General features: G+C 39.8%; 1 protein-coding gene across 2 annotated transcripts; it reads left to right on the top strand.

Moving 5' to 3' along the window:
- Positions 1–1,457: 1,457 nt before the first annotated feature.
- Positions 1,458–113,361, top strand: Grb14 (growth factor receptor bound protein 14). 2 transcript variants are annotated; one of them, XM_006977171.4, is made up of 14 exons: positions 1,458–1,802; positions 3,051–3,183; positions 72,896–73,052; positions 88,081–88,202; positions 90,062–90,136; positions 92,637–92,774; positions 95,897–96,007; positions 96,199–96,294; positions 103,261–103,341; positions 109,250–109,366; positions 109,470–109,542; positions 109,686–109,773; positions 111,738–111,831; positions 112,986–113,361. In XM_006977171.4, the coding sequence occupies exons 1-14, from the start codon at positions 1,612–1,614 to the stop codon at positions 113,130–113,132; spliced, it is 1,623 nt and encodes a 540-aa protein (XP_006977233.1). In that variant the 5' UTR covers positions 1,458–1,611; the 3' UTR covers positions 113,133–113,361. The 2 variants fall into 2 exon arrangements, with proteins under 2 accessions (XP_006977233.1, XP_006977234.1); XM_006977172.4 differs by lacking the exons at positions 1,458–1,802; positions 3,051–3,183 and adding an exon at positions 52,267–52,496.
- The last annotated feature ends 130,432 nt before the right edge of the window (positions 113,362–243,793 follow it).

Raw genomic sequence — 243,793 nt, 5'->3', positions numbered from 1 at the left:
ACATCCACATGTATAGTCCAGGCCATAATTAAGACAATGAGATGTGAGCAAGGAGCCTGCTTGGCGTACATGATTGAAAAAATTTTGGCTCTGACTATTAGTTTTAGTTTTATCCCCCAGGAAAGCCACTGTTTTGTGCTGGACTGGCCACTGCCTTTGACAAGGCCTCCTGGGAACCACAGCGCCCACATAGCCATGGCCACTCATGTCCTTTTTTGACTCTTAATTTTGACTTTAAGAAAATAAAGAAGTTAGATATTTTCAGGGTTTTTTTTTTTTTTTGACACAGGTGTTCTCAGTTCATGGAGTCCCCAGGCTTTAACCATGAAGCTAGTGACCCCTGGTTGGCACCAGTGTTTGGGGCTGATGTTCTGATGGGGGAGGACATCCGGGCAGGGGAACAAGGGCTGCTCACTTTTTCAGGAGGAATGTTTATTTTGCCTTGGGCAGAGGTCGTGGAGGTTAGCTTAGGGAAACAGGTGCCAAGGCCAGATGATACCTAAGTCGGTCAAAGAACAAAGAGCGTGTAGAGGATCTGGAAATCCTCCCCAGTGCACAGGGGTGTGGGACACTTCGTGGAAAGCAGGAACGGAGGTCTGGATTTCAGTGTGTGGTTGCTGCCTCGGAGGAGGAGCACAATGTGGTTATTATGTCATTGTCCGGGATTTTGTGATAGGAACTTACGGGCTGTAATCTTAACTGCACCAGTTACTAAGAGCTAAGCAAGGCACAGGATAGCTTGGGGCCCCAATGTACTAGAATCCTGGAGCTTTTGGGAGAACATGGCAGAATAGGAAAAATGCCGCCCCCTTTAAAAAACAAACAAACAAACAAACAAACAAACAAACAAAACACCCTTCTAATAATCCTAGACACCTTCAGGTTCATTCAGGCTTTACTGAGAATTCTCACCAGTTCAAAGGAGTTTTTCTAAGACAGCAACCCTGTTCCTTCCTCTCCTTACTCCACAACATCTCTTGCCCTGGAGAGAAAAGGGTATGGTGGGGGAGACTGGGGTAAACCTATGACCCCCTGGCATCCCAGTACTGTGGGGTCTGTCCTGAGGATCCAGCCACAGTTTAGGTGATCTCTGGTGGTGGTGGCCCTACAGGCAAGGAAGGGTCTAAGGATCAGTCTGCCCTGACCCATGCAGGTTGGCTGTCGGTCTTCCTAGCCCAGAGTGGCACTGGGCCCGTGGGACTCCCGGATTCAGCCTGGTGCTCCGTTGCCCACCTGGGAAGGCGGCGGCGGGGCCTCAGGAGCCAGAGGCCGAGGTCCCCGCGCGGCTGGAAAGTGACACCAGCGCCCCCGAGTGCCCAGGCCACGGCACAGGGTCCGCTAGGCTGGCGCGCCATCCTCCCCGCCCCCCCCTCCCCCGCACCGCTCCTCCCGGTCCCCACCCTCCACGTTCCCACCCTCCTCCTCCGCCCCCGCCCCTCCCCCGCTCCCCGCCCCACCACGTCCCAGCCGCCCCGGCCGCGAGCGCAGGCGGCCCTGCCACCGCACCTGCAAGGGCGCTCGCTGCCTGCACCCGCGCGCCACGGCTCGCACCCGGCCCTTCCCCACGGTCGCCGCGCGGTCGATGACTCCCCAGACCCCTGGCCGACGACCATGACCACATCCATGCAAGGTGGGCAGAGCGCCGCGGGCCGGGCGGCCGCCCAGGACTCGCCGCTGGCCGGGCAGGTGTGCCGCGTTGCCCAGGGCAGGGGCGACGCCCATGACCCGGTGCGGGTCCCCGGACTGCACGCGCTGTCGCCCGCCTCCGACGCGACCCGCTACGGTGGTGGTGCCTCAGACAGGTAGGCGGCTTCGGAAGGGGGTTGGGGGTGGGGGGGGCATCCGGGTTCGCAGCCTGCTGGGGGTGAGGAGGCGGCCCAGGCAGGGGTGAGTGTGTGCCCAGAGCCCGACCAAGTTTTGAAAGTGTCTGCAGACAATTCCCGTGGAGGCAGCCCCAGCGGGGTCAGCAGGGTCTCACGATCTCCAGGTGCCCAGTTATAAATAGGCATCACGGGTTGGTGGAGAGCCGTCTGTCTGTCTCACCTCTGCCCTTCAGTGTGAACCGGGAGGCCACACTCCAGACTGACCACACTCGGCTGCTGGGTGGCCCTTTTCATACTACACTATAGGCTTCAAAAACCGAAGCGTGAATGCGTTCACCTCCCACGTAGAGTCTTCCAAGGACCCCGGGGACGCGAAGCAGGGATTGACATTTGAGCAGTCTTTATGTTCCCAGGAAAGAGCAGAGAGGCTTTCAAAGGTTTCCCATCTCCACAGGAATCAGCACCAACTGCCTTCGGAGTTGTCATACTTTAGGAAAGAATAAGGCGACATCAGTATAAAAATCTGTGGCCCTTCGCAGTCACACATGTAAATACCACTCTCGCCTCTTTGTCAGGATTGCAAAGTGCTCTGACTTCAGTCAAGTTAAAATAACTCACCAGTGGGCTAGAGTACATCCATGCTAACACGTTTTATTGACTTACCTTCCCAGAAGGACTGCCTTGATGTTCGGTATCTATAAGCACTTGAAAAATTAACAGACGGTGTGTGGGCAACATTGTGAATGAAATTTGAAATGAGATGAACCACATCTATATTTAATAAATCATAACTTCCAGCAGTGATGAGTAGAAGTTCCTGGGGATGAGTTCATTGGATGTAGCTTACAGATTTTGTCAATTTAATAGGCGCCAGGCAATGGCTGACTCCTTGGGGTAATGTTTGCATAAATCATGATGTAGCCTGTATTGGTGTTCAGGAAAATCCAAGTGCAAGGAAATGGAGTGACCATGCCTAGTGAGTTTTTAGTTTTTTTTTCTTTCTTTCTTTTTTTCGGGTGGTGGTGCTATAGAATTATTTGTGGTAATTGGCATATTTTATTCTGACCCACAGATAGCACATCATAGCCCTTTTGTGTACACTTGTGTGGTGTTAGCCTTGTCACACAGCAAGAGCACATTAGGCTTAACAAACGCTCTTTCCCCTGACAGCAATTATAGTTTATATTCTGTTTTATGTAAATGACGTCCTATGTTCTCTTGGTGTAGGAGAAAAAAGAAAGATCTGGATGTTCTGGAAATGCCATCTATTCCCAACCCCTTTCCTGAGCTCTGCTGTTCTCCACTTACATCTGTGCTGTCAGCAGGCCTGTTTCCCAGAGCAAATTCAAGGAAGAAACAGGTATGCACTTCTCAACTAGAAATGCTAGTGTCTTCGGAGGTTTGTGTCCACACAGACTTCAAAGATTTCTGCCACAAAGCATCAAAAGAGAATTGACTGAACAAGTCTCTTGAGGCGACCTTCCTTTTGGGGCCTCAGTCTCCTCAGCTGTATAGTGGGAATGTCCAAAAGTTCCCTCTTACAATCGTGGGGACAGAAAAAGTGGGAAGTGCATGGTCCTTGTCTGCTTCTGTCATTCACCGGGGAGATGGGAGGGTGGTACGTGATAACAGGTTATCAATTTCAGATTTCAATGTTAATTGGAAGGGATGGGGCAGGAATAGTAGGTGGGTGGGTGTTTGCTTGCTTTGAACAGTGTCTTTCATTATACACTTGTCATCCGGTGCTAATCTCATTTACCAAAGGAGAACACTAAAGAATCTGGCACAGATTACCAAAGAAGCTGGCTCAGTGGCTGAAGGCATTTGCTGGCAAGCCTGAGGACCTGAGTTGGATCGCTGGGGCCCATATGGTAGAAGGAGATAACTGAGTCCCAAAAGTTTTTCTCTTACTTCTTGATGGGTTCTATGGCGAGTACACGTGGCTAAACACCGCCCCCTCCCCACACCATCTTTTAAAAAGGATTCTGCAGAAGGTAATTGGAGTTCAGGGGATCAAGATACTTTCTAGTAAGTTTCACGTTTTGGAAGAAGACTTGGAAGTGATGATTAGAAAATGGATTTTATTTTTGTATTTTCTTTCTTGTTTGAGCCTGACTTATACAAATCAGATTACAATGTTCAAGCAACCAAGAGACACTACCTCATGATTATACATTTTGAGAGAGAAAAAGCAACACATCCTAGAATTACTCTTCTCTTCTCATGGACTTATTCCAGTTTTGAACTAACAAAATAAAGAACAGCTTCACTTGACAAAATCCACCTGTTCTTGTAAGGGGAAGGAACAATAAAATTCAACACTCAGATGACTGTGGTGAGGTAAGGGGAGGAGACAGGAAGCCATGCTCCCATCTAGTCTCTTTCCTTTTTCTGTCCTTCCTTCCTTCCTTCCTTCCTTCCTTCCTTCCTTCCTTCCTTCCTTCCTTCCTTCCTTCCTTCCTTCCTTCCTTCCTTTCCTTCCCTCCCTCCCTCCCTCCTCCTCCTCCTCCTCCTTTACCTCTAATAGGTTCAGTGATGTAGTTTTTCTTAGAGGGAAGGGAGGAAGTACTCTGGGAAGCAGACATATTTTTATTACAGTGAAGCAGTATGGACATAGTAGGGAATGTGTGTGTAGGAGTTTCACAGGTGTGCAAGCACTGTGTGATGTGTAGATGTAGAGGCTAGAAGTCAATGTCAAGTGTCTCCTCAAACACTCCACCTCTTGTTTTTACATTTATTTATTTAGTTGTGTGTGCACACGTCTTCATTTTCACATAGAGGTCAGAGGACAGTTTTCAGGATTGCTATCTGCTTCCCCCATCTGGGATCAAACTCAGGTCATCAGACTTGGCAATAAGTGCTTTTATCCACCGAGCCATAGTGTAACCACTGCCTTCCCCCAGCCCCCAACCTTGTTCTTTAAGACAGTGTCTCTCACTGAACTCAGAACTCACCGATTTTGCTAGACTGACTGGCCAGTGAGCTCCAGGGGACTAACTGTCTCCAACAACTGTACAGATGTACAGTAACACACCCAACTTTTGGAAATGTGTTTTTGGTGGCTGTCCTGTAGGGAACAAGGTTGGAACCCGATGGAGGTTGGGAGAGACTAAGAGGGTCCCTTCTCAAAAACATTTTTTATCAGAGTGAGATTTCGTCTGATTGCAAGGCTGCATATAGCCTTACTGAAATATCCAAGCACATTGAGAGTTTGGGCATGTAGTGAGGGATGACATTTAAATGTGTGCTTTGTTGGATTGTTTCGTCCTGGGTGAGGAAGGATATGAATGATGTTGGCATAATAGTCATTTAAAGGAATTTAGTAGACAATTTCTTCAGTCATGGAGGACCATGCATTTTTCACATTATCCTAGACAGTAGGCACCTAGGCAAGGCAGAGATGCCCCCCAAGGAGTGACTGGCAAAGCAGGGCTGTGGTGTGTGGTTGGGGTAGAGGCTGGAGAGAGGAAGAACAGTTGAGAGAGTGGTCTGTCAAGACTTTCTCTTTAATTTTATGAATAGACACAGGATGCTTCTGTCTAAAAGAAATACTGATAGAACAGACTGAGTTCCGGGAGAAAAGTATTGGTGTGTTCATGCTCCCGGGGTGGTGTGGTTGGTGTTCATTTTCAACTTGACAAAATCTAGACTCACCTGGGAGATGGGCCTCTGGGCATGCCTGCAGGGATTATCTTGACTTGGTCTAATTTTGAAGTGGGAAGATTACTTACCGGGGGTGGGACCAGTCTCTGGGCAGAGACACCCAACTGTATAAGATGGAGGAAATGAGTGAGCAGAGCAAGCATGCATTCATCCATTGGTCTCTCTTTCCTATGGATGCAATGTAACTAACCGTCTCAAGCCTTACCACCGTGACTTCCCTGGCAATGGTGGACTGTGACCTTGAACTGTGAGCGGCAACAACTCTCTTCCTGCTTAGGTATAGTGTGTCATCACAGCAAAGGGAAGGGAACTAAGATTAGAAGAGAAAGGGGGTGGGCCAGGTCTCTCATCCAGGTAGGAAGTGCATTTCAGAGACAGGCAATGGTTTTCCAGTTAGGAAATGGAAAACAGGGGGAGAGGTGACCTGTTGCTCACTCCGGCAGGTTTCCTCTCTGCCCTTGCAGCCTGTGTCCAGCCTGACAGAGAACACTGCACACAAAGGAGGCTGAGCCAGCCCAGGAGCTAGTGTCAGCTGACTTCCTGGGGCCAATCCCTGAGGTGTGTCCCATCTCCCAAAGACACTTTTGTCCAACTCTACCTAGGCCCAGGACCGACAACTTCATGTAGAGGACATCCCACTGCTGAGAAGAAGATCCATTTCCTCTTTCTTCCTTCTTTCCTTTTTCAGCTCACCTAGACATCGCATTGAGAACTGATCTTTTATTTTACTTTGTACCATCTCAGTTCTTTGGCATGTGGTGCTTTGAGTACTCATGGTTCTCTGTATCAGACATTTCCCTAGGCTCAGCGCCTTTGTCTCATACAGACAAGTGGACCCCCCCTTGTTACAAGACAGTATCTGCAGCTGTTGGTTGAGACGATGTCTATGATAGTGTGCCCCTCCCAATATGACTTCGAAACATAGGAACATGGCACCTTTCTTTGTAGTCTCTTTCATTTGTTAAATCGTTCCAGACATCTTAGAAGAAAATTCTTTTCTCTCCCTAGGGAAAGCAAAGAATTGTTACTTGTTATTTACAAACGAATGTCCAGAAAGTTTGAGAGAATCCAGACTAGAAATGTTAAATTTCATTTGACCTTTCAAAACCACAGTCAAAATCACTTTCCAGGCCACAAGTATGCTTCTGAAAAAAAAAAAAATCTTGAGATGCTTACATGAGTGTGATTGGTATTGCATTGGAACCACAAATAGGATGGGCTTTATCTCTTTTGCAAGTAAGATGTGCCAAAGCGTATAGTGCTGTGTGATGTCAGTATTATTTTAACATGAGGAGCTAGGATGGAAATCGCTTCTTTATTCTCCATCCCTCTTTTTTTCTTATTTTAATCACGTGAAATCGTGAGTCTATTTCTTGGTGTTTGACAGTAATAGCTATGTAAAGTAGTCCTTCCTTTAACATATGTGATCTGGGAAAATTACATCGAAAGTGATTTTCATTATGTAAAGAAACGTCTTTTCTAGTTTCTGATAGAAATTTGCTAGGAAATTATCCTTTACTGATGGATGCTAAAGGCCCATTACTTGAAGAAGAGAAAAAAAGAGCTTTTGGTCCTCACGGCAGTTATCGCTTCTTGCGTTGATTTTTGGACCTTCGATGATTTTTGAGCTTGGACATAGTCTGTGTAGGGATTCTGGTCGGTTGCCTCCCAGGACTGTCTAGGATAGCTATTGCAGAATAAGGTGCCTGGACACTTTTGAGATTTAACCCAGTGAGAAACTGTGTCAGTGAAAGCTGGAGTAGGGAGGAATGCTTGACATCATCTACTGCCCTACTTTCACTGATCTGGAAATTGTGTCTAAGTGAAGCTAGGTGCTTAAAAGTGATGTAACTAGGACTTGGCATTTGTATTTCTTGAGAACTTGACAGTATTTTTTTTTAAAGGAAGGTACAGTTTCTAATGACAGCAAGGATCACATAACCAGTGTACATAATAAACTCTTACAAACATTCCTAGCTACAAGCCCCACCTATAATACAAGATAGCAGGCCCAAACTAATACCATTTGTTAATATTCATCTAAAGATGTGAAATTTCTTTCTCCTTTTCTCCATTTTTTTGAAATGCAACTCTGATTTTTCTCCATGGCTTTGGTCTCCTAAAATTGATATGAAAAAATCTATCAAAGAATTAGTTACATCAAATCATATTTGTTAGTATTTGTTAGTAACCAACTTTTATATGCAGTTTATGGTCCTTGGTAAAAATCCCAGGAGAATATTAGAATGTAGTTGATCATACTTTTAGTCTGTTCTGTAGCATTTTTTCTCCCTCCCTCCCTCTCTCCCTCCCTCCCTCCCTCCCTCCCTCCCTCCCTCCCTCCCTCCCTCCCTCTCTCTCTCTCTCTCTCTCTCTCTCTCTCTCTCTCTCTCTCTCTTTCTCTCTCTCTCTCTCTCCCTCTCTCTCTTTCGGAGGATCTCTATGTAGCCCCGGGTGACCTGACATTCATTATGTAGAAGAGGCTGGCATTGAACTCACAGACTTCCACTTGCCCCTCAGTCCTAAGTGCTGGGAGTAAGGATGTGCACCATAACACTCGGCTCCTATAGCCTTTTAAAATATATCTTATGAAAAACAAAAAATGTCTCCCAAATAATTAAGACATTAGTTTTCTATATTCTTTTCCTTGGATTTTATGAGTTCCTCTAATGTGTTGATGATGTTCAAAGATAACTAGAATTTTGTCTCCCAATTAAAAGTTCTCATGCCATTGTGATGCCAATAATTATCCCACTGTGTACGTGTCAAGCCTGTATGTGTGGTCCCCAGGATTTATGTGTACTCTTCTATATACATAGGAACAGAGAAAGAAAGTCTACCCAGATGCTTCTGGTTTCCAGACTCAACGATTATTAAGAATTTGCTTAGTTTACTTCATCTGTTTCTTTAAAAAAATGATTAAGAAATGATTTTTTTGTGGGAATATTTTGGAGTAAATCTCAGGCATTCTATCATTGTAACACTACCTAGTTTTTATATGGGAGCCCTGAAAAATACATTAAGAACTATAACCCAAATAGTATTATTTCCTAAGAAAAATAATTCCTTGATATCATCTGAAAAGCACTCATAATCAAATTTTCTCCGTTGGAATGACACGTGAAATCCTTACACTACATATTGACTATGTTTCAATGTCTGAAAATTAGCCCTTTGTAAGTCTGAATTCATCTTCAGATGAAAACAACATCATAAATTGTATTTAGACCCTTCAAGCTATTCTACAAAATTCCATTTAATGTGAAATGAAATGCATATATATATATGAAGAATAATAGAAACAAGTATTGTTTCTATTAGAGTGTCAAACTAGTCTACCTCTGAAACAGCCATTTGAATGGTGTTACTTGATAAATATCATTATTATTTTTGAGAATGTAAGACTGTACAGATCTTTGTAGCACTGTTAAAGCAGGCTGTAAGAGCCAAGGTTTCTCAATAGGTCCTCACAAAAACACCTTCTGTGGAGAATTTGGACTCCTTGCAGAACTCCTTGAAAAATAATGTCTCCGAGAAGGACAGGGGAAATGGACTCCTTGTGTGTTTTCTTTGCTATGTGCACAGAATCATCTGTTCTCTTCTCTGCCACTTTTAGAGTCTGTCAATATGACTTTGAAAAGCTGTGGAGAAATCTCTCTAGTTGAGAGAAGGCAGGGATATTGCAGATGGACTTTGGTTGGTATCTTAGCCATGTATTGATTCTTTGGAGGAAACAGAGCCTCACATGAACTGGCCTGCAGAGTTATGTTTTAGTACCCAAAGGACAAAAGTTCACTGGTTTCATGAGAGACTGGACTTGCACAGTAGAAAGTCGGCAAAACCCAGAGCAACCAAGTTTTCTCTCTTTCCTGCCACAGACCCACCACCTAGCCCGTGCTTCTTACAACTTCACTTTGTTGTCTTAGGTTCTGTATTCTTGTTCACCAATGGCTGTTCCTTGGTTCTCTTAGCAATGGTTCAGTATGTGATAGCTGATAAGAGTCTGTATCAGTAGAGATATTATCCCAAGGTATACAGCTTCGAAACAGCTGTGGTCAAAGGGACAGAGGAATCTAGACCTCTGCTTGCTCAGCTAGGGTATGGAAGGTTCTTGGAGGAAGGAAAGGTTCAGCAGGCGTGGCATAGAGAGACAGAAAAAAGATCTCAGGTGCAAAAAGAGCTGCCCAGAGTGTGCAATTGAGAGCACACCAAAGCTAAACAGGCATGTGTGACAGGTGGTGACCGCTTATCAGCTGTCTGACTTTGTGTGTGGTCCTTAGTGTCCAGTTGTTCGCTTTAATTCATGTATTTTACATGAAGCCCATTTTCTAAGCAGTGGTTTCAGTTGGTGCCACTCTTCTGAGACAGTTAGCTGTCGGTGACCATTGTCTTGAGCTTCATGAAGCATCTTAGCCTCTGATGATGGGACTATCAACTCAGGGTCATCTCCACCTTGTGTAAGTTCCTTTCATTTACAGCAGAAGACAGATATCTCGTTACATTCTATGGTTTCTGTAGCACATCACCTACTTCAGGGTATTCTAGTTGGAAGGTTACCTCCAACTTTGGTTAATTTTGCGGGCACATTTGCAGTCCTTTTTTATTTTTCATGTTTTAAAAGCTTGGCTTCTGTTTTGTTTTTTTGCCTCAGGGTTTAGATTATGTTCTATCAGGGGAGGGAAAATTGGAGTCATTCACTGTTCAGTGTAAATGTGTATTTTAATAAAATGATTCCTCAGACTTTCATGTATTGCTTTGGAGAAAACGCTGATTTGTATGGAAGAGTAATACATTCTATTTGTGAATATATACCATTATATTTAAGTAGATAGAGATGAACAAACTAAGGAATTATCTTTATGAAACTTGAAGGGCAGATCAAGGGAGAACCTAGTGAGTGGTCAAAGGCCTCGGCACTGGCAGAGGAATAAAAAGGATTCTGAGGTCATTTAAAAGTGAAATGAGAAGGAACACAGGAAGAAAATTCCTTGCCTCTTATGCTTTCTTGAAGTCTCATATTTAATAATTTTCAGGGCCACAGGGAATATAAAAACATACAGAAGACTTGAGTTCCTTACTCTGCGTACAAATGTCTCCATCCCTAGAGGTTACTAGTAAATTTGAGGGTTATCCACATACTTCATTCCATAGATGAAATGCTGTATTTGTTCCTTTTGGAATCCCCGTAACTCGAGAGCATAGTGAACTTACAGTGTTCTGTGCACCCCACGTTTAGCATTGTGTCTGTGGGATGATGTGAGTCAGCATGTTGTGATTGAAGGATGTTCGAGCGGGGACCAACAAGCCTACGTTATAATGCCATCCTACTGCTTCTGACAAATGTGATAGCAGACCACGGCCCACGCTTCCCAGGCCTTGGAGCTCTGCCATTTTGTGTTGGTCCCAGAGCAGGTGAGTCCTGTGGCTTTTATGTCACTTGTGACTCTTGTGTAGTAGACCGAAGATTCACAGGAGATGTCTTCCTTTTTCGCACTAGATGCTCCCTCTGTTGCCTTTCTGAGCTTCTTCCATGGTCACTTTTCATAGAGAACACATCTGAGGTGAGATGGGGCAAGGGCAACAGACCCTCCTCCATGGAGAGAGTGAGAATAGGAAGGTGTAGTTCAAGTAAGCATGGTTCAGCAAGTCAAGTCAACTATCAAAAAGAGAACCTGGGGTGGGGTGGGGTCATCATATCTGGGAGGCAAAGGGGTGTGGCACTGAACTAAGTACTGAAACTGAGACCTAAGGATATGAGATTAGTTATGAACATTTGAGGTTGCCATAGGCCCAATCTACACTTAGCTCTGCTTGGCTTCCTGAGTGTGGATTGGCTATAGCTCAAGTTCTTCAAATGCCTCTGTTCCACCCTCAAACCCTTCATTTGATTGTTAAAGACAAAATCTAAGGAGACTACTTTCTGTTCTTAATTACTACTGGCTACACATTAAACCAAGCAGACTAGAATCTACATAATTCCCTTTGTCTCTGCTGCTAACATCCTATTTTAAGCTACCTGCAGAGACCACAAATGGCCCTGGCTCTACATTAGCCCGTTCTTTATCCATTTTTCTATGAATTTGTTATTAGGAACTTAAACAAACAAACAAAAAAACAGGACAGGCTGCTACAAAAGGGCATGGATCCAGGTAGGCTATTGATGCATGTAAACCAACCCTAGAGCTGAAATAAACTCAGAAAACCTTTATGGAAAAACAAACAAACTGGAGCATATGTCTTTGACTGGATGAAAGAGCTTTGATCACTTAAAATCAAGATAGCATCTCTTCCTTTGGCCTATGGTTTCTGTACACAGTTGATCCTGTCCAGCGGCTCCTCCTCTGCATTTTACACTTCACTCATTAAACTGTACTCAGAGTCCTGTCTGTTGTGAACTGGGCAAGCTTCTTTCTCCAGCCACAAAGCCCTGGTGTGGCTGCTTTCTGTGTTTGGCGGCTCTTCCTTGGGTCTTTATAAGATGACCCTTCTTAAGTAGCTTTTGGCCGACGACTCTGCCATCGTTGTGGTCCCTCTGCAGCGGTGTCCATGACATATATAGCTTTCATTCTTTTATTTTACTTGTTTTCCTACCTTGTCACATGTCCCAGTTTAGGTTTTGACTGCACTTCCATGCTCTGACTTGTCTTTTTATCTGTTTTGTCTCTTTATTGTTTTTCCATCCAAATGGATTACATTGAGTTCATTGTTCCTAGGTTCTTTTGCTGAAAATGAATGGACAAATGGATTATTGAGGGTAATAAATAATGGAAGCCTAATTTTATCCAATTGTGTCTGTTGTAGTCAAACCGTAATCAATGAGCTTCATTAAAATTTAAAAGTAACTGTAGTCCTAGTAGAATATTCTATTTATAAAAACAAACTTAGAGATTAGGATGAATTGGACTTTAGAAATTCAGTATTTTACTTTAGTTCTTAGTACTTTTTGTCATCTGTAAGGAAACAGTGGAGCTATTTCTAATTTTACACATTATTCTCATATAAGCGACAGTGCTCAGTAGACCTACTACACTTCCTTCCAGCTTACTCTGTATTCACAAAATCTGCACAGGAATACTTAAATACAATTAGTATTTGCCTGTAATTCTCTCAGCCTAAGGGAAAGACACTAACAAATGCCTTATTGATTTACTTATTTATCGTTTATTTTTGAGACAGGGTCTTGCAGTGTAGTTGCAGGTAGACTAGAATTTGTCCTGTTAGACCAGGTGGCCCTCACATTCTCAGAGATCTGCTTGCTTCTGCCCCCTGAGTAATTAATTACTAAGTATTACTGTCACTAGTGACTTATTTAGGCCAGGGTTTATCACATGAGAATAGGAACACACAGACCCCTTAGATACATGTCAATACCTTCCCAGGGGTGGGGGACTCAGAGAATCAGAGGGAATCAGTTTTCAGGTCTTCATCTTCTATAGAAACCTTACCTCCCTAAGAACTTACCGTGCTCACAATAGCCTCTCTACTTTGTGCCTTTCCTTAGGACAGGAAATTCCCTAGGGTAGTTGTTCTCAACTTGTGGATTATGACCCCTTTGGGGCAGTTTATTAGATATCCTACATATCAGATATTTACATTATGACTCACAACAGTAACAAAATTACAGTTATTAAGTAGCAACAAAATAATTTTATGGTTCGTGGTCATCACAACATGAGGACCTATGTAAAAGGGTCGCAGCATTAGGAAGGTTGAGAATTACTGCTCTAGGACATGACAAGCCATTTTTATTTTTATTTTCTTTGTGAGATGGGGTGTTCCGGAGTTGTTCCTGACTGCCCTGCCACAATTCTTTTGCCTCAGTTTCCACAGTGCTGGGGTTATCTTGCCCTGTATTTAAACCCATCTGTTGACAGTGCATCATGGTTAGAAAGGATTCAGGCTAGTTTATTGAGATATATGAGCAGTTTAAAGGGACTAATGACACTTTCCATTGTCTACTTGTTCATGTTTCCATGTTCGGCTTCAATTGTTTTGTGTCTAGACTGTTAGCAGAAGATAAAGCTTCAGGGGAAAAAGTAAAGGGCTCATCTGTGAGAAGTACTAAGTACTTAAGATGAACTTTGTCATGAATTTCAATGTACTTTTTATTGCACTAACTATATTCTTTTTTTTTTTTTTTTTTTTTTTTTGAGCTGAGGATCGAACCCAGGGTCTTGCGCTTGCTAGGCAAGCACACTACCACTGAGCTAAATCCCCAGCCCATAACTATATTCTTATAGGATGCATTGGCGGTCGAGAGAAAATGTGCCTAAAAATACCTGGTGTGACGTAGGCTAGTACTGAGGTCAGGGTTCCCAAGCATGCTTACTGGAAGCCTTTTGCTGAGCACATTCAATAACAGCACCTGTAGTGGTCAGTTTTGTTCAACTTGGCACACACTAGAATCACTTGGGAAGAGGGAACCTAGTCTGAAGAGTTGCCTCCATCAGACTGGTTTTAGACATGTCTCTGGGACATTTTCTTGGTTGTTGATTGATGCGGGAGGGCCCAACCCACTGCGAGCAGTGCCTCCCTTAGGTAGGTGGTCCTTGTGGAGGACCGAATTGCAAGGCCTGCAAAATGAAGAAACCATGCAGAACAAGCCAGGAAGCAATGTTCATCTGTGGTTTCTACTTCAGGCTCTTGCTTTGGCTTCCTTGGATAACTGACCATAACTCATAAGCTAAAATAAACGCTTTGTTTGCCAACTTGCTTTTGGTTAGAGTTTTATTTCAGCAATTGAAAACAGACCAGGTCAGTACTAGTGGGAATGGATACTGGAGAGAAGTCAGGCTATCTTTGTGCAGTTGCAACAAAGCCTTCAACCCATTCCTTAGACACTCTGGAGCTAGGTGGGGCCTACAGGATTGTGGAGAATTGAGGCACAGCACCTGGGCTGCTTAGGAAATGCCTGGCTTTGGTCATAGTAGCTCCCTTTAGCGGAGTGCAATGGCGGGGCTGGGAGTCTTAGCCAACTGGCTGCTACTGGGAAAATGAGCACTTTGGTCTGACTAGAGTGGGTTCGGGTGGTTGCCAGCATCCTCTATAGTTAGTGATTGGGTCTTCTAATGAACATTTTTTCCTCCAACTACTAAGTTTTTAGGATGGATAAAAGTCAAAGATAAAATTTATTTATCATTTCTTTAAAACTTTGTGTACATCTCAATATTGTGATTAACTATATGCTAACAAATTATATTATGAACTATTTATTCCAGCTCAGATCAGTTCCCATCCCATTTCATCACAAAATATTTAAATATATTCCATTTCCTAAAATAGTCCCTTGCTAGTGAGTGGGCTGATTTTTTCAGAATACATCATTTACTTTCATCAAAAACATAAGAAAAATTTATTATGACATTCAATTTAGACATTTCTAATTTTATGCTTGATTTTTATTTAATTAAACCCAAAGTTGCAACCTGGATGTGAAATGTGTACACACACAGTTTTCAAAGCAGGTCTGTGTACTTCCTAGGATTTCAACATAATGTGCAGAAGAAGTCTTAGTCCCTCATCATCATTATTATTATTATTATTACTGTTTTTCTCATTTGGGGGAGCTTTGCTTAGAACTCATATGTAGCCAAGGTTGTTTTTGAACAACTCTACTAACTGCACCTTCTAAGTGCTGGAAATACAAGCATGGACCACCATGTCTGGCAGTATTCTGTTATTTTCAATTTTGACTGTTTTTAGCTATTTCTATTATTCATTCTAACACAATTTATTTTGTCCTTGTTCTTTGATGTTTTGCTTCAGAATGATATTGATATCACCATATAAATGAACAGAAAAGTTGAATTTTATCTGATAGACTGTCTTTTCTGAGAGGAGATTAACTTCTGAGTACTTGATTGAGTACTGGTTCCCTCTCCTCTCCTCCTCTTCTGCCTCTTCTCTCTCCTCATCCTCTCTCTCTTAACAGGGTTCTACTACGTGGCCTGGCTGACCTCAGAGTTCTGATCCTCCTACCTTAACCTGATTGCTATGATAATAAGCATGCACCACCAGATGTGGTAGACATTTCCTCCAAATGGAACACACTAAATCTTTTTTTTTTTTTTTGTTTTTTGTTTTTTGTTTTTTTTTTTGTTTTTTCGAGACAGGGTTTCTCTGTGTAGCTTTGCGCCTTTCCTGGAACTCACTTGGTAGCCCAGGCTGGCCTCGAACTCACAAAGATCCGCCTGCCTCTGCCTCCCGAGTGCTGGGATTAAAGGCGTGCGCCACCACCGCCCGGAACACACTAAATCTTACGTCTTAAGCTTTTGAAGGAAATATACTTGACACAAAGGACAAAACGCATTTTATGAAAGTAAAAATCTAGGAAAAAAATCATGCAAGAGCCATATGAATGCATTGGCTTGGCCAAGGTATGATAAAATTATCCATTTACTTCCAGAATTTTCTATGTATATTAGTGTGAAAAAATTGTATTTATGTAAAAGAGAGTAAGTCATTACTGGTAAAGCTGTGTTAATGAAGTATCTAGAAACTAAGAGAATGAAGGAATCCGATTTGATGACATATCGTTTTCAATCTAGTCAGTATGAATTTAGGAGGCCCTGACTAGTTTGCAGTTGACTGATTGATGAATGAAGATGATTTTTACCTCAGATGGACTTAAAGGTCAACATAGTCTTTAGTGACTTCAGCATTCTTGTGCCTCCTTTCTATCACTCAGGTCTTATTACTGTAACAAAATAACTGAGGTGATCAACTGAAGAATGAAAAGGGCTTTGGGTCACAGTTAGGCAGGTTTCCTTTGGCGTCATGGCCTCTAGTCTGTGGGGAGTCAACCCATCATGGTAGCGAGTGCCCGGCCAAGCAGAGCTGTTCACCTCCTGGTGGCTTTGAAGTTGCACAGGAAAGGGAAGGGCGCATGTGCCAGGTTCCATTTTAAAGCACGCCACTTGTGCCCTCCTCCTCACATCTCAAGGATCTGCGGTGTTTCAATGATGCCATGGGTTGGGGACTGAGCTTTGAATCCCCAGGCTTTTGGGAGACCTTCACAATCCAAACTGTTGTGTTTACCTACCTTAATCTTTCTCCCTAGTACTTCCCATCACCCAGGATTCCTTGTTCACGTATGTATGTTTACTCATTGCCTTTACTCACTAGAACAGAAGTTCTGTAATGACAGAAGTGCTATTGTATTAATATTTTACAATTGATTTTACTTTCACTTAAGCAAATATGTCTGTATGGATAACAGGTGCAGGTGCCCACAGAGTAGTGGGGCAGATGTTAGATCCCCTAGAATTGCAATTACAGGTGCTTGTGAACTACCCTTTGTTGGCACTATAAACTCAGTCCTTTTACAAGAGCATACCCCTTGTGTTAAGTTTTCTTTTTTTAAAAGAATTTATTTATTTTTATTATATGCATTGTTATTTTGCCTGCATGTATGTCTGTGTGAGGGTGTCAGCTTTGGGATGTACAGACAGTTGTGAGCTGCCATGTGGGTGCTGGGAATTGAACCCAGGTCCTCTGGCAGAACAGCCAGTGCTCTTAACTGCTGAGCTATTGTAGAATATTATTTCACAGTGTGTTACTTTTGTTTATGCTCTAGAACGTTTGTTTAATGATGCAAAGGATTTAATCAAACACACCTGCAGTCAGGAGGCTGAGTCAGCAACTAGCTGACAGGAAGTGGTAGGGAGGAGCCAGGTGGAGAATGGTTTATAAGGAGAGGTGAGGAGAAGCGCGAGGGCTTTTTGGAGGCGGAGAGCAAGGAGAAGAGGTGGGCTACTTGCTATTCAGCCTCTCTGACGAGCAGAGTTCCACCTTAACCTTTGATTTTTGAGTTCTTCAGAGAGAGTGAGGTTTAGTTAGTCCCCTTCATAGCTTTGCAAGAGTGGGTGCCTGAGGGAGCAGATTTCCCTCTGGCTGTGGCCCTTGCGACCTAACCAGGGCTGGTAGCAGTGGAGTTGCAGTTGCTGATGCAACCATTTTAAAAAAGAACAACGCTGACCCATCCCTCCAGCCCTGTGTTAAGTTTTCTATATTCAGTTTCTAAGAGGTTAAAAAAAATGCCTGGCACTTAGTAGGCTCTCAAGAAATTTTTGCTTAATTAAAAAAAAAAAAAAAAGAACAAATGGGGAAGAAACAGGGAAGTGTCCATTCCTTGGGGTGGGTGAGAGTCTATCTGTGATCGTACTAATAATTTAATATAAATGATATCTAATTTATAAAAGAAACTTAGAAATGTTAAGTCTACTTCTTTGTCAGAGAGGGTTCTGCTAAATTGTAAGAGACTGGAAGGGACCTTGGGCAGGATAAACATTTGAGTATTGTTTGAGCACCATGAGCACATCCTAAATTTGGATCCCCCTTGCTAAGAGTAAGTCCTGTTCTTTGTCTCTTGGTCTCCCTGTCAGCAGGTTCACCCTTCCCAGCACACGTGTGCCAATGAAACAGCACGTCTACTTTACGGGGCTGAGTCTGGTATGTTTTCAGCCAACCCACATTCACAGTGGGGGACTGCTTTCATTCTTAGGGAGGGCGACATGGTCATGAGAGTCTCCGTATTCGGTTGAAAGGGCCACTTTGGTGTTATTTAACTGTGTTTTGGCAGGACTCTGGGCAGTGTCTGGTTTCTCTTTAGAGCCATTTTGCATTATATTACAGTAGTCTGCCTGTGCTATGCCAACGAAATTAAGTTCAGCTGGAACACTCTGGTGGTCATTGGCTTGGACTCTTAGGGCACTGGGAACTTGATGACCTCATTTAGGCAGAACCTGCCTTTGTCCCAAAACTGGAAGGGCTCCTTTACAAAACCACGTCTGGTGTTGGAAGATATTTGGGTCAACGTCAAGTATGGAGTACATAGTAGATGATGACAATTTAATTGAGAAAGATGAAGAAGAGGTAGAAAGTCCCTTCAACAGGAACTTAGTCACGTCCAGTTATTTTGGAGACTTATTTGGAGATTGGTTTGTTTGACTGTAAGTGTGTACGCATTTGTGTGTGAAGGTCAGAGGTCATTTCTGGGTGTCTTCCTCAATCCCTCCTATCTTACTGTGTTTGAGATAGGATCTCTTACTAAATCTAGAGCTCTCAGTCTCCAGTGTTTGTCTTTGAGATGTGTGATGCTGCTGGCCATAGCTTTTTGATGTGGGCTCTAGGGAGTCGAGCTCAGGTCCTGAATCTTTCTTGTCAGGCCCTTGACTAACTGAACTGTCTCCTAAGCGCTAAAAGATGTAGTTTAATGAAAATTAAAAGAAATGTTTACAGTGCTGGCAGCTGTCTATAGGTCTTATGTTCTGTCAATCTGAGATTTCCAGGGTAAGGCACACTTTTGAGTGAATGTCCTCCATACAGTGGGACCCCTGAGGGCTATGTGTTGTGTGCACATGGTATGTGAGAGGCTTATGGGAGGATCATCATATGAGAAAAAGTCGCATGGTGAACATGGAGAACCTTTATGATGATGATGAATTTTGGAGACAAGGACTCACTATATATCCCTGGCTGGCCTGAACTCACAGAGATCTGCCTGCCTCTTCCTCCTAAGTGCTGGAATTAAAGGCACACACTTGCCATTCCCAGCCTGAATTATTAAATTAATTTTAATTGAAAATATGAAGATGATTTTTTTATTTGGGGAAGTGTTGGAGAAAATGGACAGTTAACATGGATTTTCAAGCATAAATTAAGTAGCTCAGTACTATTATTTTTCCTGAGATGTCAAGGGCTGTGCAACTCATCTCTCTTCCATGTTGGGTGGTTATGATGGACACAATTGCAGATTTCTAGTGTTTCCCATTCTGTGTGTCTTTACAACCTCCTTCTCTTCTCATTTCTCCGCTGGCCAAAGTTTGTCCTCTAGATCTTTTATTTTATTAGCATCTGTGGTACTAGCATTGCTGCTACTGGGTTTTGTAGCATTTGAAGAGTAGTTTTTTTTTCCTGTTGACAGGAATGGTTCTTAGAAATGTGTCTGAAGACCAAATAATCCCCAGAGACTGGCTTTTTCTGTGGGGGGACCAGCCCCCACACTTATTTACCCCATGAACTCTTGAGGATTGAGGGATAAGAGACTTAGAGAGTTAAGAAGCAGAGAGAAACCGAAAGAAAACACATGATAGACTCGAGTGGGCCGGATCCTTATCCACCTGCCCAGAGCTTTATTGCAAAGGTCTATTTATAACAAGGCCAAAGGGTGGAGCAAAAGACCTCCCCCTTGCTAGTTAGACCCTTACAAATACCTGGTACCCAAGCCTGTGGTCTAATCAAGTTCCCATGCAGTCCTGGTGGGTACAGCCACTAGGAAACCTAGTGGGCTCTAACACTTTGCTGCCCTTATTTTGATGGCTCTAAGGTTTGCTACACCATTCCTTCTTGAGACACCATCTTGGTTTCTGCCTCTTGCAGGGTTTATGGTAGGGTTTTAATGTCCGTGCTCTTTAGGGTTTTAGCTTTCAATTTATATTCCTCTTACTGCCGGTGTGATCTCATCAGCTTCCATGATTGCACTTGCAGTACCGTGAGTTGGAGCTAGAACTTTACCCCGGGGCCATTTGCTCCATGTGTTGACTGGTGCAGCCTGGAAACAGCTCAAGTTCAGCGTGTTTCAAACGGAATCAGTTGTTTTCTCTTGGGGCTTGATCCTTCTCTACTGCCCTTCATTGGAAAGTGAAGGGCACATCAGCTCACATCAGCCAATCACAGATCTCAGTTTATCTTCAACTTCTCTGTTCCTAGCTCTCCTTACCCATCTGATTGGTTACTAAGTCCCCTTGAGAAGACAAGTCTTGGGTCATCCACTTGTTTATTACCTGTCCTTCACTAAGGTAGCTCAGGACAAACCATCTTTCTCATAAGCATCTGGAGACTCTTCTCACTAGTTATTCTGTTTTGATTTTCTACTCTTAGAAATACATGCTTTAATTTAACAAAATTAATGCTTTAATTTTATTGTTGCTGTTGTTACTGAAGTCAAGTTCATGCAACACAATAGCTGTTTTACCGTGATTGATTTACTGGCATTTAATGCATTCACAATAATTTCAAAACCTTTTCATCATTGAAAAGAAACTCTCTCCCCATTAAATTATCAGCCCATCTCTTCCTCCCTCTCAGTCACTGATAGGCATTAGTCTGTGATTCATATCTATGACTTTACAAATTCTGGACACTTCATAAAAATGGAATCCTACCATCTGCGGCCCTTTGAGACTATTTCTTACAGTCAGCCTGTTTTCATTTATTCATTTTTTAGTGTGAAATAACTCTCACTCTGTAGAGACGTAATTAGTTTCTCTTTTTAAGAACGAAGAGATTGGTACTGTGCTCATTCCTGCTCATTTCTTTGTTCTCCATCCTATTATATTCTACTTTGAGGGAAACACTGTTGAAGGCCTGCGAGCATTGTTCTTCCCTCCCAATATTTTATACCTTATCAACAAAGAGCACTGCCACTGCTGTTTCGATTTGTATAAGAGTACTGTGGGGCTGGCAAGATGGCTTGGCGGGTAAAGGTACTTGCTACCAAGTCTGATGACCTGGGTTCATCTCTAGGATCCATATGATGGAAGGAGAGAACTGACTTCCACTAGTTGTTTATATGCATATATATATATATATATATATATATATATATATATATATATATATTCAACTATCTGTTTCCATTAGACATTTTATCCATATTAATGATTGTATCACTGGTGTTTTTTTGTTTGTTTGTTTTTCGAGACAGGGTTTCTCTGTATAGTTTTGGAGCCTATCCTGGAACTTGCTCTATAGACCAGGCTGGCCTCGAACTCACAGAGATCTGCCTGCCTCTGCCTCATGAGTGCTGGGATGAAAGGCGAGCACCCCCACCGCCTGGCGTATCACTGGTTTATTTTCATTGCACACATCAGAATTTATGGTCTTTGCACCTGAGAATATTTCCATCACAAAATGTGTAGGGGTTCCTCTCCTTTCTGTTCTCAGAAATGGAACTGAATGGGGAGACCGGTGCATTGTTTAGCCTTGCTAGATTCTGCCGAATTGCTCTCCCGAGTAGCTACCTGTGCCTCTGTTTCCATACGTGCTGTCCAACAGCCACTATTTCACAGTTGTGAGATTTTGCCAGTCTGGTTGATACATCCAGTGAAAGGTAGCCACTGTGTTAATTTGCATCCCCCCTGATTCTTTGTGAAGTTTTCAATAGCTTCTGATTATTCATTTCTCCTCTTTGTGAGTTATCGATGGTTGTCTATTATGTCGTTTTTCTCCTCAGGATGATTTGTGAGTGTCATGGCACTTTAGTAGTGCACTCTTGACAGTTGTAAGCATTGCTATTACATTTTCTCAGTAATTGTGACTTGCCTAAAATTTGCTTACAGTGTCTCTTATGATACAGAATATTTATTTTATTTTAGTCAGTTCTATTTTTAGTCATATTTGAGAAAATTCCCTTTCTATATCATAAATGTATTTTTATCTAGCCATTTTAACATTTGAGTTAGCATGTGACAGCCTTTAAGGCATCACTATTTAATTCTTTTTTTTTCTTCAGAAGAATACCCTCTCATACTTGCACCATATGTTAATTACCTCCCTTCTCTTCCCAGAGCTTTGGAAACTTCCGTACATCATGACCACTTTTCCTTATGGAAATAATAGTTTTGAAGGCAACTCCTATCATAGCATTCATTTCTTAAAATCGTTTCATGGATCATTCATCTCTATTCAAGTACTGCTTTCAGTGAGGTCCTTGACATGCTATGGCTGGGCTAACTGTCTAATTCTGTTTCTAACCCGTTCTTATTTATATTGCATGCTATGACCACACTGAACGTCTTCAGTTTCCTACTGCACAGCTTCTTTGATAAAAATAATAAAATTCAGTCACACCTTGACATGTGGGATGAGGGTCACATGAAGCTGATGATTAATCTTCCTATGTCCCTTTATCCTTAATCTCGGAATAGCTAGTTTGAAGAGCATCTCTTTGAAGTGTCAGCTCAAAGAGTTTTCTCATTCCCTGATAGATGGTTATGAGCTGCCCTGTTTGGAGATCATCTGTCTGGTAAGCTACATGGCACTATCAATATATTTACTTACCAATGTTCCATGACCTGGGCAGCTTTCCCAGGAGTCATGCCTGTCTTTGACATCAATATATTTCTGGACTCTAATATTGTACCTGGACAAACTCTGTAAATACTTGTTGAATGAATGGGTGGTTCATAAAACTCAACTGTTAGAAGGATTTGTTCCAGGATATCTGATAGAAGAATAGATACATTCTATTCATGTGTGTGTGTGTGTGTGTGTGTGTGTGTGTGTGTGTGTGTGTGTGTGTATGTGCGTGCATGTGCATGTATGTATGAACTGGCCAGAAGACAGCTTCGAATGTTGTTCTTCTGATCAGCCATGGATGCCAATCTTGTTTCTTTTCTTTTTTCTTTTTTTCGAGACAGGGTTTCTCTGTGTAGCTTTGCGCCTTTCTTGGAACTCACTTTGTAGACCAGGTTGGCCTCAAACTCACAGAGATCCACGTGCCTCTGCCTCCTGAGTGCTGGGATTAAAGGTGTGTGCCACCACCACCTGGCACCAACCTTGTTTCTTAAGACAGGGCCTCTCACTGGGATCTGGGGCTCTCTGATTCAGGTAGGTATGCTGGTATGTGAACCTGAGGGCTCTATCTCCACCCCATGGCCCCACTGCTAGGATTACAAGCAAGTTTTTCACACTTTGCTTTTTTTTTTTTTTTTTTCCTGTGGGCTCCAGGGATCAGAATGCCAGTTTTTGTGCATGCTGGCAAGCACTCGATGTACTGGATTGGCTCCCTACCTTCTCTTCCTGTTGTTTTCCCCATGGAGTAGGTATATTGTTTGAAAGAAATATGAAAAATCCTTTTTGTTGCTCTTTCAAGAATGTCAGGAACCTTTATCGTTATTTTGCATTGTGTAGAATTTGGAATGATTTTTCAGAGCCCAGAAGAGAAACTGGATCATCTTAAGTTCGGGATGTATACTTACTGAATGTGTAGCTGTGCTCTGGAGTATTAAATTAATTTTCATTGACAGATCATAGTCCTAGATTTAACTAAGATTGATGTCAGGAAGAAAAATCCTACTCAGTGCCCTAGAGAACAACCGGGCAAAACAGGTGAGGTGGAGAGGCCAGAGGTCCTTGGACAGAGCCCAGGGCTCCTACAAAGAGAGTGACAATCTGACAATGGAGCGGTCTTGTTAATCTATGGTAGTCACTAACCAGCCCCCCACATCATCATCAGAATAAATGCAGGTCTATAAGCATGACTGAGGGTAATGCTGTTTTTAAAATTAGGAAGTCATTCAGGAATGGAATTCTATTTAGAGAAGAATGTGACACTCCTTTACTTATCAATACAGCCAGTCTTCCACAGGTTGTTTATCTGTGAGGCTTCATGGTGGCAGCAACAATCACTGGCCTACATTATTTGATAAGAAGTACAGGTTTCTCACACACCACCCTGCAGAGTCTGTGTCTCTAGGCTGAGGTACTAGGAGTTTGAACAAGTACCTGCCAGAAGAATCATCTGTTTCTAATGCAGCTTGTCTGTAGGGCACTTTTGAGGAGATCTTGCTGCAGTTATCCTGAAGGTTTGAAAGAACAGCACTTCCCCTTCCAGGAAGCACTGGGCAGTCTGCCATCCTCACGGGAGGAAGTGTTTCTTATTCGTCATATGCTTGTGACATAAGTCTATAAGTTTTCTACAGATAACTCCTGTCTAGATCTCTTTATTTCATCTCGAACTGATTAGCTTTTGCTTGCATTTTAAATGAGGTCACCTTTACAATGAAAGTGTATTTACTCTTGGATAAGGAACTTGTATGGCAGATAGGAGTTGTCTTTGCTACATGCCTGTTGAGTGGCTGCTGAGCTCACAGGGGGCGCTGTGGGAATATGCTTTGGCCTAGGTAGGTTCAGACACACACACACATACACACACACACACACACACACACACAGAGAGAGAGAGAGAGAGAGAGAGAGAGAGAGAGAGAGAGAGAGAGAGAGAGCGAGCGCAAAGGAGGTATGCTTTAAATGACACAGGGAGCCAGCCTACTGCCTGATTTTATTTTATTTTTCAGTATGAACTTTCCTAGATCACATTATCAATTTATTTTGTTTGGATTATTAGAGCAATATAATTTGTTAAAATAAATGGTCTGTTGAGTAAAGGATTATGTGAAGTTCTTATTCGGTAATGATTTGAAGAAAAGTACATAAAATGTACATTTAAGTAATTCTGATTCTTGTCATGGTTTCACATTGCATTATGAGCATTGGCCCCACATAGCATCTGTTTTAGGTTGTGTGTGTGTGTGTGTGTGTATTTTAATTGTGAGAGTTAAAATTATGATATACTAAAGGTCTAGTTGTCTATGAAACTGTAATTGGAGGATTTTTCCTGCAGATTATTATTTTAATAAAAATGTTATAGTGTTTTGCCAGATAATTGACATATATCATCAGGTTGTATCATGTCAACATTATCCTTTCTTCTAGACTTACTGCATATGCAGATATTTTATTTATAACTTCGTGGTCTCTTTTATATAACATCATTCCATAAATGATTTTAAAAAATCAATTCTCTGTTAATTATAATGAAATAAGCCTATTCTCTGTTAATTATAATGAAATAAGCCTTGAGCTAAGCTGATTGTAAAATGAATACCTTTTTGCATCATTCTCTTTTCAAACTGTGAACCTTTTGGTTCACAAGGTCATGGATGAAGAAGGGTCTGTTCCATATTCATTTATAGTCTCTGCAGTTCCTTTAAAACATTGGACAGAGTAACAAATGTTAGTGTTGGTGTCAATGCCTAGATGCAGACTGTGTGGGCTAAGGATGATTAGGGACCCTGTCTTAAGCCTCCAGTGAGAGGAAGAGCCATGGTCTCCTCTGGAATCTCAGAGGACTCTAATTATCTAACAGTGTAACCCAGAGGAAGCACCAGTGTGAGTTTCTGGTGTGAAGCTTTGAGCAGCTGAGAGCTTGCTTTCCTCTTGTTGGAACACTCTCAGGAACTTTGAGCTGCCTTTCTGGAGCCCTGGCTGCATCACACGCTCCATCATTAACTTTGCCTGTGGTAGTTGAGAGTCTCAGACAGGTGATCAAGCAGAATTTATCATAGGCCTAACTCACCCACTTGTTTTGTGTTTCTTATAAGCTGTTGTGCAAAGATACCTTCCAGTGTTTGTTTTATTCGACACTCAGCTATAGAAAGCTGAACGAGCAATGCACACAAATAATGTATGCTCATAGTGTATGTGCTCATATAGAGGCAGTTGAAGATGTTTGTAAAATTTATATTCAAGCCATCCCTTTGGAAACTTTGCATGCACTTACCCATACCCATGGAAAGCATTGATTCAGAATTGAGTTTAGCATGTATTATGCTTAAAATACGACACTAGAAATGATCACTGTATTTATCAGTTCTCGAGTGGGGGATGCCTTCTGAATTGCATTTCGGTGTCTGAACACGTTGTCAAGCAACAGGAAGGAAAGTTCGTGATGCCCTGTGTGGAGAAGTGGGCTCTACTTCATGATGAGGGGAAAGCACAACACCACCGTTCAGATCTTATTTGTGGTTGGCTTCATTGCTTCAAGCAAGCCCCTGGCACGTCACTTCTCTGCTTTGTTTTCAGACCCTTTGGAAGGATTGTTTTTCTTGGGTACTTTTTTTTCCGTTCTTTCTCTCATCTTCTCCTAAGAGGGATAGGAGGAAGCTAATCTTGCCTGTGTGTTGCTTTTTTTATTTTTAAAAGAGGGAAATCTGTTTTTGTTTTCTTTCTTTTCTTCTCTTCTCCTCTTTTCTTTTTTTTTTGTGTGTGATTTTCTTTTCTTTTTTTAATTTTATTTTACAATCTAATTTAATTCTACATATCAGCCACAGATTCCCTTGTTCTCCCCCCTCCCGCTCCCCCCCCCCGTCCCCCTCCCCCGTCCCCCAGCCTTCCCCCCAGCCCACCCCCCATTCCCATCTCCTCCAGGGCAAAGACTCCCCCAAGGATTGAGATCAACCTGGTAGACTCAGTCCAGGCAGGTCCAGTCCCCTCCTCCCAGGCTGAGCCAAGCATCTCTACATAAGTCCCAGGTTTCAAATAGCCAGCTCATGCACTGAGGACAGCACCCAGTCCCACTGCCTAGATGCCTCCCAGACAGATCAAGCCAATCAACTGTCTTACCTATTCAGAGGGCCTGCTCCAGTTGGGGGCCCCTCAGCCTTTGGTTCATAGTTCATGTGTTTCCATTCATTTGGCTATTTGTCCCTGTGCTTTATCCAACCTTGATCTCAACAATTCTCGCTTATATAAACCCTCCTCTTTCTCGCCAGTTGGACTCCTGGAGCTCCACCCGGGGCCTAGCCATGGATCTCTGCATCTGGTTCCTTCAGTCATTGGATGGGGTTTCTAGCACGACAATTAGGGTGTTTGGCCATCCCATCACCAGAGTAGGTCAGTTCGGGCTGTCTCTCGGCCACTGCCACCAGTCTACTGTGGGGGCATCTTTGTGGATTTCTGTGGGCCTCCCTAGCACTTTGCTTCTTCCTATTCTCATGTGGTCTTCATTTACCATGGTCTCCTATTCCTTGTTCTCCCTCTTTGTTCTTGATCCAGCTAGGATCTCCTCCAATCTCTCTTTCCCTTGACCCTCGCCCTTCATTACCCCCACTCACGTCCAGGCTGTTCATGTAGATCTCATCCATTTCTCCATCATTGGGCGATCCCCATGTCTTTCTTGGGGTCCTGTTTCCAGGTAGCCTCCCTGGTGTTGTGGATAGCAGTCCAGTCATCCTTGTTCCACATCTAGTATCCTCCTATGAGTGAGTACATACCATATTTGTCTTTCTGAGTCTGGGTTACCTCACTCAGGATAATTTTTTCTAGATCCATCCATTTGCCTGCAAACCTCATGATGTCATTGTTTTTCTCTGCTGAGTAGTATTCCATTGTGTATATGTACCACATTTTATTTATCCATTCTTCAGTTGAAGGGCATCTAGGTTGTTTCCAGGTTCTGGCTATTATGAACAATGCTGATATGAACATAGCTGAGCAAGCGCCCTTGTGGTATGATTGAGCATTTCTTGGGTATATGCCCAAGAGTGGTATAGCTGGATCTTGGGGGAGATTGATTCCCAATTTTCTAAGAAAGTGCCATATTGATTTCCAAAGTGGTTGTACAAGCTTGCATTCCCACCAGCAGTGGAGGAGAGTTCCCCTAGTTCCACATCCTCTCCAGCATAAGCTGTCTTCAGTGTTTTTGATCTTAGCCATTCTGACAGGCATAAGGTGGTATCTCAGAGTTATTTTGATTTGCATTTCCCTGATAATTAGGGATGTTGAGCAATTCCTTAAATGTCTTTCAGCCATTTGAGTTTCCTCTGTTGAGAATTCTCTGCTTAGTTCTATAGCCCATTTCTTAATTGGACTGTTGGGCATTTTGATGTCTAATTTCTTGAGTTCTTTATATATTCTGGATATCAGTCCTCTGTCAGATGTGGGGTTGGTGAAGATCTTTTCCCATTCTGTAGGCTGTCCCTTTGCCTTGTTGACTGTATCCTTTGCTCTACAAAAGCTTCTCAGTTTCAAGAGGTCCCATTGATTGATTGTTTCTCTCAGTGTTTGAGGTACTGGTGTTGTATTTAGGAAGTGATCTCCTATGCCAATGCGTTCAAGACTACTTCCTACTTTCTCTTCTAGCAGGTTCAGAGTAGCTTGATTTATGTTAAAGTCTTTGATACACTTGGACTTAAGTTTTGTGCACGGTGACAGATATGGATCTATTTGCAGCCTTCTACATGTTGATATCCAGTTATGCCAGCACCATTTGTTGAAAATGCTTTCTGTTTTCCATTGTACACTTTTGGCTTCTTTGTCAAAAATTATATGTTCATAGGTGTGCAGATTAATGTCAGGGTCTTCAGTTCAATTCCATTGGTCCACATGTTGGTTTTTATGCCAGTACCAAGGTGTTTTTATTACTGTAGCTCTATAGTAGAGCTTGAAGTCAGGGATCGTGATGCCTCCAGAAGTTGTTTTATTGTACAGGATTCTTTTGGCTATCCTGGTTTTTTTGTTAGTCCATATGAAGTTGAGTATTATTCTTTCCAGGTCTGTGAAGAATTGTGTTGGTATTTTGATGGGGATTGCATTGAATCTGTAGATTGCTTTTGGTAAGATTGCCATTTTTCTATGTTAATCCTACCTATCCATGAACATGGGAGATCTGTCCATTTTCTGACATTTTCTTCAATTTCTTTTTTTCAGGGAATTAAAGTTCTTGTCATATAGGTCCTTCACTTGCTTGGTTAGTGTTACCCCAAGGTATTTTATGTCATTTGTGGCTATTGTAAAGGGTGATGTATCTCTGATTTCCTTCTCAGCTTCTTTGTCAATTGTATATAGGAGGGCTACTGATTTTATTGAGTTGATCTTGTGTCCTGCTATGTTGCTGAAGGTGTTTATAAGCTGTATCAGTTCCTTGGTTGAATCTTTGGGGTCACTCAAGTATACTATCATGTCATCTGCAAATAGGGAAAGCTTGACTTCTTCCTTTCCAATTTGTATCCCCTTAATCTCCTTATGTTGTCTTATTGCTCTGGCTAGAACTTCAAGTACTTTATTGAATAAGTATGGGGAGAGTGGACAGCCTTGTCTTGTTCCTGATTTTAGTGGAATTGCTTTGAGTTTCTCTCCATTTAATTTGATGTTGGCTGTTGGCTTGCTATAGACTGCCTTTATTATGTTTAGGTATGTTTCCTGTATTCCTGATTGCTCCAAGACCTTTATCATGAAGGGGTGTTGGATTTTGTCAAATGCCTTTTCTGCATCTAGTGAGATGATCATGTGGTTTTTTTCTTTGAGTTTGTTTATATGGTGTATTACATTGATGGACTTTCATATGTTGAACCACCCTTGCATCCCTGGGATGAAGCCTACTTGATCATGGTGGATAATTGTTTTGATGTGTTCTTGGAGTCTGTTTGCCAGTATTTTATTGAGTATTTTTGCATCAATGTTTATGAGGGAGATTAGTCTGTAGTTCTCTTTCTTTGTTGTATCCTTGTTTGGTTTAGGAATCAGGGTAATTGTAGCCTCATAGAAGGAGTTTGGTAATGTTCCTTCTGTTTCTATTGTGTGGAACAATTTAAAGAGTATTGGTATTAACTCTTCTTTGAAGATCTGGTAGAATTCTGCACCGAAACCGTCTGGTCCTGGGCTTTTTTTGGTTGGGAGACTTTTAATGACTGTTTCTATTTCCTTAGGGGCTATTGGACCATTTAAAAACTTTATCTAGTCTTGATTTAACTTAGGTATATGGTACCTATCCAGAAAATTATCCATTTCTTTTAGATTTTCCAGTGTTGTGGAGTAGAGTTTTTTGAAGTATGACCTGATGATTATCTGGATTTCCTCAATGTCTGTTGTTATGTCCCCCTTTTCATTTCTGAGTTTGTTAATCTGGATGCTCTCTCTCTCTGTCTTTTGGTTAGTTTGGATAAGGGCTTGTCTATCTTGTTGATTTTCTCAAAGAACCAATTCTTTGTTTCATTAATTTTTTTGATTTTTCTCTTTGTTTCTATTTTATTGATTTCAGTTCTCACTTTGATAATTTCCTGGCATCTATTCTTCCTGGGAGACTTTGCTTCTTCTTGTTCTAGAGCTTTCAGGTATACTGTTAAGTCACTAGTATGAGATTTCTCCAACATCTTTATGTGGGCATTTAGTGCTATGAATTTCCCTCAGCACTGCTTTCATAGTGTCCCATAAGTTTGGGTATGTGGTGTCTTCATTTTTGTTGATCTCTAGGAAGTCTTTAAATTCTTTATTTCTTCCTTAACCCATTGGTGATTCAGTTGAGCATTATTCAGTTTCCAAGAGATTGTAGGTTTTCTGTAGTTTTTGTTGTTGTTGAAATCTAACTTTAAACCATGGTGGTCTGATAGAATGCAGGAGGTTATTCCAATTGTTTTGTATCTGTTGAGATTTGCTTTGTGGCCAAGTATGTGGTCAATTTTAGAGAAGGTTCCATGGGGTGCTGAGAAGAAGGTATATTCTTTTTTGTTAGGATGGAATGTTCTGTAGATATTGATTAAGTCCATTTGAGTCATAACATCAGTTAAGTCCTTTATTTCTCTGTTAAGTTTTGATTTGGGAGATCTGTCCAGTGGTGAAAGTGGGGTGTTGAAGTCTCCCACTATTAATGTGTGGGCTTTTATATGTCATTTAAGCTTTAGTAATGTTTCTTTTACATATGTGGGTGCTCTTGGTTTGGGGCATAAATGTTCAGAATTGAAGCTTTATCTTGGTGGATCTTTCCTGTGATGAGTATGAAATGCCCTTCTTGATCTCTTTTGATTGATTTTAGTTTGAAGTCTATTTTGCTGGATATCAGGATGGCTACACCCACTTGTTTCTTAAGACCGTTTGATTTTAAGGTTTTTTCCCAGCCTTTTATTCTTAGGTAGTGTCTATTTTTGAATTTGAGGTGTGTTTCTTGTATGCAGCAGAAAGAAGGGTCCTGCTTTCGTATCCATTCTGTAAGCCTGTGTCTTTTTATAGGTGAATTAAGTCCATTGATATTAAGGGATATTAATGACCAGTGATTGTTCATTCCTGTTATTTTTTGGTTGTAGTGTGTGTGTGTACTTCTCTTCTTTGGGGTTTACTGCTGTGGCTTTATCTATTGCCTGTGTTTTCAGGGTGTATCTGTCTTCCTTAGGTTGGAATTTTCCTTCTAGTACTTTCTGTAGGGCTGGGTTTGTGGATAAGTATTGTTTAAATCTGGCTTTGTCTTGGAATGTCTTGTTCACTCCGTCTATGATGATTGAAAGTTTTGCTGGGTATATTAGTCTGGGCTGGCATCCATGGTCTCTTAGTGTCTGCATTACATCTGTTCAGGTCCTTCTGGCTTTCAAAGTCTCCATTGAGAAATCAGGTATTATTCTGATGGGTTTGCCTTTATAAGTCATTTGGCCTTTTTCCTGTGCTGCTCTTAATATTCTTTCTTTATTCTGTACATTTAGTTGTTTAATTATTATGTGGCGAGGGGACTTTTTTGGGAGGTCTAGTCTGTTTGGTGTTCTATAGGCTTCTTGTATCTTCATAGGCATTTCCTTCTTCTTTTTTTTTTTTTTTTGTTTTGTTTTGTTTTGTTTTTCGAGACAGGGTTTCTCTGCGTAGCTTTGTGCCTTTCCTGGAGCTCACTTGGTAGCCCAGGCTGGCCTCAAACTCACAGAGATCCGCCTGGCTCTTCCTCCCGAGTGCTGGGATTAAAGGCGTGTGCCACCACCGCCCGGCGGCATTTCCTTCTTTAAGTTGGGAAAGTTTTCTTCTATGATCTTGTTGAATATATTTTCTGTGCCTTTGAGTTGGTATTCTTCTCCTTCCTCTATCCTTATTATTCGTAGGTTTGGTCTTTTCATGGTGTCCCAAATTTCTTGGACATTTTGGGTCATGACTTTGTTGGCTTTAGTGTTTTCTTTGACTGATGGCTATTTCTTTTATCGTATCTTCAACGCCAGAGATCCTCCCTTCCATTTCTTGCATTCTGTTGGTTATACTTACATCTGAAGTTCCCGTTGTTTACTCAGATTTTCTATTTCCAGCATTCCCTCTGTTTGTGTCTTCTTCATTTTTTCTATTTCCCTTTTCAGGTCTTGGACTGTTTCCTTCATCTGTTTCATTTCTTTTTCATGATTTTCTTTCAGGGCTTTATTGTTTTCTTCTACTTTATTTGTCCTTTCCTCTAGTTTTTTTATAGCATTCTTCCCATTTTTTGTTTGTCTTTTCCTCAATTTCATTTGTGATTCCTTCTATATAAGCCTCTACCTTCTTCATGATGTGATTCTTAAGGCTGTTTTCTTCTGCTTCTTCCAATTTTTGATGTTCAGATCTAGATGTTGGAGGAGGGCTAGTTTCTGGTGATGCTGTATTGCTCTTCATTTTGTTGTATGTACTTCTGCCTTGACGTCTGCCCATCTCCTTGTGGTTCATTCTTGGTCTTATCAGTGCACTTGGTCTAGACAGAGCTGACAGATTCAGGAAGTCTCTCTCTCTCTTGTCCAGATGGGAGCTCTCTTGTCCAGATGGGAAGTCTGGGGCAGGATTGGAGCTGGGGGCCGGTTGGTCTCTAAGTCTCAGGAAGTGGCTGGGGTCTCAGGTGATGATGGGCATGGGGGCAGGGCTTGGAGATTGCAGGGTCTGCTTGGGGTCTTGGAGAAGGGGAGCCTTCCCGGTGGGGGTAGAAGGGATCCTGCCTGATGGCCAGAACCTGGGGCCAGTTGGGCAGGTCTTCCCCGGAATGGCTGGTGCCCAGGGATGGGATCTAGGCACGCACCTCTTGTCCAGATGGGAAGTCCAGGGCAGGATCTCCTCTTTTCTTCTTGTTTCTCTCATTTCCCCTCTCCCCACCTCCCCCTTTCCTCTTCACCTTTTTTCTTTCTTTCTTCCCATCTTCCCTTCCTCTCTTCTGTCCTCTCCTTTTCTCACCCTCTTCTTTACTCTTTTTTTTCTCTCTTAAAAACAACCCAGTTTCTTTTATGCCTTGGGAATTGTTGGCTGATTCAGTCAACTGCATTCCTCAATATACTTTAGATTTAGGGAATGTGAGTGGTATGACTATATATTTTCACTGCTTATGACAAATAAGACAAATAATTTAAGGACTAAAGCAAAAAACAAATTTTGTGTGTGTGTGTGTGTGTGTGTGTGTGTGTGTGTGTGTGTCCTATTGAGGATGCAATATAGGGTCTTCCTTATGCTAAACAAACATTCTTCCACTGACCTATATTTCCAGCCTGTTGCTTAAACAAATTCTAGGTATTTCTACTAGATTACAAATTTATAAGAAGAGGGACTATAATTAGTTTGTCATTATAACCACTAAAACTTAACAATACTGAGTAGTTAAGTGAGCAAAGATTAGGCCTATGACTTCTGTGTGCAACTATATACCTGTGATAGGAAAGGATGAATGCACTGGACTGGACACTGTCTTGACATCTCATAAATATTACAGGCCAGCATGTTTCTAGCCTGGGTGCTGTATGCAGCAAGAGCATTCGAGGTTTTAAAGTTAAAACTGTTGATGTTCCCTTCTACTTCCCTTTTCACTGGCTTTGGTTCGAGGATGCTGCTTGGTTCTCTTGTTAGGAAGTCCTCAGACCCTGGAGCTGTGGATCACGACAGGTCGGTGGTCAGCTCATTAACGTCAAGGGAAAACTGGACACTAGGCACTCATCAGACTAAAGAGGAGTAAAGGTAGATTTTACAAGTGATTCTGAAGATTAAAGACTCCACATAGGGGGCCCTTCCTTCTGACAGTTTCTTTGAAATAACAAACCACAGTTCTTTCCTCAAGCTGAATAATGTACACTGTGACAGTTCCAGGTTTTGCCAAGGATAAGATAATGATTGTTGGAAAAGTTCAAGGTAAGTTTTGAATTTTCTGTTGCCTTGAGCCCGATTAAAGTGTAAAAATAAGATTCTAAAGAATCCCAAGTGGAGAATAAATCATTCTACAAAGTGTTATCTTCCTTTGCACTTATCAGGGGTTTTGCTCTAGCCATTCTAAAGTATTTGCTATTTTTATCTTCTTAGACTAAATATATTTCAAATAATTCCTCAAGTTGCCGAGAAGGAAAATGCAGCTATGAGAGAATCCTACATCCTAATTTTAAGAGACATTTAGAATATGCAAGAAAATGTGTGTCAAGGATTTGAGTTTTGTTTCCCCTGCTCCCATTTTGAAGATGATTTGCATTTCAATGACACATGGGGTATTCATTACTTTCTTCGTATATTATTTGAGTTTGGGGATTGCTCACATTTTCATTACAGCACTAATTATTTAGGAGTTATGTATGTAAAAAACACAAAGCTACACAGAAAAACCCTATCTCAAAAAAACAAAGCAAAACAAAAAAGATGAAATTATTCTGTTGTACCTTTGTGTATGTTTGTTATATATCCAAGCCAAAGCTTATGTTCTTTGTGACATGGCAGAATCTCTTACCTCTGAGAAAAGCTAATTTGCATTTGTACATAGAGTCAAATACAGGACATTGGAAGTCACAAGTTCATATCTAGGTATGGAGAAGGCAACCCATGTCTACCCCCAGTTAGACACATTCCACTTACAATCAAGAGTTTTTCTACAATGTTGCTACAGTCTCTAGTGCTACACTGCTCAAGTACTCTTAGGTCCTGTCTATCTCTATCTATTCTTAAGATAAAGCTCCTGTATTATCTCTGAATACTTAATTCTTAGTGTACCATCATCTGTGGGGATTCTTGGTGTCTTAGGGTTATTTTGCTGTAATAAAGACCATGACCAAAAGCAACTTGTTGGGGTTTATTTTGTTTTATACTTCCAGGTACAACAACTCATCATGGAAAGAACTCAAGGCAGGAACTTGGAGGCAGAACTAAGGCATAAGCCATAGAGGAATGCTGACTACTGACTTGTTCCTCATGATTTGCTCAGTTTGCTTTCATAACCCCAGGCCCACCAGTCCTTTTCCTGTTATTTACGAACTTCTCCCTCCTCTTCCTTCTCTCCCCTTCCTCCTCCTCCTCTTCCTTCTCCTTTTCCTCCATCTCCTCCTCTTCCTCTTTGAGATAAAGTCTCCATACATATCCCAGTGTGGCTTTAAACTGTTTGCTTTCCCCAGCTGCCCAAATTCTGGGATTTTAGATATGCACACCACACCACCTGATTGAGAGGGTTTCAGTCAATATACATATCTAATACAGATCTAATGTTGGGTTGTGTGTTACAAAGTCGCTGCAGTTGTTAGAAGCTGAACCTGGATCCTGGCATCTGTAACCAGCCATACCTGACTCCTGTTCTCAATTAGCTAAGGAAAGAGATACATAATAGTGAAAAGCAGAAAAAGATTTATGTCATGTGGCTACATTAAGAAGAGTAAGTAAAGTGACAGTCCTTCCCCAAGTCTGTCTTCAGAATCCTGACATGGGAGTCCCATCATGGTGGCTGAGGGGTTTTAGTTCCTTGATATCTCACTGCAGGGTGTTCACATCATTTCTCTTTCTGTATATCCATTCATATAAGCGTGCACATACCATTCACTACTGTACATTAGGGTTGTATTACTTTTTTATTATGGAAACTTTCTGTTTTCCCAAGGTTAATAGTTGTGTTGTGGTTTTATCTGTTTCTCTTTCTCTCAGCTGATCACCAAATCCCTCCAAGGAAACTGATTATACTCAACACAACCTTCCAAAGGGCACAGCACAGGCAGTCTGTCAGCTCCTTCTCCACCCCAGAACCTCTGTGGATACCCACTGATCTCCTGCTTCTCTGCCCTCTCCGGCGCTGCTCAGTGTGCGCTGTCTGGGTTGTTGTCTGGTTTGTGTCTCTTCTAAGAATTCTGCTCTTTCATGTGTTCAATTCCTCATTTTGAGTCTCTTGATTTCTTCCTTTTTCTCTTTTTGTGTTGGAGTATCTTGCTGAGAGGAGACTGAAAAGTATTAGTTTTTTTTTTTTTTTTTGGCCTGTTTATCAGTTTTGAAGTCAGCATAATTTTGCCCTAGTTTAGAACTATAACCATTTTCACCCCATTGGAGGCATTTCTTTCTTTTATTCTTTTTTTTATTAACAGATTGTTATGAGCTGTCTCTTTGGGACCTGGATTTTCCTCTGAGGGTCATCTGTTTATCGGTGATATTTGGTGGCTTAGTGTGAGGCTTTTTCAAGCATTCATTGTGTTGGGAACATTATGACCTTTTTAATCTAAGTTTGTCTTTCTGTTTTTCTGCAACATATTTCTACCCTCTGTTTTGTTTTTTTCCTTCTCATTTTTCAAATTGCATAGATCAGATGTTGGGCCTCTTGACTTAATCTAACCATTTTTTCCCTTAATCTTTTTTTTTTCTGTTTTGTAGGTATTAGTTCACATTTTCACTTTGAGATAAAGACTTGTTTTCAGCCATTATGTCTCCAATATCTAAGAAAATAACTTTTTTTTTGTTTCTAAGTATTGTCTTCTATTTATATAATCTTTTGAATTATTTTTGCCAACTCTCTCAGAAGATCAAGTGTGGTTTCTTTGAAGTCACCCTGTCCCATGTATTGGTTTCATTGTTTCTGTCAGTTGCTGTGGTCCTTTACTTCTTGGGTGGAGATATCAGAAACATGACTACCCATTTTTATTTTAAAACAAGGCCATAAAGTAATGGCCAGTTTGCTCAGTTTGGGGGCCAGTATCTTCAAGAGAGGCAATAGGAGTTGGTCAGAGGCATGGGCCAGACTGATCTCTGAAACAAAGAGTTCTTTTGAGAGACCTCCATTCAGTAGAACCAGATCTTTTACTTCGCTGTGTAAGAGAATTTCAAAATGAGCTGGTATGAAAAAGAGTTGGAGTCTATCAGAAGTACACCAAGCATGTCTTCTAGGACTCCCAGAAAGTGGGCACTGCACTAGAGAAGGCAGTGGGTTCAGAAAATTGGTACAGAGGTTCCCGAGGATTGACAGCTTAGCTGCCTGGGGCCATTGCAGACCAGCAATCCTGGGACTTAGTGTAGGCTGGCTTTCTCTGTGTCTATTCTCTTCGAGCCACAAAACAACTGGTGGTGGTGTTGAACCTGGTAGGACCTTTGTTTGATTGTGAGGCAGGCAGTAGCTCCAGCTACCCCTGGCCTTACAGTCTCAGTCTCCCAGGGTGTTCCTATTTATCCCGGGTTGGTCTGGAACTCACAAAAATCACCAGCCTCTGCTTCCCAAGTGCCAAGTGTCAGGATTAAAGGGGTACCGCCACCATGCCTGGCCAAATATGCTATTTCTTTTCTTTTTCTTTTTTCTTTCTCTTTTTTTTGGTTTATTTATATTTTTTGTGTATGGGTGCTTTGCCTATATGTATGTTTAGGTAACATGTGCATGCCTGGTGCTCTTGGAGGCCAAAAGAAAGTGCTAGACCTTTTGGAACTGGAGTTACAAATGGCTGTGAGCAGCCCTTGGAGTGCTGGGAATCAAACTCAGGTGCTGTGGAAGAGCAGCCAGTGCTCTTGACTACTGAGCCATCTCTTTAGCCCATGGCACACGTGTTTCATTGGCAAAGTAAAGACAGCCGTGGCACCCTGGGCCTGAGGCTCTGAATGAGGAGATGCTCTTGCTTGGAGGCTCCCAAGAGGACAATAGCAATTGTTCTCTAGGGCCTCGAAGCTTTGAGAGGCTTTGTCCACTTGGTGGAAAATTCGGTGGTGTGTTAGATCGTGAGTGGGATACCACGCATTCTAATGGCAAGGGAAGTAAAATGCAGGTGGACTTGGCTGTTGTGCTCTTCCTCCATCCCTCGTCTGTCTTAGACATTTGGTGATAGAGGGGAATTTGTAATTGCCAGAGTGTCTCACTGCTGGGATTGGTAGGAACTCTCAACCGAGTGAGCTTTACAGTAGCACTGAGAGCCATTTCTCAGGGTTGATGCACATTCATTAGGCCCAGTAATCTTGCTGTGTTAGCAAACTATGTAATTGATATACAATTGTAGCCATGGACTGAGTGCTACTCCTCGTGTGGTATAGTTTTTTTTGAAATCAATCAAGAGAAGGTTTACAAACATGGATTAGAAGATGGGATTGGTGCAGTTGCAGACTTAGAATACTCAATCAAAATAATGGAGGTACTATTTTCTGTTTAGGAAAAGGATGTGACTGGATCTTGGTTGTAGAACCAAGTGCTAGCAAAGCCACACAAATGAACTCATAGTAGATTAGAGGAAGCAGTTTTTAGAGGGTTCATCCAGTGGTAACAGCTTGCTATGTGCTCTCTGCAGAGGTAACTGAATGCCAATTTTGCAATTTTTTTGATGTAATGAACAATCATCTGGTTGCTTTTCTTCTCTCCAAACTGTTGGAATTGTTTTATTTTAATGGGGCTAAAATTCGGTGGTTTATTAATTTTTTATTTTCTGTCACAAAAGACATATTTGGATAAAGACAGTCTCATTCAAGCTAATCACTGGGAATGGGCTTTGGTTCTAGTGACTTTGTTACTGCCCAGTAACTCTGGAATAGGTAAAGAGTCTCAGAGATTGGTAGCTAACTTTGAACTTCTCATTGGTTATAGATCTTAATGCCCCATTAGTATCTGCTTTAAAGAAAACATATGTAGCTGTTGTGAGCCAATTCTGGGAAAAGAGATGAGGCATCTACTGGAAGAGAAGGTGTTGAGACTTTGAAGTCCTTCTAGAGACCTTGCAGATTGCAATAAGGAGCATTAGCATGCCTCTGCAGAAGAACACCCAGGGTGGAACACTTGCTCTCTCCTAACTTCCTGTGTTGAAATCTGTACTCCCAATGTGATGGAGTTAGGAGGTCATTAGGTCAGAAGATGGGAGGGTAGAATTCTCAGGAATGGAATTAGAGTCCTAGGGAGCTAGCTGAGTGAACACCCAGGAAAAAAGATGAAGGCACTTGTGGAACCTGGCAGTGGTATCACCTTCAGTTTGGAAGCTTTGCCTTTTGCTTCCAGAATCATGAGAAAAGCATTTTTTTGCTGTTTATCAGCATGTGGTTACAATGCAAACTGATTAAGATAAAAACTTTGTTAGAATAAGAATATAGACCCAGCAAAAATCTTTCTGTGGAACTTCAATGTGTGGCACTTTATCTAGAATAGGTTTTATTGGAAGCATTAGTGTAGTTGTGGTTTGAAATAAATATTTTCCAGCAGGATGGTTTCTGGTAGGTAAAGATTTAATAACCATATACTTCTATGAATGGCAATTGAATACTAATCTTACATTTTAACTTTGTGAATGCATGCCTGGATGATGGGATGGCTCTGTGTTCTGTGATGAGTACACTGAACATACAGAAACTGTAGATCTCCTTCATCAGTCTTCATGTGCAATTAATGTACTGGATTGAGAGTCATGACTACCACCAACTGAATGTTATCCAAAAGAAATCTCTGGAAAGGTTTTTCTTCAGAAGGAATTCTAACAAAAGAGTCTTGGATATTTTAAACAGAAGACATCGTTTTCCTAAAATAGCCTTCCTTGCAGCAAGCTGAACATTCAAAAATTATTGCATTGATTTCAGAGCCTTTTTACTAAAAATAGTTTGCAATTCCTCCTCACTTATAGCATAAAATAATAGCCTTTACTTTGTTAATGATCCATCAAATAGAAAAGAATGCCTGAAAAATAAAATAAAAATATTTTTAACAATTTTAATAATTGTATTTTAAACAATTTTGTGTGAAGCTTTGCTTGATGAAACCTGATTAATAGCTGAGACAATCACTTTGGGAGAATTTCACTTATTTGCTGCCATCTAGATCTTCTAGCATATTTCTTAAATCAGTATCATTATCAAAAAGCCATACCTCATCAATATTTGAACTTGAAGTCAAAACGTTGCATAATCTTCCACAATTACCATTGAGAACACTTTTTTTCTCTATACCTTCATACGGCTCTACAATGATGTCCACATTTGCTTTTTCAAAGCTTCCTCTGTGACCCCTGGCAGAAGTAGCCTAGTAGACCAGATGGTTTGCTGATTTGAATAAAGCCATTTCTTGGCCCTTGTTTTAATTTAGGAGTTCTCCTCAGTCTGCCTAGGAGCATCTAACGAGAGAACATAAGGATGCTGCTGAGAAGACAGAGGTACTCTGGCAACATTTCTGCATTTTCTACCCACCCTTGGCTGGGCATTGATCTTAATTTCCTTATCTTAGTAAGACCATTAAATGAATCATTTGAGTAATAAAAAAACATTTTTCCACATGACATAGTATTTTAGAGAAGTGGCTGCAGATACAGAGCCCATCTTTATGGAGAATTTTAGAAACAGACTCATCCTTTAGCTAATGATGATGAAAGTGAATCAATAATCATATTTGGTTTAATTTTCAGGCCCAGTGTCAAGGTTTGAGAAATGTCACTCACAGGATCATTAATTTGAGCATTTGATCAGCAGCTGGTGACACTGTGTGAGGAGGTCGTGGGATCTTTGAGAAAAGTTTAGCTGCCAATCACAGCTCAGAGGCCACTGGGGTTAGGCATTGAGAGTTATAACCAATCCCCAATTCTAGTATTCCCGATTCCTGCCACACTGAGATGTGTTGCAGAGATGTTTATTTCGTTGCATTTGACTGTGTCGCTCCAGCTGCTGTACCTCTCTGCCATGAGGAGGCAAAAGAAACCCTTCTACTTTAAGTTATTTTTAATCAGGTAGTCTTCATAGCCATGGAAGAAAATAACTAATAGAACCACCTTGCCTGTGTCATGGGAGGGTAGGAAAGAATGAGCAGGGAGTCCAGAAGAATGCGAGGTTCCCTTTGTGACTGGGCATTCACTTCAAAAGCTGCTATGGTGGATACCATCCTTGGGAAGTCTCTTGGTGTTCTCCACCTTCTGCTGTCAGAGATTATTTATCCTCCAAACTATGGGTGTATTTTCACTTCTGTGAGAAACATTTTATCTCTGACCCGTAGTTCTCTCCATTTGGTTCTGATACCCAGAATAAACATTTCCTTTGGGAAGTGAACCTAAGCATCACTTTCTGATCTTTCAAATAAAAATTAGTGGAAATTTTTTTTCTGTATTGATTATCTTATTCAAAGTTTTAAACTAATTAACAGATACTAACAGACTCCCATTTCCTCTTTCCCTTTCATTGGTAAAGGTACAATCTATTAGTTTATAGTAAGAGAGTTAGCCTATGGAGCCAATGCAATATTATCATGCCAACTTTTATATTCAAGACCATTACCATGGAGACATAGCAGCTATAAACACATTGGGGAATGTAGTATCCCAATAAACTAATTCATTATTACTATGATTAGCTAAAAGACACATCTCTTATTTGGAGAAAGAAACTGACTTGAGAAGTTATCCTCCAAAATGATGACTGCCTAACACAGTGCCTGAAACAGAATGAGTATTCATTAGTGAGGTGCTTCTTGTAAAAGATGCCATTGTTTGATGATTCCTTTTATTTCATAGTTTGGCTGAGTATAGAATTCCAAGTTTAAAATAATTCTGTTCCCAGAGCTTTGAAGTTATGAATCTGTTGTCATGTGATACTCAATTTTGTAGATTAAAAACAACAACAAAAAAAAGCCATGTAATGTGAGTTCCATTTATTTGTAAGACTTTTTGGTTTTGATTTATTTACTGGTTCTTAAGCTTTTCTGCAGAAGCCTTGTAGTTTTCCCTTGTTGGGATTATGATATTTTCCTTCAATATGCAAAAAAAGTATTTTTTAGAAGAATCCAAACCTGATTCATGGTTTGTCCTTGGTAAACTCATTTAAAATCAAACCCACAGTCTTTTATTCAGCTCAGAGAACATGATGTGTTTTGTTATTTCTTTATTTTCTGTTTTCCCCTTCTGGGCCCACATTTTGCCAAGCATTCTGCTAGCTAGCCTTGCAGTTTTGAGAGCATTGATCTCTAACATCGTTGATTGTCAATTGTATTATTATAAAGTGGAAATTGTAATCCCTGGAAGGACGGGTTAGGACTCAATATGTCCGTCATTCTTTCCCTCTCAGACGCTGTGTAGCTCTGAGCCTATCCTTTTGATCAAGGGACTCCAATCTAAATATAGAACTCCAGCTCCTACAGTGATGTGTAGGCTGTTTTTAGCATGAAGGTTATTGGACATGACTCAGGTCTTCAAGGTAGCACTTACTCACTTGTGAAAGCCCTTTGAATAGGGTGGCCAGCAGGTTATGTGGCAAACACAGAGGTCAATTGCAAGGAAAGGATCAAAATATGTGTGCAAATGGGAGAAGACTATTGACTGACGAGGTTACCCTTAGAGCTTGCTTTAAAGTAGAGACCCATAAAATAAACAGTGGAATCCATAATATTCTCATATAGTTTCATCTGACGTTTTCAGAGGCATAGCTGTGGTCATGTACCAGTCCTTCTTATTGTGTTCTTTAGATCCTTATTGTTAATAATGCTCATGTGCCACCTCAGATTGTCTTCAAGCTGTTCAGAAAGCTGGCTGTAGTGAAATGTTGCGATTTTCTGTCTCTTATTCTCTATAGAGCCCTCCTGTTAAACCCAATGTATTACTTTGTTTCCTGGATCCAAGCCCTAGTGTTACCTTTCTTTGAGATTCTACCTTCCACTTTCTCCAAGGAGATTGTTCTCTTACCATCTGGCTCGGAGGCCTTTTCCTTCACAAAGCTCTTGCCAGTCTCTTTAACTCCATATTCTGCTTCTCTTTGTGGGCCAGAGCCACATGTTACTTGTGTGATTCTTATGGCACATGGTCTACTGCATCAAGGTGTTTCGTATCTGGAGGGAGGAAAACACATCTCCTGTTCTTTATGGTGGAGTCTTTCACTTGCTTGAAGTCTTGAGGCTCAGGGAGGAGTCCTCCTAACATGCGCAGCTGAGAGCCAAGATCCCAGTGATACAGGGACACAGAGATTACCATCACTGGATGATGCTTGACTAGACAAAATTCCTGGGTTCAAAGTTAAATGCGATGATGTCATAAACAGTACTACAAGCTGTTGATGATGCAATGTTTCCCTCCTAAGTAGAATGCATGCTAAAGGAAGGAGTACTGGGGTCGCAGAATGCATGGCATGAAAACACCAGAGACAGCAGTTCAGGAGCAAAGCTGTGCAGTGTGGCTTCTGAAGAAGCGATCGCTAAGCCGGGCATGGCACCATACACCTTTAATTCTAGCGCTTAGGAGGCAGAGGCGGGGGCATTTCTGTGAGTTCCAGCCCAGCCAGGGCTACATAGGGATACCAACTCAAAAGAAAAACAAAAAATGAAAAGAAAAAAGAAAGAAAGGAAAAACAAACCATTGCTGGTTTTTGAGCAGTCAGAACGCATGCCTGTTTTTATAAAGTACTTGCCCCTCAGTTTAAGGAGTCCTATCCATGACACAAACCTATGGACAAAATATAAATACATTTAAATAGCTACACAGGGAAATGTTTTAATGAACCCTATTATGTTGTATATTATATTGCAATGAATAAAGATATAGCCCTGCCGAGATCATACCTTCCTCCAATCTTACTGTCTTTCCTAGAAAATAAAATTGTTAAAAAAAATTGGCATAGTTCTCTTTGGTCTTTTCTACTGGCTTATTTACATTTATGTATCTGTTGCTTTGTTTTATTTTATGCAAATAGGGTCAGACTAAACAACTTTTGATTGGGTAATTATTTCCTTTTGATTTAACACTACACAGTGTCACACCTCTTTGTTGGGCTGATCCTTCATTGCTGCTTAGCATTCTGTGGTCTGAGTAGACTGTATCTGATGGGTCTGTAACCACTCTCAGTCTTGCCCAGCAGAGGTGGTTTATGACTACAAATTATAGTCGTAGAACAGTTTTATGAATATATGACACATGGTACAACATATTGTATTTTAATGACATCATCATTAGAGTCAGGCTTTTCAGATGCCAGGAGTTAATCTTATAGCTAGGTTTTGTTAGTGAGTTTTCCTTTTTTAATTTTGTGTTTTGAGAGAGTGAGGTGGATCCTTTTCATTGTAAGAATTGCCAGGGTTTCATTCTTGATGCCATACAAGAGCATTTTTTTCTTAAATTTTTTTTTTGAAAAGAAGATACACACACACACACACACACACACACACACACACACACAAACACACGCACAAGTGTGTGTGTGTATGTGTATATATATATATATATATATATATATATATATATTTTAAAAAAATTTACCTTAAAGTTTAATATGGAGCAATTCAATCTTCTTTATTATGTTAGCCTGTTAATGTCTGTTTGTATTTATATCTGTCTGTAATTCCCCTATGATTCACACTTTGAAAGGGCCAGATAAGAGTCTATTAATAATATATTAGTGCAATCTGATTCTCTTAGTAGCTGCATTTGCTTTACAAATGTGTGTTACATATCTAGCCTCACTGTCCCTTTATTGTGGGTTACAGCATTCAGCATTGTGGTGTTTTCTTCTTCCTTGTTGAGTGCTTTTTACTCCGAGTTCATGGTCACCTGAGGCTTACTGCCTGTCTCCTTCCCCTTCTTCCTCCTCTCTCCTCTTCCTCGCCCTGTACATTTTCCCGATTCTTTTGTTTTCTGAAGCTGTGGATCACTATTTATTAGGGTTTCTCTTTCCCAAAGAATAAAGTAGAGTTATCTTCATGATTAAACTGCAAATGTGTTTCCTTTCAGTAGACAAGTTTATCTGTGTAATATTTCTGAGACATCATGGAAGTGTCTGGCTATTACTGCCATTTTCTATTGTTTTACAATTTATAGACTAGAAAAATCAAGACATTTTTCTGAACTTTCTGTTTATTTTTTATTAGAAAAGTTTGTATTTTGTTAAATATATGCTCGTCATTATAGGATAATTAGAGAAATTCTTAAATAACCTTTAAAGTTACCATTCTTCTCCAAAGATCAATAATAAAACTAATATTTTTCTTTATACCTCCCTTTTCTGTCAGCTGATTTTAGCATTGTGAGATAAGTTCTTTAAAATTCCCCTGTGAGTTACCATTTTCTATCGCTTTGATCTTAATTACCAAGGAAGTCTGCTGTGTATTGCATGGCATGTGCTCCTTAGACTTTAAAACCTTTTTAGAAAGTTTTATCATTTCCACACTGCTATGGTCTATATTTTTTGCATTTTGTTGTGACAACACAATCACATACTTGACTGAACCTTAGTACTTTAGCTAATTCCAGTTTTTATTCCAGACCTGCCGGCTCTCTCATGTGTATTCCACCCATCTCTTGGTGGCTTTAGTTTATCTTTTAGCAAACTCAAGATGATCCTAAGAGAATAAGTAAACTTCTGAACATAGTTGCATTTATTATTAATGAGTCTTTCTGTTTATAAACCTCCTTACAGTTTCTTTCAAGTGTTTCATGAGAATTACTCTTTCAAGGTTAGCAAGCTGAATCCATGAAAATATGTAAGGGATGGATTTTCCCATCTCCCTTAGTAGCTGTCAGAACTTACTTGCTTGCTATCCAGAGGTTAGATTTGGGAGAAAGTATTATAGTATGGAGTTTTTCTGGGAAACTGTGCTTTTTTCTTAATGCTTTTTTGTTAATATATATTTATTATATCTTAATCAATTTTACCCTCTTACCACGCTTTAGTCCTTTTCCGATTCCCACTGATCTCCCCACTCTTCTCAACTAACCCCCTTCTACTTACAGACGAAAGGCAAACTTTTAGATGAAAGGCAAATACTTCCCTAGTGTTTCTGAAAGTTTGCCTTTTTCTTCTTTCTGCTTTTATTGTTTTGTAACTAAATACGTTTAATTAGAGTTGCTAGTTGCGTAGGTGACGGTTCATTTGTAGGAGCATGCGCACCTTATCAATGGCTGTACCACCAAACTCACAAACCATTAACTGGGTATAAATCCTCAGTGAGGGCTGGGGACCCCCAGAGTCCCTTCAGCTTCCTTGAAAGGATGTTAAAGGTCTCTCTCTGTGATGGCAGCTGCTGTAAGTTCAAGAGTGCATCTACCATGTCATGTACTTCCCATCATACCTATCCCTTCTTATTTTTGCAACGTTATTTTTGCCTCTTCTCTGATATTTTCTGAGCATTTCTGGGAGTGACACAGAGGTCCCATTCAGAGATGAGCATTCATCGGTCATTTATTTTCACCCTTTGACTAGTTATAAGTCTTACAGTAACTGCTAACCACTATGAAAAAAGGCACACTAATGTGCAGACTTAATCAGTGATTTAAAAGGCAGGTTGACAGGGATATCACGGTCATCTATCAAAACAGCAACAGCTTTCCCACTTTGTCCTGTGACTTCTCCAGCCTCGGGGTTCTGATTGGATTACAGTATCATCTATGAATTCCTTCTTGTGAAGGCGGTACCAAATCTAATGGAAAGTGATTGGTTACCCACTCTGCACACTTAACCACTATTGCTGTAGAGGACACATCTTGCCTGACTGGTCCATAATGTTGTACCCTTAGTTGATAGCTGAGTAAGACTGTTCACGACAATTCCTCCCCCCCTCCCCCCAGCAGCTTGCACAGCTCCTTTTGGTACTATGAGGGATAGCCAGCCGACAGAACACTTCTCAGTCACAGCCTGATTTCTCCATATCCTCCTTTATAGGTTTTTTTTTTTTTTTTTTTTTTTCAGCAGTAGGGTTTTTTTCATATAGTTCTGGCGTGTAACCCACAGTTGTGGCAACTACCTGAATTATTTTAGGGGCTCTCAGTGGCCTCCTTGACGAAGTGCTCAAACTTCATGCTAAGATTATAGTATAAAATTTTTTCTTATGTTTAACTTTCATGGTTATCCTTTACCACTGTTCTTATTTTCTTCTGTGGAGATTTGTCTTTTAGATCTTTGGAGGAGGGAAGAGAGGGGGATCTGTGGTGGGTATGTAAAAATTAATAAAAAAAAATTCTTTCAGTTTTGGAGGTGGGGCATGTGCCATGGTGTGCAGTGGGCAGCTTGCAGTTTGTTCTCTCTTTCCACCTGGGGTCAAACTCGGTGCCCGTCTTGGAGGCCAGCAGCTTTCCTCCCTGAGCCGTCTCGTCAGCCCAGGTCTCACATTTGAAAGGTTTTTTTTTATCTCTGTCACCTCTTTGCCTGTAATTGCAATTTTCTTAGCTAATTTAATGTACTGAAATTGGGTCTTCATGTTCTGCTTGTGCAAATCCCATATTTCTTGCTACTGTGTTTCCAGTGTGCTGGCACTCACTTAGAAATCTTTGAAGAGGACCTTCGTTGGAGGCTCTTGGTTGCCTCTGTGGCATTCCTGTTATGTGAAGTCCTTGCTTCAGGCCCTGGGGTTGTTTTTGGAGTGTGGTTCCAGGGCTTTTACCTTGGGGTCAGGAGAGGGTTGAGGACGGCCCCCTTTCAGCTCTCTGCCCTCCTCTTCCTCAAGTGCTTCTCAGTCTCTCGTGAGCTTCTGGACCGTGCCCTGTCACTTCTCCACATGACAGTGATGGCTCCGATTCTGTTTTTAAAATTAATGCAACTCTAGGGATCTTTTCTGGTTTTAGAAATAGTTTGAATTTCTTCTCTCCGTAAAGCATCATTTTTATCCCATCCCAGAATAAAAGGATGAGATGACATCTTTCTCAGCAGCACGTTCTTCCTTCTCCTCCCTTGCCTCTTCTTCATCCTCTTCTCTTCATATCATTTGAAGTTTTGAGGGGATGGGAAGAAAGGCGAGTCCTTGGTTTGCACATTCAGTCTACTTGTCTTAAGAACAGCCTTAAAGGAAATTTCAATTGAAGGCATCTAGTCAAGATATTTATGTCTGGCCTACACTTTGTTGATTACAACTTAGGCCACAAGCTCATGTTCAGAAAAAAATATGACTGATGGTTTCATATCTTCGAGACTGCCTCATTCTACTGTCTCTACATTCCTAGTGTCTCTGGAAGTGTCTCTGGAAGATACTAATCTGGTAATTTTAGATACTTTATGTCCTTAATCTTCCTATACAGCATTCACAGATAAAACATAGATCTTCCAAATTAAGATAAAATCTGTACTATACTGCGTATCTTTATACTGCAGATGAGAGCCAAACTCTTGAAGGGCATAGCGTGACTGTTCTCATCTACCTCGTCCCCCATTTTTCCAGACTTTCTTCGAATAACTGTGTAGTTTTTCACTAGGACTTAGCTTCATTCTTGAATTCTTTGCCATTTGGGGAGTCTTATCTAATCTTTTACTATGACATGTCTCCCCTTTAGGGTTTCTAAAGTTTACTTTACAGTCAGTTGCAGAACTTAATACATCCTTTAAGTGTTTTTTTTTTTTCCTTTCTTTTTATGTGCTCTCTTACTCACCTTGAGACACTACCCCCTTGACAGGCTGGGATAATGAATCTGGGAACAACTTTTGGTAGAACATGCAGGGTGATTTTTAGATATTGGAATGAAGTACACACTGTGATTCTTGTCATCACTAGGGCCTGTGGATAAGTCACTCAGCAATTTCCTTTAAGAAGATATTTCCCGTGAGTGGTGAAACTGGTGAGATATTCTAGGCATTCTCAAAGAAAGGAAACAGCTGTTGGAGTGCAGAGGGAAAAGTATCATGGCTGACACTGGGCTCAGTGGTGTGAAGAGACATCATGTCATAGGCCAGAGAAGTAGCAGGCCTCAGGGGAGTGATGAATGGTGATGAAACCAAAGGGTCTGACTTTTCCTTTAAAAGTAGAGGCTATGCATGCTGGCTGCCGTAATAAATTGTTTCTGAAACTTGTGTTAGCAGAACACTCTGTAGATGTAGCATTCACACCAGTGGCCATGCAAAGAATTTCTTTTTTTTTTTTTTTTTTTTTTTTTGGTTTTTCGAGACAGGGTTTCTCTGTATAGCTTTGCGCCTTTCCTGGAACTCACTTGGTAGCCCAGGCTGGCCTCGAACTCACAGAGATCCGCTTGCCTCTGCCTCCCGAGTGCTGGGATTAAAGGCGTGCGCCACCACCGCCCGGCGCAAAGAATTTCATAACGCAAAGATACGCTGCTGGGTGTGGCAGCACATGCCTTCAATCTCAGCACTTGGGAGGCAGAGGCAGGTGGATCTCTGTGAGTTTGAGGCTAGCCTGGTCTACATAGTGAGTTCCAGGCCAGCCAGAGCTACAAAGTGAGATACTGTCTTAAACAAATAAATAAACAAACAACAACAAAGAAATATCCAAAGTCATGTAAACAGATACTTTTATTTAGAAATAGCCATAAGTTAAAATAATAAGGTAGTCTTGTTTTCTGTGACCAAAGTGACTAGTCTTTCGCCATCGACTGTACATGAAGATTAATGTCCACTGTACACAGAGAGTACTCAGGTATTCTGGGAAGGGCAGAAAAAAATTGGAGCCTGCGTCCCACCAGGAAGCAGTGTAGTGTCCTTAGGCAGGATTGCCTACAAATTGTGAAGGAATTTATGTTATCAAACCAATGCAATATTAAGCCCAGACCAAAACACAAGAAGTGGATATAAAAATGCACAAAGCAATAACTGCTATGACTTTGATGGAAAGATGACTTCCCAGTTGAGTGAACTTTGACCTGTGTCTTTGAGAGAGTTGATGTACCTGGATATGCAATAATTTCCCTCAGGTGGGTAGCACAGTAGCACAGTGTGTAAGGATAGATGAAGGGTCAGGGAAAAGCTGTTTTAGTTAAGGCAAGCACTTGGTTGGCTAAGAGGTCCATGTAGGACTTGGTAAAGAGAAAGCATTTCCCCTCCTTATACCTGTACCCTTCTGTATAGTTAGTAGACTGTAATAGTGACACTTGAGCAATTAGCTGTTTATCAAATGATTTGAAAAACCCATCGAGGGTTAATATGTTGTACGTTGGTAAACTCAAGGCCTGGATTCTCTCTTGACACAATGGAACCATTTTATTGCTTAGCAGGCTCAAGGTTATGGTACAAAACAATGCTAGGCTGAAGTCACCCCGACTTCAGACCTGAGGGTGAGCTCTCGAGACAGTCTCATAGATTCACATCCGTTCTCAGGCTCTGGGCTCTTTTCTCGTAGTGATTTCTGAAGGCAAGTGAGGCTTCCCTCTTGGAGTCTGCTTTATCCTGATGGGCCTTTTCTTCACCCTTGGCACACCCATGGGACTGGATGTTTATTAACTCTTAGTCTTACAGCTAGAGTGTGATGTTTTAATTTAAAAACTGATGTCTGTATTTCACTCTGAGTCAGTGATATATCTTGTTTAATAATATACCTAATATCTAACAATGTGGGGAGAAAGTGAGTTATTTCCTTAAATGATATAGTGAAATAGATGATTTCAGTTTTGGTGAAATACCAGTAAGTTATTTAAGACTTAAAAATAATACTTTATAATACTTACTCTGAAATAGGGGGTACAGAAAAGTAAAATATTATGGATAATATTTTTCAAATTATGTAGGTACTGAAAGCTTTGCCAATATTGGCTCAAGATTATACCAGAATTTTATTTATCTTTTATTTTATACACGGTAGCTCCTATCTCTAGTGATTTTGTTAGTAATTTTTGTTAGGAAGATCTCTCACACACACACACACACACACACACACACACACACACACGACACAGACACAGACACAGACACATGTGGACATCATGAAGGATTGAAGTGGGGTCAGCTAGATGGCTCAGTATATAAGGATGCTTCCTGCCAGGCCTATTGTTATGAGTTCAATTCCTGGACCTGCCCAATCAGTTGCAGAAGACAACTGACTTCTACAAGCGGTCCTCTGACCTCTATACATCTGTGGTGGCATATGTGTGATTATACATATGCACAATAAATAAATGCCATAAAATTAGAAGGGATATTTAAGAGGAAGAAGGGATAGTGTGAAAGAGAGTGGGAGACAGAAGAGAGTAATGAGGTGAAAATGGTCAACGTACAGGGAATAACTGAATGTAAATATTATTGTGAAATGATTGCTTTGCATAATGAATGTATGCTGATAACTTTTATCATCATGATAAACCTAACTGTGCAAGCATCAAACTGATGTCCCCAACCTAGACCTGTCCGAGATTACTCACATTAAGTACACCTACTGGCCCTTCTCCCAGACACTAAGCTGAGGGGACACTGGGCTTTGGCATTCAGAGCAGGGAGTGTGGAGATGCAGTGCCGCTCTCTTTTGACGAATATGAGCTTAGCCTGTGCAGAACTGTCTCCGGTGGAGCAGCGAGGCACTCCCCGGGAAGAACAGTTTGCACAGTGAAAAGGAAAGTGTGTGTCTGGGAGTTTCCACTGCTCCTGCCTGCCCTGTTGATGCAACACTCTGGTCATTCTCTAGAGAAGACAGTGCGCCTTCAGGGCTGAGGGCAGTGCTCCGTCTGTGGGTCACTGCTGAGAAGCACGAAGGTTCAGCAGGCTTTGCCAGGGATTGTGAAATCCGTCCAGTCCAGACTGATTGCACAACTGTGCAAACGCTAATTAGTTTTTACCTGCAACAGTTTGGGACATTTTTTTTGAGCGTTTCTTTCATTCTTTATTGGAAACTTCCTTGTTAAGCATTATTTTTTGTTTTGTTTTCTTTTACTTGTGAACTTCCTCTAACCCCTGAACTATTAGAATAAAAATTAGAGTTATTTTAAGAAAAATGCAAAAAGTTTGGCAAGGTTTAAGATAGCATTGAGCAGCAGCCATTTTTTTATGCTGAAGTATGCTAAATTATGCAAACCTCTGCTTTCTCTAAACATGTGTGACGATCAGTCTAAGTACCGTGAATTCTCATTTCTCTATTTAATATTATTTATATTGATTGCTAGACTTGTGTTTCATAGGTAATATTTAACAGGATCTGACCTTGAGAATGGCTGGAAGTTTCACCGTAGAAATATTCCCTCTGTTTGGGACGTGATCTATATCACTTATATTAAAACTAGCATTAAAACTTATGGCATAAATTAAAATACTTTGCTAGTTTTAAGTCAGGGCTTCTTTCTGCACCTCTTAGCTGATGCTGCGGTTGAAGCATTTATTAATTTTGTGAGTAGCATGCGTAAATTCGGTTCACTTACATCGTTTATACTTCAGTGTTTCTAACTAATGCGATGTATGTAAATACTGTAAAGAGTTTATCTGCCTCGCTTTGAAACGCTTTAGCGAAACAGCTGTTTAGTCAACAAAGATGGCATTGAATTGCACTGTTTTGGAAAAGAAAAAAAAAGAAGGGAACTAGATGCCTGTTAATCTGGTTCTTTAAATATCATAAACAAAAGTATCCGAATGAGTCTCCAAGGACAAAGGCGGGGTTCTGGGAGCTGTGATTGGCCGCTGCCCTGTCCTGTTCGCAGCCATCCTTAATTGGCTTTGGGTAGACTGGGATCAGAGGAGCAGGGTGACATTTATTGCTTCCCTCGAGTTTCTTTGCACTGAGCCTTGAGATTCCTGAGGAGTAACCATCAAGGACTCCTTTCATTTCGTCTATGATCTCTAAGAGGGGATCATTCTAGAAGGACAAACATGAGTTTGAGTGCAAGAAGAGTCACTCTGCCTGCAATAACGCCAATAGTTCTACAAAAGAGGGTAGGTGTCTTATTCTGTGTCTTTCCACCCTTGTAATTTTTCTTTCTGCCTTTATTTTTCTGTTGCTGTGTATTTACTAACAACTTTGAGCCTTACATAACCATGAGACAAGACTAGAATGCATTGAGGCTATGGGTACTTAAAAAGACTTGTCATTGGTATTAAACCCAGGGGGAATTGCTGCCAGAACATCCCTGTGGTAAAAATACCTCTATACAAAAGCTGCTGGTCTCCGTTTCTGTCTGTTGTGATTTAGAGATCACATAGTGCGCTTTCCCCTTTTTATTCCTTTCTTCTGTAACTTCAGGCATCTCTGCCTCTAGTTCAGCAGGAAGTTTGCTAGCTCTTGTGATCTGTATTTGTGAAGGGAGAGCGTCTTTGTTTGCCTGTAATTCAGACTGCATCATCCACCTCTTCATTGTGGGAAGGACTATGTAAGCATTTAACTGATCATCTTCACGTGTCTACCCATTTGTACAGTTTCTGTTTGCTCAAGAAAGAAATTTCCATTATATTCTCCCAGGAAAGGGCTTTCTATTAATTATTAACGCAGCGAAGCCCATGTATGAAAATATTAGTTTTGTTAAAGATTCCTTTCATGTCTTACTTGGGATATTTCATTTTGTAAGACTGTATCTGTCCCATGCAATGTAGCCACAGTCGGCTTCCCCTGCCAGCACACCCAGATTCTCCAAACTTACAGAATCAGAGACGTGGTGTAGAGAGTGAAGGCATGGAGACACATTACTGCAAAAATACCCTTTCCTGAATGCTTCTAGTGGCATAAGAAAGTGTCATTTTTTCTTGCTCTACTCGGCCTTTTAAAAGTTAACTGTTAACTATTAGTGCATTCCATTAAGCCAAAGGTCGTGTTTTAACTTACTTGAAATGGGACAGATTGAACAACTAAAAAAAAAATTTTTTTTAAGAAAACCATTTCTCTTATTGCTTTTAATTTTTAGCTTATTTTTTCAGCTAGTCAACTACTAGTTACTAAGTCCATTCTACTCGGCATTGGCGCAACCACACTGCAATTTATTTTTTCTTGATGCCTTTCTTTCACTTTAAGCAAACTTAATTAAAACATTTTGCTTTGAGCCTGAATCTTTATTTTGGCTTAGACTTAATTGCAGTGTGGGTTCTCTGAGGGATATGCATGTAGGAAAAGTACATTAATGTGTATCCAATCCATGTTCTGTGTTTTTTCTCCCCAAGTTAATTAATATTACTGTATAGGTTCACCAAAACTCCCACGTGCTTTATTCTATGGCCCATGAATTGGATTGTTGCCTATTGTCTGGACTCCCTTACCAGCTGAGCTGAGCTGTGTTGGCACATGACCTCAGTTCATGTCTGATCTGTGTGGGCACAGCTGAGGTATAGAGAAATGGTATCTGCAGCAGGATTTCGGGCTGTTGTTCTGTGACCCTAACAGTAACTTTTGCGTTGCCTCGGTTCTAGTTAAAATGTTAAGTTGCCTAATTTTTTTTTTTTTTTTTGTGTGTGTATGTGATACTGTATAAAAGGATGGAAAAGGGTGCCATCCTTTTCAAGGACCTTGGGCTGCTGGCAAAGGTGGGATTGGTTAGAGCAAACCTTGACTGGGAGACAGCAATAGCACAGTCTGCTGAGGAGAAAAGCAAGGTGGCTCTGCCATGCTGGAATTTCTTCTGCTTTCTCACTAAGGAATTTCTATATCAGATTGTCACTGTGTGCATCAAAACTCCCAAAGGCCGGCTCTATGACTGTATACGGATACAAGTCGGCACACCCTTATTTTCCTGAACATATTTAGGTCATTTCGCCTGCCATTTAACCCCCAAAGGATTTGTCTACTCAAAAACCTCAGGGTTTTTGTTTTTCTTTTTAATTTTAGACAGTTCTCCTTTTTCAGACCAAAAAGACATCCACCTGCTATGATCACACTGTTAATAAATTTTCTTCTTCTTCTTCTTTGAAGGTATGAAGATCTTCCATACTTGTCATTTTTCATATGCCCTTAAATTTAAAATGATTTTGCACTTAGCATGTGTTTCATTAAGACTCATTTTGGTCTTTAATACTACCTCCCCAACAGATCCTACAGATAAACACAAAGCACTTTAGAATATTGCCTGGGAGTGCAATTTCTCCGCTTTCCCAGAAGGCTCTGAGCACACATTTTTCATAGAGCTGCTCACCCTAGATGAATGGTCCTTGCCAGACAATTGAGCAGCTGGAATCCCTATCACTTGAAAGGCCAGGAACATTTCTGAAAATGCTCAAAAGCACTTGAGGAGGGGGTTCTTATCAGCCAGTGTGTCCTTCTGATGTGACCCTGGGATTCTCTTGGAGTGATTAGAGGCTGAATTTGAAACATAATCCTTTATTCAGTACAGACCTTGTTTATCTCTGAGAGTGGGTTGGTAAATTCTGAATGGTAGATTGATGAGAAAATTTTGACTTTCTCTAATTCTATAAGTATTTGAGTTCATTGATTTCAACAAATCAAAATTTTAATGAAGAAAAAGTTTCATCAGACCTTTGACTGACTCTTTCACCTAAGCATTTTTTTTTCTTTTTTAGAAGCAACTACTAGGTGGTTGCTTCCTTCTCCTCCAAGCTTCTCCTCCTTCATTTTCTCCTACCCTTTTCTGCCTCTTTTCCAAAATGTGAATACTGAGTCTTTTGGATGTTGAATACCTTATACAAGGTCACCCAGAAGGTCAATGACAAAGCTAGAACTAGAATCTAGGCTTTGTGACTTCCATGGTGTTTTTCATCCATGTGTATTATGTCCTGTAACCAATCTGTAAATGAAATTGCCTTATGGTGTGTATCAACATCAATTCTGGGTTTAGTGAAGGCAATTCCTCACAATCCTCTGCACCTCCACCAACTCCCATATGTTCTAGTGCAGAACATATTTTATGTAGAAAGCAGTTTTTATGCCCCCTCTCCCTACCCCACCCCTGTGTGTGTGTGTGTATGAGAGAGGAGAGAGAGAAAGAAGGACAGACAGATACACACACACACACACACACACACACACACACACACACACACACACACAGAGATAGATAGATAGATAGATAGATAGATAGATAGATAGAGAGAGAGAGAGAGAGAGAGAGAGAGAGAGAGAGAGACAGAGAGAGAGAGAGAGAGAGAGAGAGAGAGAGAGAGAGAGAGGTAAGGGGATGGTATATCTGAACTGAAACTTTAGATTGGCATATTAATTATACCAAGAAAGATAACATTTTAAGGTCACAGAATTAACAGTTGAACATTTTAATGTATAAAATAAATGAAATATAAAATGTCTGCATGATCAGAAGAGCTGATATTATATTTTAATTCTTCAGGTTGCCGTATTTGATGCCCTTTGTTCGACTAATACTGCTTTTTAGATTATGTTTGCAAATTATTTTGCATTCTTCATGCAGCCTACTTTTGCAGGAGACATTCATAATAAGCACATGGCATCTTAAAGTAGTTTCAGAAATGAAAGATGTGGGAAAAACCCAATTTTTACAATATACTTTTTCTTAAGACCCAAGGCCATTTGTAAGTGGGAATTCTGTTTTGATACAAGATAGTGTCTTAATGTTCTAATCATATCATATTTCTTATACAGCCAGTCATTGCTGTAATTCCAAACCATCATATTACTGTTTCTCCCAGAAAGTTTTGAGCAGGTTCATAGCTGCTCAGTGAAGATGCGCTCCAGGTCTTGCTGGCCATGGAGCTGCCCAGCTTCACGGGAGCCTGCAAGGGAGCCCTTTCCTTCCTCCACTTGAGATGACTTTAACCTCAAGGGCTCCATGCTTCAGCTCCCAAGGTTGGCTCTCCAGCTCGGCTATGCCTCCTGCGTTCTCTCCCAAAGGCTGTTGTTTAAGTCTCAACCCAAGCTGTAGACTTATCTAGTCTTCTAAAGGTCTCTCTTTGCTTTTCTCTTCGGTGTCTTAATTCTGGATGAAAGACCATGCCTTTGTTACTCAGCAACCACATTCTGTGACATTCTTTTACTGTTGCCTTTCATAATACTGAAATCTTAGTAGCCATCATGTGTATTTATCCAAGGCTCCTGAACTTTTTAGATTTGGCTTTTTAGTCTGTGTGTTTTGTTATTTTTGGATTTATTATTTTTTTTCAGTATTTGTTTTTCAGAATTCTTTATTTTTTTTGCTTGATTTAGTTTAATTATTTATTTTGCAATTCCAGTTTAACAGTTTGTTGCTTATACACAGAATTTAATTTCATGTAGCCAGAAAAGACCAAAGACATGGACCGAACAGGGGAGGGATTTGTTTTCTCATGCTTTGCAGTAAAGATCAGGCCACAGCTCATCCAGCAGCCGCAATGTCCTCAGGCAACCAAATTCTCTCTTGCTTAGTATATGCTCCCTGGTGTGAGTCCCCTTCCCTTTTATGGAGTGATAAATGTGAGTCCTCAGGCGTTCTGTTCATAGTCTTGGCACTGAGGATGGATGCACAAGGCAGGCAGGCAGGCTAACTGGCCAGTGCTAGCTCCTGTTAATGTGACACTCAAGAACAAACCGGAGCTCATGCTTCCTGGCTCACCTGGACCCTGTCAGGTAACCGAACACAAAGCACACTGGGAAAGCAGGCCCGGAGCTCAATACGTTGGGCTCCTCACTACCATCAGGATTCCATTAAAATTAAGTTTATTTTAATAATTTTATACAAGTGTACTGTATCGACATCATTTTTGCTCCCTCCCCTCCTCCAACCCTTTATATATCACCCCTCCCCTGTTCCCTCTCAAATTCTTAGTCTCTGTTTCTTTGATTTTTATTGTATTACACACACACACACACACACACACACACACACACACACACACACACACACACAAACTGGGGAGCCATTTAGTGATGCTTATATGTATAGGACTGACCACTCGGTATTCGATAATCATTTAGGGGTGCATCCTTATTCTTTCAGCGGTCATTAATTGTCTGTAGCTCTTCATCTAGGGATGGGGACCCATGAGATTTTCTTCATTTGTGTTGCCTTGTTAACTGATGATGCTATTGTGATCTTGTTTAGGAGACCATATTGTTAAGATTTTGTGGGTGTAGCTTCCTCTTTATATATAGAAATTACTGTCTCATAGCAGATGTCCTGGTCCTCTGGCTCTTACAATCTTTCTGATTTGTCTTCTGTGATGTTTCTGAGCCTTAGCTCTAGGAATTGTGTTGTAGATTTATCAGTTGGGGCTGTGCACCACCAAAAGCAATTTACAGAGTCAATGCAATGCTATCAAGACACTTACAACATTCTTCACAGAAAGGCAAAACCATCCTCAAGTTCCCATATAACCAAAAGGACTCCAAAGCAACCCTGCAGAAAAAGAACAATGCTAGAGGGATGACCATTTCGTATCTCAAGATGTGTTACAGAACTGTGGTCATGAAGCCAGTATTACATTGGCACAGAAAGAGACATGAAAGTGAACACAACAAAATAGAAGACACAAACATGAGTATGTGTAACTGATATCTCACAAATAGTGCTGGGAAAACTGAGTGTCAACATGTAGAAGAATGAAACTAGACCCATATCTGTTGCCCAGCACAAAATTAGCTTCAAAGGGATCAAAAACCTTGATAGGAAACCCCAAACAATGAAACTTCTAGAAGAAAACATAGGCAACACCCTACAAGGCATAGGGTAGAAAAGGAGTTTCTGAATAGGACTCTATTCTCCTAACAATTTAGGCATCAGGATATTTTGGAAAGGAATATGTGAAGGGTGGCCTTGAGGCTCAGCTAGCCATCACTACCATAAGTGCCTCTGCTGTTCTTGGCATTCAGTAAATATTTGTAAATAGTATACTGTTATGATACCATGTACCAAGTTTGGTGGTGTCCTTTGGAGGAAATGTATTCTGTGCTTGTGTGGGGATGGCAGGTGGGCTAATTGGGGAGAGGGCTGCTTCTGTGAGTGGGGCAGGGCCATGGGTGTCTATAGGTGGTACTTTAATTTAGATGGAGTCTTGCTTGGAGGGTATAGTGGTAATTATTCCTACTTGTAAAATCTCATTCCTTTTAAACATTGGTTTTCTTTCTGCTCATGTCATTTTTATTAGGGTAACTTAACTTTGTTCTTAACTCAGAAGGGTGTCACCCAGAGCATGGTTCGGGTTATATTTACACAGAGTATTCCCTTCCTTGAGAAATAAGGTTTCAGTAAACATGCCTTGGTGGACATTGTGTGTTTTGGAGGTAGAAAGCCTGGCACCTAAGCTCAGTACTCTCCTTAACCTGTGGAGTGACCTTAGGTATATCCTTTCTTACGTGAGAGCCGGTTTCTCTGTCTTCCTCACTGCTGTATTTACATGGACCGCTGGTGAGCACAAAACAGACACATACTTAAAAGCATTAGCACATAGCAGAAGCCCAGCAAATGTACATTACTTTCCTGACCCAAGAAAAGGCATGTGCTGTGGTTTTTATTCATTTGTGAGATGGGGTTTTGATCTGCTGTCATTAGTGGAGTGTATATTTGCCGAGAGACAGTTCCCGTATGTAATCCAGAATGGCTTCAACTACTACATTCTTTCCTACAGCCTCCTGAAAGCTGGGAGAACAGATGTGTACCACTGTGCTTGGCTTCAAAATACCATGTTTTATTAGCTTCATGAGTAGTTTAAATTGTATTGTATGACAAAATATTAAATAAAAACTTTGCTATTATCAGGGATTTAAGTTTCCTAAAGTGGTTACCTACAATTTTTTGTTGTAGCAAATGAATTCAATAAAAACTTATTGTCCTTTATATCATTCCATCAGGGCCAGAAGAATGGCATACTTTACAAATTCTATTCCCACTTCTGGCTTTCTGTAACTGTATTTACGACTGTCATGGAACTTAAGAAAAATGAATTACTAATATGTAGAGTTCACATATATCTACCTCTCACCTATCTTTTCTGGGAGTGTAGATTGAAATGCAACAAGATATGCAGTTAGATGATTCTTCCTCTCAGGGGTTGTTAGTCAGGGACTTACAGATTGTGTGCTTGTGCAAGACCGAGCTGTATGAAGGCCAAAAGGTTGGGAATATTTGAAGGTTTGCTGCGTGGCAGTGGGGCTGTGTCGCCTTTGATCATGACATGGACAGCGAAAGCACAATATTAATCTATGCAGGCAGAACACCCTTAATTTGAAAATCCCATATGTGAAATACTCCTAAATTTAAAGCAAAATAATGTGCACCAAAGACACTGAATAGAATTGCTCCAAACTCTGTATAAAGTGTAGATGAAACATAACTGATTCAGATGTTGACAGAGGGGGTCTTACTTTGGAATAGCTCATTGTGTATGCACAAATACTCCAAAATGAAAAAAAAAGGAAAAGAAGAAAGAAAAGAAATCTGATATACTTTTCACTGAAGCACTTCAAACGGGCTACTCAAACTGCAGTTCCTATTATTTGTGTAAACTTGGTTTTTGTGAAAACAAGATACTGACCTACTATTGATATTTCTCAACATTGTTGTTTCTCTTTATTCTTCTTAGAGTATTATTCCTTAGGGTGAAAAGCCACAGTCCTGGGCCTTTTCATTATTTTTATCCAGCTCCAACTTGTTGCTTTTGACTAGTTAGAAGATTCTCTGCCTTCCCCAGAGAGCAGTAGAAACCAAAGCAGTTGTGATCTGCTTAGCACTGAGTCACATCTCTGTAGTTTTCACAAAAGCCTCATAAGGTTGGTGGTCAAACCTGTTCTGGATAAGGAAGATTGGTTTGGAGAAAGGTCATCACCAAAGCTCCCGCTAACAAATGACAGGGGGCGGGGCTATAGGCTAGAACTCTCTCCCCAGACAGAAAGCTGTCAGCAAACAACCTGGGCACTCATGCTGCACACCCACGCACGCTCCCTGTAACAGCTGAGGAATGCATACTGCATGACCCTGCTGTGCAAAAGAGCCTAGGCACATACATTTTACACCCCTGCTCTGCACAGCATTCTAGGCACACAGTGCATGGCCCTGCTCTATACAACATCCTAGGCACACACACTTCATAGCCCTGTTTCACAGGACAGCCTGGGCACACATACACTGCATGGCCCTATTCCATACAACAGCCTGGGCACACACACACAGTGCATGGCCCTATTCCACACAACATCCTAGGCACACACTGCATAGCCCTATTCTATACAACAGCCTGGGGCACACACAGTGCATGGCCCTGGCTTCACAGAACAGCTTCTCCTCTTACCTGTACTCTTCACATGGGACAATTGTCACCTCTCCTGCCAATCTACTTTTGCCCTCTGGTCACTGCTCCTTGCCGTGTCCTCAAGTCCTACTTTCAAGCCAGTGACTAAGCTAACATGTCAGAGCACTTGCAAATACACTTAGAGTTCTAAGGGTTCCTTGGACTCTGTCACGGTAGACTTCCTCTGCTTTAGACCTTACAACACTACTGCTAAGACACACCACACAACACTGAGTGTTGTTGGCTCTTTGTACGCTGTAAGGTTTGAGGCGTCTAAGATGCAGAAGGCCAGTTTGACCCAGGTCAAATGCCAGTATTCCCAGCACTGTAGACACCTGGGCTGCATCTCCCTGGGAACAGGCACCGAGCCTCACACTATTTTGTAAACCACAATGCCTGGTCCATGCCTGGCATGGAAGGCTGATTAAAAATAGCTGGCCTGGTAGACAGTCTCAGACTCCTGCTTGGGGCAGTCTGGAGGGCTGGCTTTCTTGGCTGTGACCCAGCCCCTTGAGCCAGAATTTAAAAATAATAATCTCTCTGTTGGCAAGGAAGTAAGTAGGACTTTTAGTAGTTTCAGATACTACCTCCTCAGAAAATATAAAGGTTTCCACCCCCGTGGGGTATTAAAAATGCTCAGTCTTCAGACAATTCCCAAAGAGAAATTAAAAAAAAAAAATGTGTTGGGAAGAGACACATTGTCAGAAAGTGATTATACACTCATCCCTATATTTTAAATCACAGGAACTCAGAAAATATTCTCCCTCCCTCCCTCCCTCCCTCCCTCCCTCCCTCCCTCCCTCCCTCCCTCCCTCCCTCCCTCCCCTTCCCTTTCTCTGGTAATTTTTCAAGACATGTATTTCCTTCATTATTTAGTTAGTTTTACATGTATTTATTGACATGTGTGTGTGTGTTTGGGGTGGGGAATGTGTATCCTTGAGGCGGTCAGAGAATACCTTGTGGCCATCAGTTCTCTTCTTCTACCCTGTGGGGCCCAAGGATTTTATTTAGGTGGTGCAGACCTGGCAGCAAGCGGAGCCATCCCCCCAGACAGAGGAAAAGTAATTGGCGGCAGGATGAGGTGATGGTGGGGGAGGTGTCTGTATTCCTACCAACTCAGAATAAAGACTCCCTCTGCTGGCTGTTTCTGTATTTGCGTATTTTCTGACAAACTATGAAAAAAGCAAACTACTCTTCGGCATTTCAAAAGCTAGGTGCTTTGGGACACACATTGCATTTATAGTCTAGTGTAGTGTGTAGCTAGCGAACACTTTTACATCACATATCACATAGCAGTAGCCATTTAAAGAGGCATGGACACTGGACTAGCAGCGGGAGAAGAATTCAGGCAGCATCCGGCTGGAGCCTAAACAGGTTCCATCACTCTGCCAGGGAACAGGTGCCTGAGCAAGCGCTGGAGCCTCGACTTGTGCCTTTCCAAAACTAGGGGACTTTGTTAGTTTTCCAGCCCGAAGTCTTCTAACTTTATTATCTTATTAGTCGGACAACACTGATTCTGTTTTTTAAAAAGGAATATGCACACTTTGCCTTTCACACCCATTACATGAGTAATGTGCGAAAGTTTAGCAAAAGCCAGGATTGCAGCATGGATATAAATTTATTGTCCCTAGAATTGTCACAGCACGGGAATGTTAAAATCTGGAAAGTGAGGATCTGAAAAGTGATTTTTTTGGGTGTGTGTGTGCTATTTTAAGTCTATAGAGTAACACATAAATAGCACAAAAAGACTATGCATAGTATATATCATTGACTAGTTGGCACTATATGTTACATAAAAATGTTATTTTATATAGATCCAGTTAAATGCTACAGATCTTTTATGGTAAGCTTCATGTGAATTTCTGAGACATTAAATTATAAAAAAAAATTTAAAAATCAGTGAAAACAAATAATTCCTAACAGTGCAGGGATACCACACATCTCAGTAAATGCAATACAGTTGATATGTCGTGTTTGCAGCCTCCTCCTCTCCCTGGATTCTTTCCTCTCTACCCTTCTCCATTTGGCCTTCTTTCTCACTGTGGGAGCTGATTTGGAACTTTTTCATTTAGGCATCTAGTGGTTATTCGGGGGATCAATGGTTACTTAAAAACTGAAATGAGATAGCAAGATAACATTGTGCCCAACAGAAGCTTGACCAGTGGGTTTCTGCCTTAAGGATGAGTAAGTGTTAGCATTTGAGAAGGTTTGGACCTTGCAGAGAGAAGTTACTTTTATATGACTTTCATCTGTTTTAAAACACCAACTATTCAGAGACATGTCTTAGATGAAGTCATTGGGAACGTAGTGTGGGATTTATGACTTGACTCTTTGTAACACACACTGAATTCAAATGCACAGAAATGTAGTGTGTGTGTGTGTGTGTGCGCGTGCGTGTGTGTGTGTGTGTGTGTGTGTGTGTGTGTGTGTGTGTGCATATGTATGTGGAAGTAGCTTAGGTTGGAAGCCTAGATGTGAGTCAGTTCTCAGGTCCCATATGTGGCAATTTGAAATCTCTTCCCAGGTCAATTTTAGGACATATCCACTATTGAGGATAGATGGGACCTTTTATACCCAGTGCAGGAAGGGGAACTAATCTGGTACATTCTAAACCTTGCCCCAGTGCATTCTGGGTCTGTATGCAGAACTCGATCCCCGGTTATGCAGGTCTTTGAGTCTTGAATCTGTTGTCTTTGACCAGGCAGTCCTTATAACTGTCCAGACGAAGCAGAACGGCAAGCAAATGCCTGCTAAGCCAGCATTCCAACACAGGAAGCTCATGACTATCCACCCTGAGGTGGTCTGAAGAGGAAAAAGGTTAGGGATGAGCTTAAAGACCCCAGGTCAGTAAGAAAGTGAGGGACCTGCCTACTCAAACCCAGATCGTCTGAAGGGGAAAAAAAAAATATCCAGGGTAGATCTTAGTAGCTAAACTCTTCCCTGGATGATGCCCTCACCATGAGGCTATTCATCAGTCTATTCTCTTGCGACTATTAAGCAAAACAATGCAAAACTTGTATTTTAAACCTTATCACTATATCCCCAGCTAATTTTGATTTTGAGACGTGCCTTGTAATTTGAGTGTTGTAGACATGGTCCTACATTGTGGTGGTACCAAGGGAAATAGGTGCCCAGAAGGTCTGGGTGAGGCCACTTTCCCCTCGGTAGTCTGCTGGCAAGGATGAAGCTTCACTAGTCTTGTGAAGGCAGTACCAGCCTTCTCATTTTGGATAGTTTTCTGCAAAATTATTACTATTATTATTATATTTGCTTTTTTCCTTTCTTAATATCTTTTCTCATAATATTTGCTCCACCCAGTTTTTTCCCTATGCGTTTTAACTTTTCACCGAACCCCAAACATGCCACCATGCCACCATAATCTCCCGGTTTGGCCTTTGTTCAGCCGAGAAATGCCATGAAAACTTGTTAATATTTTTCTCTTTGGTCTGCTTGTGTGGTTTCAAACTGGAGGGCTCGATACTGCTGCTGTGGAATCCCTAATGTCTCACATGGGTCTACAGACAATGACTCCATTCACTACAGAATAACTGTTTCAATTGTCCGCCGTGAGCCCTGTGCTCTACTAGCTGATTTAGAGATCATGGGAGGCAGCTATAACTCCGAGGTCATGTGGTATTCTGGGTAGCAAGGACCTTGGATGTTGATGGCATAGGTGCACCAGATGTGGAATAGACACTCTGGCCCTAAACTGGAAAGATCATTGAAACCTCCTTCATAGAAATAACGGTGTGTCTGAGATTTTGGAGAAGAAAAGTAGGTTGTGGGAAGATGGCTCATATAGTACCAGCAGCTCGTGCTTTAGTGCCAAGGTCCTGTGTTTTGGAAATAACTCGGCTCTTGTAAGAAATGGGGGTGGTGGTGGGTGGTGGTGGGTGGTTGGAGTCAGGGAGGAAGGAGCAGGTTGTGTGCAATGAAGCCGAGAAGCAGAGTAAGTGGATGAGGTGGATCTTGTTATGTCAGTCCCTGAAAGTCATTATTAGTGACATTTACCTGTTTGGAATTACTCAAACCAATTAAAAACGCACAGTTTGTGCTCTGGTATGATGCTTTTTCAATATTTCCTTCAAATTTAAGACTTTATTATGTCTCGGATCTCTGAACCATGTCCTCCTCTGCTCTCCGTATTTCACACCTAGGAAAAGAGTTCAGTAGAGACATAGAAAGCAGCAGCTCTTCCTGAGAACTGGGGGCTTTTGGAGCGGAGCTGTCCTAGAGAGTCATCAGTGTTTGAAAAGCAGAGCCACGGAATAAGAACGAATGCATGCATTATTTCCATTCCCTTAAGCAAACACACAGACTTGTCTAATTCAAAATCCCTACACTGTCTCCTCTTATCTCAGGGCACAGCAGTCCTTATTTAGAAGAATGTGAAGATTCAAGGCTGCTCTGACCTTGCTATAAAAATATTCGCATGATTTAAGTACATTTTCTATCTGTTAAAAAACAACAAGAAATCTTGAAGAAGATGTTTTGTAATCTGACTTTAGTTGGTGATAAACTTTTGAACAATTATAGGAACAAAATAAGCTCTACTTTGGAGCCCAGTTCAGGGAACTCCTCTGTGGAGCTTTCCTCTTAACTTTAATTTCCTAGTAATTACATGCTAATGATAGCTATGATTAATACATATGATAAAATAATGGAACTTTGTGCTTAAGGATTTTTTATAATTGTGGTTGTTGTAAGATCCATTTAAAATACATTCACTAAATTATTTTAAATTCAGTATTAGTTAATAGTACTTGAGTTCAAACTTTTCCTCAAATAGAAACTTCAGCACAGGAGACAGCAGGGTACAGTCATGGCCCAGACATTATTCCTCCAAGTTTGCCCTTTATTCTTTCTCTCACTCCATTCTATTGATTTTTATTATTACTGATTAGCATCCCCGCCTCCACACACACACATTGAATGACAAGCCCTGGACCACCCTTTGAAGAAGCAAAAGACACCGAGGGCAGAACTCTGGGGCATTCATCAGTTTCCCACGATGGCAGTCTGGAAAACCCTTGTAAAATACTCAATCCACTCAACAATCCTGACTCATTCCCGCTGCTCTTGAAAGGGACTGGGAATCCCCTTGGCATCCACTGCTGTAGTCAGTCAGCAGTGGGGCCAGGGAAGGGCCTTGCTTAGTGTCTGCTCTGTTTTCCAGGGTTTCTCCATACAATCTATTCTTAGAATCAAATTCCAGGTGATTTCCTGGAATCCACAGAGTGCTCTGAGAGCAAGGCAGTGCATACTGCCCTAACTCACAGCCTCTGTCTTTATTTTTATTTTTATTTTTATTTTTATTTTTAAGACTCAACCTTCAGTTTATATTTTAAGTATTTTGTCCCTTTAAGTCTAGGGCCCTCAATCATTGTTCTGAGGTCAACTATTCTCTCTCTCTCTCTCTCTCTCTCTCTCTCTCTCTCTCTCTCTCTCTCTCTCTCTCTCTCTCTCTCTCTGTGTGTGTGTGGGTGGTGGTGGTGGTGTGTGTGTCCTATTTAAATGGATAGGTGGGTTTTGAAATCTCTTTCCTTTGCTTATTTTGTATGGAAGAAGAGGAGTTGATGGTTCAAGGGTTTAAACTAGGATATCCCCATAAATGGATGCACTCACCCCTACTCCAGGCTGTGTCCCTGCTGTGTGATCTCGTGTGCCTCAGGCCTGTGCTGCTGGAGCGGACTTTGGAGCTCTCACCAGCTCTGAAGGCTGAGGTGGTTCAGCTTGCTCAGTTTGTCAGTCATCTGCTCACACTGAAGGATTTCTCCTCGTCGCCATTGCATACACCTTGGCTTCCCCGGGCAGTCTGTTTATGCTAGAGAGATGCTCTAAACAGACCTATCAGAGCTGTGAGTCACTTGTTACTCAACTGTTAACAGTCGGTTCCGATTCTTTGGATCCAAGCAGAATTTCTTTCTTCTGGTGTATGACTTCAAATGCTATTAGTCTTCTCATCCTATTTTCTTCATACTATAAAGCAAACTGGGAATTTGGGGCACTTAACTAGAAATGTTTAATATTCTTTTATTAAAAAGCATGATTATATAAACTTCAACCCTTTTAAGCTTTCAGCTGTAGAGGAAACAGGATACTAATACTGTGTTCTAAGGGATCTCAAGAACAGTGTGTTATTTGTCTTCCTAAATCCTAAGCAGTCCAAGCTTGAGTTTTACACACACCAGTCCTGTGGCTTCTGTGAGGAGTTGATTTCTTTTTCTTAGATAGGAAGTTTTTAATGTAGCAATGCTTTTTGCAAGACGCCTAACTCCACTTGAGAGCTGAGGCTTAGATTATCTTTTCTGTCTTCACATATTTAAAGGAGATAAGTAGACACAGAACAGAGCTTTCAATTGCCTTTCTGCACTAGTAGCATGAAAAATGTTCTATTACTGAGTGGGTTCCAGAGACCCTAGGGATGTGCTACAGAAGAATGCCAACCTAGGTAAAATCTCACCACACCATTACACACAGACATACAGACACACAGACACACAGACACACACACAGACACACACCCACCCCCCCCCACACACACCCATAGACTCTTCACAAGCATACACACACATACATACACACACCACACATACCTCACACATACACACACTGCAGACATACATGTACCACACAAACATGTACATGCATACCACCCATATACACATGTGCACATACATGCCACACATACATATATGCATATAAATAGAACACAAAGTGTATATTTGAAATACATCAGCATTAAATAAGTTTTCCTTCTGTCTTTTTTTTCTTTTTACACAATCAGGCTTTTATATGGAGTTCAAACCAAAGTATTGCTTCTTTTTAGTACATATTTTTTAAAATCAATAACACTTATTCCATAAATTTCAGTTGCCTTTGGGGCCAAGTTCAAGAAAAGTTTCTGTTGGCTTTGCTTCTGAAATTTAATTTTCTGGTACTTATGCACTGGAGATAGATATAATTGATAGGTATAATAAAGTAATGAGGCTCTTGGGTTACATGTCTCAATTCTTGGTAATCTTCAAAATTTGTAGCCACAGAGGCTGCATGAAGCAGTGGAGTTTCCTGGGCGGGTGGCTAAACTCTTGGTTTCTCAGTCTTCCATCCTGCTCTCTGCTCTTTTTGCCCATGTTTACAATCTAGCGTAGCTTCTGAATGTCTCTGGCTTTATTTTTGTAGCTTCCGTGAAATCAAAGATGGACATGGAAATTAAGAAGCAGGCTTCTCTGACACCAGATGAGAATTTGCTGTGAGAAAACATGCAGGGTAGTCAGGAAGCTGAGGGGATCTTTCCAGCTCACCCATCCTTCTCCAGCCTCTCTTCCTGAGTCCCATGCTCACCCAATGGTTATGCTCACATGGCTGTTGGCAGGAGCACCTTCTAAAGTTTGGTCAAGTACACTGTAAGCACAGTAGGATGGGCACAGTGGCAGCGTCCCTTAGACAGTCAGCCCTGGTCTAGCCTGGTCTCCTACCCCAGACCCAGATGTAGGAGGCATGCCCTCATGAGCAACAGCCTACCGAGATGACGGCACAATGAAACTCTACACAACTCACTATGTAGGGAACTGCTAGGAGACAGGTGACAGGAGGACAAGTTCAACAACCATCATGATTCTCCATGGCCGCCTCAATGGCTTTGTAACTCGAGTCTGCCATATTGAATCAGTTCCTACTTGGGATTTTTTTTTTCCCCACTGAAAAATTGTGTGTACAAACAACTTTCTGGAACAAAGATATTTTTGAGTAATTATATTTACCGTGGTGGAAAATAGTTTCAAATTGGTTGTCAAGAAGATATATTGAATATTTACTGTGTGCAGCATGCTGGTAGGCTTCGCCGTGGATATTAACTGCACCTGCTTGGCAAAGCTTCATCAAGCCAGGGTGACCTAGGGTAGATTACTGTGGTGCAAATGTAAATAGTGAACAGATAGAAACTTTTGTGGGGGTGGGCGCTTGCTAACACAGGTGGGGAAGACACATCATGAAGCTCTGAACATTCAAGATAGCCTTCTGAAGAGGAATTAATTTGAATTTAGGTGAAATATAAGTAGGCATTTTCCAAAATAGACATGGGGGAGGCACATAGAGCAGAGATGTGAGTTTCAGGAGGAGCTTCACATGTGATAGGAAAGCTTGTTAGGCGTATTTTTTTTTAATAGTATCATAGAGTGACCCATTCCATTGAAACCGTGATTGCATCCAGAAGAGCCACAACCCTAGGCTGACTGCTCCCCAAAGGCCAGAGCACAGGCCATCCCATCACTCTGGGATTAGGGTTTCAACATGTGAATTGTGTTAGGCACAAACATTCAGCATATTGCCACATGGCTTCCTCCATATGGGTTGCGTCTGCCCGTGGCCACTGTCTTCGTGACCAGTAGCAGCCTACATCTTCACAGCTACAGCTCTAGAGAACAGAGATCCCGCACAATGATTGTTGAACAGATATGGCTTTTACAACACTGGCCTCTGTGAGTTACTACTTCTGTCATGGTTCATTCCAAGATGCCTGGCTTACCGGGTTCTGGGCTTCCACCAAAGCCAGTCCCAGAACTGCAGTACAGCGTCCCTGAGCTGGATGAGGAGTAACCACAATTGAAAAGGTAGCTGGTGATGGAGACGGGGAAGAGGACTGCTTAAGAAAGAAACGACAGTCAGAAGGAGATGGATAGGAGTCTAGGAACCAAGGTTAGGGAAGCTTGTGTTGTATCCTGTAAGTGTTTGAAACCCCGCTCCCTCAGGCTGGCCTCAGACCCGCTTTGTAGCCAAGCCTAGCCTTGGGTTCTGGATTATCCTGTCTCTATTTCTCAAGTACTGGGATTACAGCCGCGAGTGCCACCATGCCTGGCTCTCAATATTCTTATGTAATTTCTTTGGGTAGTGTTTTCAAGGTCCCCAAAACAGTCTTTTCTATGGCAGTATTATTTTTTCATTTATTGTTGTAAACTTAGGTCATTAGAATTATGAATAATGCTTTGTTGGCCATGTCAATTTCTAAAAATCACTTTCTAAAGTTAGCAAAAACATTTTTTTTTTGAGACGTTTTGCTAACGTGAAATTGCTGGGTCAAAGGAATGGACCTTTTAATACTTTCAATAAATATCCTCCCATTACTATACAGAATTGTGGTGATATTGTGCCCCCCCCAATATATTGGGCACCTTAATAAACTTATCTGGGGTCAGAAAACAGCACAGTCACTAGACAGACATAGAGGCCAGAAAATGGTGGCACACACATCTTTAATCCTAGCATTCTGGAGGCAGAGATCCATCCAGATCTCTGTGAGTTCCAAGCCACACTGGAAACAGCTAGGCATGGTGACACGTGCATTTAATCCCAGGAAGTGATGGCAGGAAGCAGAAAGGTATATAAGGCATGAGGACTAGGAAATAGAGTCTTGTTAAGCTTTTAGACTTTTAGCAGCAGTTCAGCTGAGATACTTTTGGATGAGGACTCAGGGGCTTCCAGTCTGAGGAAACAGGATCAGCTGAGGAACTGGTGCAAGTGAGGTGGCTGTGGCTTGTTCTGCTTCTCTGATCTTCCAGCGTTCACCCCAGTAACTGGCACTGGGTTTGTTTTTATTAATAAGACCTTTTAAGATTCCTGCTACCCAGAATAAGTTTTCATTTTATGTCTCCTGTCCATTGTATGAGAATTTACCTCATTGTGAAATAATAAAGTATGCTTTAAAAAAATGAGAAGACTGAATTGTTCTCTACTGCATTTGGCTGAATTCCTGGCCACATGTAAATGCTGGTGTTCTGATGATAGGCATGTTTTCTGCACTGCATTTTCTGGTTTCTCACTTTGGCATGTGTGCACAGCTACAGGATTGCTCCATTGCCAGGTGAAGGGCTTAGCTTATTATTAACTTCATGCAGATAATAATTGATACTGGAGACTCTAGTACAGAGCACAGCTTGGCAAATGCTGAGTGGCTCCTTTGTAGAAACTTCTGATTCTGTGTCGCTTCAGTTGGACATTGGATGCTCTAGTCGCTCGCTCCTAATTCACAGAGTTGACCGAGTGTAAATTTCCTTCTTATTCACAAGGATACTCCTAGCGGGGAGTTGTCCTTGAAGTCATTTAGGGACAAGAATTCCTTCTGCCTGTGACCTTACTCTTCTCAAGGCCTGTGCAGTTGTTTTCATTCTGGGGGAGGGTGCTGAAAGACAGTCGGGACATGTGGTACAATTTCACAGGACAGATCCGGAGGCTCGCTGTTCCACGGGCTTGCATTCTGCTGACTAAAACTCCATTCCACGGCCACACAGATTGCAAGAAAGAAAAGAAGTGTTAAAGGACACGTGAATACCCAATGAGCCCTTGCTCAAACTGCCTGACGTCCCTGAAGCCACATCTTGCCAGATAGTCTTTTGTATTCTGGGCTTCATGACTATGTCTCAGTGTAGCGCACCCAAATTTCTTTGACTGTTTACAGAAAATAAATATGGAAAGGAAAATGTAGAATATTGATAAGAAGCTCATAGTTTTCAATAGATCTGAATGGTGAAGAAATGACAGACTAGTCATCAAGTAGAACTTAGTTCAGATAATGGAGAAAAGATAGAAGTTGTTGAATGAAGTGGTTTGATACCTAGGTGTAGATGCATGTAAGAAGATGAAATGCACAAGGGATTTTGTAGGGAGTTTATGCTCAGTTGACAAATTTGATGACTCACAAGAATGACATTTGTTTGAATGGAATATTTTAATGAAGGTCTTCGTATAGCATGGAACTGCCGAGATGTTTGAAAGTCATGCACCTGATGAGGCTACTCTCGTACAACTCACCAGCAGAAAACAGAGTGAGGAATGAGCTGCACCATTTCTCTAAAGGCATTCTAATGGTCAGCTGACAGGTGTGTGTGTGAAGTCGCTGAGCACTGAGAAGTATGAATCAGAAACACTATGAGGTGCCGTCTTGCAGAGACCAGGAGATGTTGTTCTGGAGATGATGTGGTGGAAGGGAGAAAGGCTTCTGTTTGGATGCAGGAAGAAGGGCATATTAATCAGCACTATGAAAAATGGCACAGATGTTCCTAAAGAAATTACATAGAACTACCCATGTGACTCAGTGGGCAGACACTCAAAGGAACTAACATCACTACCTCTTACAGAGACTTGTAGTTTCATGCTCATTGTGAAGTTATTAATGATGCCACGATATGGAAACCACCTGTGTCCCACTACCAGACAGATGGATAAAGATGTATTTGTGTGTATGTATGGTCATAATGGATCTTTTAAAAGGAAGAGATCCTGAGCTGAGTATAATAACTTTTGCCTGTAATCTCAGCATTTGAAAGGCTGAGGCAGGAGGACTGCTCTAAATTTCAGGCTAGCCTGGGTTAAATAGTAAGTTTGAGGCCAGCCCAGGCTACATAGCAAGACCTTTTGTCAAAAGAGAAAATAGCCCTGTTTGCCTCATGTCTTAATCCAGACACAGAAGGAAGATATCTCATTTAAGTTTGGAAGTATTGAAGAAAAAAATGTCAAACCTATAGCTATACAAGACAAGGTAGTTGTCACTGGGTGCAAGGGTGGGGAGGCATAGCTCTAATATGCAAATCAGCAGATGCCTGGGAAGAGAAAGTCTTTAGCTTGTAAATTCCAACACGAGGACTGTGGACTGGTGTCATGTGAGGTGTGGCAGAGTAAGTGATCTCAGCTGTCTTGCAGTAAGCAGAGTGTGGATAACTGGAGAATGATTGACACATTAGTTGCTTCCATAGTAACCATTTTATTAGTTATACCTATCTCATGATTTCATGCTGAATATCTCAGATATAAAGAATCACCATGGAAACAAAATTTGCTATGTTTGAAGAATTATTAAGGTTGTGATAATTAGCATGGCAAGATTCATGTAAATTATCATTACACAGGCTAGACCCTGGATTCAGTACATAAGAGGAATTGAGCTGGGCACAAACATTCATCTCTCTCTGCTTCCTGACTGCAGATACAGTGTGGTGACCAGCCACTTCAAGCTCCTGTTGCCATGACGACCCACCATGATGGCACAAATTCCTTGTAACTATGAACCCAAAATAAACCCATCGTTCTTTAAGTTTCTTTTCTCAGGTGTTTTGTCACAGAAAAGGAACCAAGACATCTCTCTGAGCTCTTTCTCTTGTTTTTCACAAACGCAGGTGATTAAAGTCTACAGTGAGGATGAGACCAGCAGGGCGTTAGAAGTGCCCAGTGACATCACCGCCCGGGATGTCTGCCAGCTCTTGATCCTGAAGAATCACTATGTGGATGACAACAGCTGGACCCTATTTGAGTACCTGTCTCGCACAGGTGTAGGTAAGGACACAGGACCACTGTCTAACAGTTTCTGGATCCATACCCTCCAGAGGGCAAAGGCTTTCTTCCTATGCACAAAAACAGATACATTATGTGTTGAGTAGTCCTTTCTTCTTTTTCATTTGGAGCCATTGATGATGGACAAAGAAAGCACAGAATAGAAACAAAGCTAGAAATGTTATAAACATGTCACCATTCCTAGTTAAATACATGATGGAGATGTATCAATTTTGGAACCAAAGCATGGAGTTAAACTTCATAGTCAAATCTCATAATAACAGGAACCCCCCGCCCCCCTCAAGAAGTTAGTAGAAAAAGATTTTGTTTGGTCTGCTTGTGAGTTGGTTGGGAGTATACACTCTAGATTTTTTTTGAAGACTTAAAAAAATAGTAATCAAGACTTAAAAATAGTAGTCTTTTCTCAAATATTTAATGGGATACATCTCTGGGTTGTAAATTGTGGAGGGAGTTTTAAGGTGTTCTTTTAATTAAATATGAACAATTTATTGCCCCTGAGAGTAAGAACAGGGTTTGGTAATAATTTTTCCTCTACTTTCTTATTCTTATAGGTACTTAGGTGGGAAAGCATGCTTTTGTCTTTAAGAGGTGAGGAAGGAAGGGATGGGTTATGGCAAGCTAGTTCATTCATTCGACTTTGTGTTGCTTTCACGTGGGTGCTGTAACAAGTTACCATGAACTTGCTTGCTTATAACAATGCAGTTGACCATGTCACACTTCTGGAGGTATGGCATCAATGCCTTTGGATGAGATGAAAGTTTGGGTGAGTCCTTTGGAGGCTCTGTGATAGAATTTTCTCCTTTTTTTTCTTCTTCTTTTCAGTTTCTCATGGCTGCCAGCATTCCTTGGCTTGCAGACTCATCACTCTGACCAGCCCCCTTGGTCCAGTAGCCCAATTCTCTTCTGCCTCTCTCAAGTCTCCTGTTTCTATCCCAGCAATGTTTAGGGCCTCCCCTGTCATCTACAGCAATGCCATTGTTTCAGATTCCTTACTTAATCAAACCTGCAAAACCTATGTTTATCTTTGGAGGGCAGGTGTTCAATGCACCACACATTGCTTCTCTGTTTATTATATAACTGTTACAAAGCAATTCTCAAAATAATTTCTTATAGCTTACTATTGACAGCCAGATTACTTCCAGTGATTTATTTAGAGAACTGTAGAGGTTTTTTTTACATTCATCTCAACAATCATTCACTTTCTTGACATAGCTACAAAAGTATACATTTTTACCTTGGTTTCATTTGTTCTGCGGTTTATATCTCAAAGCAGCATTCCAAAGTTAGGTCCAGTTCTGAAAAGAGTTTTGCCTTTTTCTCGAATGGGATGAAATTGAAAAATATGATGATGACCACCGAGTTATTCGGTAGACTTTCTTTAAAAAGATTCTGGAGTTGGATGGATGGCTCAGTTAGGAAAGTGCTTGGGGTACAAACATCCAGATCTGACTTTGATTCAAGAACCCATTTTGAAAGCCAGATGTAGTTGCTTGCATTTGTGACCCCAGTGCTGGCTAGGTGAAGGCAGCAGATCTTTGAAGCTTACTGGCCAACAGGTCTAGTTTATCCTGCCAGCTTTAGGTACCAAGAAGAGATCATCTTAGAAAAATCAAGGGGGACATATCCTGACCTCTTGCCTACAAATGTGTGCTGTGTGCTTACACACATACACTGTTGTGTGACTTTTCCTGGAGAGACATGCACAAATGTCTCCTCATCCCAGAGAGGGAGCTGTGCACAGACAAAGTAACAGTTCCACCAAAGTTGCACTGGGAGGTCCAAAGAATTGTGATAACTTACTGAGGTATGGGCCAGGGGTTCATTACAGGTGTGAATAGATCATAGGCTGTTGCATAACCAAAAAGCTGCTAAATATGGCACTTTCTCTGTGACTTGCAAGGAACGTGACAGATCAGAGAGTCTGCACCAGGCAGTTCAGCTGGTCAGTTTTCTCCTGTCATCTCAGCTGTTCAGTCTCCCCTCCAGTTGTTTATTGCTTCCCTGACCTTGGGGAGGGGGAGTCTGTTGAGTCTTGTAAGGTTTCAGGAACTTCCTAGGACTTGTGAGTTGCTTACCTCCTAAGTCTCCAGAGCCCCTCTTCATGAGGGGATGTTTCAGTTTGGAAGAACTTGCTATCCAACACCCAGGCCCAGACAGACAGGCAGGCAGGCAGGCAGACAGATACAAACACACACACACACACACACACACACACACACACACACACACACACTGCTGAAAGTAGTTTTGCTACCATTTGGAAAGTGTTGGTGAAGACAATTGTGGGGTGTGTCCAAACTTAAAAGAAAGGAGGAAAGTATGCCTGGAGACAATCAGCTGCTTTGTCGCATCATGGTCCACTAAGTGTGGAACATGTAGAATCTTCTGAGGATATCTGAATGCTGAATGTGGGCTAAGTGGCCTATGGCATCTCCTGCCTCCCCAGACAGGAAAGCCTAAGCATTGGCTTTGTCCATTGCCCCTTATGATGAGTTTAATTTCAACTCATGATAATTCCCAAGAAGCCTGATGTTAACTTTCAGTAGATTCTTGCCATATTACAGACAATTTCATTACCCATTCAGCTATTAATTAACACAACATACAAGTGCCACATTTTATACTTTTATCTTTTTTTATTACTATCTTAGGGGACTTAGGAAACATTTTGTATTAGTCACCACAATTTATGCCTGACGAACAGCTTCAAAATTCAGAAATAAAAATCTGTTCTGTAAACAAAGGGGACATGCTCACAAAAACCTACCAAGTATTTATACTAGGTAATGAAATGCACTTTTAAATGTAAACGCCTTTGAAATAGTTGTGAGTTCCACGCTGAATTTAAACTTTTAGGCATTGTTATAAAGTGTGCTTCTTTGTGACTTCATGTGTTTTCTAGACATTGCTGAAATGAAGTCAAAACACCAGAACATCATCTTCCAGACTCATCAGTCAGAGGCCAAAGGCTATGGCAAAGGCATTTCCTTCTGGATTTTCCTTGTGTTGATTTTCTTTTGGCCTTGTACCCAGGCTGCATATCCAAACAAAGCAGTTGCAAACACTGACTTCACCTGAGTACTAAATGACTGAGCAGTAGGTGAGGAGGCTGCAGCGCTCCAGGGGCTGTGGTCCGTGGTCTTCCTCGGCATCAGATACAGGCAGGTGTATCTTGGTCACTTTTCCTTTGGAGACCCTTATCAGTATTCCATGCCTCTAACAGCAGTTGGAGCAACATGTTTGTGTTCATTCCCTGAATAGGTTGTAAAAGGAAGGAGGTAATATCTCCATCCTGAAAAATACTTCTATACACAAGAACAATCAGCTCCCTGTACATAATCGAGAAATAAAAAGGTTCTGATTTAAATATAAATATTTTTTACAACACTGAGAAGACTTCTCTTAGCTTTTTAAGACTAGATATTTTCTCCCCCACCTCGTCATTTTCACTATTTAACCCAGACTAGCCTCAAATTTGCCTTTAGGCTAAAGCGGCACTGTAGCAACACACTTCCATAGACCTCGCTCTGCACTTTCCTTGACAGCCACTGGGTGTCACTATAGTTCCCCAGATGGAGCCCTCTGTGGTCACTATCAGTGAGTGGAGCTGGTGTGTGTGTGTGTGTGTGTGTGTGTGTGTGTGTGTGTGTGTGTGTGTGTGTGTGTGTGTGTTGGGTGCGGCTTCAGTTTCAACTCTTCTGGAACTTAATGGGATCCATGTTTGTCTTGCTCCCATTTGGATTCCTAATTGAAGCCGTGGTACAAGGCAGTGGCAATTAACACTGTACCTGGAGCACATACCTACACACGCTTCGGGAGGAGGGATTAATTGTGTTTTCGTATCATTGCCATTGCCGCTGAGAGTTCCATTGTGAATACTACTGTGGAGTGAGTGGCTTTAATAAGCAGAATGAATGACCAGAGGCTTTTACTGAACCCATCTTTACACGTGCAGCCACGTCCGCACCGTCTCTCATAGTCAGGAGGAGTTGGGCAGTGCAGGAGTTTGCTGCTACCTGCTCCAAAGCTGCGGCTGCACTTTTCTGTTCCCTTTGTTTCAGACAAAAGAGGTTCAGCGTGTTTCCTGTTGTCTGGAGCCAATATGCAGTGGCACGTTCTGTGCTGTTTATAACTTAGCAGGTTTCAGAATTGTGACTACCCTTGTTAGCATCGGGAACCTCAGTGCAGCCCTTAGGACATGTTCTGTGCAGAGAATCATGCGCCCTGACCTCCTGTGCTCTCAGATGTGGGTCTTGGCGGTATACGCAGTCTCCAAATCAGGAAATATTTTACCAGCAAAGAGTAGGATGTGTCTGTCAGGAAAACTGCCTCCTGGTTCTTTGACAGGTTCTCAGAGCTGCCTGAGACACCACTTCTTCCACCTTCAGGCATTATGGTAGCCTCACAGCTGGCCCTCTCCCCCTGTGTCCCAACGTTAGCCATCTGGGTGTGGACCTGGGTCTTGTAGTTTTCCTCACAGTCATTTGTGGGACCGGGAGTGCCCGCCCAACCCCCATGTGCACAGGCTGTGTCCCACCCCCCACTCCTCTACGTGTGGAATCGTAGGCACCCGGCACTAGGTGCCCATTGATTTCCTTGTTGCGCTGCTAGGCTTCTCAGGTACCGACTTCTTCTGGCCACCTGCGTGGGCATCAGGGCTGTTATTTTAGTTCCTTCAGCATTTTCTCACAGAATACTCATGGCGACAAGGTAAATGTGGGCATTTTCTCTAGCAGCTGACCAGGCTGATGGCAGTCCCCTAGTGCTACAATCTGGGAGGGAGAACGGGTCAAGGCAGGTAGTGGTCACCGCACAATCAGTCTTGTGTGGTGTAGTCGACCTCTGTGTCCGAGAAAGGGCAGCTTGTCACAATTGCTTTTTCCATATGTCCAGCCTGAGGTACATCCCTCTTCTAGTCCCCGTGGGAACACACTCTCTCTCTTCTTCCCTCCTTCCCTACCTCCCTCTCTGCTTTCCTCCCTTGCTCCCTTCCTGTGTGTGTGTGTCACACACATAATTAAAAAATAAATCTTAAAAGGACTGATTTGGACAAATATAAGATTATAATGATACTCCAATAAAATGTGAACAAATGCAGTATTTCCCAAATTTTATGAGAAATGTTTACATATAGAACCTCATATCGAGCTGGGGAAAAAGCAAGGGAAGAATGCTCCCTGGTTGGTAGAGTTAGAGATGGATCGTGGTGACCAATAGTGTGTAACATTTTTTCCTAAAGACTTAGCATAGACACCTGGAGTATCAGAGACACCTGGAGTAGCACTGACACCTGGAGTAGCACTGACACCTGGAGTAGCACTGACACCTGGAGTATCACAGACATCTGGAGTAGCACTGACACTTGGAGTAGCACTGACACCTGGAGTAGCACAGACACCTGGAGTATCAGAGACACCTGGAGTAGCACTGACACCTGGAGTAGCACTGACACTTGGAGTAGCACAGACATCTGGAGTAGCACTGACACTTGGAGTAGCACAGACACCTGGAGTAGCACAGACACCCAGAGTATCACAGACACCTGGAGTAGCACTGACAGTTGGAGTAGCACAGACACCCAGAGTAGCACAGACAGTTGGAGTAGCACAGACACTTGGAGTAGCACAGATACTTGGAGTTGCACAGACACCTGGAGTAGCACAGACACCTGGAGTAGCACTGACACCTGGAGTAGCACTGACAGTTGGAGTAGCACAGACACCCGGAGTAGCACAGACAGTTGGAGTAGCACAGACACTTGGAGTAGCACAGATACTTGGAGTTGCACAGACACCTGGAGTAGCACAGACACCTGGAGTAGCACAGTCACCTGGAGTAGCACAGACACCTGGAGTAGCACAGACACCTGGAGTAGCACAGACACCCGGAGTAGCACAGACACCTGGAGTAGCACAGACACCCGGAGTAGCACTGACAGTTGGAGTAGCACAGACACCCGGAGTAGCACAGACACCTGGAGTAGCACAGTCACCTGGAGTAGCACAGACACCTGGAGTAGCACAGACACCTGGAGGATCAAGTAGAGCTAAATACCTGTCTTCTTAGCTGCTGTAAGATTTTTAATAACTGTCTTCCTAATGATCTTATTAAAATTAGATAGTACTTCTGTGAGATAAGGGACTCTGGCTGTGCCTACATCTTTGTATCTTAAGGTTAAAGACAAATGAATGTGTTTTGAGTTCACTTGTACTGAATTGTAAGGTATTTATATCCAATAATTCAAAGCATATCTTATAAATTCCAGTGAAGAGAGAGACTTGGAAAACACACCATAGACTTCATATGTCCAGATGGAGGGATATTTAGTCCATCTCTCAAGGATGCACCTGGTCATGTGCAGTTTATAGAGGCTGTTTGTATGCACTCCAGTTCCACATGCTTTTCCAGTAGGCTGAAGCCAGTGTAGATACAAGCCTTTGTAGAAAAGGACATCTTTCTGTGAGTATACGTTGTCATTGTGGATCTGAGTTAATGCATAGATTACTTTGATTTACTGAAAAATGGATTTAAAGGCCTGTAGGCCTTTCAAGGTAATGTGCCATAATTTCTCTGTGATTTTTCTTGGGGAGTTAATCTGATTGGCAGTTGTCTGGGGGCTCTTGGTGGTGTTAAATAGCATTCTCAGGCTAAGGAAACCTTTAGAAATTGAGCTCTGCTTTATTCTTTGCTTCTTGTGTTCAAGGTTTTGTTTTGCTTGGTCAGAGGCTGTTCATTTTGATCTGGAAATAAGATTGACAAAATATAGGTGGTTTCAACCCAGCTCTGGAAAATACAAGGGACATTTATTTGTTGCCTGGAGGTTCCTGTAACAATGGTGTAGGAAGGACTGTTTCCTGGGTGCATTAGAAGTAAAAGCCACTTTGTTTCTCCCTCTATCAAGTGCTGAGAAGCGCAGGGGTTTGTCTTCTATTTCAGCCCAATGCAGCACTTTTAGTGGATTCAGGGAACAAATCCAGGCAGAAGGTCACAGGTGAGCACTCCCATTCTTGGTGGATTGAAGTTTCTTAAAAGACTTTGAACTTAAATCAACAGTTTCAGATGAAACTTTTCTTCATTTTTTCTTAAAGCAAAAGTTCTTGAAAATTAAACAGAAAACAGAATTATTTGGTAACATTTTTTTTTCTAACAGCAAGACCCTAGAAAATACATTAGAAACAAAAATAAAATTTAAAAAAAATGCAGTTCTCATTTGTTATTGTTGTTGTTGTAAGCATCATTTAAAACTCCTGGAAGCGTTTCTTCCCTTTCACCTTCTTACTGGCTGTTTGGAAGTAATTTAAGGGGGCCTTCCTGTTATTCTTATGTATGAGCGATGCTTGATAAATGCATTTCACTTTCTCATGTCTGAAAAGTAACTCCAGCAAGTTTATTTGAAATAGGCTTAACCAGTTATTTGTTAGGCATTTAAGGGTAAGCAATATGGCCTTTCAGAATGAAATGAGTTTTAAAAACTGTGTCCATGTTGATTGCTTTTGTGTGACTCTGACCAGGCGCCCAACTGAACCACATCAAAATACTCAGGAAGTATTTTGCTTCACAGTTCTGGAGGAGTCCGTTCATGGTCACTTTCTCCCATGTTTCTGTGCTGTCATGAGCAGACCATCATGGTTACAGGAGCATGTGGAGAACAAAGGGACCAGAGGCAAGATGACGCCAAGGACTTGTTTCCAGTGACCTATTTCCTCCAGCTGTGTCCCATCCGCTAACACTTCCAAAGTCCTCCAGCATACCACCAGGCTGGAAGATCAAGTGTTCAGCACATGAGCAGTGGGGACCATTTCACAATTCAAACTGAGGATGCAACCGTAAAGTCTTCGTAACGTTTTAACAGATTATTTAGGTCGATTTTATGAAGTTAAAAAAACTTAAATAAACAAGGCCTTTAAAATGCGAGCGATGGATCTATATAAACGGCACCTGCGGCTCTTTCTTAAGTGGCAACACAAAGAGCTATGTTTTGAGAATTATTTTTTTTGGTATTGAAAATATACAGAATACTTAGAAGGATTACTTAGTTGGCTAAAATTGGCTTGTTTTTCAAGTATAGTTAAAGAGGGACTGTCAGGAGAAAAATTCCTCCGGTGCCAAGGGAGCTGCTACTTCTCTTTTCATTGTCAGCCCTTGGTAAGATGGTTTATGGCAATGCCTAGGCTTTCACACTGGTGGTCTGCAACTTTTCGCTCCCTCCACACATTACCTGTCTTCCTCTCAGAAGACTGTGCCTCAGCATCCTGTATCTTCCTGTTGAACGTTATGCCTATGAACCCCTACATTTAGTGAGCCGCCTCACTAAAAAAGAACAAATCACAGTAGGCTGTGGTTAGTTGATTTCCAGTTGTCCCTACCAGGGTTGTTTAGATCTCTCGAGCTGTGGTCCTTTGAGGGATGAAGTCAGCTGGAGAATGATAAGCAACAGTGCATCTAAATCGAGATGCTGATTTATGGATGCATAAAGATTATCTAATGTGATATAATTTTTATTTATTTATTTTTGGTTTTTCAAGACAGGGTTTCTTTGTGTAGCTTTGCGCCTTTCCTGGAACTCACTTGGTAGCCCAGGCTGGCCTCCAACTCACAGAGATCTGCCTGCCTTTGCCTCCTGAGTGCTGGGATTAAAGGCGTGCGCCACCACCGCCCGGCGGCATGATATAATTTTAAAAGCCAAATTTCCTGGTAAGAAAACTTTATCTTCATTGTCAGACTTGTATATGAGGTAGAAACATAGCTGTATCCAGCCTTGTAGGCCTTTATTGGCTGTGTCTATATATTATCTGCATTATCCATAGGTTAGAACTAGAACATTGCTTTAGATGAGTAGAGTTGATCTATTTTTCTTTCTTAAATACAGTCTAGGTTTTGATAGCTTTTGAAAGTATGTGTCTTCTTAATGAGGATATTCTTCTGACTTTATTGTTTGCATTATTCAAGCATTAAGTACTATAGATCTGTGAGATTTCCTGAAGTAGTTCTTGCTTATCTTTTCTTTCCAGATTTATATTCTGCCTTTGAGGTGTGTGTGTGTGTGTGTGTGTGTGTGTGTGTGTGTGTGTGTGATGTCAACAGAACACTAGACTACATTCTACTTGGTGACCACACACACCACACTATTTTTTTTTTCAGTTTCTTATTCATTGTGGCTGTTCAAATACAGCCTGATTTTTTTTCCCAACTCATTTTTGTATTTAATTTTGCATGCATCCCAAACTCAAATGATCTAAATTACTTTTATGGAAGGTTGTGACTGGACAATTTGAAATCCAACTATCAGTTTTATTCTTCTGACATTCAGAACATGATTGTTTATTTTCAATAGATTAGCAAATACTTATCGGACACATTCCAGAATAAAAAGAAACAGATAATTAAACTATAGGAAAAGAGAAAGTGATTTAAACTTTTCTTGGTTATAGAATTAGGAGTGCTGAGGTGGCAGTGTGAGCACCATGTGTGGGAGCTCCCATGTAGGATGAAGCAGTACCCTACAGGAGAAAGGCCGTCGGCTTGACTCAGGCACAAGGGCTCAGTCAACCTGGGCAGGCTGGCTGTCTTTAAAACAGAAACATAACTTGCTCATTAGGTTATTACAGTAATTTCATAAGGATAGTCTAATCGATTCCCACAAACTTGGTGAGCTATAAACTGGAGAACTGTATTTCCAAAATTCTGGAGGGTCATGTTTCTTTCAAGGGCTCTAAAGGGAACCTGACTATACCTTTCTAGGTGCTGAGTGCTGCTGATGTTCCTTGGCTTGTAGTCACATCACTTAATCTCTGCTTTGTATTTCAATTCCCCATGTCGTCTATATCAAACCCCCTTCTGTCTGTGTTCTCAAGGATGCTTACAGATAGATTGAGAGCCTAACTCAATTCCGTATGTTTGTCATTAGACATCTGCAAAGGCTTTCCCATGTAGCATTCACAGGTTCTAGGCATTAGGTCTTGATATCATTAGGGACATTATTTAATTTACTTAGGATATTATAAAGATGAAATGTAACAGTGATATGCTCATAGATTGAGCCATGCAGAGTTGCAATCTCTTTTTGTAACAGGAATGAATTTTAGACTCTGCTTCTCCAGCCCTCAGAACAGCAGAGAATTTAACCTCATAGCATTTGTTTGCAGTCCAAGATTGTCTGTTGGGGTCAATAATTCAAGTTCTGCCAGTGAGTTGCCTTTGGTTTGAAATGTTTATATTCGACAATTGAGACCCCTTTTACCTTTGCAGCATCCTGGTGGGACACATCATTTTTAACCAAGGTATTTGTCATATTTTTGTGTCACTGTTTTCTTCATTTTCTGGAAGCTCCTGCTTGTCTCACCCTTCCTTTCTGAAAAGCATAAGGCCTTTTAAGCTTAGGGCCTTTATTTTTATTTATTTATTTTTTATTTTTTTAGCTCTCCCGTTTTCCTTCTGGGGACTTAGCACTCTTTCTCTATTCTGGGATGCTGTGAGCTTGGCATTGCCCTCAGCTCTTACTTCTGTTTGATACAGGGGTTCTGGAGGATTAAAAAAAACATTGTCTATGGTTTGACCCACTCAGCACGTTTCAACTTATTGGGACCCTGACACCTTGAAAGTATTCCTGTTCCTGAAGGAGGAAATATAGAGTCATTGGTTCCTACTCCATCCAGGGTCTGACTTGACTCTCTCTCCCCTTCATGATCCCCTTACCTGTAACTCCCTCTTCAAGAGAGGATGGATCCCCGTATGAGGCAGCAGAGGACCATGATTCTTCCCAAGCAGTGATATCTGCCAAAGACTGATGAAATGTACCTTGAAGTTTAACCATCAAGAAAATGTGTGTCTGTTGCTCTTCCCTCTCTGTGTTGGTATACATTCAGGGTGGAGCACGAACTCCTTCCTTCTTGGTAGAGATAGGCAATTGTACAAAGAAACTCAGGTTACTGAAACCAGTGAACAGGTATCATTACTGTCCCTCTGAATTTCTTCTCTTGGCAGTCACAAAGAATATCAGTACACACTCCATCCACAGCACGTTTATTTATCCTAGCTTGGAAGCACAAGTTAGATTTGTGGGGGAGATTACAGAAGTCAGTACTATCCAGAGACCACTGAAATGCAGCTCTGCACTGTGGTTCACTGATCTCTGGGCCTCACTAGCTTGGTCTCAGTCTTCCCAGTTCCTCCTTACTAATACCATCCTTCCAAGCTTAGCCAGAGGACCTCAGTGTCTTCCACGACGTGTCCTTCTTTCTCACACATTTGGAATATTCCCTCCGATCCCTCTGCTTAGACCCCCCAGGGTGCACCCAGATCCTGGCCACCTTTTACAAAACCCACAGTTACCATGTTAATCTACTCTCTACCACCTCTGCCCTGGCTAATGCCTATCAACTTCCTAACTGGACTCTGTGTTTTCAGTCCTTGTGGCTGTGGAAAATCAGTTTTACCCTCAACAGCAAGCGCGATGCAGTTAAAACAGTTAAAACCGGATCTTTCATTTTGTTCCTCTGTCCATTGTCCTGTCTCCTGTAAGTCCTTATCATGGAGGGTGGGGCTTCGAACCCCCCTCTCTACTGCCTCTAGACACCCTTCTCCTGGTGCTGTTCTGTTGTCACTCACTCAGCATTACTTAGGCTAACCGCCATGCTGTGCATCCGACATCCCAGCCTCCTCTGCCATGAGTGCTTGGCTCTGCCCTTCTCTCAGCATCTTTGCTGGAAGATCGTCCTCTCCACAGGCACTTCTCTGTAAAGCCCCTGGAAATGAACCCTTTCCCTTGCTCTCAGCACAGTCTCTCTTCCCTGCTCTGTGTTTTCCTGTCGAGTTTATTGCCATCTTTAAAGGGCTCACATTTTATTTATTGTCTGTATTTTTCTATTAGGGACTCCACAAGGGCAGCCATTTATTCCTGGTTTTGTCCATTTCAAAACTCCCAGGTCTAAGGGGAGCACCCGACCCATGCAGGCCTTTGGTGACAATTTGAATGGATAGATGGATGGATAAGGTGTCATTGTCAGGTCTTATGGTTTTGTTTCATGAGAAGTAGAAATTACTATGCATTCTGGGCAGGATTTCCATGGGCACAGATGGTTTAGGGTGACTGTTAGGATATCAGCGTTCAGGCTGGAGGTAGAGTACAAAGAGTAGCTGGAGGTTTAGGGATTAGTAAAGAGTTTCTGTGAGAAAAGATGGGGGTCCATTGGCATGGTGACATCGGGAATAGGCTTGGGGGGTTGTTGTTTCTGAGCGGGGATGTGGAGAGAGCACAACTGGGAATATCAGGAGTAAAGGATACAGAGTGAGAGGTAGAAAAACATGCAGAAGGGACTTTTAAGTTTACGTTTCTCTGACAGAATATGGCCAAAATGATATTAACAGTCACAAAAATAAGATTTCAAGAAGAACAAGTACTTCCAGGTTTGAAAGGAAGATAACTGTAAGGGTAATGAGGCATACTATTAAATTATGGTAGAATAGTATAAATAAAATTTACTATCTTATCCAATGTGACTATGCAGTTCAGTGGGCTTATATATCACATAAGCCCCGTAGAACCAACACTTGTCTATAGAATACCCTCTCTTCCCACATGGAAATTATTTACTAGGTAAGCAATAATGCTTTTTATTTTCTCCTCACTGCCAGCCCTGGAAACTACCATTCAGTTCTCTGTTACTGTGCATTGGATTGCTCTAGGTACCTTTATGGGGTCACATAGCGTTTGCCTTTTGTGTCTGTCTGATTTTACATAGTACAGGGTCTTTAGGGTTTTATCACATCTAGTGTACATCATACCTTCATTTCTTTTAAGGCTGAGTTTCTATCTTGTGTATCTCTCCCTGCCCCCCTCACCCCCAAGGATATGGTGGTGTTTTTGCCTTTAGGCACAAATATCTTTTGGAATCTTAGCTTCATTTCTTTGGGACTCAGAGTCAGATGTGAAGTTGGGAGTCTTAGCTGTCATTTCTTGGGGACTTAGAGCCAGATGTGAAATTGGGAGTGGCATTGAATGATCATTCTGTGTTTACTGTTTTAAAAAAATTAGGGTGTGCTGTAGAGCCTCCATGGGACTGGACTAGGCCCTCTGCATGAGCAAGACAGTTGTGTAGCATGATCTGCTTAAGGGGCTACCTGGCAGTAGGATCAGGATTCATCCCTGGTGCATGAGCAGGCTTTTTGGAGCCTGCTACCTATGGTGGGACACCTGGCACAGCCTTGAGGCAGGGGGAGGGGCTTGGACCTGCCTCTACTCAATGTACCAGGCTCTGCTGACTCCCCGTGGGAGGCCTTACCTCTTGTAGGAGGGGATGGGGGGAAGGTGGGTGGGGGAAGGTTGCAGGGGTGGGAGGAGGGAAGAGGGGCATCTGTGATTGGTATGTAAAATGAATAAAAATTTTCTTAATTAATAAAAAAAAGATCTGGAACCCTGAAAAAAATTAAGGTGTGACCTTGACTTTCAACAAAGTATATTTGAGGAGGTGGAGAAGCTCAGTCCCGTGGAGAGCAATTTTAGGCAGAGATTTCACTTCAGGGAACTCGATGGGTGTGTCAAAAAGAGTGACTTCATTTAGAGAAGAAAGGAAAGAGTGAAGCTAAAAACTGAGTTTTCAGAAAGGGAAGCAGTGAAGGGAAACATAGCCAGTGAGCAGAAACAATGGTACTTGATCCAACCAAGGCCAAAATTCTGCTTGCTTGTGAGCACTTACTGCAACTCACCCATGTTCATCGAGATGAACTCCTTTCAGAGAACAGGCTTCTGTGGAAGGGTCCCTGTAGTATGGCCCAGATCACGCCTGAGTGTTGAACTTCTGAGATGCTGATTCTTTTCAAAAAGTTCCTAGGAACATAAAAAGAGGAGTTCCTATTCCCTTTTTAGCTATTCTAGACTCTCTCTTCCTTATTGGCAATTTCATAATTAAATTATCCTGACTTTTTGTTGAAGAATGAGCTGTACTGAAGAAGGTGAGCCCATACCATGGGGCAGCTTTGTGACTTTTCAGACACTGCATGCTCCTGAGTAACATCTACAGGACTAAACAGAATTGTGACCAGTTGCTTCATGCGCTCCCCACTCACCTTCTATCTCTTATTATTCCTAGCCGCATAGATGAATTTTTCTCACTCTGAACCTTATGTGAGAGGACTCATGCAATATACATCTTTCACTTCTGAGATTTCTGTTTGGGATTATTGTAGAATATCCTTTTTGTGTATGCTTTTGCAAAAGTCATTTTCCTGTCAAGGGGTGGATGGGTAGTCTCCAGTTTGGGGCTGTTATGAATGATACAGTCACAAACACCATCGCAGTCTGCATTACAATAGATATTATGTTGGTTACGTTTGACTTCTCAAAAGTTCCCACTGCTTGGTTCATTTCTGCTGAGCACCTTCCTACATTACTTACTTATCTCCATTGTTAATACAGGGTCTATTTTCCTTGAATTAGTTTTCAAAGTCTAAAGTGCCACGAGGAATTGAGTTTCATAAAAAACTGTATCGACTTGAGAGGAAATTCCCCCTTTTGAGCATGTGTTTTAATTTTTTCAGCTACCTAGATTATGTATCTTAAAATGCATAGTGAACCTGTCAAAATTCTTCATCTCTTAATGAGGTGAATTGTTCAAACCTGGAGCAAATATTTTAATTTTGGCACCATGATGAGTTAAGGAAAGAATAGCTCCCACATCTTAATACAGGTTTGTTATCAAACTTATACAGTAATTTACATAGCAACAAAAGGAGACTGAGAATTAGCAAAAATGGCATTTGTGATATTTTATGTAATTTTCTCTTTAGATGATGGTGCTGGCATAAAAGTCGATATAATAATTCAGAATTGAAAAGAAATCTTGCCAGTGTAGATATTTAAGAATTGAGATGAAACTTCTGTTTAATAATACATTGTGAACACTACATAATTTACTCCATATGTTTCTATGCTGATGTATTTATGCGTATTTTCACGTTTGCCTATTGAACTATTTATGTATCTGTCAACATACTCATTGAAACATTCTCGCAGAAAGAATAATAGAAGACCATGAGCTGGTGATTGAAGTGCTGTCTCACTGGGGGATGGAAGAAGAAAATAAGCTGTACCTTAGAAAAAATTATGCCAAATATGAATGTTTTAAGAACCCAATGGTGAGTGGACTCTCCATTAACAGTTACGGAATTAATGAGTCAGTTAAATTTTATGTGCGGAAGAGCATTATTATAAATGGGGGTAGAGCTAGTTACTTTGGATTTGTGCTCTGATTTCTTATTCTAACAATGGTGAGCTAAACACGATGCATGATAGTTTACATTCACAGATAAAGCACTAACATTTTTGACAAAACCTGAATGGAAGTAAATTTGATTATTTAATTTCAAACTCTTTGGAAAACCAACTTGGAGATCCTTGCTATTGCTTCTCTTTTCTGCCTATTAAGATACAAAGTCAAAGAAATTCTGTATTTACTTTAGAAAATGAATTGTTATAGGTCCCCAAGTGTCTTCTAGAACATTACAGTTTAGTACATTTCATAGAATTAAGGGAAGTAAGGCATTCTCTAAAGTAAATTGGTGATTGTTGAGAGTACTGTAGCTTTGCCAGACATTTAAGACTGGTATGTATCTTTCTTTAAATTACTTTATTTTCAGTGTAGCAGCTTCTGAACTGAGTAGAAATGAGATAAAGAACAGCACATTACCTAGTAAACACTATGTTCATTACAGTTCTCTTTAAAAGAAAGTAAATGCGTGCCATCCTAATGAAGTCTGCGGATTCAGAGAAGTCAGAATCGCCTCTGGGCTCATTATTTTAAATTGTTTTTGTCTCTGCAGCTGTGGTGTATTTTTATACTGAGTTTTGGATAATTGGATTGAAACGATCCTTTATGAAAAATATATGATACACACCATAATAGAATATTTTCAAACCCTGAAAGACCTCTTATGTTCTCTTTTATTGTAACTTATTAATAGAAACATAATGGGTTGATCTTTGACAATGAAAATGAGAGTTCTAATAATGATGAAATAGAATTAGAATCGAAAGAAAAGTATTTTCTTGTTGGGAGTCTTTATTAAGGCATCCATTTAAAGGTTATATTTAAGGGAATATGGCTTAGGATGCAATTTTTATTTTATTTATTTTTATTTAAATAAAGCTTGACATTGATTTTTGTAGATCTGAGTAGTGGTTCTTGACTTGGGGGTGATGTGATAATCTATGGGGCTTTTTTTTAAATCCAGGCAGCACTGGTGAGTAGGAGAACAGCTGTGGGATAGGCTGGAAAGCCAGGTGTTAAACATCTGTAACACACAGGTCAGCCCCAACAATGCACAAGTTTTCGACCACAGTATTAGTAGACAGCTGTTGACAAACCCTGTCTTGGAGGAAGTAGAGTAGAATATATGTTTCCCAACTTTTCTTATCATGAAATGTACCTTGGGGAGCCCCAGGACTTATTAAAAACACAGACTTCAAGACCTGTCCAAACCTACTGAATCAGAAAAGTCAAGAATGAAGCTTGGGAATTTCTATTTTAAACAATTTCTTGGGGTGAACTTTATGATTAAACAAGTTTGGAGAAATAGTAGGTAGAAATGAGTGGCCTTTTAGCTTCTCAGCTGAGTCCTGGCTGTTTTGTGTTCTGGCCTATGACTTTTGACACAGCCGTTGACCCTTACTTCGATGAGTCTTCACTTTGTGAAATGGGTCAGGGCTCTTCTAGTACTTGGTGGGGTGGTTGTAGGACTGAAGGAAGAAATCAGAGCAAGCTCACTATGAACTCAAGGGCTAGGCTTTCTCCCTGAGTATGATTTGGCGTGTCTGCTGATCTCAGGACCCAGTGCCACCTGGCTTCATTAAGAGGCCATTTAGTTTAGGTTTAGGAGTGACATTTTTCAAATCATTTTGCAGGAATTTTAGACATGTTGATTTTTAAGACATTTTGCTTAGGTTCCTCTAATGGTCACCCTGGTTTGGGACTGATTTAACTTGTATCTTTGGTCAGTATTTCTTTCCAGAGCACATGGTGTCCTTTGCACCTGAGACCAACGGTGACAGATCCCCTACACAGATCCTGCAGGTAAAATGTTTTCCTTAAACTATGTAAGAACACCAAAGTGGAAACTTTTGTTTAATTTCCTGAATTTTTGGTGGATTTTGAAATATTGTGGCCTGCATGATTAATTTTTTTCCTGAAGATAAAAAGGAAAAAAAACTTGAATAAATAATTTACTAAATAATCAATAACATTTTCTCTCCTGGTTGTAAAGAATTTTCAGAATTAAAAAATGTTCTCTGTGAAAGAAAACCTGCAGGTGATTTGTGTTAAAAAAAATGTGCATCTTTTGAAAAAAAAATGCACTTCCCAGGAAACTGCAGACATTTCACTAGTAGGTACTTAGTATAGCTTTTGTAATAAATAGTGTCAATGCTACTTGAGAGAAAATACACAGCAGTTAAATGAATAGACAGGGTATGCAGTGCATCCTTCCCATATGCCAGCACTTGCAGTGGTGTGAGGGAAACACATACATGCAGTCCTAAAACATCCTTAGCATCTCCATGAAGTTAGCCTTAAGACTGCTGGGCTCACTCCTGTCCCCCCCGGCTGTGGCCTGGGAGAGTCATTTACCAGGCATTGTCTTTACAGTCAGCCAACTGTTTGGCTAACTTTATTTTCCATAGATTCAGCAATCTGGCATCCACGGTTGTTTTTCACAGGTTCATTAGTGCTATTTAAGCTAAACCTGGTGTTCACAAATTCAATGAATAGTAATGGTCCCTAGTCAGTATTTATAGCATGCTTTTTGATATATGAGGCAAGGGGTGTTTAGCACAGATTTGTTTCCTGTGGATTTTTAAATAGGGTGTGTTTTATTTTAGCCCTTAAGAATATTTGATAAATATTGTTAGTTTCAAGAGAATCTGTTTTCTACAAGCAGCTTCCATGCTGCGGGGTCTCTAGAGGCAGCCCTTGGGGTAGTAGAGTAGAACCCCAAAGCCTTGCTGGTGGCTTCTTCACTGATTTGTGTGATGTGGTGGTGGGAGGGAGCCTTTCTTCCACCTCATTTCCTAATTGTCCTCTCCCATGATTCTCTTGCTTTAATGTTAAATTATAATAAAAAGGAAAATCACAGGCTTTAGAATCAGATAGTCCGGTGTACGCCCTGACCTCTCCTCTCCACTGAGGCAATGTTTCTACTTTTTAAAAGGTTTCTTCTTTTTCTAGCGTGACCCTTATGACTCTTCTTTAAAAATTTAATTGGTTTGGTTTAATAACTTGGAAAGCACTCAAACTAAAAAAAAAAAAAAACCCACTTGCCTGTTTTGCATATCAATTAATTAATGGCTCGTTGCATCAAAATTTTTTAGTGATTTACTTAAAAATGTAAATATTTCCTATCAGCATTTCCCTGACTGTATTACAGGCCTTTAGGATGTATTGCCCCATTTTAGTTAATGATTTCTACTACTTTAGATTTTTCCCATTTTTGCATCTGTGTGCTCCTAGGGACTTGTGTTTTCATTCAGGAATCACTAATGCATTTTCACGATCTTAATAAGGACACAGCATAGCCACTTACGACTGCCCTTTTTCTTTGCCCAAGCATGCCCAACTAATGACTGCTTTGTAACAAACTTCCAAATATGAATGGCTTCAAGTATCTGTTGACATTTTACCAGTGATGTTTGTAGGGCATGAGTTGGGTAAGAGCATGCTGGCTGGCTCAGTTCTGTGGCTGTTTGTCTCAGGGGCTGGAGGCCGAGCATCCCCTTCAAAGCTGATTTTCACTCTGTCTCTCCACATGGTGTCTTATCCTCCCCAGCAGGGCTTTCCCACTGTCATTAGGTTTCTTGCCCATGGTGGTCTCAGGTAATCACCTTTTTTTTTAAAAAAAAAAAAAATCTGACAGCTGGTTTCCATGAACCAATTCCTGGAAGCTATGAAGCTAAGGCTCTACCTAGAACTGGTAGTGTGACTCCAAACAAATTCTAAGGGTAACCGACTTATGAAAATTTAGGGGGTGAGAAACAGATGCCACCTCTTCATGGCTCAATGGGATAGAAGATGCTGTTAAAATTCTCTTTAAAACTTCACCCTGCTATGCCCACCTAAAACTAAAATCACAGGAGACAAAGAGAGATTGCTTGCCTTATCCTCACTAGGCAGGTGAACGTGACTCAACTGTCTATGTAATGAGTGAAGTCCAGATAGGAGCCCTACAGTATTGCATAATATCCTTTATAGGCAAACTACTGTTTGTGAATCTATAGGAAAGATGAAGCACATCAGGGCATAATTCTCTAGATAAGGCCCACTGTTAAGTAGAAATTCAGATAACTTGTGATTTTGGTTTTTATCCATTTGCTGATTACTTTGAGTGTATATTTTCTGCAGAACCTTAGTTTGGAACTTGTGCCAGGTTTTTAATAGAGTTCTATCAAGCATGCATTGTGATCTCCGCACAGCGCAGACACCACTGATACTGTCTGATTTTGCGTGTCCATGTCTGACAGGTAAAAGACTATTGGCATCATTGTTTCCATAATATTATGAAAGCATCTTCTGTGTCTTCCAGATGTTTTTAAGCTCAAGCACCTATCCTGAAATCCATGGTTTCTTACATGCAAAAGAACAGGGAAAGAAGTCTTGGAAAAAAGTTTACTTTTTCCTGAGAAGATCTGGTTTATATTTTTCTACTAAAGGCACATCAAAGGTAAGCCAAGGTATCTGGGGTATGTTATGAGCTATCTGTTAGCTCTAAGATATCAAGTTTTATTTTGTTATGGCGATTTCGTTCTTAGCTGATGTCAAGAGTTGGAAATTTGTCTGAATCCTAGTCATCTGCTATAATACTTTTCAAAAGTCTTTGAACTTACTTTACACTGATTTTATCTACTCTATAGCATTCATGGAACCTGGATGCTGTTATTCCTATATCAAAGGCATCATTTCCTCCCACTACAAACCAATTTTCTGGTTCTTCATCCTCATCAGAGGTTTCAGATTTTGAAGCCTAATAGGATTTACAGTTTTTCTTTTCAAAAATATATTTATTTCATTTTATGTGTGCATTGTGCTGTGTGCCTCAGTGTATGTCTATGTACCACACATGCATGCAAGACCCTGTTGTGATCAGAAGAAATGTCAGGTTTTCTGGAAATGGAGTTATAGACAGTTGTTTGTCCACCTAGGAGCTGGGAACTGAACCCAGGTCTTCTACAAGAGCAGTAAGTACTCTTAACTGCTGAGGCATCGCTCCAGCCCCTACACCTTTTTTTTTTTTTTTTTTTTTTTTTTTTAATCTGGTTTGTTCAACCAGTCTCCAGAGACAGGTAAAAAAATCTGTCATAAGACCTGAAGTAGTAATATTTTAAACATAGGTTGCCAATTGATACCATAATATTCTTCTAATCCGCATATGAGGCAGGAGAAATGGCTCAGTGAGTAAAGGTGTTCTCTGCTAAGTCTAGCAACCTGAGTTCAGGATTGTTAGAACCCACATGTTGGAAGGAGAGAACTGACTCCCACAAGTTTTCCTTTGAAACCTCCACAAGCACACCATGGTATACACACACACATACACACACACACACAAACATAAATATAAAACACACAAAATAATAAGGTAATTTATACATGGAGATAATTCTAAATTCACCCACTTAAAAAATTTGGGGACATAAGAGAACTTCAGTTTTTTAGACTTTAATATGTATGCTATCCAATGTACTACATGGCATGTCTACCTAGTAAGGAGAATATTTCTCGGTTTTGTTTCTTATTTTTCCTATGAAATGGTCTTGGTTGAATACTTTCACTTCCAAGGAAGTGAAGTTGCATGGGAGTTACTAACCACTACCCTAAGGCTTGGAGATATGGCTGTGAATTGCATGTTAGTGAAAGCCTTAAGTACCATCTGTCCTTCTCCTTCCTTACATAGCATATGTACATTTACCAATAGATTTTGATAACTCAATCTAATAGCCTTTTAGTATGCATTTTTATTATCAAATTAGGTACTGTCAGTGAATATATATTCTAATATAATACAATTCTAAGAAAACTTTTTTATTTTAATTTTTTATTTTTTTTAAAAGAAGATTTGTAGCGAGTCTTTTCTGTCCCACCTGCTATTTTCCAAGTAACCATACAGAGACTTATTAATTATGACAGGTCAGCCGATATCTTAGGTTTGTTTCTAACAAGTTCTTATAACTCAAATTTACCTGTATCTTTTAATCTACGTTCTTTTATTTGGCTTGGTTACCTTTACTTTGTAAAGCCCATGCTGCTTTCTCCGCATCCCTGGCATCTCCTACATTCTTGTTTCTAGTGACCTCTGTGCCTGGAAATCCTGCCTAGCTATTGGCCATTCAGCTTATTATTAAACCGATCTGAGTGACACATCTTCACAGTGTACAAAAAGATTATCCCAAAACAAAAGTTATATATATATATACATGTATATATATGTATATATATTTACATGTATATATACATGTATACACACACACACACACACACACACACACACACACACACATATATATATATATATATATTCAGGCTAGGCATGGTGATACACGCCTTTAATCCCAGAACTTTGAGCCAGAATCAGGAGGATCTTGGTGAGCTTAAGGCTGGCCTGGTCTAAATAGTGAGTTTCAGGATAGTTGGGACTATATAGAGAGACCCTGTCTCAAAAACTCAAAATAAATAAATAAATTTAAGAATTTCTGCTTTTATTCTCCAAAGAAGTACATTTTTTAGACTAAGATGCTTAGGAATAGTGACATGCAATGACATCTTTTGAGTTGGAATAGCTTACTGGTAAATGAAAATGAAATGTATTCCAATTTGGACAAGGTGGTTCATACTGCTGAATGTATTGTGTGAGTGTGTGTGTGTGTGTGTGTGTGTGTGTGTGTGTGTGTACTGCTGCTAAACACTGTGCATGCAAGACCACCTGGGATCTTGTTAAAATGCAAATATTGATTCAGTGGGCCCCGAATGGGCCCTGAAATTTTGCATTTCTAACAAGCTCCCAGGTGAGACAGATTCTCTGGTTCAGTGACCACACTGCTAGTAGCAAGGTTTTGGAGAACAAATGCATTTTGGCCAGTTTTGATTATATAGTCAACCTCAGAATTAAGCACTTCTCCAAGTTATTAACCTACCACAGAATGATGTGACCTAGTGATTTCCCATGGCCAGCTCCAAATCTCTCGGATTTTCCCGAAAAGAAATAGCCGCTCACGATTTCCCTTTGCCCTGACAATCAGACACATTCCGTCCCAGGTAATTTCCCTGAACTCGTGTGTGCAGGCTCCTCTCCTTTTGTGGAACAAGATGGCCACACAGACTCCTGTCAGGCAGCAAACAGATGTGAGAGGGATGGTTGTGTCTGAAAGAACCCAAGATTTTCTTTTTCTTTCCCCATTTTCTTCTCAAGAAGCCAAATTTCCTCCTTTGGTAGAACCTACCACGCGAAACTGAGATGAGGGGAACGCTTTTAAAAGCCTTTGAGGCTTTCTCTTTTCGTTTGACATGATGGTTAATGAGAAGAGGAAACTTAAAATAGGAATTTATCTGTTAATGGAAGTAAGATTGTAAACAAATTTCCACTTGCCAATTTAAATGAAACTGTATGTAGCTACCGGTTATCTAAGGAAGTGGCAACCTCTTCCTTTTGTTTTTGTGACATTGCGCTGGTATATTGTTTGAGGTAATTTTTTTGGTCCAAGCTACAAATTGTGTAATATGAGAAATGCAAAAGATACTGTGAAAGCATGCATCCATTTCAACATTCACATGTATGTTTGTTTTTTTTTTAAGGAACCACGGCACTTGCAGTTTTTCAGCGAATTCAGCACTAGTAATGTTTACATGTCACTGCCAGGCAAAAAAAAACATGGAGCACCAACTGCCTATGGATTCTGCTTTAAGGTACAGGCTAAATGTTTTGATAGATGAGTAAGGCAAGCCTCAGTCTTTTAGGTAAGCTTGAGTTTCTGTCAATTTCTTTCGAAAAGAGATAGAGTTCCCTTATGCATAGGAGAATTTTAGTGGTTTTTATTTCAACAGGTGTTACCTTCAAGATATGCATTAACAATAAACAATGTGCTGTGGCCTTCTAGCCTAACAAAGCAGGAGGACCCCGGGACCTGAAAATGCTCTGTGCGGAAGAAGAGCAGAGCAGGATGTGCTGGGTGACCGCCATTAGATTGCTGAAGGTAATCTCCCAGGAGGGTTGGGTGCTTAGTCAATGCTCCAAGGTCTGTAAGTGTCTGAAGACACCTCTATTTCCTCATGTGAAGACCCTGTGCTAGTCTGTGTGGCTGTATGAGAAAGAAGGAAAATCACCCCCACCAAATGTGCTCACTATCTCTAGTTCAAGAGATGATCATACAGAATAGAGCCCCAATCCCCGTGCCTTTTGTGTGTGAAATAAGTGTTCTGTTTCTAGAAATGACTCATCTTTACTGTTGTGAGTAAAGTGTAGCTGGATGACATGGTTTGTGCTTGTACAATGGTCCTAAACCCACAGGGAATTGTATTTAAAAAATTTCCTCCTGGATATTGCTAATTGGAATTATTTTGTGTTCTATTGTGTGTGTGTGTGTGTGTGTGTGTGTGTGTGTGTGTGTGTGTATGTGTGTGTTCTTTGAGAACTTCCTACATCTTTTGATCATTTGACCATATTCACCATCCCTCCTCCAGCTCTTCCTGGATCCACCCTGCTTCCCTCCCAAGTCAACTTTTTGTCCTTTTCCCTGCCTCCATAAAGGCCAGTTTATGCTCTCCAAGCGTTCTGAGATGTGTGCCTTTACACAGGAGTGTGGAGTGTGGTTGGCACTCTTCAGTAACACTGGCTCTCCCTCGCCCAGCAGCTACTGTTTATCATCCGATGTCTAGCTTAATAAGTGCAACTGAAATTATTGTACACATTTTATTTTGAGTATGTTTCTAAAACATCCCTTGTATGACATTGTTGAAATTAAAGTTCTGTAAGTGTAATTTGTTGATGAACCTTTTGAAAAGAGTTAGGACGTTCTAAAGGTAGATAAAAATAGGAAAGCTGCAGAACTGATTTCTTCCAGATGGTGTTGAAAACACATATTTAGGGGCCAGTAAGATGAATTTGTTGAAAACGTAATGACCTGAGTTTGATCCCAGAGACCCACATGGTAGAAGCAGCAAACCCACTCCCCACAGTTTTCCTCTGACCTCCACGTGCGTGCTAGAACATGTGCATGGGCTCATGCATATGCAAACACACAGCAAATGAATACATAGGTAAAAATGTAAAAAATAAAAACATTTACTTTAAAAGTGTATTTGCTAGTAAATTTGTCACAGCTTTAAGTGATCAACCATTTCCTTTTGAAAATTCTGCTGTTAGTTATAATTGGGGAAATCACAAAAAAGTACTTTCTATTGAAAAGAGGTACAACCCAAAGAATGTGCCTGCCCATATTTTTCAGTTTTCCCATTGCTACTGACGTTTACAAATATGTGATTTACTATCATTCTTAAATCTTTCTAATAACATGGAAGTTTCAGTATTTTCTGAAGCATTCTTCATAATTCATGCCTGAGAAATGGTATCATTTTCCAATGTATATCGTGTGTATTGTACTAATTTTATCCTATCATGTACCCTGTATTTTACTAATTATCTTTTATCCTATCACTTCATATGTTGCCAGAAAGGGATTTAGATAACAAAGTATATACTCAAGCCAGCTTTTTGATGTGTTTGGAAATGAAAATTAGAGAAAACTGAGTCTTGTTTGGTATCTTCGAGTGTCCCCATTTTCTTTCTGCTGAGGCTGAGGAGGAGGTACACTTCCCTCTTGGTTGACAGTTAATGTATGTTCTAGGTCCATTGCCTTCCCTCTCGGTTGACAGTTAATGTATGTTCTAGGTCCACTACCTTCCCTCTTGGTTGACAGTTAATGTATGTTCTAGGTCCACTGATTTCCCTCTCGGTAGACAGTTAATGTATGTTCTAGGTCCACTACCTTCCCTCTTGGTTGACAGTTAATGTATGTTCTAGGTCCACTGATTTCCCTCTCGGTTGACAGTTAATGTATGTTCTAGGTCCACTACCTTCCCTCTTGGTTGACAGTTAATGTATGTTCTAGGTCCACTGCCTTCCCTCTCAGTTGATAGTTAATGTATGTTCTAGGTCCACTGCCTTTCCTCTCAGTTGACAGTTAATGTATGTTCTAGGTCCACTGCCTTCCCTCTCGGTTGACAGTTAATGTATGTTCTAGGTCCACTGCCTTCCCTCTCGGTTGACAGTTAATGTATGTTCTAGGTCCACTGCCTTCCCTCTTGGTTGACAGTTAATGTATGTTCTAGGTCCACTGCCTTCCCTCTCAGTTGACAGTTGATGTATGTTCTAGGTCCACTACCTTCCCTCTTGGTTGACAGTTAATGTATGTTCTAGGTCCACTGCCTTACCTCTCGGTTGACAGTTAATGTATGTTCTAGGTCCACTGCCTTCCTGTCTTTGTCATTCAGTTTTTACTGTCATTAGAATGTGTCAACACTTTCCTGGCACAGTGGGTGGGAGTGAGATCATAATAAAGACAGAAGAGGAGAGAAAGCTGGATCAGGTGTCATGTCGGGCGGAGGGGAAAGCTTGATTTTGTAGTTTTCAATGTCTTTATTGAGTTCAAATTTGTCATTATCTTAATATGAACAATTTATGTTTAACACATTCAGCACGTTGTGCAACCATCACTTTCGTTTAGGTTCAAGAGAAGATAATGCTCTCAATAAGCAGTTTCTTCCAGGCCCTGGTAGCCACTGATCCGAGCTGTCTTTATGAGTTCACCTGTTCTGGGAATGAAATGGTGCATGTCGTCTTCCACAGTGGCATTTGTTTACCCACTGATGGACATTTGAGTGGTTTCTATATCTTGATGGGGGGTGTATTTGTCATCCTAACCCTGGAGAGTCAGAGACACAGGAGTCTCTGGGACATGCTGCCTGGCTGCTCTACCCAGTCTATGAGCTTTGGCTTCACAGTGAGAGTACATCTTCAAAAATAAAACGGAATGTGATTGAGGAAGATACAAGACATAAAGCCCTGGCTTCCAAACACATGCATGCTCACATGTATACACTCATCTACATACAAAACCATACACACACACACACACACACACACACACACACACACACACACACACACCCCAAGCAGCATAGGAGACATTCTTTTTCTCTATGGAAAATACTCCAGTTACATAGAGAATTCTAGAAAACCCGAGGCTTGGAAAAGAGGCCCATCACTTCTGTATTGTGCTGTATCCTGGCTAAGTGTCAGCTCTTTCCCTTCCCATCAATTAGAACTCAGCCAGCTTCTCTCTAGCCTAGTTTGGTGCCTATCTGCCCCTCCATGGGACAGGCAAATGTTGAGGTGACCCATGCCCTACCCCTCGGCCAGAGTTAAATGCTTTCTAAAGACCCCCAACAGCACAGAGGCACTGCCAGGATCAGGGACAATACATCTTTGAAGAAAACTGTCTTATTAGTAGGTAGCTGGCTTTTCAATGCTGATAAATAAAAGGTGGCCAAGCAGCATGTTTCTTGTGAAAGTGCTGGTTTGAGGTTACTATCTGTTCTCTAAAAATGAATGTGTCTAGGAATTAAGCTCCTCTACTTTTCTTTGGGAAGTTATTGTTGGCTTGGAGTTAAATTTCATTAGGTCCCATTAATGTCAATCAAACTTTAAATTAAAAAAAATTTTTTAGAAATTGAGAAATAATTGGATAAAAGAGTCAGCATGGAGGATTTTAAATGAGAATGGGTTTATATTCATGTTAAAATCAAAATCTTGAGAACAGTAATTCTCCTCTCTGGCAATTTTTCCTAATTACCAGATATATTCACTTTGTGGGATTTACTTTAAGGAAATATTTTAGTAGAAAAATAGCTGTTCTAGAATTGATCCTATGGGTAGGTTTTGATTCCTTGGTTCTATATTTTCTATTTAGTCTCTTTATTGGACATGACCCTCCACTCTCTCGTTTTTCTACTAGTTCAGGAAACAATTTGATGTATGTGGCCCTCCATGTAGAGGTTTCTAAGTATTGTGCAGGCAGACAAGTGTGTCATAAGCCCACACTTGCCCTGGGAGGCAGCACAGGGAGCTGGCCCAGAGAGGCTGCAGGAGCAGAAGAAGGTGGCCCCGGCTGGCAAACCCACCAAGAGATCTGCAACCAGCTTTTCAGAACAACTCCAAGCCGGGTAGTGAGGCCCAAGCTGTACTCGGGCCCTAGGATGTGAGGTTGAGGCCTGGTTAATCCCAAGCTAAAGAGATTGGTGTTAGGGGTCTGATGGTCGGACTGTTCTCAGAGGTAATTTTGGTGTTGCCCATTCCTCTCTTCAAAGTGGAACAGACGAGAAATGAATGGTCATCTTCAACTGGAGCTGATGGTGTATTTTGCTTCCCAAAGCTGTTGCCCTTGCATTCCATGCCTGACACACCTTCTTTTCTGGATTCCCTCTGTTACATAACACTACTGGCTCAGATGCTGCAAGAGTTGTGTGCGGGTGGTGATGGTTGTGACAAAAGCCGGTGCCAGGAGGAAGGTCGAGGCTTATGTTCGAATCCAGGTGCTAGGACCTGACAGAGTTTCATTAGAGCTCCATGCAATGGGGATGTTTGAAGAGCATGCCAAAATAATTCTATCAGTAAAGCTGTCCATCTCATTGCTTTATTTTCTTTAGCAAAGTGACAAATTCAAGGGGAAAGCATCCAGATTGTTATGCAGACATCCCCAGAGTGGATTTGCTCCTAGCAGCCTGTATGCTCGTTTCTCGAGCATATGATCCTGGCCGACTTTCCCTCAGTAGCCTTCTAGTGAAGTCTCCATGATACTGTCTCTGAAAAGCAAAGCTCCAACCACCGCTTACCTTTGGCAAACTGAAACTCTGTCTGAAATCCAATTCAGTCTCCACTTCTTTGATGCATGAAGTAAAAAATAAATGCCATAAGAATAGCTAAAGAAAAAATGGGCTGGGAAATACTCCAGCCAACAAGTGTTTTTACAAGTGGGAGGACCTGAGTCACAAGAGTCGTGGGATTCCCAGAACCCCTGTGAAAAGAAGGCTGGCTTGAGGGTATACATTTGTAACCTCAGCACTGGGAGGGCAGAGGCAAGCTTGGAGCCTGCTGGTCACCCAGCCTTGCCTACCTGACAAGTTCTCTGACAGAATGCGGCTCTTTTCTAAAAAAGAAGATGGAGGAAAAGGAAGAGGAAGAGGAGGAGGAGGTAACTGAGGTAACTGAGCTCTGAGGAATTACATCTAAGGTTGATCTCAGGACTACACACACACACACACACACACACACACACACACACACAAGTGGTTGGGAGGGGGCAGACATAGGCCCACAAACATATGCAGACAGATATTTATGGAGTATATTATTATTATTATTATTATTATTATTATTATTATCAGTATGTTATCCGCATAGGACCAAATTTATAATTTACTTAATTAACAAAGCAAAACTCCACAATTAGAAATCAGAGTGACTGAATTTCTCATTGATTCTTAGGTCATGGAAGGTTTTACAAATATCACTGTCCCCAAAAGGATACCATATTTTCTAAGTCAGCTTTATCACTGGGCAGTGTACCACTCAAAATGCTTGTACTACAATTTGGCACCAAGGAGAAATGGGGATTTTAGAGCTTTGTTCTATTGAGCTACACTAAAAGCTTTGTGTCTAAGTAAAAACACTTCCTTTTTAAATGTATCTTTTTAAGGCTCTGAAGTTTATATTTCAAAACATTGGTTGCTTGCTTGTTTTAAAAAATGTTGGGCAGGCAGTAGTGGCACATGCCTTTAATCTCAGCACTCGGGAGGAAGAGGCAGGTGGATCTCTGTGAATTCGAGGCCAGCTTGGCTACAGAGTAAGTTCCAGGGAAGGCGCAAAGCTACACAGAGGAGATACCTTGACTAGAAAAACCAAAAAAAAAAGTTATCTATTTATTCACCCTAGAGCCCTTCTTATTACCTAGCCTTTCTGGGCTGTGGGTTGTAGGTTGATTATCCTTTACTTAACAGCTAATATCCACTTATGAGTGAGTACAGACCAAGTGTGTCTTTCTGAGTCTGGGTTACCTCACTCTGGATAATTTTTTTCTAGTTCTATCCATTTGCCTGCAAATTTTATGATGACATTTAAAAAAAAAAACAGCTGAGTAATATTCCATTGTATAAATATACCACATTTTCTGTATCCATCCTTCAGTTGACGGACATTTAGGTTGTTTCCAGTTTCTGGCTGTTATGAATAAAGCCACTTTGAACATAATTGAGCAAGTGTCCTTGTTGGGTAGGATGGGATGTCCTTTGGGTATATGCACAAGAGTGCTATAGTTGGATCTTCAGGTAGATCGATTCCCAATTGTCTGAGGAACCACCATACTGATTTCCATAGTGGCTGAACAAGTTTGTATTTTCACCAGCAATGGAGGAGTGAACCCTGCAGAAGAGGGGGAGGAGGAATTGTGAGAGCCAGAGGGGTGGAGGACACTGGGAGAATACAGCCTGAAGAATTAGGGCTCAAGGGGGCTCACAGAGACTGAAGTGGTAATCACAACCTGCATGGATCTCTGCTAGGTCCTCTACATATATGGTATGGTTGTTGGCTTGGTGTTTTGGGGGGACTCCTGACAGTGGGAGTGGGGGTTGTCTCTGACTCTTTTGCCTGCTCTTGGGACCCTTTTCCTCCTACTAGGTTGCCTCATCCAGCCTTAATATGAGGGTTTGTACCTAATCTTATTGTAATTTGTTAAGCCATGTTCAATTAATAGCTCTAAAGGTCTTCATATCCCCCCCCCTCTCTCTCTCTCTCTCTCTCTCTCTCTCTCTCTTTCCTTTTTCTGTCTCTCTTTGTCTCTGTCTCTCTTGGAAGGGAAATGGAAATGGAAGAGGGGTGGATTTGGGGGGAGAGGGGAGGTGACAGGGAACAGGGAAGAGTGGAGGGACAGGAAACTGCAGTCAGGATGTATTGTATGAAGGAAAAACATAAAAATTATAAAAGAGAAAATGCTGTAATTCCTTTATATATATATATATGTATGTATAACTATGAAAGTGTCAACATTCAGTGAGTTTGTATCTTGAGAACATGTTTTTCTTTTTGTGTGTGTGTGTCTGTTCTGCAGTATGGCATGCAGCTGTACCAGAATTATATGCACCCATCCCAAGGTAGAAGTGGCTGCAGTTCTCAGAGCATATCACCCATGGTAAGGACCAAGGTTTCAAATCTAGACTTTATAATTATATTATCTACTGTTACATTACACTAGACATATAATTGTTGTAGTTTGTTTTTTGGCTCTTCTCCTTCTTTGGCTTCTAAATCTCCCCTCCCAGATTTCTCCTTCTATCTATTCTCTCTGCCTGCCAGTCCCACTTACCCTTTCTCCTGCCTTTCTATTGGCTCTTCAGATCTTTATTAGACCATCAGGTATTGTAGACAGACACAGTAACACAGCTTCACAGAGTTAAACAAATGCAACATAAACAAAAGTAACACACCTTAAAATAATATTCTAATACATATAATGTCTTTACATTTTGACTTTTGTTCTCAAATAAAGTAATTCCTTTGCAATATTTTCATATAGTGTTATAAAGAAGTTTTGGTTTTATATTTTGTATATGTTTGGTCTCTGTAATAAAAAAGAATACAGAAATATATATGAAGCATTGTATGAAAGCCAATAATTTTATGTGTTAAGTAAAAAGAATTGAAAGGATTATGTGAGCCATTCAGGGTCATTATGACATTTGAAAATTAGGTCATAATAAGATAACTTGCTGAGTATTTTTCTTGGCATTGTGGATTATGCCTTAATAACCATTGGTTTGAGTTGTAGATAGATTTCTTTCAGTATTAATTTAGTATTGTTATAGCCAAGTACCATACCATGATTTAAAATTTGAAGGTAGATTATGAATATCTAGGCTCTTCTGCATTCTGATATTTTAATGATAATTTTTTTTTAAGTTCTAGGCCCTTAAAAAGCCAGTTGCTTTCTGAGAAACCATAAAACTGGAATCTAGCCAGAATCTAGGTTATACATGACATTTGCACAGAACTGCTTTCCCATTTGTACCCTCGATGTTCATTCATAGCCATACACAGACACACATCTCAAGCTTTCTCTAGAACTTAATTTTCATTTGCTGTACATTAACACAAAAATTTATTTCTGAACATTAAGCTTATGTTCTCCTCTTTTTGCTGTAATCCTTGATATTGAGTGCATTCAAAATTCAGATGTATGTGCCTGCATTACAAATTAGTTAATGTGCATGTTTGAAATCTCTGTTTCCACTGAGGTTAAAATATATTCTTCATGGCTGTGACCAAGGAAGGTACATGTGTCCCACATATCAGGTAGCAGATGAAATGCCCTGCTCTAGGAATGAGGCATGAAATGATGTTGACTGTGGAGCCTGATAGAACTATAGAGAAAAAGGCCTCCAATTTTGTAGTGATATTCCATTAAGTGATAGAAAAATAACTTTTCATTTTGAAACATAATCTTATAAGCCTTAAAATAAGAAACTAAGGAATATGATGGATTTTATAAAAGCAATCTCTTTAAGGTGGGTGTTTTTTACTTTGTCAGCTTACTTTTATCTTTCAATCCACTCGTATATAAAAAGCACATTGAATTTTCTTATCTTAATCTTCTAAATCTCTCCAAATTTCTTTTAGGGTTTGAAGTTATTAGGATGAATTTGTTAACAGCAACGAAGCATTTGGAGGCAATTATTGTTTAATGTTCTTTTAATCATAGGAAAATGTTGTAATCAGACTCCTTTCCATTCTCATCACTGTCCTTAGCATGCAAGCATGGGGTCACTGTCACATTTGTCCATTGATATGGGGTAATGTGGAAAACGCTGGCAGTCAAGGTGTGTGTGAGAGACTTTAGTTACTTGATCACTATGTATAGGAAGACAAGCTCCATGAGTGACTCTTGTTGGGTATGGGGACTGAAGAGGGCAAGAGGTTCAGGGGCATGTGTGAGAAAGACCTGTCCATGGGGTGGCGCTATGATCAGGAAGGGCAGCGTTTCTGACTTTTATCTATGTGGTTCACAATTTCCATGGTGGAGACTTAGAAGCTGTGGGAGGCATTTTGCTCATTTTGGTGTCAGTGGAGGGCCCCACTTTTCTAGGTTATTATGGAAGAATTAGAAGCTTAATAGATGCCAAGCCCTGTCACCTACCTTTTGCTGCTTTTCATTTGGGGACTTCTTAATAGGAAGTCACATATAAAAGACAGGATACCCAGTTACACATTTAAAGGCATAGTCTATGATTTTTTTTCCACATATACATTTTGAGAAGAGAAATGATGAAAGGGATTCCTACACCATAATGAACATCATAGCTATAAAACTGCATATAGCTATCCCTCATTGGCTTTGAGATGAGGATCAGCAGCAGCCGTTTCACGACGCCAAACGTACCTGATTCTTCACAGGGCAGAGTAAGGATTCATGTGAAAGCAGGGCCTGTTGATAGGGCCCTAGCTGGAATGAGGAGACAGGAGAAATCGACCAGAGTTCCCTCTGTTTTCCACTTTTGACCCTGACCCACACATTCGAAACTAAAGTTCTTCCCTGTGCCTCCTACTTTGCCGTCAATAAAAGAACCCTAGACAAGACACAGCATGCCAGTTACCCCTTTTACCATAAGCTGTCTGCATGACTTTGGCTAGTCACTGGTTTCCTACTGTGCAAGATAAAGGGATTACTGTATAGTATTTGAGGGTTATCATATCTCTACTGTCCTGTGGCTCTGTAGGAATGAGATGAGATGACAATATAGGAGAAATTCTGTGCCCTTTTTGTAATGAGGGACTACAAATTGATCCAGCTTGCTCAAATGGGATGGTGTGCCTTGTAGCTAAACTCTTAAAGAGACAGGTTATGCAAACTGCACTAATAGTGGGTGGATCAGATTTCAAAGTGTGGGTTGGAAAATCCAAGCTAGTCCCAGGCCCCTTCCAGTTTGGAAAGAAGGCAAGGCTATTATAAGCATGGACTGCTTCTTGGGGAATGTCTCATTCATCCCCTAAGAAGAAGGGGTGAGAAAAGGAGGTGAATAATTGAGAAATTCAACCAGTTCTGAATGTTATCAGCACTGCTTTCCTATGTGAAGGAAATCGAGCTGAAAATGACCTTTCCAGGCTGTCAAAATCTGCTTCACTTCTATTTCTTTGTCCACTAAAGGTAAACTATTAATTTTTCATCCACCACCTGCCATTCCGTAGAAAACATTTGCTGCATTACTGTTTTCCCACGGTGTAGTTACCATAGCAAAAACAAATGTTCTCTGCTTGTCTTCCCATCTCCTTGCATTTGCCTGGTAATTATGACCATGGGATCTTGTTTTACATCCTTGCCTGCCATATTGAGGGGAAGGAAAAAAAAAAAAAACACGAAACAACCGATTGTGTTTATGTCTTTTTCCTAACATCATTTTTATGTTATCAGAAACTTGAGAGTGCAGAACCATCTTGGCATGTGGAGGCAGAGATATTATAAGGATCAAGCTATCATTAGGATCGAGGCCAGTTACTCTGTGTTGGGGCAGGTGGATGATTTTCATTAAGGTCAGCAAAGCAGAGGCATATCCGACTGGTCCACAGCCCAGCACAGAAGGTCACGGGGTGAGAAGGGTAAACTAAAGTGGGACAGCAAATAGAGATTACAAAGACAGCATCAGCCAGGAAAGAGCAGCTGTCAGTAATAAAAACTCCGTGCAACAGACAGGGGATTGCAGCCCGGTCTCAGGAAGAGAGGGGAGCCATAATAAGGCTGCAGCTTCTCTCACATGTTTTGAAGAGAAAATAGCAGATGCTAATAAGTAGGGGTCTGTGATGCAGTGATAAAGGGACCCTAAATTCTTTCTTGTGGATAAACTTTTGTGTGAAGCCCACACGTGACCACAGTCGGTTGGCAGAATCCTCAGAGATCTATGAAACTGCACTCCCCAAAGGTCCCCGTGTGCAGCAAGACTTGACTTTACGGCCAGCACCCTACTTTGGAGTTCATTCTTTTAATAATTAATGGAGAATAACTTAAGTATTTCCCTTTTGTGCTGTTTTCTTTGGGGGAAGTTTTATGTTATTCCCGGACTTCAGAAAACAGCAAGACTCTTGGCTAGAGAGTTTGAAAATGATCTCTTTTCTGGACTCTTGACTTGGAGGGGTGATAGACTTTTTAAGAGATTTATTGCAAAATACCCATCCCGCAAATGAAACCAAGGTCCAGGCATTGGTTGTTTTATTTTCAGAGAATATAAAGCAAAGAATTAGCAATAAAACAAAACAAACAAACAAACAAATGGATGACCTTCTTACTTATCTAAGGCGGTCTTCATTTTGTGGCCCTATCTGTGGTTCAGGTTCATGCTTGTCATCCCCATTTTTCCATGTGTCTTCCCAAAGAAGGGAAAGGGTGAGGCATTGAACACAGATATTTTAATAGTATGGAAATGTCTGAATTATTATCCCACTAAATTTTACTTTCTAAATAAAATTAGAGTTGAGACAAGGGATCTTCAAAATAGATGTTCAAGTTGGTTCCATCATAAAACATGAGTACTTTTATTCAGCAACTATGATACATTTTAGAATGATAAAACACTGTAAAAAGCAGATTTCTCAGTACTTTCAAATTCCTGACATGGTATTCTTTGGGCTTGGGGAACAATAAATTACCATTCCCTAGAATTCTCAGAAACTTCAAAATTGTGTTCATTTTAAGGATACTTTTAAACAATCTCCACACTATTATATTTGGATAGCTAAAATTCATGTTTAAAGAATATGTACATTAAAGATTAATAATAAAGATAAAACATGAATACTAATTCTAAGTAGATTCTGGTTGACTTAAAATATACCCTTTGTAGATATGAGTTTTATAAAGAGCTATTCCAGGCTGGAGAGATGGCTCAGGGGTTAAGAGCACTGGCTGCTTGTCCATAGGACCTGGGTTTGTTTCTCAGTACCCACACAGTGGCTCACACATCCTCTATAACTCCCGTTCTGGGGAATTTAGTCTCTTTTAACCTCTCTGAGCACTATATGCTTGTGCTGCACTGATATACATGCAGATAAAACACAAAATAAAAGGCTATTTCGTAAGTAGTTGAACCTGACATTTAATTGATAATTTTTAAAAAGCTTAGAATTATGAACTAATGGATCATTTTAACATAAAGAGTTATTCTTTGCTCAATAGACATTTTGCCATCTTCCTGGAAAATATGAAGAGCTCGCTTTATTTCGGAGTTCTACTAAATCCATCCATTCATTGTTTACTTAGTTATCTTGACAGAAAACTCACTGGACTAATGAATGTTAGACCACCACTTTACCTTTTATATATATTTTAACTTTTAAATTTCTGATTAGCCACATTTGGAATCCTGTAGGAGGCACAGTTTAAAGAAAGCATTGAAGAAACAAGAATTGTTAAACACACAGGCCTTTTTTTCTTCAAAGGGAGAAAATGACTGATGCTTGGTCACCTAAAAGCTGGAGTGGATGTTGTCTAACAACCTATGATGTTTTTGCTATTCCATGGAGCCAGCCTCCTGGAAACCCCCAATATCCTGAGCATTGTTTAGGCTCTCATCTCCCAGTGAATAGAACCCATCCTTATGAAAAAAGGTCCCATGTACCTTGCATCATGTACCAACAGAATCCATTCTTGTTCTTATTAAAATCCTTCCTCCTTAGGCCCTTCCCCTGAGTACTGTATATCAGTCAATAGAACCTATTCTTATAATAAAGGTCACAGGAGTTCCTAGGTAGCTATGCCTAAAGCTTTGTTGTGGTAATTGTCATGTGGAGACTTCCCCCAAAGTTTTTCTGTGCTTAAATATGTAGGAGAAATAAACTGTGAGGTCAGACTCTGGAAGTTTTGACCCAGCACCTGCTAAAGTGGTGCAGATCTTCACCTTGCAAGGGTCATTTCCCTGCTGGCCATGACACTTGCAGGGTCCCTGACAGAATCCCAGTCCAGAGTGGACACATATGGACAGAAAAAAAATGAAGGTTAGTGGTAAAATATATATTGATAGTTCAAATGTTTTTGTTCTATTGTTTGCATTTTTCAGAGAAGCATATCAGAGAATTCCCTCGTAGCAATGGACTTCTCAGGTCAGAAGAGCAGAGTGATAGACAACCCCACTGAAGCTCTTTCAGTTGCTGTGGAGGAAGGACTCGCTTGGAGGGTACCAATAACTTCATCTTTCTCAAATGGTTCTGACTTGAGTCATTTCACCCGAGAAGTTGAGATTTTATTTTTGTTTGTTTCTTTTTTTTTTCTTTGCTCAGAAGAAAGGATGTTTGCGCCTGGGGAATCACGGTAGCCCCACTGCCCCATCCCAGAGCTCTGCTGTGAATATGGGTATGTCTACTTTCAGTGTTTGTCAGTCAGTTGGTGGAAAACCAGATCGATGTTCCTCCAGATAGAGTTGCATGGGATAAGATGGGAAGTGCATGTAACGAAATCATGATCATGTCAGACAAACAAACTTTGTCTTCCTGCAGCTATCCATCGGTCCCAGCCATGGTTTCATCACAAAATTTCTAGAGACGAAGCTCAGCAGCTGATTATCCGGCAGGGGCCTGTGGATGGGTAAGTTTGATATTTGCAGTTTGAGTGATAATGTTTGGATTGTTCCCCCTATGAATGATGATTACGTAGCACATACTAAGAAATTTTAATTTTGACTTATCACAAAGGAGCGGTACTTTTGTTCTATAAGCACAGTTATCACAGTATTATAGCAGTATTTAATATTTGTGCATAAATAACCAAATAACTGGATACTTTATCTTTGACCAATTGGCATTAATATCCATTTTGTTTGTGTGAATGCCATCATCTCAGATACTAATTGATGAGTGGTAGCATTCAAATCTCTTTGATGTATCAACATTTTGGTTTGCATATATAATAGATATAATCCCTAATATATTTTATAGCATGGTGTTGTCTTAAATTGGGTTTCTTGGATAAGTTGCAAAATACATTAATTGTAAATTTTTTTGTGTATATTTTGAATTCTTGCCCCATTTATATTTCTTTTTATGTCTCTAAAATAGTATGTACCTATAAAATTTCTTTTTGGTGATATCTCTTATTATTTTTAATGAGTATAAGAGAGGAAGATAAAATAAATTGTCAAACATTAATAATCAGAAGGATTTTCTGTTTCACTTGGTATATTTCATTCACTTAGTATAATTCTACCCAGATTTCTTTCTCAAATATAGAGCAAATTGGGGAGGTGGGATGGGTTGCGTTGGTATTTGAAAGGAAAGAAAGCAGTATCCATTTAAACAAGCACAAAGATTGACTTAAGATGTTGACAGTTTTGAGGTTTTTTTGACACTGGCATTTAGATAAAGATGCACATTTACACATTTCATTTGACTCTAAGAAGAGATGTGACTATGTTTCTCTACATGAAGCATAGTCCTTGGGGTTATAAATTTGATGAGTTGCAGAGCTACAGAGAAGAGACCAAGAAAAAAAAAATACTTACCTAAGTGTTTTAGAAGATTACAATTCCAGTAATTTTAGAGTCCAGTATTTATAAATTAAATAAAATAATTGAATATGTTTCTTTAAATTTTTTTTTGGAAAGATGTGGTGGCGCCAAGTAGCCCACTAGGTGGTGGTGCTGATCTTCTTGGGAAGGGAAGAGAATTACAGCTTGCTTTACCACTGAAATGCCCTTTTGTCTCGTCCTCAGTGATGTCATTTCTGAGTCTTACACAGTACACACACGAAATGGATGCTTGCCTCAGACACTGGCTGCCTCTTTGCCCAGGCACAGTGAGATTAGTATTGGAGTCAGCAGAGGGACATCTACACAGTGTGCTTCCCAATAATTAATACAAAACTGGTTTTGCACAGCACTGCCAGTAAATACGTCTCCCTGCCTGGTAGTCTTTTTTCCTTAGGCCATTAGGCCACATCTTGCTTGTCTAGCCTGACATTATAAAGGTTTTATGCTGGACTCTTCAAGGTTAAAGTGCAGGTTGTTTGGGTGTTTCTTTTACTTAAAACATCTTTACCTAAACATTTCACAAACAATTTCTAGATTAATTTGTTAGAATATATAGTGGTAGAAACAAGAGGGCCTGCTGGAGAAGAAGGTCAACCACCCCCCCAAAAAAAACCTATTTCATTCCAAATAATTACCTCCTTTCAGCAGCCTGTCATGACCCGTCAGTTAAAATAGTGATGTCCATTCTTTATGATGGATAGCTATGTGGGAGTATCTAGTTTCTCAGTGAGAAAAGGACACAACAGTAATTATTGATGCCACTTTCACATTATATTGGCAGTAGTGATCATGCAACCTGACAAAAGGATTGTGTATTTACCCTACTATATTCCATTAGTATAATGACAGTTTTATTGTGTATGTTTATTACCTGTTCTTCGCCAAGTTGGATAGTCTTACCCATTGATCACCCAGTAAAGGAGGCCCCTATTTATATGTATGCTTTCCTGCATTTGTATACAATATATTTCTATGAAATCTGAGTATGAAGAAAGACACAATGAAATTCCTTCTCTCTCTTTAGAGTTTTCTTGGTACGGGACAGTCAGAGTAACCCCAGAACTTTTGTACTGTCAATGAGTCACAGACAAAAGATAAAACACTTTCAAATCATACCGGTAAGTAATTGTGACTTCAGGTTCATGGATTGGAGATGTTCTTAATGCATACGCTTTGGGAAACTTTGGTTTTCTTTTGTTCCTTTTATTAAATACAATTTGGGAGCTTGTACTTTGACTAGAGTTAAGTTTGGCAGAAATGGTTTTATGAGCCTGAATTAATATAAGAAATACAGGAATTGTAAAAATTAAATTTCTCCTTTTCTACAAAATATGATTTAGCAATACTGCGTAGACCTCATGCCACCTATTGTTAAAGGCCACTAAAAAGTCCTCCTTTTGAATGTCACTAACAGATTTTTACAAAGCAGTTCTTGAAAGCCCTGTTTGTCTCCTTCCTCCTCTCAAAAATATATGCTTTTGTTGTTTCCCATTAACTTCTTTTTAGCCATAATGAAATCAAAGATGTGGCATTGCTAACAGGTATCTAAATTAGTCTTAGAACACTAAGAAAATATTTGTCATAGCCTGCTTTGGTGTTTCTGCTGTATTGCTGATACATGCTGATATGTGTGCATGTGTGTGGTGTGCACACTGGAAACCCACAGAGTGGCAGAGATAGGATCCCTCCTTAGGAAGCTATTTTGTAAGATTGCTAGAAGTCTGGCGATCACTCCTGAGTTGCCTCTTTCTGGATTTTTCCAATAGCTGATTAACGTATCCTCCCTGCTTTGTTGATTATTTTTTAGTATGTGATCAGCAAACCCAGTAAATAAGAAGTGATCCATGCCCAAACACATGACTAAAACAAAAAAAAAAAAAAAGAAGAAGAAGAAAATGAAAACAACTCTAAGTGAAAACATTGAAGTTTTTTACTTAGTAAAGAGTACAGAATCCTCACTGTTGATAGGCAATCAATATGTTATCATTATATAGAACACTGGGAAAATTAGGAGAGAAAGAATCAGACTACTTAATCAAAAAATAGATACTGCTTTCAAATGCAAGAGATGTTCCCAGGAAAAGTGGCCATGGGGCTGTTTTCATGGTCCTTAGTTTTATATGCTTGTTGATTTAGTCTTATGAAAATGTAGTGTGCAGAGGACTATACTTGCTGTTCGGAGTATTTATCACCTCCTTTGTTTTGTTTTAAAACATTTGCTCATTTGGTCATTGTTTTTTCTTTCACTGGCTTGTTGCTTGTCCTCGTGAAGATGGAAGATGATGGTGAGATGTTCCACACCCTGGATGAAGGCCACACAAAGTTCACAGATCTCATACAGCTGGTGGAGTTCTATCAGCTCAACAGGGGTGTCCTTCCTTGCAAGTTGAAACATTACTGTACTAGGATGGCTCTTTAGCCAATCTGTATGTGACTCACTAAGAAAAAAAAATGGAAGAAAAAGGTTGCAAAGAAGAATGTTTAAGGAGAGATATAACAAATAGGCTGAAATTAAACCATGGTGAAAAGAATATTTCACCTTTGAGTACAAAACGGTCATGCATTGAAAATTATTGAAGACTTGGATTGGTATTACACTCATTACTTAGAATTTATTAGTTAAAATTAAATCTTAGTTAAAAAAATGACTTGTTTGTGTTCTTGTGTGATTATACACTCCTATGGTATTTTGCTAAATGTACAACTTTAAGCAGCGAATTGTCTTTATTTACTTTTGTAGCATCAAAGTTTTCATTATGCAATATGAAGGAGAAGTTGGGGGTTGGTACAGGGTTTGGAAGCACATACTTTAGACCCTGCCCTGATGAGGCAATGACATAACAGTCGTGAGTTCAAGGTCTGACTGTGCTGTAAAGTGACACCTTGTCTCAAAGAACAAGGTGTCAGGATGTAGTCAAGTAGTTTTGCCAATGCTTGAGGTCCTGGGTTTGATCCTCAGCACAGCCAAAAGTGAAAACCAAAAACTGGTTCAGAATAATTTTTTACACACTGTATTTCGGCTATGCTACCTTAAAAATATTAATAAGTATAATAAAAGCTTGAGTTATCAATTAAATGAAACTACCTACAACTTGTTGACTATAATTATAAACCATTTTGAACTAGATGTATTTCTGAGTTTAAAATAGCCAAAAAAAAAAAAAAAAAAGCAAACCATATTGTTAATTGGGAGCTAAATTATTTTTAGAAAAATTGATTTTTGTTGTTAATAACAACAAAATAATGTTGTTAAGTTAATGTTGTTAAGTCACTAGTTATACAAACTCTTTTAGTAATGTACCCTTAGTTGCATATTATTGAAATATTTTCACTTATTTATTTAGTTATTTAATTTTTTTGCTTTGGTGGAGTGATTTATCTTTAAGGAAATAATCAAAACATAGAAAAGGTTGGCATAATTAACATGTACTTCAAGACATAATCTATGATTCTGTGACTGGTCACCCCAATATGTCACATTTATCTCATGTTCTGGTTTACACCATACTCTAGATCCTTTACCAAATCATTTTTCCAGTCAGAGCAGGTAAAATGAAAGGTTTCAAATCTAAAAATCCAAACAGCTAAATCCATTTTTTTCCTCTTCTTTGTGTGCTCTTTTTTTAGCTTCTCACTATGGTAGCTCATCAATTTGCAAACCTGAAACCCTGAGACACTGTCCCCCCTCATCATCTCGAGAGCTTTGGGAAAGAATCCTCTGCCACCACCCCTTCCTCCTTTGGCTCCTCCTCTTTTCTCTCTTCCTCTTGTTTCTTTCTATTTTGATGACTCTTGTTCTCTTTGGGGGCATGTTAATAGTTGTTCTTAAAAAAAAATGACTAGAAACAAATCACCAGCAAGCATTAATATATCTTTTTTTTTTAAAAAAAAACTGGCCTTTGTAACAGCACCATGGGAAAGTTGAAGATTTCTTTAAAAATATTTCAGAAGTGCATACTTTAATCTGAGATAACAGTGATGTATTTTTGGTAACAGAGCATGGAAAATATTCCCAGGATGCTATTAAAATCAGTCATTACTGAGATATAATTATTGTCAAACTTATGTTGAAAGCTTAACTCCTGAAGTACTAAAACATAGGCCATTTGTCTGTTATAAAATACTGGTCTGGCTGGGCGGTGGTGGCACACGCCTTTAATCCTACAACTCAGGAGGCAGAGGCAGGCAGATCTCTGTGAGTTCGAGGCTAGCCTGGTCTACAAAGCGAGTTCCAGGAAAGGCGCAAAGCTACACAGAGAAACCCTGTCTCGAAAAACCAAAAAAAAAAAAAAAAAAAAAAAAAATCCTGGTTTGGTCTCTTGGAAGGCATAAAAATACAAGATCATCAAGTGTATCAGTCCCTCTTCACCTTCCAGAACAGGTCTGAGTAGATCTGATTTATTTCCAATTTATAAATAACACTTTATGTTTTGAGTTAGAATACATTTTATTATTTTGTAGACAGTCCAAATAGATAATATGATAAAACTATGCTGTTTGCAATACTAAATCCTAATCAATTGACCAATTTGTGTTTGTCTTTGTTATTTATGTCTCTGGCTGTATTCATAATTTACAGATATTATAAATCAAAGAAAATTATTGAGGAACAGTTGGTGAAGGGAAATCATTAGTTTTTATTCCTTCTGAAAATGTGTTTGTGGGGGTGAATTTAATGTGATGTTAAATCTGATGATGTCAGACACATCCAGTTGCTAGAGAAGTTCAATGTATTCTCTAGAAAATATGAATTGCCTTCAGATTATTTTCCACTTTGATTTAGTTCTGTTCATTCAGTTGGCAGTTTTGGATATGGGTGAGGATGAATCAATCTCATTCTTCTCTGTCTGTTCACATGTTGCAGCAGTATGCTCTACTCCTTCAGAGAGGGGAGGGGAGGGCACCTGTTCTCTGTTCTTTTGTGTCCCCTAAAACTTAAGGATAAGAGCGTTATTATGAAATATTTAAATATCCAAGAAAACAGGATAATAATTATTAGGAGTGTTTTATTTAAAATTGCTTGTTTCTGTTAGAGTATAGGCCTTGGCTAATATGAATAGACTAGTTTGGTATTTTGGTTTAGCTTTCTTCCAGAGTGCTTACCATTAATTAATCAGAGTCCTCTAAGGCTTCTGACTTTTGAACACCAACAATGATAACTGTAGACATTTTAATTGTATGTTTAGTTCTCAGATTATACTGTTTATGAGGAGGAAGAATTGTTATTGCAAAGTTACAGAGCAGTTCCCAGAGCTGGCCTCCCTATTTAAAAAGCTGTTCTCTCTATTGCCAGACATTTGTAAGCTCTAAGGTGCTCTGGATTCATCCAGTGGTTAGGTGAAGCTTATGGACACCTTTCATAGAATGCCTTGAAAAGTGAATGATAAATATAATTCAAACTAATTATGTAGATATATAGTTCTGTATCTTCCTGCATCTAGATGACCTCAGTGCAAACCCTGATATACGGTTTCTTTTTGTGTCTACTTCTGGAATAGTGTTTTCTATTTTCATGTAAATCCTCTAGGTTTCTACCTTGTGTTTTCTAGAAGCTCAGTGGGTGACTCACAGTTCTGCTTATACTACCAGTAGGGTAGAATAATTTTTTTTGAACACAAGGTCCTTATAACATTTGCTGAACATTCATCGACAGCTTCATGCCTACTCTGGGATGTGTCATCTTTGCCAGTCTTGGCTCCCACTTTGCCCATCTGTGATGTTTAGGAATGCACATAATTGGGGTACTACTAGTAATGTCTCCATCTGAATGTTCCTTGGGCTATAAGTTTGGTATTTGCATAAAAGAAAGGCCAAACTCTTGGCTGAGCATGTTTATGAAATAATCACCTTGAAATATATTGCAGAAATTTCTCAAGTGTGTTTCTTTCCAGTATAAATGCACATTTTGTAGCTGTAATGCCATGTGATCAGTTCTTCATCATGCCAGTTTCCCTACTAAGTTTACAAAATTCCCAACTTTCTAATTCAGCCCCACTCAATACACAAGCAGTAGGGATCAGGGTTAAGATGATAGTTCAGGTTTTACAGTATATGGGTTTGAATTCCAAACCATTTCCAGTGGCTGTGTAGCCCTAGCCAAATAAGTTTTTTTTTTAAAGAATTATTTATTATCTATATAGAAGAGGGTGCCAGATCTCATTACAGATGGTTGTGAGCCACCATGTGGGTGCTGGGAATTGAACTCAGGACCTCTGGAAGAGCAGTCGGTGCTCTTAACCTCTGAGCCATCTCTCCAGCCCGCCAAATAAGTTTTTTTTTCAGCTCTGTAGTGTTCCACTACTGCTACCACCACTATCATCCTTATCATCACCGCTACTTCTTAAATTGTCTTGAGAGTTAATTAAAATCACTCATTCCTGACAGTGGCTGCACACCTTTATTCCCAGCACTTGGGAGGCAGAAGCAGGCAGATCTCTGAGTTTGAGACCAACCTAGTCTACAGAGTGAGTTCCAGGACAGTCAAGGCTACACAGAGAAGCCTGTCTTGACAAACAAACAACAAACACACAAAAAACGACTCATGAAAATTGTTTAGCAAATTGTTTAGAATCTCAATTTAGAATTTATATTGCATTATTGACTGTACATTTAGGTCCACTGCTTCCCAGAGACATCCCTCTTTTTGTATAGTAACATGGCTTTGCTACCCCTCTTTGGCACTTCATGCAGGAGCAATACATTGCACTTTGTATGGTGTGCCTCTATGCTTGGTCTAGGCTCCCTCCAAGGCTGTCTCTTGAGCACTGTTGCTGGTCCTGCTCCTAACTTCTGTAGGGCCGGCGAGGATAGCCAGACTGTTTGTACCAGATCCTACAGAAGTCCTTAATTGCTTTCACCCACTACATAGGACAATGAAGATGAATTTGGCATCTCAAGCGTCGAATCCTCCATCCAAGTTATGGTGACTGATATAACAGGAAATACAGAAGGATGAAAACTCATTTTGGACACATTGCATGGACAGTGTGGAGAAAGAGGGAATGCCAGGTTAGGTGGGGAAGGTGAAAGAACTCTTCCTAGTGCTTTTTTTCAACACTGAGGAATTAGGAAATTGCACACAAGTGCCATTCCTCAGCCTGGTTCTATGCTCAGGCCTTGCCTTGCCAACTTTGGAAGCTTTTGCAATTAGGAGCAGAAAATGTTGTTATTGCCTATGTGCTGTTCCATTCCCTCCAGGATGGACTGAGTGCTTGTTATATGACAGCCACTTTTAGACATGCAAAGGTGAGAATCAAGCTATTGCATCGGCCCTAGAAGGCAGACTAAGTGCTGCACTTTAGACAACAGGGGGACATTAACTATGCTTGAAGGAAGATGGGGAGAGTGAAGTTGGGTCCTGGAAGGCCAGTAGGAGGTAGGTATACAAAGCCTCTGGCAAGGAATTGTACAGTGTCATCGGAGGACTGCAGGACAGTGCCAGGCAGCGTAGAAATGCTGTGGATAGAAGTGAAGAGGTTTTCAGCACATGATAGTAGCCTCGTGGTAACTGAAGCACACAGGCTACGACAACAGAAGAGTTGTGGAAAACAGGACTTGAAAGCCTTCTGCATTAGAGCGTTTCGCTGTGAGACAAAGAGGGTTTTGCCTTTGTTAAGTGAGACTACATTTAGGTGGTTCAGTTTTTTTTATTCCATTTTTTATCTATTAGACATTGTAAGTAGGATTTATTCTTTTATTCAACTTTACATCTTTTTATGCATCTCCAAAATAAGGTGAATGGACAAACTTTTTCTACATGTATCTTAAAGTTGGTTTAATGGCCTGGAGTTAGAAAGGGAGTTGTTGATGAGTTGACTAAAGCTGGAGAAGGGAATTGAGAGGGATGATGGGAGAAAGAAGCTTTTGCAATATATTTTATGACATTGTAATAATCAGAAGAGCCTGCTTAAGAGCCATGGCATGAAAATAGGGTTGTATGGAGGGCATAGTAAGAGATTGGAAGAGAGGGATGAGGGAGAAAGAAAGAGCTAAGGATACTAGGAGAATAAATGGTGGTGGTGATGAAAAGAAATGATTTTAACCAATGAACTCAGAATTTTTAGAGAGCAAAAACTGGTTTCATGTAGACCTCCTCACACAGGAAGGTGAAGTCTTAGGGTAGATGCTTATGGGAGTAGTGACATACAGGGAACTTGTTTCTTTCTGGAAGAACAGAGTCAGAATACAAGAGTGAGGGAGGGGAGCAGTTAGAAAAAAGGAGGGAATTCAAGGGTGGGGCCGCTGGGCCCTGAGGAGAAAGGTGGCTGCTGGGAAAGCAGAGCTTTTTGGGTGAAGAAGTAAGCAGTGGACAGGTGGGGTTTTCTAAGCACAGGGGGAAAGGTCCACGGCAAAAAATAACAAAATATATTTGAAAACTACATGAAGGCCAGTATCATTGGCATGGTACATGGGGAGGGAAAAACAAGGAAGGTAAAAGTGAAGCTGTAGGTGACAGCCGACCATTGATTCTTATAGATCATGGGATGTGGTTTGGGCTTCATTCTGAGGGAATTGGGGAGGCTATGGATTTTAAACAACCCAGATAAGATTTATGTCAGGATAGGGCCCCTCTTGATGCTTCCCAGGTCATGGATGGGGAGCAGGCAATAGTAGATGCCTCCCACAGAACCATTTATTTATTTCATGAAAAATTTAAGCCATCCAAGCAGGGGATTGGTCATAATCATAATGGATAATCCCATGTATGCTTATACGGGTGTGAAAAATTTTCTTCAACTTTTAAGGAGAGTTTATCTCTGTGAGTGTGTGCCAGTGTCAGAATGTTCACAAACATGGTAGGTAGCACAGACAGTTGAGTCTGCTGTCCCTGTCACGTAAAAGCCACCGGATATTAAGGTATCTTTATATTTTATTTTATCTTTTTGTGGTTTTTAAATGAGTGATTATACTTTTAATAATATGAAAAAATTCATATTCCATAAAAATATAATATACAGGGAAATATTATTCAAAGAATATTCTTCATTCTTTCCTAAATTTGACTTTATTTGTTTGCCATTAATAGATTTGAACTTGTATTGTTTTCTCTAAAGTCCATATTTAGAAAACTTTTTATCCAACAATTTAGACTCATTAATTCCCATTAATTGTGATGGTTGATGAATGTGCACAGCAGAAGCCTGAATATTCCTTATGGGAAGAAAAGAAATGAAGCATCAAGAGGGGTCCTATCATGACATAAATCTTACCTTGGTTGTTTAAAATCCATAGCCTTCCCATTTCCCTCAGAATGAAGCCCAAACTGCATCCCATGGTCTATAAGAATCTATGGTCGGCTGTCACCTGCAGCTTCATATTTACCTTAGGCTGTAGTCTTTGTAACTGGGAGGAGCTGGAGAATTTTCATTGAGAGGATTGGCTTTTTAACTTCTGAGACGAGGCTAGCTCTCGGCTTTTCATCTTGGAAGACTGGTAAAGAGTAACAAGTGCTTCAACAGGAAGCTCCCCAGGCCTCTGTCAGCTGTAGCATCCTGAACACACAAGAATGAGATCCACAGAGCCTGAAGGTTGAGCAAAGCTTCTGAACAGACAGTAATGTCTTGTTGATGAACATCACAGTATGACAACATGTTAATCAGACTAAAAGAAAATAAGTTATCTGGAATTGTAATCTATGGGGCTAATTTTTGTTCCCTCAGGGAAAAAAAAGTGTTTCTGTAAGTTCTAGATGTGGTCTCTTCTCCCCACCCCACGGCCCTAGTCCTCTAATACCTTTTCTTGGTTTCTCATAGAAAATAGCTTAGCCTTTGGACTTTCTTGCCCTTGTGGGTCTTATCTTCTTGGAACCTTTCAAAATTGTCCTTTACTCCATGCCACAATTATGAACTTAAATTTATTAAATTGGTGCTTTCATGTAAGTTCCAGAATCCTGTGTATTAGTTGAAATCATCTATGATGCTCCTGAAGAACTGGGAGCTTAGTCGCTGGATTTAGAGAGAGAGATGCAGCTGCCACTCATTAGTTAACTGTTATCAAGATTGTTGAAGGTGCCACCAAGTCCTCCCCTCTACCCACCAGTCCTCAGAAGCTGTAAGATGGTGCTTAAAACAATTCACACAGTAGGAAATATCTTCATGAGCAAAAAATTAGGTAACATTAGGACAAATCTAATCATCTGGAGTTTTATAACTTGCAGATGACACAATACTGTACGTACTGGTGTTTACAGTGAGAATGCCCTGTGTATTATGCCTTAACATTTCATGCTAGTTACCTTCATCTAGCTAAGCTAAATTCATTTTGGGCACTTGGCTATGTTTTTTGCAAGTGGTCATAAGTGACTATGATCTTCTATGTGCTTTATGCACTGCCTGAAAGATTTGGGAAATAGTTTTAGAAGATTATGCATGTGTGGGCATATTGTGTGTGTGTGTGTGTGTGTGTGTGTGTGTGTGTGTGTGTGTGTGTGTGTGTGCGCGCACATGCAGGTGTGTTTATGTATGTGGAAGGCAGCAGAAGTCAATGTTAGGTTATTTCCTGCAGTAGTTGTCCACCTCATGTGTAGACAAAGATTGCCGCTGAGCCTGGAGCTCACTGATTTGGCTAGATTAGCTGGTTATTGAACTTCCAGAAACTGCCTGTCTCTACCCCTACCTTTCATCCACCGTTATGGAAACAGGCCATCACACTGGCTTTTTATGTGGGTGCTGGGCATTGGGGCTCAGGTCTCCATGCTTCTGCAACATGTACTTTATCTACTATGGCATCTCCTCAACCCCATTAATTAGTTTTGATTGACATGGTGATGAGGCTTTAGGAAGTGCCAGAGTATAAATAGTTTCTGAAGTCTTTGGTCCCACTGATGAGGTTGAATCTCTGTTGCATGCATGTTTGAAATTCTGATATTGGAACACTGACGGCGAAAGTGTCAACATTAATACAGTGTTCCTCGAGGTGTGCTTTGCAACCTAAATACATGAGAAATTCAGTGTCTAGATCTGCAATGGTGCTACCAAATTTGTAGTGGCAATAAGCCTTCCAGATCATTCCTATTCACTTGAGAATCAAACTCAACTTTAGATTCAGTTCTAAATTTTGAGAATCTTAATTTATCTGATGTTTCCTGGCCCATTGGTCTTTTTCCAAATCACAGTAGCAAGAAAATCTACCAAATTCTCAACACTGTGAGATGACAATATGGATATTCATCGAGAAACACTGAAAATACTTTCTCTGCTCATTTGGTTTTTCTTATCTCAAACTCAGAACAGTAAGATATCTTATCAGATCCACTTTACACAGAACAGTTGCCATCTAAGACTGAATTACAAGGTTTTGAAATCACACATTTGGTGAACTAAATGCAATGGTACCACATAGGTGGTACAACTGCGGTCAACATCAAAGAAGACAAACACAACATGCAAAAACTACTCTACTTCTCTTTTACAGTCTTTGCAGTATCGAGCCAAAGAAACCAGGCCATGTTAGTGGACAGCCAGTGGGTGTCACCAGTGCGCCACGGAATTGTGGAACCAAGTGTTTTCCCTAGTACCTCTCAGGATTAGCTGGCTGGTGGTCTTGTACCTCATAACATCCAATATGTTTTTCCCTTCCCTTATAAATTATTGACTGACTCTGTGCCAATTAGTTCTACCAGTTGGTAGGTTTGTTATCAAGTTAAGCTTCAAGACAAGAACCTGGACTCAAACGATTAAAAATTTAGAAGCAGTTGATTAAATATGCAGCTAGTCTGTGAAGTTACTTCTTGAAACTATTATATTGTCTTTTAATACTAATGATTTGTCTAATTAATAAAAAAGCTTTAAAGTGTGTAAGAAGTGAGGCTTTTGAGAGAATGAGGAGGATAAATGTCAAGAAGTAGGAATATTGTTAGGACACATATACTATGCAAGATAGTTACAGCTATTTTAAGAAATGAAACCCTTTTCAGAAAATTCTGTATTGTAGAACATCACAATGGTTATGGAAATTTCACTTTCAACAGATGAATGATCTGAGAGCTAATTAAGTAGATTTTGTAAATGATATGTTTTTGCTTCAATTAAAAATCTCGGCCGGGCGTTGGTGGCGCACGCCTTTAATCCCAGCACTCGGGAGGCAGAGCCAGGCGGATCTCTGTGAGTTCGAGGCCAGCCTGGGCTACCAAGTGAGCTCCAGGAAAGGCGCAAGCTACACAGAGAAACCCTGTCTCGAAAAACCAAAAAAAAAAAAAAAAAAAAATCTCAATGACTGCTGTGGATTTTGCAACTTGAAAGTCTGTTGTGCTGTCAGCAGCAAGACAGGGATGTCCCCATCACATGAGCCCACTGTTGAGACTCCAGCCCCTGGCTTACAATGCATCTTTATTTTAGTTGACAATAGAGTTAAGATATTTCCCTAAGCAACTCGGATTGTCAGCTTTTAGGTTTTAAAATGTATGTGTCTCCAGGTCATGGCTGCTTTGCCTCTGCGGGCAAGAGTTGAGATTCAGCCCAGATCTTGCCACTGTCAGTAACAGACAAGCCATTGAAACTTCTGGTGCTTGTTTCCTTTGCCTGTGTTATTACACAAATTAAGCAAGGGTAGGGCTAACTAGTAATGGGTTTCTCTGCTACATGTTCAGTCCTATCACTGGTTCTTTGATTAGGTAATTCTCATTGAAAAAAAAAAAATCCTGTAAGGGTAGTTGTGCTGTTCTGACACCACAGAGAGAAAACAAAAACAAAAACAAAACCAAAAACAGAAAGTCTGAAGCTTGCTTTCAAGTCATGGGGTGTCTGATTCAGTAACCTTAGATTTCAAAAGGGTCCTCTTCAGTAGATAATGCTGTTGCCATGCTTTCTAAGGCCCAGGCATTGCAGTGAATACACTCCATGGGTAGTACATTCACTAAAGGCTGGAAGTGCATGCCTCAATGTGAGTGCCACTGATACCTAAGTTGGATATTACTGGACAGAAAGTATCTGTCAATCCTCTTCCAGAGCCCTTTGAAGTGGGCCCTGCCTGTGCTGATCTATGGGATTAAATCTAGTAGCCTACATTTGAGACACTGTGGAGTCAGGGCCATGTGGAGCATTAATGTTTATTGGTTAACCTTTGGAACACAATTATATGACAGGAGAAAATGTTCTCAATCTTAAAGATGGAAAAAAAAAAAAAAAACAACAGCAGGTAGGTGTGTGTGATTAATTCCCTCCAGGCCAGCCTGAACTCTAGGGGGATCAACTTTTCTCACACTAAACCATGGATATAACTTTGTATGCAGTTGTATTAACCCCACTTCTACTGTAGAAAGAAATGTGCAGTTGCAGTGAACATCAAGGAAAGACAACTGTTTTCATAATTAAAGGGCTTGTTAGGTTGTTAGTAACTATGTGTTCTAAATGCACAATATGATTTGATTTGTGGTAAAGCACTAGAGTAAATAACATGGCAACTATTAGAAGATTTTAAGTCTTAGGAACCCAAATTATTTATTTAACAAAAATGTGTTGGTAGCATGGATTTATTTGTATATTTGAAGGATATTTTTTTTAAAGCTATGTATTTTGTAGTTGCTCAAATGTGCTGATTTTCAATGGCCTGGTGGTGGTTATCTTTATTTATCTTTTCTTTTAAAATTTGGTCTATAAAGTCTTTGAATGGGGAACCTTGCCACTAGATACTTTAGTGGGATAGGATTTGTGGGTGACAGTATGTACTGGGGAGAGGGAAAAGAAGACCATACATCTCAGCCCCAGAAAGACTGAGGGGCCAAGCCTGCTTATTAACTCTGTGACTTGAGATGAATAACTTTTCTGCACTTAGGTTTCCTTTCACAAAAAGATTGTCATATAAATCCAGATGATATACACAAAGCGGAAGGCCTAGGTTGTAGAATAAAATCCTTCAATAAATTATATTTTCTATGTCCTTTTCTTTCTCTTTTCTCTTTGTGAATGTAACAGCCATTCCATGAGTTTTAGTTTAAAGGAAACATGACCACTACTGTAATCATGTGACTTTTAAAGCCACATAAGGATCATCATGTCCATTCTTATTATGTTTTTTCACTGTCATGTATTCTAATTGTTTTTTCCCCCTAAGGTTGCTGTAGTAGGAGAGCACTTACCTTGCTTGCATGAGCCTTGGTTTGTGCTCAGTAGCAATACTACACTCAAAAAAAAGTACACAAATATAAATAGCCTGAGCAGTCTGGACTATGCTTTTGCTGGTTGTTATGTTTGTTCTGGGTAGGTTCCTCTGTCCTCTTTTTGTATGTATTCCCCCAGAAGTAGACATTTTTCTTACCCAGGGTCTCCTTTGCTATTTATAGTCTGACTGTACTTCAGTGAGCAACATAAAATGCACTTTTTCATGGAAATGATCCAAGAAAAAAAAAGTTAGATTTATACAGCAAACTGTTCCCTCAGAAGTTTACATCTCTAAGAACACATTCAAATGTACTTAATGTACTTTGTCAAATTAGTCTGTGTTTGGAAGAGACTGGAAGATTGTTTGGGGCAGGGGATGCACTTCATATGCTGCGGTCAGGTCTCTCCATGCTGTCTGTCAAGATAGTCAGGCCAATAAGGTCTGATTTGAATAACAGATACATCTCCCACCAAAACATACCAAAAAATAGAACATAATCATTCCTCAGCATTTACAAATAAGTCTGATGGCTGAAGAGATGGCTTTGTGGTTAAGAGCATTGGTTGCTCTTGCATAGGATCCACGTTCAATTTTCAGCACTTACATGATGAGTAACAACTGTCTGTTATGGTTCCAGAGGATCTGGATCTGGTTCCAGAGGATCTGGCACCCTCTTTAGCCTCTGTACATGGCATGCACGTGGTGCACATACTCAGAAAAACACTCACACACATAAAATAAGAAATAATTCTGGATATTTCTTCTTTCCTTTGCTAGCATTTTTTTGCAATATGTGAAAATAATCTTCAATTTGTGTGTAAGGTAGTTACGGAAGTTGTTTTGGACCATGCTTTTTATTCTGCTCTAACATGTCTACTTACTTAACATTTAGCGATCACTTATGTCCCAGGAACTGTCATATGTGGTTAGGAACTGAACTATAAAAAAGACAGGGTTTTTGTCCTTAGAGAACTCACAAAACAAGGAAGAGGTAAAGCTATGAACAGGTAATTATGAAAATATGCTATATATAGAGAGACCGAGATCAAATATATAATTACTCTAAATGGGTAACTTTATCCTGCATTTACTGTTGCTATTTTCAAAATAACATGTTCTTATCTTGTATCTTGTCCTTGAAGATTTTAATGGAGGTATTCTAAATATTTTATCTTCACTCATACTATTGTTTCCTACCACTCAAGTTCATAAAATCTTCTTTCATATTCTATGATAAAAATTTTAATATATATACAAGCAAACATATATACTTTTGTATTTATGAATTGTATTCATAAGCCTTCTTTCCATGCACAAAATTACCTTATAGACTCCAATATGTGACAATTTAAAATATCTGAGTCTTAGGTATCATGTTTCCCTGAAGAAATGGACCATGTTTCTTACAGACTGTAAGGAACAGAGTATATGGCTCCCTCTTCAACACAAAGACAATTCAAAATGTTTATGTGATCCTTGACATGTCAAAGATTGCAAATGCACTTCAGATATGGTTGACTGATTCTATAAATGAGTTTTTCCACTTTTATAGTTATATCAACAGACATTTCATTAAATTATACTTAAAGATTTGATGAGATAGGTGCTGGGGAAAGCAAGTCAGCTCAAATTTCATTGTCACGTTGTGATTAGTCTAGGTGTGGTAGAGCCTAAAAGGGTAGTCTTAATCAGCACAATCATTTGCAGGAAGTAATGAAACTTAATAATAAATAATTCCTAGAGACCTCGTTAAGCTGGAACATTATTATCAAACCGAATATATGTGTGGACGGCTGTACCAATAAATTTGAGAGCTATGGACACTTAACTACATAAAATAATGAAGGTTGGCTAAGAGGAACCACTTCTGTACTAGGAGAACGTGTACTCCCTGGCTTTGTTTTCTTTCCCTGTCAAAAAGGGAGAAAGAAGAAGAGGTACTTCTGGTTTTCCACCAAGACATGTCTGAAAAATTCAGTGCATCTACAGGAACTGCATGAAACAAAAATTTCTAAAGAAATGTATTGGATCATTCCTGCTATCAAAGTTTAAGATCTAGCTGACCACAGCAGTCTCATGAAGTTTGGGGAGTCTTATTATCTTAATAACAGTGTTTTGGATTATAGTCATGGACAGCAATGTAGGATTACTTAATCTAGAGAGTTTGCCTTTTAATACAGAATTTAGTAAACACTCATTATAGTTGCTGTGTTGAGCTTAATACAGGTAAAGCCAACAGGTGAATATGCTTGAGAGCAGGTTATGTTAGTTTTACAATTACCGATAACTTTAAAATTCTTTTTTGACATAAAAAAAAGAAACATATGTGCTTGGTTGGATTTGCTAGTTACAGAACACGTATGCACATTGGCATGAAATTGCCTTTGGTTTTAAAATAACTGGCATGTAACTTTACATAGGATACTGCCAGCACCAAGGACTACAGTTTAGCTGGGCCAGGAGAAAATCAAATCCACTACAGAAGACAGCGGATTATGAATTTTGTAAAGAGACTCATCCTAATGAGCTTAATTTTATATATAATTGCACAAACCCAGGCGTCAGTGAAGATAAACAATATATAATCCCCTTAGAAGATTTTTCTTAAATCTGTGTAAAGTATCTCCAGAATTTGAACAAATTTTCGTTTCTTATACTGAATCCAAAACAGAAGTGAAAGGGCAAGGAGGAATTACCTTTATTTGATTTTTGTATTTCCTTTTAAGCATAAGAAATTAGGAAAGGCCTGGCACCTGCTTGCTGATTGCAGCCTTGAATGGAGTTGTTTGAGAAGAAAAGTTCTGACAATCCATGAGCTGTTTGGGGTTGGGACACCTTGCACATTCCCACTCAAGTTCTACACTAACAACAGCATTAAAGCTGTCCTTCCCCCTAATTCCCGCCTGATAGTCAAGTGGTGGTTTTATTAGTGCGTGCTTTTAGGAAGAGATTTAATACTCTGCTCTTCTGTGTACTGTCTCGCCTCTCTTTCACCTTTGTATTCACCGTCCTCCCTGGGAACCCTCTCGAGCCACTTGGTAGCATCCAGACCTTGGCCTTGGCAGACATCACCAGTGGTCATCAACACTGAATTTTCTCTCCTGCCAGGTTCACGGAAGATTGATCTCCAGCTCTGGGAATCAAGAAAGGTGCATGCCGCCACACCCTGCTCAGAAGCCATTTCTGAGATTGTTGATGACATAGTTAAATGCCTCCTTTACCATTCCACAGTTTATGTCCCCATTTCTCCTTCTGAATTCTCATTTGTGTCACGATTCAGTTTGTCTTTTGTACTCTATAAGCATTATGGCATTAAATACCAGGGCTTTATATAAGAAAATCTTCTTTTCTGGTGATCTATATGTAGCTTTCTATTTTCCCAGAATTAGCTAGCTTTGAAACTTTGTCCTCTTCTGTGGAATTAAGAATCAGTTTATCAGAATACTGGAGGCTGGAGAGATGGCTCCATGATTAAGAGCACTGACTGGTTTTCCAGAGAACCCAGGTTAGGTTCCCAGAGCACATATAGCTGCTCACAACTGTCTGTAGTGCCAGTCTCAAGGGATCTGATGCCCTCTTCTGCCCTCCACAGGCACTGCTTGCATGAGTGTGCAGACATACTTGCAGGCACACTACCCATATGCATAAAAATAAATAATTTTAAAAGAAGAACCAATTTGCCAATACATGGAAACCCCCATTGTGCTGTTGATTCCAGTTGCACTGAGTTTGCAGATGCCCATGGCATTTTCATTTGTCCACATTTGACAAGAGTCCGTTCCTTTAATGCGAAGCAGCAAATAGCACGTATATATCACTTTCAGATCTAATAGTACACTCAAGAAATGGGAACCTGTGTTTGGAGGTATGTTAGCAAGAAGAGCAGGTGGTGTTTAAAAATGTGAAAGAATTTGGAGAAGATTCAATTTTAAAAACAGAAATAGAGAATGAGCAAAAAAAAAAAAAATCATACCCATGGCAGAGAATGAAATGAAATTTTATCAGGTATGTGGATGGTGGGAGGGGGTGTTAGGGAGACATCACTGGAGAGAGAATGCTAGTTGTATTGTTTGACAAAGGGCAGTTCTTTGAAATTGGAAACTTTTGAGTGTGTTTCAAAGTGGCAACCTTTTCCCGAAAATAACAAATAAATTAGTTTCACAAGCCATTTGCCAAGTTCAAGCTCTAGAATCCGCCTGTTTAAATGGTCTGTGCCAATGCATTCTTGTACATCCCACTTTCCTCTGCCAACTTCACTGCTGATTGGATACTGATGGATGGCATTGTTCTGTTCCACTGTGGCACTTTATAAATAACATAATGTGCTGTCTACAGCACAATGGCAATTCCTATGTTTGCAGAGATTGAACCTTCTGGAAACAAACCATTTCCCTAAGAGCAAGTCTGTGAATGAATATAGGCAATTTGATCTATCTCTAATAAATGTGTCAACATGGAATTAAAACAAGATATATATGAATTTAGATTGAGTGTGAACGTTTTAGGTATAGAGCAAATTTGCTATTTAAATGCCCTTGTGCGGCCATAAGTGAACAAAACTAAATAAAAATAAAAAAATAAATTGATACTAGGGAAAATGTCAAGCACGTTTTGCACGTTTGTTAGGTAAACATCTCTATTTGGAATTAACCAGCATTCGTATTTTATTTTCCAAGTATCCCTTTTTACTATTATTTCTGAAGGATACTTACGTTTTACTCACAGACTTGTGTATACACTAAGCTATAACAAAACTGACAGTATTATGGTGAGAAAAATTTAACAAACAGAAATTTGATCAAAATAAAATAAAGGGAGGGGCCCACAATTTCGAGGTTATCATCTAAGGAATATATGAACTTGATGACTTGAAATGTTAAGTCAGCTATTTACATTAGCTAATTAAGAGTTCTGTAATAAAACTGCCAGTGGCCACCTAGATTAAAAGGACTCAAGGAAATCTTGCAGTGACACTTTGCAGCAGAGTACAGGAATTACAAATCTTGGTAATTATGAGAGCTGTGAAGAGCGACAAGACAATCTTGCCACATCCCGCCATTGTGCCAAGGACGCCACCAAGTACAAATTCTCTTTTAACTTGAAGGTTACTGATGAGATCATTTTGATGTCATGGTACTGCACCCCTCTACCTCATCATGGAACAATACCTCACCCTGTGAAATACATACAATTACTTCTAATCTGACCTCAGAAGCCTCTTCTCTTTGTCCCACTCTTGCCCTTAGGGCCTTGGTAAGTGCTCCTTCAGTTTAGATGCCCTTTTCCCTCCTTCCTGTTCCACACTAATAACGTCCTACATGTTCTTGGTTTAAAAATAAGAACTAGAGCCGGGCAGTGGTAGCACATGCCTTTAATCCCAGCACTTGGGAGGTAGAGGCAGGCAGATCTCTGTGAGTTCCAGGCCAGTCTGGTCTGCAGAATAAGTTTCAGAACAGCCAGAGTTACTCAGAGAAACCCTGTCTCGGGGGGAGAAAAAGAGAGCAACACGAAAAAGAAATGAAGGAAGATAAGGACCAGTGACCTTTGTCACAGTGTATTGCATGCCGTGAACTGGCCTAGGCACCCCACAGGACTTTACTCATGAAGTCCTCATGCTGACCTGGTAAAGTACATTTTATCTTTACTGTTTAGTAAGTGAGAAAAATGGAATAGCGGAATAGTAACTAAATTTTCCCAGATGACAATATTATATTCAAACCCAGATGGATGCCTGTGGAACACTGTGATCTATGTGTTACACTGACAGTGTAGGATTTGTGGCTACATCCTTTCTGAGCATGGACCATGTCACTCTATAGACCCTGTCCTATGGTGAAGATTAATAGATACCATGTTATGTCTTCCCCATCCCTCATAAGATTCTTAAAGGCAACTAGGAATACTATATAGAATTCAGATTTTTGACTTGTAATTAGATAGACCTGAAAACCTTGACAATTTACTTCACCTCTCAGAGCTCAGTTTGCCTCATCTGCAAAATGGGGATAATAATAGTTGCCTTATTGTCATGTCATTTGAGAAGCATTAAGTACATTACTAGAAAGAAATTAGCTGTGCTAAAATTATTATTTGTACTCTCTAAGTTTAGTGCTGACCAAGTAGTGTGTGTGTGTGTGTGTGTGTGTGTGTGTGTGTGTGTGTGTGTGTATTTGTTGCACAAAATGGGATATGAAGGAACAGAGACAAGCCAGATTGTACTATAAATTGTCAAGCTGCTGACACATTTGTTTCATGAGCTTTGAAACTTTAGCCTTCGGTATAGAGTTTTTTTTTTTTTAAACTGTGTTGTCCAGCAGCATAGTGTCCTCCTGTACCCTCCGAAGATGCCTTTGTCGTCTTGGCTGACACATTAAAGCAAGCCGCCAAGGATATTATTTAGGGCACAGAAAGTGGATTTTTTTTTCAATGTAGTGGTGTTTTCTGAACTGAAGGAGGGATGGACATTGAGAGAATTGAGTCCTTTAAATAGCTCTTCAAGCAGATGGAAGGAGCTATTGTAGATGAGCGATCTGAGCCATAGGGTTGCTGTGTGACCTTCAAGGTTTCATTCTAGTTTGCCCTTCAAAAAAGGGAAAACAAAACTACAAAACTCTTGGTTTCCTTCATCACTGTCCCGAGCGTGTATGTACTGTGTCTGTGTGAGCACAAGTTTGGGCTCCTCATCATCTTTGTCAATAAGAACTGGGAGAATCGGCTGAGCACTACAGAGGGAGGGAGGCCACGGTGTGTCTGAAGTTTCAGTCTTTAAACATATGACCTTACAGTTAGAAATCCAAACAAATAAAAAATAAATGTGAAGCAAGAGAGAAAGAAGAAAATCAAATGACTCCTCCAAAGGATGAGAAAGTCCATGGTGTTCATTTTCTATCCAGTGTCAGAGCAGGAGGGATTTACCAGTGTCCCCAGCATGGATGTACCTCTGCTCTTAGAAGTAGCGATGAACATGAAGGATGATGTGACCAAATGCCAAGACAGGTGAGAAACCCCTAGTGGAGTTTACTGAGTTTCTTTATATGGGAAAGATCCCATTCATAAGGAAACTTTTTCTTGGGTACGACACAATGTTAGTGAGTTGTGGAAGGACATCTACATATCTCCATCATCAAGCGTTCTCTACATCTCAGCCAGGAGAACCTCTGAGATGACAGTGTCACTTGCTCTAGCATTTCTTCACCATCCCTGGAGTTATATTGCACTGTGAGTACAATGAGAAAGTACCACTGTGACCTGCAAGGTTCTCCTAGACCCAGGCCCTACTTCCCTTCCCAATCCATCTCATGTCTGAGTATTTTAAGAGGCAGGGTTCTCTCACTGAACCTGGAGCTCATTGATTCAGCTGGGCTTGGTGGCCAATGAGCTCTGTGAATCTTCCTGTCTCTGTGATCCTAAGCTGGGGTCACAGATGCATGCTCTTATGCCTGGCTTTTATGTGGGGCATGAGGATCTGAACTCAGGTCTTCATACTTCATTGGCATGTATTTTATTGACTGAGTCATCTTCCCACACTTTTATATTAATGTGTAGTTGACATATTATAATAATGATGCCATCAATGTGGGGAGGGAAGAAAGATCTTAAGAGAGGGTTTATGCCAACCAGAGAGCTTGCATGGGACTGACCTAGGTTCTCTACACGTATGCTACAGTTTTGTAGCTTGGTCCTTTTGTGGGACTCCTAATAGTAGGGGCAGCGGCTGTCTCTGACTCTGCTGCCTGCTTTTGGGACCCTTCCCTCCTACTGGGTTGCCTAGTTCAGCCTTAATAGGAGAGGAGGTACCTAGCCTTACTGCAACTTGATATGCCATGAATGGCTGATATACATGGGAGGCTTTGCCGTTTTCTGAAGAGAAAGGTGGAGGAGTGGATGGGGGGAGGGGAGATTGGAGGGAAGGACAGGGAGGAGAGGAGGGAGGGGAAACTGTGATCGGGCTAGAAAAAAAGTAATTAATAAAAAGAGAAGGTTTAGAGTAGAGCATAGATGGTGTGAAGAGGGAAAGGGGAATGTTGTAAAGAGGGAGGTTTAAGTAGGGAGAGGGATGGGGGATAGGGATGGATGGGAGAATGGATAACTATCACCAAGGATGGTTGTAAAATCTATATGGAAACCATATATATATATATGCATGAATATATTACATGCATGAATACATACAGGTATATATTTATATAAAAGTATTTAATTAAAGTTATGTAAACAGGGGTTACTGCTTCTCCTAGAAGCCACAGGCTGCCAGATGTGGGGTACCCTCCTTAACCTACTGGTCAGCAGTGTTCTGGAGACTCCCCAGCAATACAGGTTACTGCCATCGCTCTTGGTTGTCCATCTAAACTTTGCAGTAAGACCTTATGGCTGAGGAAACTCTGGACACAGGACATGGAACAATCAAGTTGGTCCTGCTGGTTGTCTTTCCTTCAGCTTAGGCTCTGGGGCATAAGAAGGATCTTAGCTTCTTTTGAAAGCCCTGTGTAGCTGGCACTCATCTCAGTACCTAGGGCATACAGTGTGGGTGAGGGCTCAGCAGCATCTGACAGACGAAAGAATGAGTGGATGGACTGATGCTGCTTTCATGGAGTTCTATTAGGAGAATCAGTCACTTGGATTGGAGCCCCAAGCCTACAGCTTTGTGTGTTTATGAGGGTCATCCATTAATGGCTCAGTTAATGGGGAGTGTGAAGCCAATTTAGAGAAGGGCTGCGAATGACAGTGTGTCTGAATTCTGCTGAAGGTGAGGACTAATGGAATATTTAACGTGCTTTTGTTGTGTGTAAGGAGCTCTGGGGGGATCCAGATTTGAGCATGACGTGACATCTTTCTAGTAAATCTTGCAATTTAGGTGTGGGAGTAGTCCCGTAGTCCCGTAACAGGTAAGGATAAATGAGTGTGGAAGTCCGACCTGTACCATATATGAACTGTTGTTTTGCTATTGTGTGTTGTAAGTGTGGGGTGCAGCCATTGATGCCACCTGAGTTTTTCAAATTACATCGGGAAGTCTGTGATTTCATGGTCTCCTCTTTATTCTGTTCTCTACAAGCAATGGGCTTTATGTGCCCTCAAGTCTAGATGCTCTTACCAAAATCTTACTTGGAACTAGTTAACTTGTCTACTATTTACTCATTTCTGATTTCCTCCAAAGGGTCCAGAACTGAGCCACCTGTGCTAGGCAGAGGAGGGAGTGTGGAGGGGATAGGGGGTGTATGCTCTCACTGTCCTATTATGTCCAAGAGAGGGCAGACGGTGGGAAAGGATAATGTCAGTGTGTGGAGAGTGGGGAGATAGAAACACTGGTCTGGGAGTCACTTAGGTAGGCAGATAAGGAGTAGCTTCTTAGAGGAAGGTGGCATGGGGTCTAAAGCTTGAAGGATGCACATGATCTCTAGGAAGTGTCCACCCTTGGAAGAAAGGTACAAGGGAAAGCGCAAGGTAGGACAGGGCTGTGTGTCCAAGAGCCAGGGAGCCAGTGTGCTGCAAGGAAGGAAGGGAGAGGAGGTTAGAAAGGCAGACCGGCTAGAACTATGAGCCGTGTATAGGAAGAATTAGGAACACGTAAAGAGTTAGAACTGTAATGCTGACAAGTCTTTAAATGAAATTCAAAACAACAGGCTGGTAAGATGGCTCATCACAGAAAGGAACTTGCCATGCAAACCTGACAATCTGAGTTAGATTCCCCAGAACTCAGGTAAAGATGGAAGGAAAAAATTGCCACAGAGTTGATCTCTGACCTCCCCACGTGCTCACCCCCCACCACACACACACACACACACACACACAAACACACAGACACACACACAGACACGCACATGCACATAGACTCTGTTAGTCCCGCCTATACTTCCTGCCTAGCCACGACCAATCAGGTTTTATTTATTGACCAATCAGAGCAACTTGACATACAGACCATCCCCCAGTACAGCCAAGTGCAGACCATCTCAGACACCTGCACTCAGGCCCATGGTCCTAATCATCCTCTATGCAAACCTGCTGGGTAACGCCACAAGGAACCCAAGAAGGGCTCCCACAGGACATACATTAACATCCCACAGCAGGAAAATTAATGAGAAGAGGTCATTCTCTAGTCTGAAAACATCCCCAGAATATGTTAAAATGTAATTCTTTTAATGGTGGTCATAAAGGTAGGGCCTTTTGAGAAGTGATTAACTTAGGAAGACTCTGTCCTCATGGATGGACAAGTGGCGAGAACCGGCAGGAGGAAGCTAACATGGACCTCCTTTTGCTCTTTGGCTGTAGGATATCCATAGTGTGTGAAGAAGACATTGAATTTGGCCCTCATTTCCTAGCTCTCCAAACCGAGAAATAGACCTCTGACTTTCAACAGATCTCATACAGTCTTAACCACCTTTGGGATTGCTACTAGATGCCACTTTCCCTTTGAATGGCAAGTTTCAGCCAAACCTTGCCCAGCTATGGTGTGTGCCAAACAGTGTGCCAAAGTCCCAGTTGGAGCTGCTGGATGTTATCAACAATGCTCCTGGGTTTTCTATAGGGATGGAATGGCCATATTTTTCAAAATTGATTTCTTCATTCATTTTCAATTTCCTTTTCATGATTAGCTAAATCAAAATCAAATGTTTAGGGTCCTTTTAACCTGCTCACCTCAAACCCAATTTCTCTTTTTGAACAGATCTGTAATTTCCCAAAGTAGTGCGTGGCTTTGGCAGATCACACTTATCCGGGAGAAGCAGGTTCGGCTAGGGGTTCATGTGGAGTCCATTTTTCTTATCTTTCTCAAATGGCCGAAGTTAACTGATTTGAAAGGGCCTCATTTTAAATTACATTCATTCAGTGAAAACAGAAATTAACACTTAGAGACATCTATATGCTAATGATTGTAGCTCAGGGAATTCACTTCTAACCTTTTGAAAAGGCACTGGTAAGGAGCCATTTCACTAGAAAGCAACTTACGAAAACTGGTAGATTAATTAAATACCATAAAATTTTTTTTAAAAAAATCTTTATTTCATTTATCATTTATGCCATTACTTTTTTTTTCTTTTTAAATGTGAGCTACTGTGGTTCAGATTGTACTTCTAAACCATGCTATTTAGCAGATTGTTCAGCATGAACAATACAGAACCCAGGGTGGGAAGGGCAGGCAAGGATGTTAGAAAACAATGAAAGAAAAGAAGAAAAGAAAGGAAGTCCTTTCTTCATGGCCATGCCCAGCTTCTGGGTAACAAGGTGCAGCTTTTTAGTGTCCTGCCCTGTTTGGGGGAAGCCTTCCTTCCAGTGGCCCTAGTTTGGGAGTGGTGACTAGAGTTAGGGCACAAACACCCATCTGTCCCCACAGCCCGGAGCCTCTGTGCCAAGAAAACACCACACAGTTACCCAAGCAAGCCAACACCCTGCGGCTGGGTGGCTCGCTTCTCTCCCTCACCCCTCTGTATTTGCTCACCTCCACGTATTTTCAGTCACACTTTCACACATGCTCAAATCACATTATCAGGGAGAAGCAACTTTTCTCAGTCAGCTCCATCCCCGAAGACGGAAATTCTGTTAAGGACCCTGGAGTACATTCTGTTGAGGCAAATAGAGTTGGAGGCCCTCTCGTTGAGCAGCACAACCCCTTCAGGTGGTGGATTCATGAAGTCCAAGCAACTTTGTGCCATCTTTACACACAGGAGGTTGCTCCTGTCTTCGGAATAAGTCAGCCAGAGCTGCACATTTGGGGCCATGGAGTTCTGTGCTATGTCCGACTCTGGAATCTGGTTTCACCTGGCACATACTAATTATGACAGCAGGTATTCTATTTCAGTTTTCACACCCATAGTTTTCCCACCTGTAAAATGGATGAGGGAACACTTGGGAAGAATAAATGAGAAAATACCTGTCAGGTTCTTGGTATAATGATAGGCACCGAGTAAATGCGCAGTAGTAAGTAGTGTCTGAAAAGATGAGAATAAATTGAAGAAGTGAACAGCCTTCCTACATGCTTTATCTTTCCTCAACTTACAGCCTCAAAAGTGCTATGTCATCACCGGAGCACCCTGTCGGTAAAGGGCCAGGGTATGCTCACTTTTATTTCTCTCCCTGTTTTTAATAACTGTCAAATCTGACGTACTTAACACTTATTTGTACCCCCAAACCTTTCACCACAATCAAGTTAGGAACTTGCCCACCACCTTGGAAGGCTTCCCGTGTCTTTTCTTGGTATTCCTGTCTTACCTGCCCGTTTCCATTACCCCATGCCCAGACAACTGGGAATCTGCTTTCTGTCTCTCAGTAAGTTTGCATCGTCTAGACTTTGATACAGAGGAAGTCACACATGTGCATGATTTCATTTATGGTCGGCTTAATCTACTTTGTTTCACGCAGTGCAATCATTTGAAATATGCTTTTAAGGAAAATATTTTGGGCCCAGCAACTAATTTTGTTGTGCATATTAAAAAAATCACTCTTTTTTTTAATTCAAATATCAATTATCCAGTTGATGGACTTTTGGGTTATTTTCTGTTCGTGTGTGTGTGTGTGTGTGTGTGTGTGTGTGTGTGTGTGTGTAACTTTGCTATAAGCATGCAGACATAAGCTTTTGTAATGGCATTTTTGATTTCTTTTGGAGAAATATCTAGATGGAATGTTGGGATTATATGGATGTGGGTGTTTAAATTGTTGAATTGTGTCCCAAAGACCTCTTTCAGATTGCCATTCCCTGTTACAGTGCATGAGATTTCTGCTCGGTCGCCATTCTCAACAACGCCAGCAACTCCCTGCTGTTTGGTTTCAGCTATTTTAAGAATGTTTTGAAACAGCACTATATCTCCCTTTTTAATTTCCCTAAATCTGACCATGGCCCTTTTCTCTACCAACACATCCTGTTTGATAGTTCGACTATACAAATGTTTCGCCCCTCCCTTTTAATTTGGAATATTTGTCTTACTATTATTGATACATTTTACTATTATTGACTTTAAGTATTACTGAAATACTTATACAAAATCCAAATACTTGAAATACAATTACTTGTTTGTATTACCAGAAGAGAATATCTGAAATTTATTCATATGTTTGAGCTAAAAATCTTTGATCAGTAATGCCATTTGTAAATATTCCTCCCCCCCATCTGAATCTGTGTTTTCATTTACTTTATGGTATCTTTTGAGAAGTCATTCTTAACTTGAATAAGGTTCATTTTATCAATTTTATCTTGCATGGATCTTTTCCTAACTCTATCATAAATTTTATCCTATGTTTTTTTTTTTTTTGTGTGTGTGTGTGTGTGGGGGTGTCTTATAGATTCATTTGACATGTAGATTTATGATGTTTTGATTAGGAATATTCAATTGTACTAGTGCTATGCTTGGAAAATCCTATTTATTTTTCTTTTTCTGAATTTTCTTTGCATCTGACCCCCAAGATCTACTTATCATTCATGTGAAGATGTATTTCTGGACTTTTCTCTAATCTGCTTTGTTATTGGATCTGTCTATTTTTAAGGCCAGGTGTAACTTGAAAACAAATTAACTTGGGGACAGTTTGTTGAGCTCCATTCCATCATCTCCCACCCCCTGCCCCATTTCTCTATGTAGCTCAACCAGAGAATTCACTCGAACATTCTCCCGTCATTACTTGTACAAAGTGAAGTTATCCAGTGACTATCACCACCTCCCTGGCTCTTTCTGCCTTTTGCCAGTTGGTTTTCAGCTTCCACTTTTCTCTGGTTTGTACTAGTTTTGAGAGGACAGTGGCTGCATCTCAACAATCCTCCTGTGCACCACTCTCTGCTGCATGCACACCTCTGCAGAGCAGTGTACACCACTGTCATAGAGAGAGGAGTCGGATGGCGAGCTGCCAGGAAAGGAGGCAAACAGCAATCAGTCCTCTCAGAAGGAATCTTGCTAATAAGTGTGTCGATTTTCAAATTATGCCCAGTTTTTCTCTGTCCTTTGCTAGATACACAGAGGGACCTGTTCACTTTTGCCTCAGACATGACATCAGGGGTTCTCAGAAGCAGAAGCAGGTCACAAATCCCAGGGCAAGATCCAGTTGAGCCTGCTTGAGAGCAGGGCTTTCTCAGACAGGATTCTACTTGTAAATCCCAGCTGTCAAACTGACTGACAGAGACAGCCTGGGCCAGGAGAAAGCTAGCCTAAGGGAGGAGTCCAGAGAGAGTGTGTGTTGCACACTAGAAGGCTGGAAAGTGGTTATCAGCCCTTTAATAGGTCTAAGCTGATTGGTGAGCTCCTTGTTGATTCTAATGAGGCTATTTTTATACTGATAACTATATTATTCCCAGCAATTGTCATGGTTACACAGACAAAAGGAGACGGCGAATGGTAAACTTTCTGAATAAAGGAGATGGCACGAATTGGAATCATTTAATCGCTTATTCTAACAACAAAAACAGTCCCTGTCTGTGCTGAGCTAATGAACTCCGATTTACCCCTGAGGCTCTACCCCTCCGCTGACATCCGTCTCCTCATCTTTAAAAATGAGAGGCTGGACAAAGTCAGTGATCTCCCAGGTCCCCTTAATGTTGAAAATTCCATGATTCTGTGATTATTCAATCTATTTCCTAGTCACTAGATGTTTTCCATCTGTTTTATGTAAAAAGGAAACAAAGAGAACTTTACTTGGAAAAATTTAAATTTTAGATTATTGAGTCACAAAATTGATTTCAAGACAGGAAAACAGTGTGGACCTTTGGCTGAAGAAAGTAGTATTAGTTTGGGTTTTTAATTGGTGTTTTGGGTGCTAGTGGCCTTGTCTGGCTTGTAGAAGCACCGGCTGTACCCACGACACTGGGGAATGAAAACAGGTATATCCTAAGAGCTCACTGACTAGCCAGCCTCAGAGAAAAAACAAACCTCTGATTCAGTGAGGGGCTTTATTAAGGCAATAAGCTGGGGAGCCATGGAGGAAGATACCCAATGTACCCGTCTGCCATCCCCATGTATGCCCATAGGCACTCATATTCACGCTCATACCTTCATACTCACATGCATGCACCACATAGGTGTACCACTTATCCCCAAAATGAAATAGCAAAACAACAACAACAACAACAAAAGTTACAAGTCTCAGGGGACTAAAAAGGACATCCAACAAGATTTTGGTTCTGGAGTTTGAATCCTGGTGTAGCTGATATCTAATACCTGCACCACTTCCTTTCCACCAGAGATGGCAGCAGACTTCATCTGTCTGTCCAAGCAAGTCACTGAGTTTCCCAGAGTTCCTCTGGCATCAGAGGAAGTACCTCTCACTGTTTGTGGAATAGCATGGATTTTCAGTGTTCCCACACCTGTCCAAGTATCTGCAGGTTGAGCTATTGGCATGCACTAGAATTATTGGGGAAATGAAAGGGAAGGGCAGGTTAGTTGAGCCTGTATTATTTGGGGGAATAGTTCTCAGAGAAACTTGGGGATGAGCCAGCCTTAGTAGATGCACACAACTTGGACAAGTGGGCAGATTGCAAACCAGTGGTTAAAACTGATCATAAGATCTGGAGGCAACACATGAGCAAAGCTTTAAGCAAAGGTAGTGTTTTTTTTTTTTTTTTTTTTAATGAGGCTCAGGCACATTCCCTTTGCACACTGTGTTGACAATGGGGCAATGGAATACGAGTAGATCATTTAAGCTGGTTCAAAGCCTTTTTGCATTTACACTGCTTGAACAATCTCTGTTGTTTCATTAGTTGCCAATAAGTTATCTCTTTGTTTCTGAGTTCAGTATTATGGATTCTATTGTTGTAGTGAGGAGAGCACAGGGAAACCATGTAATGACAGGGAGAAGCACTCACTGGGGGAAAGAAAAAACACTTTGAAGCTGTGGGGCACCCAGACTGCATCTGGGCACAATGCCAGCTCCTCTGCAGCTGAAGAACTTGCCACAGAAACAGCTGGCAATGGCTACAATTCACCTGCAATAAAGACAACGGATACAGGACCACTCAGCACACTAATCAATGATTTAATAATTGTGTCAATGAAACAGATTATTCAATTGGCTCAGGGGCATGGGAGTTCCCTCTGCTGTTATATACAGGCTTCAGAATGGCCTAGCCTTCCCCACCAGACTTGCACATTTCCCTCTAGTACTTTTATTTTAAGACCCTTCTGGTTACAGCTTTTATACGAAAATATATTGGAACATCATATGGCCCCTAGACCAGTGTTTATTGACATTTATGGAGGTGCTAGAATTTTCCCTTGAGTGAATGGAGCCTTTCCCCACTCTGTCTGTCTAGGTTTGTGGAATCTCTCCCTGGTCACAGCATTACCCCCTTGGGGGCTATAGAATGTCTTCTCTGTAAAGGAGACACTATTTTCTGAAAGCCATCACACTTTCATATGACTGAAGAGGTTTTGCCAGAAAGAGTATATGCTAGGCTCCATTGTGTTTCAGATTTTGATCACCTTTTGTTTTATCCACAATATTGTAAATTGATTTAAATGTGCCAGTATTTTCTCTAATCTTAAGTAGAATTTCTCACTGAGATTTTGGGGTAGCATCCTCTCTTCCAACTTACTAGTGGTCAAATAAGCATGTGTAATAAGGCACAATTATTCCTGGCTCTCTGATGGTTTGTAGCAATGACTGATCTAATCCCTCAGTCCTCTGCAGGGTTCTTGAACGGATCCCCTGGATCACAGGTGTGGAGCCTAGATAAAGCATGCTGGAATAAGCTCTGAGAAGGGGGAAATGGACTTGGGATCCCTCTCCTAACCAAGAAGCTATTTCCAACTGATACCCACTGAAAAAGGAAAAACTAGTTTTCTTCAATAAAATCTCACGGGGTATATTAACCACACTTTAGGTTAGGCCGCATGCCTAAGAATAGTTGGTTGACAAAAAATTAAAACAAAACAAAAAAAGACCATCAATTGTGTGTTTTTGTAGACTTTTGTCTCATATTGCTTAGTTTGGGCATTTGTGTGTGTGTGTGTGTGTGTGTGTGTGTGTGTGTGTGTGTGCCTCATTGGTCTTTTGCTTGTATATTTAGGTCTCTGTTTTTGTAGGGGTTTTGGTGTGTGTTTCTTGTTTCTTTTTATTTTAATTTTTGTTTTGTTCATTGTTTTTTATAGATAGAAAGAGAAAGGGTGTGGAGTTGGGTGGGGAGACAGGGAGGATCTGGGAGGAGTCAGGGGAGGGGAAAAGTGTGCTCAAAATGTATTTAACTAAAAGAATTTTTCAATTAAAAAATAAGTAAATGAAAAAGAGACGGTAAGGCAGTATGAGGCATCAGGGATCACAGCTCTTCTCAGCACTGGGATGCCATGTTCTCCCCACGAAAGCAAGTTCCTCTCCTGGTGCTTCCTTTCCTGTGTTACTATCTTAATCTCAAACTAAATGGTTTGACTTCTCTTGTACTCACATGTGAGTTAAATCTAATCAATTTTAGGCATCTACGTTTTCATTATATTTGTTTGACTAGTGTTTGGTCTTCCCTGTTGATGAGTGTGGTGGTTTGAAAGGAAATGACCCCCAAAGGGAGTGGCACTATTAGGAGGTGTGGCCTTGTTAAAGTAGGTGTGGTCATATTGGAGGAAGTGTGTCACTGTGGAGGCAGGCTTTGAGATCTCATATATGCTCAAGCCACTCCAGTGAGACAGATCGCTTCCTGTTGCCAGTAAGTCTCAGCTCCTCTAGCACCATGTCTGCCTGCATACTGCTTTGCTTCCTGCCATGACAATAATGGACCAAACCTATGAACTTTAAGCAAGACACCACAATTAAATTATTTTCCTTTGTAAGAGTTGCTGTGGCCATGGTGTCTCTTCACAGCAATAGAAACCCTAACTAAGACAATGAGCTTATCAAAACATTAGTCATCCCCCACCCCCATTGCCTAATTATGATGTGGAGCAGTCATCAACAGATGAATGGATAAATAAAAAGTAGTATATACACAATGAAATTTTATTCAGACACAAAAACATTTCACGTTCAAGAGAAAAAAATAAGGCACATATAATTACATAATTGGCACTTAAAACTTATTGGTAGATATACAGGAATTCAAACAGAGACCCGGGTCGATTAAAAAATGTTGGGCCTTCCTTCTATCCCGAAGGGTGGACTAGTTCACCATTTTTATGATGGATCCATCTGCACCCTTTCTAGAATTGCACTCTAGTCATCTGCCAGCATTGCTGTGCTCCCACAGTCCTTGGACCAGGCTGTCCCCCACCCCCACCCCCAGTGTACTAGTGATGCTCTTTGGAATTTGGCACTTTCTATCAGTTATTTTCAAATGTAGACCCTGCCAGTTTGGAAACAAATGGAAAAGTCCTACTCAACATTCTGGTATGTATGACAGACATAGGAAAACAGTTTTATGTACCAAAATATATTGGTTTATATTATATTATCTTTAAAGCATCCCTCTGTTTACTTTCCACAGTCCTGGTTCATTTTGGGGCCCAATTATTAAGGGTCTGATCTTTGAGAAGACTGGTTCTTCTAAGGGTGTATGCATTTTAATAGGCTTAACTAAGACCTAGGAAATGACTCCAAGTCCTGAGTCAATAATGGGATGATTTCAGGCAATGTGACAGGCACTGAGGGATGTGCTTTTGGCCAGAGGCCCTGCCTGACTCCATTCAAATTTCATAGAATAGACAGTTGTCTGCTCCATAAGCGAATGGACAATATCCTTTTCTACTTTTTTCCCTTCATAATTTTGACACAAGCTATGCGGTGGCAAGCAGGTACTGACTGGTAGTATCCATTATGTATGGGGGCCAATTTTATTAAGGATCTGGGAAATCCCTCCCTTGGTGGCATATTTAGAAAGTACTATTGGCATCCCGTCCCTCCGTGTTACCAGTGAGTGACATGTCAATGTCTTGAAGCCTGATCTTAATTATTCACTCTCTGCCATTTCCAGAGCCTTGAGATGGCTTTCGTCTGTGCTGACACATGGAATATACCAAAGAGCATTTGTAGATTACAAATATAAATACAAGAACAAAGAGGAAAAGTTAGATATATAAAATTACATATATGCATATTAACACATATATAGGTAAAGGCGAGCCACCTCACCAGTGTGCTGTATCCAGCAGAGGAGGTATGAGCCTAACTCAGTCACATATGTAAGAAGCCTCAGTGACTTTTTATCTTGATGACCCCCTAGGGAAATGCTGGATTATTTAAATGCTACTATTAATATTTATGTAATGTTTTCTAGTATACAATTTGCAGAGTACTCTTCTGAGGACAGAATAAGGTGACAGACATGAAAATGAAGTTTGTAAATTAGAGGTTAGAGGATGCATTTTATACTAATTTTTATGCTATTGTTGGGATTCAAGTTTTAGATTACATCTACCTGGGAAGTAGGGCTGATGTGAGTTGGATTTTCAGTGTTACTGCCAGAATGGCAGTCATGAACAAATACCTTCACTGAGAGGAAGGGAGAATGACTTGGGAGCCAAGGAGTGAGGATTTTCTTGCCCACCCTTCTGATAGCAAACCATGTGCATTGGGCAAATCTTTCATCTCATTCGGGTCTTTGAGGGCTCCTCTATAAAATGAAGGTAAGTTGGCAAATCCATTCCAGTGTTCAGAAATTTGTGGATTTTTAATGTTCATGAAATCTCTCATTTGGAATTTTTCTACAACTAAGTATTTCTTTCAACGATGACAAAAAAAAATCTTTAGTTTAATCCCCATTAAGCATGGGGGAAATGGAAAGATTTCTGTGTCAGCAGCCTGCTGTCCATTGTACTGTTGATGGGGTGTTATAAAGTACTGTCCAAGCTAGAACAAATCAGGATGTAAGTAAAAATAAAGCCTACGGAGAATGTTTGCTGTTAATATTTTCATTCGTTCTGATTTGCAAAATCACCAAGTAGTAAATAATAGTTTTCCTTTTTTTTTTTTAAATTTCCTCCCTTCCTTCCTCTCTGGCTGCCTCTTTCTCTTCCTCTGTTCCTTCCTCCATGCCTCCCTATCATCCTTCCATCCTTCCTAGCCCGATTCCTTTCAGAGAAACAGAGAAAAATCAACCAACCACAGATGCTAATTTATGATGGCAAACTGTCTCAGCTGCTAGCAACTTCCCAAGAACCTGTCTTACGCACCCTCATTATTTGTGGACGATGAAAGAGATGAAACAGAAATAAACTGTAGTGTATTTTCATTTTTCTCCTAAGCCATAGCATCTCCAAATTATGTGGCCATAGTTTGTACCCAAATGATATCAACCACTGGATTTTCCTCTGACGTGATGTTGTTTTAGCAAACAATTTGAAAGCTTTATTCATTCCCCCATTTAAAAATTGCCTTCACAAATTAAATGAATCGACCAATTGTAGTGAAAACAGACCGGTGTATATAATACGTCTCCTAAGATCTCAGCGATAAGGTGACAGCTGAATGGGTTCCATCTCCAAGTATGTGGGGGACCGGCATCAGGGCTGAGGAATGAGGGGGGTACTTTTTGCATGGTAGACCACTGTTATAAAGAGCATGGAGAGCAGTCCCTCTGATGTCAGGGCAGGATAGGAAGGCAGGGGGCAGTGCTGAAGATGAAGAGGTGCAGGCAGCGTCTGCAGGACTTCCTAGGCAGTTGTATGGAGTTGGGGACACTGGAAGGTTTGCACAGAGGATAGACTTGGAGCAGTGGTGTTGCAGCAAATCGTGTCTAATGATGAGTGTGGAGAGCTGTTTAGAGACGATTAGAACAACACAGGCAGCAGGCGATGCTTTGGACCAAGGTGACAGACATGAGACCTAGTCTGTAGACATAGTTTGAACTGGCTAAGGAGAGAGAAACAGGGAGGAAGGAAGGGAGGGAAGTAAAACTGCAGCTTGAGAAACTGAAGCTATACCTTTGTCATCGACTGTGATGGGAAGCTGAGGAATTTATTTAAGAGAGAGGTTTTCCAATGCTAGATGACAAAGAAAGTATTTTTAAAACTTTTAGCTACTAGTGTACTTGTATTGACTAATTCTTCTCATTCACACTTAAATTTAAGAAAGGAAATTGAGAAGCAGATAAAAGTCCAGGGTGAGGCCATTTTCTCCAGTTCATTTAACATTCAGGTAATATATACTGTAACCTCTTATACATTAAAAGCACTCTGCTAGGTGCTGCAAAAGGTAGGAAAATGATCAAATGGGAATTATGCTATTAGCACACATATAATTTAATAGTGGCACCTGAGGTGTGATTCATTACAGTAGATGGAGTGCCATGATGTTTGGGCATAGGAAAGTGATTATGAAGGGCTAACATGTGCTAGCCTTAGAAGCAGGTTGCCATTGTACATTCTAGGATAAACGGCCACATCATCAAAGCCAAGGAGGCTGTGGAAGGTGGAAGGCACCTTCTTCTTTGTTAATGACTTTGTGAAATTGTTGAAAGTGATCTGAAAGAACAATTGAGAACAGCCTTTGTGAAAAGCTGGGAGAAATACTCCCCCAATACTCTTTAATGTAGTGCATTACTTTATCTCATGTGTATAGAGAAGGAACTTACTATTTTCCTTGCATAGGAGCATTTGGAAAATAATTCCATAGTTAGAAAATTCTGATCAGCTAGTACAGGTCCTCAATTCAAGATTCTATTTATATGGAATCTAAGTTCAAGATTATATTTAATTAGAGGAGCTCAGTTTCTTGTCAAACCTCCATTCTTAACCCTGTAAACAAGTAAAATGGGTGACTGGGATCTGATGTCGGCTGAGCTCAATGTTCAGTGTGAGGCTGTAGTTAAGTGAGCATAGCACAAGAAATCAAAGCAATTGCTCTCAGTCTTGGAGGTTCCATAACGTAATCTGGAAGATAAACACAAGGACAAATGCATGGAGTTCCACAGCTGGACCAAAACACTACCCACTCATACTGTAGTCTCAGAATGTGAACCAAGGGTAGGGAAGGTGCTAAATTGTGTTCGGGAATAATCAAGGCTGGCTGGGTTGAATCAGAAAGGACAGACAGCCTTGCGACATTGGCTCAGAAAAAGCACAGGCAATTCATTGATATCGTCACTCAAAAGCAGCGATTTCCTGAGCTAAATGGCTGAGACTGTATAAGGATGCTGATGGCCCTTGATTTCCAGCATTAATCTTCGCGAACAAATTTTTGCTTCAGTCATGTTTCTACGCCTCAAGTCTGCTGGGTTTTCCATTCCCGACGGCTGACATCTGTCTAAGAGCTGAGTGGTGACAGTGTCTTTTTGGATAGGCTTTTCCACTGACAGTCATAAAATCTCTGTTTGGAAATCACTGAGTGCTGCCAGCACAGAACGGACATTCTAACATGACAAGAACTTGCAAGGAAATGCAGGATCCTGGGCAGACAGATCCCCACTCCCAGAGTGTGGAAAGCTGGTTGTCAGTCTCCGTAACTCTGGATGAGGGCTTCCTTGAGGACTGGGGGGGGGGTCCCCCTTTTTTTCTCAGTAGGGGCCTTAAGCTTTGGCATCTCTGCATGCAAGATGCCCTGTGATACCCTGTGTGCATTTAACAAACAAAACGTGACAATGGAGTTTTCCTGTGTCCTTTTTGTAGAGCTCTGCCTCCAGAACCCACCAATTTGTAACGGTAAACATCTGAGGTAAAATGTCAAAGGTCATACACTATTGCTCATGGAGGAGGATGGCTGGGCTGCCTTCTGAGGGCACACTGAGGGAGGCTGAAGAGACGATGTCAGTGCCCATGTTACCTGAGTGCAGCACATTGAAATATCACATAAGTGATGCGTAGCATTTAATGAGTCGGGACTGAAAACTTTAATTAGCTTGTAGGGCTTTTTATTATTTTATTTTTTTTGTTCATTATATTTTCTGCTCAGTCTCTGTGGATGTTCTGCATTTTCATCATCAAATGACTGGCTGGCTATTTTTGTCAAACAAGAAGCCTGAAACCATCAAGTCTGAGTGTGGAGACAGTCTGCCCGCTCTGTCAACAGGATGAAAGGGAGTCTCGGGCTTTTTTAATTACAAGGATAACATGTTCGCTCATCTAATAATGAAGATGGTTAGCAATTTTAAATTTTAATAATCAATTACTGAAAGTAATTCTCCATTAAACCACAAGAGAGCCATTAAATCTCAAAAGATGGAACATGCTGCATGTAACAGTAGCAAGTTTTCTATTTTTAAATATCATTAGGGAATATCTGATTGTTTCATTTCTCTGCATTTCTTTTACCTTTTTCCTCGTACAGACCATCTCATTTTCCGCAGGAAGACAGCACATGATCTTATAAATAATAAAAGAAAACCCTTGCAAGACTTGATCCAGGGGTGTGAAATATGTGCTAAGAATGTAATTTATTTCAGTCTGGCGTATTTTGACTGAATAATCATGAAGGTGACTAATTAATATTATACTACAACGTGGGCAAAGCAGTGCAGTAGCCAATCTATGTGCCTTTGACCTCTGGAGACCTGTGCCCAAGCCTTCGAGGGCTCACGGCCACCAAACAGGGTTTTGGGGAAGACAGAGGGGCCCTCACATGGATTCCCTGGATGTGAAGACCCCTGACTGCATTCTACAGCCACCCTGCACACAAGTCCCTGCTCTCAAGTGACAAGAGAAAGAAAATAAGTGAGTCCTAGATGGCTATAACAATGTGGCAGACTTGTGCGTTGGAGGAGAAACTTCCAGAATGCTTCAGCTGCTGGAGATCCAGCCTGCTTTAGCAGTTTACTTTCATCTCACCCAAACACTAAGAAATATGCTGAATAAATGGTGTTTTCCTGTTGCATGTGTTTGGTGTGTGAGGTATTTAGGGAAGATGCTGGGTCGGGTTACCAGAAAATAACAAAGGGTGATTTTAAGTCAAATAGGTATAAGGCTCCCTTAGAAGCAGCTGATTCTACTTTGAAAAGTACTGTGATTTTATTCCAAAGGCATTTGATTGGTTGGCAGACAATGGGAAAGCTATCAGGAAGCTAGTGGTACCGTCCTCCATCTCTCACTCACTTGCTCACCTTTGGGATTCAGGGTACTCAGCTGCTTCTAGTGGTACCCTAGATAGGCTCTAATCATCCTTTCCTTGATAGCCTTTCTGATGGGAAGCAGGCCTGAAGTTCTGAACTATTCTGATCTTTTCAATAATCACTCCTTCACTTCCCTTGGGGGAGGATTAAAGCAGGCACTATGACAAGCCTGCCAAGAGGCAGGTGTGATGGTGGGAGGAGAAGTAGGTGAGGGTAAAATCATGGTATGGGAAACTCAGATACTGTTCTTTTCTCCTATTCGTAGGAAATTTGAAGTTTCTGGATGCTGTGGGATTCCCATTTCTCTATCATTCTGCTACTTGGAATTTAATCATTAGACATCACCAAGAAGAAACTGGATTGTTGGAGATGAAAAAACCTGTACTCAACAGTGAGTAATTCTGATCTATGACTAAATTGTGAATAAATTATGTAGGGAGGTACAGAATTAAATCAGCCTATATACTCTAGGAAATGTGCTGGAGGCCTCAGAATTTCATAAAAAACATCATGTCAATAGTAAAGGTTTAAAAAAGGATTTTTCCATAACCTGGCAACAAGCCAAAGAAATAATAAAGAAATGTCCTACTTGTTCCTTCTACAATCAAACGCCATTACCTGCAGGATGTAACCCAAAGGGTGCTCAGAGGGATGAAATCTGGCAGATGGACATGTTTCACTTTGCAGAATTTGGAAAATTGAAATATGTACACCACACCATCGATACTTATTCAGGATTTCAATGGGCAACTGCTTTGAGTTCTGAAAAAGCTGATTCTGTAATCACTCATTTGCTAGAAGTTATGGCCATCATGGGTATACTTGCACAAATCAAAACTGACAATGCTCCATCATATGTCTCTGTTAAAATGAAACAGTTTTTTGCTTATTACAATATAAAGCATATTACAGGTATACCACATAATCCTATAGGTCAAGCAGTTATAGAAAGATCAAACAGAATTCTAAAGGATGTGCTAAATAAACAGAAAGGGGTAACAAAACCCCCCAGAAATAGACTGCATAATGATCTATTAACTTTGAATTTTCTCAATGCCAATGAGAAAGGAACAACAGCTGCAGAGAGACACTGCCAGCCGTCGCCATGACAAACAGCATGTGAAGATACTGGTAAGCCACAAGCCACGTGGCAAGGTATAGATTTATAGAAATGGATTAATTTAAGTTATAAGAACAGTTAGCAAGAAGCCTGCCATGGCCATACAGTTTGTAAGCAATATAAGTCTCTGTGTTTACTTGGTTGGGTCTGATCGGTTGTGGGACTGGCGGGTGACAAAGATTTGTCCTGACTGTGGGCAAGGCAGGAAAATTCTAGCTACAGGGAGGTTAAAAAGAAATTATTTGTTAGTTTTGATACTGAAGTAAGTTTCAAAAGTTTGGTTATGATGACTAGTCCATGTTTTGTGTACCACTGTATATAGCTGGAATTGTGTGTCCATGATATGTTTCACCCAGAATGGATGGATGCAATACCTGTGGTTATGTAGGCAGATGTCAAGAACCAGAAATGTGCTAATGCTATGAACAGAATCCACATTATTGAGTTTGGTTTCACTTAGGCAATAACTTTTTAGCCTTCTTGCATGTTCTTTTCTGTCCCAACTTCTACAGAATTCAACACTCTCAAAGTGGTGCATAAGAGGAAGACGATACTTTTTTATTTCCAAGTCTACACTTACAGACACATTCTAGATACAGATTTTATAGCAGCCAGTTTGGAGATATGTGTGTTAATTTTATAACAGGTATAAAAACAAAGTGACACAGAGCGTGGAGAATCTTGCATCATGCTGACTGCTAGCTTTGTTTAGGCTGTTTAATATTGGTCCCTGGGGTGCATGTAGGTAACTAGGCAACGTGCATTGGGTCCTAAGCTATTCTGTTAGAAAGTTAGGCTGTGGATCTCCTTCACTTGGAATCTTCATTATTGTGGAGTGAGAGAGTCAACTCTTAGAAGCTGCCCTATGGAATGTCTGATACTCCACAGACACTTGCAGAGAAAGAACAGTGCCAACTCCTCATGTTTCTTGGGAGGTACTTGGGGCACTCAGAATTCCATTCTATAGAGAAGGAAGGAAAGCCATCGGGGGTTTCAGGGAATTCCCTGTTGCTTGTGGAGTAGTAAAAACAGAATAAAGACTAACTCTTAGTGAGGTATAATCTAATCCTGAGGAGAGGGGCGAGGAGGCTATCAGGCAGTCTTTCTGGAAAGCTCATGGTTAGACTCATAGACATTTGGGAGATGCTTGCTGATGAGGATCTGAATGACCCATGGAGATAATGAGGGGGAAGTCAGCTTCAACTTAAATGGAGGAATTCTGAATCTAAGTTTGAGGACTGCAGCATTGTGAAGTGATAAATAGGGGAGGCGATGAGTTTACAGAGAGGTGTTAAACAGCAAGTCTGATAAGGTGGGGTTAGGGTTTTGGAATTGTGCAGTGCTATGTTTGAGTCCCGGCTCAGTCACTTGTTCCTAGTGAGAGGTTGTATGGGATGCTTACTCTTTAAACCTCAAGGTTCTCATCTGTAAAGTGAAGATGATAATGGGGCGGGTTTTCACAATTTGTGCACACGCCATGTTGAATCAGATCACTCTTTGGGACTACCAAGTGCACCGAGGATTTTTAGCATTGTCCCTGGCATGTGTTTCTTATGTACCATGCCCCCCCTTCCCCCACACACATACCCCATGTTCTGACAACCTCAGATGTCCTCTGGAGAAAATGGTTCTAGTTGGAGACCACTACAATAGTGTTCTGGAAGGAATAATGAGGCTCCATGTGAAGCACTTTGGGTTGTATCTCCCATATAATATTTCCCCATAATGAATTACATACTTTTACCCACTGGTAAAAATATGAGCAATATTTTTATTAGATATTAAATAAGGTAGATCCTAGATTATGTCAATCACTGTCAATGTGTGGACATCCCTCGTTCAGCTTCTCAGCTAGCCTTACTCCGTTCCTATTTGAAGAAACAATAGGTTTGGAAGAAAGCCTTCTTTGGTGTTTACATGTGTTTTCTGTCTCAGCTCTTAAGGACTATGAGTGTTTATTACTAGCTCACCTTGCAAAGGCTTTGCACAACAGCAGCTGAATGATTAATTGATTAAACACTGCAGCATTCACAGCATACTCTGAGAAGAATCACGACTTCCCTCAACATACCGTTGATGTTGACTAGCTGCCCACAGCACTCTCCTCTTAGGAAAACATTCATGACATGTCCATGTGGGCTTCTACTAAAAATGCATTTATACTGTTTCTGTACTACACAGTGTTTACTTGTTTTGTTGCCATTATCTAAGTTGGAATGATAGTTTTCATTTCTGTGAATCATGCATACATTAATATCTTACCTTGTTTGCTACTATTCAATTGCACGAACAACATAATCACTTGGAAGGCAATTCTGGCATCTCCTTCAATCCAGTAATTAAAAACCAAGCTGTACAACACAGTATACTGAGTTTGTCTTTCTATAAAATTCCTTCCAATTCTTCAGCAAAGGCAAACTTCAAGATACTAATGAGAACGGGCATGGCTAACCAAGGTAATTTCTTCCTGCATTAATCGCAAACTCTTCAAGAGTCATCAAAGCTTTATTTCTTTTCTTTAGATTGAACTGTTGCATTTTGCAGAAAGCAATGAAAGCTGTTGCACAAGGAAGATTAAATTTTAATAGAAGACCCAACTGCCACTATGTGACATTAAAATGAGTGAGGGAACATTTATATTTCATACTTTAAAAATCTAAAGATGCATGAGCATACACATGTGCATATACATACATATGTATTTCTATTTTAAGTCTTTTGGTTAGGAATAGCTACCTTTCAAATTACATTACAAACATTTGACATTATCATCCTAAGTGGCATAAATTCATTTAAACCATATGTGTGTATACATTCATATATATTTATACAATATACTTATATGTATTATATGTAATTTTGGGATAAATGTAAAATGATATGAGTCCATATATATGTATGTATATGTATATGTATATGTATATGTATATGTATATGTATATGTATATATATATATATATATCCATATCAGAGTTTACTTTTCTCTTGCATATGCTTAGAGTGAAATTCACAGTCAATACTTGAGGAAGACCCTTGGACAGGTGTACAATACTAGAATTTTTTCTTTTGACTTATGAAAGCAAATTAAGAACCAAATTAAAACAGGTTTTATTTTATTTCATTGAAATCTGTGTTGTATGATCTTAAAGGTCATCTATAAGATGCCTTCCATCAGCTGTACAGCTTTTGTGTCCTCTTCATTAGCTCTAATATAAATTTTAATGCTTTGCTATCTTTTCTTCTTACACATTGATTTTAATCACCTGTGGGTGTGACACACCCTTGTGAGCACAGCACATGGGTGCTTATGAGGGCACACACATGCCATGTAGTGTGTGTGCTTAGAGGACTACATTGGATGTTAGCCCTTATCTTCTACCTTGTTTGAGGATCTTTTTGCTTTTTTTTTTTTTTTTTTTTTTTTTTTCTGATGTGTACACAAGACTAGCTTGCTCAGGAGCTTCCTGGGATTTTTCTGTCTCTGCCCCATCTTCCTGAAGGAGTGCTGGGATTACAGATGCTTACACTATGCTTCTGGCTTTTTTGAAAATTTGAACTCAGTTAGTTCCTCACTCTTATGTAACAATTTCTTTCACTCTCCTGCACCTTATTGCTTTTTTGATGTGGTACATAGCACTCTTCCAGTCTTTCATAGTCACACACATTGTTTATAGCTTTATTCCATGACCTCTCATTAAGTGACTGATTTTGTACTGGTTTGTACACTGCTTAATATTTTAATGATGTTTTTAAATCTTTCTGAGGAGATGGTTGTTTCATGGTCATCATAGACTGTCATTGACTTTTGTTTTCTTCAAACTTCCTACTAATAAGGGGTTTTGACTGTATAACAGGTACATGTTGGACCACTTAATGTTTATGATATTCAACCATTTAAGAACCAAGTTTTATGAAGGATTTTTTGAGTGTTAAAAATTATATGATGGTCTGTGTAATAATAGCTAACACTACTAAAAATGCTGCTAATGAAGAAAGTGCATATGTTTAGTCCAGAGCCATTTTGTAGACCAAAAACTAAATGCATAAGTGATGGAATTGGAATAACCTCAGTGATTAAGCTAGTGCAGTACTTGATACTCTGCCCTCCACCAGTTAAAGTATTGCCAATAAGAAACACTCATTCAATATAAACACACAGACACTAGGTCACTTAGATCCTCAGAGAGCAGCAATGTAGTCTACATTCATTCCCAAAGGGCCAAGAATTATTGCAGCAGCAATAGAATGCTAGACAAAAGCTCATGTTGAGAGGAGTGTTCCTTGATGTCAAGGTCTAATTTTTCATGTCCTAACTGGGAAAACTCTGATGAAGAATGGATCCTAACCTTTATTTATTCATACAGAAAATGGGTCTAGTCATTTTAGATATGCCAAGGGACTTAACAGGTCTGATATTTTTTGCATTGCATAGAAACAATCTTACCAAATGTTATCTGACATTACTAACCTTGAACCTCACAGTTGAAAGAAAATTATTTATTATTTAACCCATTATAATTTACAAATTGCATATGGATAACAACCTATATATTTGAAATGCATAGATGCTTTTAGAATTGTGTCTCTTTCTACTCCATTCTGTCAAGGTCCACAGGAAAATTTAATTTTGTTTCTGCAAATTTCTTAAAGAAGACAATTCTTCTGAGCTTTCAGCTTAGATGATTTTAATGCTACAGTTATTTTTTGTTTTCATTTCCAAGAGAGATCTTATGGCCTCCGTTTTAAAGATAGCTGTCAGTGTCCCTAAAATTACTTTATCATTTTAGCAATATATCTCCTCAAAGAATTTTTGCTTTAGAAAGTGAAATGATGAAAAAACAATACTGAAGACAATTGCAAGTTTTTATTATTATATAGCACAGTATTTTTTATAGCTACCTTAATCTACAGATTGAATAGAATATAAAATGCAGATCAGGATACATTATATATGTCTTTTATTAATTTTATTTGTTTTAATTTTAACTTACACCCCTTCCTTTGTCTACTGACTGAAGAAATTATATTTCTGGAAAATGACTTCCATACATTTAAAGAACATTTCCCATTATCTGAAATCAACTAGTACAAATGCTTCTCCTTTGATCATGAGCAGATTTGAAGTGTGGCTCTGGCAGGGCAAACTCCAAGTACCTACTCTACATAAATTAATCTCTGAAAGGGAAATGCATTATGCTTATAATTGAAGTTATCATTGCTAATACCACCATTAATGCTGATTGAATCTTAAATTTGTGTTGGGATCATTTATTTGAGAACACTCTATCTCTTAAAAATTCATGTCAAGTACACCCTATATAGGTTAATCTATAGTTTTGAAGCCATTTCTTAGGCTTTGGCAATCTGGAGAAGGACAGATTCTGAATCTAGAAAAAAAATAAAACCCATACTTTATGAGAGGAGGGAGGAGATATACTTTACAGAAAAGAGGAGTTCACAATTTAGCTTAAGTGTTCTGTTTTTAAATATGAAAGAGTTGATAGATCTGTGAACAACACCATCTTTTAAAAAATATTCATTTTCATTTTGTAAAAATCAAACTTCTCATTTTTAACCCTTTCTTCTTTGCTTCCTGTGCTAAGTTCTTGAAAAAAGTGACTTTTTTTTTCTGATCTCCCCATTTATTCATATTCTTTCTTCTGTTTCTTCAGAGTTTTCCCTGCACAGAAGGTCAACATTGCCCTCTACCCAATTCCTCTTTTTGTAAACTTATCAGGAAGGGCCCTCTTGAGGCCTCCCCTTCTCTCCTTTAGCCATATCCAGTCATTCTCCAGGTATTGTTTCCTATATAGCACACTGAAGACATGGGCAGCATCCTCTTTGCATTGCCTTTGTGTAAACAACAGCTGTACAATTCTGAGCAGAGCCATGTATAACTGACAGTTCAGATAAAGATATGCATACTGATTGATCTTTTAGTAAAACCTAAATTACTTCCTTTTTAGAAAATTGGCTACATATTGAAGTTAGATGTATCTTTGAATAGTACAAATATAATTATATTTTGACCTTGTTAACTGTCTTTAGTGGTTTTTCAAACCTAAGGTAAGATCCAAATTCCTGTTTGAGGTGTTCTCTGTTGAGCTTTTCTATTCTCTCTCTTTTTCAATTATTCACCTTGCAGTTTTGTGTAGCTGTAGAATTTCTCTCCAGCTCCCAAGTCCTGCTAGTCCCGGAGCCCACTTAAAAAATAAACACACAGACTCTTACATTATTTAAACTGCTTGGCCATTAGTTCAGGCCTATCATTGTCTAGCTCTCACTCTTATATTTAGCCCATTTCTATTAATCTATACTTTGCCACGTGGCTCGTGGCTTACTGGTACCTTACATCTTGCTTGTCCTGGCAGCGGCTCCAGGCAGTCTCTCCTCTCCTTCCTCCTTCCTCAATTTTCCTCTCTGGTAGTCCCGCCTATACTTCCTGTCTGGCTATCAGCCAATCAGGTTTATTTACATATAGCAATATCGACAGCAGTTTTGCTTGTCTTCTGGTCTTTTGTGAATGTTGGTTTCTGTACAAGAATTGTCTCACTGCCTCTTTGCTTGGCTGCTTCCAGTTTATCTTTTAGCTTTCTCTAACACCCAGGCACCTATAGCTCATGTAATATAGTCCCACTTTTGCTTTTCCAGACCGTGCATTCAGTACATTCCACAGTGATAAGGACTATGTTGTGAGATATTTTGATCCTGTTCTGACACATAAAGCTTGTTTGGAGTTAGAGGGCAGAGCTAGCCACTAGCCAACCAAAATTAACCACAGAGGTTTTGTAGGATTATAGACAGATAGGACAGGAAGTAGTAAGGCGGGGCATAGAGGGATCTCAGCCTTCTTGGAGGAAGGAACAGAGCAGGTAGGAGAGGACTGTTTCTCTGAGCTTCAGGTTCTTACTCTGATAACTGACTCCTGAATTTGTCTTGATAAAGAATATTTAGAATAACACTTCAGGACTATGTGTTTCTGGTTGAGCTTTGGACTTCCAGTGGGAAAGCACAAGGCGTGCTCAATGTGTGTTTTGGGCAAGTTACACACTTTTTCAAGTTAGCCCAAGTTTTCACACATCAAAGATGAGGATAAGAACAGGAAGTGGTGAGCTTGGCAGACACCTATGAAACAGGACTTACTGGCAGACTACTTTTGTTTATACTTTCTCTCACCAGACATCTTCAATCTTTGCATATTTTCTGTCATGTGGGAACATCATTGTTTGGTCATTGCACAGAACTTGCCTTGGATGATACATGGGGACAAGAATGTAAAGAGAATCACGTGGAGCCATCTTTCCAACCATCTAGCCAATTCACATCTCTAAGACTAGATTTAGATAATTATAGAGTAAGAGGCAGAAGTTGGTGGTACACTTCAGCAAGGCACTGTTCCTGGATAAGAAAGGCAACACAATTTTTGAAAGGAAATTGGTCTGCCCTTTTTCTGGGAGTCCATATTTTATTCTCTCAGCAGATTGGGACCTTGAGTTTGCCAGGCTCAATTTATAGGGATTTATTGTTAAGGCCTAAGCTGGCAGTTAGAGAGGCAGCAGTTGTCTCATGGAAATACAAAAGTAGTACACAGAGCATGCCAGCTTTGCCAAGACAGGAACAACCTTTGAAGATGTCGAAGGGACTTTTATGGATGTACATTTTTGTATTCTGTTAATGACCCTCCCAGGTATCAGAGTTTCTTGTTTGTTCTTCCAGGCAACCAGCTTGCTTGTTTTGTACTCTCTATTTCCCCTTTTAATAAGTGTTTACACTTATTTTTACTCATTCCAAAATATCTATTTAGAGTGAAAACTGTTCCATAACAATGTATGGAAGTATTGTCTTGAGGGTTCCTTAAGAGTCCCAGGCTCCCCCTTTGCCTGTTGACTGTCCATAGTCTTCTTTCTCACATCATCTGAAACTGCATTGACATCCTTTGCTTTTGCTCCCACCAGAACTCTCTCCTGCATCCCATCACCATAGGGGACCATCTGGTCACTGTGGCACTGTAATAGTTTCTCTGGGAAGTGAACTTCAGAAGAAAGAGTGAATAGAATAATGGCTACACAATGTACTTTCTTTTAATAGTGAATTCCTATTATCCTAACCAACCTTACTACAAAGTACCTTTATTGATAATTTCAACCCTGATGTTTCAGGCTAATGGGAAGTGCTTTGGTCACTATGAAGATTTAAAAATAGTTCTTAAATTCTGTCAACTACCATTAATTCTGTTAACCACTTAAATTCCAAAACCATTAAGGAATACTTCATTGAAACTTCAACCAAAAGACAAATAATCTAAAGTCATATCTATTTTTATGCTGACTGTTACTTATATCCTTTGCTGTGTTTAAAGTGAAAGTACCCCAAATCTTACATATTTTGAGATTATTTCCAAACTATGCCCATTAAAAACTTAAAGTGATATGCAAGATTTTCTTCTGCTTGACATCATTAAAAAAAAAGTCTTAAGACCTGAGAGAATGATTCAATGGATAAAGCATTCACTGTGCAAATCTTCAGCCTGAAGCTCAGATCCCTCACAACTGAAGTAAAAGTCAGGTGGGCATGGCATCTGTCTGTAATCCCAGCATTTAGGAGGCAGATACAGAAGATCCTCAGGACAAGCTGGCTAGACAGAATGACTGGAATTGTTGAGTGCTGGGTGCAGTGAGAAACTCTGCCTCAATGGTTAATGTGGAGCAAGATTGAGGAAGACACTTGATGTCAACCTCACCACTCTACACTCAAATGCACACACATGTACACACACACACACACACACACACACACACACACACACACACACACTGCCCTGCATATGCAAACATGCACACAGAAACACACACATGCATCCACACCACACAGCCATACACAGACAAAATAAAAAGGAATCTTGAGTAAGACCTTCAAGTCAAATGAGACCTGTCCTAAGTAGATAGCTGTTTGAATAGGGAAGCAATCCAATTACAGCATAGCATTGCCTATCATCAGGCTGTTCCTGCCCTCCTTTTAGCACTGTTTTTCCTTCAGTATCAGGGCATTTATTGCCGGGGACCCCAAGATTCACCACTCCGGGAATTATTGGTTACTGTGGGGCCAGAGGTGCCTTTACAAACAATGGGAGCCTAAACCTTCGTATTTCCCAACTGTCATTCTCCTGTCACCACAGCCCTGTTTAAAAGGGGTTGGGGCTCTCCTTTCTTTACATATGCATAAGTTCCATTAGTGTTAATCACATGCTCCATTTTAGAGCTGTTTTGGCCCCTCCGGTTAAATGGGCGTTTAAGCAGTTTTTAATGCATTATATGTACTTATTTTTTAAACGAGTATTATATGCCCAATTGACTGGAATGAATACAAAGTCCATCAGGTGAATACAGATTTATAATTGTTTTTTAAAGCATGTATTATTTACTCAACCAACCATGACAGCCCTTTTGGAGTCATTCCAGCTGAGGGAAATACATGTATATGTCAATACCAAATAAACCCTCATGAAACCTTCCAGCAGGCTTCTCCCTGCTAAGCTTCAAGCTTATCTGGTTAATGATTTTCTTTCAACCACTCTCTCTTTTGCACAAACAAATTCTCAAAACCTTGTTCACTATTTTTAGCTTGCATTATCACTGTCTGTAAACCAGATGAAAGTTACACAATGCCTCATTTGATCCAAATGTCTTCAACAAGATCATCAGGTACATTGTATATACATAACATTAAGCCTTAATACTGAAGAACAGGGCTGACTTCTTTTAAGCATGATATAACCAACCTACATAGACAGTAGATATAAATAAATAATTGGATACTAGAAATTATCTGAATTGTCTAAAAATTACTAAAACTAGGAAGACTCAAAAGAAGTTAATATATTTTTTCTTTTTAAAGACATGTTCTGTTTTGCTCATCTTTTTCTCTTTTTTTAATTCTTTCTCCAGCCCCTCAGCTTCATCTTTTCATAGATACAATTATGTTAGGTTTCTTTTCTTCCTTATTTGTGCTTATAGGGCTATTGTAAATTTATTGTCTGAGGCTGCTGTATTTGTACTATCTTTATAAATACAGTAACACATCAGCTGTAGATTAGTATATGGGAATTTGTTTGATTTTTCTAAGTTAAGAGAGATGCATCATGTAATATTTGACTATGTATTTGTACTTAAACCAAATGAAAGATGGCTGCTGTGGGCTCTAACTTAAATCATAGGTTCAGTGGTAAAGTTGAGTCCAGATTAGCTTTGTGTCGCTTGTTGTCACAAAGTATATCACATGGAACTTCAGTGTTTAACTGGATGAAATTTAAGAGTGCTCAGATTTCCAAAGGACTTCACAAAGACCCTTGCACGTTTTAGCATTTCAAAGGTTAGCACGAAAAAATGTTATCATTCTCTGAAGTGGTCAAGGAGACATCAATCCAATGGTGTAGACATGTGAAGATCCTTCTGTGTGTTCACTGTCAACAAACACTGGTGCTACGTTCTGCTTTTTCTTCTATAACGTGTGCTTGCAGCCTGAGGTGCTTGCCTGGGAGTTTGCCCATGTGGAAGACCCTGAGCTCAGCTACACTACTGGATGCTGCTGGTATCCAATGCATCCTATTTGTGGTTCTTCATTGCTCTTACATGTCTGCTAGGAAAGGAGGTTCTGATAACATAGTTCAGAAACTAGGCAGTGACAGGTGGAATACTGTTACTTTACGTGACTGCAAACAGACGCTCACCTTCATACAAGGTATCTTTGAGAAATCATAGAGCAAGATGATTTCATTGGACTCCACGGTGAGATTGTTTTGTCATCCTGGTGATTGAACCTAGGAATTGGTACATGCCAGGCAAGGCCTCCATCCATCCAGGTTGAAATTCTTAATACTGGATAAATGGTCATCCTGGCCACTTATTTATACCTATGGTACTCAACTGCAGATTCACATTATTGTCTGTTTGTGATGCCTGAAGCCATTTAACCACCACATATTATAAATGGTTCCTTTTCTTTTTTAACTTCCTTATTTCTTTTGCTTCACGTACCTCACAATTCTCCATCTTCATCTCCCTTCTACAAGTACTGACCGCAAGTTTGCCAGGTCTTTCTGTCTGAATTTGGTTCTGAGTGGAGAGCCCAAGTCTTTAAAACAGCCATAGTTTAGTAAGAACTATATATTCATATATATATATATATATATATATATATATATATATATGAAAATATTCTAATTTAATAATGGTAGTTGGGTTTTGGCAGTGGCTTGAATTGGTAAAACTTTGTTTGATGCAGACATTTCTACATATGTGTTAACCTTTAACTTAGCTGGACTTTTTCTTAAATTGAAGGAAGAAATTTCCTTGCAGAATCAAAAGTATCCCATTAGAATGATTAGAATTCTTCAGTGTCCTTCTCAGTGAGTAGATTGATTAAATATATTCATTTTAAAGAATATAAAATATGCAGTTAATAAATTCCATACAATAAAAATATTATGTGCACACACACACATCCACACTCCCACACCCAGACACACCCAGACACACACACACACACACACACACACACACACGCACACGTCCAGCAGTAATAGCCTCATTTCAAGCTGGACAGTACTGTTCATAGCATTGCAAAATCTGACCAACCAAGAGCATAATTCACAAAAGAATAAAATAATATTTTATGATATTGTAAAAAGACTATAAAAGTGTTAGCATGGCATTTTCCTCCTCATTTTCATTTTAAGAGTTTTTCAGAATTACTCAAAATGCAGATCTGGAGATGAGCAGAACATGCCATCAATCTTAAACCACACACCAGCTGCATACATTGCTTGTTCAACCAGCATTTTTTTTTTCTACTGTTTTATAAACAACTTAATTCCATTTCTATGTTTGTGTCCCATAGTGCAATGCCCTTTGTGAGTGGGCACCATACAAATTTCCACAGAGTAATCACACCGATTAACTGACCTAGCTCATTAATTAACACACTCGAAGAACTCTAAAAAGTTTACCAGGGAGGTGAGTAGTGATGTGACATCGACCGTGACATTTTCTTTTCGGTTGTTGTTTTTCTTGTATTTTAAAAATTCATTTTCTCTCCCCCGGTTATTTACCCCCTTGAACAGCAATATTACTGAAATGTTGTATTAGGCAAAAACTACTTCTACATTCAGTGATCTCTCAAAATACACAAGCATTTCACTAATTGGAATAATCATTAGGATTTACTGATTCTTGCATTGGGAAGGCAGCAGGCAGATGAAGACACTCCTCCTGATGCCTTCCATGCAGCTATTAACATGAAAATAATTAAGTAAAAGGCACTAAACACTTAACAGTGTGGCGATTGCATCTCAGAAAAATAGAGAGAAAACTGTGATTTTTAATGTTGATTGAAGCTAGTAACAATTGGAGCTTCTATTTTCTGAGGCAGACAGCCAGGATTTCATAAGGACTTCATTGCAACAGACAAGGACAACCTAGTAAGACCTCTCTACCCAACCGATGATTTGCAAAACCAAAAACCCAGAAAAACAAAATAAATGATATATGAATATTTTTCCCAACTTACTTTTTAGAGAACATGTATTTGTGATCCATCTATCATTTTATATTGCTTTTCATTAAAGATAAATACAGATCACTTTTTTTTCTTTTGGTTTTTTAAGACAGGGTTTCTCTGTGTAGCTTTGGTTTTTCTCTGTGTTTCTTTGGTGCCTGTCCTGGATCTTGCTCTGCAGACCAGGCTGGTCTCAAACTCACAGAGATCCACCTGGCTCTGCCTCCTGAGTGCTGGGATTAAAGGCGTGTGCCACCACCGCCCAGCCAGATATTTAAAAAAAACTTACTTTTCATATTTCTCAATGCTTATTTTGTTAACATATCTCAAACCCTATCACATTGATTCAAAGTAAAAGGAACCATCCTGGTATTGCAGAGATATCCTCAAAAAAAAAATCACTTTGTTCTGAGAAGTCAGAACACTCACTCATTCTGGCTTTCCAGCTAGAAAAGACAGCAGCTACGTCTATGGAGTAATAGTGTTTTGCCTTGCCCTGGCTCTCAGAACCCCCTGCCATCCACACTGCAGTGGGGCTGAGCTCATGGTGGAAAGCTGTCCTAAATACACATGATGGAAGGGCCACGTGAAGGGATGCAGATCTGTGTGCTCTCCCACATTCCACCACATACACACCCTGGTTCTGCATTGTTAAGAAGGCCCTGCAAGAGGTCTTTGAGCTGGTGCTTACATACAGACTCATGGCTGGCAGGCATGCATGTCTTGAGGCTGGAAACAGTTCACCTGATACTAGTTTAATGTGTGTCAGGGAAATTAGAAGGACTACCTACATCTTTATTGGTTAAATAAGCATTCTGTCAAATATTATAACTGATGAAGGCCAACAATATGATTCTAAAAAGGTGTTAACCCTGGCTTAACTTGCATATCACATTTTGTCAGGTGCTTTCAAAGTTTCTCTGCAAGACACAATGAAGTGCTGAGAAGAATCTACTGTGGTATAGATACAGGGCTCCGCATATGCTTATTGACCGTGACACAGTCTAATCAAAGAATGAACATAATTAAGTGCTGTAGCTCAGAGCATCTTTGAAGTCAGAATTCTGCTGATTTTTTTTATTTTATGTGATTGCTTACAAATTAGTTCTCTATTTGCTCCTAAAGAATATACTTAAACACTCAATCAATGAATAACCTACAGCAGTTTGTTGTAGATTCAATAATGGGAATGGTGCATTGTACCAGGATAGTCAGATATACCCATAGGGAGTGTCAGTGGTCAAAATGCTTCCATTGCCAGAAGGTGGTCTGAAAATGGTCTGGAAATTCGATACAGCATTGACCCTCCATTGTAGTCAGGATCCACAGTCAGTTTTTCAGCTGTATGGGAAGTTTTAAAAAGAATGATTTAAACATACACACATTTTAAGACTATATTTCCAGCCAGCTTTTTCTTTAGAATAATTTTAATTGCATTCATTCAAATGAGCTACACAGCAAAATATAATTATTTTATTATAGGCAAAGTGTATCTAAAATTGTTTTATTTTCAAAATAGTTTTTATAAAATATGTAAAAGTACTAAATAATTTGAAATTAGAGTTGACTAATATTTATATCTGTATAAATATAAGTGAACTGGCATCTGTAGTACATTCCTAAATTCTTGTTATCAAGCAGTAAACAGCCAAATGTCAGCACATAACTAGTGGTATAATTTCTATTATGCTGATTTTTAAAAAAGTTATCAGTGGATTAGGAACAAGGTAAGTGGTAAGATTTCTATGTAAACAGGCTATAGCAGTTTACCAAATGTCATGTAAGTGTGTTTGCTTTGTATTTTGTTCTGAGAACTGCCAGTTTATTTTTGTTAAAACACACATCAATTTCACACTGCAAAGCTCTTAGGCCCTTTCATTTATATCGTTATTCCAAATCATTTGGCGATGACAACTTTGTTAGCCCACCATTGGAATAAGACTAAAAATTAGAATTCCCTGCAACAAAAAGCAACACAAATTGGAATATTCTTAGCTTGGGGAAGTGGACATTTCTTGTGACTTTTATACTCACAGTCTCACAAATCACAAACACACATTAAAATGGCAACATAGCAGATAAACCATGATACTGACTTTGTGCATGTTAGGTTTCTGTCTTATAAAACGATTTCATTTGAAGAATGAATGTTATCATATTTAATATAGTAAATGTTATACATATGTGCATAATGCCTAAGCAGGCATGCATACAAGCAGAAAGATATAATTCAATGTTTTAGTTGGTGAATGTAATATGAGACATAAATTTCCTGTTTTGGGATCCCAATGCTAAGATATCAGTTTGACATTTACAATAATTTAGCCTAACAATGTGGAAAAATCATAGAACCATTCTGCAATGATGCTGAGGATAAAAGTCTCTGATATGCTGTACACATAGTAGCTTGTTGATTTTTATTTACTTATTTTAATTGATTAATTTTTAGACAAGGTCTAGACTCAACTGACATTTCTCAGCCACAGACATCTGATGATTTTTTTAACTGCAATCTTTGTATGTTAGATTTCACTAATGCCTGGAACAGTAATAAAATAAAAGGTAATTTTTTTCACATTGGTTGACAGTTTTTTTGTGTGTGCGTGTGTGTATGTAGAAGCTACTTCTTAGGGAAGGTTGCATTAAGTCCCATGGCTTTTCAATTAATATATAAATTTATTAAGACCTACTCATAAGATCTACATAAGAAAAAATAGTGTTTATCTTTCTGTGGTATGACATAAACTAGTACAACATGAGTTAACCAATAAACACAGAAATGAGGTAACTTCAGTATCCCATTGGGCTTCCCACCCCCCCAGCCTTGGACTTTCTTCTATATGAAGATAGACTATGCTATACTATAAAATAATTTGGCTAATTTTAATGTGTCCAGGAACATTGTGGATATTAATTGTAGACACAATAAAACTTGCATATAGTGAATGCATCTGTGTTGGACATATGCAAAGTGCCTGGAACTGGGCAAGGCACCTCATTAGATGTGTGGAAGCTGCTAAGTCTATTCTGCATTCTATATTCATCACAAGGATTCTAATATTTTGTGCCTTTTTATGTATGAAGACTACATTTTCTAATTTGGCCAAACCAGCTGGGAAATTAGAGTGTACCTTAAAAATAACGCAAGGTACAGAACAAAATTTGCATAAGGACTGAGCTCAAGAGAGTTTAAGGACTAAAAGTGTGAGAAAAAATTTACTTGTTGCCTAGCTCATAATTGTAACCTGGTAGTAATTGTCCTGAAGCTGATTTTTTTTCCAAGAGGAGAGGGCGTGACTTTATCTTATTTAGAGTTGTTTATCCAGCTCCAAGCACACAATGGGTGCCCTGTAAATATGTGCTACATTCATGCATAAAGAGATATACTTTTCTTCATTTCCATCTTAACAAGCATTAATTTAAATGCCTTGTCAATTCTGTTTCTCAGCACTGGGCTTTGCATGTAGTGTCTTGCTCACGCAAGGCATGCACTGTGGTACCCAACCACAGCCTCATACTTTTGAAAAGGCTTTGTTTTGAGACAGAGTCTTGCTAAATTACTTAGATAGGATTTGGGGCAATCCTTCTACCTCAGTTTCTTGAGAGGCTGGGGATTGTAGGCTTGCACCACTAGGTCTCGATATGGTATGTTTTTAAATGATCAGAACATTCCATTTCAAGTATACAAAGTGAATGAATTCTCTGATTACTATTTTTCTTTCTAAGACAGAAAGGAAAGATTTAAGTTCCTTAGACTGAAGAGCCCCTAATCTGTATTCCCTCCAATCCACTTAGCCTTGCAGATTGTTCTAATTCCTAGTACAAAACCTTGGCAGTGGGACTCATACAAACTTAAGGATTTAATTTATAGATACTCATTTTGAAGTAACTCTTTAAATTACTAATTAATAATGAACAATTCTTTGTTTTGAAACAAAGGCCATCACCATTTTTAAATGCAAAAAGGTGTTCAGATGGGACACCAGAAATCACCTTTTCACCCAGAAATTGCTGCTTTGTCTGCTTTCACTGATTGTAAATATTTGCCAAAAAAAAAAAAAAAAATTAAAAGAAGCAAAAGAAAATAACCTTTTTTCCCCTCCCTACACGCCCCGCCCCCACCGCCTTTCTGAAAGCTGAAAGCATTTTGTTTTCTAGAGCTTTATAAAGTTCAACACATAAAAGGTTAGGAGCCTGACTTTTTTCTGTCGTATACATCTTTGAAAAATTGGTTTATGAAGAGTCATACATCATGTAGCCAGACGTATGGGAATAGTTAAAGATTAAGGTAAATAGACAAATTGAACTGCTTTAAATCATTTTCCTGGTTTCAGTGTTATGAAAGAGCTTATGAACCAAAGCTGACGTTAAGAGATCACAATGGGCTCGTCTATACGTTGTGGACACTGGTAAAGACTTTACTGTCAGGGAGTGTAGCATCACCAATACTTACATCAATTTGATTGGTGTCCAGATCTCAAAAATGTTACCTTGTCAAACCATAACCTTTTCTAAGTCTTTCATTTGTCATTGTTTTGTAGATTATATCATTTATTTTACATTACCTGTATCAGAAAGCATGAATCATGGATTATAAGATTTTTTTTATTACATATTGGTTTGTTTTTGTTTTTCAAAATAAAATTAATACTGCGAGGCATTTATGTTCAAAAAGGACTAATCAAATATTTTGGAAGCAAGTTGGATTTCATGTAACTTTACCTAAAGAGACCTTTGGTTGCTTTTTTGTTTAAAAACGATCTTTCAGAACCATCAGGAGAACATTTTTTAATAAATTGAGTAAATATATTGAACTTTTCAGGATATCTGAAGCACTAGTAGCCTGCGGAGAGAGGCTGGCTGCTGGACTTGAAGGTAGGTCCCAGGAACATGCACAGTGGCATGGTGACAAACCCTTACTCTTCTGGAAATGGCTCAGGGATCTTTAATGTCCACACAGAAGGGGAAAGATTTGCCATTTTGTGGTCTCATTTGAAAGACCCCTACATGGTAACTGCATGGAACTCACTTTATCTACTCAGAAAGGAGACTGCTTTGTAGCGCCTGTGCCCATAAATCTAAGAAATTCTGTGAATATATGCCTTCATATTCATGCAGCACAAATCCCTTCCTTAAAAAATAATAAAAATAACAAAGTCTATGATCATCAGGTTGATGTAGACAAGAATCCATTAACTTTTCATCATTATCACAGCTGGTGTATCAAAGTGCAGATGTCCATGGGGTGAGCTCGCTTCCCCTGGTGTCAGTGCCAAGGTAGATGAAGATCTTTTACATACCTCTTTGTTGGCTTGCCTTTTTTAGTGTATGTGCTCGATTTCAGAACCACTGATGGTAAAAATGTCATTTAAGATGACTGTAAGTGTTTGCTCACAGATATGTGTGCTTAACTTATCAGACATCCAGCTAACAGCGTTGTCTGAATCCTGAGAAATGAGTTGTAGGAAAAAAGAGAACCCCCTAAGAAATATTGATCAAGTATTTTTCAACTCCTTATCTAATTTTGTGTGAAACAATGCAGAATTGTTTGCTCTGCCTAGAGACTGACCATTTATAAATACATAATGTTTTCTTACCTTCTGAATTTTTGCTAGAAAGATATGTAAGACATAATCCAGTAAACTCTGGGGAATACATCAAAATACAGATATAGGAACTGTTTTTACTTAGGAAATTTGGGTGTAAAGTAGAAAGATATATTTTGATGAAATTCTAGCATTTGGATGGACAGCATATCTCTCCTGGATCAGGTACCTATAAGCCATTTTGTTTTTATTATTTCCTTTTTATGTCTCTAAGCAAAAGCATCGAGTCTGATGGCTTTGGTTCAATAGCAGGCTGATTTTTTTTTCCTTTTAGGCTAGATGATCTAAATAGCTTTTAAATTATGAATATAGTTTATAGTTGTATGAAGTCTTAGTATAAATTTGTGGTTTCTGATTTCTTCATTGTTCAGTTAGTCCACCAACCCAGAAAGACACATTCCTCGTGTAAAAGGAATACCCTTCTTCCCTGTGCATGCTGCTTTCCACAGTGAGATTACACTTCAAAATTCAACTAAATCCTGTGAAGTATGCACTTCCTTCCTTACTCTTGTTCTTTTTATTTTCCTTGGGAGTCAGACTTATTTTAATCTAATGTAGTAAGTCTGCTAGGGTCTTTATTTGTGAAATTAAGGGAGCCAGTTGAGAAAACAGAAGTGATTAAAGCATCGTTTGAGGAGCTGCTCTGTAGTTACCTCCACAATCGGTTCTTTATTAAAGCATATCAAACTCATTAAACATTTGGATGTGGAGATAAAGGGTTTTTTTTTTCTTCCACAGTTATTGGAAACAATGTAAATTTCACACTCCCTGTACATTACGCCATCAAATGGGCAATGACCTTCTTCCTTAAGATGCTGTCATTGGTTAAGATTTTCCTAGGTATTACAGAAATTCAGACAATTAAAATAAATCCCGAACTATCCATAAAATTTGACAATGTATCATTGTAGAAAGACTATAATAAAATTAATGCTCAATTATAACTTTAAAAAATCGTAGATCACTTAACAATTCTCTGGTATGGTTGATCACAGAATGATGTTAAACCACTTCTAGATTTAAGAGCGTATTTAGGTCATTTGTAATGTTAGATATACTTTTTTAAATTCTTTAATGTTGGCTGTAAAGCAAGTGTCAATGAGCTTGAAGCACAAACGAATCCTCTGCCTTCCCACGATGTTGGAAAACGGTGGACACTAGAGGGCGCTCTTAGCACTGATACTAGCAAGGCGGCAGCTAAACTTGTTCTAAATCAGTACTATCAGGATTCAAAAAGGCTTCCAATGAAACGCTATATTGTTATTACTTTGTGACACTGGTCTCTATGATTGTCATTAGCACAACTTCCAAAACAAGTCACCAAAACCAGTAACTAAGGCACCACAGCTTGACAATTTGTTGGTATAATCAAGTGTCTCCCCCTCCTCTACCTTTTAATACCCTGCTCTCTCTGCATGTGCAGGTTGATGATGCCTTTTTGGAAATGATAAGGAAAATAGGTGCGTTCGACAATTAACATGCTTGTTTGAACTTAAACCCACATTCACAAAAGATTGTATCCTAAATGTGCAGACAGGCTGCAGTGTGCGGGGGTTTGTGAGAGACCAGGGAGCGTTCAAGGATACTCGCAAAGCAGTCTTATGCTGAAACTGTTGTTTTATATCAAAATTGAAGAATCGGGTCCCCTCCTCCAGCCCCCGTAGTTATTTATAAAGGCGTCATTGGTAGTTGCCTTTCGTAGACCTTCCCTGCAGGCATGATCAGACTCAAGCAGGCGGCTATTTCTCCTTAATTTTCCACAGCAAGCCAGTAATGCTTATGATTATTGTGCAGTCAGGAAAAGTTTAGTTTCATCAAGTGACATGTAGTGATACAATTAGTTACTTAAGCGCTTCTCATAAAATCTTCCACCATGGAACCTGGTTTGTCAGCTGCAGCTAAATATTAGCATCTCATATTAAACACCAGAGCAAAGCTACCTCTTGGAAAGCACAGCTGACAGCTCTCCACACGAGCTGAGTGATCACTCTCAATTGTAATCGATTGTGTAAGTACTGAACACAAACCCCCAGGCAATTGAAGAAAATAGGATGATGAAGGACTGCAAACTAATATGTTACACATCTTCATTGATTAGACATTGATTAACCATTATTTTCCTGAATGACAAACAGCCAGTGGTAAAGTAACTGAGGCCAGTGATTTATTTACATCTCAGACACAGATGAGTTCTTTATTCGGCTGATTGTGAGCTGATGCTGAAGCAGGAGGCGGCGGCGGCGGTGTGCCAGAGCAGGCTGCTGGTCGCTTTCTCTCTCTCTCTCCTGTCCTCCCTGGCAGTCTTCCTGCGTTTCTGGCTTATTCCTATTAGAGATGATTTTAACTAGATTTCAAAATGATCAGCCCAAATTTCAAAATACAGAACATGTTCACGTGTGGTATAACCACATCTAACGTGAAGATCATTTTATAGACTTGGTATTTACAAGCATATTGATCAGTGTTTATTGAACTTTTAATTTAATTCTCTCTTCTCTTCAGTGCCTTATTGGCAATTACAAACAATTTTAGAATAAGCTGAATTAGAGTCTGTGTCTATGGCTTATTTTTCTTCTATGAATCCTATTGCTTTAGAACTATGTGGGTGTATTGACATGTGACTTCCAGAGGCAACAGCTTTATAATTTGAATAATTTGGGTTCATTAAAAAAACAGATATTATGGACAATCCTGGATTTATGAAGGAAAATCTTGCAGCAGTATAGTGAAATCATTTAAATTTATTTCAGTAGCTCCCATGGGACGACTTGATCTTGACTTTTAGGAAAATGAAAAAAGTAAACAGGGCATGCATTAGATTGTTATGAAGTAATGCCAAATTATAATGAGACTAGTATTCTGCTTCTTTCTAGCATTTTCTGTGCATTTTGAAGATTTGTGGGAAATATTATTTATAAGCAGATAATTAAGATGTACTGACATTCTGCAACATAATGGTCATGATAAAGGCTTTCAATGCTCAAGAAAGCATAATTTGCTTCTACATTGAATTTGATTGTAAATTAGTATTAATTAATGTTCACTTAAGTGTTACAGATGTGTGATGTAGCTAGTTCATTATAGAAGGAGTCACTATGTAAGAGTTGTTCTGAAAAAGTGTGTGAACTAATATTAATAACCATAATGCCAGTTTAAAAGAATGAGAGGAGTTTCTAACTGTTTCCAGGTTTATGAGTCATTTTTAACATTTATGTGATCTAGAAAAAAGGAAATTAGCAAGCCAGATCATTGAAATTAACATAGCGAGACAGTGAACACTACCCCTATTAATGAGTTATTGGAAATGTAATTGTAAAATTTCATTGTCTTTTGCCTTTTAATGTAATTTTAACACTAGAATAATAAATCTGGTCTGTTCTATATGGACATGGACAACTTTATAATACATACATGACTATGATTTTCTTCAAATAACTTGTGTTTGTTTCACTGAAGTGTGTGAGCCTTTGTGTACATGAATATTCATGCAAGCCTCTCAATTAAATTTAAGGACTTTAACAATTGGATGAATGAGAAATGTGTCCATTCTACTTTTAAAAATTTTGGCACCTGAACTTGGAATTTATTTATTTATTCAAGAAACCTAGATGGATTTTAAAGAAAACTGATGTCTATTTTTAGCAGAGGAAGACTGTCCAGAGAACAGACGTGGCCCCAACTTTTCCAAAGAAACCTACCATCAGCTCGGCTCACTGAGTCACCCTTAGTTGCAAGCAAGTCAGTGGGCAGACACTAATGATAAATCGCCGGCTCCATGGTACTTTTGAGGGCTGGTGTGAGTTCCCCCTCAGCTCTACATAGTGCTCAGAACTGAAGGAAGGGAGTGTTGATTGGCCAGTGGAGCATGAAGGAAGAACAAATGAAAAACCATTCAACAGCTCTATCCCAGAGGGAGACTGGAACCCCAGAAAGAAGCCTAATAGTGTGCTGTTTCCTTGTCCATCTGCAGGCTGGTGAGAACACCTCAGCGGGGGGCTGTGAGCAAATGTAAAAGTCAGAAACCTGTTGTGTTACAGAGGCACGGAGGATGGGAGATTTCTACAGCGATTTCCTTCTTTGGAAATAAAAGGCACCTCTTGGGGGCGGGGGGGGGGGAGTAGCGAGATCTCTCTCTCTCTCTCTCTCTCTGTATGTGCTCATGTGTGTATGAGTATGTGTGGACATGTATGTGCACATGTGCATGCTGATTGTGTACACATACATGCACATGTCCTTCCCTGCTCGGCTTCTTCAAGCATATTTAATATCTTTAAATTTTTTTAAATGAAAATGTAGCTGTCAATTTTAAACTAATTTGGATGGACAGCAATAAAATGCAAACCTCACTTCAAATTAGAATTTTCAGTGAGGATTTCTAATGGAAAGTAATTGCTGACAATAGGAAATGACAAATTACTAATTACTTAGTTCAATTAGACTTTTGTGCCTTTGGTCCTAAGTGGCAAGCATACAGCAAATCTTGCACTTTTATAACAATTAATGACACTAAAACTATTGAAACTGCCAACAGATGTGAGTAAGAAGACATGAATAGAAACTTACTTAATTTACATCCTATCCCTACTCTATATCAAGTAAATGGTATTTGAATTTTATGCTACAGTGAAGTATTACTGGTACAGTGCAATTTTCACAGAACTTCATGGGGCAAAATATAGCTGTGCAGAAGATGTCCATGTTCATGGACCCTTTCTCCATCATGGCAGTATTTCTCTTCAAGAGATCCTTGGAGTATGGACTTGTGTCTTCCCTGTATTTGTGGGTGGATGTCCTTGTTAAATAGCACTGCTTCTGCAGCCTGTTTGGTCTGCTTTATTGTTTCTTCTGTTCATCCTTAGCTGCCCTGTGCTCTAATTTGAATTAACATATTTTCTGTGTCCTTTCTTTCCTATAAGACTAATTCAGGTGTGCTGAGAAGATTTTTGTCTGAAACATTAGGATCCATTGATGGTCTTTGTACTGATGACTCCTGGCTAGAGTAAGCAGACTGCTTAATTTGGCCTTCCCAGAGTTGTTGTTTTGTTTTTGTTTTTGTGGGTTATTTATTTATTTTGGTAATTTTGAGTTTGCAATTGTGAGATTAAAAATATCCCCAGTTATAATCAGGAAGATTTTGGGTTTCCTCTGCAGGTCCGAAGACAAATAGACTATTACAGATGCATTTGGAATTCAGAAGAGGGAGGGGGAACCAATTAAGTTTTCGATGATCAATTTCCCTATTAAGATTTAAATATATTCATACTGTTTTCAAATCATGTAAAAAAGTAATTTTTCTGTGCAATGAAAACAACAATGCTAATCAGTTTTGAGGCAAATTTACCTGGTTTCTTGTGTTTACAGTGTAAAGAATATGCTTTTGGGCAACTAATCCAGCCATAAAAATAAATAGAAAGGATGTAATAGGGAAACATAACACATAATATCAATTAAGACTGGAACAATTAAGATTTTCAGATCATCACAACTTTAAGAAGTGGGTCAAGTGTAGAAATCCAAACTGGCTCTTCCTTTCCAGAATTTTCCTCTGGGAGTATCTTGCTTGTAATATTCCCTGTATGTCACTAAACTAAAACGTTAGGCACTTGAATACTTTTGCTAGTGTCTGGAAAAGACCATTAACATCTCATTCAAATTAAATATTTTTTTTCTCATACTTACAGCTTGCAATGCCTTTAGAGTCGTATTAGTCCTGCGAGTTAAGTGTAATTGGGTGAACAGAGGCGTTTTTGTTCAGTTCTCTGGCAGATTAGGGGAAATCTAAATGCCTTGTTTTATCAAATGGGTGCTAGAAATTGGAGGAGGGCCCCAAGACTTAAGAAGAAGCAGATTGCATGTGCTTTTTCCAGGAATCTTACTTGATGATTAGACGTCTGTCCCCCTGACATCTGAGCTCCTGATCTGCTGTCTAGAAGCAACATGGTAAACTAGAAACAAATAACCAGGACTGGTTTTGGGGCAAACTGTTGTTTCACCACAGCTGTAGTTTTCTTTTCTCGGGAGCCCTGTGAACTTTAAGGGCTAGAAATATAACAGAGAGCATACTAGATAATAGAGGAGAAAGGAAAAGCTTAGGCAGGGGGTAGGAGGCCTGGGCAGGGACAGAGGAAAGAAAGACTTTCACAAATCACAAGAAAAATGGAGCTGGCATTGTGCCTAAAAAAAGATAACGTGGAAGAGAGGCGATAGCAGCGATAGCCTAAGCCGGTCTATTTAGAACAAGAATGGGAGGAAGAAAGACCTGGTCCAATTAGAAGAGAGGGAGAGGAAGAAGAAGGGGAGGGGAAGAGGTGATGGGGGGGAGGGGACAGGTGCAAAAGAAATGTCAGGGAAAACCCAGAAAGGAAAGGGCTGGGGAAAGGGTGAGACACACAGGAGCTAAGGCACAGTCTTCCTTGAGCCACAGTGCATCCTAGCTCACTGTGCTTTGTTTGATTTAAGTGTTCAAGAAATGAATGGCTGCTGTCCTGCATTCCACCGTCATTACCGAGACGACACGTGACATATGCCATTTTGTTAATCTAGATTTCTTCCCCTCATTCACTAAAAAACAATGACGAATACCGTCAACATCCCTTGTTTCAGGAATCGTATGAAACTGACAGGCACTTACTTCTTTAAGCTTTGTGTTTCTTGTTTGGTTTCCCCATGTTCTGTGCTTAGCAAAAATCTTGAGAAACTTTCTAAGTTCAGGCAGTTTTAAATGCCGTTATCTTTTGGGCAGGCAAGCATGTTAAGTTACTTAAAAGATGTAGGGGGAATTGCACTATCTATGTTTTGCTCACTTGATGGTTTTAATATATAAACACACAACCATACCTGTATATTATCATCGTGTATGTAAAACACATAATGTCTGTTTGACTGCATTTCAGTGGAGGATGGCACAGCTTCATTCTGGTGTGGGATGCCACTTTTCTAGAGTTGGGGAAGGTTCTTGCTAGGTCTTTCCTTCCTCCTTCCCCTTTTCTTCTTCTGGAATTGTAGGGCTAAAATGTCTGTCTAGCATGAGTTTATATGGATGATTTGGATGGTTTGAATCTGAGGTGTTCACTCTAGGCTTATGTTTTGGGAACTGAGTCCCCAGGTGACACTGTCACTTTGAGGGGTCTTGGAAACTTTGGGATGTGGAGACTAGTTAGAAGAAGCTACCATAGGGGTAGGTCCTTGGGGGAATAATATCCCAGGCCTGTCCCTGTTGCTCTCTGCTTCCCAGTTCTCCATGAGGTGAACACTTACCCTCTACCGTATGCTCCAACCACCATAATCTTCTGCTCCTGCACATGGGGCCACATGATTATGGATTGAACTGTCTGGAATCATGAGCCAAAATAAATCCTTCTTTCCTTAAATCTTATGCAGACCCAAGACAAAGAAGGAAAAGTTAAGAGACTTGGGGTGTGTGTGTGTGTGTGTGTGTGTGTGTGTGTGTGTGTTTGTGTGACTAAGCACAGCCTTTACTGACAGAGAATATTATTTACAGATCTATGCATTATCTACCATCTGTCTGTAAATAATCTATCCACCTTGTAGTACAATGTGTTTCAAATATACTTCCACATAGCTTTTCACAATTGTTAAGGCCACTTCAAATTCCCTACAGGAATTTACTTAAATAGTTACCAGTTCTGGGAGAGCTGAGCTACTAAAGGTGATGTACATTGATATCATGTTCAAAGTCTTACTTCCTGATGAATTATGCTGAGAGTTATGAAAATATACCATCATCGTAGTGCAAATATCTTAGTAGACAAGTGAATGGACTTATTACAAAGATAACAAATGTGATTTGAAACCACTGTTACGTTTAAATGGTTTTATAGAACATTTAGCCGATTCTTCAGGTGCCTGGCCTTCAGTGTGACACTTTGAGAGAGAACACTGAGTTATCAGCTTAAAGTCATGGTATATTTTTGTTCACCTTTTGTGGAAAAGGACTAATAACTTGATTTATTTCACCTGAAACAAGACATCAAACTGTTTTATAATAAAAGCATAAGAAATTAAATAATAAAACCTAAATGTGGTTCATGTGATTTAGAGGGAAACATAGAGGGGAAAGAAAATGGGAACATGGAGGGATAAAAACCAAGTGACAACATGGCCAATGATGATAATTTAGATCTTTATATAGTTTAATATTATTTGAAAAATAAATGGTTTAATAAAACAGTAATAGTTTAACACAGGTGGAGGTTATTAAATGTAAACATAATTTGATTATGAAATCATCCAGGTTACTTGAACAAAAGGATCCACTGCAGATTTTTACTGACTTTGTATTTAATCATCAAATTTGAATGGTTTAAAATTGTGTCAGCGTCCTTAAAGTCAGGAACAGGAAAAAAAAACCCTGATATACAGAAATTCATATTTAAAAAAAACCTTCCTGGAGATGAGCGGCAGCTGAGGAAGAATGAAGAAAATGTACTTGTGGGTCATGAGAGTCAAGCACAGAACAATGGATAAGTTCTAGAAGTCGAGTCTGGCCCTTGGGTAAAAAGTAAATTAAAAATATTAGATGGACATGTACAGTAGATATTTTCTGTAATCAAAGAAAACAAAATGGGGTCTTTTATCTTAAATAACATAGAGAGAGATCCTGGATAAAATTACTCATCTATCAAGTAAACTTTCAGAGTTATGTGTGGAGGTTTTGATGTGAGAACACTGGGCCCAAATCAGGAAATCATTATATGTCTAACTAAGCCTTCCAGGACACGTTATATGGTTGGGGATGTGATTTTGATTTTCTTTCTTTCTTTCTTTCTTTCTTTCTTTCTTTCTTTCTTTCTTTCTTTCTTTCTTTCTTTCTTTCTTTCTTTCTTTCTTTCTTTTTCTTTCTCCTTCCTTCCTTCCTTCCTTCCTTCCTTCCTTCCTTCCTTCCTTCCTTCCTTCCTTCCTTCCTTCCTTCCTTCCTTCCTTCCTTCCTTCCTTCCCCTCTCTCTCTCTCTTTCTCTCTCTCTCTGCTCCCTCCCTCCCTTCCTCCCTCCCTCCCCCTCCCTCTCTCTCTTTCTTTTGCAACAGATTACACAGTATAGAACAGAGGTAGGACTATAAATATAACTTTATGGGTCAATAGCATATAGTAAATGCTCTTTAAAACAGTGGAACTAGATGAACTGTCTTTCAAGAGAATGCCTATAGTCAGAGTACAGATGTCATGGTCTCTGGAATCCTTCAACATTTACAGATTAGAGTGTGGAAGACTGAGAGCAACTGTACAGAAGGTAGTGAACATGTGGTAGAAGTTATTTCTAGAAAGTTCAGTGAATCATAGGGTCAAAACAAACGCAGAGAGAACACAGCTGGCCCAATATGGCTGATAGGTCAAAGTGAGAAACTGATAATGGACCATGCAGTTTTGGCTACATAAAAGTCACTGTGTCCACGGCCCTGCTACAGCTGGGGTCTGTGTTGATGTCCATGGTCAGTGCTATCACTGAAGGCAAAATCGATACCCGTGGTCTGGATTGCCACCCAAGGCCATGGTGATATCAGGGCTGAGCTGCAGCTGAGGGCTATGTCTGGGTCCATGGTCCTATGGCATCCAGGGTCTATGTTGATGTTCGTGGCCCTGTATTACCATCAGGGGACGTGGAAGAGTGGGCCCTGGTGGCCTGAGTGCCAGAGAGTTTGTCTGGTCCCACACCAACCACCTCAGCAGGAGAACTCCCAATTCCCAGGAGAACAAACCCCAGTGGAGTGGGTGGAGGAGAGCTGGTCCCAACCCACAACCCTGTACAGCCCTGGGAGAACTTCCCACCCACCTTTGCTGACTGTGTCAATGAGAGAGCCTGGTTCTATATGCAGGAGAGCTGGCCCCATCTCTCAGCGTGCTTGTAAGAGAGCTGGCCCTGATGGTGTTAGTGTGGGTGCAGGAGAGCTGGTCCTAATCCTTGCCTGAGGGGGGGGGCAGTCCTGGTTGAGCCTGGACTGACCAACTCAACAACCACCCAGGCCCACATCTAGAGTTTTGAGATGGCCTATCTATGAACTGCTGGAGCATATGAAAGGGCTGTTCCAAAGGAACCATAGATGCAGGATCTTCATGACTGGGCAATGACAGGGTATTCAAGAGGAGTCTTGGTGAGGGTCCAGTATTGATAGTATAGCAGAAGCCAGAGGCACTGAATCACACCAACAACTCACTGCAATGAACATTTTCAAGTAAAGCTGTTTAGACAAAAGGGTATATTGTGTGATACACCATAGCTCCCAAGGCCACTATGACAAATGAATATGTGATAGAAAGATGGAGGGGCTAAGTGTTTTTTTTTTCTTTCTTTAGATTGTTTTCTATTTTACATATTTATATTTTAACTTTCTTTTGCAGGGGGAGGCTGCAAGGGTGGAGGGTAGCCACGAAAAGACTTGGAAATGAGTGGGATTGGGTGCATCATGTGAAATCAAATAATCAATAAAATCTTATGTTAATAGGAAAGCTGTTTGTGATTGCTATGGTTTGAATGTTTATATCTACTCATAATTCATATTTTGAGGTCCTAACCTCCAAGGCAGTTGTGAATGTGCAGGTATATGTATATATATGTAGTACCAGCAGAGGCCATACAAGAGCATCAGATCTCTTGGAGCTAGAGGTACAAGTAAGTGTCTGTGAACTGTCCAATGATATGGGTGCTGGGATCCAAACTCCAGTCCTCATGATAGGGAAACAAGCATTCATAACCACTGAATGATCTTTCCAGTCCAGGGAAATTGAGCCTTTTAAAAGGGCATTTGGTCTTGAGGGGAGGGCTCTCATAGATGATGTTAGTGCTCTTATGAAAGACTACAGAAGACTGGCCCACTCCTCTCACCATCTGAGATACTGCATGCCAACAGTGCTCTGTAAAGTAGGAAAGGGGCAGCTTGTCCTCAGCCCCTGTGGGCAGTGGTCTTTGATAAATGGAGTTTGTTAAAATGATGGAAAAGCAGCCTATGTAAAATGAGTTCTGAAATGAGTGGGAAAAGAAGGCTTGGGAGCCGGTGCATTCACACAGATTGTGTGTTTTTTCTTTCTTTTTTTTTTTAAGAAAAAAATTATAATTAATTTAATTTTACATATCAGCCACAGATTCCCCTGTCCTCCCTCCTCCCACCCCTCAGTCTTCCCCCCTAATCCTACCCCCATTCCCATCTCCTCCAAGGCAAGGTCCCCCTTGGGGATTCAGCTTGGCCTGGTAGATTCAATTTAGGTGGGTCCAGTCCCCTCCTCCCTATACCAAGGCTGATCAAAATGTCTCAGCATAGGCCCTAAGTTCCAGAAAACCAGCTCATGCACTAAGGACAGGTCTCAGTCCCACTGCCTGGGGGCCTCCTAACACCCTAACTGTCATGATAGAATTCTCATCCAGTGACTGATGCAGATGCAGAGATCCACGGCCAAGCCCCAGGTGGAGCACCAGGAGTCCAGTTGGTGAGAGAGAGGAGGGATGATATGAGAAGAGATATTGAGACCATGATTACACAGATTGTTTTTAATCCTCATGAGATTTGCTATGGAAGATCAAGATGAGGATTTATTTAAGATGCCAAAATTTGTGTAAACAAGAACGAGTCAGTTAAGAATTCAAGCACTCGGGTGAGAGAAGGAGAAATTTCTAGTACAGATTCTTGAGTAGGGGGCGCTAAGGTGGATGTGTAGGTAGAGGGGTCAGCCATGTTAGGAGATAATTCTCCATATATTTCTAGAATCTTTGTTTGTCTTGAGAGCTGCCATTCATTGCCCTTTTGCACTGAACTATTTTTTCAGAGATGTTTGTATAGCGGAGAACATCTGATATTAGATAGTATCTGTCTCCCTTTAGAGAGAAGACAGGTTTGCTTACTGTTCAGTATAATAAAGAAAATGTCTCCCTCTGAGGGAAGGTCAAAGAAGTTTGCTTTTACCTCCCATTATAAAATATTCAGGTTCCTGACATTCAAAATTCCTCTCATGAAATGCAACCTACTACATACACAGATTGATGTCACTTGGTCCTCAAAACACTGCCTAGTGGGAATGGGGGCCGAGGGAGCCATGTTCGTCTGAGCAAAAGAACTGATGACATCTCTTTAATCATTACATGAAATTGATTCTTATAATTATGGAGATTGGGAGTTGTGTCCAAGATCTACAACTGAAAGGTTGCAGACCCAAGAGTCTATTAGAGAGCTGTTGACTGAAGCCATATGATCAGAGTTCTAGCTAGAAGGCAGTTAGAAGAGGAAGAGAATTCTTCCTATTTCACCCTTTTATCCAGGTGTTGAACAGATTGCATGAAGCCCACCTGCACAGGGAAGGTCAGTGGTTATCAGTTAGTTCTAAACCCCAACATTTATTTATCTCCTTTAGAAGCACTGTCACAGACATGCCTAGAAAATATTTGAGGGCTCTGTGGCCTCATCAAGTTGACACAATAAATTAACCATTCATGGAGCCATCACAGAAAAATGGCTGTACTCTAGCTGCTACCACTTCTGGGGCAAGTGAACTGTTCTGTACAACTCAGTACTCTTGTGGCATTTATAAGCTACCTTTTCATGCTTTCCTAATTTTTGACAGATCACATTTAGGTGCTTGGAACATTCTCAATGTTGATATACAAATAAATAAAGCTTATGGGCATAGATGCAGGTGGTTGGATGTTATGAATTCAATGACCTTACTTTAATTGGAAGCAAGGTCATTACAATATAGCAAAGATAGAAGAGTAATTATTCCTGTATTAAAATATGATAAGGAAAAAGAATGTGAATCAACCTTTGAAGGGGAACACAGCTTGGGGTGGTATTAAGGACCACTTGCATGTGAGTACAAAGTGACAATAGATAGTGTGGCTATGAGTAGTTCAGCTAAGTTTCTTTTAGATTCAAGCATAGCCTTAAGTGTAGACAGTGAAAGTTGAGTAATGGGAGCCAGGAACAGGGTCGTAAGCCAAGAGCCTAGTGAGAGAATGACAGCAATGATGGCGGCATTTCCAGCAGCTCGAGAAGGAAGTGAAGGTACCAACTGGGACTCAGTGAATGATGGGAGAATTGGCAGATTGTGGAGTTCATTATTAAGGTGGTCAAAGACCTTTAGACTGATGGTATCTGAAGTGTCCCCTGAAGTTTGCGACTTTAATAACATTTTGATCTTTTTCTAAGAATTTTGCTTAAGATTGGATAACATTTTCTGTGTTCTAAAAGTGAGAAATTCATTTAAAAGATACTGAATTCAGCTGTGTCTTATTTTCAGGAAGAACGTTTTCAGATGACCACTGCATTATTTTTATTGCATATACATTTCTTTTCAAATCTCTCTTAACATATTCTTGATATTAGTTTCATAAAATTTAGAAAATTTATAACGTGCAGATCAATGACTTGCAAATACTTTTGATGGTGCATGTCATAAAGTAAAATGCTTTTATTAGTTTACATCCTAATGTATATTACATAATGTGTAAATTATGTACTTGTATTAAAATACAAATGTAACCAACTATGACCATGATAGATATATTATAAAACTTAGCCAGTCATAGGAATCGAATGGAATGAGAATTTGAATACATTTTAGTGCAATACTTTTTTTCACATTGTTTTTTTTTTAATACATATCTTTTAGACAATATTAACACCATTACGGTCCATCATATTTAAGTGAAAGAATGTGACTGTTCTAGCTCTGATGAAATTGTCATTGTCTTCTAACTCACCAGTGTCTGGTGCCCAAGGACAAACAGAGCACCAGCACCAACTCACTTGTGTCCAGAGAAATGCCTCCCATTTGTGGGCTCCTTTGCAAGAATCCTTTAAATTTTCTTTTTCACATGGGGTGAGTGAATTTCATTAAAGCTCTCAATCTCTAAACGGCTGCACTTAAATTACAACAGTTCCAACAGGAGCAAAGGCCACTTGTCTTTTTGAACTCTGTTGCATGGGATGTCATGATGAACTAGACAGCACGTGATGGGCTCACATTTGGGCTCAGTAAGGACATCCATGCCAATTAGCATATTACATATTGGAATAGTTTCAATGCTTTATTACTTATAGCATAAAACACTAAAGTAAGTTCTAACGTTTTATTTCCAACCTTAGTGAATTCTTCTTTGCCCCAAAGCATGGTCTCTGCTGGCCTTTCAGATCTGTAGATGAGAATGTGGTTTCCTTGGTGGTGGTGTACTTGCCACACCTGTCCTAGGAGCTGATATGTATTACATGCTTAGCAACTGTTCAGTTAGTAAGTATATCAACATTCTCCTCGATTTGGAAATTAGGCATCTGTACCCAATACATGTCTGTATTCTATTATTTCATCCTATGATAGTTAAAATTGTATCCTCTTATTTAACATTGTCCTTAAGTAGAATATGGCTGAAACCTATCTCATGAAGAACTTACATGTTAACTTATGGTCAAAGCCCATTTTAAAATGGTCTTCTGGCTACCCTCCTATTGATTTTTGTTATAATTACAATGTATACTCAGCACATATATGACATTACATATGTGATAAAAATAAAATTCCATTACAAAATCCAACTCTGTTTACCTATTATGATTGTAAAGATCAGGATACATTTTCCTTTACTGATTCCTCTGCCCCAGCCCTGACTCTTCACATTTTTAGAGGTACCTGAGAGATAGGCAATCATGAGTTGACAGCACTCTTTCTGGTACAATTTTCCCTCACAGGAAATAATTGTATTTACATAAACCTTGTCTGGTACACACTGTTGCAATCGGTGCTGAAATCCTTCATGCCCATAAATATCATTCCTCAGAATGGACCTCATATTACTTGCAGTTGATAAAGAGGTGCGCCTCTCTCCTGGAGTAACTCTCTGTCTGGCTTTGCCATGGTTCTCACACTTCTGATTGAATTCTTACAGACATTTTATTCTGTCTGTCTCTAGTGAAAAATGTTTATTGTTCTAGGTAATCCTGAAATTTGACATTAGGTTTTAAAGTCTTTAACAGAGGGAGAGGGAATGAGAACTCAGGATGTGCACCAATGATACAGATTTTCTTTGTCCCTTATGCTACCCCCCACCCCCCACCCCTCACTTTCTTGTTCTGGTAGGAAAGTGACTTCTTACCTCCCACGTGTTCCCTCACAATCACTGGACAGACTTTGTACAAGTAGTTTCTGTCTTGCTTGTCCCCTGCCCCCTGCCATTGATGACAACCAGGGGCTTGTCTGTCAGTATATGCATAGGGTGAATGTGGCAGTATCTTTCCTTTACACTTTCGCTGCTTACAGGAAAAATAAATTTCCTCTTACTTTGTCAGAGTTGTGAAAACTACTTAAATCGGGCAGAAATACAACCTGGATTTCAGAAGGAGTTTGTATTTCAACACTTCTTATCATCTGACCATTCTCTTTTGCAGAGAGCGATTAAGCAGTGGGGGAGGACGTGGAGACAGGCTCCTGGAACAGATTCATTTGACATTTCCTGTGGGTCTTGTCCACATAGGATCCTCAAGCCTCTGGAATCTTGGTTAGTTTATAGTGCTCTTAATGTATCCTCTACTCCCAAGCAAGAATACTTCTTTTAACAGACTGTGAGATATATTCATTGAGTAGATACAAATTTGTTTTGAAAAAATGAAGACAACTTTTTGATCTGCTGCTGCCATTGTGCTTTGTTGAGGTAGGAAGATTGTAAAACCCAAACTCAGAATTCGTTATTAACAGCAGCAGAAGCTTAGTGGAGATTACCGCTTCTCGGAGTAAAATTTAGTGTTTGCTTCTGATTTCAAGAACAAGATGCTGGCTTCGATATTTGGGAAATAAAGAAAAGATGCAAATTTCCTCTTCTCACCAGATGCCTCTGTTCTCACCAATAAAGTTTGTCTAACAGGAGTTCAGGTCAGTTGTGGATCCCCTTTCCCAAGTTTTTGGAGAGTAATCATTTATTTGCTATTTCTAGGTTTTGGTTCCATTTTAGTGATTAAAAAAAAAAAAACCTTAGAAATGTGTTATTTAAAATTTCATATTACTTGTTGTAACTATAGTTAATCTTTTACTTTTTTTGAAAATTTCGCCTTAATTGCATATTCATTTGCGTGCAAGCAAAATCCGCAATATCAATTTCTCGTAACATATAGTGCTGTCTGCTTTTAATTTATTTCTTCATTTTATTTATGTTAAATTGCATTTTATTGCTCCCACCATAAGCTGTTGAATAAAATGTTAAGTTGGTGGACTTCTGTTTTTCCATATTAAGTAGTGAAGGTATTTCAGGGCTGTTGATACTCTCTTACCACAGATGGAATTGGACCCTTCATGCCTGTCACATGGTTTCTCTTATGCTGTTATTTGTTCACAGTAATAAGACCTGTATTTTCTTCTGTTGTCTGGATGAGATTTCAAAGTAGTAAGGGGTGGGCATACTCCCCCTTACCACAGCATTGCATGGTGAGGAGCCCTCAACCAGAGAGTCATAGGGGACCTACAGTGCCCTCTTCTCTGGTAGCTGCTCTTTGAAGATGGTGCTCCAGGGCTTCCTCACACCACAGTGAATCCAAGCAACAATGCTGTGTTCACAGATTCCACGGGCCAACTGTTAAGGTTGCTTTTGGCTGAAATGCCTACTTCAGGAGTAGAGGGGTTCCGGGCCTGACGGGTTGGCTCTGGACCTGAACAAGATCAAGGTCCTTGAAGCACTGTGTCCTATCTGTGGCAGAACAGTTGGGAATATCTACTTTGAGAGACTGTCAAGGCCACTTTCTACATACTTCACACAGTGGTTTATTTTCCAATGTCAGGAGTCCAAGCCTTCATATTTATCATTTTACTACTACTTAAAAAAATAAATCAGTTTAATTTGCATATAGTAAAATCCTTCCTAATTGGCTTGTAAGTTTGTGAGATCTCATAACGTGAAAATTATACAAGCTCCCTCACAATCAAGAGGCAGAAAATATGTATAGTTCAAGAAATTCCCCCAAATGGACTTTAGATTATTTCTGTGTTAATCCTGTACCCCAATAAGCTATTGACCAGTTTTCTATACTATTTCTCTGTGCATTATTTGCAGCTTCCAGAGTAGAATCACATATTATCCACCCCTTTGCACCTGGTTCCTAGCTTCACAATGCCTTTGAGAGTTCACAGTGCTGCATGTACTCGTGACTTGCTGCTTTGAAACTGAGGATCATTCCATGATCATCCCATGACTGCTTGGAGGATATTTAAGCTGTTTTAAGTGACTAGGAATAAATCTGTGGCCGTGATTTCTGTACAGCACTTTGAGTGAGTATAGTTTTAATTTCTCTTGGAGAGAGGCACTTAGTGCAATGCTGCTGTATAATAACAATAATTTGTGTACAACTGTGGACATTATGCAAATTCAAACTCCCCTGGCCTAAGCTTCATGTAAAGACCTTTAACTCGCCACTGAACGAATAGAAATGAACAGATCTATAATCGGCTACCCTCCCATCACAGTCCGAACCTTGCTCATTTTTGCATGTATTGTTTGAGGCTGCTTTTATCTGAGTCACCAATGACCCTCATGGTGCTGAATTCATGAATCTTAGTTCCATTTTTACCTTCTGTTAGTCTCTTGTGCATCTGTTTACCATTTTTTGTTTGTTTATTTTGCTATGGCCAGAATATTGAACACAGTCAAATTTGATTATTCTACAACATTCAGGGCATCATCTTTACCTCATCAAACTTTAAATTTTGAAAATCTGAGACTTATAGACAATTTAAGAATAGTGGCAGCAACACTCTTATAAATTTATTATCTATTTTTCAATTTTTAACCTTTTTTGACATTTGATCTCATTTTTCCTCTAAATAAACATGAAGGTATTTACACCTTCCAACATCAATCTATTTATTTTTGTATTATCCTAGAGGTGTGATAATTTTTCATATATTCAGATCTATGATTCACTTTGTTCTATTTTGCTTCTGTTTTTATGATGAAACTACTAACCAAAAGTAACTTGAGAAAGGAAGGAAAGTGCTGTGGGATGTTCTGTATGGCAAATATGTTAATAAATAAAACACTGATTGGCCAGTAGCCAGACAGGAAGTATAGGCAGGACTAACAGAGAGGAGAATTAAGGGAACAGGAAGGGAAGGAGGAGACTGCCTGCAGCCACTGCCAGGACAAGGAAGATGTAAGGTACCAGTAAGCCACGAGCCGCGTGGCAAAGTATAGCTTAATAGAAGTAGGCTGAATATAAGAGTAAGAGCTAGACAATGATAGGCTTGAGCTAATGGTCAAGCAGTTTAAATAATATAAGTGTCTGTATGTTTATTTTATAAGTGGGCTAAGGGACTGCCAGGGCTTGGTGGGACCCAGAGAGAAAACTCCAGCTACAGGAAAGGGTTTATTTCATATTACACTTTATAGTCCATCATCAAAAGAAGCCAGGGCGGGAACCTGGAGGCAGTAACTCAAGCAGAGAATGCTGCCTCCTGATTTGCTTGTCTGCCTTTCTTATGTAGCCTGGTCCACCTGCTTAGGGAAGACTGGCACTGCTCATAGTGAGCTGGGCCTTCCCACCTCAACTAGGAATCAAAAAATGCCCCACAAGCATGTTCAAAGGCCAATTTGATAGAAACAATTCTTCAGTTGAGATTGACTGATGAGGTCCTTTCTTCTCAGGTATGTCATGCTAACAACTGAGATTATCCTTCCAAACTTCAGTGTGAGGTGAGGATCAAGGTTCATTTTATTTGCATGCATATCTACAATTTTCATCTCCATATGTTGAAAACATCTCATATTTGAAATTGCTTATTAGCTTTGCTTATAATCAATTGATCATATTAGTATTAGTGTACTTCTAATTTATTTTTCTGTGTTCATCATAACATACTATTGCCAGTCTTAAATATTATAGCTAATAACTGCATTAACTTATATTCTTATACTATAAATTGTCTAAACTTGTTCTCTTAAGAATAACCTTTTTATTTCAAGCAGTTTTAGATTTCACAATTATTGAGAGCACAGTGCAGATATTCCTAGACTCAGTTTTTCATATCTTAGTCTCAGAAAATAGTAGGTGACCTTTGTCATAGTTAGTAAAAAAAAAAGTTGGCATATTGTCATTAAACACATAATTTTATTATTGAATGCACATTTATTCTGATTCCTCAGCTGTTTCTTTATGTCATTTTATTTTTTTTTCTGTTGCAAGATCCCTTCCTAGAAACCATGTAACACTGAGCTATAAATGACAGTTCCTCAGTCTTTCTTTTTGCCAATGACCTTGACAGTGTTGAGCAGCACTTATCAGGTGGTGTGGAGAATGTATCTTTCCTAGGATTAGTCTAATGTTTTTCTCACAATCAGACTGAAAGAATGTATGTTTATCACAAGAACACAGAGAAAATGTACTTCTTCCACCATTCTGTCTTTTGTCTCTCCCTTCTTCCACCCTTCCCTCACATTTGGGGGTGCTGAATATTGAACCCAGGCACTAGTATGTGCTAGGCAAGCACTCTACTACTGACCCGCAGGCCCTGCCTTCCTTTCCCATCATAAATTTGGCATCATATTTATGAATTTATTGCAAACTGAGGGGCAAGTAGATTTTTTTTCTGTTTTGATTACCTTTTTCTTCTTTAAAAAATTATACATAAGTAAGAAATGGAAATATCTTTAGTGGAAGGTATAAGACCTGTTATTTTATTTAGACACACAAACTTAATTCATCCAGAGGTATTTATTTTGTTTTAATTTTTTTTAAAGATTTATTTTTACATTATGTATGTGTCTGTCTGTGCACTGGGGTGCAGGTACACTTGGAGTTGGAGTCTCAGATGGTTTTGAGCTACCCTACATGAAATATTGGAAACTGAATCCATACCCTCTGTACAAGCAATGCTTGCATAACAAAATAAAAATTGCTCTTAACCACTGAGCAATCGCTCCAGCCCCACTTTCTCATTTTTGAAAAAGTTTACCTGGAGGTTCTATATTCTTTTACCCAGTATGTAGATGTTTTAAATGATTGCACCTAATAAAGCATTTTTTGTGATATTTGCAGATTATATTGTTTTACAATTGCTAAGAACTTAAGTGTTCTGATTTTTTGACATTGTATGTGGGGAAGTTTATATATTTCCTGGTTGGTTCCAAATCCCTTTTTACACATACTTTTGACAGTTTTCTTCATAGAAATCATGTTATAATTTATTATTCTTAAATATTTATATGCATTTCTTATTATAGCAGTTAAAACATTTATAGGTTGCATAGAAATACAAAATGAATATTCTTGCATTCTGCCCAGTCTTAGAAGAAAATGTCTAATGCTGCATGAGCAGAGACAGTACTCACTGTAGGTTTTTGTAGATGTTCTTTACTGAATTGCAGAAAGCTAGCAAGCCACAAATAGGTCTAGTGTCCCTTCACTTAATAGTTTCAGCTAAGGAAATTATAAATGCAAAGTACAATGAACAGGTCCACTCAATGAAAGGAGTCTAAAGACTATGCAGCCATATTTAATACATCATAGTTAATTTGAACCTTAAGTTGTTCTCATTTCATTCACATGGAAAATGCACAAATGCACTCCTGACTAAATTTCACAGACTTTTATCCACTTGTATTGTTGCCATTCTGGTTACAGTGTGTTCTGGTGTGGTTAGACTCCCTCATGTATGTTCTGTTTTTTTACTTTATCTATGAATAGGAACTGAGTTACTTTCCTTTGTCCCTGCCTACAATAAACAATGTTGAAGAAATTATAAAACACATTAATGTGCAAATATTTAAAAAAAAGAAAAAGGAAATGTGTGGCAATTTCTTTTTAAACTTTTAAAAATTATTTTTAATTATTTTTCCACTTAATATGTTTTGATAATGTTTTTTCCCTTCAACTCCTCCCAGAACCTCCCTATGTCCATAACCATCCAACTTCATGTTCTCATTCTCTATCTCTGTCTCTTTCCCAAACAAAGCACTCCAAAATCAAAAATTAAGACAAACAAAAATTAATAAAAGAAAACATGGTAAAACAAAATAAAACAGAATGAAACAAGCTTACTAAAACACCATAGAGTTTATTTTGCATTGGTTAACTACTGCTGGGCATGGCATTCCATTGGTGAAAACTGTTTTTCCCTTTCCTAACAAGCATCAATTACAAGTGGCATCTTGGTTAAGGGTGGCACTTTGTGTCCACTTTCTCTTTTCAGTACCGGGATTTTGTCTGGTTTGCACTTGTGCTGGTCTTGTTCATGTTGCCACTGTCTCTGTGAGCTCATGATGTTATCAGTCCTATTGTGCTGCTCAGCCCTCATCAGAGAATCTTCTTGCAGTAGATGGGAATTAACACAGAGACTAACAACTGGACAAGATGGAGAGAGAGACTTTGGAGCACTTTGTCTTTATCAAATCCATCCCTTTCTGGGCTCAAGGATCTGTATGGAAGAGCTGGTAGAAAGATTGTAAGAACCAGAGGTTGTGGATGACTCTAAACTATTTCTCATCCACAGCAATTCTGAAATCTAGTCAGGGACACTGTTCTAGTTCTTTTCTGTTGTGGTAATAAATATTCTGACCAAAAGGATGGGTTTATTGTAGTTTATGATTCCAGGTCAATGGCCTTCATTGGAGAAAGTCAAGGCAGGAATCCAAGGCAAGAACTTGAAGGCAGGTCTGCTTCCTAGTTCATACGATATGGCCTCCAACCAAGAAACTCACTGAACAGCCAAGTAAGTATAACAGGAACCATAGAGGATACTGCTTACTGGCTCATAGTCATTCTTTTGCTCAGCTAGCTCTTTGTAGTTTGGATTAACTGCCTAGGGAATGGTGCCATGCAGAGTACACTGGGCTGCTCTCTATCAGGAAACAATCAAGATAGTACCCCGTAGACAGACCCACAAGCCAATCTGATCTAGGCAGTTCCTCAATTGAGGCTTTCTTCTCATGTGTCTAGGCTGTGTTAAGTTGACAGTTAAAACTAAAGAAGTCAAACAGGCTACTATTTAAACAATTGAGAGTCCAGCACCATTGTCTGGAAATGATTCTCTATTAGCATTTGATTCTCTTTTGAGCTCTTGGTTTTGATATTGAACACACCTTTCATCTGTGGTAACAACTAGTCCATGTTTGGAGCCAAATAATATTCCCAGACTTATTTTTTGTCTACGGAAAAGACATACACATTTGTCTCATTTCATAGTATTACTCTTTTCAGTCCTAATTGTTTAGTTCTTTTAAAATCTCTGTAGACTTTATGTGTATTAGTTTGTAATCTATTCCTATAGACAGCCATCACTATCTTCAAAATGTCTCTTCTTCACCTAGGGTACTCTGTGAACCCAGAATAATGCACTAAAAATTTCAGAAGCCCAATATTTTTAAAGAGAGTACAGAGTTTGTCTAAGAAGGCTTTTTGTCCTTAGTAGTCATTTTGTCCAGATGAAAGGACCCATGAAACACCGACTTTGGTCTCTCTGAGGTTGTGAAAAGGGTTTCACACTTTCACCCTCCACTTCATCTTTTCCTCCAACTCATGCGTTATGGAGCAGGCCGTGAATTTGATCTTTTCTCTGAGGCTATTTCTTACCGGTAGCAGTTTTTGTTGGTTAGGAAAGACTCTACCCTGAGCTCTTCCTATTTTCTCTACATTATGTTCCAAAACAGAAGGATTTTCCCCTTTATTTGATCTCTTTAGCTTTCATTTTTTGTCACTAGCAGAAAGAAGAATTCACACCTGGAAATCTCCTTCCTAAGATTTCAGAAACCACAAAGTTACTCTTCTGTTCCCTTAGCACTGTAGACAATAGTTTTGGTAGCTGGTCTCTATATAATTTGATAGACCTTTTTATTGGCTTCTAATATTTCCTTAATGACTAAGGGTCTCTTGAATTCATTCATGGATTCACCCTTGGTTCTGTCAGTTCTGCCTATCACACTGTCATAGCAATGTGAGGGTGCTTAGAATCTTTGCTTTCATAAACATTTGCTTTCTGCTGCCAAACTCTACCCTAGTTATTTGTTACAAAGGAAATCATTCCAAAACTCAGAAGCTTAAAACCATAGGTGATTTATTATATCTCAGAATCTTGTATGGGTTTAGCTGGCCTATAATTCCCAATATAATATTGAATGATACAAATTGATAGGATTCAGCTGGTAGATGGGATGTATGGGAGGGTTATAGGATCACTTTACAAATACATCAGGTGCCTAAGCAGAGGTGGCTGGCTGGCTTGATTCTTCTTAGAATCTTGAACATATTGCCTATATGTTAATATTCAGGTCTCAGAGTAGAAGGACTCAATTTAAGAGCTGAAAGTACTCTGAGACAAAGAGTTAAAGACGCAGTCTTCTGAGGCCTTGGACTAGAAACTGATCTGACATTTCCAGTATATCCTAACAGAATATCCCAGATCTAGAATATCCCAGATCCATCCAGATTCAAGCCAGTGACTCTAGAGGCACTTCACTGAGAGGACAGGCTTGAAGAATAAATTGTTGGTCATCTTTCTTATGGAGTATCTCCTACTCTGCTTCTCAGCAAACTGAAACAAACTGTCTCCTAACCATCAACAGAATTGTCCTGCAGTAATTGGAAACATTTCTAAGCCTTGGCATTTCGTAAGCAATGAGGAGTCATTTTGTTAGGGAAAAATAAATCCTCTCCTTTAAAAATTGAAACAAGCCTTAAGAAAAATCTAGCTTTATTCCTTGGGAAAATATGCCATTAACACCAAAGGAACAGAGGCTTCCTATTCATATCAGGTCTATTATCTAGTACTTTTATACTGTCAGCCAAGCATCTTGATTCCATGGTTGTAAAATGGACTATTATACCTATGGTATCCATGTAACCATCCCAAATTGGGATAGTTCAGCAATTGTTAAGAATTTAATTAGCACATCAAGGCTGGACCAGGCAGCCCAGTAGGAGAAAAAGGGTCCCATAGGTAGGCAAAAGAGTCATCAAATGCTCCTGCTGTCACTGTTAGGAATCCCACAAGAACACTAAGTTACTCAGCCACAACACATATATGCAGAGGACCTAGGTCAGACCTGTACAGGTTCTCTGATCTCTTCAAGCCCCTATGAATCCCAAAGAATTGGTTCTGTGGGCCCTGTGCTCATGTGATATAACCTGACCCCTCTGGTTCCTCCGACCTTCCTCGCCCTCCTTTGCATGACTCCCTGAGTTCTGCCCAATGTTCTGCTGTGGGACTCTGCATCTGCTCCCATAAGTTGCTGGATGAAGTTTCTCTAGTTTCTTTGATGAGTATTCTGCCAGGCTCCAGTCCCAGAACCAAGCAGCACCAGCTTTGGGTCAAAGGTTTTGTGGTTGGGTTGGTGTCCCAGTCCCCCCGCTTGAGGCTTTCCCTGGTTACAGAAGATGGTGGATTCAGGCTCCTTCTTTACTTGGAGTCTTTGCTAGGGTTACTCTCATATATTGCAAGAAGTTTCCGTTGCACTAGGTTTCTACCTTGCCCCTTAAATGGCCCCCAATTCCAGTCATTTCTCCCAGTATTTTCTCCCAGTCAACTTGTTCCCTCCTGTTCCCAAGCCATCCCACCCCCATTCCACCTGGGAAATCTATTCTATTTCCCCTTCCCAGGGAGATCTTTGGGTCCCTCCTTAAGCCCTCTTGTTACTTAGTCTCTCTGTGTTTGTGGACTTCAGCATGATTATCTTTTAGTTTACAGCTAATAATCCACTTATAAAGGAGTACATACCATTGTCTTTCTGGGTCTGAGTTACCTCACTCAGGATGATTTTTTTCAAGTTCCTTGTCTTATAGTATCATATTATGCTGTGTTTGCTTGATTACACAGGGGGGCCTGCTCTTTTATGAGGGGAGATGGAGAGAGGGAGGATCTGCGGGTAAGGGGAAGTGGGAGTGAGGGTGGGGGTGTAATGTACGAGAATTTAAAAAAATTAATTCAATTAACATATATCCACCTCCAAGAGTGGAGCTATCTTGGGCAAATTAGGACCCACCTTCCCTTCTGTTTCTCAATGTTTGCATGAAGTCTGGAGGAATAACTCAGTAGGTAAGAACGTTTGCTGCTCAAACATGAGAACATGAGTTCAGTTACCAGCTCCCATGCAAAAAGCTAGGATTGGTCCTGTGTGTGCCCAGAACCCTAGTGCTGTGGAGGGGTGAATGTTGGGGTCCAGATGGTTTTCAGTTCTTTGCACAAGCACAAACCTTGATGTGACCCTATGATCTCAGAAAACTGCAGGCAAGAGACTAGGAGGAACATTCTCTGGGGCAAAACAAGGTCTTTGGGCAGGGAAGAGCAGAAGGAAGGTCTCAGATAAAGGGGGTCACAGATAAGGTGATCAAACTCTGCTTCAGTACTATCTAGCACTTAGTTAAACAGTATATAATCAGCAATGGGAAAAGTATTGTTCGTTCTTGAAGTGAAGCCAGAGTCCAGCTTCTCTGTTTACCATTATCCTCCTTTTCCTGTGATGGCCATGGTTGTGCCAGAAATGTTGGGTCTTCTGGATGCCTGCTCCAAGACGGTATTTAAAAATCACTATATAAATTCTTCCCCTCCAGGGTCTGATGCACTCGTGCCATTGGTAATTTGGTGGTTGTTAGTTTAAAACACCATGTGGAGCTTGCTTGAACATGTGATTTCCCTTACAACCACAGTGTACTTTTATAGCTGTGGATCTCAAATGTTTTCCAGAAGATAAAAACAAACAAACAAAAACAAATAAACAACAATAGAAACTGTCAGTGGTGCTCGTTAAAGGGGCACCATTCTGAATGGGAGAAATGACGGCTCTGAACATAATGTGGACAACGAACTTCTTAAGGATGCTGAGAGTCGTTAGTGTCACCACAGTATCAAGACTGAGAGCCACAAGCACCATCATTGCCCCTGTTTTCAAGTGTAGAATTGAATTGTTCCCCCCCTCCCACAGGAAATAATAATTAAAGAAATATTCCACACTGCGTGGTTTCATGGCTGTATTTGTTACAGAGTCTGTTGTTTTAATAAATTCCTTGCCAGTAATTTTAATTATAAGGATCACTTATTTGAAAGTAGTTAGAGTATGTATGAGCTGGAGTTCACTGTTTCTGTTATGGAGAGGTTGCAACAGCCAGGGTGGAAAAGGCTCAGTCTGGCTATCCAGACCTAACACTGTTTTAATGCCTACCATGGATTTGTAGCTAAAAGATTCAAATTTCAGGTAGTGATGTCTGCCCATAGCAGTGATTTGTATGGGAAATCAGACATGGAGCATATTATGTATGAAAAGAATACATTAGGATAGCAAAAATGAGTGAAATTTTACCACGAAAATAAGAATGAAACAAGACTGTAAGGAAAGTGCATTTGTAGATACAATCTTGAAAAGGAAAGCGCACGTCTACTAAAGGAGAGGTCCCAGAGTAGGCACCGTGCAGCAAGTCTTCAGCAACACTCCTTAGGACACATCAACAGTGCATCAGAGCTTAGCCTCTGCTTTCAAAAATATGAAATGGAAAAAAGTGTAATTTTTGTTTAAAATTGTATTTTAGGTGTTAAGTAGTTAATATGTAGATGCCTTGCCTTATAGTAACTGGATTGTCAGAATATTTAAAAATTACATTTCTACATGGAGAAAAAATACTATATATCCAATATCACATCCTCAGAGAAATTATATCAGTAGAAACCAAATATTAATATATAAGAACTATACTATGTACCATTTTGATTTAAGCTATTTTATTAAATTTAATTCTCTCTCTCTTTCTCTTTCTCTCTTTCTTTCTTCCTTCCTTCCTTCCTTCCTTCCTTCCTTCCTTCCTTCCTTCCTTCCTTCCTTCCTTTCTTCCTTTCTTTCTTTCTTTCGTTTCTTTGTTTCCCTCCCCTCCCCTCCCTTCCTCCTCCTTCCTTCCTTCCTTCCTTCCTTCCTTCCTTCCTTCCTTCCTTCCTTCCTTCCTTCCTTTTCTTTTTTTTTTGTGACAGGTTTTCTCTGTGTTAACAGTCCTGGCTGTCCTGAAACTTGCTTTGTAGACCAGGCTGGTCTTGAACTTACTGAAATCCATGTGCCTCTGCCTCCCAAGTGCTAGGTTCAAAAACCCATTGGTATTATTTCTGAGTTAGATAAACCTTTAGTTACAAATTTTTCCATCGACTGATAGAGAAGTGCTTGTAATCTTGCTGAGTCTTTAAGCTTCTTTCAAAGCAACCTAAAATATTAGATCTTGCAATTCACATTCTAACATTTAGTCTTCTAATAAATAATTTAAAATGACATATATTTCAGTTCTATTTGTATACTATTAGTTGACATGTTGTTTTCTTCTAAGATAATGATAAATTCAAATCCTCCCAAGTGGTCTCAATGACTGTGCAAGAGGAGCATAGGGGGCAAGACCCCTGCTCCTGGATAGCAGTAGGGAGGAGAGAAAGCTACGATTCACACTCAGTTATAAGACACTCAGAGGAAGAAACTAGATCGGGACCTCCCATGAAAGTAGAAAACCATCTAAGATGCAATGAACAAAGAATTGGCGGGGAGACTATTTTGGATATGACTCAAACCATGCCACCTAGGCTTTCTCTAACTTGGGAGGAGTTTTAATTTACTGAGGAAAGGCAATGAGCAAAACAGACAACTGGGGCCATCAAAGACAGTGCTGAGAAAATATAGAAGACCAGAAGCTGAGGCAATCCTGAGATATTCCAGCTAGGACAAATGCTGCAGTAAGGAAACCCAATACTAGTTGGAGGGATATCGATAAAGACAAAACCGAAAGAAACACAAGCAAACAAACCAAAACCAAAATCCACGTAGCTGAGAGAAAACTAATGCGAACAAGAAGATACTCAATTATGAATTTCCTCTACTGCAAATATTATAAAAGTCAATCATACATGTCAGAGAAGGTGTAGATCAGAATACATAAAATAAAATTTGAGAAAACTAAGGTGGGGGCACTTATCAAAGGACCGCCAGACAGTCATGCTAATGTCAAGATGAGGTATAGTTGATGAGAAAGAAGACGCCTGTGACAAAGCCAATACAAAGAGGAAGAGGCTGACGGGATTGGGATTAACAATTAACAAAAGTAATGGGTTGGAGCAGATGTAACATTTAAAGTAGCTATCAAAAATATTTCTGGAGCCGGGCATGGTGGCGCACGCCTTTAATCCCAGCACTCGGGAGGCAGAGGCAGGCGGATCTCTGTGAGTTCGAGGCCAGCCTGGGCTACCAAGTGAGCTCCAGGAAAGGCGCAAAGCTACACAGAGAAACCCTGTCTCGAAAAAAAAAAAAAAACCAAAAATATTTCTGAAATAAAAGAGGATGTGGGTGCTGGGTATTCAGTTTAATTGATCTGGCGCTTGCTTAAAATGCATGAAGCCCTGGGTTCAGTCCCCACGTCAATTAAATGTGGTGGTGCAGTCCTGTAATCCCAGCCTCTGGGAAGTGGAAATGGATTAGACGTGCAGAGTCATTCTCAACTATACAGCCAGATCACGGCCAGCCTGGGATTCAAAAGAGCATGTCTCAAAAAAGCAAATAAAGACAAGTGAAGACTTAATTATAAATAGTGGAAGAAATGCCTATGCACTGGGAACACTGTAAGTGCAGCAAAATTATTGGACGTTAAAGATAAAGAAAATGAACTTCAGGTTTTGAGAGTTAAAAGAATAGTCAGTTATGAGGAAAAGAAAACCAGATCGGCATCAGAATTTTTTAATAGCAACATAAAAACAGGTCAGGATCTGCCTTCACTATGTATCCCTGCTTTGTAGACCAAACTAGTTTCTAAATAGCAGCCATTCTCCTTTTGAACTGCTATCCCAGTGGAGAAACCAAACTGTAGAAGCTTAAATAATAAAAGAAGAACTAAGAATGATATGTCAAAATATTAGTAGGAAAGCATTATCAGATACTATGATACTATCATTTATATTAGTTCCCTAATATACATATGTAAAACAAAAACATAAAAGAACCAACCAACCAATCAAGTATACATTGAAAACAAAACATATTGTAAAACACAAATTATAGACAGGTTTGCATATGAGACAGAGGTGACATCAAATATACCAGACAGTAAGATTAATCACTTATCAGAAGAGATTTATATTATTTTGATTTTAATGGTTTTGGGTGGTCAGCAATTAAGCACAGGCCTGTGCACAGGCCAGGAAAACAATCTACTACTTCTAAACCATATCTCCAGCCCTGGAAAAAGATTTTCAGATTGACTTAGAAAGAAAAACCTAAATGTATGCAAGTGGCATATCTTTAGTGACTCTGGTACATTCAAATGAGATAAAGTTAACAGTAGATTGTGGTGTGTGACCAACATACACTCACTACATTCACTGCCTACCCTGCACTACAGAAATCCACTTGACAGTACATTATGTATTGAAATATTAGTGCCCCACTGCTAACCGTTTCTGTTCTTCTAACTCCAGTTACTGCTCTGGTTATGGGTGCCAAGTCAACTGTGTGCCTGTATGAGCTCAGTGGTCTAAGTCAGTCTGCCCAGCGATCATACACCACTACAAAGTATAGTGAGTCAACCCTTGTTAATTCACTCTTAGTTAATTCACTGCCATAACGAGGGAATGGATGCTTGTGACTAAGAAATTACGAGATGCATTTCAAGAACTGTCCTAGAGGATTCTGAAATGTTGTGGCTCATTATCTATAGCTGTAGCTAATTCACAAAGCCAATATAATTCAACAGTGCTGTGTTTACAGCCCACCTTGTTTCATTATCCCTGTCCTGTGCTTCAGTTTTTTGGGAATATTTATTGTAGGGTAAAAGGTCCAAAATCTACTTCCAGGTTGGAAAACCTACAAAATCCCACCAATCCCTGAGCATGAAAACCCATCAGTCCCAGTACAAAATCTCCCTAATCCCTGGACTTGGCTAGAAATCTCACTACTCCTCATCCTGGAAATCTCCATGCTGGAAAACCTTTCCCCGAAGAAACCCTATATAAGCCTCTCTCCTGCTCAATTCCCTGCTGCTTCTTGCCCTAGCAGAGGCAGCCACCCTCTTGTGTCTTTCCCAATAAATTGCTTGTGTGATGTTTGTTGTGTGGTGTGACTTTGTGGTACTCCCTGGCTCCTGACTGCTAGGGTACATTTCCCTTCAGGGCTGCAACACTGCCATAGGGAAACGTTTCTCCTCAGAGCTGTAGCACTTCCAGTGGGGTGTTTCCCCCACCCCCCACCCCCAGATCATTTTGTCTATGATACCCTAAGAATTCCAAGCAACATCAAGACAAATTATATTCTTCATATGTGGAAGGCTTTTTATCTTCAAGAGTTAAAGCATTAAACAAGAACTGAAAGAGCTTTTTATAAAACTGGAAGCTACAGTTTACATTGTAGCCACCGTGAATACATAAATGTTGTGTAACAACACTTTACCAGTGGAGCAGGAAAAGTCTACTCATTCCAGATAGGGAGCCCACAACAGACCAAAGCATAGATACCAGCAAAGTCCAAGTTGTGAGCCAATGAGTTTTATCGGGGTTACTTACAGGAATATAGGTGAGGGGTCTTTATAGGGGCATGCATGAATCAAAGATAGCTGCATCACCTAGTCCCGTCCCAGAATGCAATATGACAGTGTAGAACCTGGAGCACACTGCACAGCCTGCAGTCAGCTCAACAGGTTGGAGACTGTCCCTTCTGGTGCCTCAGTTGGTCCAAACCTCTTCCAGTAGCTCAGCTGATTTCTGCTTCTTCCAGGCAGCCACTGCGGTCTCAGAGTATTCTTTCCCAGTTTGACTGGATCTAAGAACCTTCTTTGAAGCATGGCTTGTCGGAGATAGACTGTCAGCAGCTTCACTTGTTTACTCTGGGGGGGGGGAGGGGCCTAGAGAATCTGGTCAGTTTCTGGTTTTTCCTGGAGCTATGTTGAGTTGTTTACCAGTTTCTGTTTAAGGAGCTTCGTTATAGAATTAAATCTTTTGATCTCGTAAGACACGGTTTCACAGCACTGGTGTCCAAGAGAACCGTCACTACAAACCATGCATATAAGACACTGAACTGTGAGTGAGTTCTTACATGTGCAATACACAGCCACTTTAATATAAAATGAAAATAAATGTATAGAATTTATAGCAAAAATTATTCTTAATTTTTTGAGTATTTTAAAAGTCAGGAACGATAAAATTAAGAAAATATCCTTTTAGGTGCACATAAAGCCTAGCTATGATATCTGACTATACATCCCAAGTAAATAAATAAAACAGAAACTCCACAAACCTCAGTAAATTTTATAAAACATAACAAATATGAACAAGTCTGTGGTTAAATAAAATAACCATGCATGAAAATAGACAGCTAATGACATGCTTTCGTAACTCGTCTTTGTTGTCTAGAGATCTGCTTTGTTGAAGACATCTTGGATCGAACTGGAAAAAGATCTCCACCAGAAGCTAACAGAAGCCCTGCATGTCAGTCTTTGGGATGCCAGTAAAACAGTGGGAAGAAGGAAACAATTAGGCAAGTAAAGATGAAATTGAAGAAAAGAAATATTTTGCTCAAAAAGGAAGGGATACATCAAGTTAAAACATAAAAAGGAGAGTGGAAAATGTTTTCTATTTAATAAACAACAGAACAACTCAGTGGAACTAAGAAAAAAAATCTTCAAAACCAATCGGCAGCAGGGGCAAGAGTAAAGCGCCATCAAAAGAATTAGTGTGGCAGATATACAAGAATTACCATGAAGTCCCGCTGAAATAAAAGATACAGTGTAAAAGAAAGACATACTTCCTAAAGGCTAATTTCCCATACAGATATAATTTATCAAATTTCATTCCAATAGAATTAGAAAGTTTTAAAATTAAAAATAAAATCTGTAAAATAATCAACAAATGACCCAGGGAAAAGTATCAGGCTCATACATTTACACCTGCCTCAAACAAGATAATCCTAGTAATGCTTAAAAATACGCCAGGAAACACAAAAGGAAAGAGTAAAGCCAGAACACTGCCAAGGTTTTCATTTGAAACAAGTGCCTTGTTGATATGTGAATCTGGCAAAATCAGAAAAAGAAACCAAAGTCTAGTGTCACTGGTAATCATGGATGTAAACATCTCAAGTTAAACAGTAGCAAACAGAATCCACAGTGCATTTAAAATCACACATAATGACTACATTGATCTATAAATATAAAACTTACTTGATGTTAATAAGTCTATCCACATAGTCAAAATACTACGTATTCAAGAAGGAAAATAAAACGTATTTCATGGAAATTTTGAAATATGTCTCTTTGCAAACGCTAATGTTTCTGATCTAGCAAGCACACTGATGTTAGTTTGTTTTCTTATGCACACTGCGCTCTGGTTCAGTACCTCTGACCATGTAATATGGAGAGCTTGTCTTGGACACCCAATTTCTAGACCTCCTTTGGGGAGTGGAGTGGCTAGAGGTAGCCAGAGGCTTTGGGTTGGAGACCCAAATTCTGTTCTCATATGCTTGGCATCTCTACTGCAAGGGCTCTAAGCTGAGCTTACTTGGGATGATTACTAGAACATATGCCACACACATCTTCTACATTGGGTTTGAGCTTCTTAGAGCCTGGTCCTTGTTTAACAAGGTGTGTACAATCGTGGGTGATATGAAGGTTCCAATGGACCCTGCTCCAGAAGTCACACAACATCACTTTAGTCTCATTTTACTCAAGGCAGGCACAGATATAAGGAAGGTGGAAATAATAAGATTCTCTCCTTGAGAAACTAGCTGCTTCATGTTGCATAAATGAAATCATGATAGGAGAGCGTGTTGTGACTGTTATTTTTTTAAAATGTGAGTTATTTCAGCATTTTGTTCGATATGTAGACATGAAAGGCATACCTGCCAGAGTCAAGACAAGACTCTCTTCATTATTCTTTAACTATAGATGATAATCTCTGCAAATATAATCAGAAAGAACAAGTGATAGGTGATAGTATATAAATCAGAAAGGGTTTTCTTATGTATCTATGAGATACTCATTCCTACAGAGACAGAAACACACACACACACACACACACACACTCACACACACATACACACTCACACACACACACAGAGAGAGAGAGAGAGAGAGAGAGAGAGACAGACAGACAGAGACAGAGACAGACAGAGAGAGAGAGATCAGACAGAGTCAGAGACAAAGAAATGAGGGGAAAGGAGAGATGGAGGGAAGGAGAGAGGTAGGGAGGGCTGAGAGGAGGGAGAGAGCTGGGTAAATCTGGCACAAAGTTAATATAGAGAGCATATAGATGTTCATGGACCTGTTTTTATTTTTTAGGATCGCAAGACATGTACAACATTGCAGCAATATTTTTCTAGGTATGCAGAGTATATAATAAAAATAGGCTTAGTCTTTGCCCTACAACAGATACCTATCCTGCAGTAAAATATACAAAATATACAATTGACAAAGCAATATCATAAAATTTAAAACAGCTTCTTTCCAAAAAAGAATCTGAAATGTGATTAAAGATGCCCGGACTATAACAGGCTTCAGAGAGGGAGGTGGATGTTGATGGAGTTTGGAAAAACGTGTGGATTTGCCAGCTGGAGAGGGAGGAGATGTATGTATGAGGCTAAGTTTGGAAGAGGCCTGATGCAGGTATGGAAGTCAGAGCTCGTGCACATGTGGAGAATGTTTTAAGTGGACCAATGTGCTCCAGGTTTGGGATGAGAGATTGAGGTAGAAATTCCATGAAGAGTATTTGTTCCTGGAGCTCAGTGATTACACTGTTCAAAAATCTCCAAGAAATTTTGTTGGAGAGACAACAATAACAGAATCATCTTACATCACATCTGCTGTATAATAAACACCGTGCTTAGTAAGACATGCTGGATTGAGCTGCAAACGTGGCTAAGCTGATCGTGTCTCCCTAGCAGGCACATGCCCCACGGGTTAAATCTCCAGTACTACATAAAACCAGACGTGGTGGTGGTTCATACCCGTTCTTAGCTCTTGGGAGGCTGCAGCAACACAGAAGGCTCAGAAGTTCAAGGTCATCCTGGGTCACACAGGGATGTGACGAAGCCTGTTCCAGAAACACACAAAATGAAAGGGGAGCATAAGACATATTAGGCTCACTGCCTCTAGTGGTGTTTCCTGGATCACAGCTCCTTCTCTCCAGACTCATGGGTGCCTTCCAGGCTTACAAAGCCCAAGTATAAACACACCAGAGACTTTGGTGTCCCTCCTAGTCAGTGAGAAGCACCCTGTGACCCACCTCCTGTCATTGTCCGAAATCAAGGAGGAACAGTGGGTATTACTGTACATGGCCATGTCATTAGCATTCAGGTTTGGTCCATTGCTTTATGATGAGATAGGACCTGCGTTTTCAGGATGCTCCATTAAATTTTTTCCTAACGCCTGAATCTCTCCACGATAGTGGGCAGATAAGATGCCCTTGTCCTCAGCGTCCTTCATTGTTCCCTCTAACCTGGTTCTCGGGTGGCTCCATTCACCCATTCAGAAGCCTTCTTTTGCTAATCTTTGTAGATTATTTCTCCATTTTTTTGAAGACTGGGTAGTTGGCTCTTAAATGTTTCCTGCAGTCCTTTCATTTCACTGAATTTTAAATATTTCAGCCAATTTGAAGAGTTCATAATGATGAATAAGATTAAGCTTGGAGCTTAACCTTTTGAAACTGGGTGACGCGTTAACTCGGCTGGAACGCTGGTTAATTTAACAGCAGGAGTTGAATTAACTTGTCACAGCTCTGCCATTGTTAAATTTCCTGCTCCTGATCCGTGTCCCAGTCTTGCAGAGCTTGGTTGTACTGGGACCAGAGGATGAGTCTGGGTGAAGAATAAGGTGGAAATGGAAACAGAAAGATGGTATACCTGTTAGGAAACAGGAGGTACTCAGACAAAGAGGAGGGCATTTTAGTTCAGAAAGCTGGAAATGTGGGGAGGGGAGACATAAGAACTGAAAGGCTCTGAAAGGGTGTGAAGGGTAAGAATCAGATGAATAATGAAGATAAAGAGGTACCAAAGAGACAAGAAGAGGAAGTCGTGGTATGACTTTAATTCTCAGGATGCATTGTATTTAGCATGTTAGGAGCTCTTAATTCTGGAAGGATGGCATAGAATAACCACAATTTCTGCTTTAAAATATCCTATGCACTGGTAGCAGTGAAAATATTGAGCCATGGGGATAATTTCCAAGGCGATCTCAATGCAAGAGACTTTATTGTAAACTTTTTTCAGCAGAAATATTTACTTGGCACATTGTGTTTGTAGATATTTTAAAAATTATTGCTGTCTAGTGGTTTGGCATGGTGCAATGTGGAAAAGGTAGAGACAGAAAAGAGGTGAAGGACCGGGGAAAGAAAATCAGTCAGGAGACAGCCAGTTCACAGAGGGGCAAGGGCAAGAGCACACAGCCTCCCCTTTTCCCGGAGGACATTGGTGTCAGGAGAGGACAGAAAGCAGAGCAGGGGAACAGGTGTGGCCGAGGAGCAGTCTGTCTTACACACAGTAAGTAACCACCCTTGCCTGCCTGGGCTGTTCTGTGCGTGGGTTTCTTGCTCCATGAATAACTCTCAAATATGCATTATCTCAGGTTTGCTATTCACTCCCGTACAGGAAGCTATGTGCAGTCGAGGAAGCGGTTTGGCCTTTGGGGCAGAGGCCTAATGACACCAGAAATGCAGGCAAAATAAGCAGCCCTTTAAGCACCAGCCACTTTGAGTGCCATCAATAGAGATCGCCCAGAGCCCAGCTCCTTTTCAACCTTAACTTAGCACTGAAAGGACATTTTCTTTTCTATTTGTATGAGTTTTGTTCCAGGGCTCACGTTATCCCACTGATACTCTAACAGGTTTTCAATTTCTAAGGTAGCTGCCAGAGAGGAGGGCTGGCTGTGCAGGAGCCTAACCAGTGTTCAGTGGCTGGATCTCAGGCGGATTACCAAGGATTCCAGGGCCTTTGGCTTCTGTCCCAAATTACTTTAAGGTATAGAGAGGAGAAGGCTGGTTTGTCTCATGGATCAAGTAAGGGAAGCGAGGAGGAGAAAGGTGAAAAGGATAAGGAGGAGATGGAGGACAAGGTAAGATTGTCAGAAGGTCTAAGGAGAGAAAAAGAATGAGGAATTTCTTTTTGTTTAGTTTAAGGCTGGAAACTAAACTCCCAAGGCTTTTGCTTTGCTATTTTTGTTTTGTTTTTACAGTGCTGATGCTTGAACCCAGGGCCTTGTACTGTCTTTGTTAAACCACTGAGCCATACCCCCAGCCCTTCAAAGCATTTAAAATTCACCAACCAGGGCTAAAAGTCACTAAGAGTCTTAAATCCAGTTGGCTAGAAAACTTTTTTGTTTGTCTTTGTTTTAAAAAGGGGGACAGAGACAAGTCCTGACAAATAACACTCCATTGTCCCAAAAGACATATAAATTCAAGAATAAAAATAATAGTATATAGTTTGAGCTGGACTAGCACCATTATAAAGGCAGTTTTTCAGGTTCCGAGAACTTTAAATGAACAGGTCCATAGATTACGAACTCTAAAGACTACTGTGGTGCAAGTCTAGTGATGATCTTGAGGATATGGTTCTCAGTATTACTTGGTATAGTCCAAGTTTGACTTGACTTTACATTTTGGTTCAGCAATGAAATTGAATGGGGACAAGTTAAAGCGAGGGGAAAAATATGGCTCAAGAATTTCCCGAGATCCACAGTGATTTTCAACCTATCATTTATAGACAAGTACACAGAAGTACACTCCAGGCACAATGGATCCCCATGCTTTACTTCCCTATATCTTCCGGGCAAAAGAGAATTTTCCAGATACACTCGCCCCAGAATCATCACCCCCATAACACCCCATCATTTACATTTCAAAACAGAGCTCCAGAGTATCACAGAAGTCTTTTCCCTGATGTGCTCTGAAGGTGGTTGAATCTCACCTTGACTTTCACCAATGTGAAACCAGAAGGCAATTCAACACATCTAATCCCTCCATGTAGTCTGATACTGTAGATGCCACAGGAGAGATTTTCAACTATTTGCACCATGCTGACAGGGACAGGTCCTCAAGTAGTACTGACTTTTAATCACGGTAGACAGTGCCACAGGCATCTTGTGTGTCCCTGTGAAAGAGGTGCCATAGAGCCACTGCAAAGAAGCCAAGCCCCAAGGGTTCTCTCGCTTTGGCTGGGTGTGGTGGTACACATCTGGACTGAGGCAGAGAGAGTGCCAGGCCAGCAGATAGGAGCCCACAACATGATTTTTGTTTAAAACAAAACAGAGAGAGAGGGAGAGGGAGAGGGAGAGGGAGAGGGAGAGAGAGAGAGAGAGAGAGAGAGAGAGAGAGAGAGAGAGAGAGAGAAAGAGAGAGACAGAGAGAGACAGAGAGAGACAGAGAGAGAGACAGAGAGAGAAGGAAAAGAAAGGTTTTCTGGGTTTGTCTTGTAAGCTCTCTGGCTAACAGGAAGAAGTCCTGGATGCTGGGGAGAACATCTGTACTCCAAGTCAAATGACCATCTAGGCACCTTGCTGTTACTTTATGTGCCTGTAATTTCCATTATGACTTTAGACTCTCATCTTTCAGCTTATTTTCATTTATTGTTGTCGCTACAATCAGGGCTGTAATAGGAGAACAGTTCTAGGTAGTGTGCAGATAAAATATGTAGACCCCGGCAACAGTGAGGTCTCCTTAGCCGCACTTCATTTTTCAGTGGGCAGAAACGTGTGTGGGGGTTGACGTAAGTACTCCCTCTTGTGCTGTTCTCTTGTGTGCTGTGTTGTTGCTCATGGCTCACTGGCCCTTTGAGGAGACTGCAGAAAAAAAGGCCGCAGAGAGGGAGTGTTGTGGAAGCCCGCGACGCTGGTGCGGGTGCCTGTGAGTACTAGAGAGGCATTTGTGTTTTCTCACAAATGCTTTCTTGGTATAACTCTTAAAATACTAACTGCATTCTCTTCTCTAGCCAGCCCCTTTCGCAGTCCTCGTCGAGTTTCTGTTGCCCAAACTTCCTTTTGAGGCATTAGTGAACTTGAAGGAACCCAGCGTGGTGGTGGGGATTTGGGGACGACTTGACTTGAGTCCTGCTGGTGCCTTCCTACCCGGAGGTGTCAGTGAATGCCACTCAGACACTCACAGCAGGGCCACAGCTGATCAATAATTTCCAGGACTGTCAGAGGCAAAACCCAAGGAATGTCACCCAACCAGTTAGAAATAGCACCCTGACAAGAAAATTCCAGGGCAGTCAAAAGATAAATTGTAACATTTGGTTATATTACTATGTGCTAAGACTTGTTCTTGACAGGAGACATTTGGTTCCCATTTGAAGGCTGTGGAGGGCTTTAACTAAACATAGGGGTAGGAGTGTGATGAACGAGGGTTTCTAACAGCTACATTAAGAAATTGAAGTTGTCAAATCTACCCATGAGAGGAAAGCAACCATCCAGATATATACTAAAATGTTCCATTAGAAAACTATTTTAAATGCTCCAAGCCTGGTAAAGCCACCCACTCCTCTCTCAGGAAACGGAAGCTGTACTTTGATTTCTGAATGATTTTTGCTTGCTTTCAGCTAGGTAAGTCTCTTATTCAATGGAGTACAATTCTGTTACTTTTAGCTTCTTTAATTAAAAATTTTATATTATGTGTATGGGAGTTTTTTGCCTATATGCATGCCTATGTACCACACATGTGCCTGGTGCCTGCAGGGGCAGAAGTGGGCATTGGATATCCTGAACTGGGGTTACAGATGATTGTGACCTGCCATTTAATGCTGAGAACTGAAGTCAAGTCCTTTCCAAGAGCAACTAGTATTTTTTTCTATCCCCCCCTCCCATCATCCACTCCTCAGAATAGGAAAAAACCTTCCATGGGAGTCAATAAAGCATGGTATATCAATTTGAAGATGGGCCAAGCTCCCCTCTGCTGCATCTAGGCTGAGCGAGGTATCCCACCATAGGGAAAAGGTTCCAAAAAGCCAACTCTGCACCATGGACAGACCTTGGTCCCACTGCTAGGGGTCACAAATAGACCAAGTTACACAGCTATCACCCACATGCAGAGGGCCAGCTGTCTCTTACTACTGAGTCATCACTCCAGCCCTGTTAGCTTATTTCGAAGTATTACTAGTAACTCCAATTAGATAGTAAATTCCAACACTTGGAATTCTGACAGTTCATTCACTAATTAAAAAAAAATCTTGGTAGAGTGATTGTTCAGAAGCACACTAAGTAGAAGCTACTGTGTTATGGTGTTTATGTAAGATTTAAGATAAGTAGGAGTCTGGTGGTGAAGAAACACAAAATGACCTCTTCTCCCTTGTACTGGCCATAGAAACCCTAGACGACAGGCACACGGTTAACAAAGGTACGTATTGATGACTAGAGGTGAGTGGAAAGGACACTTGAAGTTTTAGACTCTATCTTTGACTTATATGTTAGAAAATTGAAATCCAGACTCCATAAGTAGTCCTGTAGGTTGTGAATGGTCAAGGTCCAAAGTCCCCACGCTCTACACCTTGTTCCATACAGCACTGCTTTCTGGACAGTGATGAAAATAGTTGGCACTTACAAAGCTTGAACTTAGAAAGTTCTGAAGCAGTGAAGAGTATCACTGTTGCCTGCCTCACCTATTTCATCTGTAAAGTTTCCAAACTGTTGTGAGGAACGAATGCTAGTAGGTATAAAAAACAAACAAACAAACAAACAAACAAACAAACAAAAATACCTATGAAGAACCAGTGGGATGGCTTGGAGGGGAGAGGCATTTGTCACCAAGTCCAGAGATCTGAGTTCCATCCCTGGGAGCCACATGATAGAAAGAGAGAACTGATTTCTGCAAATTGTCCTCATGACTTCCATAGCCATGTTGTGGTAAATGCATATACAAATAAATAATTTATTGTTAAAAAATTTACTAATGTAGCCTCTGCTGATGGTCTTCATCCTCACAATCATCCTTATCCACAACTAGAACTGTAATGTGACATATGAAATCAGTCTGATTAAGGACCTTTCAAACAGAGATGAGAATAAGACTGACCAGCACTTCAAAACGGTCTGACTCCATAGAAAGCAGAGAGTGTGATGCCTAACCCAGAGCCAAAGTGTTGACTTGAAATTGGTGGAGACATTTAACAGGATGCCCTGGATAAGACTGGGGGGAGAAGTGCCATACACAATGTTGGTCATTTACTCAACAAACATTTAATTAGTGCCACTTTATGCCAAGCCAGGTAGTAGGTGCTGGATTGATAAGATTTATAAACCGTGTTTCCTGCACTCAGGGAGCTCACAGTTAATGAGGCGTTACATAATGTACCAATGCTCTTTGGATGGCGACCTATTGTAAAATAGAGCTGTGTGCAAGGGATGGTGGTGGCAGTGAGCAAGAAGCTCACTTTTCCTGATAAGCGCAGGAAAGCTTTCTCTAAAAGGTGTGGTTTAAAACTCCACTCCTCCTTGGAACTGGTCTGAATTTCAGAGGATTATGGCCCAAGAGTCTCCACACTGAATTGAAGGATCAATGGACTTAGCAAAGAAATTCCTTTACCTATAGGCTGGAGTGAAACATGGAGAGGCAGAAATATCTAAAAAAACAAAACAAAACCCTTTTACATTATCTAAGAGAAAGATAGGCATGACTCTGGATGGATTTGGAAACAATAATGGATAATGGGTACTGTGTCAAAGGTAAAAGAAGAGACATAGCAAATATATTTATAAGCCGGAATGTTGTCAGAGATAATTGTGTCTTTGATGTGTACACAGAGAGATGAAGAGCCATGCAAAATGTCAGCTTGAGTGACTTAATTATTCCCAGCATAGAGAATTCTAAGATGTCAAGAAAAAGAGCAGACTGGTAAACTGAATAGTTTATAAGCATTTTCTGACTTGGGCCTGTTTCATTTTCACAGTGTCCAGAGGAATATTGTCTACAAAGATACAATGGATGATGAAGATGTGATTTTTTTTTAAATTTAAATTTATTTATTTTTAGTTTGTCAAGGAAAGGGAAATCTAAAAAACTGCCCTGTTTTAAAAAAGGCAACATCCAAATACATTTCCCAGCTTGAAATGGGCTTATGTTTATTCCCTGGTCTATCCTCCAAGGTTAGTGTCAATACGTGAATAGAGGGTATGTTTGTGAAGTTCTCCAAACAATCTGATCCATTGTTTCGCTTCAAAAGATGCTTTTTCTTCAGTCACCTCAGTTAAGGTTATTATACAGAAGTAGCCATGGTACATACGTTTCATAAGGATGACTTCATATATTCTAGTCTGATTTTTAATTTATCAATGTTAGTGATAACAGGACCTTTGGAAGAGGGAAAGGTGCCTTACTTACTTTTCAATCATGTGAAATTTTTCTTAGAACAAACACACGGTGATTGTTAATATCTTCTTTTTAATCTTCCGTGTCATTGAAAGGAAGTACACTGTCCCTAAAATAACATGAAATAAAAATCCAGGTTAGTAAACAAAGATCTGAAAATCTGTGTTCATTGTTTGGACTGATGGAACATGGCACATACAAAGGATTTTGACTTTTGTTTAATGGGAATGTCAGTTTTCCTGGCCGTACCTTGAGGAGGCATAAACATTTTAAATCATTGAGATCAAGACAACATTCTTAGAAGCACAAAGGAAATGCAGAAAACGTGGAAACCATCTCATGGTGGGTAGAGCACAGAGAACAAAATCGCCACAGTAGAGACAGAAAATCCCGAGCTAAGCATATTTGTTCCTGGTGCACTGAGCCAGTTCCAGACCCCATGGGGGATATCTGGAACTCAGGGCTAACTGGTAAAGGACACTGGCTGGCCATTAAACAGATTTGGATTCCAATTCTTGTTCCCTAGGGAGTTTTGTGGAAGTTATCTCTGTAGAGTATTGTCAGTTCTCTCATCAAGGACGGTGGTGAAGATGAAACAACATGGGGTATATTTTCAAAATCATGAGCCTGGTACACGGTATGGTGAGTGATCAGTGATACATACTACTAAAGTTGAGATTGTGCACTTCATTTTCCTCAGCCGACTTTGAGAGTTCAATCCAAATGAAACACTGCAGGATTCTGGGTGGGAGATTTAGTTTCTTCTCAGTAGTTTATATGAGACATCAACAACCTTAAATCTTTCCTTTAACATACTCAAACCAGTGTTCTGCCCACTCTTCAAACTTCAGATGGTTGACTGCCTTTTAAAAGATGATCCTGTCTGCTCATGCACCCAGAGCTGCCTGGGGATGGCAGGAAAGCTGAGAGGAATGTGCTTCCAGTTGTAGGAATTACCTGGATGGCGGACTCTAGCCAGAGCCTGTGGATCAATGGCTGTGAGAAGGTGCGAGCCAGCTTTCACTCCTGTCTACATCTCTGTCTTAGTTCCTGGTGAAACGAAGAACAGGTATGAATTCATGCTCCAGTTCCCAGTATGGGATTCTACCTCTGCCTTTCCATGCCTGTAGTGAAGAATTTACATGCAAACGGAAGTTCTAAAGACACTCTATTAATTTCTTATTTCTCGTGTGCTTATTTTCTGGATAAAATAGAACTGTTTAGACTTAAGGTGATTGGTAAAGACGACGCAAGTTTCTTTTCTTACTTCAAAACCTTAACCATGCAGGAGAAGACACAAACTTAGCTGGAGGCTGACTGGTCAGGACCAAACAAAAACATGCAATTCCTGTGGGGCAATGGTATGTGAATGGCTGTCCCTCTTTCTTAGTGCTGTTCAGACCACTGCCTTTTGCCACTACAAACTCCTGTTATTCCAGTGACTTGATTTCTCTCTATCCACAGTGTAGGGAGAGCAGGTGCCCTAGGGGTTGCAGGAGTTGCCTTAACAATCCCATCTAATCTCAATCTTATGCACCTGGAATAATGTAAACATTGGGTACATTTCTGGAGGGCAGTTTTTGTCAGGGTCCTGTTGAAGGGAGCCACGTCTTTAGGAGCTTGGACCCAGTTTTTGGGACTGATTAGTCAGGGAAATTGAAGGTCCATTCAGAATCTCCCAATGATTTATGCAAAGACTCGGAAAAAAAAAGACAGTTTCTTTTGCTTAGAATATATCATCTTGTGACTCATATTATTTAGGGTATTGAAGAGAGCCAAATTTGAAAAAATTGTTAGCACAAGGAAAATGTGAATTAAGGAGTGAATTAATGCTGACCTGAGAATGAATGAGCCTCTTTCGGCTCCCTGAGAATGTGGTTTACTAGAAAAGAAGAAAACAGTTGATGTTTTGTAACAATGTTCAGGATTTTACATTTCCTTTTTCCATCAAGGAATGAAAATGTAATAATGATATGACTGTCATTTGAAATTAATTTCAAAAGCCTACTCACTTTACTACTTAAGATCAAAACCTACATTTTTCTGACATTCTTTTTATACTAATTACCATTACAGCTTAATTGACTTTCATCTGTGTAAGGGGACACACACACACACACACACACACACACACACACACACACACACACACACCACAGAGAGTCAGTGCAGTGCTATGTTTTATACACAAGATGTATATGTGCTTATATACATTTAAACTCAGAGTATTGTGGGCATATACACATATATCTATATTATACATACACAAACATGGAGATACATTGTTATTTAACAAAAATATCTATAGAATAACCAGGTCTTAGAAAGTCTAGAATTTATTAGGAAATGTTATAATTATTTCACAAAGTAATATACTAGAAGCAGCATGAAGGTGAGTTGAAGAATTCTAGAATTTTCCATAAGACACCTTGCTACTGTGTAAGGCCTTTGTGAATCAGAAGCAGAAGCCATTCTTCCAGCTTTCCTTTCTTTCCTTTTTTTCTTCTTTACATTTTATAAAACTGCAGTTTTATTGCTACATAATACAGTAAGAAGATTCATCGTAAGGGTTACCTAACAACGTTGGTGGTGTTGATGAATAGTTGCAATTAATACATTCCCTTAATTAGTCTGATACCCAGAAGATGCACCTGGCAGGTCATTTTAATACTACAATTGATTTATAGCTGCTAGAAATGATTTTACCGGCTATCTTCAGAGAGTACAATTAGAGTAGATTTCATTTTTTTATGCATTTTCACTGAGGAATAAACATAAAAGGTCTATGTAATTCAGAACAAAGCAGCTATAATGTACTAATGGTTTATGGATTTTATTAATATTCAGCTAACATTAGAGGCAATTTTAGGAGCGAGCAACCTATTTTCTTTATGAAGTATTCGGTTTTTTAGTATCTGAGTGCTTTGTTTAAAAAATAAACCTTGATATCATCTCATGAGTTGCTTCTATTTCTTTCAGGAAAAAATATAAAATAAAAATTTTAGGTTCCATTTACCGATAGCATATACAGGCACTCACATATGGTATATTTGCTTTATAAATACATATAACATTACAAATAAGTGATTAGGCATTTATGTGCCTTAAATCATGCTTCCATTAATATAATTGTTGAGCTAATGGGTGAACTCTGTTAGTAATAGAGGGAGCTGCATTTTGTGGTTGAACAGGTAACAGAATATTTTAAGTACCTGATTATATATCTGGCTTTCATTCTGTTTATCTAGGATATTAATTTTACTAATCGAGAATCTTTGTTCTTCTCTCCCCATTCATATCATGGGACCAATTTGCTTGTTTACCTTAAGGTAGTAGGACAATGAGAAATCAGTGCCACAGACAAAGCCTAGAGTTTGCTGAAAAGTATTGATGGCTAAATACACCATTTCTGCAATTAATATGAACTCTACTTGAAACTATTTAGGTAGTAGCCAGTGCCTTTCAAAGGGTCAGTGATGGAAGAAAAAAAAAACACAAATTCATTTAAAATATAGCCTATAGTTATACCTAGATCTAGCTACTTATAATGAATTAAGTTTAAAAGTGTGGTGGATTCATGAGAGACAGACAAATGGTTTCTCTCAATGTGTAATCGCACAGTCAATTGGAGAAAGAAACAAGAGAATTCACCTACTGATTCACAAAGAAAAATCAGAAGCTGTTAAATTATAGGGAGGAAAGTTGAGGGGACTTTAAAAGGATCCATAGTAGCATTAAGTGTTTCAGATTTTGACCTGAAGTTGACTTCTCGTTCCAAGCCACCCAGAACTACTCAGTATCTCTAATGTCCAAGAATCTCTCCTTTGTAAGACCTTTAGAATTCCCATCAGCTCTTCTCCCTTTGCATTATTTCAGAAACTCATGGATTGGTAAAAATCATCCAGTCTCCCTTTCAGACTTCTTCACACCACACATTTCAAAGAGGCTGAGCAATGATCAGAAGCAGAGTTCAGATTCAGGGATGTGACTCTTTAAAAGTCAGTGGCTACATAGAGGAAGTTTATCCAACCTTAGAACATATATTATTATTATTATTTTTTTTTTTTTTTTTTTTTTTTTTTTTTTTTGGTTTTTCGAGACAGGGTTTCTCTGTGTAGCTTTGCGCCTTTCCTGGGACTCACTTGGTAGCCCAGGCTGGCCTCGAACTCACAGAGATCCGCCTGCCTCTGCCTCCCGAGTGCTGGGATTAAAGGCGTGCGCCACCACCGCCCGGCTAGAACATATATTATTAAAATAAAACTTACTGGATGCCATTTTAGAGACCAGAGATTAATTCAAAATTAGAGTTTAATTTGTCTAGAACCATTAAGGCAGAGCAACCCACCAAAATGTTTAAGATCTCTGAGTCTGTACATTTCACATAAAAATACTAAGTATAAAAAGAATTTGTGTCAGCTTACCAACCAATACAATAACCCACAGTGGTTCTAATAGGCTCGAGAGCAGTGATTCTCAACCGGTGGGTCATGACCTCTTTGGTTGTCACGTATTAGATATCCTGCATATCTGATATTTACATTAGTATCTATAACAGTAGCAAGCTTACAGTTATGAAGTAACAACAAAATAATTTTATGGTTGGGGGTCACCACAACAAGAGTTACTATATTAAAGGCTCACAACATTAGGAAGGTTGAGAACCACTGCTCTAGAATGTCTTAGTACTTATAGGAAGCCACCTGACAGAAATCCTGGGACTTGGGCATTTCTTAGCAGTCATTCTGGCCTAAGGGTTCAAGAAGGATGATACCTGTTGGTTCCAAGTGATACTCAAGGCATTACCACATCTGTGGTTGTATTGAAAGATTCAATAGCCAGCTTCTAAATTACCATGATGGGGACTTCCAGGGGGTCATTTTGCCCATTCCTCCTGATTCCAGGGAACACAATATGTAATTGTCTTGGCTTAGAGAGCAGAGCTAGCTCTGAAGCCAATTGATGATGCTTAGACATAATCATCTGCCTCAGGGGAGCATTATCTTAGGTTGCTAGGTAGTTTTTGTTTATTTCTAATTTTGGCCAGTGAACATTTAGAAATGATTTTTTCCTGCTTACTTTTATTTGTTATATGGTGTAAATTATATTCTGCTTTGGTTTTCATGCAGCAGGAGTTTTTAGTGCTGACCAGAATCATTGGCAGCCATCTGTGCCTGGCCCCAGGCATAGACTCTCCCAGGAAATGTCTACACACCTGTTTGAAGCACAGTTTTAAGTTCCTAATATCATTTGACAACCTTGCATTAAATCAAAGAGCAGTAAAAAGTTAGCTTTGAATGCAGCTTGGGAGCCCTTATTCTTACAATTTATCAGGCAGCTCCTCTTCTACAATTATGTAATATTCAGTATGGAAACAACTCTCATCACACTGCATTCTGTTTTCAGTTTCTGGTTTAAGCAATGAAGAGTTAGTTGTCCTTGTCGCTGCTTCTCCTAATTCCCCACTAACATCCTTATGAAAACATCATTGTTACTTCTTTCTCCATTGTGTCTAGATACATGACAGAAGCAATTTAAGGAAGGAAGGAAGGAAGTATTTAAGTGCACAGTTTGCAGGGATTTCAATACGATGTGGAGAGCAGCATTGTTGTAGTAGGTGATATGACTGAAGCTTGTACACATCATGGCTGTGGACCAGGAAATACAGAATGAGATGAAAGAAAAAACAGGCTATATCCCTGAGAGACCCAACTTCAGTGCCCCACTCGCCTCCATCAGTTGGTCCCCATGGCTTCCAAAATTCATGCCAAGAGCCACAGAACAGGTGTTCAAACATAAGTCTGTTGAAGACATTTCATATTCAGACTATAGCATTTGCCCCAGTGACCCCATGTTTCTCAAGTCCAACTTTGAGAGTCCCCATAATCTTAACAGTCCTGACATTGGTGAAAAGTCCAAAGTCTTCTGAGGCCAAAGGCAAACTCTTAGCTGTGACCCTCTGAACAATCTGAAAAACGTTACAAAGTTCGTAGCCTAAACAGCAGAGTGAATTTTCCAGTTCTAAAATGGAGGAAAAGATGCATGTTGAGGAGAAATCAGAGCCAAGAGTGGCTGAAACTGAGCAGGGCTGGTATTAAAATAGGCATTCTTTATCCAGCACCTGGAGCATGTAGAGACATGGTGTGAGCTCCAAAGAGCTTGGGCAACTCAACCCGTATAGCCCTGCCAGTTGCAGCACGCATGACTCTTGGGACAGTTCCACTCCCTTTCTGTAGCTTTCCTCAACAGACATTCCTGTTCCTGGCATTACCAACATCTGGGAGTCTCCACTGCACTTTAAGCTCCACCCCCACGGCATCACGTCCTGGGCTCCTATGCCTCTGTGCAGGGTCGATAGCAGGATCTTTTTTTTTTTTTTTTTGAGACAGGGTTTCTCTGTGTAGCTTTGTACCTTTCCCGAATCTTGCTCTGTAGACCAGGCTGACCTCAAACTCACAGAAATCTGCCTGGCTCTGCCTCCAGAGTGCTAGGATTAAAGGCATGTACCACCACTGCCCGGCTTTTTTTTTTTTTTTTTCACTTTGTATTTAAATGAAAGGATCAGATTTTTACCCTGGAACCTAAGGTGGGTGGGGTCTAGTCATCAAGGCCCATTTTCTGTTGTTTCTATGACAAGTGTATGGTTTTTCTTTTTCTGTCTTTTATTTTTAGAATTTTTTTTTATTCATTTCACACACCAACTACAGATCCCCTCTCATTCCTCCTCCTACTCATCCCCCCAGGCTTTCCCCAACCCACCTCCATTCCTTCCTCCAAAAGGGTAAGGGTTCCCATGGGGAGTCAGCAAAGCCTAGTGTGTTTAGTTGAGCAGGACCAAGCCCCTCCCTCTTGCATCAAGGCTGGTCAAGGCATCCCACCATAGGTAATGGACTCCAGAAAGCCAGCTCATGCACCAGGGATAGATCTTGATCCCACTGCCAGGAATCTACCAGGATGACCCCAGATTAAACTACTAGCAATAGCAGAGAGAGTGCCTGAATTAGCTTACCTCAGTAATCAGATTGGCGAATACCCTGTCATCATAGAGCCCTCATCCAGTAACTGATGAAAGCCAATGCAAAGATCCACAGCCAAGGACCAGGCCGAGCTCCAGGAGTTCAGTTGAAGAGAGGGAGGAGAGATTATATGAGCAAGGGGGATCAAGATCATGATGGGGAAATCTACAGAGACAACTGAACCAAGCTCGTAGGAACTCATGAACTTTAGACTGACAGCTGTGGAACCTGCGTGAGACCAGACTAGACCCTCTGCATAAGGGAGACAGTTGTGTTGCTGGGTCTGTTTGAGGGGCCCCTGGTAGTGTGATCAGGATCTGTCTCTGGTGCATGAGGTGACTTTCTGGAGCCCATTACCTATGTTTTTTTTTTTTTTTTTTTTTTTTTTTTTTTTAAATAGAGCTAGTATTTAATAATCAGAAATTCTTTGCCTGTGCCCTCCTTGTCCGCCCTTGTCTTAGTCAGGGTCACTATTGCTATGATGAAACGCCACATTGGGGAGGAAAGGGTTTATTCAACTTATACTTCCACATCACAGTTCATCAAAGGATGTCAAGATAGGAACTCAGTCAGGGTGGGAACCTGATGCAGAGGTCATAGAGGAGTGCTGCTTACAAGTTTGCTCCTTGTGGCTTGCCCAGCCTGTTTTCTTATAGAATCCAGGACCACTAGCCCAGGGGTGGCCCCACCTACAATGGGCTGGGTCCTCCCTCACCAATCGCTGGTTAAGAAAATGCTCTGCAGACCTGCCTATGGCCAGATCTTAGGGAGGCGTTTTCTTAATCCAGGTTCCCTCCTCTCAGCTGACTTTAGCTTATGTCAGCTTGACATAAGACTGCCCGGCACAGCCCCATTATTTCCTTGCTACACTATGTTCTTCTCATCATTTTGTTCTGCTTCTTGTTCTGAAGTCTCACTGTCAACCTGGATTTCAAACAGCACCCACTAATAACCATGCCACAGCCTGTGTGCAACGCTGTCTTGAAATTTTTCTCCACCAGAGAAATTAGTCCGTCACCCTTGAATTCATCCCCACTACAACTTTCAGGACCCGGGAAAAAATAGCCAAATTCTGTTCTGAAATGTGACATGAATGGCTTCTAGACAATTTTTTTTAATAGAGTCTTTGTTCCCCTGAGAAACCCCAAGAGTTTAATCTTTATTGTGCACATGCCCATCAGCATTCTGGCCTTCCAAACTCCTGACAGAACAGCCGATTAAACTGTGGTCACAGCCTTCTAAGGCTTCTTCAGCCTACAGCCCCACACTCTTCTGTATCCATTCTATAAACCAAAGGGCCATGGACCACATGGTCAGGATTATTGCAGCAACACTCCTTATCCTCTGGTATCAACTATCTGTGCCAGTTAATTTTCTTGTCAATGTAACAGAATATCTTACAGAAGCAACTTAAGGGGAAAAAGAATTATTCCTGGACCTGAGTTTTGGGGAATTTCCATTTATTATGGTGAAGTAGGCATGGTAAAGCTGCTCTCTTGGGCAAGCTCATGTGGCAGAGCGCCATGCATCACAGCTCGATGCCGAAGCAGGACGTACTGCAGCCTTCCAGTTCCTCCTCCTCCTTCCCACCAGCAAGGCCTCACAATTTCTCAAAACAACGCCATGACTGGGGACCAGGTATTCAAATGGATGTATGTGGGGGTTGAGGAGCAGGTGACAGATTCAATCCACACAGATGATACAAAAAAAAATAATGCCAATGGAAAAACATAATAAATATGTGGTTCGTATATACTTTTCACATGTAGCAAATCAGTCTTGAACACTTTTGAGAAAGTAGGCAGATGCTTTCTAGCTCTTTCAAAAAAAAATATGTTCCCTAACACAGAGCCCTAGGGGCTACACCCAGCAAAAGCCCAGTGTGGTGGTTTAATGGCAGTGCCCTTGATATCGCTGGGCATTTCAGTGCTTGGCCTGCAGTTGGTGATGCTGTTTGGGGAGGATTAGGAAAGTGGCCTTGTTGGAGAATGCGCACCACTGAGAGTGGGCTTTGAAGTTTCAAAGCCTCACACCATTCCCAGTTTATTCTCCTGTTTCTGCTTTGTTTTTCAAGATGTGAGCCTTCAATCTTGGCCTCTAAACGGTAAGGCAAAATAAAGTCTTCTTTCTGTAACTTACCATGGTTGTAGTGTTTGTATCACATCCGTCGATAGAGAGCTAATGCAAACAGCTGCATCTTACTGTGGCATGGACTGGAGTGGGAAGCAGACAAATTCTAGACCCTGTGACTAGTGTCAAGCTGATCGCCTTGGAGTTTGTAAGGGATTGAAATTCCATTCCCATCTCTAACTTCTGAATCAGAAGCTGCATTGGAAGAAATTTCCAGAAGTTATCTGTGTACTCATTAAAGTTCGAAAAAGGACTGCTGTATATCCCAAGACCATCTCCCCAAATTCTGCATTAGGAATGAAGATGTTTAAATAGTTGTGGAGAATGAAAATGTTTATGGCACTTGTTCTATTTGGCTCATGATAAAGAATTTTAAGTTAGAATTCCCCTCCAAAGTCCCTTTGGCTGTTTATCAAGTGCAGAGTTGAATGGTACAATGAAATAAAATGACCCTTTATTCATTCTTATAATCACTTGCTTCCTTGAATATTCAAATCTTATGTATTTAAATTTACATTAAATAAGCTGAATCATGATTATTTGCTTCAGTTTGAAAAGACTATCCAGTGGTACCCACACCTTAGTTTTCTTTCCCTTTCAGATTTCTGAATGACTAGTTAGCTATATTTAATAACTAGAACCTAAAAATGACTTCAGCCAGTTTTTAAAATGTAGAGGAGTCATTGTTTTAAGAAATTACACTAACTACTAATTATGGTGTTCAACCCAGATTCTGGATTAGATATTTTTCCTTCTCATTTTTCTGTATAAATCTATTTTTCTGTAGGAAGTATATATCAGCTTCATTTTCGGAAAATCATATTTTTCAATGTATAACTCATAGACTCTTATTCATACATTTAATGAAACCATCTAAGACAAATTGTTAAAAAAAAAACCCACACTATGTTAAAACATTCTCTGTACTTTTCTGTATTATTGGTTTTTGTTATATACTGAATATGATTTTTCTAGAGGAGTTGCCATAGGGCTTCAATAAATGTTCACAGTGTTTGGAAAATATCATTGACTGGGTGAGGAAACCCAAAAGCACAGTTTTCACCTCAAAAGGGAATAAGGGATTTTTTTTCCCCTATAGCCAAACATGAACACTCATGGCCCTGGAACATAGATTCATGTTTGCTCAAATATCATGTTTCACTGTAGAAGTGATTACATATGGTCTTTATTACTTCCTTTATTATAAAGGAAGTCATAAGTCCAAGTAATTCCCAAACACACTGTTGGAGGCCACAGATACACAGGTCAGTGCAAAGCAAGGGAAACCCCCTGTACCTTTCAAAGGCTGTCTGTCTGATGGCATTCTTCTTAGCTTTTGGTTTGATGAAAGCTAGTGGCCTGTTAAGAATACATTGTAAGGTATGGATAGTGACACAGATGTTAGGTCAGACACAGGTAGGAGCAATATATGGCTTTCAAAGGGACTGAAAATAGACCAAGTTGATTTGGCTCTGGTCTATAGCATTGGTCTTGAGGTCCAGTAATTTGGCCTCATAGAATCTTTAACAATGATTCTGCATCTCTCTCTGTCTCTCTGTCTGTCTCTCTCTCCTTAGAAAGTACCTGTAATGTGCATTTTGAGATGCTGTCATCCACAGTGATTGCTTCTAGGGGTTAATTTTTATCTCTGAAATTAAGTCAAATTAGTGAATCTTCAATCAGACAATCTTCAACATTGTCCTCCATCCAACATACTGACATTTTTTATAGGGATTGTTTAACAAAGTTTTCAAAAATATAAATGCATTGTTTGTCTATAGTTCCAAAGATGAGGTTATATAGGTATTAATAGACATCTCTAAATGTCTTTAGCATTTGATGGGACCAATTATATTCATTGAATAGCTTAGATTTAACAAGAAGATAGAGACCATAAAATTGAGAGGTTTTAAATATTTTAAAGTTTTGATTCTTCATAAATTTCATTCTTGGTGATAGAATAAAGAATAAGCACCAATAATAAGCCCTGGTTGCTTGGAATGGGATAGTTCAGATGCCTTTTGGGCTCTTTAGAAGTGTCTAAAGGGTTCTGTGATTGGCAGTCAGCTGAGAAACCATATGTCTTCACAACCATAAAACAATCTGTAATAATGAGCCAAAATGCAATGCATTTTTTCTCACAGTACAACATGTCCCACTAAAATGCCACCTTCATGTAATATATTTATGTGTATCATCTTTTGTGGTTTTCTCAATAGCATTTAGAGATAGTTACTCATATTACAACAAAGGAAAGAAAGGACACTCAATGGCCTGCCCATATGCCTATCAACCGTGAAGGTCTAAACCAGCCTTTGACCTTAGCTAAGAGAGTGCAAACCTCAAGTACTTTCTATTCAACAGGGCTATACACATTAGCACAAATAGCTGGCAAGTTGGACGCCATTGTTAACTAAAGAGGCAATATTGCATGATGATCAAGAGGTCAAGTCCTTGACATTCTGTGTTCAAAACCTGTTTCTGCCACTTATTAGATTGGACCACTCCAGTTCTCTGATGGTTCTTGGTAAGTATGGCTGTTTTAAGTCTACCTCAGTAGATCAGTTTGAAGTTCAAAAGAGTAGCCATGGGAAAAGCAGTCACCACAGGCCTGGCAATAGTAAGTGATTAGTAAATGCTAATGATTTATTGAGCTTACATTACTCTGGATGCTCTAGGAACTTCATGTGCACTACTAATTTCTACAAATACCACAAGGAAACATGTTTTGAAGTTTCAGTTTTGTAGAAAAAGAAACTAAAACTCAGCAAATTTAAGAAATATGTAAGAATAAGTCATGAATCTGAGATTTTTTAGCTCAAGTCTCACATAGTTCAAAGCTATTCCTCTTAATTATATTTCTGTTAAAAAATCATAGCTTCTGGTTCATAAGAATGCAAAATTTTTAATGAATTTTTTTTCTCAAATTGAGGGAAGTAATGATAATTTTTGAGGATTAGTGAGTCTTATCCCTCTGTCTACTTTAAATGTATATTCTCATTTTCAAAAAAACAAAAATGTGTGTGAGTGTATGTTACTTATGAGTTCCGTATGTGGACACACGTTTTTGTGTGCATGTGGAGATTGGAGGTAGACCCCTGATCTTTTCCTCGATCTCTTATCACCTTTCTTTCTTTCTTTCTTTCTTTCTTTCTTTCTTTCTTTCTTTCTTTCTTTCTTTCTTTCTTTCTTTCTTTCTTTCTTTCTTTCTTCCTTCCTTCCTTCCTTCCTTCCTTCCTTCCTTCCTTCCTTCCTTCCTTCCTTCCTTCTCTCTCTCTCTCTCTCTCTCTCTCTCTCTCTCTCTCTCTCTCTCTCTCTCTCTCTCTCTCTCTCTTTGAGACAGTGTCTCTCCCTGAGTGTGGAGCTTGCTGGTCCAGTGAGTTAGCTCCCATGAGCTGGTCTATTCTGTCACTCCAGCCCTGGGATCACACATGTGTACTGTCATATTTGGATTTTCACATGCAAACTAGGCAGGAGACTCAGTTCTCCATGCTTGTATGACAAGAATTCTATTCACTGAGATTCTTGCCAGGGCGTCATTTGGTTTTATAATAGCTCTATAAAACAATAGGTACAAGTTGTCCTGTAAGACTAAAATGTTAATGAAAATGAGTTTATGAAACAAAAATCAGAAGTAATATCTCTTTTCATGGAAAGTTAAACGTATAAGAATGTAAAGCTGGATGGAGAAGGTATTGTGTCTTTAAGAATTGATCCTTATAAGTTTCTATTTAATAGACTTAGAATGTTATTACTTCAATTACGTCTTTTCTTCTGAGACATTCTGTATAATACCTAGAAGTATTTAAAATAGCTATCATGAATACTAGCATTTTCCTGCCATAACACTGAAATTGATAATTATTTTCTCCTAATTAATATAGGACATTTGGGGGTGTCTGAGTTCAATGGAGTCTTTGTTGGCTCTTGCTGTGCTTAGTGAGGGAACAGAGGGTCCTGTAAAACTTAACATCCACCAATGCTGCTCTGAAGAACCATGTGTTCTTCAGTTCTTGTCTCAAAATAAAATTCAATGGTCACAGAGGCTGAGTTTTAGAAAGGATTTTATTATAGGTTCAAGAGAGTGGGGGCAGAACTCCTGTAGAGCAGGGCAGTGTCCAGGATACAGAACATAGGGGTACTAGTCTGGAGGATTTTTAAAAGACTATGGCAGAAACTGGGATGAGAAGTGGGGAAGGGAACAAGTTGGTTTCCCAACACTGTGTCCAGGGGCTTCTTCTCAGGTCCTCAGATGTAGCTTCCTGTCAAGAGTAAGAGATAACAGTGAAACAGGAAGTAGCACTCTTCCTAGCCTTGAGCAAAGACATTCTTGAAGCTGTTGTTTTGGGGTTCCTAACCCGCTTGACCAGTTTTTACAGGATGTTTTCACTACAATGGTATTCCCTGAAGAATTATCCCCTGTTTCCATACACATAGAATGCTATCTGCTAAGGGTAAGTTCTTCTTTACTTTTTAAACATATAAAGCAGCTTTAAAGATACATCAGAAAAGTTAATGTTTTTTATTGTAAGAAACAACCAAAAGATTGAAATAAAAATGTGAAGACTTCATGGGTTTGGTATTGGCAAATGGTGTCTTAATAAATCAGTACATGCCAACTAAGCTACAATTCAAAAGAACCGTGACTTCCAGGAGTGGCTCTTAGGCATTATGAGTTAAATCAGAGAACTAGATCTAGTTACAACTAATTGTTACCTACCAAAAAGTAGGTGTTATCCTATCTTATCCTATCTGAAACTTGCTACTACTTAGCAAAGTGGACCAAACTTTAATAGAGAAAACAACTGGTCTACACTTTCACCATGAAGTTGTCCTTTTCGTTTGGGATTGAGGCATGTTTCCTTTATTGCAAAGGGCAGTTCATATTGAGGCTGTCATTTATATTGATGTTCTTTTTTCAAAATGACACCTCCATGTAATTTTTTTTCTGCAGAAAAATTGGACTTCAGTGTTCAGGGTCACTGGTAAGAGATCTTTCACTGATTCAAAATTCATTTAAAATTTTTAGGAAGAAGGGGGAAAACAAACAATAAAAACAGCTCAGGAAAAGGAATATGTTTTCAACTTGGAAAACTCAGTATGTTTTAAATGGGCTTACTGAACAGAAAACACTTGTTTTTTCTTTTTCCACTGGAAATTTAATAAGAACACATGGGGAAACTTTTCCCCAGAATTTTGTGAAAACTTACAATTACCATAGAACTGAGTACAGTTTGTTTGCTCCCTCAAAAGCAGAGATGATTTTTATTGACCAATCTTTGATCTGAGAGATTAAAGAAAATACTGCATGAACAGCAAGAAGGATAACACCACGGGGGTCAATAGGCATTACTCGACTCGGAAATGAAAGGGAATCATTCCGTTGGGATATGGAATAATTTAGCATTCTTTCTGGGAACTGGAGACTCATTCTCACTTTCTTTCTTTCTTTCTTTCTTTCTTTCTTTCTTTCTTTCTTTCTTTCTTTCTTTCTTTCTTTCTTTCTTTCTTTCTTTCTTTCTTTCTCTCTCTCTCTTTCTTTCTTTCTTTCTATTGTTGTTTTTGGGAAAAGAATCAACTATGAGGAGGTTTCCCTATGACTTAATCCCATGGCCACATGTGAGGTCATTTGGAGGGCACTGTGCTCACTCACCAACATAATTCTGTAAGAAGCTTTTTAGCCGAAATGGTCTGGCTGTCCCATTCACACACCCTTGATTGAAATGTCCCTGGCAGACTTTTGGAATGCAGTTGAAAGGCTTAGTGACTCCATATTTTAACAGTGAATACATTTCCAATCTCATAGAAAGTTGCCACTAACTACTGCAGAGGTTACATCTCTCAGTTTTCCCCTGAAATTGTGAATGAAGTGGAATTCCAGTTTAGCTGAGTGTGGGGAAATCAGAATATGATCAATTCACACTGCCATTATTTGCCATTTTAATGCACTTTTCTTCACTGGAAAACTATTCGGCCTGCCATCTTTGAAATGATAGTCTGTCAGAGCAGTTACCTTCTTTGCCCTTATTTTCATAAAGAGAAGGATGCTTTTCCTTTTATTTTTACTATGTGCCAGGGAATGAGAGTTGGCTGTGTAACATCTGGCATGATTGTGACTGGGGATAATACTGAATGTTCACAGCTTACAGAATATTTACCAAGACTCTTGAGGCCTGACAAAATGTTCAAGCTGTGCTTTTTCATTCATCTCAAAGACTACCAAAGAAATAACTAGTTGTATTTCTTTCAATTTGATAAAGTTCTATGGGAAGGTTGGGCAATTTATTTTGGGTTTGTGTTGGGTTATCTGTAGCAAAGTCCTTATTTGCAAATTTAAAACCCCATTTCTTTTCTCTTGAAAAAAATTTGGATATGAAAACACTCTCATTATCATGTCAGTCACTTACTACCTAGATCAATCCTATTCTTGTCCTCTAGGAATCTAAAGGAGACTTAGTTTTGCAATTACTTCCACAACTGGAAAGTTTAGATTGAATTCCCTGCTTCTTCTCATCTCAAGGTACCAATCCACATTCTCTTAGGAGAGGCTGAAAAGGATATCCTCTATATCATCCCCACTCCTCTTCTGATCAATTTATTCTAATTTAGGATTAGCATAATAATAAGGAGGTTTCTCTTCTGCAGAGGGTAAAATCACATTTTCACAATATTTGCAGGGGTACTGTTGCCAGCTGACATGGTGGGCTGTGATTTCTCTCTTTATAACGCACTCGATTTTACTCTTATTTATTAGGATTATCCTGATGCCACTCACTACTCTATTCCTCGGACAAACCAGACTGATGCAGTTGGCTTGTAATCTCCTTCTCAGGGTTCTCACTCTGGCTGCTATTAAGAATTTTGTGTAAAGCAGTGCGCTGCTAAACATCATTAATATGCTAAAGTTGACTACTGTTTTAGAATTAAAATTAATATGAAATGTTAAGTAATCCAGGGGACTGATGTTTTATCTGAACTAAGCATTGATTTATCTTTGACCCAATGCAGATAATTCAACTCCTTCCAGGTGGATGGAATTTAGGAAGTTTTTGTATTGAAGAGGGAACCTGAGTAACATTTTATAAAAGTTACAAAAGATTTCTCATTCTCTTTCCCTCTCTACCTCCCCTTATTTCTGTATGTGTGTGTGTGTGTGTGTGTGTGTGCGTGCGCGCGCGTGTGCGCGCGCTCGCGCAAGTATATTTACATGTTTCTGTGAATGACTGTTCATGTGTATACAGTCACATGTGTGGAGACCCGAGGTCAATTTCCAGTATCATTCTTCAAGTGCCTTCCACCTTGGTTCTCTCTCTCTCTTTTTCTCTCTCTCTTTCTCCCTTCCTGTGTGTGTGTGTGTGTGTGTGTGCGCGCGCGCGCGCGCGCACATTGGGTGGTGTACACACATGTGTGTAAGGGTGCACACTCATGTGTAGCACAAATCTTAGAAGGTTTTATTAATAAAAACAAACCCTGGGCCAGGTATTAGGGTGAATGCTGAAAGATCAGAGAGACAGAGCAGGTCACAGCTAACCTCACCTCGACAACTTCTCAGCTGATGATCTTTTTTCCTCAAACTGGAATCCTCTGAGTCCTCATCCGAGTGGATCTCAGCTGAACTGCTGCTCAAAATCCCAAAAGCTTAACCAGGTTCTAGCTCCTGGTCCTCACACCTTATACACTTTTGTGCTTCCTGGGATTAAAGGCATGTGTAACCATGCCTGGCTGTTTCCAGTGTGACTTTGAACTCACAGAGATCTAGACCGGTCTTTGCCTCTGGAATGCTAGAAATAAAGGTGTGTGTGCCATCATTTTCTGGCCTCTATGTCTAATGGCTGTTCTGTTCTCTGACTTCAGATAAATTTATTAGGGTGCACAATATGTTGGGAAACACAACATTACCACACTCATAAATGTGCATATGGGTACCAGAAAATGATATTATGTATCTTGCTCTATTTATTTCTGTCTCACTGCCTGGAAGCAAGGTCTCTCACAGAACTAGAAACTCTGTTGTAGCTAGGACAGCTGAATAGAGAGATTGCTAGACCTGCTCTTTCTATTCTTCCATGCTGAAATTAAGGACACATGCAGATGTGCCCAGCTGTTTGCATGCATTTTGGGGATTCTAACCCAGGTCCTCATGTTTGCACAGCACGCACCCTTATACACTATGTTATCTCCCTATCCTACCTTGGTCTTTGTGAAGCAAGGTCTCCCATTGGCATGGGGCTCACTGCTTAGGTTTGGCTGCCTGGCTATTGAACTCCAGGGATTCACTTGTCTCCATCCCAGAGTAGGGATTACTATGGGCTACTATGCTGGATAAAAAAAAAAAAAAAAAAATTGTTTAGACCTAGAAGCAAATTCAGGCCCACATATTTGCATATCCAGAACTTCCCTGGCTGAGCTGTTTCTCCAGGCCCCAGATTTCTCTTAATATGGACAATCTTTGGTTTCTCTGACCAGTAGTAGAATAATAGCGCTAGCAAGCTAAAGCAGCTAGCATCCTCATCTTGCTATGTGATTTGGGCTCAAATCAGTTGTTGGGTGCATGTTTATCTGAGTGCTAAGGGACCGTAGTTTGATGAGTAAATCATTGCTGTAGATCCTCTTGAGTCTTGGCAAGCTAAAGGACTGTACTATAGCAATTAAAATAACAAGAGAAGGGTCTATGTCTATTGAAGCCTTGCTGTAGAAGAGAATTTTGCTTAACATAACATGTCATTTGATCTTTAAGAAACTGTTTGGTCACAAGACAAGGAAAATTAGTATGATAGGAAATGAATTTATTCACATTCTATAAACTATATATCCATTAAACAAGCTAAGAGAGGAATAACTAAGTAATTAAGTGTTGCAATGGACAAGTTTTCAACTTCATTTGGAAGCAAATTAGTTTCAAAACATATATAATTACAGAATATGCATGTGATATTGGAAACATAACATCAAAGATGGCTCCCAACAACAGATTTATAGTTTATATATGTTTTTATTTTATATAATTCATTTTTCTGATGTTCAGATTTTCACTTTTTCAGATATTCTATGTGCAAAAGAGACTGGATATGGTGGTAGCTACTTGGATTCTAAAAAAAAAATACCAAATGGATTGATTTTGAATATTTGTGCATGTGTATTAATTCCTCTAAACCCACAGCCAGTTCTTTAAATCAGATTTTAGCTACGGACCTAAAAGCATAAGCCAACATCTTCTAGAGATGGATTTCCAGCATGTTTAGAAAACACAGGTATTGTAATGGGTATAACCTTGGGCTTCAGAAGGACTACCTAGGTTCATATCTCTGTTCTGCTCCTTAGCAGCTGTTAAGAGGTCTTTGTGATTGTCCTTTTGTTCTTTTAGGAGTCAAGCCCAGGCCCTCACACACACTAGACAAATCCTCTATCACTGGGCTACTCTTGCAAGCTAATACTCATCAATCTTGAGCAATCAACTTAGCACCTTTCTTCAATGACTTTTGTAAAAAATAAAATGGATACTGCATGCCTAATAGAGCTATTATTATTATGATTAAGCAAAATAAGATATGAATACAGATTTTGACAATACATAGCCATTGTCTTAAATATTGTTTTTATGAATGACAGAGATAGGATAAGGTCTTTGTTGTGCTCAGGTCATCGGATCAGGAGGCCCAACTTCCACTTAGAAAGATTCAAGAGAACTTAATAAGTGAAAGAAGGTGTGATTCTTCTCTGGCCAATAAAGCAGCTAGGGGCAAAGTCCTGGTCCTGGACCTTCTTCATCATGCAGAATTTGCCTTGCACCTTGGCTGCCAATGAGACCTGAACTATCTATGCCCGTCTTGGTTACTTGGTGTCTTTGGCATCCTGCCTCGCTATTGGCCATTCAGTTCTCTATTAGACCAATCAGGCAAAGTAACACAGCTTTACAGAGTTAAACAAATACAACATAAATGCTGTACTGCTGTGCAGAGGATGCGGGGTTGTTTGAAGATTTGATTATTCCTTATCTACTTTCATTGTTTTTCAAAGTAAATATGCCACATCATTAGATAAAAATTGACAATAATATTGCTTGATCCATGTCCCACAGGAACTCTTATAAGGATCAAACCCTCTACCCCAATCTTAATCTGTACATTCCTTGCTCTGTTATGCTATTTTTTAAATTCATCCCTGTATTTTGAGCTAGGCATTTCTTAACTTTGGCATTTTAGAAAGAAAAAGTAAAAATAAATTGAGTTATTTTTTCAGAGGTGCAATTGTGGCATTTTCATGAAAAGCCAGGGCTCTTTGATATGAACATAAAAACTACCTTTCTCAGAAGTCAGACAAACTCCCTGAATCCTACCACATTAAGAATATATTGGTACTTTCACTGAAATAAGCAACATGAGAAAGAAAGAGCCCTGTAGTCAATTGGTTCTGTGTTAACAACTTTTCTCATTTTGTTTTCTTTAAACTACCTGACATTACCATTTTTGAGTACAGATATGTATAAATAAATGAAAAAAATACATTATAGACACAAAAAATACTGCTTTAATTCACATAACTTCAGATTAGCTCCATTCTTGTTCATAGTTTGGTGTAAGTAGGCACCATGTAGGTTATATTATTTTCAATTTATTCAATATTAACAAGAAGTCATTTTTTTTCAGGAGAAATTCTGAATTTGTGAAATAATACACCAGGACATTCAGAGCCTCTGACAAATGGTGGCTTCCATCCATCTGACTGACCCTGGCAATGTATTATATTTATTTTCTCTGCTTGTGAATGATACCAGACCATGTGAAATTTGCTTGTGGTTAAATCTTACTTTGTGGCTGTAATTCTATCTTACTAGTGATAAAACTCTTTGTAGTATAAATTTCAACTAATCAATATCTTTGAAGCAAAACTATTTTTAAAATTTCTGATAGGCTAGTGCATTATGAGATCTGCTCTAAGGTCATGTAGAATCAAGTCTTTCTGCACAGAGCACAATGCAGATATCACAGTAACTATGTGGAGGTAAGAGAAACTTCTCAGGTCAAGGGCAAATCTGCCATCATACTTTCTGCACTTCAACCACTGGCTACATATTCTGAATTCCCAGGAGACCTGTATTTCTGGCCAACTGCCTATATATTCAAGGGTTCTTACTGCTTCCTTAGGCTCAATAATTCACCAGGATAGTTCATAGGACATAAACATTATTCAATTTACGATTATACTTTTTATTGTAAAGAATGCAGATGAAGACAAGGAGAGCTATGTTAAGGAATGCTCTAATATAAGGCCCCTGTGAGCTTAGGAATTGGCACCATCTAGCACACCAGTGTGTGTCACTTACTTGAACAACAACCCAATCTTCAGTGTTTAGGGTTTTTATTGGATTTCACTATGTACAACAGATTGACTAAATCATTGACCATTTCGTTGAACTCAACCTAGCCCGTTTTCTCTCCATCACAAAGAGACTCAGAGTCTCAACTTATTAACAGTTACTGTTTTGTATATGGCCAGCTATCATTTAAAGGCTCACTTTGAGCCACTTTGTATGCATAAAGCTATAAGTGATATCTCAGGTCCATCATGAATAACAAACACAACCCATGCCAGGCCTTGAAGAACTAAGCCCAGATAAATTCTTTATTATATAATATTTAAAAAATTGAGAATTGTGGCTTATCTTATATACAATGGATATAATGTATTAAACAAAAATACATTGTCAGTCATCACCCTTTTGTGTTAGTACAGCTTTACCATGCTGTGTAGTTGATTTTCTTAATCTTTGGGGCCTGCTACCCAGCTACCAAATAAATATACAGACTTATTTTTACTTATGAATGCCTGGCTTTAGCTTGGCTTGTTTCTAACTAGCTTTTCTAACTTAAATTATCCCATTTCTCTTTATGTTTTGCCTCTGGGCTTTTTGCCTTTCTTTATTCTATATATCTTTCTTTCCTTCTTACTCCATGGCTGGCTGTGTGGCTCGGTGACTGATCCCTGGAGTCCTCTTCTTCTTTTCTCACTCCTCGATCTCTTCCCTAGATTTCTCCTATTTATTCTCTCTGTTTGCCAGCCTCACTCCTGCCTAGCTATTGGCCATTCAGTTCTTTATTAGACCAATCAGATAAAGTAACACAGCTTTACAGAGTTAAATAAATGCAATATAAAAGAATGCAACACATCTTTGCATCATTAAAGAAATATTCCACAGCATAAATGAATATAACACATCTTAAACTAATATTCCACAACAGTGCTGTCATAAAATTTCTGAGATCAACTTAAGGAAAAAAGGCTTATTTTGGTACAGAGTTTAGAGGTTTCAATCCATGCTAGTTTTACTCCATTGCTGTTTAGAGCTGTGACAAGGCAGAAATCTCACCGCAGAAGGGTGTTTTGGAAGAAATTACTTACTGCGTCACAGCTAGGAAGCAGAGAGGGCCAGAAAGAGGGACTCTGGGGTAAGCTCTATCTTTCCAAGGCACATGCCTAATGACATACATCCTTTAACTGGAACCTGCCTCCTTGTAGATCATTCTGCTATGAATTTACCAATGGCTGAATCAACCAGTGAGGCAGAATCATTATCCAATCATTTCTCAGTGGTGCCACTAATGGGAGACCAAGGCTTCAAAACAAGAAAGTTTGGGGACATTTTATATCCAAATCCTATGTCCCTTTTACAGGAAAATTAAGAGCCATTTTACTGGAATAAACCCAATGTGCTTGCTTCATTCTAGTGGATGCTGTTACTCCATGTAGAGAGTGTCTTTTTTTTTCCCAGTCTTCTCTCCTAGAAAACTGCATCCAAACTATATCCCCATACTTTCTTAAGAAACTCCAGAGTTACCCCTTATAAGAAGCCCTCTGGTTTAACTCACCCCATGTCAACACTTTTCTTTTACCATCTGAACTTTACAATAGTATGAGTTGCTGGTCACATGTGATCATCATATTTTTTGTCCCTACCTCCTGCACATATGTATATATTGAGTTCGCAAAAATTAGAATTCAAAACCTTTGAGTGTGGGAAATTAAAGATGACTGAAAATGAATATTTTAGGTAAGATGCAGGAACTTCTGGATCTAGTCTACTGCCTATGCTTTCAGTTTTTTATTCAAGTTATAGCGCAATGGCTTTGCTCAGCCTGACATTGTTCTCCATTCTTACCTACAGGATATTCAAGATACACAGGACAGACAAGTTTCCAAGGACCACACATTATATAGAGAGGATATATATATATATATATATATATATATATATATATATATATATATGCAGGCTACTTTTAGATAATGAGAGGAAATGTGAAGACAAGGCAAGGCAGGCTAGGGCGAAGAGGTGGGTTCAGTTTGGATGGCCAAAAAAAAAAAAAAGGGGGGGGGTTCCTTGTGGATGTGATAGGTTGAGCAGGATGATATGGAGGATTATGCTCTGCAATGAGCTGGGGCAGAGCATTGCAAGTGGGGAAGTGGAGGAGCAGTTTCCAAGACCAAACTGTATGTGGTATATTTAAGGAAAAAAAAAAAAGCAGGAAGGCCAGAGAGGACCTCAAGGTAAGGCACAGAGAGGGAGAGGGAGAGAAATATGAAAGGAGGCCACAGAAAAAAGTTCAAAACCAGTGTCACTGGAAGGGACATATTTGATTCTGAGTTTATTAGACATTGTAAAACCTACAGAAGTAGAACACTATCTGCTAGCTCAATAGTGAACACTAACTGAGGATAAAATAATGCACTAGTTCCTCTTTAGTCCTGTTTCTACATATGTAAAAAAGACCGGGAATATGTTTGTCATTTCATGGCTTGCTTTTTTTGTCATCTAAAAATATACCTTAAAAACTTGCACATGAATGCATATTATTTCTACAATGTAATATGACAATAGAGTATTTCTTTATGTGATATGATATAGTTTTTTATTCTGCCTACTATTTTTGAACATTCAAAATAATTTTTGATTTAGTCATTATTTTTGTATATAAATCCCAAAACCTGTTTATGATTATTGTCTCTAATTGAATTCTTAAAGTACAAAATTACTAGTTTCAATAGTATAAATACTTTAAATATGTTTGACGTGTTTCCTCCCAGTTATATTAGCTTGCCTCCTTTGTACATGGTGAAATACATTGAATTGGTGTAGAAATCACTATGTAGAATATGCTGCCCTTGAACTCACAGAGATCTGCTTGCCTCTGACTTCTTTGCACTTGGATTAAAAGAATGCACCACCATACCTAGCACTCACCCTATGTGTATATGTGTGTGTGTGTGTGTGTGTGTGTGTGTGTGTATATATAAAAGCCTCTTTGCCAAACCTTAATGAGTAAAAACTGTTACTTTGAGATGGGAATTTTATAAGGGGACAGCCTTACCTGAATTTCCAGTTGCTGGGAATTCCTCCTGTTGAGAGGGCTGACACACTTAGTGTGTAAAGCTTTGTTCTGCTATGCTAGACCAAGTGTATTTAGAGGAGAGGAGAGAGAACCCTGGAAAAGGATTTCTAGGATGGAAAAGGGAAGGGAACGTGTGTGTAATCAAATGAATGTCACCAAATTACCCACGTCCTCAGCTCACCAAAGGGAGAAGATAGAGGAGTATTGGCTCCACCTGAAGTGTCTCAGAAGGAAATCTGTGAAAGAACAAGCTTCTGCCGAAGGTAGTAGCAGTCTCACAGGGGCGTCAACTTCAACAAAAATGTAAAACCCGTGTGCCAGCTTCAAGTTGGCATTTTCAAGCTCTCTTCTCTGTAGTCAATGGCGCACCTTCACACAGTAAGTGCAGCCGAGACAAAGAGGAAGCCTCGCAACTGTCAGAGAGAGAAGAGAGGCCTCTGAGATGAAATGTTAACGTAAGAAGTGGAAATGGCCTGTCATCGTCGCGAGCTGGGCTCTTTGGGGTTCACTTTCCTATGGTGAGTGAACTGGAGTGTGGTACCCGAGCAAGAAAGTCTCGGTAAAATTAGAACCATCATTTAAAAAGAGCAGAGAGGGGGCGTGGAGAGGGAGGGAGAGCGAGTTCTTTCTTTTGTGTGTGTGTGATAAGAAGCTTAACAAAAGTAGGAAAGAAAATGCTTTCTGCGGATGTGAGTTTTCATGGCAGTCTCAAGCCAGCACGCTGTTGCCTTTATTGTGCACTAAGCTACTTTAGCAAGCACAAGATAATGGAGAGACAGAGAATAGTGAAAACAACAGCCAGGAGGGGCTGGGGGAGACCTTTGACAGGGAGTGTTTGGTAGCTAGAGCAACAATACATGTGTCCTTTGTGTCTCACATATTGTGCTCCTTAGAAGAAAGGCAAAGGATATGTGAGTTTCTCCAACAGCCGAATTCTTGTCATGAAATGTGCTTGAATAGAAATATTAACTTTTGCATATAAAATAATGTGATATTTCATGCTTACGGTCAGAAAAGACATAGACATATATAAGAGAAAAAAAGCACATGTGGAGTGTACTGAAATAGTAGTCATTGAAAAAGTTTCTTTCCATATATTATACTGGAAAAATAGAAAGGATTTATTTATTTTGGGAAAGGAGTGTCAGCCAGTTGCCTTGCTCTCTTAGTTTCCAAAAGGTGTATCGCTATCTCAGGGATGGAAAGAGTTGAGTGATCAAGTTAAACTGTGTGCTATTCCAGTTGTCAGACTGACTATTGTTCAAGCTTTTAGGGTTTTCTTTTCTTCCTACTCAAGTAAGACGCCATGTTAACACAGACAGTAAACTTCTAAGGAAGCATTAATTATGCACCTTTGCCATACTGTGTGAAATGAAAATCAGTTCGCAGTTTCCACAGACTGTTCTTCTATTTAGGTCCATCCTAATCAACAAGTATCTTCCTCCTTCATGATGTACCTTTCCAAAACTATGGAAAACAGTCACAGTTCATTTCTACACGTCAGGGACTCTCTGGTTCTTCCTCACATTGTGTGAGGCTTTGGGCTGTTTGATCAGTGTAGAATAAAGAGAGAAACCCTTCAAATCAATTTGAAATTCAGTGGCACTTTACAGTGTTAGCTTCTTTTGAATGTTAGTTTTTCTCCTCAGGAAATATGTCCTACCTCAATGGGAAGCTCTGAAATCTGAGGTGATGATATGGTGATGTTTGTAAAAATGCTTAGTCTTGTTTCATGCACATAGTAATAGGTTAGGTCCAATTTTTAAAAATATTTTTTATTGAAAATAAATTGTTGCCATATAAAATATTCTGATTATGGTTTCCCCTCCCCTAACTCCTCCAAGATCCTCTCCACTTCCCCACACATTCAAACACATACACACACACACACACACACACACACACACACACACACACACACACAAACATGCATGCACGCACACCTCAAAACAAATGGGTATCTAAAAAATAGTATCAATAATAAAATAAGATAAATAAGATGAGAAAATCAACAAAGAAACCAAATAAAAAGTGCAAGAAACACATACAGATGCAGGGACACACACATCACACAGAGAGAAAACCCATAAGAACACAATCAGAGACTATAATGTATAAGTTAAAGGTCGTGAGGTAGAGAAAAAAATGCTGTTACAAAGAATAGTGAGACAAAAAACTTCCAAAAATAACTATTGAATTCATCTTGTGTTAGCCATCTATTTTCTAGACATGGGACCTACCCTTAAGTGCAGTTTGTATACCCTTTCTCCATTGGAGAAAACTTGTTTGTCCTTTGTGAGCAGTTATCAGTTGTAGATAGCTTCTGGGTCAGGGATGGGCACCTATGCTCACTTCTTGTCTCTGTTTTGTAACCCCAGCTAGCCCAGACCTGTGCAGACCCTGTCAATGCTGCCACAGTCTTTGTGAGTTCATATGTCTGTTAGTCCCGTTGCATCTTGAAGACCTTGTTTCCTTTGTGTCTTCCATCTCACTGGCTCTTACAATCTTTCTTCTCTATCTTCTGCAGAGTTCTCTGAGCTGAGGGGAAAGATTTGATGGAGACATCTCATTTGAAACTGAGTGTTCCAGTGTTTCTCACTCTCTGCATATTGTCTGGCTGTAGGTCTTTGTATTTGTTTCCTGTAGGAAGGAGCTTCTCTAATGATGACTGAGCAAGATATTGATATATGAATATAAGAGAATGCTGTCAGAGTTATTTTATTGTTATGTTCCTTTAGAAGAACAGTAGTATTTGGTTTTCCCGTAGGCCCATGGCCTATCTAGTCTCAGGTTCTTAGCCACTGGACAATGTTGGTGAAGTGTTCCTCCTCATGGAATGTGTCTTAACTCCAATCTGATGATTGGTTATTCCCACAACTTTTGTGCCGTTACTGTACCATCTTATCTTTTAGGTAGGTCATCCTTGTAGATTGCAGGATTTGTAGTTAGGTTGGCATTTACCATTTTCCTCTGGTAGCATGCAGAGTACCTTCCTGTACCATGAACACTAACCAGTAGGGGTGAACCTTCGGGTAGGCCAGCACTACTTCCCCATGTTCAGTGAGATATGTAGGTGTTGTCTTCAGCAACAGAAACAATAAAACTCAGAACTGAAATCAGTAACATAGAAACAACAACAGCAACAAACAATATAAAGAATCAATGAAACAAAGAGTTGGTTCTTTGAGAAAATCAATAAGATTGGTAAATCCTTAGCCAAATTAGCTAAAGGACATAGATTACCCAAACTGCTAAGATTAGAGATAGCAACAGACACTGAGAAAATCCAGAGAATCATAAGTATATACTTTAAAAATCTATACTCTACCAAATTGGGAAATCTAAAAGAAATGGACAAATTTCTTGATTTATAACACCAATTTCTTAACTTTTCCAGTCTTTTGATTTGAGATAATAGTTATTTGTTCACTATGTTTTTTTAAATTTAAAACTAGTGAAATTATGCAAATGGATTAGAATAGTGTATGGCATATAGAACTCAGTGTGAACTCATCATTGCCTTAATTAATACTCATTGTTATTAGTGTTTATCTGGAACTTAAAGGTAGGTGCACAAGGGTGTTGTCACTTTTGCTACATGTTGCATAGTTGCTATATCATATTCATGAGTATGAGTCCCAGGAACTGCTTCTAATTTCCATACCTTTATTATATTCTAGATATTTTGCTACAAAATAGTTATTACATATTAGAATGAGGAAATGTGTATTTGATCATTGTGTACTACAGAGGATGGGAAGTAAATAAAGATGATTTATTCTCTAGGAAATTACAAACTAGTTGGTATTTTGTAGAAGAATCATGAATTTCCAAAGAAACTAAAAATGATATTTTAGAAGAGTAAGGTATTCAATATATCTTTAAGTGTTTAATTTTCATTTTTTATGAAAGAAATTTATATGTACTTTTATTCTACCATATTGTTCTCTATAATGTGAAATATCTTATTTAGTTTCAGAAAGACACTGCACTTTCTCCAGATAGGAACAGATTGAGAAAACAGGGGTGATGGAGAGAGGGAACTGAGCTAACTGCAGAGTAGTCTGTCTACAGTAGAGGCCACGGACATGGGTAAAGAAATAATGAGCAACAATAATGATTGGATATTTATTTGGATCATTTATATGTCTCTACTAATTTATTATATTAAATATTGCATAAAATACGTTATTTTTTCACTTTCATTTTATACTAAAAATTTTACAACTAGATATCACTAAAATTCTTTATACCAATTTTGACTATGGTTATATTGACATTCATTTGAATATAGAAAAAAATAATGAATTATAAAACTTGATATTTCACTTGTTTTCATAAATATGAATGTTCAAATAAATTACAGTTTTTCTTAAAAATAAAAAAGTGCTTAAAAATACTGCTGAGTACTCAGTTCCAAAGCAGTGGGCATGTGGATTCTGTTTTATACTCTTCCATATTCCCTTATAGAGGTCTTTGAGTGACTAAAGATTGCAAATCCTACCCTAAAAACACCACAGACAAAATTATTTTCAAAGGTTAAAGGCATCCATGTGGAAGCCAGATTTGTTACATAGGCTAAATCTCACCATGGTGCCATTTGGAGTTTTGACAAAGTTATACATTTGAGGTGAAAAATAGTCTTTGAAAATACCAAGGAAGACTCATAATATGGAAGGGTCATATAAGGCATGTCAGTATTAAAAATAGCAAACATGTTCACAAAACATTTTTGTAACTATCTTATTTTTCAACAACCAGCATATTTCTTAGTGCACAACAGGCATGCAATAAAATGGCTTTTGAAGGACTAAATAAATGAGTAAAGTTGTGAATGTAATTTCCCAAAATGCATTCCAAAGAACAGACTGTTTTCTCTCCTCAGAATGTCTATCACTTTACTGTCTTGGAAATAAGCAGTATTAATGCTAATGGAGATCCATGGACATTGTGTATAACTCAGGACATGCTGAAGTTTACTCAACAGTGAAATTTGTATAGGGGTGTTGTAAATCTATTCTGGAGTTTTGTTAATGATCTCTGATCATTAATCTAGAACAGATCTCATAGATGGAAGACATCCTAGAGACCATCTAGCACAATTTACTAATTTAAAAATAAACTTCATTGTAAAAGAACAACAACAAAATTTGCAAATAAAAAATACCATAGACCAAAATTAACCAGATCCAAAGTCAATACATCTCAATGTACTTCTATACAGTTAGCATAGGCACTCTGCTTTGTGGAGATATTCATTGGATTTTACATGTCATCACTGAATACATATTTTTATATCTTTATCCACAACCCACGGCAGAGTGAGAATGAGAAAACCAATTACTATCATATCCTCTTCCATAACTTGTGTCCATCACTGCCTTCATTCTTCCTTATCCTATAACATTTACCTTTCCCCTCCCCCCGCCATACATGCTATACTGTATCTACATGTGTCACATGTCCACCTTCCTTTGCCTAACCTAGCCAATAACATATGCATATACATAAACCACCTATTAATTCTAAAGGTAAAGATGCTATAGCTCAGTGAAGAACTCAGTGGACATCAATGAATGCCCATCAATGGAAGCTACATTTCTTGACTCTCAGGTTACATGTCATGTGCTTTCCTGTTGCCCTGCTTTGCATATCAATGATGTAAAGTTGCCATCTTACAGGTTGAGCAAGTGGCCCCTGAAATGACCTTAGGCACTACTGAATTGCCATTGAGCCCTGATGCTGATGGACCCAGCTTATTTACTTGAACTCTATTAGTTATGTTGACCCATTTTAAGTAGTTCAACTTCAGTTATTATCACTCCAACCTCTTAAAGCTGACAAAAATTACCTAGTTCCTGCTTTTCTAAGGGAAACCGTGCAATAGTCAGTTATCTTCTCAGTACAGGACATGAGATCTTAGCTGAAATATATGATACCCTAGCATCCCTGATGATGAAGATGCATCATATGTATAATTTTCATTCCGGCTACTTTTGTTGTTATTGTTTATTTGTTTGTTTAGTGGCTTTTCTCACCACTGTAATGAAATACCCTATAGAAACAATTCCAAGGAGGAAAAATTACTTGGGCTCACTGTTTAGCGAATTCAGTGTCTAGTTATCTAGATTCAGGGCCTGGGAAAAGCAATATGATGGCAGGAGTGTGTGGTAAGAGCTTCTGCAAGGCAGACTGGCAGCTGAGACCAGCGCATGAAAGAGGTACTGGGAAGATGGCGCAGCACTTAAGGTGGAGAGTGCTTGCTGCTCTTCCTGTCACTCATGTTTGGTGGCTCACCCCTTACCTCCAGCTCCAGGGGACCCGATACCCTCTTCTGGCCTCCACTGGCACCTACACACGTGTGTGTGCACACAGAGGCACACAGTAATAAAATTCACACAGACACAGGTTAAAATCTTGTCCTTTTTTAAAAACTCCTAAAGTTTCCCAGATATCCAAAAGAGCACCAGCTGGTGTGAACCAAGCACTCAAAACATGACCTTGGGTGGGACATTGCCTCTTAAAAAAGCTACAAAGCTCAGAATGAACTGATGCTCTATCTTCCCAAGTCTGTTTCGAGAGTCCTTGGTCCTTATTCCACTTTTATGTGCATTTCTAGTCTTATGCTAAATCTTATTTTAAGTGTCTCCATTTTTATTCTGAGCATACATTCCAATTTGATATTACCTCTACTATTAATGTACATCTCTTTAAAACTCACCTGCAAGGAGGGGCTACTTCAGTTGAGACCTGAATGAGTGAATGAATGAATGATAGGATTGTGACCATTTTTGTCTCTGTGACAGTGAATGTCATCTTTACTTCACGATATGTTGTCATGGTTTCAGGGTACTTAGCGAATCTTTCTGTTCAAGCAAAAATAGTTTTGTGCCTCAGAGGTTAAACACTCATTTCTTGCCAAGCTATTAAACTGGCAATTATATTTGAAAGTATTTCTGCATCATATTATGTTCCTGCCTTCGTGTGATGTCCAACCAGAATTAACACGACTGGAACAGGTGCTAAATGACTATACCCAAGACACTTTTGTCCTATTTTACACTTCATTTCATGAACTGTGTTAGACCAAGAGAACATCCGTTACTCAGCTCCAAGTGGCACCATATGTCTTCAAATTCATTGGCTATAGACCTGTAATCAATTTACTACCCACCAGATCACCAGATCGCATCAGTACTGTCTTAAAATTTAAATGGAAAGAGATATACAGAGCAATAAAAGACTGAGCTATAAGAATACATAATGTGATTTGTAAGTTTTTAATAGAATTAGTTTCTCATTAGTGTCAGTTGGAGAATAAGCAATTATTTTTATTGGTTGAAATATAAAACTTTAGAAAGTACATCTATTGGATTTATGCAATGGCCTGAAATTTAAGGTGTCTGAACAAAATGTTAAATTCAGGTAGAGGTGAGACAATTTTTTTTTAGAGATAAAGAAATTGTTCTAAAATCATAACATGCCATCCTATGGTAACAGCAAGAGTGCCTTTTGTATTATACCAAAAGTAAAAGTAGACCACGAAGCTAAGATTCTTTACAAATGGTGATGAATTGAGAGTCAATCTTCCCTCAATTACATTTGTTGTGGAATAATTTTTTGTACTCTGTGAAGATGTGTCACTTAGGTTGGTTTAATAAAAAGCTGAATGATCAAGAGCTAGGCAGGATTTTGGGGTGGAAGGATGCTGGGAAAAAGAAGAGGAGAGGCCAACGACACAGAACAAGCAAGGCATGTAGGAGGAGAGGTAACAGCCATGAGCCACGTGGGCAGCACATAAATGGAAATGGGTTAATTCAAGTTATAAGAGTGAGTTAGAAACAAGTCTAAGCTAAGACTGAGCTTTCATAACTAGTGAGAAGTCTCTGTGTGGTTAATTGCGAACTGGCAGGTGGGATAGTGAAAAATCCATTTACATATGTTCTTCAACCCAATAGTGATGAATAAATGCTGTGAACTTCTGCATTGGTCTTCTGAAGATATTTCTATTGATATTTATAAACTGATCCTCGGAGGTGACTTGGGGCATCTATGACCACAAGTCAAGAGAAGGAGTGGTTCCTCTGAAAATAAAGGCTTCTCATAGGAATTTTCAGTCTTAGGATGCATGGCCAATTTCCAGACATTCTAGCTTATTTGAAGTCTGATTTGAAGGTAACATTGGATTTGTATTCTGATTTTATTTTTAGTTGCCAGAAATGGCCCATTTCTGAAACTTTATATTTCTATTAGTGAAGAAATATAAAATGATTAAGAAAATAAAAAAAATAAAAAAGATACAATCATAATAAAACCTATGAAATCATTGGAGCAATTTGTCATTTTTAGGACATTGATGAATATGGAGCCGAGTCTCTCCTTTTGTTACTGCGAAAAGTGAGGCTCACAAGGCTTTCCCTTGGCTTGCTTTCTAAAACCTGCACCTGCTCCCTGTTAGGGTGCTAGACATGCTGAGCGAAGATGCCCTGCTTCTGGTGGTGACAGTCTTCCCTGGGTGGCTTTCCCTCTGCTTGAGAGACACTTGGAGGAAACACCAAGTCACAAAAAGAAACTATTCTGTAAACCAGAGAAAGTGCTGCGTGTGGGTGACTCCTTGATGATGTGGCTGGGTGAGAGGTGGCAGGGGAAGGCATTGGTCAGCTTTGCAGCCTCTCAGAGGAGTTCTTCCCTGCTTCTAAGAGTCAAGTGAAGACAGTGAGAACAGCATACAGACATTTTGCTTGTTTTTCCTCATTGGCAGACAAAATCTCCTTTTCTAGAAGAGGACATTAGATAGAATCTTCCAACTCAGACAGTATTTTATCTTTAAATATTATAGATAAGTACATTATATTTTTAGTTTCCAGATAAGCTTAAAGTAATTTTCTCATATATGTCTCTTAGTGATGGCCTTTCAATTTTAATTATTTTTCTTTTAGAAAAAAAGAAGGCAACCTATTAGTTAAAGCTTCATTATTCTTTCTTCTACAGAACACACACACACACACACACACACACACACACACACACACACACGCACATTGACTAGTTTTTTTAATTATTCTGCACAAAGTTAGGCCAACTTTAGTACAAAATTTGCTTTATTTAGTTTTGTAATTTGCTAGAATTTTCTTTTTTATTTAATTGCCTACTTTTTAATTTTACCTTCTTCCCCTAGTCTTTATATTGACTCGGTTTTGAGTGTTTACACACATTAGGCACTCATAGACAATTCTCATGTTCCCTTAGTTAGCCAAGTGAATGTGCATTATTTATTCTTTTAATATTTCCTCTAGAGTAAATACTGTGGTTCCTTAATTATTCCTGTTGATTTCCTCTGAACTTCCTGCCGCATGTCTCTCCTTTTCCTCATAATGAGATCCCCAAACTGGATGCATATTCTTGTTTCAGTCTCTCCTGAATCTCAGAGAGGGGACTCTTTTCCTCTGTTCACGAAACAGTCTTAAAAATGTTTTTGCATATGCAGTCCAGGAATAACAATGACTTTTTTTTAATCAAACTTCCATATGCATCTGCTCACAATCACCCTCATAAAACAGAAAATGTTTTGGAAACATAAACTCATCCTTCACCTTGTGACTGCAGGTGTTGGGTAGACATGGGAAATCTCTCTGGTTCTTGGAGGCCCGGACTTTCAAATTAGTGTCATTCTGTTTCATGGTGATCCAACACACCTTAATCAGGTATAGCAGTGCGTCCACTTCTGTGGCATTCTCAGCCTTCGATTGCTTCATAATTGATGAAATGTCAGGGAGGAGACACACTGGCGAACTGAAGGCTGGCTGAAGAGACATGGGGAATTCACTGATGTGGGAGGAGGACCCGTTCTTTGGTTTAGCCTCTGCTGGGTTTCAATTATGTGAGTTATTGCTATGATTTTCTTCCCTCATCATTTACAACAATGTTTTAATTTCCTTGAAATCGCATTCTAGAATGTTATGCACCTACTTGAAAAATTCTGTGTATTCCTCTTGTTTACACAACATACCTGACAGATGATAGTTGAAAATCTAAAGTGAGTTCTACCACTTTTCTGCAGTTTAGGACCCTGATCATTATCTGAATGTGCACATGTGTATGTGTGCATCTAACCCTTCCACATTTTTGCACATTAGATTCTATTCACTGCAAAATTTGCTTCTGTGTTCAATTTTACCACCCTGGTAAAGACTCCTAGAATTTTAAAAGATACCTCATGTGTTTTAATTTCTTAATGTGCCTGATGAGGCACATTAAAAGTTTCGAACTGCACTAAAATTAAAAATGTTAGTAAATATTCACTGTACAATGTAGGAGCTTTATTAGGACATTTTCCACACAAGTATACCATGTGCTTTTTCAGTATTCCCCTCATTCCCTTCTTCTGTACCCTCTCCTATTTCTGCTGAATCCTCTTCTTTCCAATAGTGAATAGTGCTCAATAAACACAGACCCGTAGGTACTTCGGTAGGATGCTCACTTCGATCCTTTTGCTATGTTCCCAGGAGTATTACAGTTGCATCATGGGATAGTTCTCATTTCACTGTTTTGAGGAGCATCCATACTGATTTCTATAGTGACTACAATACTTTTAGAGGATTTTCCTACGTTTGCTGTGTAGAAGCATTTATTTGGTCACATTATGCCTTCCTTTATTTTATCAGACAGTTTTTTTTTTTTTTTTAATGTATCTACTGACTATTTCCCTTTCAGAATTGCAAGCTCCTTGAGTGTAAGAACTGTGTTTTCCCATGCTTATTTTCTGGCACAAAACAATGGATGGATGGTTTACTACATAATCCATGATGTTTAGGGACAATGGAAATGGTCAGCAGCCTTGAGAGCTAAGTGTTCAATTATGCTCTCCCAAACTTCATAGGCTGAAGTCCTAGGGCTCAGTACCTCACAGTGGGACCTTGTTTGGAGCTAGTGCCATTGCAGATATGGTGAGTTAAGGTGTGCCCATGGTACTGTAGAGTGGGCCTCTAATTCAAGGCAATGGTA

Source organism: Peromyscus maniculatus, chromosome 4 (genome assembly GCF_049852395.1).
Source record: "Peromyscus maniculatus bairdii isolate BWxNUB_F1_BW_parent chromosome 4, HU_Pman_BW_mat_3.1, whole genome shotgun sequence".
NCBI lineage: Eukaryota > Metazoa > Chordata > Mammalia > Rodentia > Cricetidae > Peromyscus > Peromyscus maniculatus.
This window is presented reverse-complemented; position numbering and strand designations above follow the sequence as displayed.

What these genes read in the sequence shown, in the direction of transcription:
- Grb14 (XM_006977171.4), top strand. Translation starts at nt 1,612, where the DNA reads ATGACCACATCCATGCAAGGTGGGCAGAGCGCCGCGGGCCGGGCGGCC. An exon ending in CCTATGGATTCTGCTTTAAG is followed by an intron (nt 96,008 to 96,198) that starts GTACAGGCTAAA and finishes GTGGCCTTCTAG; the next exon opens with CCTAACAAAGCAGGAGGACC. An exon ending in AGGAAGGACTCGCTTGGAGG is followed by an intron (nt 109,367 to 109,469) that starts GTACCAATAACT and finishes TTCTTTGCTCAG; the next exon opens with AAGAAAGGATGTTTGCGCCT.